General features: G+C 42.3%; 24 protein-coding genes across 49 annotated transcripts; 11 read left to right on the top strand and 13 right to left on the bottom strand.

The window, feature by feature from the left end:
* Positions 1-24,253: 24,253 nt before the first annotated feature.
* Positions 24,254-29,351, bottom strand: prdx6 (peroxiredoxin 6). Its single transcript, XM_053877828.1, has 5 exons — positions 29,162-29,351; positions 26,736-26,892; positions 25,810-25,953; positions 25,238-25,384; positions 24,254-24,534 (listed from the first exon to the last, which is right to left on the bottom strand). The coding sequence occupies exons 1-5, from the start codon at positions 29,251-29,253 to the stop codon at positions 24,409-24,411; spliced, it is 666 nt and encodes a 221-aa protein (XP_053733803.1). The 5' UTR covers positions 29,254-29,351; the 3' UTR covers positions 24,254-24,408.
* A 314-nt stretch (positions 29,352-29,665) lies between these two features.
* Positions 29,666-34,319, top strand: plpp6 (phospholipid phosphatase 6). Its single transcript, XM_053854383.1, has 2 exons — positions 29,666-30,308; positions 31,215-34,319. Exons 1-2 carry the CDS (start codon positions 29,819-29,821, stop codon positions 31,580-31,582), a joined length of 858 nt encoding a protein of 285 aa, XP_053710358.1. The 5' UTR covers positions 29,666-29,818; the 3' UTR covers positions 31,583-34,319.
* Positions 34,320-36,433: 2,114 nt separating this feature from the next.
* On the top strand, positions 36,434-40,946 carry LOC128749343 (flavin-containing monooxygenase 5-like). The gene is made up of 11 exons (XM_053848865.1): positions 36,434-36,524; positions 37,053-37,197; positions 37,314-37,502; positions 37,581-37,746; positions 38,145-38,287; positions 38,383-38,582; positions 38,687-38,822; positions 38,885-39,104; positions 39,775-39,847; positions 39,942-40,194; positions 40,609-40,946. The coding sequence occupies exons 2-11, from the start codon at positions 37,066-37,068 to the stop codon at positions 40,756-40,758; spliced, it is 1,662 nt and encodes a 553-aa protein (XP_053704840.1). The 5' UTR covers positions 36,434-36,524; positions 37,053-37,065; the 3' UTR covers positions 40,759-40,946.
* On the bottom strand, positions 36,466-45,423 carry LOC128749347 (THAP domain-containing protein 6-like). 5 transcript variants are annotated; one of them, XM_053848879.1, is made up of 9 exons: positions 45,264-45,423; positions 43,986-44,134; positions 43,755-43,860; positions 43,271-43,446; positions 42,968-43,069; positions 42,726-42,776; positions 42,445-42,655; positions 41,685-41,756; positions 36,466-41,567 (listed from the first exon to the last, which is right to left on the bottom strand). In XM_053848879.1, the coding sequence occupies exons 1-8, from the start codon at positions 45,280-45,282 to the stop codon at positions 41,719-41,721; spliced, it is 852 nt and encodes a 283-aa protein (XP_053704854.1). In that variant the 5' UTR covers positions 45,283-45,423; the 3' UTR covers positions 36,466-41,567; positions 41,685-41,718. The 5 variants fall into 5 exon arrangements, with proteins under 5 accessions (XP_053704854.1, XP_053704865.1, XP_053704884.1 ...); XM_053848890.1 differs by having other exon boundaries at positions 42,445-42,613; XM_053848909.1 differs by lacking the exon at positions 45,264-45,423 and having other exon boundaries at positions 43,271-43,457; positions 43,986-44,132.
* On the bottom strand, positions 44,573-48,958 carry LOC128749363 (THAP domain-containing protein 6-like). Of its 3 annotated transcripts, XM_053848941.1 has the most exons (8): positions 48,893-48,958; positions 48,673-48,775; positions 48,194-48,386; positions 47,994-48,092; positions 46,326-46,536; positions 45,852-45,932; positions 45,566-45,643; positions 44,573-45,428 (listed from the first exon to the last, which is right to left on the bottom strand). In XM_053848941.1, exons 2-7 carry the CDS (start codon positions 48,750-48,752, stop codon positions 45,600-45,602), a joined length of 708 nt encoding a protein of 235 aa, XP_053704916.1. In that variant the 5' UTR covers positions 48,753-48,775; positions 48,893-48,958; the 3' UTR covers positions 44,573-45,428; positions 45,566-45,599. The 3 variants fall into 3 exon arrangements, with proteins under 3 accessions (XP_053704916.1, XP_053704907.1, XP_053704924.1); XM_053848932.1 differs by having other exon boundaries at positions 48,673-48,936; XM_053848949.1 differs by lacking the exon at positions 45,852-45,932 and having other exon boundaries at positions 48,673-48,936.
* A 2,046-nt stretch (positions 48,959-51,004) lies between these two features.
* On the top strand, positions 51,005-55,790 carry LOC128767688 (flavin-containing monooxygenase 5-like). 2 transcript variants are annotated; one of them, XM_053879920.1, is made up of 11 exons: positions 51,005-51,145; positions 51,666-51,810; positions 51,937-52,125; positions 52,203-52,368; positions 53,681-53,823; positions 53,920-54,119; positions 54,224-54,359; positions 54,422-54,641; positions 54,804-54,876; positions 54,971-55,223; positions 55,463-55,790. In XM_053879920.1, exons 2-11 carry the CDS (start codon positions 51,679-51,681, stop codon positions 55,631-55,633), a joined length of 1,683 nt encoding a protein of 560 aa, XP_053735895.1. In that variant the 5' UTR covers positions 51,005-51,145; positions 51,666-51,678; the 3' UTR covers positions 55,634-55,790. The 2 variants fall into 2 exon arrangements, with proteins under 2 accessions (XP_053735895.1, XP_053735887.1); XM_053879912.1 differs by lacking the exon at positions 51,005-51,145 and adding an exon at positions 51,199-51,590.
* Positions 55,791-59,578: 3,788 nt separating this feature from the next.
* LOC128767658 (flavin-containing monooxygenase 5-like) lies at positions 59,579-63,193 on the top strand. Of its 6 annotated transcripts, none has more exons than XM_053879867.1 (10): positions 59,580-59,961; positions 60,033-60,221; positions 60,800-60,965; positions 61,035-61,177; positions 61,240-61,439; positions 61,688-61,921; positions 62,006-62,127; positions 62,251-62,320; positions 62,387-62,453; positions 62,512-63,193. In XM_053879867.1, the coding sequence occupies exons 1-10, from the start codon at positions 59,830-59,832 to the stop codon at positions 62,854-62,856; spliced, it is 1,668 nt and encodes a 555-aa protein (XP_053735842.1). In that variant the 5' UTR covers positions 59,580-59,829; the 3' UTR covers positions 62,857-63,193. The 6 variants fall into 6 exon arrangements, with proteins under 6 accessions (XP_053735850.1, XP_053735833.1, XP_053735842.1 ...); XM_053879891.1 differs by having other exon boundaries at positions 59,581-59,961; positions 62,499-62,583; XM_053879875.1 differs by lacking the exon at positions 62,251-62,320 and having other exon boundaries at positions 59,579-59,961; positions 62,499-63,193.
* An 854-nt stretch (positions 63,194-64,047) lies between these two features.
* Positions 64,048-94,214, bottom strand: suco (SUN domain containing ossification factor). 4 transcript variants are annotated; one of them, XM_053879760.1, is made up of 25 exons: positions 94,199-94,214; positions 94,039-94,113; positions 93,376-93,532; positions 82,047-82,161; positions 80,741-80,839; positions 79,286-79,596; positions 78,699-78,888; positions 77,575-77,686; positions 76,376-76,509; positions 76,106-76,173; positions 75,621-75,728; positions 75,121-75,226; positions 74,531-74,551; positions 74,274-74,329; positions 73,761-73,852; positions 73,372-73,437; positions 73,017-73,100; positions 71,707-71,785; positions 69,608-70,981; positions 69,422-69,509; positions 69,230-69,334; positions 68,604-68,758; positions 68,122-68,213; positions 66,793-66,848; positions 64,048-66,027 (listed from the first exon to the last, which is right to left on the bottom strand). In XM_053879760.1, the coding sequence occupies exons 3-25, from the start codon at positions 93,429-93,431 to the stop codon at positions 65,512-65,514; spliced, it is 4,083 nt and encodes a 1,360-aa protein (XP_053735735.1). In that variant the 5' UTR covers positions 93,432-93,532; positions 94,039-94,113; positions 94,199-94,214; the 3' UTR covers positions 64,048-65,511. The 4 variants fall into 4 exon arrangements, with proteins under 4 accessions (XP_053735735.1, XP_053735745.1, XP_053735756.1 ...); XM_053879770.1 differs by lacking the exons at positions 94,039-94,113; positions 94,199-94,214 and having other exon boundaries at positions 66,793-66,845; positions 93,376-93,662; XM_053879781.1 differs by lacking the exons at positions 74,531-74,551; positions 94,039-94,113; positions 94,199-94,214 and having other exon boundaries at positions 93,376-93,662.
* On the top strand, positions 93,978-97,384 carry tmed5 (transmembrane p24 trafficking protein 5). The gene is made up of 4 exons (XM_053879938.1): positions 93,978-94,794; positions 95,132-95,229; positions 95,303-95,483; positions 96,019-97,384. The coding sequence occupies exons 1-4, from the start codon at positions 94,594-94,596 to the stop codon at positions 96,235-96,237; spliced, it is 699 nt and encodes a 232-aa protein (XP_053735913.1). The 5' UTR covers positions 93,978-94,593; the 3' UTR covers positions 96,238-97,384.
* A 261-nt stretch (positions 97,385-97,645) lies between these two features.
* Positions 97,646-100,038, top strand: pigc (phosphatidylinositol glycan anchor biosynthesis, class C). The gene is made up of 3 exons (XM_053879927.1): positions 97,646-97,963; positions 98,522-98,753; positions 98,950-100,038. Exons 1-3 carry the CDS (start codon positions 97,821-97,823, stop codon positions 99,604-99,606), a joined length of 1,032 nt encoding a protein of 343 aa, XP_053735902.1. The 5' UTR covers positions 97,646-97,820; the 3' UTR covers positions 99,607-100,038.
* Positions 100,039-100,642: 604 nt separating this feature from the next.
* dnm3a (dynamin 3a) lies at positions 100,643-118,558 on the bottom strand. Of its 5 annotated transcripts, none has more exons than XM_053879802.1 (21): positions 117,938-118,558; positions 114,413-114,486; positions 113,905-114,054; positions 113,614-113,817; positions 113,433-113,531; positions 112,903-113,063; positions 112,689-112,831; positions 112,482-112,617; positions 111,586-111,653; positions 111,355-111,493; positions 111,180-111,266; positions 111,033-111,103; positions 110,645-110,705; positions 110,193-110,219; positions 109,660-109,773; positions 106,208-106,317; positions 103,353-103,464; positions 102,757-102,915; positions 102,399-102,622; positions 101,564-101,704; positions 100,643-101,004 (listed from the first exon to the last, which is right to left on the bottom strand). In XM_053879802.1, the coding sequence occupies exons 1-21, from the start codon at positions 118,093-118,095 to the stop codon at positions 100,971-100,973; spliced, it is 2,472 nt and encodes an 823-aa protein (XP_053735777.1). In that variant the 5' UTR covers positions 118,096-118,558; the 3' UTR covers positions 100,643-100,970. The 5 variants fall into 5 exon arrangements, 4 of the variants coding, with proteins under 4 accessions (XP_053735777.1, XP_053735793.1, XP_053735785.1 ...); XM_053879818.1 differs by having other exon boundaries at positions 118,436-118,471; XM_053879810.1 differs by lacking the exon at positions 110,193-110,219.
* A 296-nt stretch (positions 118,559-118,854) lies between these two features.
* Positions 118,855-124,155, bottom strand: mettl13 (methyltransferase 13, eEF1A lysine and N-terminal methyltransferase). Its single transcript, XM_053879844.1, has 9 exons — positions 123,903-124,155; positions 123,358-123,630; positions 122,341-122,809; positions 121,736-121,935; positions 121,459-121,648; positions 121,194-121,349; positions 120,903-121,115; positions 119,657-119,788; positions 118,855-119,566 (listed from the first exon to the last, which is right to left on the bottom strand). Exons 1-9 carry the CDS (start codon positions 124,053-124,055, stop codon positions 119,274-119,276), a joined length of 2,079 nt encoding a protein of 692 aa, XP_053735819.1. The 5' UTR covers positions 124,056-124,155; the 3' UTR covers positions 118,855-119,273.
* A 156-nt stretch (positions 124,156-124,311) lies between these two features.
* itpa (inosine triphosphatase (nucleoside triphosphate pyrophosphatase)) lies at positions 124,312-126,683 on the top strand. The gene is made up of 8 exons (XM_053879951.1): positions 124,312-124,377; positions 125,167-125,224; positions 125,311-125,375; positions 125,483-125,556; positions 125,642-125,673; positions 125,804-125,916; positions 125,991-126,067; positions 126,531-126,683. Exons 1-8 carry the CDS (start codon positions 124,315-124,317, stop codon positions 126,637-126,639), a joined length of 591 nt encoding a protein of 196 aa, XP_053735926.1. The 5' UTR covers positions 124,312-124,314; the 3' UTR covers positions 126,640-126,683.
* Positions 126,684-128,579: 1,896 nt separating this feature from the next.
* On the bottom strand, positions 128,580-130,775 carry rangrf (RAN guanine nucleotide release factor). Its single transcript, XM_053845648.1, has 2 exons — positions 130,740-130,775; positions 128,580-130,678 (listed from the first exon to the last, which is right to left on the bottom strand). Exon 2 carries the CDS (start codon positions 130,647-130,649, stop codon positions 130,080-130,082), a length of 570 nt encoding a protein of 189 aa, XP_053701623.1. The 5' UTR covers positions 130,650-130,678; positions 130,740-130,775; the 3' UTR covers positions 128,580-130,079.
* Positions 130,776-131,267: 492 nt separating this feature from the next.
* vamp4 (vesicle-associated membrane protein 4) lies at positions 131,268-139,972 on the top strand. 4 transcript variants are annotated; one of them, XM_053854450.1, is made up of 9 exons: positions 131,268-131,450; positions 132,428-132,526; positions 132,943-133,044; positions 135,301-135,347; positions 135,439-135,489; positions 136,551-136,651; positions 137,595-137,674; positions 138,725-138,776; positions 138,858-139,972. In XM_053854450.1, the coding sequence occupies exons 2-9, from the start codon at positions 132,524-132,526 to the stop codon at positions 138,881-138,883; spliced, it is 462 nt and encodes a 153-aa protein (XP_053710425.1). In that variant the 5' UTR covers positions 131,268-131,450; positions 132,428-132,523; the 3' UTR covers positions 138,884-139,972. The 4 variants fall into 4 exon arrangements, with proteins under 4 accessions (XP_053710425.1, XP_053710426.1, XP_053710427.1 ...); XM_053854451.1 differs by having other exon boundaries at positions 131,268-131,461; XM_053854452.1 differs by lacking the exon at positions 132,428-132,526.
* A 4,473-nt stretch (positions 139,973-144,445) lies between these two features.
* myoc (myocilin) lies at positions 144,446-152,070 on the top strand. Its single transcript, XM_053865389.1, has 5 exons — positions 144,446-145,064; positions 148,305-148,370; positions 148,442-148,534; positions 150,229-150,440; positions 151,192-152,070. The coding sequence occupies exons 1-5, from the start codon at positions 144,602-144,604 to the stop codon at positions 151,765-151,767; spliced, it is 1,410 nt and encodes a 469-aa protein (XP_053721364.1). The 5' UTR covers positions 144,446-144,601; the 3' UTR covers positions 151,768-152,070.
* Positions 152,071-153,225: 1,155 nt separating this feature from the next.
* prrc2c (proline-rich coiled-coil 2C) lies at positions 153,226-171,405 on the bottom strand. Of its 3 annotated transcripts, none has more exons than XM_053865359.1 (34): positions 171,063-171,405; positions 168,982-169,151; positions 167,704-167,878; positions 167,505-167,614; positions 166,436-166,558; positions 166,066-166,361; positions 165,904-165,962; positions 165,625-165,764; positions 165,449-165,536; positions 165,207-165,366; positions 164,480-165,116; positions 164,150-164,322; positions 163,731-163,995; positions 163,441-163,645; positions 160,974-163,370; positions 160,723-160,883; positions 160,279-160,433; positions 159,691-160,189; positions 159,515-159,600; positions 159,033-159,221; positions 158,703-158,960; positions 158,531-158,623; positions 158,093-158,194; positions 157,843-158,011; positions 157,532-157,756; positions 157,246-157,367; positions 157,024-157,178; positions 156,738-156,969; positions 156,112-156,222; positions 155,828-156,022; positions 155,503-155,603; positions 155,267-155,393; positions 154,933-155,175; positions 153,226-154,860 (listed from the first exon to the last, which is right to left on the bottom strand). In XM_053865359.1, exons 2-34 carry the CDS (start codon positions 169,094-169,096, stop codon positions 154,603-154,605), a joined length of 8,424 nt encoding a protein of 2,807 aa, XP_053721334.1. In that variant the 5' UTR covers positions 169,097-169,151; positions 171,063-171,405; the 3' UTR covers positions 153,226-154,602. The 3 variants fall into 3 exon arrangements, with proteins under 3 accessions (XP_053721334.1, XP_053721351.1, XP_053721342.1); XM_053865376.1 differs by having other exon boundaries at positions 157,246-157,358; XM_053865367.1 differs by having other exon boundaries at positions 165,625-165,761.
* On the bottom strand, positions 171,233-175,161 carry LOC128755847 (flavin-containing monooxygenase 5-like). Its single transcript, XM_053859943.1, has 10 exons — positions 175,030-175,161; positions 174,737-174,925; positions 174,501-174,666; positions 173,956-174,098; positions 173,585-173,781; positions 173,360-173,507; positions 173,085-173,292; positions 172,941-173,013; positions 172,617-172,873; positions 171,233-171,291 (listed from the first exon to the last, which is right to left on the bottom strand). Exons 1-10 carry the CDS (start codon positions 175,159-175,161, stop codon positions 171,233-171,235), a joined length of 1,572 nt encoding a protein of 523 aa, XP_053715918.1.
* A 2,807-nt stretch (positions 175,162-177,968) lies between these two features.
* LOC128766057 (flavin-containing monooxygenase 5-like) lies at positions 177,969-180,289 on the bottom strand. The gene is made up of 7 exons (XM_053877409.1): positions 180,195-180,289; positions 179,845-179,983; positions 179,492-179,680; positions 179,240-179,405; positions 178,726-178,868; positions 178,315-178,511; positions 177,969-178,247 (listed from the first exon to the last, which is right to left on the bottom strand). The coding sequence occupies exons 2-7, from the start codon at positions 179,974-179,976 to the stop codon at positions 178,091-178,093; spliced, it is 984 nt and encodes a 327-aa protein (XP_053733384.1). The 5' UTR covers positions 179,977-179,983; positions 180,195-180,289; the 3' UTR covers positions 177,969-178,090.
* A 1,434-nt stretch (positions 180,290-181,723) lies between these two features.
* Positions 181,724-186,521, bottom strand: LOC128762420 (flavin-containing monooxygenase 5-like). Its single transcript, XM_053870681.1, has 10 exons — positions 186,408-186,521; positions 186,081-186,219; positions 185,821-186,009; positions 185,570-185,735; positions 185,231-185,373; positions 184,112-184,308; positions 183,814-183,961; positions 183,280-183,487; positions 183,121-183,193; positions 181,724-182,730 (listed from the first exon to the last, which is right to left on the bottom strand). Exons 2-10 carry the CDS (start codon positions 186,210-186,212, stop codon positions 182,298-182,300), a joined length of 1,689 nt encoding a protein of 562 aa, XP_053726656.1. The 5' UTR covers positions 186,213-186,219; positions 186,408-186,521; the 3' UTR covers positions 181,724-182,297.
* Positions 186,522-187,075: 554 nt separating this feature from the next.
* LOC128755780 (flavin-containing monooxygenase 5-like) lies at positions 187,076-191,177 on the bottom strand. Its single transcript, XM_053859816.1, has 9 exons — positions 191,046-191,177; positions 190,783-190,971; positions 190,541-190,706; positions 189,434-189,576; positions 189,143-189,339; positions 188,937-189,072; positions 188,174-188,393; positions 187,818-187,890; positions 187,076-187,475 (listed from the first exon to the last, which is right to left on the bottom strand). The coding sequence occupies exons 1-9, from the start codon at positions 191,175-191,177 to the stop codon at positions 187,076-187,078; spliced, it is 1,656 nt and encodes a 551-aa protein (XP_053715791.1).
* Positions 191,178-194,007: 2,830 nt separating this feature from the next.
* On the bottom strand, positions 194,008-199,209 carry LOC128755713 (flavin-containing monooxygenase 5-like). The gene is made up of 10 exons (XM_053859686.1): positions 198,674-199,209; positions 197,984-198,140; positions 197,721-197,909; positions 197,477-197,644; positions 196,372-196,554; positions 196,081-196,277; positions 195,875-196,010; positions 195,052-195,271; positions 194,696-194,768; positions 194,008-194,407 (listed from the first exon to the last, which is right to left on the bottom strand). The coding sequence occupies exons 2-10, from the start codon at positions 198,113-198,115 to the stop codon at positions 194,008-194,010; spliced, it is 1,698 nt and encodes a 565-aa protein (XP_053715661.1). The 5' UTR covers positions 198,116-198,140; positions 198,674-199,209.
* Positions 197,180-205,480, top strand: mysm1 (Myb-like, SWIRM and MPN domains 1). 2 transcript variants are annotated; one of them, XM_053882960.1, is made up of 21 exons: positions 197,180-198,029; positions 199,757-199,930; positions 200,099-200,174; positions 200,249-200,319; positions 200,940-201,011; positions 201,086-201,164; positions 201,236-201,334; positions 201,396-201,849; positions 201,974-202,181; positions 202,252-202,382; positions 202,546-202,649; positions 202,711-202,788; positions 203,077-203,156; positions 203,227-203,281; positions 203,378-203,428; positions 203,597-203,671; positions 203,751-203,939; positions 204,217-204,349; positions 204,427-204,532; positions 204,687-204,744; positions 204,823-205,480. In XM_053882960.1, exons 2-21 carry the CDS (start codon positions 199,875-199,877, stop codon positions 205,108-205,110), a joined length of 2,463 nt encoding a protein of 820 aa, XP_053738935.1. In that variant the 5' UTR covers positions 197,180-198,029; positions 199,757-199,874; the 3' UTR covers positions 205,111-205,480. The 2 variants fall into 2 exon arrangements, with proteins under 2 accessions (XP_053738935.1, XP_053738942.1); XM_053882967.1 differs by lacking the exons at positions 197,180-198,029; positions 199,757-199,930; positions 200,099-200,174; positions 201,086-201,164 and having other exon boundaries at positions 200,248-200,319.
* Positions 205,481-205,733: 253 nt separating this feature from the next.
* Positions 205,734-223,576, top strand: oma1 (OMA1 zinc metallopeptidase). Its single transcript, XM_053854377.1, has 8 exons — positions 205,734-206,347; positions 206,612-206,840; positions 206,987-207,160; positions 208,122-208,229; positions 209,819-209,947; positions 210,703-210,777; positions 211,084-211,233; positions 216,382-223,576. Exons 1-8 carry the CDS (start codon positions 206,022-206,024, stop codon positions 216,613-216,615), a joined length of 1,425 nt encoding a protein of 474 aa, XP_053710352.1. The 5' UTR covers positions 205,734-206,021; the 3' UTR covers positions 216,616-223,576.
* The last annotated feature ends 40,742 nt before the right edge of the window (positions 223,577-264,318 follow it).

Here is a 264,318-nt window from a genome sequence, read left to right as displayed (position 1 = left end):
AGGGTTTATCTGCAGGTGTGCGCTCAACGTGGATTATGCCCATCTCTAAAGACCCTGGAGCCACAAACCTGACCTTTCCTGTTATGGAAACGTGCTGCTGGCAGTTCTGGGCCGGCAGCCACAGACAGCCGCTTTAAGTAGTCACAGTGGTCTTGTTCTGGTCCCGACCTCTTTCCTGAACACTGCTTTTACTGATGTTGCTGCATGTGAACGGGTTTTTCCTTCAAGCATTGTTCCACAAACCAGCACTCAGTGTTCTTTTTCAATGTTTTGATAATACGACCTCAGGGATGTTGCTGTGCGCAAAGTGAAAATATTCAGCAAAACGTTACATACTATTGTAGTGCGTTTCGCTGAATATTTTCACTTATTATTGTGATGTGAAAACATGAGCGAACATGAGTAGCTTGTTAATGGCCCTAATCATGCTACCTATAAATCTGCCAAACAATTTCCCAAAATATTTGAAGGCTATTAATCTCTTTTCGATGCAAGTTTTTGTTTTTTTTTGAGTATCTGTCATACCTTCATATTTTTGGACTTGGTACTTAGTGCACCAATAACTCATTTAGGAGCTAAATGTTGTTAGCTCTTTGTTGTCATGGTAGCATGATAACATGCACATTAAAATGCTTTTCAAAAGAACTACTTTGTGCTGAGGAGCGACAGTTACAAGTGAAGCAGAGGCTCTCTGAGTTTATTGTAACTCACATCACACGTCATTTCCTCAGTTGCTGTGGTGGCCACTGGTTTTGCCCCCTCATGCATTCATTCTATCCTGAAATATCTCTTTCTTCACTTGGCTCTAATGTCCACTGCTGTTGTTTTTCGTCCCATTTCTACAGCTCTCACCTGCCGGTCAGTGGAACTCAAGTCCAAAACTGGGGTAAATGAAGTGACATGTTTTGCTTTGCAATGAAAACAGAGCTGTGTCAGCACTAGCACGTGGAGCAGAGCAAGTATCGAAGCATCATCTGGACTTTCCATGCGTGATGTGATCACAGAGCAATTTGCTTCTTGACAATCTAAGTCAAAGAAAAACACCTGCCTTATTAAAACAAAACAAATTACTCCACTTAGCCTAAAAGGAGGTGGAGCTGCTCCAACATACAGGCTGAAACACACAGTTGTTACATGGTTGTTATCATAGGAGTTATTTAAAGCTCTTTCTTACTAATTTTGTGTTTGTTGTGCATAATATGTGAATGTGAATTGGTTCATAAATAATGACATAATGGCAATCTTGGAGTTTCCCACTTGTAAAAACCTAGATACAGGTTTATAGGTTGATACTTACTTATTTATACTTTCACTCTCTGTTCAAAGAAGCTATTAACAACACAATGAGTCGGGCTGAGTTTAACATGTTGACCCCATGTGTGAGTTTGACACACAGCTCTGTGGGTGTTTTTCTGAAACAGACAGGATGATTTAGGAGGTAATAATTCCATTTACGTTTGGATTGAAAGCAGGATTGTAACCAATCTGGGGGATTATAAAAAGAGTCATACTGTCGAAAGTGTTGGTAACTAATTCTGCTCTCTTGATGTGGCTGTGGAAACCACAACGTGAACAGAGAGAGATTTAGACATACAATGAACTGGTGACGTTGAACGATTAAAAAATGTGACGTAAATGAAGATCAGACCATTTGTGATGGTAAAAATAGCTCAAATAAGCCTCTTGCTAAAAGAATCTGCCCTCAAAAACAGCGTGAATTTAAATCCCAGAATAACAAAGTGGCTTAAAAGTCATCAGGTTTGTGACATGCCCTGTTATGCTGGGGGAGCGGGGGGTGTCTGCACAGCAGCTGTGGGACGCAGCAGTACATGCCTTGGCATCAGACTTGTCGACAGTAATCCTGGATTGTTTATGGTTTTTCAAAGAAGCTAATCCCAGCATAAGCTGCCAGGATGCCCTTTAGGTTTTGGCAGTCAGCTAAGTTTTGGGTGCTGTTGGTGGACAATGAGATTTTGTTACACAATTGCTGGACAAGTATTGCTTAATGAACCGTGTCTGATAAACTAGAATTAAGATTAACAAAGAAATCTCAGGAGAATTATCAGAACAATGTAACCCACTTTCTGGGCTGGACTCTGGGCTTCCCCTCTTGTTTGTGATGCTTTGAAATATCTTTTGTTCTGCAATGATGACAGGTACTCTTCTCATTTTTTATGCTTCTCCAGACTTTTGCTTTCTCTTTTGCACCCAACCCAACAATCCCTCCCTCACCACCACCACCATCCAATCGCAATACTTTTGATGAAAACAGTGATGTATTACCAAACATTGACTTCTTAATCAAATGAACAATGTGTATCAACATTTTTCTATTGTACATTATTTGATTTTCCCTCTTGATTTTGCTGCATAAAATGAGGTGTGGTGAATGTTGTGTTTATGTTTTCCTTCCTTTTGTTCTATTTGAAGCAACGTATAAATACGTGAACAACCAGTTAAAAAGGTGTGTTGCTTTGCTGTTTTTAGGACCATTTAAAGTTGTATATAAAAATGAAGTTGTCAGTTTCAAATGTGCAACGTAGCTCATAAAACAGAGCTCAGAAATAAAGTCTAAATCTGGAGTTATTGCAGCAGGGCAAACATAGTAACCATGTGCCGCTGACTCTGCCATCTTCTTTGACACGATTAATCCGTCTGCTGAATTTAGAAACAGTTTAGGATTAAATGAAAATCGACCCTCAGACGTGTGAATAAAAATCTGTCCGAGTAGAGAGTACATGAGAAAATACAAGGAAAGTAGTTTGAAGCGCTCCGTCGTCCCACTTCATTTTCCATCATCGGTGGCTTACTAAGTGACGACCAAAGTTGGTGAGAAGCGGTGGATTTGTCCTCAGAAGAGTTGGCGGGGCTCTGCCAACTCCACAAAAATCTATATCTGCTCTTTCACAACGTCTGACTTTCTCACCATCCCAGACAGACCAGATTCCAATTATGGTGCCAGCCCCGCTAGTATGTGTGTAAACTGTTAGCGTGTGTGCGTGTGTGTGAGTCTCAGTGATTGCTTATGGGGGCAGACGGTGTCTCTCTGGTGTATTAGCTGTGTCCTTATAAAGGCGAGGGCAGGATATAGTGCTCTCATATTCAAGTGTCGCATTAAATAAACACCAGTGGCTTTACGTATGTGTGTGTAGGTGTGTGAGTTTAAGCATATCTATCCTAGTGAGGACCGATTTGGGGAAAACACCTCCTTGTGGGGCCCTTTTGCTGGACACGACAAGGATAAGCCTCAATGTTTGGATGAAGACTTCAAAACAACAAGGTTATTATTGTTAGCTTTAAGTTTGGCTCAGAGTCCTGGTTAAGTTTAACCATTTGTTTGGGATGGCTAGGTTTAGGATGAGAGGCTCGGTAAAGCATTACGGCAATAAGTGGACCCCACAAAGATGGTATGAAAATCTTAATAAATATAACACAAATGTATGGTGGGACCCAATAGATAGAATGCCTTAATGTGCATGCAGTGTGTGTGCGTGCGTGTGTGTGTGTGTTAGCTTGGTTGAGTGCCAAGCACGACCGTGAAGTCATAGTCAGCCAGACCGATCTAATGTTTCTTCTGCAAGCGTGTGTAAGTGTGTCACTTAACTGAGCCTGGATAGTTTCACACGCACTCGACTCATATTTATCACACTTGGGTGGTGTGATAACCCGCAAATAGCCTTTTTTCACTCTCCAGTGTTCATAATGAGTCTGTCCCTTACACCAGAGCAATGGGAGGCTGTGCCGGCGATATTTGGTTAATGACTCCAGGCAGACGTCTGGTGAGGCTTCTCATTGCCTGCAGTTGATGTCATTGTGTGTGGATGGCAGAACCCACCACCATCTTCTGTTTATCTGGTCACATTTCTGAGTCAGAGTGGACATGTATTGACTCCACATTTCATTTAATAATTATGAATCCACCAGCCATGTACATTAATTTCAAAAACAGACGTGTATATGAAGCATGTCTTCCACCAAGACTGAATTAAGAAGTTGGACAAGTATACTAAGCGCTGGGCTTGATGGTGGTTGCTTTCTGTTCCTAGTGTGGTGTTCTGTGGTGTGTGTCTTCTTCCACACATCGTGCACAACCAAACAGGATTAAAATCATGGACTCAATGGAACACATCACGTGGCATCAACGGCGTCTGCAAAAAGATCCAGTCCAGACTGTATTGCAGTTGAAGTTGCATTGACATAAGACATTTTTATCATTATATATGTGCTGTTGAGGGGACATGCAGGAGGAGGCCAACAGTAACAAGCTGCTGAAGAAGGTCTCTTTTGGGAATGTAGGAGTTGATAAAGATGAGAAACAGGGACAAAATTGAAAGAAAATCCTGTAGACAGAAAGACAGTAGAAAGACAGATCCTGTAATGCAGAGAACATAAGCACTGCTGCCTCCACACTCTCTATTTTAAGTTTGAGTGCGCTCTTGTTATGCGTCGTCATTCTTCTGTCTGAGTGAAAACACAATCCACGGTTCTAAACTTACTTGAAAGATTCCAACATAGTGAGTGTCACTAAAACGGGGGACCTCTGTTTGTTGTGTTTTATCGTTGTCTAGATATTAGTTACTTGATCCACCTCATGAACCGGTCATGTGGTAAGACCTGGTTGAAAGGCTTCTGCTGTCAACAGCTACGCCTTGGCGCACGCTTGACTGTGTGCACGATTGTATCGTTGGTTTCATAGCGGTGCTTTCTTACAGGAACAGGCAAATGGAATATGTTTACTTTGCTTGGAAGAAGCCGTGTCCGCGGGTCCACCTTTGAGCCAGGCTTCCCTCACATGCTGCATCTAAAAATCTTTTTTTTAATATGTTTTTCCTATAATAAATTGCTTTCTCACATCCTCTAACAGTTTGTTTGTGCTTCACCCTCATCAAGTCACTTAAGCACAGCTGGTCTCCATAAATGCATTCATAAAATCGCACGCCAACAAATAGCAGCAGCACAAGTGGGTTTCAAGACAACCGTGCGGCTACAAATCTGTGTAATCAGAATGAAACCGCCAAACCATCCTTGAAATCTCAATTTAATCCAGTACGAGACTCATGGCCCGTCTGATGCCTTCCATGTTATGTTTGTTTATGTGCAGCTAGTAACGGGGAGAGGAAGGGGTGAGGCGGAGAGCCAGAGGAGAGGAATCATTGAAGTGCCTGCCAGTGTTTATGTTTGTGTCTGGGTTTTTTCGCTCCTTTTCCCCCCACAACACTGCTCAACTTCATTTCTTCTCTCCGTCTTACCACCTTCGTCTTCCCCTACACATCACACCCCAACTCTTCAGCCCTGCTCCGTACGATTCCTCTCAGCCCACACTGATCCCAGCCCGTCTTTACACCTGCCAACCTTTGGTAGCAGTGTTTACACTCCAGTCTGGCGCTACCTGTGGTCCGTCTGGATTTTCAGAGATGCGAGAAGCCGTCAGGAGAAGATCAGCTGCTGGGGAAGAAAGACTGTCTGTGGTGGAGGTTGAGGATTTTCCATAGGAACTTTTAAACACAGACGTCTGAGCAAGCTTTGTCAGGACGCTTAACTTGCTGGTAACAACATAGATTTTGGTAAAGGGGTTTGTTCAAGGGGAAATTCCGATGCTTCATCTGAGATGATGAAATCTGAGTTTTAGGTTGAAGCTCGGAGATCAGTTTTCTCATGGTGGGTTTCAGATAACCACTATGCAAACACATTAACACTCACATGAGCCTCCACAACCCTGAGCCGCACCTCACGGCCTACAGCTCCAGCCAATGAGGAGGTTGTGAGGGAGCTGCAGTCAGAACTGACACAAAACTTCCTAATACTTTTCTTTCTTTCTTTTTTTGAATACATCCACTCATTCTGACATGAATTCAACTCTTATTTAAAGAACTGGGGGGCAACTATGCATGCTTGCCTGAAGTTTCAGCACCTCACTATTCCCTCAGTTCCCTCTGTCGAAAACCATGTGGTGGCCAACTTCTTTACCGGATTGCTACTTTATAAGACAAAAGTGTTTCTGAACACATAAAGTGTTACGTTTATGTTGTTAAACTCTGATTGGAAAACATCGTACCTCTGTTTTTCTTTCCGAAGAAAGGTTCTTTACACTCCAGTCTTTGGTTTACCTTTAACCTTTGGGTTTGCACTTTCAGTCCACCTCTGCGACACCTGAATCTGTGCGTGTGTGCGCTCACCACACACACACCGACAACCCAGGGAGGAATTCCCTGTTAGTTCCTTTGCGCAGTGTCACCTCCCACCTCCTCTGTGGTTTTGTCTACCTACGTAGCGGTGGCTTCTCGTGTGTGTAAAAGGCATTCGTGAAGAAATGCAGCAGTTTGCTCAGCTTGGTGCGACATCATGGATGAGAACTCATGATGTCACACGTGGGACCAGTCATGGGAACATGAGCAACAAAACCGCTACTTTCATTTCTAAAGAAGCCAAACTCGGGTGAAAACAATGCTTATCTGTTCTATTCTCAACATTTATCTTCTGCTGTCAAACGCTTATCTAAGGCTGGAATGCAGGGCTAGTAGTTTCATCTGGGATTTCCAACCTTCAAATTCATGCAACCTTGACCACTTCAGCATGGGGATGCAACGCCACACCTCCAGGAAGGCTTCTCCACTGAAATTAAAAAATGACCAATGGACTTGAATATATGCTGCCCAGCTCCTGGTGAGGTCATGAAAGCTCAGATCATAACAATAAAGCATTTCAAACTTTGATGATTACGAAGTTACCCTCACTGCACGAGGACTGTTAGAGGAGATCCTGTCAGCGTCACACACTGGCTATGTACGGTCTGTGGGGGTTCTGAAAGTGCTGCGGTGAAGGAAAAGCCTTAGTTTCAAGGTGTGTGAGAGACTCACTGCATGCAACGACTGTGGGGACGGGTGGGCTGCATCACACCAACTTACACGCTATCGCACAGCCTTCCTCCTCACACAATGGAAAACAACTATGTTCGTCATAAATGTTGCTCAGATACTGAGAATGCATATTTTTCACCTTTGCCTTTTTCACCATCCACTTTGTCCAAAGGTTTTTAAGGCTCAAAGTCAAAGCCTTGAGGCCAAGTTTACCTGCTTAGTCATTTTATATGTTTCCACAAGGGTTAAACATGCATGACTCAAAAATGTTTGTACCCTATAAGATTGATCTCTCCAAATGACCCACAAAGTGATGGCCGACCACCCCAAGGCGTCAGTGTATCAACTTCAGCATTTCACAAATACAAATGTCTTCTGTGAAGTTTGTTGTTGGCAGAGTACACTTTTTAGACTGCACTTTTTTTTTTTTTTTTTTTTTCTTCCTTTTCCGAAAGGCAGCAAAAACCCTATACAGTGGTACCTCTGTTTTCGAACATCCCGGAATTCGAACAAATCGGAGTTCGAACAAACATTTTGAGATTTTTTTGCTTCGGATTTCGAACGAAAATCCAGAACTCGAACGCCCCCCAAAATAGCCGGAAAAAACATAATGTGCACTGACCGATCAGCTGACCCACGGTGCTCTTTGTTATTGTGTAGAACGCAGCCTCTGTATGCAGACGTGTCCCGTTAGAGTGTCATAGGGGAGGTGCTCGCTCTCCACACCTCCGAGGCTGGAGCGCGCACTCCAGGGTTTGATGTCCTGTTGTGGGCTGGAGCTGGGACAGGGATGAGGCGAGTCTGGGACAGAGCGTTACTTGGTTTATGACTTTGTCACAGCCAAACTGCACAGAAGCGCACATTCAGAGCTGGACACGCACCGGGCACCTCTTCACTTCTGGAGAGACGTCACTCACTCGGCAACCCCTCCCACATGCAGAGGCCACACACATAGAGGAACAGCGCACCTGCAGCAGACACTCTACATTCACTCCTGCAAAAGCCTATTTTAAGGCTTGGAACGCATTATTTCTTTTTCCATTCATTGTAATGGGATTCAGATTTCGAACAAATTATTCTCGAACGGCCGCCTGGAACGGATTGTGGTCGAGAACCGAGGTACCACCACTGTATATATAATCATATTATGATATTATATTCTAATATTATATGTATAGTATTATATGTATTATATTTACTCTAAGTATTTTATTCTGTTTGCATTTCAAATGAATACTTTTATTTATTTATTTATTTTTTTTGCACCACAAAGTCATGGTGTGATGCTGGAGCACTAGCCGTTAAGGTGAGGTTGTTTTTAGCCCCCTGGTTGATAATTGGGTCAGCACAGCCCTCCTGGGAGGAGAGGGCAGAGGGGACAGTGTCCCCCATCACCAGCAGATGAAAAGAAAACACCCCCAGTACAAGTTCCATATGTCAGGGCAAAGGGTGAAAATGTGTTTTACATTTTCTTTCTGGTTCAGAGCTGGGCGGGAATAACCTGCACTGCTCCCATAACACCTCCGAACTGTGGAGATGTCTGTGTGGTGTGTGTGGAGAGAGATCTGCTCCAACAGATCTGTTTCTTCCTTCCTTTGGGTTTAAGTTAATCCTCTTCTCCAGGCTTCCTTCCCAGAACAGCGGGACCTTTCTAAAGAAAACAGGCTGGAGCAGCACCTTGGAAATCCTTCCATCGCTCTCATTAAACGTGAAGATGAAGATGGAGTTGATTTTCATGATTCAATTTAAGGCTGTGAAACTGGACCTGGTCAATGTTGCACTGAGGGTTGGATGAAAGGCCGACAGACGGAGAAGAAGAAGATGAGGAGGAGGGCAGGGGTGGGACTCTCTGTGTTCAAAACACTTCACAGAAATGTAATTCTACCATCGCCAAATACACTTGTATGTTTTTTTAAATGAAAGTAAAAAACTATAGTTGTATTCATGCACGGCGGCTTCAGAATTACAACTGAAACCTGTGAGCACTCACTCCTGTTGCTTTTCACAGTGTCTTCAGCTTAAAAAGTGAAAGAATGGAGAAGACACCTGCAGTACAAGTCAAGTAAAACATCAAGTTAAACAAGCATTCACCTTCAGATGCATTAAACAGGCTTTTGCGCCAACACTGCATATTTCTGCCCACGTGTGCACCAACACGTGATGGTCCACCTCATAATGAGCGAGCAGCAAACAGTAAGTGCATGTGAGGCAAATGAAAGAGCAGCAGAGATAAAAACTGTTCTCAGTTCATGTAATTCAAACAATAATCTGCTGTGGACTGGCTGATCCTGCCAAGCAGGGAATCTTCTCTGTAATCACGCTGCTCACTTGTGGACAGAGAAGAAGAGCAGGCGCTCGCCCTTTATTGACCTTTTCTTCTTTTTGACTACTGTTTGTTAATGTTCCACGTATCCAGACATTACACAATTTGACATGAGTGTTTTGATGAATAAACCTCCACCTGTTGTTACACATGCACTGTTTAAAATCCGGTGTGGACAAAAGAGCATAGTGAACTGTGAGGATTTTGTCTTTGTCAGTAGAGCATCCAACCCTGAAAGTTAAAATTCAATTATCCTGGATTGAAGGTTTTTCTGAAATTGCAAAAACTATTTTATAGGAATTTTGCATTTTAAATCAAGTATGTGCAGACAGTAAGCTCATCTGTAACTTAAACATTCTTATTGAAGGCGGCCTGATCATGGCACGAGGCCCTCTCATCTACCAGCTGTGTTTTTGTTCTCTTGTGTTCCTCTTTGCATTTGACAATAGGCGTCGACTGGCTCTGTCATTATAGCCAGAATCTTGACTGAAGCGTCTGGTCTTCACCACAAAAAAACATGTTGGATCTACATTTAGGACCATAAACCCTGTAAACATCAGTGTTTGCAGCAGATCTCATGTTGAACTAACTCTATTTCGAAGAATTACAACTGTGCAACATAAGGCACCACGAACATCAGCTGAGATAAATGTTTACATGAGTAAAATGCAAGGAGGATTGATCTGATTGTCCAGGTTTATCAGTCAGCTCTCTCTCTATACACTGTGTGTATTGTGTGAGCTCCGTAACACTACTGCCACCTGCTGTCAGACTGAGCTCATTGCTATCAATTAAATATCAAATGCTAAAAAAATATATCAAATTATTTAAGTGTGGATCATGTGATAAGTAGGGCTGGTGTGTCTTTCATCATGAGGACTACATCACTGTGACCTGGTGATGACAAGCGATGGGGGCGTGGCTAAACGATCGTCCCTTGGATATAGAGTGAGAAGCGCGGCTGTCCTGAAGAGACTCAAAGCTAGTTGGGGTGGCACATTGTCAGGATGGAGGTCACGAGGTCTCAGGGCAGAGCAAGGAGAGACCCCCCTCTAGATCCAGAGGCCATTACGGTGAGCCATCTCAGTCATGGAAGACCCTGTATGAGAGAGCACCAGTACAGTTTCAACTGTTGTTCCCGCTACTGCAACACACAATTCACACACAAATACCACAGTATACATCAGAGTGCCCAAACTTCCTAAAGTGGAATGTACTTTTATGTTCTTGCATGTCAACCTTTTCCCAAACGCCTGTCACCAAACGGACACAGCCACAAATGACTGAGAATGAGAGATGCTCCAGACCAACTGTCAACAGGCATCACCTCATTTTGCAGACCCTGTGATGAATTCATATCTTTTTACATTATTGAAATAATTTATTTGGATGTACGTTTAGTTTTAAGTCAACTATGAAACAATGAGGTAAACCTTGATGCTCTTGGAGTGTAAATAAAGGTTTAAAATGACGCATATTAGCCGGTCGCGGTGTTGGTTTCCTGTCTGACTGACAGTCAGACTTCTGAGTACTCAGGAGTCAACAATAAAATGTCTGGCTGATTTTGCAGGAATGAAAGGCAGGGCCAAGGCGAGGTCACATCATCCCTCAGCGCAGCAGCATAGACGTGCAGTACATAGTATGGGATGACTTGACTTGACAGGGCATCAAATGAGATGCATACAGGTAGCTGCGATGCACATTATCTGCTAAGCTTGATACTGCATCAGGTATATCTCTCAACTACTTCTGTCTTCAGCCATTGCAGAGCCATTCGAGATGATAAATAAATAATTGAATTATTAAACACAGAGAAGGGATGCTGTGTTTTCTTACTGATTAACCACACATGCTGCTGTTGCACATTTAAAGAGCTGTTTGCAAAGATGTCTGTAATCATTTTCAACTGGGAACGTTCATGCTTTCCAAACCAGTTTCCATTTAATGTCACCGGCTTTCATGTTGTGTTAGTGCTTTTAGAATAACCTACAACGCTAGAACGTTCCCAACATTCAGGGACTTCAATCTTTACTGAAACAGTTTTCTTCTCACTGTCACGGATACATTTGTGAATTGCCCCACTGGAGACCCACGGGCCACTTAGAGCCTGTTGCCCTCTGAACTGTGGGGAGGGTTAAGTATGGGAATGAGGGGGTCACATAGATGCCGAGGGTTAATTGTAGTCCCTCTCAGATGTAATTGCCAAAATCACCCACGCCTATCACCCGCTGCTAAAACGCTCATTTCTCCCAAACACACACACACACACACACACACACAAGCCCAGCTCTCCATCTTCTCAACTGTCCTTTCAGATCCTGGCCTGCAGGCAAACAGTCGCTCTTTTTATGTGGACAGATAGATGTTCAGCCTGTTTCCTGCTGCATATTTGAAATACCATGCTCGCTGGAAGGTCAGGCCCTGACTCTTTCTCCCTCCAAGACTTGATTTGGACTTTACCCTCGGGTCACCAAAATACACAAGCAGACTATAGTCTCAGACATTCAGACAACTCTCAGGGCCTTGGTAAGCAAGCTTCTCAGCATGTTGAGTCTTCAGGAGAAAGGGATTGATGCCAGAGGAGTTCAGTTGGAAGAGAAATGTTAACATGAAAAAGCATTGCTGTTGTTCTTCACACGGGTCATATAGCTCAATATTAAAGTATTGGGGTTGGGCATGGGTGGTGTGTATGGATGCCTTGCATGCACTGTCTTCTGTCCTGAGCCATCATAGTTCTGGCGGCAGTCAGGTCTTTCACACAGGACATTTTTTAGGGACAGGTTAGTGTTGGGGTTACCTCAGACACCTTGATCCAATCCATAGCACCTACAGATCGGGAAGACATTTTATTCCATGGCCACTGGGAGGAGTTGAAAAGAAAAAGATCAAGTTCAGCTGAAGTGCTTTCCAAATAACAGTGTTTATTTCCTGTCAATTTGCATACAAAATGCTATAGGTAACAATAACTGGATGCATCTTCTACCATGCAAATCTGAATGACAAATATGAATAGACTTCACAAAACCAATGATTTCAACCTCACCCTTCCCTCACGTTTCAACGCAACATGTGGGTTTGAATGCCTGATGAGAATATGTGTTCAATGGAGGTGATGAGGGGACAGGATGGATTGCAGCGGGCTAAGAGGGCAACTGGGAGAGACAGAGGAGAGACAGGTAGAAATGGGAGGGTAATTGGCCGGGATGAAAAATGACAGTCCTTGACCTTTTCTTACCACCGGGGATGGATGATTGCATGCAAGCCCATCCCATCCAGCCCATCCCTCCATGCCACTCCCTCGCTCATAAAGATCTTTAACTACAAGCGAGGAGGACGTACGGGACGAAGGTGAAGACAAGTGGTCAGGCTCAGAGGGGAGTCATGCTAGGGCGTGGTGGTCTTAAAGTGTGTGTTGGGGGGTCTCAGCTGTCTCAGCCTCCATTAGCCTCTAATAGGGATGTCACCCCGGGGCTTTTAACTATGCTGGCTCGCTTCGCTAGCAAGCCGCAGACCTGCTGCACCATGCATTTCCCTCACCCAGGCCAAATCCCACAGATGTCTCCCTCAGCTTCCACCTCCTAATCACTCATCAGGTCCCTGCACTTACACGGAGGATGAGGTCTGGCTTGTCGACAACACCTGCATTAGACACCAGCACTTTAGCTTTCACTGGAGATCAACAATGAATAATCTCCTAATCAATACGGATTTGTGGGAATTCCCCAGCGATGGCGGTTTGACCTGCAGAGTCTGAGAGCAGAAAGGTGACAGGTGTGTCTGTAAATTAAAGCTCAGCGATAATGACAGGGCAGTGGACCAAACGCCGACCTCAAAGAGCGAATACAGGAGAAGTGCTGGCACGAGTGGACTTGTAGACTGATGCTCATTGTTCTCAGAAGACAGGTTGACAAAAAGACAAGCTTTGAGTCGAGAGGATGACTTCAGTCCGTAGTCCTCATCCTGCAGCTGCTCAAAGCGCCTGTAGATTATACAGTTCATTGAAATCTTGTGCTACATGCTATGAAAACTGTTGACTCCAAAACTGCGCCATAAGTGGCATGGCAAGTCCTTCATTTAGGGGTTGAAAGAGCAGATGCCCAACTGAGGCCCGGGGGGCCGAATCTGGCCCAGCTGGTTATTGTACGTGGCCCACCAGAGCTGTAAATGTAAACTTTGTCACAAGGTTCCCACAAAAATGTCAGAATAAGCTTGGCGAGACCAAGTGCGGTCTTAGTGAGTTTGGAAAAGTGGGAGAAATAGTTTGGTAAGAAGAGAATAGAAGACCAGAACCACGAGTTACTGAAGCTGAGGGGGCAGACAGCTGCAGGGAGGCGCAGTTTGTCCTTATTAAACTTGTAGCCATATGGTCAGCATCTGGGCCCGTTTCGGAGGTGATTTTTATGGCCCCAGTTATAACTTGGCAATATCCAACCGCTTCAATGAAAGAGCGACAGCCTACCTGCCAGAGCGGAATTGTTTTTCCGAGGAATAAGAATGAATGATGACTTGAATATGTTCTGCATTTGGACTATTATACGTGACGTTTCCAACGGCGATTGGATTAAACTGCATCAATGGGGTTGGCTGTCTTTTCTTTGCGCCTTTAACTCTCTACATTTATCAACTCCCTTTATAGAAACCTTACTTTTGTTTTGGCACTGGTGGCTCCAGCAGTCTGCGGCACGTCCAGTTCAGCAATAAGAGAAAGACCATCAAGCACCAGGGGAGACTACACGTCTTGTGATCTCTGAGAATAAGATGGGTGTTTGTGTAAGACATGCAGTTATAACAATTCAAGAAGTAATTTTGTTTTAAGATTGTTTAAAGATTAGGACTAAGGTCGCTATTTCTAGCTCCTACACATAATGTTACCTGCCGGTCTGAATGAAATAGTCTTAGTATTTTCTACCCAACAAACTCTCTGATTTTGACAAATCTTTAGTAATGTATTTAACATCAGCCCTGACAGAGGTTCCATTAAAGTAGAGCGCCACCATGGGAATCTGTCTTCACTCAGTCGAACGCTCGTACATTATTCTGCCACGGAGCTAATTTCTTTTCATCTGTTCCCACAACATTCATTATGCCTTCTCTGCCATTTGTGGTTGAGTTGCCAAGCCGGCCTAACAAATTGCATTTCTCAGACGTTTCTCTCAATGTTTGAACTAGAAATATGAAACGGATCAGGTTTCCGCTGTGGGACTTGTTGTTTTCATTTGTGTGTGTGGGAGAGTGAGTGTGTGTGCCTGGGTATGATAGAGAGCCGGGGAAAGTGGAGGTTTCTTGTCCTATGTGAGACCGATACTCCTCACAAACAGGGAGATGAAAGCGGTGTGGTGTTTTTACCGCTGAATGAAGTTCACCAACAAAATACAGGATAAAAACACTCCTTTATCTCAAGGCAAAAAAAGAGTACTACTCTTACAGCATTAGTTTTGGCCATAATTAACTGACAGTATGAATTGTTTGTAAGTACAGTCTACTTGCAGTACCACATATGAATGCCAGCCCACCTCCTGCAGGAGATCTGCTCTGTCCGCCGACGCCACCGGCTGCACAGCAGTGCGGAAAAGGAGACAAATAAAAAACACTATTGAGGCGATAGTTGAAGAGTGATGAAGAGCTATTTAAAAACTCTGAAGATGAGCAATGAAGCCGGTAGTGGAAAGATGGATTATCGCTCTACGCGATAAGTGCTCACTAATAATTGATGACTTTGCACTACAAAGGTGAGAGGTTGATTTGCTACATCAAGTCAATGTCTATGACGACATAAAGTTAACAGTTTGTCTTGATGAAACATCTCATGTTGTGAGAAGCAAAGAGAACTGGAGGAAGCGTCTTGGCAATTTAGTGTTTTTAGTGGTATGTTAAGGAAGGATCTCCACTCAAGTCCAACTTAAACTGCAGTCCTCCACTGTTCCTTAACTGTGTCTTTAGCAAACTCACTGCACACCTGCTTTGAGTATCAACTGATGAGAAGGACAGTTCTGGAGAAAGATGACATTTCTGGTGATTTTCGTTGGAAAGAGTTGCAACAGGGGTGGTGCACATTGAAATTTGAACAACGGCCAAACTATTGTAAGAAAAGCTGCTCCGCCTGCAGCTGTCCTGGTAATCTTTCCCACCGCTCGCCCTCCCAGCACATCTGTCCTCATTCCTCCCCTGCACTGATGAAAGTCTGATCAGAAAAACAGACAAAAGCTCCTCTAAATCCAAGACCTAAATCTGACCACACACACTGACATGAGGGCACCTCCATGCCTGATACACTCATGTGTCATTAAAACAAAATGTTTCTATTCTGGCTTGGGGAAGAGAGAAGCGAATGAGGGGAATGAATGCCAAGTTGATGCATGCAGGGTGAAATGGAGGAGAAAGGATTGGGACGTTAAATGGAAAATGGCTGTTTGCCAAATGGCAAAGTGCCCTTTCAGCTGTCTGCTGGTTTTATACACACTCCTCCATGACAAACATCTCATCTCAGAGGATAAGTGTGTGTGTGTGTGTGTGCGAGTGTGTGTGCACGTGCGTACCTGCAATAACTTGTTCCTTTGACCGTAAAACGTAAAAGCTTTGTTTTGCAGACGAGACGTTGAAGCAGCATTATTTTGTGGAGCACAGAAGATTGGGGACACAGACACATGTAATTTAGAGTTCAAGCCTGTTTCCTGTCAAAGACTCGTAAAGAGATGATAACACAGAGATGCGTCTGTCACTTAGATCCCGACAAGACTTTTAATGAGTGTGTGTGTGTGTGTGTGTGTGTGTGTGTGTGTGTGTGTGTGTGTGTGTGTGTGTGTGTGTGTGTGTGTGTGTGTGTGCGACCACAGCGGTCGTAGTCCTGTCCTCCCCGCCCACTTTGAAAGAAGTGTATTGTCTGCTCTTATCTGTCCATCTGGGCAGACGCTGTGCAAGAACATAGGAGGAGCTGGAAGGTTGCAGTTAAACATCCTGTTGCTTCTCTCCAATAAAGCTGTGATTTATATCCGCCTATTAACTCTGACAAAGCAGACAGAGGCTGTGTATTAGTGAGTGATGAATGGTGCTGAGGATGAAGAAGCCGGGGTCACATCAGTCTTCATGGAAGCTGGAAGATATGAATGTCACATGAGTGGTATGATAGAAACAGGAGCAAGATGAAGGGGATAGAAGTGTTCACGTGATGCGACTTTTATAAGAATGGATTCCATCCAAACAGCTGTGAGTATTGACTACTCTGGAAGAGCAAAGAGAAACCGCAATAGTCTCGATGGTGAAAATCTACAGTCAGGAAGCCTGACATCTGGAACAAATTATCTTAGGACATGTCACTGGTTCCAGGGAAAAGTGCTGGTCTGCCCAGTATTCCCAGTAACATAAACAATCTCTCCAGATATCATCTAAATGATGATCATCAAATACAACATTTCCATCTATTTTGGTGTCCTACAACTCCAAACATGCCATATTGCTGTTTTTGTTTGAGCAAATGTCCCCATGAGCAAATACAATAACCACACTCACACAGTACACTGTCGTCTACACACTATGATACTCTATTATGCCGTCCATGTGGATGAAACGTAGGGCAGTGCCTGGCTGTTGCAGCGGAGAACCAGATAATAATGACTATATAAAGCTGAATAAATCACAGCTGATAGAAGTTTGTTTTCTTCCTAGTGCATTACATATTTTGCAATCTGCTCAGTGAGGGTGATTTTTATTTTAAGTGTTGAGTTCTGGTTCTATGCTGAAGTCCCTCATTATCTTAACACAGCTCCATGCTCCTGGATTATATTAGACGCACAGACAGACATTCAAAGTGTTGTTTGAGCTTTTAGAGTAGGTTTCTCAACCCAGAGAGGCTGTATCTTTTTCCATTTGGATGTGCTGTTTGTGCAGTGTAATGCTCACTGTGCACCAGTGTTTATATGCAGATCAACTAACCCCTATAATGTAGTTTTGTATTATATAGCCGATTCTATTCTGCCGTGCGGCTGAAGACTAGCGTCATTTGAGCTCACTGTTTATGCACTAAAGCAGTGATCTGTCCTATTTGTTGTGTCAGCCCTGTAGTTAGTGTTGAGTGGATTTTTTTTCTGTTGTAAGAAATGAAAATGATCTTTATATTTGGCAGCGCACTTTAGGCCACCATGGCTGGCTCTCAAAGCTGACTGAGAAACCGGTCCTCAGAGTTCAGGAGTAACAAAGACTTACTTTGTGTGAGCCTCACTGAGACGTGGACACTGACAGCAACACTAGTAGACACTTGAAAAGAAATCTCACTTTCACCTTCACTGCCTCTTTTCGTCTTACTGGTGTGGACTTGTCCCGTGAGTCTGTGTATGTTACTGAAATTTGTCACGTATTTCTTATGCATCTACAGAGGACATTTAAATCTGATGGAAGCAGCCAAGAGAATTAGCTTGAACCGTGTTGATCGCTGACTCCTTCTAAAGGCAACCAGCTGTGCCAGTAGTAATATACACTCAGATCAGACTTGACTGTATAGACTGAAGATGACAACAGAGAGAGTCTCACGACGCTCCTGCTGGAATCCAACTCCTATTTTTTTAAGTTCCCCAGATCATCCCATATCTGAGCAGCACGAGTGGTCTCTAGTGCGCTGACATTTAAATTCCAGAAGCAGAAATGATACATCACAGTGACTAAAGTGACTAAAGTGACAATAAAAATAGGATTTTAATAAGCATTTCTCTATAGCATTTATGAGGATTTGAGGTCTCCTATTTCAGTGAAATAAGTCCGAAGTGCAGTGGTGACTCAGAGATGTCTTGGACAGGGTTGCAGGGCTAGTCACTTTATCCTGGCTTGCGACCACATCACTACTGTCTCAAAGCCTCTAATGCAAACAATATGCCTCTAATATTGGCCTGTGAGAGAGCTAAGAATACCGCTGCATGCATGTGTGCATGTGTTTCTGAATTCTAGCTGCTTGACCATAATCCAAAAACCAACAGTCACTGTTTGACTTTCAGTTTGCTTTAGAGTGTCAGTGCAGGGAGCACGTTCCTTTTATGGCTTGTGAAGAGTTTAAGATCTCGGGGCAACAGTACGCTGGTTTCAATGTCTTAACCTGTGTACCACCCGAATGCCATCAGAGTCCCGACTCAATGGCCTCAAAAACCTCACCTCACGTTCAGAGCAGGCTAAACATCTGAGGTGGTTAGCTGAGCTGGAGATGAACAACTAGGTAAGTGGCTGAGCAGAGGAGTTTTAAGATTAGTTGCCAGTTCATCAGCAAAATAACTCAATTGGTTAGGGGAGGAGAGGCATTCCAGCCAATCAGAGACGAGGAAGGTGTTACCTTCCCCTACAACTCCGGTAACCACAAACATGTCTACTGGAGGCAGGCGTCATCACGCAATAGAGGAAAATGTATAACATGCATATAAATATGTAGCTAAACTACAAATATCCCAAAACTAGTTGAAGCACTATTGATGCAGCGCATAACATGAACGTTGTTTAACTATTGGAAAGTTACAATAATAATCATTCTTAAGCCGTGATATACTGTAGTTCAACTATGTGTACGTGTACACTGCCAACAACTCAGTCCCTCGGTATATCGGACTGTGCAAAGCAATCCAAGTTTAGGGGGAATTCATTGAGGGGCGTCCTCTTAACAGTGCAGTCCATAGCCAGCTTCTTCTTCAGCGTCAAGCCTTGGAGAATGTTATGTGAGGACAGCCAAGACAGTATGGTCACATTTGGAAGCCGATGCTCAAGAGAGCATGCTCCTTGGTAATGTAATATTCAGTTTACATGATCAGTTCTCAGAATATCAATATTTATGACTGAAAAAAATGCAAAATGAATTGCATTTGTTCCTCAGGTTTGTGCTTTCTGACACTGACATTTTGTGAAGTTTTAGTCAAACCTGTTCTCAAAACAAAGCATGAAATTTGGTAGCTAAACTATCATTTCAGACCCACATGCACGTATGAATAAACAAAATAAACAAGCGTAAAGGCACAAGTTCACGTCTCCTTCCCACAATTCTCTACCTAAATAAACAAGCACATGGAAACAAGGGGTTAACAAGGCCAAGTTTGGGGGGGAAAATTGGAGAACAGAGTCTGTGATGGAGGAGAAGCGGGTGGGGTGAAAGTCACGGGAGGCCCAGGGGAACTCATTATACTGAGCCAGAGGAGACATTAACATGCAGCAACTTCTTTAACAGAGACTTATTACTCTTTATATGAAACTTATAGAAGCTGTGAGGTCCATTAAACACACTGCTTTATAAGAGCTCCTATTAAAGCAGCAAGCCAAAATCCCTGTGTCTATTCGTCCACACGTGTGCAGCCCCTATACAGGGTGTTTGACTCTCTGTATCAGAGATCGCAACTTAAAGGCACAACGATGAAACTGTTTAAGGGAAAAGCCTGACGCAGCTCTTTTCGCTTTCTCGCACGTGTATCAAAATTATTACCTCAGCATTACAGCACATTCTATCTCCCTGCTTTTAATCTCAGCTTGGCATTGTTTATTTACAACTGCTTGTTTTATGATCATCGCTTTAATTGATAGTTAACCGTGGCTCTGCTCTCCCACAGTCGGATGAATATAAACAAGTACTAAAGAAAACCATGTGTGTCTATCTAGCTGTGTGTGTATGCATGACCCGGGGTGAGTGAGCCAGGAAAGCCAGACGGCTTTCATTATTCTCTCAACTAGCTCATTATGGTTTGGGAAAATCATCCAGAGCCCTTTACAGTTGCTATAGAAACATCATGTAAACTCCCCTCCTCTAACCTTTTCTTGCTTCCCATTTCTTCTGGTTGCTCACCTGAGCTGCCCCCATTCACTCCTGCTCCTTGTGTGACAAACACACCACGCCCTTCGTATCCCAGTGGTGGGCTTCCACAAACCTCTCCTGCCCCTATATTCTCTGCTCAGAGCCTGTAGAGACTAGCACAATGAATTGAAAAACAGGATCAAGCAGATTTAGGGTTAACTCTTAACACATGGTTTTGGACTCCTCCTCCTTCCCGTCCCAAGTTTCTTCCAAGAGGTCTTATTTTTCCTCCTTGATAATTTGGCAGAAAAGAACACAATCCAGATGATGAGTTCACTTGGATTTTCTTCTTTCATATGAAAGCAAATGTACGATAATTCCATTAGGGAGCAGAAGTTACACCCAGTAAACAAATCAAACGATAAAGTGAAGGAGCATAGGAGGAGCCCCAGGAGAAATTACTCTCTGCGCTTATCTTTAAGTATCTTAGCTTTAATAAAATAAATAAACAGCAATGATAATTGCTGCTAAAAGGAATATTATCTTGGTCAAAGGTCACCTCTATTTTGTCAGCATTGAAGAAGCGACTGATGCCTTAGTTCAAGTTCAGAAGTTGGAGCCAAACATCTAGCTGAGATGCAACATAGTGTATTCCAGGACAGAAGCATAACTGAAGCTATTCAAACTCAGTTAGGTGTCAGGACCAGACTGGGATAACTGCACTGGGGAGGTGTTTCAGGTGAGGGTCAGAGGTCAGTTAAGAACATTACATTGTTACGCATTGTTTTGAAATTCATGCTCGCCCGCTGGAACAAGAGGTTTTGTTATGCTACGTTAAGAATGAATTGACTGGTCTTGTCACGCTGGCATGTGCAGTGAAGTAGCCAAATCATTTTCTCCAAAAGATGTGTTCATGAGAAAAATTTCCAACCAAGTCAAACATTTATTCAAATTGGAGTGGTACATGCCATCACAGCAACTGATGTCAAAGACAGAAAACTGACATTTCTGACCACCCAGGACCCAATATCCTGTCTGACTCAGGTGACCTCCCTGACCAGTCATGACTGACCGCGTATCAGGTCAGTTAGAGAAAAGTCTAGTCGATCAAGTAGCACTTAAGTAGCAGTGAATAGATACAGGATGGTGCTTCCTCCATTCAATAGCAGGACGCAGAGCATGCAGTTGAACAAACAGCAAGTTCTGAATTTCATCTTAAACAACTTCAAACACGCCAATGCCCAATTGTCAGGAAGAACTTCAAGCAAACATGAAGCGCTGTGGTGTTCGCACATCTACTTCAGCTCCAGTAACGGTTGAAGAACAATCATGCGCGTCCATAAAAGACTGGCAATGTTGCTGCGGTTTAGCGTGTTATTGTTGGAGGAAAAGGTAAAACACAGAGGCAGAAAGATTATTAATGTCTTCAAGTGGCTCTAGTGCTGCGCTTTAGTGCTTATTGGGTTTGTGCACGATGTCTCCTCTTAATGGCATCACACACAATTACGTGAGTAGCCATTCGCCTTGTCACTGTGATAAAGCTCCGGGCGCGGCTGAGGGGTGGTTTTAAAGCCCAGACACCCTTAGCCATTACTCAGGTGATGTGCCAGCGCCCGGTGATCAATGTGTCTCTAATAGAGAGGTTGGGGGAAGCAGGGGAGAAGGAAAGGACAGCAATATTGATAGAAAGAGATAAAGATAAGCACAGAGAGTGATTGCACTTTTACCTTCTCATTCATCAGCACGTTTGGTGAGGACCGCGAACCTGTTCAGTGGTAATGGCCTGTCGGGATGCTGTATTTATGAGGTTTTGTCAAAACAATGGCTTTAGATCACAAACTTCCATCAGTGCCTATGAATGAAAAAAACCCTCTTTAGTCCTAGAGAGGTCCGGAGCGCTGAAGGTCAAGGCTGACAATCATTGTTTACATGACTTACAGACAGTGATGATACGTTGACAGAAAGTCTGCAGCTTCTAGTTCACCTCAATAATAAGGAGGAGGGAAGCATCAGTGGACAGAGAGAATGAGCCAGACTTGGCCGGTGCTGGGGAAGGGGAAGCTGGAGACGGAGAAACCTTGATAAGAAAGGGGGACGTGCTGGCAGCTGAGAGCATGAGGCTGGGTGGGAGGGCGAGAGTGGCAGGAGAGAGAGGGCGCGTCTGGAAAGCATCAAGCCATGGCCGTGCATGTGTGTGCATATGTTTATGCAAGTTCGCCTCGGTGTGTTGCACGGCTTCATTGGTCTGTGGCTTGTTAACCTGCAGGTCATGGGCAGCGTCAGGTGACAAGGTCACTACCTGGAAACCAGCACAGTGAATGGTGCAAGGGTGAATGTACACAACACGCTGACCCTGCAGGAATATGTAAAACTGGACAATCAAATTTGTGACTGTTTAGAGACACAACTGGGTTTGACTATGGAGCAGGGAGTCATGTGTTCAAATCCCAACGAGGGAGGCCAGAGTAGGCTGTGAGGAAGGGTACCTGGTGCTACACACTTATTCATACAGAGCCGCTTTGAGTAAAAGCATCTGCGAGATGACTTGTGAAGGAGGGTGTGTTTGTCATTCACTGTCTTGTCTCTAAACTTATTTTGATGTTAATATTTTTAATACAGTACCTTTAAAGATAAAAATGTTAAAAAGTAAATAAGTAACACATTATAATCCATAATTAAATGGCTTTCCCACAGTAAATCACTAGTTCACTAGTTTCAAATGATTCAAAGTTGAATGTGAGTGAACTCAATCCCTTTTCTGTCAAAATGAGAGCCAAAAATGGTTAAAGTAGAAGCACTCATGAGTGAAGTTTTGTTCCAGTTCGCTGTATACTCTACTGGTTATCAATTCTCGGGAAAACTGGAGGCTGGCGAGTTTGAGATAAGGAACACTGGGGGGGGGGGCATTCCTCTCAGAGCAGTGTTTATGTCTTTGATCAGTGTGTGTGTGTGTGTGTGGAGATGCCAGAAAGAGAGAGGGAGCGAGAGGGAGACCAGCAGCTGGTATTGTGTTTGGCCCTGTGAGATCTGGCCCAGCCTGGTGTTGGGTTACATGTACTTGAGTGTCGGGGTGAGTTGGCTCTATGGCCACAAAGTGAAGGGTGACAGATGAACAGGAGGAGGAGGAGGAGGGAAGTTGGTACCAGGCAATTAAGCCAGAGTCTGACACCCAAAGCACTTCTCGGACCCAGGCACTGGCTATTGTAGTGTGGAATTTGAGAAATGCATCTGGTGTCTGTTATACTAGATGACTGCAGGGACAGAAGAAACAAGTTGAAGGCAAGATAAAGAGGCGGAGTCCAAGCCATGATGTGTCCACTCCCACCACACATTCAACAAATGTCCATTTCTAAAATTTAAGCTAAACCAATGGCTGATAATCGAACATGTAAACAGAGGGAAGGTGTGACATTCCAGTGAACATTGTGTTCTTGACAGGCGAGAGGAGGAGGAGGGGTGGAGACATTTTATCTGGCTCTCCTCCACATTCAAAGGGAATCCCGGCTTTTCTCTTTGACCTCTGCATTCCTACTACTATAACACTTTATTTTACTGCCCTCCTCCTCCTCAAAAAAGTAAATCAACCACGCACTTTCCACACACGCTCAACAAGCAGCGTGACCATGTTGTGACCACCGTAGACTGGGGACAATAAAAAACCATAGCAAAAACCTGTCCTGTCAATAAGATGCCACAGATGCTTGCAGTTGTGAGAGAACAGGATGCTGGGATGTCACTTTGGATGGTTGCTGGGCGTCTCGGTGTCCACTAAGTTGGGGTATTGTTCATGTTTGTTTCTCTGTTTTCAGTGCAAGTTTGAGCACTTTTTATTTCTGAAAATTTTGATTTCAGTACCAGAACAAGAATGTAAAAAAAGCCTCAGAATTGTTGTGTATATATATATATATATATATATATATATATATATATATATATATATATATTGGCAATTAGTTTAATTTAGTAAATAGTATAAAAATATAATTTGCTCTCTACTTAATGTAAAATAAATAATAAAATTGCAGATAAGATTTTGATTTTCTACTTTTTATAGCTACCGCAATAACTGCATGACATGTGAAGTAAATATTTAGGTCATCATCAATGCCACGATGTAGTTTTTCCAAAGAAACTAACTACACATACAAAAAGTAAATACCAAACCATGTGGTGCCACGCCCTCCATTTTTCCATCACTGAGCATCTACCGACCCCTGTCGGCACAAATGCGTTACTACAGCTTTTCTGTCTACAGATTCCATTAATTCCGGGAACACGGCGACAGCTAGTGGTAGAACAAGAGAAGTACTTCAGCTTCAAGCGAGGTCGACCACTGAAAAGTTTGTTTATTGTTGGAAGGTAAACAAGGCACTGACCCAACATTACGTTCTTCAATGTGTAGTACAGCTAGAAAAGTAGACATCATATGAGTCCGATCTAGACAAGTGCTTCATTCTCGGCCTGCAGAACTAGAGAGGTCTTCAGAGTTTGGTGGTGCGCAAGTACTTCTTCCCACTTGGCATTTCTTTCGTGGTGACTCCATTGGGGAAGAGGACGGCAGCTTCACCGTCACTAAGAGAGGGAATGACCATGACTTCGTCCCCCTCCTGAAAGAGAACATGTCTCATCAGTTATCTCTCTGGCGAACAGAATCAAGTTCACATTATTATCCCAGAACACACATGCACAGAGAGATATATCATAAATGACCCAATCTCACAGCGGGGTTTCCGCCACACATAAACTAGCGTGTCTGTGCACCAAGGCTTAAATGAGAGCCGCCACGCCTTCAGAAAAAAAATTATCTCTTTTTATAGGTGAAACCTCACCGGATCAAACGTATAAAAACAAAGTGGGAACATGGAAACAAACAACATGGAGACGAACGACATGACAGTTTCCGACTGTCATTCGCGGAAAAATGCGGAAAAACACATCATAATGACTGAAGTCTGTGGCTCGAAGAACTCAAGTCACGCATTCCTGCCAAGCATATGTAAAGGCGGACCGTGTGACAGATGTATGTCTCATGATTAAAAACCAGCATTTTCACTGTTCATTTCAGCAAATGACAAAACAGTTTCCTCCATTTCTCCATCACTTCTGGATTGGCTGTGTTTCATTCCATCTTTTGAGGTCTTTGAAATTTTAAAATGCTTCCTATCAGTCACCATTTACTTTCTAGTCTTTCAATTTTTGTCTTCTTCAGAGGATTTGTTTGGTGTACACCGAAGGTCAGTAGCACAGCAGCTCAACCATGTGGCAATAAACTCTTAAAATACTCGAGGCAGAGTAGTGCTCAGTCTGTACCTTCCAGTCCACAGGTGTGGCAACCTTGTTCTTAGCAGTGAGCTGCAGGGAGTCGATGACACGGAGCAACTCGTCGAAGTTTCTTCCGGTGGTGGCGGGGTAAAGGATGGACAGCTTCATCTTCTTGTCAGGGCCGATGACAAACACCTGAAGAGTGAAAAAGAGTTCTTCTGTGACAGGAGACACAAACCCACTTACACTAGTAACCCTCCATGGAAAGAGTGAACAGCCACCTTCATGTATGTGAACAGAGGTAGTTCTCTAATGACAATGTGAGTAATAGATATATTTTTTGCCCATGACTTACATTCATCATTTTCATGATCAAACTCAAACCGACTTTTTACAACCTCAGTGACATGTAGGCTGCCACTGAAGAAGGGTGAGACGCCAAGCTTCCGCGGACCTGCGCCCTTACTTTTCTACTTTTTTTTTTTTTTTTTTTTTTTAACTGAGGCGTCTCAATACTCCTTTTCCACTGTGGGCTGTTTTATCTTGACTGCAATTTTATGTTATGAGGTTTATAACACCCCACACTAACACCGGAGGCTGTGAATGACTGGTGGCCTTACACAGCGAGCGGTCAGGGCGACTCCATCCTTGTCCAGTTCATCCGGGTCCAGCATGCCCAGCTGGACCGCCAGCTCTCTCTCTTCATCCGCGATGATGGGAAAAGGCAGCGGGGTTGAAGCCTCGCCACCATAAAACATCACATCCTTTTGAAAGAGAAGCAAGGGTGATTAAAGATCATGGATGGGACTAAACCACACGGTGATTAATTATCATGGACCCCGACTTCAGACTCAGCCCACATGAATGCAGCGCCTCTCAGCCAATCACAGGGCTGCACAGAGGAGGTGTAGCTGCACCAGCGTGACCCACTTAGAGGCATCCAGAGAAGAAGTGAACCACAACTTGGGTTAACACGCAGGTCTAAAGCAACTCAGCACATGAATCATTATCCAGAGCAGAATATAAAATTTGACACACCAAACTGGCGCCTCCTGTCCCCTGGAGATAAGAGATATATAGCATTGATAAAAGTATCACCTATCCTAGTCTTAAAAAAAGGATTATGGCAGGTAGGATTAGGCAACACTAGTACACTGTTCAGTTTCACAAAACTTCCATTGAGAAAAATAAGGCCAACAATCCAGCACCACCGACTTGCTCATGGAGCACATTTCTGAGAGCTCGCTGGATTCCATGAAACTGGAAGATTTGTCATTTGGATTAGACAGTTCCCTTTGCAGCTTTTGAATGTCTGTCAGACAACGCTGTGGCTGCCACGCCTCTTTAGTGGCGTGCATGAGGCTTTATTGAGGAAACGGGTTTTTGTCAGTTTGTCTTTTTGTGAGCAATAAGCTCTCATGTCATCAAGGTGAACCGTTAAGATCACATGTCAATAGTGCTATCACTGCAATCCTAGATCATGAGTCTCAGGTGCACAGTGAATTAGAAAGCTTTACACATCATTCTAACTTGAGAGTTACGCCACCTTGCTCCAGCTGCAGTGGTCTTGAACGCTGTCCACAGACAGGGCGATCATCTTTACGCCCCGTTTCTCGAACTCAGGCACGAGTTTGGCAGCACGGGAGAGCTCTGTGGTGCAGACAGGAGTGAAGTCTTTCGGGTGGGAGAAGAGGACGCCCCATCTACAAGTCAAAGAGGTCAAGGTCAATGACAGAACAAACCTCAGTTCAACATTTGGGCTTTGCTAGAGAGTATAGAAGCTTGATAATAAATAAAAAAGAAATAGAAGTCGTGGTGCTTTTTAATAAAGTGTTAATGTGTGGATTGCAAGCAATCCAAGCTACAACACTTAAAGTAGCAACATCCAAAACAACTGCTTTTACTGAGACAACTTTCAATGTTGTGCAGAAGTGCAGAACTATATTGTGCAGTGGCACACATGGCCTATATAGCATCTGTTGACCCTATCAGCACATGCACATAAACACGCATAAGTAGAAGTCAGTTTTCTGTCTCTAACAATATGAGCTGCAGTGTAGTAACTTATGTAATATGTACTCAGTGTAGTAGTTTTGAACAAAAACCTACGCAGGTGTTGCATCTTCACATGACAGACTGCCTTTATTCCACTTATGCAATCTATAGGTCCACCGCAAAGATCCTCCTCCACAAACTGGATGTTATCTCTCACGCTGCCACCTGTTTTGCAACTGGTTCAATAATACCACTGACAGCAGTACTTTGAATCTGACATTGAACTCACAACATTTGGCCACAGGCAAGCTCAAAGGTTTCTGCACATACATGAAATTCTCAAGGGCAAAACACCACCATACCTACCGTCACTCCTCCACATTGACAGCACCAGTCAAGTGACTCTGGTCACGATAGAGCTCCTTCTTCATTTGGATGCGCTTCTTTTCTATCACTTTTTATCAGTGGCAGATTTAAGCTTAGCTCTCTCCCACTCTCTTCTATTAAATCTTCAGCGGTACAACACACATGGCCCTGCTTTACAGCACAATTGATTTATTCTTATGTCATATCTTTTTGCTTTTGCACTTTGTGCTGCCACTTGTCCAGTCCATCGTTATAAATGAGAACCGGTTCACAAGGGACCCACCTAGAATAATAAAGTTTACATAAACAGATAAAATTACCAATATATAGTTTGCACAGCTGTGGGGTGGAAAGTAGCTCAGATAGGTGAGAGTGGATGTCTGGGTGGAGGAACGGTCCTCATAGAACATTGAGAACGGAACACCTCGGGCTAGTTTGGCTGCAGGTGTTCAGAGACCAGCTGCTACAAGTGCAACGGCATGAGGGGATTTATGCAATCAGAATGAGAGCAACCTCATATGACTCCAAGAACTTCAGTGACATAACTTGTTTCACATGGGAGTTAACACAGCCAGATAAGATGGTGAACAAAAATGGAACAAATGTGACCACAGCGTAACAATTCCGATCCTAAACTAATGTGTGTTATAATGTACGTTAGTTCCCCAAAAGAGACACAAAGACTCGGCATTTACACGCTAATGGCTACATGAAATCAGGAGAGCATGTGATAATGAATTGACCTGAGCATTCCACACTCTCCTCAGCATTAAGAGCAAAAAAAATAAATAACTAGTTTAACACACAGCTTCTTCTTTGACCGAGTTAATGATTTTCAATCCTGGATCTACATGTTCAAATATTTAGCTTTCTTTTTAAGCAGTTGATGTTAAACTATTTGCCATATGTAAATATCTCTACCAACCCCAGAACTTGAATTGGTCTCACAATATACATTGAAAAGAACATGCTTACAGTACAATTGAATGTCGTCAGATTTAACTGATGAATTCGTCCACAGGTGTAGCTATATTGTAAGTGAAATTTAGTGCCGCGTATGTTGTGCGCACATTTGCAAACTTGCCAAAAGGAGTCCGACAAAGACCATTGGGGTGCGGGGCCTCTTCCTCCGACAACAGACGCCTTGTCTGCGCCGCACTGCCGAGTTATTATTACGTCTAATAAACAGAGACATCTAAACTGTCTAGAACGCTCCCAAATTAACATGAACTAATATTTGGTTTTGTATTTGCCACTTGATGGGCGTATGACTGAACAATTGGAAATGTGACTTCTTCTAAAGCGCCACACCTTCTGAGTCAAAGAAGCGTATAACATGCATCCATTATTTCCCTTTTACATCATCTAAAACATCTAGCTTACGTGAGACTGCGCGCCACCAGAAGGCGCGCGCAACAGGTGAAGAAAAGCCTGTATTTAAACGCGTATTATTTATTTATCTGACGACAAGGTCCGTGGAACAGGTAGGTTTGCAGAGGCTCGCTCTAACTTTAACTTGATGCCCACTTAATGACGTAGAATGAATTGGTGCGCAAATGGCGTAAAGGCGTGAAAACGATGCAGCAAATCTTTTCGAGCCTGGAGACTTACGAGTCACCCAGGAAGTCGTGGAATTTGATCCTGCCGGCGGTGGTGTTGGCCTCGAAGTTGGGGAACACGTCTCCGAGAAGAATTGCGGGCATGATGACGATCTGCGGCTCTTGGAGGGCGACAGGCAGCTGCGAGGCGAGAGCTGAACTGGTGCCGTCAGCTTAAGGGAGTCACAACACGTACAATCCGCGCGACACGTGAAGTGCCCCGGAAGTAGGGGGCGGGGCTAGATACGCGAAGCCGTCATAAAATAAAATCTTGGTATAAATTGTATCTGTTTTGAATTAGCCTAAATTATTATAATGCATTTTAGTTTTGAATGCATTTTTGTTGTATTTGAAATGTAAGTAATGCAATAAGTTGTGTTGCTGAATTGGTGATTAATTGTATTATTTTTCTGTAGTTACCTGCAAGAAAGATTCTGTTGCGCCGTAATTTAATTTAATTTTTGGTTTGTTTATTGTGTCATGTGCGGACACCTTTTCCCAGACTGCTTTGCGTCAACAACAAAAATGGCGGCTCTCTCGGTCTTCCTGACCGTGACGTGAATCGCTCCGGCGCTCCGCAGATGATCTGAATCGGCTACACCACTGCGGAAACACCTCCACTGCGGTGCGCCGTCACTTCAGCGACCCCGCTTCGTTTCTCACCGGAAGGATGCCGTCTCCCAAAGCCAAGAATCCCAACCGCGGCGGCGGAAGCCCGGTGCTCGGAGGCGCTAACGGCCGCTATGAGTTCATGTCGCTGACGAAGCGGATGTCTTCTCCTCCGCCGCCGCCGCATCTTCTACAGCGGCAGGGCTCCGACCCCGCCGCCTCTCGGCTCCGAGCCTCGGAGAGCCCCACTCGTCGGCGTGGCTCCAGCTCCTCCACCGGCTCCGGCCAGGGGATTCCCGATGAAGATGGGATCCGGCTGAACCCGACCTTCTTCCGCGTCGCGCTCAGTTCCCTGCTCGCCATAGACCTGTGGCTGTCCAAGCGGCTCGGGGTCTGCGCCTGCGAGGACTCGTCTTGGGGCAGCATGCGACCCCTGATGAAGCTGATTGAGGTCTCGGGACACGGCATCCCCTGGCTGGCTGGGACCGTCTACTGCTTCTACAAGAGTGACAGCGCCGCAGGACAGGAAGTGATGCTCAACCTGTTCATTGGTAAGACACCCTCCTCACTCTCCTTCACCCAGCGTTGTTAGTGCGGGGACTTTGAAAACTAAACAATTGACTAAACAATTGAAAGAGGGGCTTGGACAAAGAAAACATGCCATCTGGAGTGGCCCAGTCGGAGGCTTGACGTCAGCCAGATCGCTCATGAGTCCATCGCAATAATCATATTTCATCACCGTTTAAGGCACCGTTTGTTATCTGTTTCAGAGCCTAAGCAACAAGCCAAAGAAATGTTGCATCGTGCGTGAAGGGGTCAAGTTATGTTTCATCACATTCTTATCTGAAGGCGGCTCTTATCAGAGCCGTCTATTTTCCAGTCAGTCACACTTGACACTTTGCGCCACTGACCTGCTTCTCTGTTACTCTTAAGGTGTTCTTTATGAGGAAGAACTACCAGGTGAATATAAGATTCTATGGATGGGAGAGGATACCATGGTGCAAGATTTGGATTATGGATATTTGTCTGTGTCGTGCGATTTATGCCTGACAGATTTCTTTGTCTTTGTTTTTTGTTTTTCATCTTGTTGATTCCCCATTGATGAATGTATTATTGATGACCAGGGCAAAAGGACACGTTGCTCTGCTCATATTAACCAGAAGGTGGTGCCAGCTTGTTTTCGTGTTGAGAGACTCCCACGTGAACCTGTTTGGAATGTGAGAAATCTTTCAAACCAAAGACACAATCCCTGGATCGTTTCTTGATATTTCCCAGGGAATGCAGTGCAAATTACGTTAGGTAGTGTCTCCTTCAAACAAAAGTCAATACATTTTTTAAATAGTTCAAAATATAATTTTGCTGCACTCTTCTAAACGTTCATTTTAAGAACAGTACTTGTCAGTTTCATGTGGGTTTGCTGTTGAACCTCCTGTTTCTATGTCCCCCCCCCCCGGCAGGTCTTCTGTTGGACCTGGTCCTGGTCGGTGTTGTAAAGGCAATAGTGCGTCGTCGCAGACCATCTCATAATCGTATGGACATGTTCGCCACCTTCTCCGTCGACCGCTACTCGTTCCCCTCTGGCCACGCCACCCGTGCCGCTATGTGTGGACGATTTCTCTTGGCACACTTGGTGCTGGCTGCCCCGCTGAGGGTGCTGGTCCATCTGTGGGTGGGTCTGGTGGGGCTGAGCAGAGTGATGCTGGGTCGGCATCATGTGACTGATGTTCTCTTTGGGTTCTGCATGGGCTACCTTCAGTACAATCTGGTGGAGATGATGTGGCTGTCCCCTCAAACCCTGCAACGGCTGCTGGGTCAGCTGGTTTAACTTTGGGACCAAAGGAGCTTTGGAGTTAGACGTGATGTAACTGAGAGAGCACTTTGGACATTCACGGAGCTCAATCACTTCAATAATTTTGCAGTTTGGCATCACAGCAAAATCCTGAACCATATTAGCTTGGCATCATTCCAAATTATTGGCGAAATAAGATGAAGGAGATAAAGTGACGTGTGAAAAAAAAAATTTCCATTTCCAGATGTAGATCTTAAACTATTCTTAGCATAGATGAACCTGAACAGTCAGTAACATCCTCACTTTGCTAAGCAAGTTTTTTTCAATAGTCAAATATAGTATTTGCTTTAATTTGAAATGTATTTTTGAAATGACCAGAAATGTTGTAATTAATATTTTTGCGATAAAAGCATCTAAAACACAGTATCTCCGTGGACACACTTTTATTGCATCAGCAGCTATTATCCCCTTTATATTAAATTCACCAATTTTTCCTTCCTCATGACAAATCCATAAAACAACCTCCAAACATTTGAATGTTGATAATGTAAACATCTTGTTAATTCTGCTAAGACAACAATCTCTTCAGGAATGAACCTGTCAAATCTTTCCCGACACGGCTTCAGCAAATAGTCAGCTGTGTTACGTAACCATGAATTTCTCTCTCTCTGTTTACATTCTGATCACGACCCGACTAGAGCACGACTTAACACACCGCCCATCTATCAGGGCTCGAAATGAACTTTTTATACTCCGTATCCCATACCTCATTGGTATTGTTCGGCCCTAATAACGTCTATTTCAAAGTTTTTTACACTGTCCTAAGACCATATATTTTTGTGGCCCATGCTTTTCTTAGTCTCTGGCACATTGGTAATTTTGAGCCTGACTAAGTTTAACTTAATACATTTTTAAAATACCCTTGTATGTTTAATGAAAATCTAGTCTGGAAATAAATATGTTATTAAATATATTCTGTGTAAACTGTAGTAAAATTCCATCGAATTTAGCATCAGCACAAATCTTATCGTATCATTCTACATTCATTGTGCAATACATTGTTTCACGTCCTCCACTGCTGGGCCCCAGCACTCCTGGGTAATCATATGCAAAACACATAATCATTCACATCACCAGCAACATTGTCCTCAAGCAACCTTGCTTTACACATGAGGGGATGACAAGTCCCTGAAGTGACCTTCTAGTGCTCTGACTACAGCCTTTAAAACACAAAAGCCTGCTGCCAAATGTGATGTTTTTCATGCACTGACAGAACAGAGCACCCAAGCTAACAAGCCAGCTCAGACTCGACTCTCACAAGTCACTATAAAAGTGACTTGAGATTGTGTCCAAGGTTATGCCAGTAAGAAAAAAAATCATGAGGAAACAGAGCCGATTCTTTGACCCAGAACCTACAATTAGACCACATGACCAAACACACTGTTGTGTCACACTATTTTGAAAATAGAACCTGCAAGAATAAATGGATTAAAAATCACGCCATATTGATCAGTGGCAAAGTGAAATGAAATCCATTACCATGTGAAATCTATTTCAATCGACAGCTGTCTTTATTAAGTTGTTTTGGTATACTGCACATGATCATTCTATATTTGGTAATAAAGTACTGTTACTACACTGACACTGCTGTCAAGCCAAGTATCTGACAAGACTGTTAAATGCTGCTTATGTGGTGAGAATGGTAAACACAGCAGTGTTGAATAGGACCATTTTATTTCTTTACATAAGCTTGTGAAGAGAAAACATATTTGTTTTAATTTAAAAGGTCTGATGTATAAATCTCTTCAGCGCCATAGTAAGTGAACTCATTGGATCCTAGTTTTATCCATTCAAATATGACCCATGTTAAAATGAATGGCAAATGAATAGAAAAGGTGAGCGCTGAACCAATATTCTACAGGACTGATTTAGTATTTTGTGAACCAATGGGTAATCGCAGGGTTGGTTAGGACGTTTTGTCCTCACCAAGCCGTCACAGTTGCTGCCATGATTTTCAGGGTGCCTGTGTTTACAGTACCTATCGTTCATCGTCCCAATCTGGAAAAGCAATAGACAAAAAGGGTCGACTATACGTTGGCGAGAAGGAGTTTAATGTCATGGCAACATTCCATCCCAAGGTGTTTCTGAGGTTGCACATACAGAGAGGTTGTATTTGTGAGCATGTTTGTCAGAGTGACTTAACAATATTTGCACTTTGTATTTTGGATCTACATTTCTTTATTGCAGCACTGCCACCGCCACGCAAGTAAGGCTGCTGTGCAAATTATGTATATGAATGTATCATTTCTGTGGAGAGTTTTATGCAGTTCTACCTAGTGGATTTACTTAATGACAAATTCTGTTGAGCCGATGTGCAGTCAGTGACGCACACTGCTGCTGTATTCTGAGACGTCTCGTTCGCTGTTCAGTTTGGCAATAATCCAACAAAAACATTTCCAGAAGATGTTTCTGTCTCGACCTATCTAATATTTGATGTCTCTGTTTGTCATTCTACAAATGCTGCATACAGACTTTGCCATTTTCTTACATTTAATTTCATATTGACGAAACTGAAACTGAACTTCATATTGAAAATGAAACGGAAGTAAAAGTTCACTTGTCAAATGAGTTTACTGTTGTCATACTTGCCTGCCTTGTACTATTAATATCTCAATGAATGTAAATCAATTGTGATTACACTGTGATGTTTAGTGGGTTATCTTTTTAAATGCTGTGATTGTAGTCGATTATTATTTATAAATAAAGTGTGTGAAACTTAGTAGCAGATAGTATTCTTGGGAGCCCTCCTCAAAGTGCCAATTCACTTCTAGTAAATAAATGCAAAATGCAGAGCATGCAGTCTGCATTTTTTAAAACATGTACAGAAAACTATGGTGAGAAAGACTAAAGACTAACTTAACTCTGCAGAAAAGAAACCTGCTTCCCCACTGCATTCAGATGGCAGAAAAGGAAAGCATCCAAACGGTGCAGTGGGGGACAAACATGATGATATGCTAAAGACAATCTTGCTGCTGAAAGAATTATAAATATGTCATTTTATTCAACGCATACTTCACAGCTCTATTAAATAATGTTGTAGATCTGGACTGAGACCGGAGTGGACACACACCAGGTCCAAGTCCGAGACCAAATTCAATACAATAGTCTATTAGTCATAAAAAACTGTTTTATTTCCTACTGTAAAAGCAGTGGCAGTCATTTTTTTCAAAATAAACAAAGAACCAAAATGCTTCTATTGGAACAAAAATACTAAGTTGATGAAGTTTGGTCTCTGTCTTGGTCTCAACCTGGGTCTCAGACTTGGGCACTGTCTGCTCTGGTATGGGATATCAACACTTCAGTTGGGCTGTCTTCCTACATTCCCCTACCTTTACAAGCGTGATAGTGTTGGGAATGAAAAAAGAAGGTCTTAAATACAAGCGATAGAATATATACAGTAGTGTCCTCTGCTTGGTTTCCCGGAGACACTCGCACCACCCCTGCTCTTCTACATTGAGAGGATCTAGTTGAGTTGGTCCCAGGCCAATTGCAGAAAAACTGACGACAATAGTTCCCAGGTAATTCTCAATATTTCCTCAGAAGAACCGTAGGAAGTTTCTGGAAAGACTGACCTCTTCGCTAGGAGCGCAGCTGCCTGTGGTCCAACCTCAGAAAATCGAAAGACAACAGAATCAATGAGCAAATTAAAAGGTGACTCTAGTGGAAGGAAAACAAACAACACACAACAAAAACAGAATAAATACAGAAAATGATTATTAAGAATTCAAATTACATTTACATAGAATGAGAGCAAATAAGTCAATTTTCTTAAAATCATGACAAAATGGATTCCCCATTCCTCATGAGACACAAAGCGCTGGAATGTAAGCATCCGTACAGTGCAGATGTCCTGGGTGAATATTTACCTGGATGGCTGAGTTGCTTGCTTGCTTCAGGAAGAGATGCACCTGTGAATACACCATCGAGCCGTGGCCATATTTGAGCGCACACACAATGATGGACATCCATGACTCGACCAACAAGTGAGTGTGATGAGAGTAAAGAAGCTACTTCTTTTGGTTGTGATTTTACATGCCACATTTCGCCAGAGGCAGAATTATAGTTAGTTCCTACTACTGCCAGGTGGAACTACAGTACACCACAGTTTTACAAGCTGCAAAGTACCTTCCCCAACACTGACAATTAATGTTAATGTACAGGAGTACGACTTTTAATGGTCTTTGAGGTTTAGTAGGACGTGTGAACCCTGCATCCAGACGTGCTTTTTTTCCCCCTAAATTTCCCTGAAACGGTTTGTTTAAGCATTGGCCAATACTGAGCGATTGAATAGCTTGATACTCACTGATGCCAGTGTGAGGGTCGGGATTTTGTAACACGCTCTGTTAATTATGTAAGTCCAGCTATCGAACTAGGTGAACATGAAGTCATTGTTAATTTTTAAACACAGTAGTAGCTCAAGGAACTATCAAAAAATAAGTCTGACTCTGATGCAGACTCCAAACAGGCAGCAGTGTTATTTAAATGATAAAATATGAACCTCCACCAACGTGTGCGGTGCTCAGCAGGGACTCTTCTCTTCACAGGTAAAACCATGCTGCTGTCATTTCACGCAGACTTTACTTCTCCTCAGTGAATCACACATTCCAGGGTGAAGATTGTAAGTCAGTGATCTTTAATATCTAGAAATGGGCTGAATTTTCTCCACAATATTCTGCGCTGCAGCCGGCATGACATGATGATGATGGTGGCCCTTCCTCACTCTCTGTGAGTTAATTTGGAGAGCAGGATGAACTTTGAGCAAAGTCGCCAACTGTTAAAGAATAACTTCCAATTTTTGGCAAGGATTAAGCAAACACACACACAGGAAAAAAAAGGCAGGTTGAACACTTTGCTATAAAAGCTCGACATTCGCTTATGCCACCAAGCAGGCGCTCGCATTCCACACGCAAGGGTCAAGGTAAGTCCTACCTTCTACCTATGGAGACTAAAATGACAGTAGACAGATCAGACAATCTTCAATTTTATTCATGCAATAAGATAGTGACCATTTTATGGGCATCAAGCAACAAACACAGCCGCAAATAAATTCATTCATTTTTTCTTGGGTTTTTGTTTTTCAATATGATATGACTGCTCAAAAATGTTTATCCCAAATCCCGTAGTGATGGGAATGGCTGTGATGTTAAAATTTAAAAAAGGAGAAGAAGAAAAAAATGCGTATTGTGTGAATACTAGAAATGAAATGGTAATTTGAAAAAAGCCAAAAGAAGTGCAGCTGAAAGGGTGTTGAGCAGGAAATGATATGAAGTGAGATCATTTTCATCTTTCAATTTAAATTTAATTTTAAAAAATTACATTTTCATTTTAAAACTGACCTCATGGTGCAGTCTCAAGTAGCTTGGGGTTGCTCAATGGCCATGTGAAGAATGAAACAGCAGGCCATGAAACATTCTAACTTTTGATTACTTTATGACACTTTTTTCAGCAACATCTCCAACATGGTTCAGAGGGTGGCAGTGATCGGGGCCGGACCATCTGGTCTGACCAGCATGAAGGCCTGTCTGGATGAGGGCATGGTGCCAACCTGCTTCGAAAGCAGTGATGACATGGGTGGGCTGTGGAAGTTCAAGGCATGTAGCGCCCCCTACCTATATTGGACTGCAGCCTTTTGACGCACCAGTTAATATATCTATCAAGTTTGTGCCAAACTAAACTTCTGTGTGTCGATTCTTATGATGCCCTGTAGGAGGTCTCCGAGCCCAACAGAGCCAGCATCTACCGCTCCCTCACCATCAACATCTCCAAAGAGATGATGTGCTACAGTGACTTCCCGATCCCTGCTGATTATCCAAACTACATGCACCACTCAAAAATCCTAACGTACTTCAGGATGTACGCTGAACACTTCAAACTGCTGGAGCACATTCGATTCCAGGTGAAAATAAATAAAAGTGACTTGTGACGCTTCTGAGGAGGAATATATTGATGATCTTTTTTTTTTTTCTTTTTTAAGACATCTGTGAAGCGAGTCGTGCAAAGGCCAGATTTTACTCGCACTGGACAGTGGGAAATTGTGACCGAGAACAGAGATGGACAAGAGGAAAGGCATGTTTTTGATGCAGTCATCTGCTGCTCCGGTCACTACACCTATCCAAACCTGCCACTCAAGGACTTCCCAGGTATCAACAGAAGAACATTTTACACCATAGTCACTGTTTTCTACCCTATGAAAATCTACAAACAACTGATAGCGACTGCCACTTGAGAGAGGCTCAGTTCACTGACACAGGACAGCCATCACGTCTACCACACTCCTCTCAGGCTCAGGGACTGGATGCAGACCTTGCAAAAGACAATGTTTCTCAAGAGGAAATGAGTGTAAGCTAACTTAAAGGTGCATCGTAGGCGATAAAAACTAAGGTATTTTAGGTCAAGAAAGGGGTAAATAGTATTAGAGAGACAAGAGTATTGATGCTGAGAGATCATGTTGAAAAATGAATGAATAAAAGTGGACACTAGGCACAGCATGGTAACAGAAAGCAGGATATTTGAACAAATGTTCAACTGCTGTTTCCAGGAATCGAGACATTTGAAGGTAAATACCTCCACAGTTGGGACTACAAGGGACCTGAGGACATGCATGGGAAACGTGTGGTGGTCATCGGCATTGGAAACTCAGGGGGTGACATTGCTGTGGAAACCAGCAGGGTTGCAGATCAGGTTAATTCAAAGCTTGGTTCTTCTTTAGTTCACGTGGTATTATGTTTTGTTATTCCTTCTGGGAGGAAAAATATGCATTATTACTATATCTGCAGGTGTACCTGAGCACCCGGCGTGGAGCCTGGGTCATCCGCCAGGTCTCTGACAACGGCCTGCCAGTGGACATGAAGTACAACACCCGATTTGTACACATCTTGTTCCAGCTGTTTCCAATGGTGTTCTTCAACTGGTTTGGAGAAAATAAACTGAATGCCATGTACGACCACACCATGTATGCTCTCAAACCAAAGCACAGGTGAGAGGCCTGACTATCGATTGCTCAGAATCGACCAGAATGACATCATGTTTTCTCAGAACCATGCAGTTTTAAGCTATCCTGACTTAACTCCATACTCACAGGCTCTTCAGTCAGATCCCTGTGATCAACGACGACCTGCCAATGAAGATCCTGTCCGGGTCTGTCGTTGTCAAACCCAATGTGAAAGAGATCCGAGGCTCCACTGTGGTGTTTGACGATGGCACCATCGTGGAAAAGGTCAGTAGAAAGTTGTGTGACTTCACTTGAAGGCAGATGTTAGCAACATGCCCTGGTTGCAGGTGGACACTTTGGTTTTTCCCACGGGCTACAACTATGACTTCCCCTACCTGCCGAAAGACGCCATGTACAAGACTGGCCACCGAGTGGGTCTGTACAAGCACGTGTTCCCCCCAAACATGGAGCATCCCACTCTGGCCGTGGTTGGATTCATCCATGCCCTCGGCGCCATCATGCCTCAGGCAGAAATGCAAGCCCGCTGGGTGTCACTGGTCTTCAAAGGTGAGAATCAGCCATTTGCTCCATAACAACTTTGGGCCCACAAAGAACACGTGTTTTGTCAGAAAAATAATCTCTTTATGTACTGAACACCTCGACTGCCATTATCTAATGGTGATGACATAGCCACCAATGATGGCAGTGTGACCAACATTGTTTATCTCTCCATCTGTCGACCAAAATAATTCCAAGAATTTCAATTCAAATTTCAGGTAATGTTCAAAAAAGCTCAAAGATCAGAATCTGGAATGAACAACCTAAAACACAGCATTCCATCAAACTACAATAAATAAACTTCCATGTGACTATGGTGCCAAAATGTGTTGTTATTCATTCAATATTGCTGGACAAGATCACTGGAGCTTGGCAACAATGATGTTCCACCAACGTCAGTGGTGATCAGGTAGTCAGGCTGATGCGAAGTGAGAAATTCCTCATTGGAGTTGTGTTCTCTCAATGCGTTCCTAGTTCAATAGATTTTTTTGTTTCTTGGACCAGATATGGTGTTGATGTTGGTAATAGAATAGTTGAGGAGGGAAAGAGTTCATAACCTCGTGAGGGTAAAGCACAACTGAAAAACGCAAAAATGAGTTTAACATGGAAAACCGGCTTTTATTAATTTGTCCAACAGTTGTCTTTGAAATAATCTCCTTTATTTTTTTTTCATCTTCAGGTCTGAAGAAGTTGCCCTCAAACAGCGCCATGATCAAGGCTGTGGAACACGACACCAAAGACATCGAGAATCAGTAATTTGCTCCAAACTTTATCGCTCCTCAACGTTCATCATTGCTACTAAAAATGTACAAAACCATATTTAAACTGATGATGTTTCCTCCACAGCTATATCGTGTCAAAGCTGACCCCTCTGCAAGTGGACTTTGTTTCCTACATGGATGAGCTTGCTGGAGAGATCGGTGCGCGTCCCAGCCTGCCCTGGCTCTTCTTCACCGACTACCAGCTGTTCAAGAGAGTTCTGTGGGGACCCGTAACAGCATACCAGTACCGCTTGATGGGACCTGGGAAATGGGACGGCGCCCGCAGAGCCATCTTCACCCAGTTTGACCGCATGTACCAGGCACTGAAGACAAGAAAGGTCTCACATCTATATCCTTGTTTCTCATTCATCTCCTTAAATTAAGTTAAATAGGAGAAAGTTTGTGGTTCATCAGGTGCAAAAAGGCCACTTCAGTTGAATTTATCTTATTTTGAAGGATTGTCCTTATTTTAAAGCAAGCCTCTGTTAGTATGGCGAGAAGTTCTTGGTTTAGAAATGTCCCTCAATCGCACAAAAGCAATGACGAAAGCCTCACCACTGTTCGAAAACTAACCTTAACTTAATAGTTATTATTGTAGTTATTCTTTTCTTTATTCAGAAGTTTCAAGAACCTATTACACATGATGCATCGATGCCACTCGTGTCAAGTATCCGTGATGAAGAGCCTCAGTCTACATGGTGGCACCATGGGCGGAGAAACATTTTACTTATTTAATGTATTTCCTCTCACAGGTGGAAGAAGAAAAGCCATCTCTGACAGGTCGCCTGATCAAGCTCAGTCTGACCACCATGCTGGGAGGAGCTGGAGTTTACTACATTCATGTAAAGAACCCAAATCTCTTGACCAATGTCATGTCCAACCTCCGTACACTGACTGCCTGAGACTGTCGGACACCACAGTGGCTTTGTTTCATAAATACCTCTCAGCTGTCAAAATGCCAGTTTAACTTAAAAAAAAATATCTATATATATTTGAATTGCAGCAGGAAATACTTAAAATGTAAAGAGCAACTGCAACACCACGTTGTTACAAGTTATGTCAATGAATAAAATTGCACCTTAAAATGTGAGCTTGAATTGTGTGGATCTGCACTTGTTGCAAGAATGACATCATTTTTCCTGTCCTACAAGGTGGTAAAACAGGAATCATTGAGATGAGATGGAAACATTTCTGATGCTCAAAACATTGTGTATCCTATAACATCAAAGATAACCCGCAGAACATCCTGAATCCCTCAGTAACATACAGGGTTGCCATCCATCCCTCTATAACAATTACTGCAATGTGGTGCAGTCCAACTTGACAAAACCTTGTTCCCTGAGCAATAACGCAGCCTCTGCACCGTCCTCTTTCTGGACACGTGTCGCCACTGACACCTTGTGTGCTTTCCCACATTGGGACCTTCACATTGGCATCTGATGGAATCATCAGGCTGCCATTATTTTCCAGAAAATACAATTATTTTCTCATCACATGAGGTAGACCCTTTACCAGGCTGATACAAACAAATGGCACAAGAGCCTTCTCAGAACCTGCTGAACACAAATCCTGACGGAAGCACGACCACGAAAGCTCCCCAGCATTTGCAGCAGTGGACAGCTCTACAGCCTTGCTCACTTGGTGAGGGACCACACCTGACCATCACATGGCCTCTGGCTGGTCGGCAGATGGGTTGTTGTTGTCCAGGCCCCTTAAAGGAAAACCACACACACACACACAAATGATGAAAAACACCTCAGTCAACTGTAAAATGTGAATTAATAGAAGCTCCAAGTGACGTTGGCTAATCCGGTAAGTGCAAACATACCACAGGCCTTGAAGCATCCCAGGAGTCATCAGCATCAAGGTGACAATTCAGGCGACAAAGACAAACAGGGACCTTCAAGAGAAACGCATTACATTTGTCTGATCGTGTTAAAACAACGCACCTCAGGAAAATCACCAGGGATTTTTGTTCAGACTATAAACTGGTCACACCACCCTCATGACGAGGAATAAACACATGTAAATTGCACTGGACTATAAGTCGCATTTCGGGGACCAATAAATGTTCATTCCTGACAATTATCGCACATTTATTGCATAGTACACAAGCAGATGGCGGACAATCTGTGCAATGTTGTGTACCGGTACGTGTTTCTGTCATGTACATGCAAATAGGGATTGAGAACTATCACCCTGGTCGAGGAGATGAGGGAGTTTGTAGTTTGGTAGAAGAAGCATAAAAACATTCTGGAGAGGAATATTCACACGGTGAAGAAGATAAGACCAGACATGCAGTGCTGCTGTTTTGAAGGGTGGATGAGGGAGGCTCTGCCAAAAGCCTGGCAGAAACCCTGTCTGTGGCATTTATTGACTGTACAAACTACTGTATTAACTGGTCAATTAACCAGGTACAAAATTACTGAGTGCCTCTTTCAAGGCTGGGCCAATTCAGGACAACATTAAAATGGAACAGAAAAGGCATAACCTGTATGACATTATATATGTAATGTTATATGTTTATGTTATGACACAATTTCACCTGAAAAACAACCAAGACATCAAGACATACCCTGCCACTGTACCTGAGTCGCCTTCAAGCCTCTGTCTCAACTCTGCATTGATGAGGCTCGTCTCCCTCAGCTCCTCAAGGAGAGCATCCAGGTTTTTCTTTGCCCTCCGTTCCCGGATCATGCAGTTCCTCCTCGCGTGCTCGAGACTCTCCACTCTAGCAAGAGCTGCATTAAGTTTGGCCTTTAGAGCAACAGGAGAAGCAGGTAAAGCATAGCTGTGGTCCTGGTGGAAAGAGAGATGAAAATGTAGAGTGATGTTTCTAAAACATCATTGACAGATGCCGCTAACTCACATTCTTTATCTTATCCATCAATCCCACGGTTGCCGCCTCGGGAATGGGCATCTGGAACACATATTAAACCACTTAAATATGTTGTACAAATGTGAACACATTGGTAAGTAGGGGCACTAGCATTTATGCAAGTTTGGAATTTCTGTATTTCTCCTGTATTGGAGTTAGAGTAAAATGTGTGGCAGAGAGGTTTAAATACGACTAGGACCTAGATGCTCTAGTGTACAGTTATGAATACTTACAACATTGGATTGAGGTTTAGCTTCACGTATAGCTTTAGGCTGGTCCACTGCTGGGCTCTCTTCAATTTTCCTCGAATTTCGTGTGGTCCTTGGTTGTACCTGCTAAAATGCAAAAAAATAAAAAAATAAAAAACACAATTTTGAAAAGGTTATATACATTATGTAATTATTCTACATTAGAAAGTGTGCTGTACATTATTTAAAAAGTTTAGAGGAGTGTGGCAGAATGCGTAGCTATCAAATTAACAGAAGTGAATCATAGGCACAGACATAATAAATTATTCAGCCACAGGTCACACATACCTTTTGTAAATGAGATGCGAACGAGAAGACAGAAGGTGTGACTCCATGTCTAAGCCTGACGGTCTGCCCCGTCCTGTCAAAGTCATCTGCTTTGAAGTGCTCACTGCAGAGCACAGCAGAGGCCACAAAGCCGCTCCGTTTCACTGCCCGCTCCCATTGTGTCCTCAGAGTCATGTCTTTGGGGAACCTCACAGATGTGACAAAAGTAGCCAAGGACGTCAGTAATTTTCTACATGATAAAAATAAGTCTAATAACACTATACACACATTTTAAATATGGTTATTATTAACTGCGCTATTCTATTTAAGTAATTTCTCCAGCCTCAGTTCAACAGTTTATTGATCACATAACACAGCATTTTAACCAAAATTGAGTATGATATATTATAGCTAGAACAGAGTCGCAGATCACAAGGTTTATATCGGAGTTGCTAGTGTGTTTTAAAACCTGGGTTATCGATGTTACGCCTAACTTGCACCTCACCTGTGAAAAGTGATTCCACGGGATTTGGTTTCGGCGTTTCGCTCACTGGAGCATCCAACAGCAGCACAGGAGTCAGGCATCTTTCTCCAGTTGTGTCAGTTATCTGCTAAAAACATGACGAGGAATTCGCATTTGTAATGTTTATATTTCTACGTGTGTGGCGATTTTGAGAAATCTGTTTGAAAGAGATTTGCTGGAAATTATTCCAATTTCATGTTGCGGACCCCTTACTTGGCTGCTGTCCCTGTACCAAGATGGCGGCCCTGAAAAAACATCCCTCCGCTGGGTGGTAAAGCGTCCGCCTTCGTCATCAGCCTGTCTCCGCCCCGCGGCACCTGGTCCCGCGAGATCTCGCGCTTCGGTCGTGGTAAGGCGCCAGTCTTGGAAAAGATCAACGCACTATCGCTGTTGAAAACTGTGCGGGCACCAAAAATCTGAAGTTATCTTGAAATAGCAGTAAATCGTGGATGAGCAGCCGTGAGGTGAGACAGATAACCAGCAGGTATTAGTGATACCAATCGAAACAATTTCAGGTTGTGTTGTTGAACCCCGATAACACAACAACCCTGAGCCCTTCATGTCGCACTGTAAAAACTGTGAACCTCACAATGGTGAAAACAATTTGTTCCCACAAGGAACTACATTACCCTCCCTTGTGTCAATAAAACAAAAGCTTTAACTGGTTTTTCAACATCTTCACTTAGTCAGTACAAGTCTGATGAGGTGAAGAACAACAACATTGTTCATAGCTTTATTAAAACTCTTAAACATCAAAGGAAACTAGCAGTACAGAAACCCTTTAAAATATGACAGGCTTATTATATCGGTTTAGGTTGGTTGGAGAGTCAATTCTTGGACCGAAGCAAACATCTAGACCAAAAGTTGCTGCATACATGTACGGCGATGTGCATCTGCTATGAGAGTCCCGAGGGCAACCACGTCACTGTTTAGTTTGTACCGCCATCGTGATCACGCGATGTTGCCACAACAGTGAATCTGTAAATTATTTTTAATACATAAATGTTACCAAATATTTAGACATACCAAACTTGCAAAAAATGTAGTTACGTGGTCACATTTTTTAAGTAGGGACACAGCGAATTTTTTTTACCATTTTCTTGTCAAAGAAAGTCCATGTTCAGATGATTTAATATTTTTGACATTTTTAAAAAATGTTTCAGATATCCTCAGATATTAATAAGCAAGTTAAAAATATGTCCCATTATCCAATAGACAGATAATGTAAACAGAAAGCTGTAGATAGTTTGGTTGAACACTCACTCCAAATGGCCATTCTAGTCTTGCGCTTGCATACAGCGTTGAAATGATAACTTCTAGGTCATACGTGCTCCGCACTCAAAATCGCCTTGATTTGGGATTCATGAATTGAATGCCTTTTCAGACTTTAAGGATTCAATGGAACCCTGGTCCTTCACCAGGCTGGCATAAGTGTATACCGCAAAAGACTGCAGAACAACAAATGCCTGCCATGTTGACCACAGCATTTACCGATCTTGCCCTCCGGCATTTGGAGCAGTCGACCGCTCTACAGCAGATGAGGACAGCGAGTCATTCTGCTCTGCCGCGTTGCCTTGCTCACTCGGTGAGGCACCACACCTGACCATCACATGCCCTCTGGCTGGTCGGCCGATGGGTTGTTGGAGGTCCAGGCCCCTTTAAGGAAAACCACACAAACACTAATAATGTAAAAGACATATTCTGGCTGTTGTTTTTTTAATTCTCAAATGTGAGAATAACAAAAGCTCCAAGTGAGCTTCTGTTATTGGGTAATCCGGTAAGAGCAAACATACCACTGGCCTTGGAGCATCCCAGGAGTCATCAGCATCAAGGTGACAATGCAGGCGACATAGCAACTGACAAATCAGGACCTTCAAAATAAAGAAAAAAAAAAGTTTTATTTGCCTGATCATGAGATCATGTTAAAACAAGACAACGCAAGAAGGCACCAGGGTTTATTTTGTTCGCTGAATGTGGCTACCATATTTTCTGGACTATTAGTTGCTCCGGAGTATAAGTCACACCACTTGAAAATTCATCACGAAGAAGGGAAGAAAAAAATAAATAAATAAAACATACGTAAGGCACACTGGACTAGAAGTCGCAATTTTGATGGAAATCTACTTCTTCTACTGAGATGCGAGGACGGGAATGACATTTCTGTGGACAGAAAAAACTTTCGTCATCATCATCAGAAGTAAGTGTCATTTATCAGCAGCTGCTCACACTCGGTCCGTCCCTACAGGTGTCCGAGATGAAATGATTCCTCTACTGAACACATCAGTATCAGTCTGCCATTTAGAAAATGTGCATAAGTCCCAGCCATCGTTTCTAAATCCTAGCTAAAAGCCGGCTCAACGCCATATAAATAACCATATGGCCACACACACACACGACACATGTTAAGATCATGACAATGTGAAACACGGAACTAACTAATGGACCAGGAAAAGCTTGAAAAGAAGAAAATGTCATGTTACCATTTCACCTGTTAGACGTGAAAAGCAAACATGAAAGAAACAAGACATCATCATATCATCCCTGCCACTGTACCTGAGTCGCCTTCAAGCCTCTGTCTCAACTCTTCATTGATGAGATTCGTCTCCTTCAGCTCCTCAAGAAGAGCATCCAGGTTTTTCTTTGCCCTCCGTTCCCGGATCATGCAGTTCCTCCTCGCGTGCTCAAGACTCTCCACTCTAGCAAGAGCTGCATTAAGTCTGGCCTTTAGAGCAACAGGAGAAGCAGGTAAAGCATAGCTGTGGTCCTGGTGGAAAGAGAGATGAAAATGTAGAGTGATGTTCATAGCATCTGGCTCTTTTTTCTTCTTTAATATGATTAAACGCACAACTTTCTGTGAATAATTGCAGATCAAAGAACAATTGTTCCCAAAACTAGTGCATTGTTCATTTTATTTGCATAGTACTAACACTGACACATCAATGAAAGGGCAAATGAATTGAATTTGTAAAGAACCATGGTACAGAAACATCGTATTCCAACCATCATATCATGATTCCCTGCCATGATTTTTTTATTTCACAAACTGCAAGGGTGTCCTTTAGTTCCGCTCTCCGCTTTGTGCTCAGCAGGGAAATAACTAGTCACACGGTCCGTCTTTTCATATGTCTGGCAGGAATGTGCGACTTGAGCGAGCAACGGATTTCAGTCATTATGGTGTGTCTTTCAGGAATTTTCCGTGAATACCACGCCAAACTCGTCATGTTCATGTCCACCTCCATGATGTGTTAAGTGTTATCCGTTTGCTTACACTTCATTTTAATAAATTTGATCACGTTTCATCTTTAAAAATCACTGAATTTGTTGCAGTGCCACTTGGGAGTGAAACTCACAAAGGAAATTAGCATTTGTGATACAAATCCAGTTAGTTTGTAAAGTAAATGCGAATTTCATTTAAAGAAAAATGGAATCAGACGCGGGATGAATTAAAACCGTGATTGTTTTTTTTATCCTGCAGGCCTCGGAAGTACTACACTGAACTGTGAGTGCAGCACTGGGATTACTTAATAACTTTGGCTTTAGCAACAAATGGTATAAATGAATTGATTATTTTAAAACATTCCCTTGCTTTTCAAATAATACAGTTTTTACTCAAATATGAATAATAATAACACTTATAAAGAACTGAAAACACCGTATGCAGACTTTATATCAGACTTTGCACTGAAGCCTCGGCATGACAACGGTTCGAACCGGCCACGCTAGATGCATGATACTGCGGACAACAGAGAAATGATCGAATAAAGAGGAACCATACGATACATGATTCGACAATTCAAAATCATTTCAACTTTTGTCAAAACAAACAGGTTCGATAACTAGCTCCTTGCCACCGCAGCTGAACGTTGCTCTCCCTTCACTAATCGATTGGATATATTGGGCCTCCGAATAGTCTGTGTAGTCCTACTCGTGTATATTTGAGTTAAAAAATGAGCAGCAGAGAGTTTAAATATGACCTTGATGCTGTCCTGTTCACATACAAATACAGTGGTGATGAGGCGAGTCTGGGACAGAGCGTTACTTGGTTTATGACTTTGTCACAGCCGAACTGCACAGACGCGCACTTTCAGAGCTGGACACGCACCGGGCACCTCTTCACTACTGGAGAGACCTCACTCACTCGGCAACCCCTCCAACAATTCACTTCTCGAACGGCTGACTGGAACGGATTGTGGTCGAGAACCGAGGTACCACTGTACTTACAACATTGGATTGAGGTTTAGCTTCACACAAAGGCTGAGGTGGGACAGCTGCTGGGATCTCTTCGGTTTTCCTGGAATTTCGCGTGGTCCTTGGTTGTACCTGTTAAAATGTTTAAAAGAAAAAAAAATTTTTAAATATATATCAAGTATGGCAAAATACGTCAAGCATGAATACATTATTCAGCCAAAAGTAACACAAACCTTTTGTAAATTTGATGAGAATGAGAAGACGGACGGCTCGACTCCATGTCTGAGCCGGACAATCTGCCCTGTCCTGTCAAAATCGTCTGCTTTGAAGTGCTCACTGCAGAGCAAAGATCTCTCAGAGGCCACAAAGCCTCTCCGCTTGACTGCCCGTTCCCATTGTGTCCTCAGAGTCATGTCTTTTGGAAACCTGAAAAATGTGAGAGAAGTACACAGAGATGTCAGTAATTTTCTCCAGAATAATAATCATAAGAAGACAAAGATTACTCACACAATATATGCATAATTAATTTGCATCTGCTTGCAACTGTTATATTCAATCCGGCACTTTATGGATCACATTACACTGCATTTTACCCAACTTGAGAGTGATATATAACGGATAAAACACAGTCGCAGAACACAGGGTTCCAATCGGAGTTGTTAGTGTGTTTTAAAACCTGGGTTATCGATGTTACGCCTAACTTGCACCTCACCTGTGAAAAGTGATTCCACGGGATTTGGTTTCGGCGTTTCGCTCACTGGAGCATCCAACAGCAGCACAGGAGTCAGGCATCTTTCTCCAGTTGTGTCAGTTATCTGCTAAAAACATGACGAGGAATTCGCATTTGGGTAGAAACGCCGACAATTTTTAAAAATTACAAATTGGCGATTTTGACCAATCTAAAATAACTGTTAGGGAACAGGGGAAAATACCGGAACTTGTTCTGTTTTGATGATATCGAGGACCCCTTACATTCCTGTCGTCCCTGTACCAAGATGGCGGCTCTAATAAAAACATGTGGCACGGATCCGCCTTTATCGTGACAGTCACCACCTTGTCCCCGCCCCTCGCAGGAGCTTCCTGGTCTCGCGAGAGGTCACACAGGCTTCGGTCGAAGTCACGGAGACACACACAATCCGTTGCAAATGCAAATCCATGCAAATTATTTGTGTTCATTTTAGTCCTGCAGCCATTATGAATTTTATTTTATTTAAGTACAACTCGGTAAGGTAAAGCATTCAAACTAGATATGTGGAAAACAAATGTCTACGCTTTCAGTTGTGGGACAACTGCGCGTCAAATAACCAGCAGGTGTCAGTAATACCGATCTTACGGTCACTGTCCAAAATGGACTGGACATTTTTCAGTAAAGCAAATGTGATTTAAAAGGAAAAAAATAGAGTCAAATTTTGTCTGGATAAGGCAGTAAAATATGGATCAAACCTGCCAACCTGAGCGAGACTTTATGGGGCGATACTTCATGCGGTCAGCAGGGGGAGCTGCGGGCCATCGAACAAACATGGGCGCCTCGCCATGCTGAAAATGTCCTCTCAATATTGAGTCTATTCATTATTTATATAAAATCTAACAATGTCTCAGTCATCAAAAATGATAAGTTTAGTGCTCAACACAACATGTTTTAATCGGTGACAGTGACTAGTTGGATAGGCAGTAAAGGCGTTGGCTGAGTGAATGGTGAATTTTTACATCCTGTTTTAGCACAATTGTCCAACAAATCTAATAAAACATTAAATCTGAGAATGGGAAAAAAATGATTCTGTCGCTGAGAAAACCACAAGTATGTGGAAAAAAAACATTTTGATAAATTAGAAAGCCAATGTAAAGAGTAATATTCAAATGCAAGAAATGTCTTGGGCTCTTCTTGTGTAACTATATACCAAATATTACAATCTGACGGCCCTGGAGGAAAGTTCCTCCTGTGCACCACAGGAGTAACAGCACTGAACTTTCAGCTTGCGAGAGAAGTCAGAAATTAACATGACAGAAGGGAATGTATGGACTGTTTGAATCATCATATGTACAACACAATTCAGAACAGTGTCGCTGTTCCCAACTTAAAGACACACGTCTCTCTCCTCCCACCGTTGTTGTTTACAATGTGGCATATGGATGCGAGAGCTGTCCTCATGCTGAAAGCGTGACTGTATGTGACACCACGGCCAACATGCTGTAGAAGTAATGGAATATCTATTTTTATTTGGGAAATAGACAGAGAAACGTGCCCTTGGAAATGAAGATTGAGGATTGTCTGTTTGCTTTAATACAAGTCAAACACAATAACTGAATGAGCTTCACTCATTTGGTTGTGTGCTATCATTAATAAAGAAATGAGAAATGAGCTCATATAATGGACGTATGTGCTGTCTCAACGCTTTGGGAGTTATTCGTGTGCTCTGGCGCAATTTCACAGTAATGATGACATTTTTACCCCAAGAAACTATACTCTCCCTTGCTCTTATCATTACAATAAAGTTTTTTGTGTAAGTTAACTGCTGCAATTCCATTTCACTTGCCCAACCAAATGGTGACTGTGAATCCAAGTTGGTGGTGTGAGTGCTTTTTAAGCTTTTACATTTTCTTCCAGACAGGAAAAAATGAAAATGCTGTATGTAGACTTCTGTATGAATCCAGGTGGATGCAGTTCCCTGCTTGGGAATTGTGATGGAAAAAGTATTGTTACTGTTCAGACTTCTTGCTTGTTATCTCCAATGCTATTGTGTACCCCTCCTGTTCAGTGAGTAAAGTCTATGCTCACTGAGAGTGCCTCAGTGAGAGGTTCATCTTCACACCGTGAACTTGTCATCTCACTCTTTGCTTCTGATTCTTCACTAAATATTCATCAAGACAATTCTCTCTTTATTGAAGTCAGGAAATTCCACAACAGAATCAAAAGTGGAAAAAAAATGGCAAAAACCCAAACCCTAATTATTTAATTCATCAAAAACAAGCTCGGCATAAACAAACAAATCACTTGGAAACCAGAAGTGTTCTCTTCTGAGACAACCCAAAAGGGAGGGACACAATGGGAGAGCGAGTCCTTAAATGAACCTCGATTCGGATCTGACCATTTAAAATTCCACTCCATCAACACCATATCAACTTTTTGACCTTCGTCTCACCCAGAATTCTCATTCTTTTCAGCACCAGCATCTTCAGCCTGCAAGGTAGGAGACACTTATGATTGTTACATGCTGCTGTATTCATATTCTGCCGCTGTAATGATCTCAATTGGCAAGTGAACTGAAATTAAAGAGATTAACAGGCTTTTTTATTGTGCTTCATCAATATTCTGTGTGCAGTTCAATGCTCATTTCTGTTGTGGTTTTGCTGCAACAAAAGCCGGCACCCAAGGGGGCAAGTGAATTATTGCCCTATTATTGCTTTATTTGTGTTTGAAAAAACACTTGCAATGAGCTCAATCGGACGGTGAACATTGAAGTCAGAGTTTATTGCAATTCAAACTCTGCATATACAGCGCTGTTTTACTTTAAAAATGCTTTGCTGAAAATAGAAGTATTGTATATCGTTTCATGAAGTGTGGTGACCTGCAAGCAGAAGCACGTCTGGTGGAAAACACAGTTATTGAGTGTTTAATTGTTGGAGGAACAGGTACACTCAACCTTGTAACTTGGACCGAAGCACATTGTTTTGCATGTGATTTCTATTTCATTACTTTTTTCCCAGCAACATCTCCAACATGGTTCAGAGGGTGGCAGTGATCGGGGCGGGACCTTGTGGTCTGACCAGCTTGAAGGCTTGTCTGGATGAGGGCTTGGTGCCAACCTGCTTCGAAAGCAGCGATGACATGGGTGGGCTGTGGAAGTTCAAGGTCTGTATTCGACAGTGTGTTAACGTTAACATTCATAAATGAAGAAGACTTGGGGTTTGTCCCAGTAAGGAAGGTGGCTAAAGCCATACAAGTGAATGACAATGTTAACGCTTGCACCCCCTGCAGGAGGTCTCCGAGCCCAACAGGGCCAGCATCTACCGCTCCCTCACCATCAACGTCTCCAAAGAGATGATGTGCTACAGCGACTTCCCGATCCCTGCTGATTATCCAAACTACATGCACCACTCAAAAATCCTAACGTACTTCAGGATGTACGCTGATCACTTCAAACTGCTGGAGCACATTCGATTCCAGGTGAAAATAAATGAAAGTGACTTGTGACGCTTCTGAGGAGGAATATATTGATGATCTTTTTTTTTTTCTTTTTTAAGACATCTGTGAAGCGAGTCGTGCAAAGGCCAGATTTTACTCGCACTGGACAGTGGGAAATTGTGACCGAGAACAGAGATGGACAAGAGGAAAGGCATGTTTTTGATGCAGTCATCTGCTGCTCCGGTCACTACACCTATCCAAACCTGCCACTCAAGGACTTCCCAGGTATCAACAGAAGAACATTTTACACAATGTTTGTGAGAGACCTCAGCTATCGGATAATCAGGAAACAACAGGTTATAGCCAAAGAAAACCTTTTACCATCTATCCAGAAAGTGTGTTGGATCTGGTCAGTTGGGAGATTTCAAGATGGAAAAAAAGATTAACAGTCTTGTAATGAAGGAGTGAACATTTTGCCATTAAGAATTGAGAGTAAAACTTTTCGACCGACAACCTTTTGGTGGAACGGGTTGATGCATGATGAAAATCACACGAAGCCTCTTTAGGTTACTGATGCAGGAAGATCACTCTTTCAGCAACAGGTTAATCTGCCAATTCAAACATTTCCTCCTACATTATTTGGTTCCAACAACAACTGTGAGCTAGGCATCATTCATTCTTTGCACAATTCTCTCAGGTCACAGTTGATGGAGTTGGTGAACTGGCTAAACTAACAAAAATTGTTTTGACAAAGATAAGCGAATTGGGAAAACATGCAGTATCAGCCAAAGACATTGACTCAGGAGTGCAGTGAAGCAGAATATGTGTTGCACACACCTCAGGATGGTGAACCGGCTGCTGACTTAGCAAAGCAGCTGTTGCTTCTAGCATACATCAGGGAAGATGAGACATTGGCTTTTGGTGGTTGAGACCCTGGTCCGACTAAAATGTCTGCGATGAATGCACAACTAACCAGACACCAGCGATGCAGCCGAGGTCGCCTCCCCCATGTTGACGCTGATCTGCAAATGTAGGTTTGTCTTCAACCATCTTTACCCGGGTTGTTTTGATCATTACTTCTCACACGTAGATTTACAGATGTAAGTTGTTGGTATTGAGACACTGCATTACCGTCACGAAACGGTCCTCACTACCAGTAGCTTCGTGGTTCTTAATCTTCAAGCCATTAAATCAGTGTGACTAAAAAACTCTCGGCACCACCACAGGTCACAGAGCTGATATCCCATCTAGTGAGGCAAGCCACTAGAAGTGGGAGGTGGGGGGGGCCATATTCAATTACATTTTTGGAATTTGCTTTGGCCCATTAGAAACTGAACGACGGGCCACAGTTGGCCTGCGGGCCAGGGTTTGCCCACCCCTGTTCTCAAAGCTTTAAAAGACAAACCTGACAGCTGTCTGAACAAGATGAGATACTCATGATGTCAAGATGTGGGCAAATAGTGAATGCACCTAAAAAGAGTACATGTAATACAGGAGACCATCCACAGAAGTCATGCAGAACAAAGGTTTTCTCCAACAGTACTGGGAATTGAAATGAAAATAGGATCTCTGAACAAATGCATCTGTCATCATACAGGAATCGAGACATTTGAAGGTAAATACCTCCACAGTTGGGACTACAAGGGACCTGAGAACATGCATGGGAAACGTGTGGTGGTCATCGGCATTGGAAACTCAGGGAGCGATATCGCAGTGGAAACCAGCAAGGTTGCAGAACAGGTTAACTCAAAGTTTCTTCCTTTCTCAGTTACGGGGGAATAATGTTTGTGTTGTTTTTTTAAATTCCTGCTCATTAAGTCGTACTATAATCTTTAGGTGTACCTGAGCACCCGGCGTGGCGCCTGGGTCATCCGCCAGATCTCTGACAACGGCCTGCCAGTGGACATGAAGTACAACACCCGACTTGTGCACATCTTGTTCCAGCTGTTTCCAATGGCGTTCTTCAACTGGTTTGGTGAAAGGAAACTGAATGCCATGTACGACCACACCATGTATGCTCTCAAACCAAAGCACAGGTGAGAGGCCCGAATATCGATTGCTCAGAATCGACCAGAATGACCTCATGTTTTCTCAGAACCATGCAGTTTTAAACTATCTTGACTTAACTCCATACTCACAGGCTCTTCAGTCAGATCCCTGTGATCAACGACGATCTGCCAATGAAGATCCTGTCCGGGTCTGTCATTGTCAAACCCAATGTGAAAGAGATCCGAGGCTCCACTGTGGTGTTTGACGATGGCACCATCGTGGAAAAGGTCAGTAGAAAGTTGTGTGACTTCACTTGAAGGCAGATGTTAACAACATGCCCTGGTTACAGGTGGACACTTTGGTTTTTGCCACGGGCTACAACTATGACTTCCCCTACCTGCCGAAAGATGCCATGTACAAGACTGGCCACCGAGTGGGTTTGTACAAGCACGTGTTCCCCCCAAACATGGAGCATCCCACTCTGGCCGTGGTTGGATTCATCCATGGCCTTGGAGCCATCATGATTCAGGCAGAGATGCAAGCCCGCTGGGCCACGCGGGTCTTCAAAGGTGAGTAAAATGCATTCTTGGCTCCACCAGTGGGCATGCTAGTCATATAGCGATGTAGTTCACTTGATAATAGCATAAAAAAAACAGGGCTGGGAGTTGATAAAAAACAAACTTTTTCTTTCAACAAATCTCCTTTAAACAGACTTTTCCCATCTTCTTCAGGTCTGAATAAGTTGCCCTCAAACAGCGCCATGCTCCAGGCTGTTGAGCAAGACACCAAAGACATTGAGAATCAGTAATTTGATCCAAACCTTCCTGCTTATTTTTAGCAGTTCCATGTTCATCAGTTCCAATAAAAATGCCCAACCACGATGATGTTTCCTCCACAGCTATATCGTGTCAAAGCTGAGCCCCTTGCACGTGGACTTTGTTTCCTACATGGATGAGCTTGCTGGAGAGATCGGTGCATGTCCCAGCCTCCTTTGGCTCCTCTTCACCGACTACCAGCTGTTCAAGAGAGTTCTGTGGGGACCCGTAACAGCATACCAATACCGCTTGATGGGACCTGGGAAATGGGACGGCGCCCGCAGAGCCATCTTCACCCAGTTTGACCGCATGTACCACCCACTGAAGACAAGAAAGGTCTCACATCTTTATTTCAGTTATTGGAGATACCATAGTCCATCAAGCGCAGATAATAAAACATACCCTCACAGTCACCAGGCACAAGAATTACCATTGTCAGTATAAAATAAATCATATTTTATTTTACTTTAGATGTTAAGGACATTCAGCACATGGTGTCGATTTTACTAATCTGACAATATGGTTATTTTACGCGCTGTATTTACTTTCAATCTGGAATGTATTTCCTCTCACAGGTGGAAAATGACCGGCCATCCTTGACTGGGCGTCTGTTCAAGCTGAGTCTGACTGCCATGGTTGGAGGTGTGGGTTTCTACTGTCTTCATCTTAAGAACCCGACTATTCTCTCCATCATCATGTCCAACCTCCGTGCACTGGCTCCCTCGGATTATCTCAGTCGTGTGTAGTAAACTGCATTAACTTTCTTTTCAGCTGTCAAGAACTTGGGCAACTATAACCTCTATGGTTTACATAACATATATTCGAATTGCAAAGACAAATATTTCAAATGTGAAATAGGACCTGTGACTCCATGTTGTTCCAGAATGTCTCAATAAATAAACTTTCTCCATAAAATGTGAAATTGAATTCATGTGAATCTGTTTGACCCTGGAACAGTACATCATTTTAAAGAACGATCTTTGTAAAACAGGGAGAGGGACACCTGAGTGGAATAAATGTGGGTAAATGTGGTAAACAGGGTGCATCACAAAATGTAATGGCTACTTGTTAAGAACATGTGACATCAACAATAATATAGTGTTTATGTAAAGATCACACCTGAGTAGAAGTTGCAAGGGAAACTTCAAATAATTAAATGTAAAAAAATGGAACTGAAATCAGAAAATACAATAGTCAGAACTGTTGACAAGAGAAAGGCAATGTTCGCCAAGTGAGCACAACCCTGTTGTCTGCTGTTGCTATTGTGAAGGGACCATCCCAGTGGCCACCCCAGGGGAAACGGACAAGGCAGATGGGGGTGATGTCATCATTTTCAGAAAGTCGTGGTTCAGCTGTTCAGAAAATGACCATTTGAAACTGACTTCACTGCTTTGGCTTCCATGCCAGACGACCATTGCAGTAGACTCCACTGACACCAAGATACTGCCGTGACTGTTGGCAGGGGTTACAGGACCATGTGACCAGGACAATGCGGCAGTGGTCCACCATCCTATTGACTGATGAGTGTTGTGCCAGTGTTGCTGGAGAAGGTCAACATGGTCCAGGGTTGGCTGTTCCTCAGAGACACCATAGAACACATCCCACCCCAATTCCCCAGTACACACCCAAACTTCTGTTCATGGATGATGGCGCTCCACCACATTGTGCCAGAACCATCACAGCTCGACTTCAGGACTTCAGTCTGAGTGCCTCACATGGTGTGGCCAGCGATGTCCCCTGACCTAAACCCCACAGAGCACATCTGGTACCACCTGAAGCAGCAACTGGATGCCTGTACCAATCCCCAACGTGACTTAGTGAAGCTGTCATTGCAGCAAATGACTTACTTCCCACAGTTTTGGTTATTTGTGGCGATCAAATCTAGATTGTAATATATTAATATGTAATATATAAAATATATCGTCCGTGATCTTAGACTATTTACTACTCGTCTCTCGCTTTGTGCGCGTTCTGGCACATGCTGCTATTTTTGTTAGCTTGTAACATTGCTGGTGGTTTCATTAGGATTCAAAACACACCTAAGTTAGAAGTGACCAAACACTGAAGAGTCATACCCCAGCTACAGGACACGGTACTGCTCCACTTCCAGGTGGAAAGTGGCTCACGCGTGCACGGTCATGAGGTAAACGAGACAATGACGTCATTCAGCTACTTCTAGCAACATCCAGGGCCGCAAATAGCAACTTTCCTCACTGAGGAACTAGCAATGCTTCCGACGTTACTGAAATCACAAACAGAACAGTTTAGTGGATTATCACCCAACACTCTAAGACTGCATTTGCGCATCTAACACATACATGCACAATAGTTCACAGTCACGTTTTTTGACAGGCGTGACAGTGAGAGTGGCAGGAGGCAAGTGATGATATTACTCCGCTGACATCAAAGTGATCCCAAGTGTAACTCAGCCGTACATTCTAGTTCTGATGGTCGTTCTGATGGGTCCGTTTGTCTTGAGTAGTTAGTTACCTGAATAAGAATTTCTACTGCCAAAACGGGCCCAAAAAAGAAGTCAGAGAACATCTCCAGTTGTGCTTCGCAAGTGGTACCAAAAGTGGCTGATGTTGTGGAATTTCTTGACCTCAATAAAGAGAGAATTGTCTTTCATGAATATTTGTAGAATCAAGCTGCAAAGACAGACACTGTTGTTTGCGAACGTCACTGAAAGGTTGAAGCAAGCAGACAGTCCAACAAGTCAAAATTCTAATCTGTGACTAAAAACTGAACAGAACAATAACTATTCCCAACTGTTCTGACTTCTGCTCCTAATCGGAACACAGCTACAGAGTGGAGAGCAGACAGGAAGAGCCGGTTTATGTTGTGAGCCTAATCTCAGTGCTGGCCACAGGGTGGATGAGTTCACTCACGTTGTGTAAGTTTTACGAGAGATGTTCCTAAGCATGTTTGGATTCCATCTCAACACGCTGTGATGTTTGGATCGCAGAGCAGAGTGGAGACACATGTCCTTCCTGTTGTTTCTCCCTGACCCATTTTTGATGTGATATGTGTGATACGCATCTTCCTTCCTGTTTTGGGGCAGCTCATACATTCCAAGGGGCCTTGTGAGTGATAAGTGGTGTGGTAAACGTTTATGATATTTGAGCACATCTACACACAAACAGATCTGCTGTCCTTGTGAGTGTAGTTTAATGTTGATACTTGTCATTTCTTACCCGACAACCTCCAACATGACGTTATTATTCAGCATTGTATGAACTATTTGTTCTCAATATGCAAATACAGCGTTACCAAAAAATGCATCCACACCCAAACCAGCCCTCCAGTGAGGTTTGGAAGCTCAACACACCTTAATAATGGCGTTGTTTACAGTCAAACCTTATGATCTAGATCAAAAGCATTGCTGAGTGTTCTCATTAACTCCAATGATCCACGCCTAGGGTGGTTTCCTAAACGTGAGCCAGGACGCCGCCATGCAGAGTCAAACCTCCAACCGAAAATCCTGAACGCAGATGTTGCACATTCAGCCGAAATGTTACTTCAGTGACAGCTTACGGTCGTCATCCCTGTGTCCTCACCTGGAGCCCAGACATTGTTTGTAAACAGCAGGAAGTGCAGAGGGAGGACAAGCATTTGATTCAGTTTAAATGCAACACTGACACACGAGTTCCTCAAAAAAGTCCACTTGACCATCAACAATATGTGAGGACTGACAATGTGTCCAGTCAGATGCTGACTTTGGACTCATGAACTGTTAGTGTTGATCAGCCTACGACTGATTCATCCTTCTGCAATGAGAGGCGTTTTTTTTGGTTTTCCAAAGACATAAAAATGTTATACTCTGGGCTTTGTAGAGTCTCGGGTGGAAAGGCATGAATATTCCTCACATCTTGGTTCACAAACAAGTTACAGATTTAAGACAAATGTATGGAAAATAGAATGAATGGATTCCAGAACAAGTTAGTCTGACAACTTTTGTGAGTTTTAAAAAGACATACAAGTAACATCCGACTTACGATTGGGATCGGTTCCGACAAACCGGTTGTAAGTCAGATTGGACGCAAGTCGAATGCCATTCAAAATGGCTGACGGTACTACTGTAGTGGTAGATGGCCGTGTGAGAGTGAGATGCTGGGATACTGTGCTGCCGTAACTGTGGTACGTGTTGTCGGGCTGCTACGTGCTGCTGGCCGTGGTCATAAGTACGGGACTCAGGAGGGCAGTGTTGTTTCCTCTGAAGGATTGTGGAATGTCTAAGCTGAAGCGTATGTTTATAGTCACAAAAAAATCTGCTCAGAGATCGAACTTTGATGTGAAATACGGGGCTGTAAAACGTTCACCCACCGCTCACTGGCCCCCTTCATCGGTTTTGACCAAATAATTGATTTTTTTACCTTCTTTCAGATGTTTTTAAGAAAGCTTCTTCTGAAGACCGTCAAGTATAATCTCAGCTACTTAACATACATTGTTCACACTGTTTTACACCAGAGCGTCACGACGATGCTCTTAGGGGGGTTTTAGTGTGAATGTTGACAAACGGAACTACTTTCGCTTTCGTCACGTCTTGGCATCTGCGGATGGATATGTGTTTGGTCTCGCACACTTTTAAACCACGGGCGAGCTTTTCGTTACTTTTTACGTTGCTTAAGAACTGCTACTTAAGAGATAGATAGAAAACGCAGTGTCAAACACGTGACAGAGTAGTCGCTTCCTCCTCAGCCGCTACAGGTCACATTCTCTTGGCGAGTTCATGACCCCCAACGCTCGCGCCCCTCCGCGGTACATCAGCACCGGGGTTAAAGTCTCCACACTCTCACGTGGCCAGCGTTGACGTCCTCCGTGTTCAGGGCCTTTAAGTAAGGACAGACAGGTTCCTGAGCGGAGCGCTGGTGACCTGTGCAGCTCACCCTCACACTTGCGAGTCACCCGCTCAGCGTGAACGCGCGGCGCCAGGTGCGGCGACATGGTGCGGCGGGTGGCTGTGGTCGGAGCCGGTTGCTCTGGACTCGCCTGCGTCAAGATCTGCGTGGAAGAGGGTCTGGAGCCGGTCTGCTTCGAGAGCACTGATGATATTGGAGGACTCTGGAGGTTTAAGGTCCATGACGTCACTTCGTCTCAGAAGTCTGAGCGCCGCTTTGATTGACTTGCCCTTCCCTCACGCAACAGGATTCACGTGAGAAGGAGCAGCCGAGCATTTACCGATCTCTGGTCACCAACACCTCCAAAGAGATGATGTGTTTCAGTGACTTTCCCATGCCAGACCACTTCCCCAACTACCTGCACAACACCCAGGTGCTGCACTACCTGCGACTCTTTGTCCAGCACTTCCACCTGCTCAAGTATTTCCAGTTCCAGGTACATTGACCACATTTTTTTTAACTATGTACGTGGGAAATGTACTTAATATGTGGGGAAACTCATTTGTTTGCATTTAAAAAAAAATACACAAGAATAATATAAAAAAAAAAAGATGCTTAAAAAATCTTGTCCACGCTGTTCACTGTTTATTATTATTAAATATACAAAAACATGATCTAAAGGCAAAATTTTAAAACATTAAGTAAAATAAAAAAAAGGGTAGGTGTAAAATAAGACATGTTCACTGAACTATCTCATTAAAAAAATCTATTTTACCCTCCATCTGTGATGAAAAAAAAAATCAGGGAAGTCATGAATCTAAATGCATTTTGGTGTATTCCAAGCACCATTAAATTGTATTTAAATATATTTAACTATCAGTAAATCTGACACAATAGGAATGAAGTCTTGAATTGTAAATTGAAATCTTAACCATTAGAGTACAAAAAGAATTAAAGATTTTAACCATGCTAATGTTGCAAGTTGTAGCCCTCATTGTGCCCTCATATTATACTGCACAATTCAGACTGTTTCATGTAAATGTTCTACCGTATTGGAGCCGTTTGTTGTTGCAGACCCGAGTTAAAAATGTGGTCCCGAGGCCGGACTTCTCTGAGTCGGGTCAGTGGGAAGTTGTCACCACGAGCAGCAGCGGCGAAGAGACGAGACACATTTTTGACGGAGTGCTGGTGTGTTCAGGACAGTACAACCGCCCTGCTGTTCCCCTGACAGACTTCACAGGTGAGACCACTTCATTTTAGTTCAGGAACCTTCTGTGTTCTGATGTTTCCATGCGGCTGCCTGTGCCAGGGTACGCAACCTTTGCTGGCCAATGTCTTCATAGCTGGGAGTACAAGGACGCGGAAGCCTTCCGGGGGAAAAGGGTGGTGATCGTGGGCATTGGCAACTCGGGCGGCGACATCGCCGTGGAAGTGAGCAGGGTGGCATCAAAGGTGAGCGCTCATCCACTCATGGAACACAGCGAAGTCATAGCAGTCGACTCTGTCTTTGTTAGACATTTCTCAGCACACGCAAGGGTGTGTGGGTCATGGGCCGGACGCTGACCCGAGGACTCCCGGTGGACCTGACCTCCATAACCAGACTCAACAACATCCTAACTAATCTGCCTGTCAGAAGCCTGGTCAACAGCTGGATAGAGGGCAAGCTGAACCACACCTTCGACCACGGTCTGTACGGCCTGAAGCCAGCATACAGGTAGTGTTCCAGCCCTGGAGTGTAGCACCTCCTGGCCACCTCAGTGCGGATGTTTTCCAGAGAAAGAGCTGAGGAAAACGCCCCTTAAGGTTTCAGAATAGAACCATTAACCACGGTTAGCTCAGGAAGGTATCTAGGATGATGGAGCAGGGTTGGAGGTGGCTTGTCGATTAGCAGTTGTAATGTGTTATTTAAGTGTCTGTTTACCACCAAGTGCTTTGACCGTAACTTTGACCGTCGTCCCCTAGGTTCATGGACAGAAAACCGCTGATCAACGACGACCTCCCAGGCCGAATTCTACAGGGCGCGCTAGTCGTGAAGCCGAACGTGAAAGAGTTCAACGGGTCTGCAGTGTTATTTGAGGACGGAAGTGAAGAGAAGGACGTGGACGCAGTGGTCTTTTGTACGGGCTACCGTGCTGCCTACCGCTTCTTACCCGTGAGCCTGACTGATGGGCCTGCTCATGAGCTTCAGCTGTACAGGCGAGGATGTTTAAAACAAAACAAAAAAAAAAAACAGATTGTAGATGCTCTTTTTCATGATATCTCTTTGTGTTCTTAATTCAGGAAAATGTTTTTTCCTGCCTTACACCCCCCAACACTGGCAGTCATGGGGCTCTTCCACGTGAACGGGCCCAACATGCCGATAATGGAGCTACAGGCTCGCTGGGCTGTCAAGGTCTTTACAGGTGACTGGCTGCTGGGACGTGTCCTGTTGAAATCTCATTCCATTTAGACCCTTATCTGGAGAATAGGTGGAAGAAACTGAGTGAACGTGATTGATACCGTTTGATGTTGTCGTCTGACTGCAGGTCTGAGTCGCCTCCCGTCAAAAGACGAAATGCTGGCGGTTATCGCACGTGACAAGAGCATGTACACAAGGTCCTGGCGTTTAGACTGGGATCATTTTCAGGTCAAGTGTGACATTCGTCTGCCTTTGCTCTGCAGCTATCCGGACTGTGAGGCTTCCCTGCGGGTGGAGTACATACCTTACATGGACTTCTTGGCCGGAGAGGTTGGTGGGACACCAGTGAAGACCACGCTGTCCCATTATGACCAGCTTTGAATTTCAGATCGGCGTCCGACCCAACCTTCTGAGGCTTGTGCTGACGGATCCCACGCTGTGGTTGAAGGTCTTCTTCGGACCCTGCACTCCGTTCCAGTACCGCCTCTGTGGCCCCGGACGATGGGCCGGAGCCCGTCAGGCTATCTTGACTCAGTGGCACAGAGTGGCCGAGCCATTCAGAGGTGGAGTGCGACTAGAACCAGAGGAGACACAAGGGTTCCACGTGACTCCCTGGCTGCTCAGGATTGGAGTGTTGCTGATTGTGGCTCACGTTCTGTCCAAACATAAAAGCATCCTCATGCTGCAGGTCCGACTCACTCAGTGTCTGGACCAGTTGCGGGGGGTTGCTTAAGATGGCCTGGATATTTATTTTTGTTCAGTATATATTATACCCTGCCTCCTCCACACTCATTTTAAATGATTATTTTTAAGGTGCCTTTTACTTCTTCCCCTTCTGCATAGCACTGTGATGCATCGTATCTTCGCTCAAGCAGAGCAGTCTGTCTTCAGTGAGCTGGGTCTGCCTCTGCAATATAGTCCAGTATCTTCTGTCTCCTCCAGCTTGAACTGCATAACATCAGCAACATTGTTGGCTGCCAAGTTATAATTCATGCCCCACATCCTGAGTGGGTGACACAGATTGATGCCTATCATCTTGCAGTACTTGTCACAACTTGAATAAAAACAGATGTTCTCATTTGGTGTTTCGAGTTTCATGTTTTTGTTGGCTCGCTCCATTATCACATTCAAGTCATCAATAAGACAAAAAGAACATGCCATTCACTAGATTCAGGTCAACTAAGACGAATGAGTGGAGTAATGTCAACACGCAACGCAACACACACCCATGACGCACCTTCAAAGTTTAAGGACACAAAATGTTTTGGTTAATGAAACAACAAAAAATACAAAATAAATGTCTTTCCAAAACAAATGTACAAGGACTACTTGAGATTAAGTACAACCTTGAACATATCAATGTTTTACTTCTTTCTCTTCCTGACTTCCATCCAGAGGACCCACTTTATCAAATGTCTACTGGCTCCATACAGATCTCAGGGTAAAAGGCGTAACATGAGTCCCATAGATGCTTATAGTTAAAATGTCCTTAATTTGCCCCACACCTGGGAAATGTACACTTGGTGCGTGTATAGATTAAAAAAGGGAGGATTTTAGTATTCAAAAAAACTTTCAACCACAGAAAAGCACTTGCAGATTAACACCACCATCTTGTGGCGTGCTGGTGGCACTGCAACTCAAGTTTAAAGATGTGCCGTTTGCGGTTCTATCTGCATATTGGGATCATTGATTCACTTTTATTGATGAGGAGAAACTCCATTATGTTATGAGAGATCAGCTAAACTGTATTCTTGTTTTGGAAGGTGAAGAGTAAGAATTTAAGCTTGCATTATGTCATGTTTTGGGAATTTCTCTTCAGAGATCAATAAAGTATCTATCTATCTGTTTTAGCTGAGTTTAACTCAATTTATGTCACTTCTGAATGTGCGCGTTAATATATTTTAAAAGGGATAAAAATGTCCACTTTGGATCCACCACATTAAAGACAACAAAAAAAGATTTTATTTAGAAATTCACAGTTTCTAATGGCACCACAAGATTGTGGTAGCCCACTCCTGCTCAAAAATACTGTGCAGCTCTTCAGAAAAGAGGAAAGGAAAAGTCGACATTAGACGTAGAAAAAAAAAACAAGGGGGAAAAAAGGCATCAACAGTCTCTCAAAGTGCACACGAGCTCAAGAATCTCCCCTGTGTTACACAAGCTGATCCAACAGAACAAAAACATCTCTATCCTACATAAAAAGACAAAAATGTAAATTCTCATTCTTTGCTCCACTTCACATATATAGTGTATCGTTATACCCATTTTCAGCATTCCCTTTAGCAAACACATCTTGTGGAGCAAACACAAGTGGAAGAATGGCAACGGGCAAGGTGGATGAGGATGCACAATACCAAAGTGAGGAACTGGGAAAGTGAAGAATTAAAAAGCAGGCATGTTAAAATCTTCACAGTTAAATGTGCAATGGAGGTGAGGGTCCATCTGTGGCCCTGGATGATGAACAGAACAACAGGACAGGAGTCTTACCCAGACCAACCACACAGAGCCAATCAGAAACCCTCACTAGGTAGAAACAAAAGTAACATTGCGGCAGGACGGCGCTTCAATCTTCACGTCTCTGCAGCTTTTAAAATCTCTGTCAGCTAAAGATAAGATCAAAGGGAGTGGGGATGTGGAGTGTTGCAGCTCTGGAGTAAACAGCAGCCAGATTGTGATACCAACCATGAGAAGATATTCAATAACATACGAGAGGAAAAGTACCAAACCAATTGTGACGTTCTCATGCTTGAGATCAACACGTCGCGTTTTCGAGGTTGGCAAGCCAGTGCCTAACATCTAGAGTTATTTAAATAAATAAATAGATAAATAAAAGTCTATGCGAGTGTGCCACTAGCTGTGCGTACGTACGTGTGTGTGTGTGGGGTACCTAACTTTCACTTACACTGTGGAGGAATGATTCAGAGAGGACAAACTGGTGTCAGGGCTGCTGCTGCTCATCTGGACAGTAAACTGAGCCTCATTGGTCGCTTTCTTCATTTAGCTCTTGTGGTTGGTTTGGTCCAGACAGAAACTCTGAAGCACATTAAATGCTGGTCCCCGGACAGCGACGACGATAAGCACAGTCAGATGGATCTGAGAGGCAGATGGAAACAACAAAGAGAGGGTGGCTTGTCTTGCTCCACCGCATTCACAGACCTTGCAATACTTCGGGAAAGCTCGAATGACGCGAGCTAAGACTGGCCTACACACTTGAGTATACTCGTAAGAGCAAGGTTGCTCGGTCCCCAACGGCGCACCTTTTGAATTCATGTTTGCAACAACAGTTAAAAAGGCACATAGCAGTGAAGGTGAGAGAAGTGAAGGTCCACTGTGCACCTGTGGTTCTTTGGGTCACACAGTGTCTGTGTGTGTGAGTTAAAGTGTGTGTTCAGACGTGTCCAGTCACAGGGGTCACTCTGATAGTCCCGACGCCGATTTCCTCGTTTCTCTTCATCAGCTGCTCCAGGCAGGGCAGAGAGCCGACCCGGCCTCCGGGGATGGGAGGCAGCAGCAGCTCAGTTTGCCGAGACTTCCTCCGCTTCATCGACCTCTTCTCCTGACGGTTCTTGGCCGCCGGCGGCAGGAGAAGGAAAGGCGGCTCATGGCCATTGCAGAGTCCAGGAACCGTTTGAACGGGGGACGGAGGAGGATGGCGACTTGTGTAGGACTCCTCTGAGATGGTGGAGGAGCTGCAGCTGCTGGTCTCCACCACTGGCTGTGACTCCTCCTTCAAAGAGGGCGGAGGAGGAGGTGGAGGCAGAGGAATGGCCGGAGACGGCGTAGGGGATGGTGGGCTGGGGTGGAAACCGTTGCACTTGATTTCCCCATTCACAAGAGGAGCGGAAGGATCGGATGCCTTCAGAGTCTCAACTTTGTCCAGCGATTTCGACTTGCAGCGTTTCTTCTGAGAGATGAAAATCAGAGAGAAGAGTTTAGATTTTAATCATCCCGGGAATCTAACAGGGTCATGGCAGTGAGCACCAGCTCAACTGAGATTGGGTTCTATGAAAGAGGGCTTAAAAATGAACAGACTGCATGAGGATCCCAGCAGGCTGCAGGCATCATATTTGGACAGGTAGAGGAACTCAGTCATGTGACGTCAAGTGGTTCACCATCTTCTACAGAAGCAACTAAACATTAACCTTTAGGATGCTTCTGAGGTATTTACACTTGTTGGAAGACCCATGTACAGCCTATGTTTGGGTTGGAACCAGATGACTTCACAAATCAAAAACTTGATTTGACAAATGATTTAGAAACGCTGACACTGACTTTTGTCATTGAGTTCATGACACACACGTCTAAGCGCCACTGCTAAAAACAATAATAAATCATGACTTTTTGCATCCACTTAAACTGTGTTGAATGGTTTTAGACAAAAGAGTGTCATGCTGCTACCTTGACCTGAGCTGAGAACTTGAACCCCATGAAATGAAAATGAATCAGATTATCACCAAAGATAAAGGTTCCCCATCTTCTTAGAGATGGAATTGTCATATTAATATGAACATAGGACAAATATTACAGAGGTGTGGATGCAGCACTCGGTTTAAGACATAAATATTCATAATTTGAACACATTTTTATATTAGAATCAAGTGACACTTGCTTCTGAGCTGATCGACTGAAACACAAAGGTAAAAAACAGTCAAGAGAACACGCACTGTACCTTTTTCTCGGGCGAAAACCTTAGAGGTTCTACAATGTACAAGTCATCGGGACCTACTGGGGAGGGGAGAGAGGGGGCAGGTTAATGATGGGATGAACAACAGGAGAGCATACAGCATGTCACACACATGACGTGATCTTGCTAGTAGGAAATGAACTGTAAACAACAACTCAACTTTCAACGGTGATATTATTGTGAGCCTATGTGTGACCTGTTTCCAAAACCCTTTTTTTTAATTTCTACTTGCAAATGTCCATCTACTGAGAACAGCCTCATGCTCAGACTCCTCCGGCTCACATGTGGTCGGACTGACAGCCCGAGGGACACACGCACACACACACACACACACACTGATCATAACCAACGGGGGAGTTTATGGTTTTGTGAATCAAAGAGTTAGCCTTTGTTTTACGAGCGGCTTTTCCCCTGCTGCTACAGGCCCTCAGATAGTTCAGGCCCGTAATTATGTTTGCGAGGGCAGATGTGAAAGGTGAGCTTGAAGATGGAAGGTGATATGAAGGAACAAAGAGGTCAGAGGGTTTGTCTGCAGAGTTGTTCGGAGACAGGGTAGCTGGGTTCATGGGGTGAATTGTATTCCCTGTAAAGTTCTAGAACTCAGTTTAGTCTTCAATAACAGAAGTGGAAAACTCTTGCCATTGATTCAGTTTTATATAAGACGCTGAACACTGAACAGGTAAGAGGAAGAAGAGTGAAGCCAATCCCAAAACACCTGGCTGAGCACGTGGTTGAAAAAAAACTTTATTGACAGCCAGCGTTTGCCGCCTCTGGCTATAATCAGCACAATACAGTGCAAGTTCTACTACAAGTGATTTAGTATCAGCCGTGAGTTTAGGAACACATCATGCAAACTACGTATTACTCCCTGGTGAATGTGTTCATGTCATAGATCCACAGATCTCCTTCAGCTTGTGAGGACAAACAGCTTAATACATTCTCAGCTAGCGACACTCCTTGAACCTCTGCATACAGTCGCCAGCCATACTAGTCAAGAGCATACAGAATGGCACAATCTGGAACATGGAAATGCTCATTTGTCTCATTTGAATGTCACTTGGTCTGTTGAAGCACACTTGTCTGATGGGTCAGACATAAACTAGACTTTTTAATTCAATCCTATGGATTTAAAGTGATAGTGTCTGACCAGGTACTCCACGCTTCTAAATGGCCGTTGTAAGGGCAACTTTTGTCTGTGTTGTTTTGTGGTAGGAATGTTAAGGGTTTGATTAAAGATCAACTTGACAAGTTCAACTTTCAGCGGGTCAGATGGAACAACTGCAAATGCTAACACACAACAAAGCACAAGTTTACCTTCAGTAGATGAAAGATGAAATGACTTGGAGCGGACAAGTGGACAGGTCACCCTGCGCTTGAGGCTCATGTCATCATAGGATGAAAAGCATCTGTGAAGGAAACCCAGAATATTTATTGGCTTCAGTAAACAGAATTCAGACTAATATTTAGGATACATGTGGGTAACATAAAACCTGAACAACAACAGGAGAGACTACCGGCATGATTCATCCACTTGTTCATGTTTATTGGTCACACCCACATCATGTGTCATGCTACCTGCCCTGATCTATCTCCTCCCAACACTTTCATTCACTATCATTCCATGTGACTGTGTAACTGATACTGTTGACAAGCTCACGTAACACACAGGAAGAGCTGGCAAGTTCACCGGCTAAGAGGAGTGTTTCGGTTTAAGGTAGTGGCCTTAAAAGGCGATAAATAATCCAATAGATCTATTTAAAGGTTCTGTGTGTCGTGCATGTGTCACTAGGACAAACCTCTTGGGGCTGGGAAAGTGGTTGCTCATGGGGAGGGCAGCATGTTTAGGGAGGGGGGCAACAGGAGAGCTGCGGCAGCACTGCAGACACAGCACGAGGCCCAGAAGAAGACAGAGAACCAGAGACACCACCAGGTAACTCTGACGGTCAGACACCTGCAGGAGAGATGGGAACACCATGAAGCCAAACACATTCAACTTTAGCCGCTTTTATGCTACAGCAAAATTACTAGGATAAGTAAGTTGGTCAACACCATAATTTTGCCCATAGGTTGTCCCGGCATTTGGTCAAACTACACTGCCATAGTATGGGTATTTGGCAGCATCGGCCTGTCAGTGACCAAGGGCACTTCTTGGTTGTATGAAAGTCATTTAAAGTAAGTTGTACTTTGTTAAAAATACCGGGAAGAAGCCTGGTATTAATCGCATGACTGATGTAGAAACTTGATCCACTATTATATGAAAAAGAATATATCCAGTCATAGTATCATGCAGATGCTTTAGAATATAACTTTTTCAGGGACAACTTGGAACGATTCGATAAATCAGGACTATCACTAGAAGAGCACACAAGCAGAAAACAGGGTTGACAGTGTATCACATGAGGTCCTGACTTGGTTGAACTACCTCTTTCTGAAGCTGATTCACTGTGTTGGTGAGGTTGAGCATCAGTTTAGTGACACTCTCCAGCTGACTCTGAAGCACCTGGATGGAATCCGTCTGTTTGTGGTCCTACAACATCACAAGAGAAAACAAACCAACAGTTATAAGTCTGACCACTTGCTCCATGAAGAGGGGCTGGACTGATCAGCAGCCGACCTGCTCTTCTGCGATGCGGGAGGTGTTCTGCAGTTTGATGATGGTCTTGTTGAAAGCTCTCTGCATCTCCTCCATCTGCTTGCGATATCTGCAAAACAAAAAGGGGAGAGTTCATCTGCACCGTCTATAGCAAAGACAATGACATCAGTTAGGTCTAGTGACATGAAGACTGAATGAAGCACATACCTTTGACTGAGCTCTTCCAGGTATCGACTTGACAGACTCATGTTCATTTCCAGGGCTTTGATTCGATTGTTGAGCCTCATGAACACGCTCTCCTTCTGACTGGATCCATGCACTGTGCCTCCATTGAGTAAAACAACATTCCCGTTGTTCCCATGACCTGCTCCACTGTTATAGTCCCCGTTCTGGAGCTCTGCATAGAAGTCTGTAGCTGTCCGGTGAATGCTGCCATGTCCGTTGGAGTTCATCAATTCTTCCTCTATCGTTTCCTCAACCTTGTTCATTTCTGTGGCCTGAGCGAGGGGATCCTCCTGTTCTATGTTGGTGCGGGATACCTCATTTTGAAGCAAGTCCCCACTCTCAGCTGGAGCTTTAGCTGAGTCAGCTGCTGTGTCAGTCACTGGGAGTTCAACTAGAACGTCCGTGGGAGGGGTAGAAAGGTCTTCAAGCCGTGACGCAGCAGAAAGAGGAGGAACGAGTGGCTCCTGGACAAGGGAAGGTAAAACACCAGGAGAAGCTGTTTCTGACACCAGAATCTGTGGTGGTGAGCTGAGAGTCAGAGTAGGCGTGGCACTGCTGGCCAACTGTGTCTCCGGAATAGAGACCACATGGAAAGGTAGACTTGGGGCTGGGTTCACAGTTTCATCCTTAATCTTCGGTAGCAATGCCTCCTCTGGTGTGGGGGTGGGCCTTGTGAACGAACTGTGGCTGTCTACTAAGCTGTGTGAAGGGATGGTGGCTGTAATACTGGGCTCCAATATAATGCTGTGCTCTGGAGTGTGTGTATCAGGAGCGTGGGAATTGAGATTACTGTAAGATGTGTGTCCTTCATTCAGAGCATCACCTCTGTTCTGGCCAGACATTTCCAGCTCTGCGCTTTTTTGGATGATCTGTTGAGGGTCATTTAAAGAGGTGGAAAGAAGGCTGATATGTGGATGTGTGTGTGAGAGAGAGGCTGGGCTGAGATCACTGTGGATCTGTGTGCTCAAGTGTCTTCGTCTTAGGCTGCGAAGTCTCTCCTTTGCAAGTCTGGCGGAGCACCAGCGATGCAGGAGCTCAGGAAGAGTGGCCATGCAGGAGAGCGACAGAGAAGACAAAGAAGAGAAAGGACAATAGGTCTGACTTTCCCACTGATTGTTGTTCGCCTTTCCTTTTGTCTTGTCCTCTCTTTTGGGCTCCTCCTCTTCCAGTTCTTCTTCCATCAGGGTGACAGTGGACTGTCTGTGCTCCTCCTCCTCCTCCTCCTCCCCCTCCAATGGGGTGACAATCTGTTGGTCAACTCGAGGCTCAGGAGATGAAGGTGAAAGTGAAGAGGAGTCGGTAGAAATGTTGGAGTGTTTCTCGTTCACAGTATCTTCTGGCTCAATCGGGTGTTGCCTGGAGAGACATTTTGCCTTAGTGTGAATATAACAACTACAGAACAACTGACCCTGAAGTGCAATGTTCAATGACATTTACAAAAAAGTTAAACTTCTTTAGGTGGTTCAACAACATCTGTTGAATAAGAGTTCAGCCTCAGTGCAGCGTTTTAACTATTACTTAATACATCTTCAGCAGCATTATTTTGTGTCATATCATATCGTACATACATCTGCAGCGCCCTGGACAGGTCGCCAGTCCATCTCAGGGCACACACACTGCCACAGGTGAGCGCTAGCATCTGTGTTAACAACACTACCTGTAATACAGACTTGCTAGTATCTCTCATCTCCCCATGCTGCTGGATGAGATGCATGGAATCACTGCAAGACTTCAGTGTAACCCGCACAGTCAAGGAATTTTATTAATATCTGATATTAATAAAATATCAATGGAATCAACTGTACGATGTATCGGCCAACACTAAATGTAGCAGTAAGCAGCACTCTCTCCGATGTGTCTTTTCACTTCCATATTTTTCATGCTCGTCTCTTCTCCCTGATTTACTCATTTGAAAATAAGATTTTTTTAACAACACTGCATTATTTAATTCTGTTTATATTTACCATGCTCTTCCACTGTTTTTTCCTAATAAAAACATTTGTGTACAGTATATCTACTTCGTTCTTAAATCAAACCTTTAATGAAAAGCATTGTTAAGCTGCAATATTGATGCATCTTACTGTGTCTTGACTTGAGCGTCTTCTGTTGTTTCTGGTGCAATGTCTGTCTTTGCATTCAGGCTGTCGGTAGTAGTATTACCTGTCAATGATATGAATGGAAAACACTGCCTTCAGGAATTGATATTACAATTCTTTTCTTCAAGGATGTTCAGAAGTACACAAAGACACTTTTCAGAGAAGAGTGAGAGAAGACAATGTTTGGAGACCCACAAGGACTAAACCAGTTCAGTCCAGTTACAACTGATCCTTCAAACCCTGGTGAGCCAGCAGCAAAACAGTTTGCTCAGAATCCAGTCTGACAATAAACAGGGAAGTAAGACACTGTCAGCTTCCAGGAACACATTTGTAGTGACTCACTTTAATACATCTCTTGAAGAGAACACAAGTGACGCAAGTAGAAAACAACAGGGGAGCATGTTTCCATGGAGGTTATACTGAATATTAAATGCAGCTCTCTATGTGGTTAGAGGGAGGAGTCGACTCCACATTGGTCCACACATGCGTCTACAAGCCTCTCTGCCAAGAAAAAGAAAAATGTTCCACTGATGCCTGACCAGAGACCCCCAGCTAAGACTGAAATGCACACACATGCTATTTTTCTAAAGGTACATTAAAGTGGCCACAACTGTTCAAACTCAAAACTGGAAGGAAACTAAATGACCCAGTTAGACAGACATAATATGAACACTATGTAAAAGAACAGAACTGTGGTTGGAGTAAATGTGCACTGATGTTTCAAGGGAATGAAGAGGTTTCCAGCATGAATCGCCGAAATTACTACTACAGAACTTCGCTACAAGGAAGGCGATTAAAAAATACACAACTTCCTCAAAGCCTTCAGGTAGAGCTGATCGTACAGTCAAATGTGAATTGCTGTTGCTTGTAAAGAAATTATAACTATTCATCCAAGAACCCAGAAATACAGGTCTGCCAAGACGTGCAGTCATAGAAGCCAAGAAACAACACAAAGACTTCTGCAGCACTCCCTAGGTATAATGTGACACATAGTATCTCCACTAGAGATAGGCTCTGATCATTTTTACATTTGCATCAACCTTGTTTTCCCAGTAGTCTTCGGAGAATCAGGAATCTAAATATCACTTTATTCACTTCAAATTTTGATGTGCAACAAGAACAGCTCACTGATCAGACAAATTCTTTCCAAGAGAGGCTAGTTAATGAATGTCATAAATAAGCTCATGAAAGAAAATTGTAATGTTAAGTAATGTTTTCAGAGGACCGTCCTAAACAAGAAAGAGTTAAACTGGTGTTTGAAATGTGACGCAGCTTGTAAAAAAACAACCTCTCACCTCTTGTTTCCGCACTACCCTCCAACTCCGGAGAGCCTCCCAGCACATTAGCAGCAATGTTGTTTACCATGTTGAGGATTGCATCTGTAGGCGCACAAGAGAAAAGGATTAATTACAAAAACTAGAGTGAATATTTCTGCAGAACGTCTGGATACATTAGTAGCTTCTGCTGCTATAGTCTGACGCCAAGTAGGTTAAGTGCAGAGTGAAAGAAGGGAAATGCCCTGAATGGAACAATGTGTAGACTTCATGAACATGCAACCACGGCAAAAAAAACAAAACAAAAAAAAATAACTTTGCACATGATTGTACATCTAACCCACACAACACTAGTTCGCTGTATTTCCTTACATACCTGTTGCGGTTCCAATAATATTTTTGGAGTCTTTGTCCTCCGGTGGTTGGTATCCTGGAGGATAATCTGTAAACACAAACAAATGCATGTGTAAACAGCCCAAGGTGAATGTAAACAGCTATGTATCATATAAACAATATCCACATCGGTGTCACACATACACTCTGATGGAAGAAGAAACTGTTTAACTTGGAATGCTGCTGTGTACTTAGAATTGCAAGAATGAAAATAGTCTTCGAAGTAGTCTTCATATCCTTGACATTTTCAGTGTTTTTTTTTTACTTTTTTAGATTAATAAACTATTTACTTTATCAAACTCTACACAACATCATCAAGCTTAAACGATACACAGATGAGAAATAGTTTTGGAAACCAGAGCGTTAACTTACCATAGTCTTCATCTAAATACTCCAGTCTCTCAGACGGATACTGGGAGTCAGCTATCTCCTCATACTCCTCCACCATGCTGGTACCAAACACCCTACACAAACAAACAGTGTTACACCTACAAACTGAGACGGTTTATGGGCATCATCACGACTCTGCAGAAAAGCTCTTTCACTTCAAGAAATGGAGCAATGCTTCCCACTTCAGATAAATGTAATGACACAGAAACAACAGAAAAGCTAGTTTGAGGGTTCATTTGCAAGAGGTGTCAAGGCTGTGGTCAATGTTTAATCAGATAAAGGTCACACGTTCTCTGGTCCTGCACTAAGAAATACTAACTTTGCAGCCCCTTCTATGTAGAAATATATATACATATAAAAGCAAACAGTTTTGCTCATAAATGTTTACAACAAATGTGGGTGGTGAATGTGAAAACTGCTGTGCATCAAATACATACAAAGTTCAGTTCATAAATCCAAGCCTTAAAATAACCCAAGCAGCCATTTTCATGTTACCTGATGAGACTGAGGGGGCAGAAATGTTCAGATCCAAAATGAGAGAGTAGTTCGACCTGTAAAAACAGAACAATATCTTAAATACTACAATCATTAATATTAATATTCCAGTGTACATACGGAATCACCATACTACAATCCCCAGAACTTAATATTAACTGAACTGGTAACCCACTAAACAAGTGATTCATTCATTTAGAAAATTTGCCAGACCAAAGCATCACCGATTATAATACCATATAAAAAAGATTGCTAACCTTTATGTACTTGATGAACATCTGGTTCATGACGTAACACAGGAAGAGGACAGAGTGAAGACAGAGAAATAAATGCAAGACATCAGTAAGGGCAGTCCAGCTACAAGCAAGTAAAGCACAATCAAGTCAAGAGGCAAAAATATGGCTAAAAGGCAAGCTAGAGGGAAACAATTTCTAATAGCCAGAGGGGAAGAAACAAACAAGAAAAGCAAAGATTTCTGACAATAGACTTGGAAAAAAATGCTACAAAAACATTTTCTAAGCATCAAATACGTTGCACCCTAAAAAAAAATGGAAATACAAAATAGAACTAAAAGACATCAGCCTAGCATATTTTTATGGCAATAGAATATATAATATAATCAAAACGTGAAGAAATTGGAAAGATGATCAATATTTCAAACTAAATGTAAATCATAGGTAAATAGTGACTCATGTGACATGCGCTCACCAAGGCGGACACATCTCAAGTGATTACTGTTAGCGGCATATATGCACACATGCTCTACATGCAATGTTTACATAGACGCATGTTTTGGGGAGCTACAAATACAATCCAGATTCTATGTTATGTTCTTAAAGCTTGTTACCTTCACATATTTAGCATAAAGCTGCTCATCCAGTGGGAAGCTTTGCACAATTCGCTCGTCTCGAGCATGAAATGTGCCAAGCTTTACCCACTTGTTGGTCGGGTACCTGTAACCAGAGCACAGGAAAGAATCAAACGTGTCCACCACACACTGATCAATTATCACATCATTTTTATAATCAACAAAGCTGGTGACTGATGAGTTGGATTTAATGCCACAGTGAGACTGGAGGTCTGTGTTTCAAGTTTTACAAAGGCCACTTTATCATGCTATTTGAGAGTTACAGTGAAAAGTGTTCAAAATAACAAAAAAGCTACATTTTCAGGAATACATTTGAAACGGGACAAGAGCAAAACAATTCCATTTTGAGAGAGATCCGGATCGAGGTCTGGTTCAAGGAGTCTTTAAACGATTCCTTATTGGTGGAGGTTTACGCCTCCAGAATGCTTTTCTAGAAAATATTTTTTGGTAAAAGATATTGCTGAAGAACTTGACTTCACCTGTCACTAATGGAAACCAAGAAGTCTTTGGGTGTTGATGAGAACAGTTCAAAGTTAGCAATGTCCAGCTGCTTCACTTGAATCGGCTCACAGAGCTCAATGACAAACCTGCAGTGAGATAGGACAATCAGCAAGAAAAAATAACAAAATACTGAAATACAATTGTTAAATCGTCACTTATAACCAGGTGCTTATGAATAATAGCTTTATAACTAATGATTAAAGACCCTGAATTATAACAATTATTATTAGATATTTTTGGAATCATTTACTTGGAGCAAGATGAATAACGACACCCAATGCAAATTAAAATAATAACAGTGATCTGGACAGCGACAGTGTGCACCTGAAGTGAAAGAAAATGCACAAAAATGCACCACATCAGTAGTTATACTTGTGGGTGCTCATAATCAGAAAGTGAGAAGTGAAACACCAATAACAATTGGGAAGCTCACGGCATGCATCACACAAGCTCATCTACTCACCAGATTTTGTTGCTGCACGGATTCAGCATATATAGATCCATGTTCTCCATGAGAATGGCTGATGTGCTCTGGAAAGTAAAGAAAGTGAAGTCAGCAACAGACACCTTTCCTTATGTTAATGTCTTTTAACAAATCAGAATACGTAGAACACATGGATGGGATTTTAGCTAGAAATCTAGAGAAACTCCAGAAGTGGTCAAACGTATGAGAGTGTGTGTGTGTGTGTGTGTGTGTGTGTGTGTGCACGTGGAGCAGTGGTGCGTGTTTAACCTTAGCCTCATTGTTGGCAGAGAGAATCTTGGCGCCACACTCCACTGAAGCGTAGTTATTCTTGAAGTTCTTCTGGACCTTTTTTGTTTGGTGGGGGCTGCTGTTGACTGACGCTGATCTGACTTGAAACTGGCCTGAATAAAAGAGGCATCACGTTTAGACCCATCAGTGCCTGAGAGGAACAAGTCGCGCAGTTATGCAACACAGATAAAGACCCGCTTGGCTGGACACTGCAGACAAAAAGGACTAGAAAAAGGAGGAGAAAGATGGACGGAATATAGTGCAGCAGGACAGAGGCTACAGAGAAGGAAGGTGGATAGAGCAACGAAGGAATAAGATGAACAAGGGATTGTGCACTAACCAAAAAAGGAGTAGGTTAAATATGACATGACAAGCAATTATGTAATACTGCACTATGGCTGGAGTCACGAAGGTAGTTCTATATTAATGTCTTCGCACTTAAAGGCACAAGCAACTGTAGAGATTGCATGGTTAAATCCTGGTACAGCATCAGTACTCATTTTCTTTAACTCAAAAATACAATTCAGACTAAAAATAGAATATAATAGAAACAAAATGCATTTACCTGCATCGATAAAACCCCAAATACATTGACTTAAATTCATTATATATACTTAAATACCACATTAAATAAGAAAAAGCAAGAAATAAAAAAAAAACTAATTCAATTGAATTTACATTTCTTAAAGTCCACGTTCAAATTTACAGTTGATGGTTCGTCTTTTCTGCAAGAGCCTGTCAATGCAGTCAGCCTCTAGTCTTATTTAAGTATTTCCTGCGTCTATGTAACAAACAGGAAAGCATAAAATGCCAAGCAAGCAAGCAATTCTGCAAGGAGCCTTATACGACTTTAGACACAGTAGAGGAAATGTGACTAAATACGAGTCTTTTCCTGTCGTGATTCCTGTGGGTAAGTTGCATTTTCCCTGAGAGACGTCTGTGTAGGTAACAAAATGGGATGAATGGCGGGGAAAAAAACAAAAACAAAAAAAACTTTGGTCTGACAATTCACTCTGAACAGCTAAGGCGTCATCATCAATATTTTTCTCTGGGAGTTTAATGCCAGAGACTCAGTGGACAAAATAATTTCTACTTATACAGTTGAAAAATCTGGGTCCAACTTGGTTTAGAGGAGACACGCACCTAACCTAACACAGATCATTTTCTTAAACTCTTACTTTTTTCTTTCTCCACCTCCATGACCTGTTTCTTCCATTCATCAAAGGTTGGGATGTCTTCTTTGCTGGGCACTGATGGATCAGTCTCTCGTGAAACAACAGCATCCTTGGACTAAAAACAAAATAAAACCCAAAGAACTACTATCAACACAGTTGTAAAAAAAAAAATGGGCTGAGGCGTATTTAATTTGGGTGAATTCGACTGATACATTCATGCAGATACACTTTTCGAAAGGACAGAGACGTTTCACAGCAGCCAGAAAGCCACCCGACACCACATCATTGAGATGCACTGAGCTGTTAGTAATTTGGTAATGAATTATGTAAGCACTAATTTGGACCTCACGTGATATACAGGACGTGAGCATAAAATGTGGAACTCCCAGAATTGGAACAGATTCTTCAGTTAAAGGGCTGCACCCGTCACTTACAACAGTGAGAGCTCACTCCTTCAATATTTACACGTTGTGTGTCATAAGAGCATCATCAGAATGATAATCGGCAAAGAAGTACTGAATATTCTTTACAGATAGACTCTATTTACCCTTGAAAGGTTCATGGTGACTCAGCAGTTCTCTAATGAATGATTCATGGTTGTCTTTATAGTGCAAAAAGCGCAGAATATTCATTGAATCCACAATGAGGCCAGGAGCAGACTGAAATGTCTATTGACATGACGCCACCACCTGTGCGACACGAAGCCCTTCTTTGGCAATCCATGAGGAATATATTTGAAGTACTAAAAAGGCAAAAAGATAATGATAAAAATAAGATAGACAATATTATAATAAACAATTCAGCTGTACCTGATTTAACAACCAAAAAAATAGGGGAAAAAATAATGCTGTAGTGCTGCCACAGATTTTACAACTCATCATTTGCATTTCAGTGGTTTCTTCATATAACTGAAGAATTTACCTGAGGCAAAAGGTATAAGATTAGTCTGTGATGAGATTATATTTATACTAACAGCACACATCATTTTAATGCAAAAAGGGCTTATCAATACTATCAACCAGTGTTGAGGGAATTTTTTTTGAAAGCCTTAGATGACTTCAGTTTAGTTTAATTTTAACTACGCATGAACCAGTTTGTGTTCAGTAATACCAGAGCCTTTGACTCACCTGTAGCTCTGGTGAATCCTGTGACGTGTTGCCCTCATGAACAGAATCAGAGAGCCCCCCCTTGGCTGTCTCATTCTGCGGCGGTTGTTGTTCATGCTCTGTATGACCTAGAGTGGAATGCACTTCTTCTTGCTGGGCAGAATTCTGGCTCTGGTGTGAATGGTTGTCCACTACTTCAGCTTGATCCACACTGTGGCACAGGACAAGGTTGAAATGTCCAAGTAAGAACAAGCAAAACAAATAAATATTCAGCTTACCTAAAACAAAACTCAAGTTTTGGGCATGGAAATGACAAAAACTTGTATGGACTAGTAAACCCTTCAGAGTGCTTCAACTGGCTTGATGGAGTAAAAGTAGACTCAAAATGAGGAATGCTAAGAGTAGCATTCACCGGTTTGCACGTCAGAAGCAGACACTGTGGCAACAGGCCATGAAAGGCTCATACACTCATTATAATGAGGGTAAGACATTTTAATTATAGTAATTGTAAAACAATTATGAACGTTTTCTATTTTAGAGGTTAAGTATGGAGACCAGAGGTCTGAGATGCATACATATGTAGGGCTGTAAAAGAGACCATCATTTACCCTGTTGGAGGTGAACCTGCACTCTCTGAGGTAGGTGTGCTTTCAGCTTCATCTGGGGGGTTATGGTTCACGTCCGATGTGAGATGTACCACAGCCGTTTCACTGGAGGCCTCTGTAGATGGGTCTTGTACTGGAATTGAGTCTGAAGTAAGAGGAATGGGTGCTTCTTTGTTGTGGTCCTGAGTGTTAGCTTGTAGGTCCAGATCATTATGGGCTTGTGTTTTGGGTCTTGGCTCCGAGACGTCAACATTTGTGTTGGGTATCAGGTGAGATTTTGTCTCTTTCAGCTCATCCTCCAGTTGGTTCACAGTCTGAAAAAACAAAATCATTCGTGAAAATAACAAAAAAAAGACAGAAAACATCTCAATGTGAACTTCAGCTTCGTGTGACATGGTCTTCACATAAATCATCACAGTTTTGAAATAGACACCTCATTTCCCTTTCACATCTTGGAACTCACTGAACTAGTTGTCCAACGCTATGTTGCCATTTTTCCCTGAGGGGCTGTGAGCTCAAATGAGTGTGTCACATCAATTCTTGGAATTCATGATGAGTGTGTTTTTTTTTTCCCTGCTTTTAATGTTCTAACCAAATCAACCTATTTCCTAGCCATCAAAAAATCCTGTATACATAAAGAACATAGTGGAATGGACATTATAATAGTTTTCCAACCTTTTTCAAGCCATGGCACACTTGATCCATTGAAAAAACTCCAAAACCAAAGTTACCTCAGTCAAAGCGCGATTGTGCTCAGTCGAAAGTCCTGTAGAATATCCATTTTAATTTGGCATTTTTTTGCCAAATTAAATTTTGGCCAAATTTTTTTTTCTGCAAATTTAGGCATGCCATTTGCAGAACCAAATGTTTCCAGAAAGGAGTGGACAATGTGGCAAAAATACATAATGAGTGATTTATTTTAAATAAATGTTTCGATTTTATCACAATGTCTTTTGCATGATCTTAACCTAGTTTAGGGAAATTCCAGACATGTCTTTAGCATTCTTTGCTAACAATGATTCTTTCTCTCTTCACATTTTGGAGAGTATTTATTTGGTTCTGCATTTAGTTTTTAGCTAACTTTTAACCCACAAAGCAAACTTTGACAGTCTATCAGTAAGTATCAATAAAGTTTTGAAGGGAGACGTCACGGTAGGAGCTCTGCGGTGGAGACAGTCTTTGGCGCCGTGGATCCGCCAAGGAACAATCCATCATTCTGCCTTGAAGGTGTGTGGTCACGTTAGAGGCGCATCAGGTTTAAAAACTAATTCAAAAATGTGGCCAAATCCATGTAATCTCCACACATTGACACCTTATCAACAGGTTCTAACTGTTCATTGTTTAATGGGATTATATCGTCCACCTCCATCTCCGGACAAATTGGGTGAAACAGGATAATTTCCCACGACACACTGGTTAAAAAACACTGTATTAAATTCAAAAACAGTTTTAGTTTACCTGTTGTCGGACAACATCGTCTCTGTCTGGCTTCTCAAATGTTTTTTCTGTTACTTGTTCACTGTGATGTTTAGTGTGTGTTGTCCCCTTTTCCTCCACCTAAAAAAATCAATAGCAAATTAATAATGTCATTTCATATTATTTTCAACAGGATATCAGAAAACAAGAATATAAGAAATCCCTAAGTGTTTTGTGCAACTGAAAGCACACTTCCAGAATGAAGAGAAACATACCATTGCCTTTACAAAGAACCTCCTTTCTTCTGTCTGGAGACATGTTTGTGCTCCAAAAACACCTGGTGTCAAACATTAACCTCAGGGTCAACATTCAGTCAACGTTTGTAGCAACACACTGAATGGAAAGGTTACGGCCAAATGGCCCAAAAAGGTCAGGCTTTCCCTAAACTCCAGGATAAGTCCAAAAGGGGCAAACACATGACAGAAAGGCTTGACACAACACTCGATTACTGCTGCTATGACTCAAACAGACAACGTGGAATAGAGATAACTTTTCTGTCGTATTCAAACAGTTGCAACACACGAGCAGAAAGATGACATTGCCCTATCCTTATTTTCTATGTTGACACCTTCCCTGCTGGTAGGTTACAGCCTTACATAACATACAGCATCCTGCTCCCCACCCACAGACTGAACGACCCCACAGGACCCTGGTGATTGATTAGATTATCCCTACTTCTCTTTCAAAATGCTACTAGGTCAACTAAGAGCATGACCTAACTACTTCACATTCTGCTTATACATGCATGTTTCCACGACACATCTAAAAATACACCTTGCAAGCCTGCCAAGGAGCTCAACGTGAAATGTTACACCAAGCATTTTTCTGGAGGTGTTAATGACTGAAAATATGTGAAGTGCTATTTGGTACATTGTCATTCTGCATGTCGTGAGCTGTATGTCCTTCCTAACTAAACTAAGTTCCAAACACGAACCAAATAAGTTCTTAAGCAGCTGCTCTGCTCCAGCTGGCATTTAGCAGTGTTTGCAAAGCAGAATGTGAAGCTTGAGAGTTCTAGATTAAATTTGTATGACAGACAAGAAAAAAATTTATATATTGGATTTTTCTTGAAGTTTAAGAGCACGAACAAACATCCAACTGCTTTTTAGATAGAATTTACGAGGGGCAGAATGTACAGAATATAATAACCAGACAAAAGGCGGAAAAAATGATGAGCTGTTGACCAAAAGAGCAATATTTCAAGACCAACTGTGACACTGGATGCCTCTGCTACAGTCAAATTGGAAAATTTTCCGACATATGTATGGACAAAACAAAATTAACACACCGAAAGCAGATTAGCATCCTGCTCCTGCTTGTAGTCCTCTGCGCTTGGGTCCGGCACCGGCGGACCTGAGCTGGACTCGGTGGGCTCTGAACCACACACATGATTATTGGGGTACCTGACAAAGACAAAAAAAAATTAGCAAACATATTTGATATTGAAGTTGCGCAACACTGCTTGAACAATGTTTGAAGGATGATGGAACATCGTCTTCCAGAACGCTATCTTGAAACAAAGGCTACATTTTAAAAAGATTAATTTCATAGACTTTGTTTACACAGTGGGTTTTTGAGAAGTGTATGTAACATGAGGCTCCACAAATAACAACATTATCATCACACTCAGGAGAGGCGGGAAAGATTGAAGCTGCGTACATGTGAAATCAATTATTCAGTGGTACATTAGATTTTATGCTTACATAAGAACACCAATTTTAAATGGCAGACATTGACCAGCAGCACACAGTGAACTGAGATGATATGTAAAAGTACACTTCCAGTTCCGACACACTGACTGCTGAAAAGTCAATTGCTGCAGAACTACAAGTACCACTACTGATCTATGGATTGACGCACTGCATGTGCAAACCTTGAAGGCTCAGATATAGTATCACACGGACAAGCATGCAAGCACACGGTCTCGAGAGCTGTCGGGACAAGCATGCCCCATGACACATAATCACAGTGGCAAACTACCATAACAAAACAGCATAACAAATGCTCCGTATGAATGAATGACTACATTTACATTTTTTTAAAAGGTTTACCAAATTAAACACAGAGGATACTAGAAGACTTTTCAGTTATTTGTGAAGAAAACGAACGTAGAAGAAACACAAAGCTTGGGAGGACCTCAAGGTACATAAAATCTTTTTACAGATACATCCAAATCCTCTAGATGTCACAACGAGCAATGTTACTATGAGCAGTGTACAGTAAAAACATAATAACCAGAAGCCCTGCTACATATTTGTACCCAGATGTGTCTGTAGATCACTTAAGCAAAACTGGCGATAATAACGATACAGTCCGAGAAAGCAGAAGCTTATGTGTGTGTGTGTGTGACTGAGCGAGATGGCTTTTAGATAGAGGGGCATCAGGCCATTTAAAACTTGAAAAACATGAGAAATTGGACACCATAAATTTGTCTGTACAGTGCCCAATTAGATTAGATTAGAATTAGTGCTATCATACTGGTTTCCATGAAACGGGTCTTTCTCCCTGGGTAATGTCACTGAATTGGATCAAATTTGACAGATTATTATGCCTTCGTGGACTCCCTGTTTTGCCATTGCCATAAATCCCTGGGTTATCCACATCTCGCAAGTCACGACACTCGCATTTGGTTGGTCGACGTGGCTTGAAAAAGCTTTGTTTTTAATGGGATGTATGACGTTGTTGATGGGAAGAAACACAAGTATGTTAGTAACTTTAAATAATTGTTTACAAAACTTACAGAAAACCTTTTAATCTGTAAAGTCTTTTGCCATTTTTTGGGCTTCTTTGGCAGTCATAGTCATCAGTAAACAAGAGGAAGAAAAAAAAGTCAGCACGACCAATATTTTGAAACCAATATCTTCACTTTCACTGCAAATGAATACAGGCTTCATATGTCAGTTATTGTCCTGCTTAACTACTTATAAGCGGTATCTGTATCAGCGCTGAATACGACATATCGGTCAAGTGTCACTGCTGAGGCAACATCTCAGAATGAAATGTTGGACAGTTACTCACAGCGTGGGTGAACAAAAATGACTTGACAGCGACAATTCCAGTTTACATCAAAACACTGAACAAACTCTTTAAATCATGTGATTGCTGATAAGAACCAAGACAGACGATTACATCAGAAATGTCCCATCAGCACAGCTCGATCTAAAAACAAAAAAACTCTGACACAGAGCCTCAGTAACCACCAGTCTTATTGAGAGTTGTGTGTATTAAAAATGCATATAACAGCATTATCATGAACCAAAATTCTCCAGATTTTCTCCATGACCTTTTGCTTTGTTCTGTGGTCATGTCCGCCTGTCCTCCATTAAACGTAAATTACACATTCAGCGTCCTTTCTGCCAGGTGGTGAATCAATCCCGAGGATTTTCTGTATAATAGTAATACTGAATTGGGTGAACATAGAATCGCAATATATTGCTTCATCAATTTTTTTACCCACCCCTATTAATCACTGTATATTTGGCTATATGGTCACTTCTATAAAAAAAAGGATAAAAAGAATAAATGAAAATCCCTAGAAAAAAAAAGCACAGGCTGAAGCCAATTATTTAATTCTGTTATTTTTTAATATTTATACAAACACTTGAAGCGAGGAAGGAACTGCCTCACCCAGTAAGAGGCTGTGAATCACGATGATAAGGACCAACCTGAGTACACAGTTAAGTGAGGCACACATGATAAGATCAAACAATCCTGAGCAAACTTCCGTGATGACGACGACATTGCTGACAAAACCCCTGCACTGTGACTCGGTATGCTGCAACCGGCACACAGTGATGAGTCAACATTCAAATCAGTTCTGCTTCCATTCATTCAGAAAAATAACCAATAATTAAATAATAATCGGCAACCCAGGAATCATTCATCAACCATTTGGACATGTAGAACTGGTCTTATTTAAGAAAAAAAAACCTTTGAAATCACAAGAGGAGAGCAGTCATACCCCCCATGCTAAAAATATTTAGAAAAGCGTTTAGCCACTACATCAAAGTCACATACCAGTGGTATCAGTAAATGCCATGCAACTCCAGGAAGAGCCAGAGGGCAGAATACATGCGTCAGCAGCTTTAAATGTGCTCTCCATCCTCTTCCTCATTTTCTTCATCCTTTGTTTCCTGCCTCACAATTCCACTGAATATTAACAATTGCATTCAACAGTTGCATTTCCGAAGATTCATATTGGCTTTTGCTTTCAAACATCTCACTAAGTTAGCCACAGAGATTTTAAAAGATTTATTTCAAGTGGACACTTCCTTTAAAATTTTGCTTACTCTTTATATTTTAAAGGCTGCAACAGTTCTTCATACATCCACTCTCTACGGCTCACCCAACAATAAACTACACAACTCGCAGGCACGTTTTCACTATAAAACCTGAGTAAAATATTTCAAATGTCATCATATCCTACAGTACTACAGTACAGTATTTTGAGTAGCACGTACATGTGAGCAAATACACATCTAACTCTTTTGGCTAAAATGTCTGCAATGTCTCGACACAGCACAACAACCTCACAAATGAAAAAGTTACTGTGGTTTTGATGTCAGAGCGTCCTTGGATGCTGCACAGATATGCCAGTGCGATTGCTTCCATGCCCACACCAGTGGAAAAAAGTCCTTAGATGTTCAGTGAAATGGAAGTGAGAGAATAAAATCAACAAGGCAGTGCCCAGACAGAGTGTCTAGGTGATGGGATAGCTACTATGCCAAAGCCGATCCCAATAATCCAAAATTTCCTGTTGGTATTAGGATACCACAAATCAGGGCGCAGGCATGGCAAAGCAGTCAAAAACAACAGACGGAGAACAGATTTCCCACTCAGATCCAAAGCTAATCGCCATTGCATCATGGGACAAAACTTTGTCTTTCTCAGACACAGAGCTTGTTCGCTGAGGCCGTGAACATGACAACGCCTTTGTGACTTCTTTTAGCCTTGAGTGATGACCCTGCTTTCATATTTTTATATTTGAATGCCATTCCTAAGATACTTGTCCCTGAGTCGGAGGAACATAGTACTTCAAGGCCAAATGCATAACAAAGCTCAGGATTCATACAGGGGAGTAAAAATGTTTTACAGATTGTTCTCCACTGACTGGCAAGGAAGTACTGGTAAAGGATAAATCGACAACTTCAACAACTTCAGCACCTTTCCAAGGGCTGCTCATCTGATTAAAATTCAAACCTGTGCGATCACATGTACACCTGCGTTAAGACTGTCATTTTGTTACGACAGCATTGATTAATAAATATGAATAAAACAAACGTTATAGACAATTTTCAAAGAAAAGGAATGTTGGATTCTTTTACCCAATTCAATTAGATTTTTTTAAAAAGTGAGTATATCTGCCCTTATGAAGTTGTGCTCAAAATGCAGTGAAAAAGGTTAGAAAATTTGGGTGACGGAGTAAGAAAAGTTTGATGATGGGGAAAAGTTCAATTTAGAGTTGATTACTGACTACATTTATCATATACTGCAGGCTGATTTGCTAATGAGTTCTGTGATATATTTGTGTTCTGAAAAACCTCTGTCTATTCTGAGCGGCTCTGACTGTTAAAAATAAAATATGAATCAGACGCTTGTCAACTAAAAACCTATAATTATTGCAATTATTGAAAGAGATTAAAAATAATTAAAGCACTGTAATAATGAAGAATCTGTAAACACACGTGTGCGGCTCAACTGTGTTAGCTTTCTGCGACTAGTGGTCACACAAATCACACAGGCTTATCATGCGGTGCTTCCCTCAGCTCAGTAGTGAACTGAAAGAAAATTTGTCAAGTACAATGAGGAGAAAACAAATGAGAAGGTCCAAGGTCCACGTGGGCAGAATTGGATTGTGGGAAGGCAAAATGTGCCAGGGCTTGTCTGCTAAAGTAGGCCAGCGCATCTGCCAAGCAGACAAAGCACAACGTCACATTTTGGGGAGGGGGGGTAAACTGGGGGAAGGTTCTTAAAGCTGAAAGCCAGGGAACAGCACAAGTGGAAGTTAATTGTTTGACTCGAGAAGTAATACACTCAAATATATTTCAGGTTTAAAGTGTTGACAGATTAATAATAGAGTGAAATCTGTGCACTCATAACTCCAACATCTTCACACATAATGCATATAAAAAGACTTGCCTATGCCTCCAAGACTTTTAATTAAGTTTGTTTACATCGAGAAATTCATCAAAAACACCTTCAAAACAATGAGGGAGGGAGACAGCAACATTTTGCCCCGCATCACTGGTCAATGGCTGACATCACAGAAACTCAGGACCACACCTCTTGGCTACTTCACATAAGTTCACTTAATTTTATGAATTCCCACACAATCCCTCATGTTTAAATAGTGATATTAGTGCTAAATATTGACAGAGAAGGTTTTGCATTTGTCAAGAAGATCATTGCTGAAACACACCACATAATATGACAATTAGAAATATAAAATTCTATATTCTATTTCTTGTTCACCATAAGGGGAAGCTCATAAAAGTGCTCACATAGCTGGGGGAGGAACACAACCTTTCAACCTGCTTGTTAAACACATCATCACTTGACTAAACATGTCAAACTCTTTTATGTGAATAAAAGACAGATGCCTTGCGTATTAATCACTGTTTGATCACAACTATGAGGCGTGTTTGACTTCCTGATCTACAAGGATCCTCATTTGGCTGCCACAGATCAGTGACGCACAAAAAATTCAACATGCGGCAGCTTTATTTAAGGATTTAGTTAGACCCAACAGAAGAGTCTCTGTGCCCATGGTTGCCCGAGTATTAAACCGGCCAAGTCACTAAGTGAAAGGAACAGTCCTGTTCATTTAGGGTTATTTCAACCCGTGTGTCAGCCCACTGAAAACAGCTTTTTCTAAGAACAAAATCTAGATGCATTCAAATTCATTGAATGTCCTACTTCAGGTCCAAACAGTAATCCACTTATCCACTTGTCTAACCCCAGACTACTCTTACATTACTATTACAGCCCAAGTTATGCTCAAACAACATAATCGAAGCAGTTATTAAGGCAAATGACTATTTGAAATATTTTGGCAGCAGAGTGAGAAAGGCAAAGTGCAGCACATTCATATTGAAAATGACTTCTGAGTTCACTAATGCAAGTTGGATCTACTAATTCTGAAAACAGAGAAAAGGTATAGGAAGGCGATCATGCGTAAGATCCCAGAACCACCACATCAGGGTGTGTTTCATAATCTATCTTTACTTTTTTTTCTTGGCTGGGACTCCCCATTTGTTAACATGTTCTGACAGTGAAACGCAGCCTTCTCAGATTCCCCTCAAGGTGTGCAATGTGTACGATGAATATACAGACAACATACAGAAAGTATGACGGCGAGTTAAAAGATGGTGGATATACATCAATAGTGCTATTCAGGCAGGGATCAAAGAGGCCTGGGAATGTTACATTGGGGATCATCAGTGGAGCACAATAGCATAGAAAAGCAGAATCATGGAAGCAGTCATGTGATATAATGTCATTTGATGGGAAAAGGCCACTTGACTGGCATGGTTTAGCGTCAGTGGGTGTGGGTACAACAATGCATGTGTGCATGCTTATCCTTAATGCATCAATAGGCATAGCAGGGGAACAAAAACTCAAATCCTGACATGAGTACACAGTGTCCACGGCATACACAGTGAAATCAGTTAATGCGTCCTGGGGGAAAAAAAAGAGTAAGACATAGTTTCAACACATCATCGAGCATCAAAGTAGTATGCGCTAAATACTCACAAAATGGATTTTGTTTATAATCCTAATACACTTTTCTTGTTTAGTATGATTATAGCATGATAAACGCCCCTCATAGATAGACATCATCATCGTACAAAATACACTTTGGTGTTCAGCATTTGCCACTGGAAGAGCAGAACTACAAAACAAAGGCTCGGCTTCAGCTCGACTAGCCAGTCTCTAGCTGCAAAAGGTAAACAGCAATGAGACTAGAGAGAGGGGGTGGGGAAGTGAAGAAAGCTGAGCATTTGCTGGAGGAGGGGAAAATGAAGATTGGAGACCACTGATACAAGTCAAGCTAGTAGACAACCATTTCATTTCCAACCATTTCTGTCATATACAGGAGTACAAGGGGGGAAAAAACACTAAACAACTTAATCAATCAACAGCATTCTGAGACAAACACACTTTCACTCAGAAGGAGAAGACTCCACCTTAAATTCAACAACCTCCACCCTCAGAAGGTTAAACAACACTCCTTTTACAATGTTGGCTGAGTGACAGGGAGTTGTTCGCAAAGATGGTTATGCGTATTATTAGATTAGATAGATTATTAGGTAGATAATGTGTATACAAAAGATAAATGAATTTCATTGTGATGCACACAAGTGCGAAGCGTCATTGTCGTAACTGGATAAAACCTTTGCACCAGCCAATGACATAGACAAGGACTCAACTCTCTAAAGCAGAAAGGCTGACTTTGCATTCGACCCGAATAAAGTAACAAAAATAACAGTCATGATTTTGACATGTCAGGAAGGAGTGCAACTGAGGAATAACATAGTACTTCAGCCAGTTTTATTTGAACTTGATCTTTCTGGAATGAATCACGCTTGTCAGAGGATGAAGAGCGTGACTGTGAAATATATGTAGGTAGGTAGGTAGGTAGGTAGAGAGCAGACAGCTCAACACAAAATGTAATATACACCAAAATCTGAGGATCTCACTAAGCGCAACGCCGTGCAGAATCTGCAATCACTTTGAAAAACCTCTACACTTGTTTAGCGTTCAATCCCAACAGATCCAACTTTATATGACGCAAGATAATTTCACTCTGCATATTTATGCATAGTTACAGAACCTTGTCACGAACCCTTGAAGAAGAGATGAGGCAAGCAAGAGTGAATACCTGCTGTACAAGAATATGAATTAGATATGATTAAGAAATGTTGTATATGTGGAGGTTTACATAAGTCGAGATACTGCAAAACATTTAAATAATCTCACTTTTATTTACAGGAAGCTGTCGTCTGCAGTGTTCATTATCACAAACCATGTATCGCGTATCAGCAGTTAACCCTTAGATTCTCCAGTTAAATACCCATGTAGCATCTCAAAAATGCTTTTTTGTACTGTTTAAATTGTTAGACACAGTAGATGTGTTGGTTAACTGTTGCCATTATAAATCTATCACTCATTATGAATTTTAATTAAAAACAGCAAACATTTACGTCAATCCTTTGTTTGGTTGATTGGAAAAGTAAAGAATGACAGTTTTTGTTTCATCAGAATTACTCAGTGCAACAACATCAGCAAGGCAGAACATGAAAATATTTGTTCACAGTCCTAGCAGTAAAACACTAGCTGATCGGCTATTTACATAGAATAAGGAGATGTTTCAGGTGGAAACCATATAATTAATGTGAACCTCCAAAAGGTTCACTTTGATTACTCTTCATGAAATGGACTTTTTAATTCTTCAAGCAACAGAATCCACTAGCTGTAAGACAATTTAAGAAAGTGTTTGAATGTCAATGCGAGAGCAGGATACATGTAAATTGATCCTGGTCATAATAAAACAATTTCCAACATTGATTTTGGTTAGAAATATGAAAACAATGACCTTCAAAGGAGCGGGTTCACTATGGCAGAGCTAGAAAACACGTGTTGGTGCACACTAGCGAAGCAGTCGTATGGTGTTACAGCACCATAAATGTTACAACAACATTGCTGGATGGCCTGAATAGCTCAAGAGGTGGCAAGCTTTCGGAGAAGGCTTAACTAAGCAATGTGTTCCAATTTCCAGAAAGCCCTTGTTACCTTCCATTTCACCTTCAGGTCTCATCTCCACCCTTATTTAAAGAGGGGAAAGCCGACGAAAGAAAGCAAAGAATGTTCTATCACGTAATAACATCTTCAGCTTTTAGTTCAGGTAATGATAGAAACAACAATAGTGACTTGGTGGGCATCGATGACATAAAAAAAAAAGTTCTTACGTAAGTGCAAAAAGGGAGGTTTTACTGTGTGGGCGGAGCACATAGTTCTTTTAACGAGAAGGCCCTCTAGCTACACCACAGCTTTTATTGGCCTGCAACCACACGAAGCAGAACTCTTTCATACTATTACCATCTTCACAAATACCCGATCTACACGTTAACTCTGTCACCACATACGGAGATACAGAATGCTGAACAATGTAAGCAGGCCGACAATCATAAGCTAATTGGGAGACTGAAGGGACAGCTCACCGGTGATAATCTCTTTACATAATATTAATCATCCACTCTTGTGAAACAATTAATAAGATAAGATGTCTGTCGCGTGGACATTTCAAACTTTAAGCATAAACATTTAAATAACAACAATTACATTAGCAGAGATTAACAGCTGTTCAGTACGACCATTTTCCAGACTGGTTCAGGTCCCATGGATAGAATGGGCTCTCAAATGGTGTATAGAATAATATTGTACCAAGGTTCTGATTGAGAGAAGACTAAGTAGTGTATAAACGATTATTCAAAATATGGAGTTTCACTACTGTCGTTTAAATTACAAGCCCATTCTGTTTTATAGTTTCAATGATTGTGAATCACTTTCCTTTCAAACCATTGATGTATTATAAACAAGCTCAAGCATTCCATGAGGAAATGATCGTACCATGGGAAGAATCAAAGTAAGTCCACTTATGCACCACGCCACAAAGCAGCAAACAAATTCATTAACAGCTGCTGCCAGAGAAGATGCAAAGTTCAGAGTAGAAAACATTGACCTTATCTTGAATGGTCTGTAGACGCAAGAAGAATTGAAATTGATTATGTGATGAGGATGTTTCTGCCACACAGTTTTTCTTCTTTGTTCACAAATCATTGACCATGATCAGCCCAAACAAACAAAACACACGTCTAAAGCTAAAGGTGTTAAAAAGCTACAGAGAAAATGGTGACCACATTCATGTGCCTATCCGATGTTTGGATTTTATTAAATATACATGCTCAGCTTTGCCACACACAACAGTTTTTAAATGACAACCAACCAGCCACTGTGCTCTCTTACACAGCAATTACAATCAGTAAGAGACAACAGTTATTTCAGGAAACGTAAGGAACTGTAGACTGCAGCCTTCAGTGGTCTGTTTGCTCTGGTATGTGTGAGAGTTGGCACAGACGAGTGAGAGTTTGACACCAACATGGTAGGAAAGCTTAGCTTTCGTAATGAAGCCTGTTTGTGATGTGCGACACGATCATTAGTTTGTTTGTTTCAAAGTGAACGACAATCAATTACAGCAAACAAATGTCCAAGTGCACTCTATAATACCAAGGACTTAACTCTTCTTAACACTTCAGAATTAATTTTAAAATGTGTCTCAGTAGGACCAAGGTAATGTGCAGTAGATCAATATAACACAAGTATGTTAACAAAATCAAGTTGCTATCTTGGCCACTTAGAAATAAATAACACTGTACTTGAAATTAAAAGGAAACAAACAGTGAATAAATGTTAATGTTATTGTAATATTTTGTCAGTATATCCCTTACAACTTTCAGCAGACACGTTTCAGCCATTAGATTCCACCATAACAGGAACTTCCTTACTGCTTTTCATTGTCCCTTTTAGTTAAATTACCCCATCTTGAACGTAGTTGATTAGTTAATGATCTATGCTTCATTACAAAAAGCATAAACCTGTCAATGTATTCAGGAAGCAAAGCAAGAATAATAGATATAAAGGCAATGTATCTATATCAACAACACACCCCCACCTCCAACCTACCTGGAAAGTAAACTGAAAAATACTTGTTTCTATCTATACTAGACATTTTTACATCCCCATCCATTTCTTGTATCCAACCATACTTTCTTTTCTCCACTTAATAAGGAGTTATCCAATAAGATCTAATTTATGCCAAGTCGTGTACAAAGACCGCACGGATCTGGATGTTCTTGGTTTACAGATCTGGATGAGGGTGGCATGCAAACTGCCTAGATAATCCAATTTTAACTGCCTTGCATCTCGTTACCTACTTAGTGGCACCAGATGACATGCACCTCTGTGCCCATGCAAATGAACCAGGATGCATGTGCCACACTCGGTAGGAATTCAACGACTTACGTGGTCAAATGTCGATAAATAGCGACTTAGCTTCTGGCTGGTAACAAAAGTTAGCTTCCGTTTAAACTTCTATTAACAGGGAATACATGTCCAATATCATTGTAATGAATTGTCACAATTTATATCAGGGTTATTGAAATAAGTAACCGACATGTTCTGATTTAGTTTTAAGTTTCAAATCCATAAAGTAATAATGTTTAATAAGGCAAACATAAGAGCCTCAGCAAGTCGCTGCTCGCTAGCCCTGCTGCTAGCTCTGTTGGCTAACCTAGTAACCCAGTGAATACTTTTCAGACAAACCGTGAAAAATTATGCTTGAAAATACATAACGAAAAGAACACATAGCCAGAGTTACCTGTAGATACATTTATCACGGTTGTTTTAGTATATTGGCTGATTCAATTCAGCTAATTGTGATAATAACGTGTAAAACCGTTCTCTCTGGAGCAAATATTGGAAGGTGTCAGTGGTCGCACTTCTTTCATGTGACCACTGACATCGTGAAATGTAACATCGAGGGAGGTGTGGAATCCTACCAGCACAGGACAGCTACGATGAGGCACACCAACAGGACGCGCAGCCTCTTCATCATCTTCCCGCGGGGACCAACATCCTCGCTCTTTGACGTCCAGTCTGATCTTCCACGGCTTCACGGTTCACGTCAGACAGGGTATGAGTGCGCAGACGAGTCGTCTAGAGCACACAAGTCACAATAAAGAGTCCACTCTGGCTCAAAGACGCCTCACAGGTGAGCTAACGTGCATCGCCCATAGAGGTTGTCGGCTTAAATGTCAACCTCATCCAGCAACTGCTGCTGACGGGAAGCTGACTGTTGTTTAGGCCCACCCACTGGATGAGTCAAACCAACCAGGGGAGAGATACTCATCTTTTGACCAATCAGAGGAGACAAATCGTTTTTCTTCTTATTTTCAAAACACTGCCCCCAGTTGGACATAAGCATGTATTGACAGTGGGACGCTGCGTCATCTATTTAGCTCTACGAGTTATTCGATTTGATTTCTTTTCCTGTTTGACGTCATTTAACACACGTTCATCTTTCCTTTAAACCACCCCACCTCATTAAACATGACATAATTAAGGTGAGTCCGGCGACAAAAACACATCCACGTATTTTCGCTTTTGTGCATATATTATGTGTTGAGTATTTGCCATTGATTCATTCAGTTTCCATCACTTACTCTATTAATCACGGGTTACGGGTCGGTACACGGTCATCATATGACCTGTCAGTGAGGCATATGACAGAGCAGCGACTGTAAAAATAACAAAATGAACTAATTGCAAAATGGTATTAGAAACTGAAACTGATCAGATTTGGTAATTATAGAGCCAATTTACCTTTTTTTGTTGTGAATTCCAACATTCTCCCACACTCGACTGATGACACTTTTATTTCGTCGCTTCCTTTAACGCTTTATTCTGTCATAAACTTCACGTCCCATGGTGCAACACGGCGTAGGCGAGTGGCTTCTCTTTTTGTTGCAATGGAGCTCTTGTGCCTCGATAAAATGAAGGAACAAAATAAAATACAAAACGAATTCGTATCTGCTTTAAAAACAATGCTACTGGTCAATTTTGAGAACGAGTGGAGTATTTTTAATCAGGCGGGGTCCTCGTGTTTCGGGGTCAGTTGAACAGTAGTAAAGTTTGTGGGAAACCAGCGCAGCCTCTCCCCGCGGACAACCGCAGTAGTTTGCTGCTGTGGAGTTTAGTCATTGGCTGACTCTTTTAAGATGGTGTCAAGCATGGAGACAGCCCGGGTCATCTGGTGTGTCCTGGTCGCGATTATAGCTTTTATCCCGGCGAAGGTTTTGGTGTTGGCCGCCTTCTCCCAGTCGCTGGACAGCGACTTCACGTTCTCGCTTCCCGCTGGACGAAAGGAGTGTTTCTACCAAACTATGAAGCAGGATGCCTCCCTGGAGATTGAATATCAGGTTATTGAACCTTATTTTACTGTTTACTCTGTGTGTGTTTGGCATCTGTGGAGTCAAGATCCAGCATATATCAAGAGAATAATTTGATATACCGACGTGAATGTCGTTCATCTGTTCATTTTCTGTATTATTTGCCTAACTAAAGTATGTATTTATTATTATTTCGATGTCGTTTACCCACTGTGCCACAATGTTAAATAATGTAAATGTTTTGAAATCGATTTTCACTATTTTATTTGATCAACTTGGGTCACACTGTCGCCCTACTAGTATTTATGAATTGTGAGAAACACGAACACTGATGACCGTATTTCTGTTCTGTGATGATCACATGCAGGTACTAGATGGAGCTGGTCTTGATGTGGATTTCTTCATCTACTCTCCCTCTGGCCAAATCCTCTTCAGTGACTATCGCAAGTCCGATGGAGTGCACACGTAAGTGGCAGGGATTTCCTTACTGACAGTGAAAGGCATCATGTAAATCGATACTTCCTGTGCCTTTGTGCAGTGTTGAAACTGAGAACGGCGACTACATGTTCTGCTTCGACAACACCTTCAGTAAGATGTCGGAAAAACTTGTCTTCTTTGAGTTGATTCTGGACAACATGGATGCTGATGAAGATCCTGAAGACTGGAAGGAGTATGTCCATGGGACAGATGTGTTGGACATGAAGCTGGAGGATATTATGGTAAGAGTCATTCTTGTTTGTTTAACAAATCAAATGCCAACCCAGATCACTCACCTTTGCTGACAGAATGACTCAGTCAGAGTAAACTGACCGAAGAGGTTGCCAGTGAAGTAGCTATGAACTGAAGTAAACATGGTCGAATAACTGCCAGAATAATAGAAAATCATGTCATGAACATAGAAAGTCATGAACTTTAACCTATTAGCAGCCAACAGGTTATTCAAAGGAGAAAAGGCAGCGCCACCTCTTCCTCTGTGTGTGTGTGTGTGTGTCCATGCTCATTGTAATATGCCTGCCAACAAACAGGAAATGGTTATTCCAGATGGAGATTTTGTAACACAAAGACTGAGATGCTTTGATGAACTTTAGTCCTTGAATTTAACTGAAAGTCTGTGGTCCAAAAAAATAAAAAGGATTCACCAAGGATTCATGTTTTTCCATGTGCCTCCTCTTCTGGCAAACAATGGGCACATTGTGTCGCTTTGAACATTTTGTGCACAAATAGCCAGTGACTTCTGTTTTTCTACTCCTTCAGGACACCATCAACAGTGTCAAGGCTCGACTAGGGAAAAGTCTACAGATCCAGTCTGTGCTGCGAGCCTTCGAGGCTCGCGACAGGAACCTGCAGGAGAGTAATTATGACACTGTTAATTTTTGGTCTGTGATCAACCTCATAGTCATGATGTTGGTGTCGGCCGTTCAGGTTTACTTGGTTCGATCGCTTTTTGAGGATAAAAGGAAAATCCGCACATAATTTACAGGTCACGCTAACACAGAAAAACAATGATGGCTCTGGAATATTTTCAGAAGCTCTAATGGCTCAATTGACAACAAACACGTGGACTGTTGCTGCTTTTCAAGTCACTGGATTTTTGGGGGACACCTACATCACACAAGAATTTGGGACATTATTTCTTATTTTTTACTTTTTGCCATGTAAATAGTGTTTCCTCAAACTTGTGGCTGCTGGAAGATCCGACTTGTGTCGTAGAAACAAACAATAATGTTGCTCTGTTGTGTTGACTTTTCTAACTATGACAAGAATTCTATGAAGAATTTGGGTGGTGGTGTATTTAATATTCCACCGTTCATGCAGTTTTGTTTGTCTCCCAACCATATACATTATTCCCATCCATTCTTAAATCACTCACTTTGCAGTGTATCCCATCAATGACCAAGAGTTTCTGGTCCTAAATCTCTGTCTGGTCGCCAGAATATGCTGGGGGTCTGTTGTGAAGTTCTCTGGCTATTGCCTCTGGTCCATTTATAGTTCCTTAGTGTGTGTGCAGTCTGCCTCTGGGCCTGGTGACACAAGGTCTATTTCTAATTTGCTGACAAAGCAAAGGTCATTGCAGCTAGAAAACTGCCATGTGTCTAATTTTTGCCATCACATTATGTAACATTCTCACAGCTGGTGACTGCACTACCACTGATGTCATGGGCATAGAGTCTCTGTTAAGGTCTGTTACTGGTGACAAGTGCTCTACATTTGTTACTTCATGTGAGATGATAATGTTGCTGAAAGGAATTGCCTCTAGGAAAAGTCTAGAGTAAATGCCACAGTGAAACAAAGCTGTTGATGCATCTTTAAATGTGACTTTGCTGCCAGGACTGTACAGTATGTGGGATCGCGATTAACTTTGACTAACACATTGCTTCAGAGAGAGGCTACAGTTGAAATGTTGTAGACTTCTTCCACAGAACTGAATTCTGAGCAATTTCTTAGCAATTTGTTACATTATGTTTTAGAAAAGAGAAAAGAAAAGAGATCATATTTTTAAAGTATTTCTGTTACTGTCACTGGTCATATTTGATTCCACAACACCATGTTGTCCACGGACTACGACATTCAATATTTATTGATGTGATGTACTGTTATTGTAAATAAATGATGATTCCGATTCCTGCTCTTGTATTTGTACTACACTGCCCGGGGGATATTTGACCACCACCTAGTTTTGATCACAAACGTGGGAGCCAAGTTCTATAAAGGCCTTGTGATGATAAGACAAAGAAATGACAATTAAACTAATAAAAATATATACATTTTTCCAGGTTCAACTCAGAATCGGCTTTATTGCCAAGGTCTATATATAAAATAAATGTATAACAATAAATAGTAAGAGAAGTAACCACAAACATCTCACGTGTTATCATGTTCTTATTTAAAGCAAAAGCGAAATGGGTAGAAAAACGAACGTCGATCCCATTGTTCATTGCGCTTGAACCAGATCCGTTAACCCTTTGAGCTGCCTTACTGACAGACTTATGCATTGCTGCCGGCGACCTTGCCATATGCCACTGACATTGGTCAGTTCCGCCCGGAAACGGTAGAAAATGAAACTCTTATGTGGAGTGAAATCAAAGTGCAATTTATATACTGTCCACCGAGGTGCGCTGTGGGCGTTTCAGAGCCAAAGCACTTCCGGGATACTGTCGAGAACAGATCCTGACATCACCCATCCAAAATATCCTCTCAGGTTGGTGTACAATTATCGTCATTGTTGTTCAACTACCATTTTCATATGTGAAGACATACATCTTCCGTTGACCACCGCTTATATATGTATATGCAGCTAATCACGGAAGCAAAATATTTTTCCTTGTGCGTGAACGCTGTGTTGAAAACGCAAGTGTTCGTGGTAGTAGCTCCAAACGCGTTACCTTGATTGAAGTCTACCTCAGAAACTTGAAAACGTCACCGCACGAAAGCACGAAATAAAATCAAAATTGTCAATCTGGCAGACGAGGTGCCGAAAAGACTGCTCATGTTGATTGGTTTGCTCAAGTCAGAAAGAAGAAGAAGAAGAAGAAGAAGAATTACCTGTATGGAGTGACGTTTCGTTCCACCTGTCTTGTGAATATTAAGGAGGACAGTTTGATGCAAATGTTTAGTGTACAGCAGTACCAACAAATCACAAGTATACATACGGAGACGAAGTTGTAAAGAGTATTCTACATAATGGCAACCGCAAAATAATGATTTAGCTCATGTAATCTAACGCCCTTGGCAATATGTGCACGTGGTTGTCTCCCAGGGTAATGGGACCTGATGGCGCCCCAGGTCCAAACGTGCCCTGGAGAAAGGTTCTCTGGGAACGCCAGCCTTTTCCTGACAACTACGTGGACCAAAGGTTCCTGGAGGAGTTAAGGAGAAATGAGGGCCTGCGGCAGTACCGTTACTGGGCTGTGGTGAAGGAAGCAGGCTTTGTTGGCCAGCAGCTGTCCTGCGTGGCCATTTTCATCACCATCTGGCTGTACATGGAGCAGGTGAACCACCGCGTCATTTTCATTTTCAAGATATTTCACTCATTTGTTTGGCAACGTTGTCTTTACTTAGTGGGTAGGCCTGTCAACTTACTTGTTTCCTGGTGGATTGTTGTATAATTTGTCATAGAAAATACTTTAAAGCATTTAATTGTTAATAGTTTTGTCATGAGTCTTTCTTACTTAACTTCTCTTTCAGGGTCTTCTCTCTCCAGAGACACTGTTGTGGACCTCTGTCATTTGCTCCATACTAGGTTATGGACTGTATCAGATATTAACGCCTGAGTCAGAAGCAGGTTCAGAGCCCCGGACTCGGTTAGCAGACCTGCAGAGTACCGCTATTTTTCTCTCCTTCACGTTTGGCTTCTCCCCCATCCTGAAGACGTTAACGGAGTCCGTGAGCACCGACACGGTTTACGCCATGTCTGCCATGATGCTGCTGGCCCACCTGGTGTCGTTCAGATACGCCCAACCCTCGCCCACCTGCAGCCTCTCTATAAACGCAGCCTTGTTTGCATCTGTGTGTCTCGCATCGCGGTTGCCGGGCGCTGTGCATACCTTTGCTATGCTTAGCTGTGCCCTGCTGGTGTTTGCCCTCTGGCCATGCCTGCTTCAGCGGATGAGGGAGAACACTCCTCACCAGTTCACTCTGGTCTGCTTGGCTGTTTGCTTAGGAGGTGTGGGTGGGTTAGGTTCACAATCTGTGGGTGGAGCTGTGATCTTGGCCCTGGCTCTGGGAAATGTAACCTTTCTTTGCCCCCTGCTGCTGGTTCGGCTGCAACAGCAGAAGGACAATATTCAGGGACCCTGGGATGAGGCCGAGATCAGCGAAGACCTGTCTCACTTTTTACTTTGAGGGATAGAACATGAACAGCACAATGACCAAAAAAAAAATTTAAACGGAAGTTTATGTATTTCATGAATGTTTTAGAAAGCTTTGAGAACACTGGTCTTAGAACTGAAATATTGATCTTGTTGCTGACAATACACAACTGTACTATGCCATTATTTGAATGCAGTATTGTAAAATGGCAGCACTTTACTTTTTTTAACATCTCTGCCTGACATCACTGACTGAGTTCACAGATCAGGCTTCTGTACAGCCACGGAGTCAAGTCTGATACCTCATGAAATGGCAGAGCTTTTGTGAAGTGGATGGTTGAGAAAGATTCATAGAAATTGTTAAACCCGAATCATATGTACTGTAAATGTGTCAAAGGGATTTTAAACCTTCAAGTACCTTTGTTGATCATGTTTAATGAATTAATAAATTGATTTTATTGACGGATCTGCCCTTTTTAAGCATTACTAGTGTTGACAAGTGTTTTCTAAAAGAACAAGCGATCAACACATCAACAACAGTGACGTCTGGACTACGATATTATATTTCAAACTCTGCTGCTGTCTACACCCACCTAGCAAAACGTTCATACTTCTCCCTCCAGTGGGGAGACGGTCTTGTCACACAGTCATTCCCAAAAATGTTTTCATCCATGGTTGAACAGCAGGCAGAACTTTGGAAGTGCGTTAATACCATACAATGCTGATGATGACCACGGCGGTTTATATGATCGCCTCAGCATCCATATATACTGCATGTCAGACAAAAGCTGATGCGAAAGACCTGGAAACAAGAACGTGCATAAACATGATCTGGCACAAGAGGTCACTACTGCACCTTGGCAGCCCTTGCTCCATTGAAGTTTGGTAGATGCAGACTGAATCAAAACCCTTGGTTTTGGCTGCGACCTGATAAATTCACAAATCGAAGCACACTACAAAACATGAAACAAAACTGGTTGGATGTGATAGGCGGCACACAGAAAAAGATTTGAAAAGCGTTTCACAATTTTAGTGTGATTTAAAAGACGAGGTGGTTGAAAAATAAAGGTAGTTTAATAAAACAGTACAAACACAGTGTGTGTATAGTCTCTTGATATATATAATGTCCATTTGTATTTACAAAAAGCTCAGGCAATAGAGAGAAGCCTGCAGACGGCTGAGTACATTCCAGTATTTACAGCCAATGATAATATGTACAAAACAGCCTGAGGGCTGAGTGAGTTTTGCAGACAGCAGCTCCCAGTGGACACACACACACTAGCTGAGTTAGACCCACAGCTGGAGATCACATCACACAGGTCACAGCCGTCTCCAGGTAAATGGTCTGTTGCATCTGGACGGCTCACATGGACATATGGGAAATGGAGTTCTGATTTGCTATTTCACGTTTGGAATTGGTGGTGGGTGCCTCCTGGGGAGAAAAATGTATACTCGTACAGAACCACACAAAAAAGTGTCTACAAGTAAAAAGAGATTCACATCTTGGATGGAAAGAGTCAGGAAAGAAGTTGACTGTACGCAGGAAAGAACCTAAAAAAAATCATTGGAGAGCACAGAGGAAATGAGGCAGGGAGAGAATGGCGAGACGAGCCAAAAGCAGGGGAGGAACCGGTGAACGAGATGAAGTGAAGAAATGTACAAGAAGTAAGGAAAATAACGATTACTGCATGAGCGAAACTGTGGAAGGCAATAAAACATATTCCTGAAAGCATGCAGAAAGGGGAAAAAGAGGCTAGAGAGCCGAGACGGATGAAGACATGCCCAAATGTTTGGTTCTTTGTCTTAGGCTGAAATGCTTCGGAGGCTGATGGGAAAGAGAACATGAGAAACACATTTTCCAGCAAGACCCCCACCCAGCTCAAATATCAACTGCATGCACCCCAGCGTTCCTCAGAGGCATGTCTCATTGGGAGAATGCACACATTTGCCAATGTGCAGATTTCTTGTCGTGATTTCGTATGTGGGGTTACCTTGGCACACTTGGCGGCGCTCTATGAGGTCGGCGGGTAACCTTTTGGAAACCATCAGTACTTTGGAGGGCAGGGTGGGAAGTGTGAGGGTAAACTCGAGGAGCACCGCTACGGGTTCCCGCCGTCGCCATCTTCTCGGGTCTGGGGAACATGAAATGACGTAGCTCATCACACTGACAATGACATTGAAAAGCCTGTATTACTCTTCACAACCACGTTCAGCGTGTTTCAGTAATCCAAAAAAAAAAACAAGATGGCAAAGTATCTCATAAAGCTATAAGCAATTACTGTACATGCTGCATTTGCAACTAAAAACCTGCCAAATGAAGAGGAAACACAAAGTGTATTTTACAAAATGTATCTGTTCCTTTCACCATCATATTTAATTGATTCAAAATGTTTACTTCCTGTTCACATTCGGGGTAGCCACTGCGTACTCAGGGGGCGAACTCAGGGAGATGACTTAGAAATCCTAAATTAGGTGATGTAACCAGGGGGTGTTACTGGGATTTTCCAAATTCCGAACACAACTGCAATACACCCTTAGACTTACCCAGTGGTCTCCAAGCCCAGACCAAGCAAATACAAACCATCACTGATTAACAAGGAAACGCCTTGGCCTATCTAAAGCATGGCCTTAGTGAAGTTGTCCTCTGAGACCTTTCATTTTAAAATCGATAAGTCTTCATCATAAAGGATGGTAACTAAAGTTGGTAAATGTACATTTCTTGACAGACTGAACAAAGTTCGGGGATTCATTTCATCCAGACCTGAACTAGTCCTTCACTCCAAGGGTAAACCTCTGAGCTAAAATAATACTGACAAACATCTCCACCTGGAGGACTTTATCCAGGACGAGTCGGCGGGTGAAGGCAGAGTCGAGGAGCATGTGGAGGTGGAGATCTCTCCGATGACAGCCAATGCTTCTTTCAGGGCAGCATGTTTATGCAGCACTTCCTCTCTTCGCTTCTGCTGCTCTGGTGACTCATCCATCAGCATCGAGCATTCTCCCAGTGCGTAGAGCTGAGCCAGGAGCTTCACGCTGATGAACTCTTTCACCTACCAAGACAAAATGTAAACAGCTGTGTCGAGCCTGTGCAAGATTTTAAAAGCGCTTGAAGTATAACTACAAATATCTGGAGACGTCCTATAATAGGAGCCGAACTTCAAACTTTTTGAATGTCCACACTCACACTGTTGATTAAAAGGTGCATTATGGCTTTTGGCATCAAGTCCCTGATCGTCTTGTAGATGATACTCATGTAGGAGTCTACCAGGTTTCGAATGGTTTCCACTTGACGCTCCAGTAGCGGGTCAGTGAAGTTCTCTGGAGGCGTATCATTCTCTGCATCCTGTGTGACAACCAAGACAGAAATAATCACTTAAACACAGTGGATTAATGACGCATCCTTCGTGTCATTCTATAGCAGAAACAAAAGCCGGGACACAAAAGATGAAGGAGATGCCAGAAGAAAGAAAAGGGAGCCCAGTTGCAAGTCGAGGAACTGCTGATTAGAAACAGACTATAACACACACGCTGCAGTGACATCATAGGCCAAGAATGCTGTGCTGAAGAGCCAACGACAGAGCGGGATGGAAGGGGTGGGGGACGTGCTTTTTCAATTTGGCAAAGCAAGAAATGGGGGAGACAGACAAAGGGATTTGGGAGAAGGTGTTACGAAAAACAAAGGCTGTTTCCATCCGAGAGGTAAGGTCCAGACAGGTATAGCATCTCACAGCCAAGATCGAGGAAGCACTTCATGAAATAAGCCAAGGTCAAAGTACTAACTGTGACTTTCTCAGGATACACTCCCGCCCGCAACAGAGAAGCCTTCCAGCCGTCCAACTCCTCCTGAGAGTTACAAGCCAACTCCAGGTGCTTGTAGTCCTTATACACATTCCTGTAATTAATTAACACCCAGAGGTAAAATTAGCAGTAATACTGCCAATTGCTACAAGGGGGTCACACCTAGCAGCACATGACTCCAACATGAGGTCCAAACAACCAGATCACAGACACAAGCAAATGAAAACAGATTATCTTGAGCAGCTGGCTGGTCTCTCTTTAAGACAAGAGTTGCCAGGAGAAACTTAGAGCAAATACTTGTGCAAAGAAGTGGTTTTGTACACTTGGTGTGCATCAGACCTGGTAGCATCCAAGACACCTCTCTGATCATTTGAGCTAAGATTTTAGTTTAAGAATTTAAGTTCCATCGGCTTGGTGAAGGAAGTGTTCCCTCATTAAAACTGTACCATAGTGGGGATTTCCTGTCATTTTGGGGGCCGCTGATCTCTTTCCAGCTGAAACATTATTTTAAAAAAAATAAAATTTCACAACTTTCACAGTGGAGAAGCATTCACCGAACTCCACGTCTCATAGATTTCTGAGGGAGGGGCCCAGCCACATTCTGAAAACCAAAAACCATTAAATAAGGCAGCCAAGTACTATTTCATTGATGGGTCAAGTAAGAATAGGAGAGCACAACACTGTCACTCCGACACACTGTTCTGCAGCTTTATTCCTTATAGTTTAATAACATCGCTGTTACATTAATCAGGGCTGTAGCTCCAAAAACAATCGAACATTGTGCTACGTCCTATCACATGAAAGTTGGAGGGAAAGTGCTTCTGAGTAGGCTCAGAAATCAGTTGAGTTTCAAAGTAAGGTACACCACAAACAGCTTCCTTGTGTTGAAAACCGCTCTTTGCCATGAACCATTTTTGATTTAAGGGTGTGCTTCTTGCACTTTTCTCCTTGTCATATATTATGCTGCCAAGCAGGATTTGGTTAAAACGTATTATCCAAATCCACATCTAATGAAAATAGCACAAGATACCTTTTGTTGGTCGTAACGAGCGTCTTATGTTTTAAATAGATAGAGTGTCACTTATAAATTATAATTTTACAGTGCCATTTGAAAGACTTCTTATACACGTTTCGTTTCCATTCACTGGTAAAGGTGAGCATGATGGCAGCTCTGGGTCAGAGATTCAGAAACAACGCATTGAAAAAAATGCACCAGAGTCGACAACATTTTGTCTGGATTAGGTAAAGCTTCAAACAGCACAAAACTCGTGTACGTAGATTTAATACAGGCCTCCTCTGGGGACTTAGTGTTCCCATTTGATTAGGGAAAAAGAAGTTTTAAGGATCAAGTGGTTAATCAATGAGGAATGATAAAACAAGACCAAACACAGACCGAAAACAGAATCATTCATGACATGATAAAAAACATTTTGTTTTGATTATCTCTGTCTTTTTACACCTGCTTGTCGGCCTTGTCTCCCATTTCATGTTATGGTACATCACATATTGTTTGTGTTTTGGCCGTGAAGATGTGCAACAAAGAGAGCACCAAGTGAGGGATCTAAAGCTGCAGCCCATCTGTAACACATTCTCTTTAACAGCTCAGTTGTTTTTCCCCTCCTTTTGTTTTTCCTCTTCTTTTGCTGAGAACACGGCAATTACCCTCATGTGAAGCCTGAATCAGTGTGTTTGAATACTTGAATAAAAGTGATGAATAAACAAGGTGATTTCAGTCGCTAAAACTTTGCATCAGGACTGAGAACCAGGCGGTCGGTTTCAGAGCTTATGGCTACTTTTGGGCGAGGCTAATAAGTTTGGGTGTGGTGGCTAAGAGTCAAGGATCCCAGCCAATGATGACAATACTTGTGCGCTATTACATTACGATCAGGACAGGGACATACACACACAAGTACATTCACACACACACACTTATCTCCAATGAGTTATCATCCACATTTTTGTCTTATCCCTTTGCACTCCAGATCGTGTGAGTTTTCCTCCCGCATCTCGTAGAAATTCTACATGGAACCCTGATTAAGATTCAAGTTTCAAGAGTTTTGATTATTGTCAGACTCGGTCAAAACTGCTGCAACTTCTGCCACACACCCTCAAAAAATACATATAGAAAAAATAGAGGGAAAGTGCAGGAGAAAAGTGGGGGGCAGCAGAGGACAGAATTTGACACATTCCTGGCTGATGGATCTGATTCTCTCCCACTTTCTTTCTCCCCTTTACCCTTCCAATTCTTTTCCTCCCTCCTTCTTGTGGTGAGTCGAGCAATACTTTCCAAACAAGAGCAGCCTCATCTCTGATCCAAACGCTCTGGCTTTGATTAGGTGCTTAATGAGCCTGCCATCGGTATGCTGTGGTCTACGCACACTACTTCACGCGCACACACACATGTACACAGGCAGACTACACAAACGCATATGTCCACAGGCACGATTCAAGTTTCTGTGTTTGATTGGAGGACAGAACACTATTATAAACAAATCACACATGGTGCACAACAATCAACCGGGCCTTGCTTTTGCTTCTAAATTCTTCTCCTTCCCCTTCTCTCTTTCACCCACTTTAACCCAATAAAGACAACCGCTTAACATTTAACAGCCCGACGTCCACTTAGAGTCAATAAAACGGCACCCACTGGATGTAGCCCGGCGACAAACTTGAATGGAATGGGTCATAGGAAGGGCAAAAACTTGTCTTCCAAATCTTTCCACAATATTCCACCTTCGTGAAACCTTAACTCTCACCGGCACCGGAGACCATAGCGCAACTTAGGCTTGAACAATAAATCATAAAAAACGTGACGTCTCGCAACAACTTGCACAAACCTTGACTCCGTGTTGAAGATAGCGAAGATGAATTTTCTGGACATGAAACCCCTCTCTACATCTTTGAGCATGAGGTTGTCCAGAGGAATCATGAACTTCTTCTCCTTCTCCTTGAAAATAAAACGAAAAAAAAAATCAAATGATTAATAACTAAAATTGTACTAGCAATAATGGTGTTTCATTAATTGACAGTTGCAAATTCTCTTTATAATCATGACTTAATTTGTCAAATGTGTTCTGGTCAGATGTGTAAAGTCTAATATCATCAATGAGAGAGTAAAAACGGAGAAAACAAATGCCATAAGTTTGCAATGTTATGTCGCCCCGGACTACATACATGACAGTGAACAGTAGTAGGAATGACAGGGATGAAGTGAGGAGAACCAGACAGTATGGATGCAGGGTACAGAGCACTCCTGTCAGGAGGGAGGGAATCAGAAAAGGGGTACAAAAAAGACAGGGTGAGAGAGGCCACTGCCACATGTGAAAGTCATTACTCAAACTCATGCTCTAAAACACAACATTTCTGCACAAGTGGAGCCCTTCCCCCAATTCCTAGTCCCAACCTTCGAGATGGGGGTTTCCAGAATGTGTTCTGATTCAATGCACACCTGTGGATCAAGTTGATAGGGAAGACTTTACAAAGCAGAGGTTTAAATGAGCGATATAAAGCATGGCTGTGACAAACTGCGAGTGCACCCGATGACACAGACATATTACTAGAGTGCGTGTGCTGGATGTATATTCTAGTCTCCCCTCAATCAGTGCTCTCCTGAACCCTACGACTCTGTCCTTCGTTCCTCTTTCCTTTTTTTTCCAAAGGGGCCCACTTCCTGTTACAGAGCCTGAAAAATGACAGAATGGGATTGGCACTCATACAGCAACATCTGGGATCGCTTTAGACACAGTGGGAGGAGACTGAATGGAGTAAAGCGAGCTGTGATGGGGTAGAAATAGAAAGTAGAGATGAGGAAGAGGAGGGATGTATTGTAGGTGGACGGAGGGATGAGAAGTGGTGACTTTTGCAAGACCAGATGAGGAAGAGGTGAGGAACTTTGAGGGTTGAGGAAAAGTGTGCTGAAGGAGGTGGGAAGAGCCGGCAGACCACTAAGAAGTTGATTTCCCTTGTGGGTCCCATCAACCCATATATGGCTGCTGGGTTCCTCCCTTACTCTCTCTCTTTCTCTCACTCTTCTTATTTCCTTAAGCCTTCCCGAGTTAGCGGGCAGATCCCAGCCTGAATCGGTGAATGTGCCACGTCAAGACTGGATACTTTGCTGTGACTGGGCCCTTTGGACACCCAACTCAAGACAAACCAATGCTGAAGAACATCATTTCGAATGGACATCTGTTCCCGGTGACAGGCGCCGACACCATGACAGGACAAGATAGAGGAGCATAACTGGAAGGAATTTTGCTGGCTTGCCGCGCATTGGACTTTTGCAAACAAGCAGCACAGGAAATGGCATGACAGCTCATAGAAAATACAAAATGGTCCTGCTCCGTCATCCCAGTGTTCAGACTACCTGTTCAGGATCTTACTGGTGTACAGTAGTCTGCACATTGGTTAGACTGTGCGAGGAAATTCTTCATTTAAACTTTTTTGGCTTCTAAATCACTCGGTTATTTGGGTTAAAATGCATGTTCACTATAAAATGAAGAGTAAAAAATGCAACAAGCTAGACTTGTTGATTGGCTGCCTTGTATAGTTGGGCTTGGTGCCTTTGTTGCAATGTTAGATGGCTGCAGACATTGTGGCATATATACTCGTGTTCTTAGGGATCCAGGGGTTTTTGGGGTCACTGTGGGGTATCATTCATCATTGTAGCTGTGTCTGGGGCTGTTTCTTGTCCTGGTGAAGACTAATGGAAGGGAGATTTGTAGCAGGCCTCACACAAGTACGCTTGGAGGGAGGCTGTGAGATTAAGCGTATGGGCACACAGGGTCTGTTTCTCTTCACACTGACTGCTGGAGTTGTGTCAGTTGAGGGCAAAGGTATGCGCGTCTGCTCAGTGGGCGGCACAACAAAAATTACAACTACAGTTCACACTCACATGATGTCAGGATGGGCTTGATCCCAGCAAAAGAGGTGCAATGTTTATTCTAATTGATTGCGTTGGAGTGACGGAGCAGGGGAGAAATGAAAGGAGGGCTAATAGATGAAATGGGTGAGGGGGAGTAGAGAGCAAGACGGTGGATTTCAAGGAAGAAAAGGGGGAGGTCTGTGATGTAGAAAGAGCCATGTGGGATTTCTCTGGGCAGATCTTGGAAGCTAGTGTTTGGACAAAGTTTCATATTTTCCAGCCAGGAATGCACAGAGTCCCAGTGAGACTGCCAACCACAGAAAGAGGGGGAGAGAGAAAAAGGGGGAAAAGAAAAGGAGACGGATGATGAGGAGAAAGGAGAGATGGTAAAGAAAAATGAAATCTGTGGGGTGTGTGTGGGCGGGAATGTGGAATGCTGAAGCTGCCAGAGAGTAAATGTATCAGACGTCTGGCTAGGAGAAGTTTGGGGAGCGAAGGGGAGAACAGTTGCATTTGAGTTTCACTTGTGTTGTAACTTCAGGGAACAAGAAGATGTCTGGTACGCGTGTGTACAGTCTGCATGCCTGAGGGCGTTTAGTAACTCTGCATCCTAGATATCCGGTGTTTACATGAAAAGTGACTGTGTGTCAGTCTTAGCAAGAGTATAATTTCCTCCAATATTTGAATGCCAGTTAGTTTACATCAAGCTTGGTATGTGTAGAGTGTACTGTATATACAAGTCTGTCCACTGAGTGTGAGTGTGTGTTTTAGTTTGGATTGGGGCAGCTCCAGCTGTGTCAGGGTGATCCGCTCCAAATGCTTCAACTCCCAGAAGAGGAAAAGGGGCAGGGGAAGGTAGTGAGAGGAAGAGTGAATGGAGAATGAGACAATTCTGGAGGTGAGTGTTGAATGGACGATGGAAGTAGGCAGGCTCAGTAAAATGTTAATGTAATCGCTAGAACGAAATAAAATATTTAAATTTCATTCATTACATTACAGGCCAAGAGGACCATTGTTTCTTCAGAAAAACAGATCATCCTTAAAAAGAATTATGATCCATTATTCACAATTGCCTCTTATTAAATTAACCTTTCAATTTCATTATAAGATTGATTTATAGGTATGCTCTATCTCATGAGCTTGCATCTTCCCTCAGCAGGTGTGAAAGGATGAGACTGTTGTGGTGTGTCTGCCTGTCTACACTTGCTGTGCAGACCTTCTGCTCCTGTACAGCAGGCACAGACAGGCAGACACATGGCAGCCCCACTGACAACAGACATTTGGACTCCACCATCTTCCTTTTTCAATCCAAATAACCTGCTAATTCTTGCTAATGTTGCATGAAAATGTTAATAAATACTGGATGAGATCAACATAGTGAAAGCTCTTTATTTTATTGTGTGCTTAATCAATCAACAAAGATCTCACCTCATCATCTTTGAACCAGGAAAGACTTTCAGCAGTGAGAATGAACCAGCATTCTTTGGATCCTCCTTTCATGATGCCAATGTTGCTGATGGTCAGCCAGCCCTTACGTATGACCTTTGTGGGGGGGGGAAAGAAAATATTAGTTATTTGCTGCTCAGGAATGTCGTGATCTGTAAACTTTTAGAACAGATTGACACTGAGAGTACGGTGAAACCCTATTCAGCAAAGACCACAAGCAGTCAGAGAAAAGAACTTGGAGCAGAAAAGATATAGTTTTGTGTCATCAAGAATGAAAAAAAGATTTCTGAAAAGTAAAATCACATCAGGTTGACAATCGGATTGGAAGAGACAGTTCGATATCCATCGACCAAGCCGGGATCGACTGGAGCTGTAGACGTGCAGATGGGAGAGAATAATTGTTTTCCCATTATGTTAAAAGTGTGCAACACACAACATTGAACCTGCATAAACAAATAATGTTGGTCACCAAGCCAGACAGCTGTGTTAGTAGTTTGTAGAGTTTCATATCCTACTATTAAACTTGAGGGAGGGGCCACACCCTGGAGAAAAAACACAACCAACATCAAGCTCAAATATGTTTGAAAACTTTTTGAATATGATCATGACAATGAGTCAGCCATTCTCATGTTATTCTATAGGTGAAAGTCAGCACAACTTTAAAAAAATAATAATTTAGGACAACTCTATTGACATTCATTACGTGATCCATGTTCTGTAGAAAACTGTATTTGCTCAAAATGCATCAGTACAATATCAATTCGACTCATCCATGGGCATGTACTTTCACATGCATAATTATTGGCGCCAAATAGTCATGATACTGTAGGCTGTAATAATTTTGTTTTTGTCAACGCTGACCAATCTATCCAGCCCTCTAAATCCATCCATCATTTCCCAATATAGTAGTCACTTATCTTAACTTTGGCTCTAACTTTCTAAATACCATGATAATGATTTTCCTCACCTGGTTTCCTGGCATCCCTGCAACAGTCTTCTTATTTCTCTGGTTATTTATATGCTGAGCACTAAGCAAGAAGGAAAATATTATTACAATGTAATTGTAAACCATAATGAGAGCATATAAAATTTGATAGTGTTTCAGAACAATAACAACAATAACCTGCCACTTCAGGAGACTAATATGTAAATTATTTCACAAGGAGTGAAACCTGCAATGATCCTGAGATTTCTTCAAATGTCTTCAAAAAGTCTTATTTCTCTTTCGGTATCACATGGAACAAACAAATGATCAAGAAAACATTACATTATCTATTGAAGGGAACCGAAGCATATTTCAAAAATGTCACCAAAATTTGACACAACATCATGTTATAATGCTTGCGCAAACATACTTGGTGAAGCCGATGAAGTCCTCATGTTTGGTATTGATGTAAGCAAGCTGGATGTCGATAAGCAGAAGAATCTAAAGAGAGGAGCGGACATGAATAGTTAAGAACAAATTAATCTTTTTATTACAGAAATCTGAACATGTGAGTCACCTGATCTTTACAAACTCGTTCTTGTTCTCTAATTTCAGCTGAAACCATTCGCTCTGTTTCATCTTGCAGTTTGGGGAAAGAACTCAGCTTCAAATGAAACACCAGAGATCAGTAAAAAGATGCTTTAAAAGCAACATTCTGACCAATAGTCGTTCACTTACACAAACATTAATACCTTGTTGATACACTGATCCACAGTGGTGACTAACTCCGAACTGACCATGTCAACAAAGTTCAGGCATGGTGCTTTAAGTCTAGTGATCTGTTTCTTTACAATAGCTTCAAATGCCATGTCGGGGGTGAACAGCCCAGTCCTGCGTGTTGGACAGAGAGATTCAAAGGACATTAACAAATACATTGCCAAATACAACATCAACATTACAAATGAGATCAGATTATACTTCACCTAACACCGTGAATGTTTCTTATTGCATAGTTGATTTCTTGCCGCAACTTACTTTCGTCTGATTCGATCTGGAAACGGAAACAACTATCAATCTTTATTGACTGGGTTGAGCAATTCAGTTTTCAAAAATGCAGCTTTACCATTTGTTTGACACCATTGGGATTTAAGACCATTACGTGATCAGCGAGTAGTGAAAGTAGTGAACGTTAAGCTAATCATGACAAAGAGATCCTTCAGTGATTATGACAGTATTGTCTGAATATAACTTTTTCCTATTCTATTCTATTTTAAGGTTGTTGGTAGACCTTATTTATGAGAGTGGGGCTGTCAGTTCTCTACATGGTTGAGGGTTTCCCACCTGGAGAGACTTGATAGCCTGAAAAATGAATACTAGCAAGTTGCAGAAACACTTCGCTTTCTATGTGGAAAAGATGACTGGAAATTAGTTTTGCTGTTTTGCATTTGATGCAACAACACTGCACACAGGTTTTGTGCTGCTCTGATTCAGTCCATGTTTTTCTGTGAAAAGACTGGTTTCTCACATGAGTTTTTTTCTGAGAACCATGATTACAGGTGCTTATTTTTAAGCTTATTTTGTTAAAATTCAATATCGGTCATTGGGAATAATCCCAACAGACGTCAACCCACACTTTAAGGTCAATAGCGCAAGTACAATTCCTGTGTACAAAGATAAGATCCCACTCTAAAAACACCATCTAATCTCACATTGCCTCAATATGCAAGGAAAAAAGTAAACACACTTGTTATGTACATGTTAATGTATTTCAATCTAAACACATTTTATAATGCTGATTTGGGGAATATTGTTTAAATTTAATCATAATTGTAAATACTATTCAAAAGTGTGTAGTATTCTAATTTCTTCAAGGTCATACTTTAACCAGCTGGTAGGGGAAGTATTCATGGAAGATCCGATTGATTCTGGCTCCTCCTGACAGATTCACTGTGTCAACTCTGTCTCCAGATCCTTCGATAAGCTCTTCGTAGTCAACAGCCAATCGTTGCACCAACCTGTAGGACAACAACAGCCAGACTCTCATAATCGTTTAAAATGTATCCTATGTCAAAGCTGAGCCACTGACTGGAGTAGTGTCTTCGTCCGACGTGCGTGGTCATCAGGACTGTATTGCTTGTAGTCTTCCGCCTCTTTATTCAAGGTCATCAGTTCGCTCTGCAGCCTACTTCTGAAGTCTGGTAGTGTCTCCCGAATGTGATTGGTCAATTGCTGTAAAGGAAAATGATGACAAATCAGCGTCTACATAACAGAGTTTACCAAAATATTGCCTCATTGTGAACCTGGTTTAGAGTTCTTTGTAAGTAAGGGGTGCCCATGCGTGGAGCCATGTGTCTGTAGGCAGGGTGAGACAGGAAGAACTTCTCCTCCGCGAGCAGCGCTGACATAACATCCTTCTTTCCATCAATGTCTTTCTGACTGCGGTTCACCACCCCGATGTAGCCTGGAAGACAGGAAACGGATAGAGAAGGGAAATGTTTTTGTAACAAAAATGAAGACCATAAAAAGAACTCTACTCCATTTAATTCAAATCCCAGACCATTAGTCCTGTTAAACTGAATCAAAAATACATAAGTTAGTCTTCAGCGGAAAGCATCTGTTATCTTGAGTGTCAAATTTCACATTTGATTTCAGATATGGATGAAACTAATCAAGACTCCGTGTCTAATTCATGCAGCTACTCTGGAAGATATTTCCCTGAGCTTCCATGGCTAATCCATTAACACAATAGCAGATGCAAGATGAGTTCGAGGTATGAATGTCAAAGCCATAGTTTCCCAAACTTTCCATAACAAACGCAAAGAGGATGTACCTCTGCACAGTGGAAGTAGCCGGTTCTCCAGTATTTGTTGAGCATCTGTCCCTTCGTCCATCAAGTCCAGTTTGGTAATCACACCTATTGTACGCTGACCTGAAGACAATTCCAGGAACAAAGCATTTAAACATGTTTTTCTTATATCCAAGTGATATGTTAACAAGAAAACAGAACTCACCTTGTGGATCAACATCTTTGGCAAGTTTAAGTGCATCAGAGTTCGCCAGGTCAGTGTTTGCCGGCGTGACAGCCAGGATGAGACAGTTTTCCTTACAGATGTACTGCATGATCATGTCTCGTATTTGGTACTCGATATCTGCAGGCTGGTCTCCAACAGGAACTTTGGTGATGCCCGGCAAGTCGACCAGAGTCAGGTTTAACACTGAGAAATGCAAGGTCAAAAACTACATATTTGTTGCCATTTCTCACGAAAAGTAAGGTAAATTGTTTTTCTTTTCTCCATTCTTACCATTTGGTGAATAAATCCGAAGGTTAATTGGAACAGGTGAGATGCCTTTGTTGGATCCTAACAGTCTGCAGGTTTCTGCCTCTATTTCTTGACAAATCTCGTGAAAGTCTGTGAACTTCCTTCCTCTGCAGTGCAGAAATTCACCGTACTCTGACACAGCACAAAACAGTTAAATTAATAAAAACATTTTGAAATAATAAGAAATGCTAATTTGGGCAAATACATAATACATAATAAACTATGAGGTGTGAGTGAGCTATTATGCAACATAATTTCCCTTTTGTCAGGATTTTAAAAAAAACATTACTGCACGATGTCGTCTGTTTTTATGGAATATGAAAGTGCCCTCTGGTGGCTGCTCCGAATAAATGCACCAGATTTGTTCATGTAATTCAATAGATTGCCCATTGGTATTTGAAATCTTCATCCAGTTTTCAATGGGTTTTTTTTAAGTATATTGTTCTTGTATGGTGGGAACATGCATTTCATTAATGAGAAGTAGACTTACCAGTGTCAGCATTTAGAAGCTGCAGTATCAAAGGTCGGCGTGTGACAATTCCTGATCCACGTGGAAGGAAGTCTCTGTTAGAGAGAGGAAAAAAGAAGAAGCATGTACCAACTTTTACATACACAAGTAAGTGAACTAAGTCCAGCGTATAACAATTGCACAGACAACTTAAACGGCTACAGAGACTTTCTTAAAACACACAGTGACACATGGTATTACAGAAGCAAGGAAGCATTTTAAGTATTGTGAATGCACCCCAGTGCATTAATTCACTTTAAACTCACATTAAGGAAGTTTGTGTTGCAGCATCCTGCTTGAAATGAAAATGCAGGCAATGACCAACACAGAGCTGTCATAGTTTTAACAATACAAAGACACGTGCAGATGAAATATCACTGCACAATCAGGAAGACAGGATCTGCACCTCCTCTCCAAAAGAGCTTCAGGGTGTTTCTCCCTCCCAGGACAATACACACATGTATGACCTCATTGGAGGCCGCTCCGTTGAGAGGAAACAAGGAGGCTGCTGCCTTATTTTTAGACAGGATGGAAGCAATAAACCCACCCACCACATAGAGATTGCTCGGAAACGATCCTGTCAAAATTCCACTGAATGGAAGTCAGAATTCGCAACTCAGAAAAGCTTGCTTGTTCCTGGTTTTTCATGAGAAGTTTTTGAGATAGAGGAGAGACAGACATGGTTCTGATACCCAATCAGAATCGTGAATCATGTGTCAAAAATCAACCTCTGTTCGGGTTTGGACAGTGGGAGGAGACCAGTGTGTCTGGGGTGCACCTATGCATAAAAACTCCACATCTCCCTCTGAGAGCTGCCTGAACCTGGAATTGAACCTGCACACTTCAACATTAAACACAAGACCATCATGACAGGACTTTCAAATCATGATAAAACTATTAACTGACAGGAGTGGTAGATCCTTCAGAAATGTCACCCACAGAAAGAGTTGTGGTTCAGATGAAGTGCAGCAAAGACCACAGAAATAACATGTGCAATTGACTAACCATCAGAGTATCATGAGATCTCTCTGGTGCCATGGAAATGAAAGCCATGAAGCATCTTTGTAACGGAAGGGGATTTGAAGACATTGGGAACACAAATTTTGTATGAACGTTGCTTGGCTGAAGGATTAAAAGGGTTAAAACACAGGTTCCTTCTTTAAAAGTACAATGTTTGATCATGATTAAAAGCAGAAACTGACCAACAAATATACACTCTGATAAAAAAAGACCAGCTCTGTTGTTGAAGTGAAATATGAGGCTGGAGGCAGGAGAGAAGATGTGTTCGACTCCCCCTCTCTTAAGAGCTGCACTTTTGGCAGCACACTCAAATAGTGACGACAAACCTCCAAGCAGGGGAGGGGCGAAACATTTTCCTGAAGGGCTCACCCATGTGAGAAGCTCACATGAGCCAGTCTAAAATGGTGGCATAAACATGTAATACTGTGGATTTATAAATAAATACCAAGGGCTAGTCTACCAAAACAAGATGCTAGTTTAGTGAGAGAATGGGAAGAGGATAGTCAGAGAGAACGTATTCAACATACAGGACCTGAAAGAAAAATGCCACAGTCAAACATATAAAATGAATACTATAGCTTTGCTTGCCCAATCAGTCTTGCAAGTATTGGATGGCCACTTGAATTTCTGTAACCATTTCCAAAATGAAAGAGAAAGCTAATCAAACCCAGGAGAAACCATGAGACATGAAATTGTCTGTCTTAGATGTAGAAAATGGTATATGCAGAATTTGGGGAGCTTCACTTTGAAAAAAATCTCACTGTAAAAACTGTAGGAACTTGCTGAACAACTTTCTCAAGTGGATAAGTTGAGCACAGTAGGGTGATGGTACAAGAGTGTGATCACAGACTTTAAGTGTGTGATCGAGGGCTGCTGGGGGAATAAAAGAAGTCAGCTGACTTACTAAACATTGCTTCAAAGTGAGAAACAAAAAAACAAATGCTTGGAAATCAATGGTTCCCGTGCTAAGAGAAAATAGTTCTCCAAATGGTATGTGTACTAGTACTAGTGTACTGCCACACACCCTGACTCTCCTGGAATCTTCTGCTGAACATGAGAAAATATATATTTAGCCATATCACTGGTGCTGGAGGAGAACATGATCTGAGACTTAATAGAGCACCTTCACTGGGCAGAATCATTCAGCATGACACAAATCTGTTCATCCATACTTCTCAAACAATTCCACATTATTGAAGATTCACAAGCAACATAGATGTGTGAAACAAGTTTGCTGAGATTATTTCACAGCATAGCAGTGCAGCAGGCTTGTGATTGGGAGACCTCCCATCATATTCTGAGGATCATTTTAGCCTCTTTTTAGTAGTACGGTATGTTTGTAACTAAAACAACATATGCAGGTGAGTCACAGCGGTCAGGGTATACTGCTAAATAGGAAAATGGGTGAGTCTTAAACAAAAACAAAGCATGATGGCAAAAGAGATGTTAGCTGTGCTAAAAAAAAACAGCCCAAGATGTCAGGAGAAGAAACAATGTGTTGAGCATTTTTTTATGGTCAAAACCTCAGCTGCTTTCATATTTAATACATACTTTTTCAGGATCTAAACAACTACATCTATTTTAATCATCCACAAAATGCTTTGGATTAAATCACCAATAACTCAGCCTTTGTTCACTTTTCCCAATCATGGGGCCACTTCCGCAACAGCTGATTTAACTGCTTATATCTCATTTTTGATTGTCATATCTCTTCTCTGTCTGGCCTTATTGAAACACAAGCCATCCTCCATTGTCTCCTTGTGTAGCAGGCATGTGCAAATGAACTGGTAAATAAAAAGGGAAGATAAGATTTGAAGCCCAAAGGTTAAATTTGAACCATCAAAAAAGGTCTGTCCTTATGTCGACCTGTGAGCCCTGGATTATCTATGAAAGAACAAGCCCACAGTTAGCTGGCCAAGATCCATGAGGACACCCAGATTTTTACACCCGCTCTGTTTTCCAGTTTGTCGAAGGAGACCACCACAACACGGGTTATGAAATTAGCGTGGGTTGATGATGAAGATCCAGTTGTTGGTCAAGGTTGCCTTTACAGCAGTTTTGAGACTTGCATGGTTGAAGGTTGACCAAAGTGGTGGGCCTGATTCTGCACCTGGCCTCCAAGTATGATACATTGCAAGATACATCCTGTACTATCACTGTGGTATTTCCTGAAAGATGCGAGATAATTAAGTTTGCGAGGATGTGAAAGGAAAGCTCTCAAGTGTTCAATCGACACTCTGGCTTGAGAACATGCCATCACACTTCAGTCAGAGTAGGAAGTGACAGTGAAATCATGATATAAATTTATATGTGAAAAGTTCAAGTGATATCAACTTCTATGTGTTACCAGTACACTCACAGTTTAACACTTTTGAAATACTACATTTCAGCAGCATGCAGTTCAGAATTGTTTTTCTTGTTCGGCTGGATTTAGAGTCCAAAACAAAAAACGTACAATGACTTTCATTTTCGTCTACACGCGCTTACCTGCCCACGAAGCTTTCCAGGACCGAGCTCTTGCCAGCGCTCTGGCCGCCCACCACGGCTATCTGGGGCAGGGTGAGGCGGCTCTCCCCCACGCTGCTCAGGGCGTCCTGAAGCCGGTTGACCAGAGGGATCAGCTCCTCCATCCCGCGGTTGCCCATCGCAACGGTGCAGCCGAAAAGCTAACTCCACACCAAAATAAAATCCTTTATCACGCCTGCTGTGCCCCACACCGCCTCACGCGACACCGAACATTGTTCTTGCTTTGGTAAATCGCTCTCCACACATTATATATACATGTAAAAAAAACAACTGAAGACTTTTCTTGAACGAATCAAGAAGAAACATTAGCTCCTTGAGCAGTCGTCGCTGTCTTTCCAAGGTACATGGTCGTGTTCGCGGACGACAGCCCCCCCGCTCCCCAACCAAACAAAAGTTGCTGAAGACGTCCCAATTGCGTGAATTCTGCTCCAATCCTGCGGTTTTCAAACGGCGACCTACCTGAGGTGCAACACACTACCACCCTTCAAAAGTTACGAGGACAGAAAACACCCAGGTTTGACAGCTAACGGTAGTTTCCTGCGCACGCGCAACAATCACTGCTTCAACTCTCAGACCAACTCACTCAGCAGCCAATGCTGACAGAAGGTTCAGGAGGGAAGCATTCCTTCTTCAAAGACTGCTATTTTAAAATCTCCCACACCCACTTTTGATAGTAGAAATCTACTGCAGCCCCATGAACCATTGATCTAATGGAAAATGACGCTTCTACATTCCTGGGCATTGTGAGCACTGGAAGAGGAATGTGATCAACAACTCCACACTTAAGCGGCCGGTTGTGAGGGGTTGAACTATATATTTTTGGTGATATGTCTCTTTTGTAAATAAACACGTTGCATTTCACTTTCAGACCACAATGTATTATTTGACAGAAGGAGGAAACCTCTACCCAAAGACACCCGAATGATGTCAACTCTAGGTCCCAGGTCCTCCTCCCAGTTGGACACAACCAGAGGGTGAACGATGTCCATGCCACCTCATACACTCTCTGTCACATGTACCTTAGCCCAGAGAGGTGAACTAAAATGCCACAGACATCATAAACTATGTGATAAATTATAAAGGAGAACTTCTTCAGTAGTGGAATGTATTGAATGAAGCAGACATCACAGAGTTATCTCAGACAAAAAGTAAAATTTAGATTTTCCCATAAGAGCCAGCAGATTTACAGTAAATATGAAGCAGATATGTCACACATTTGAGTACATTTCTTTCAATCAATTTCTTTGATCACACTTGTCGGAACTAACAAAAGCTATTTATTTCATATGAGAGAAGCTCAAGCGACTTTCAGGTCTTTCAGCAGCTCGGATATGTCAATATGTGGCTGACGGTTTGAGCCAGTCCTGTTGGAGCACAGTGAGCTCTGCAGATCCTTAGCTGCAACGTTAAGTTTAGAGAGGATGTCAGTCGGGTTTGAGATGCTGCTTTCTCCAAGGGAGCAAAGCAGCACTTCATTCACTTCCCCTTCAATCTTTCGAGAGAGCACGGTGGGGAAGACACTGTAAACACGTTCCAACATGTTTTTCCTCAGGGCAGAGTTTCTGCACACAAGGTTCAGAATGAAAACGCCTGGAAAAAGAAGGGGGTGTCGACACCGGTCATGAATTTCAAAGCAAATAGTTTTAACTATACATTGAATGAGGAGAGAATTAATCGTACCTTTTGGTGTCAGAAGATTGTGCACTTTATGCAGGATGGAGGACTCTAGAAAAGCAGCCGGTGGACAGCTCAAACCCAAAGTGCTGTCTTTACTGTCCACATCAAACATGATAGCGTCAAATAGAGTGCCACCTTAGAAAAGAAAATAGAGACAAAGAAATTACGAGGAAAAAAACTCCCAGAAAGGCCAAAAATCGTTGCTCGTCCCACCCATATTGGCTTTGAAGAATAAGTGATATCTTTTGCATTTATTTTTCTACCAGACCAACAGACATAATAGCAAAACCTCCTCAGCTGAGGTAATATTTCATGTATTCATTGGTGTCATGTGATACTGTAAAGCTGCTCTTACTCCCACAAACACTAAAACTGAGCATGTTACTGTGGAAAAGAAATAGTGACTCATCAGATGGGACATTGTTCTCCCAACCACAAGGTGCAGCTTCAACATGCCTGCTGATCGGAACGGAGGAATGGAGCAGCCGAATAAGAAAAGACATTGTGCCATTTATGAACATCTCTGCAGAAGCAGCTGACAGCTATTTACAGTTACTTTGTAGATCCTGATTACACATTACAACAATGCAAACTAAAACTGTAACCCTAATTATGAATAACTTCATCGGCTAATATAATGGTGAAACCGAGTTTCACACAGCATCACATTTTCATCTTTTCCTTGGACACTGCCGATATGTCTCACTAACAAATGTAAAGTCATATTTTTCATAACATTGTGCGATTGTGAGGCCTCATGTCAGTGTGTCATCACGCATGCGTAACACGGGCACTTTTTCAGTTAGTTAACAAGTTACTACTTCCAAACAAGCACACCACACACCGAAGTTATGCATCCACGTGCTTCCAAGGTAAAATAACACAAATGTTCTTACTCGGTTTTGATGTTTTGTAGTCAATTTAGGGCCAATATGTGATCAAAAGTAGTGGTGCATGGTAACCTTGAACACAAGCAAGCTTTTCGCTGATAGATGACACGTGACGATCAGAACTCTCTGACAACAATTTGCTGGATCCACTTGCCTCAGCATTCAGTTTGTGTGTCCAAGTGTGTTTGCTGTGCAATGAGTGTGAAATGTGAACATGTTTCAAACCTCAATGACAATGCTCCGTAAGTTTGTTAGTGCTATATGATGATGAGAGTTAATTCCAGGCGAGAATAATGAAGGTGGTGCAATTGAATTTGGGCTTGTTACGGAGCACAGGTCTGGCATGACTGAAGACAAACCTTTCTTTTCCAAGGTGCAGATGTGATCAAGGCCGTCTCCAATAGTGACACGCAAATGATCATCTTGTTGGAACCCAAACCATTCCTTTGCCACTTCCAGGACAGTTGGATCCAGTTCCACTACCTCAACAGTAGCTCCAGGCACAAAATCCCGGAGGAACTGAGGCAGACATCCTCCGCCAAGTCCAACCAGTAGCACTGACACGTTCACATCTATGAGGACAGGAGGTAAATGACTCACCAATTGCTTATATAAAAGCATGTAGAAAAGACAACATCAAACAAGCTAACCTTTGTTTTGTGGTGACCCCACACCAAGCATTGTGAGACCTGCCACCATGACTTCATGGTGGGCACAGCAAAGAAAACCACTGTCAACGGTGGTTGAAGAGGTTGTTGAAATCGCTGGTGTCCTGGCCTTCTTTTTATTTTTCTTGATGCTTGAAGCTTAAATACACCAATGTAAACATATTAGGAAATGTGATAATAATAATAATAATAATAAAAACATACATGTATAATAAAGAGTAGAGTGAAAAACACAAAGTGAACTTACCGGTGCGTGAGGGGACAAGGCGACTCTCTGACTGGACAAGAGCAGTGTTCGACAGAAACACAAGTCTACGATAAAGACTGCCATCTTCCCCTCTCACGTTCTCCACACAGTATTCCCCACTCAGTTCACTCACTCCCCTGCTGACTTCTTCCCGCCAGCCTAAGTCACCCCCGACAGACAGGAATGGCACCTAAAAGGGGTAAAAGGTGCAGTGAGCGTGCATTCTTGGCGGAGACCTAAGGTCTTCATTACCATAATGTTTTGTAAAATGTCGAACCTGGTGTTTGTCTGGCATTCCTGGGGGTGCAAGCTCCATCACCATTGGCGACAATTCTAACTGAACTGCTTGCATATCTGTGTATTCTTGATTTCTGTGCATGGCTACGATAACCAGCCGGCGAAAGTTGGCGCTTGCTGCCAGTTGCTTACGTCCCTCGCTGGAGCTATAGAGCCAGGAGCTCTCACTGCCTTGTGGAACTAGAGAGAAAACTTGGAATTACTATGGGGCAATAGCAATGACTAGAGACCGCATGAAAGACAACAATATGGTGCACCACAGAAACCAGAAAATCTATTTATTAATTGTCATTAGATTGCTACTGTATCTACACAAAATGTAGCATAGAATAGAGTGTGTGACACTTTTCAGGCCATCCATGAAGAAGCCTACCCACAGCTGACCTCATCAACAGTGCATGTGTGAGCTATATACAATGTATTTCAGGTCATCAATCTGGTCAAAGGCAAAGCCATGTGAAATGAACTTCTGGTGAGGTGGGGAAGGTAGGTAGTAGTTTAATAGCAAATGCTTGGTCTGTCCTCTGGACTACCAAAATACCAACATAGGGCATTAAAGTTTAAAATGAAGAAAAAAAATCTCACCTATGAAAATGGCGAACTGGTTTGCTCTAGGTACTTTGACATCTGGAGGACAATCCTGCACTGTGAGGGAGTATCTGGGCAGACCACTTTTGGCATGGCACAAGGTCAGTGAGAGGTTTGCATCAGAATCCGTGCCAGTGCAAAGTCTCTTTCTCAAAACAGAATAAGCACGGTGCTGCTTCACAGCAGACAAGAGCTCAGCAACCTGTGTGAGCCGGGTTGGAGTCCCATCATCCCCGAGGCACATCTCCAAGATAGGTTTAGGCATTGGCTGGCGGAACTTAGTGCAGACCAAGACGAAGACAGGCAAGGCAAAGGAGTCCTCTGCATTTTCACATTCCTCCTGCAGGCAGTGCACTCTCACGGCCCAACCCAGCTCCACAAAGCCTTCCACTGCCAATGCAATGACACTTTCCTGTGCCAACGTCACGCAAACATAACGACCTCCAACGCTGAGCACCCGGCCAACCTGCATGTCAACATTAAAAGGGCACAATTATAATACTATATTGCTCTAATCTATTGTGATACTTAATGACTTATAAACAGATGTTAAAATGGGAACAATAATAAAACATACGCGTGGAACATGCTTTTGTTAAGTTTGTTAAAAAAGTTTTAATGTAATCATTCACAAATAATGTGTGTTTTCATGCATCATTTTATAGGTTGCTTTAAGTGCATAGAAAGATCTTGTTCAAAAGAATTGTTCTACGTAAATGTGCAATCGCATCTGAACCACAGTTAAGGAGGAAAATAAAGAATGGAGAGATGAGGAACTATTGCTTAACAGACCCTAAAATGTATTTTCTTAACTTCTGCAATGAAGGTGGAATTCCAAATTTAGAGCAATAGTGGCTTTGACCAAAAATAACACGGCTAAATCGGAAGAAATCCCCATCACGAATCTACTCACCATGTTTTCTCACTAACACATTGTCATTTAAACCAAATTATTTGGGATTGACCAAATAATTTGGATTGACCAAATAAATTGATTGTAAAAAGAAATCCTACCTCAGTGAGCATTTTTCTAGCAAGTGCTCCCTCTTTTTCAGAAGCCATTGCATCCAGGGTTCCCTTGTCCAAAACAGCTTGGTAGCTGGCATCTTCATACATCATCTGAGTGGCATCCACCTGCTCGAAAGTGAGTCCCGGGCGGCGCCCGGAGTTCCGCTGCTTCATATTTGTGATAACGGTCTCACTGATGTCAATATTGGTCAGATGTTTGTAGCCCACGTCAAACATTTGCTCACTCAACTCAGAGTTTCCACACCCCACCACAAGAACCTAAAAACACAGACATATATTGAGCTCACATATAGTTCCTAGATGCTATCAGCTCCACCCACACTCCAACCACCATGGTCCTAGACAAAGCAGGTAGGGACACCATTTTCAGTTTGTATTAGTAACCAGTGTATTAGCTAGTAGTGTTGTCAAACACGAGAACCATTTTGTAATGACATACCCACTTTACACTCCTGTATTGCACAGCAAGGTAGCACCACAATGTGTTAACGTGATATGGATTCGAAAACACTGCACAGTGTCTCAGTTACCTTGTCCTGTAGTTTGATGTATTTGTGTAGAACGCCACAGAGCTTGTTGAAGTCTCCATACCACTCAAAAGCCTTTTCCCCGCGTTTCTGAAAGAATTTCTCCCAGTATTCAGCCGAGCTGAAGTCCTCGGTAGTCTTAGGTAAGAGACTCATAATAGTCGATGTTTTTATGTTTTGAAAATGCGTTGGTTCTTAATGTCTATTTACAGCCACAATCCACATGGCAGAGCATGTTTTTCCACACGGACATCGTTGGACGTAACACTGGGCTCTGATTGGTGGACTTGGTAGTAGGCGTGTCACTGAGTGCAACTTCTGATTTGCTGAAGGATTCCAAACGTGCTATGTATTGGCTGGCGTTCAGTAGGAAGCACATGGTGAGTTGTTGTTAGTCTTCCGGGTCTTTTTCAACATGGCAGTGCCGGCTGGGCGGTCGATAGTGTTCGTGACTGGAAATGCAAAAAAACTCGAAGAGGTGAGTCCTAAAGTAGAGTATAAGCCACGTGAAAATCTACTGTACCAAGTAAAGCTATCAAGCGTTACATGCATTTAATCATTACGCGCGGTGCATCACAGCCTTCACGAACGTCTTAACAGGCATATCCAAAAATAAACAGGCTGCGATACAACATGTCTCACAAGTCCTTGTTACCAACAATATTTATCTGTATAATAAGGCTGCAGTACACAAATCACTGTTTTGTTGCATTATTGCGCTGCTTTGTCTGCTGTTGTCGCTGTTAAAGGGACGAGTTAGAGATGATGCATGTATATTGATATTTGCCTACTTGTTACTAAGAAGTGCATAGCAATGATGTGGAAGAGCACAAGCAATGGACATTGATCACCAATGATGCTTTCCTGCCTTCCTTTGGAAGGATTTCAACTTGTTTGACACAGAAAATGAATACAGTAGTAGTAGTAGAATATTTCTTTAAATATATTCAAATAAATCTATTTTTGTTTACAGATGAGAAGAGTAGTAGTAAACAGTAAATGATCAACTCAGAGACAGAGTCTACAGATCTGTTCATGACTATTAACAAATCACAACAATCCCATGAAAGCTCAATATGAAGCCTTGTTTATATGTCAAATTTGAGGTGATTCGATATTCAATGGGACTGGTGGTGGCCATTGTACTCTTTTGTATTACAAACAGAGTGGGTGGAATGGCAATTAAATATGTCTTCTTGTCAATAAAGAGGATTCTGTGATAATGTGAAAAAAATTAAGGCAATCCCATGTCAATATTTTTTTTCAGGTCATACAAATTCTCGGCGACAAGTTCCCCTACAAACTAATCTCGAAAAAGATTGACTGTAAGTGAAACCATTGATTTAAATGAATGCATACTTGGCATAAATAACCATCTGTTAAACAAAGTTCGAAAAATTTTGCTTTGCAGTGCCCGAGTATCAAGGAGAGCCTGATGAAATTTCTGTACAGAAATGTAAAGAAGCAGCACGACAGGTGTCGCCATTTTATGATCTAAATTGATTACATTAAGTTGATTTAGACAAAATTTTAATCACCTTGTTTGATTTTTAAAATGCTATGTTTTTTTTCTTTTTAATAAGATTGATGGTCCTGTTATAGTGGAAGACACCTGTCTTTGCTTCAAGGCGCTGGATGGCTTACCGGGTCCTTACATGTTAGTAGCCCCATTCCTGTCTATAAAATATACACGTTAGAAGTCATTCAAATCTCATTAAATAATTTTGTTCATTGTTTTCTAGAAAATGGTTTCTGGATAAACTTAAACCCGAAGGTGGGTATTGGAGTTATTCATTGAATCTTAAAGGGCATTATGTCGTGACCTGACCTCCGAACTGTACTTGTTTGTTTTTTGAAAGTGATGATGTTTGTTCTTATTTCATATAACACAACTCCTACTTCAGGCTTGTATAAACTCCTTGCGGGTTTTGAGGACAAGTCTGCATGGGCGCTTTGCACATTTGCCTTCACAAGTGGGAAGGGTGAACCAGTGGAGCTCTTCAGAGGAATAACACAGGTATGCTTTCTCAGTAGCTCAGTCTTGCTAAAATCATCTTTTGTCACGATGTGTGATATCTGTTTTTCTTTCAGGGACAAATAGTGGAACCAAGAGGACCTCGAGACTTTGGTTGGGATCCTTGCTTCCAGCCGGAAGGATATGATAAAACGTAAGCAATGACCTCTACCTGTAGTACGTTCTTACTACCGCAAGAGCGCGCCAGAGACGACAACATGGGGTTCGAACTGCTCTACAAGGCGGCCCTTGGAGGACCGGTTTGACATCCCTGCTGTAAACTGTTGTTATTCCTTAATAAGGACTTCATATTTTCTGCTACCGTCTTGAACCTTTTATGAAAACACTGTTGTGAACCGTCTGTTGATGACCAGTTAAGATTGTGAGTTCAGATGTGTAATGTTTCTGCTGACCACCATCATTATTATCACTATGCAAATGGTAAAAAGGCTTGAGAAATGTCATAAGTTGTTTGAAAAGGTTTTTGTATTACAACTCTTATGCTAGCATGTCGTACAGTACGTCTCCTTGGATGTGGTGTTTTGGTCGATAGCTTTTATTCGAAACGTATTCTTCTGGCTAAATACGCTTCCTGTTCTGTCTGTCTCTCTTTGCAGATATGCTGAACTTCCCAAAGAGGTGAAGAACACCATCTCCCACCGCTACCGGGCACTGGCTGCTATGTCTGAGCACTTCTCCCCTGAGAAGAGGCAGAAGACTGATTAAATCATGACACATGCTCCCCTGTCCTGTTTTTAAATAAAGGTTTTATGTACCAATGTTTATCAAGCTCTTTCTCTCATTCCTTGTAAATGAGTACTAATGCTTTAAGCATATTGCAAGTTCTATTTTGGGTCATTCATTCCTCGTTGGTCATTTAAGGAGAAAAACTACTGTACCTGAAGAACTGAGTCAGTTTTCAATAACAAAATACTTTTAACACGTCAACACTAAATCAACATGGGAGAATTGCATGAGTTGATGTTGTTGATGTGTGATGTTTTGCCCCAGGTTTCATACATCATTCTGAAAAAGTATTTGCCAACTAAAGTCAATTAGTTGTGTGTTCAATGTAGCATGTATGTGCACACACAATGTTTTGATCCATTGTTGTTTATTGAAAGAACCTCAGTTAAGACCCATGAATCAATGATGGGGTGGTGTGTGGGTAAGGTGTATCATTGATGAATTTTGCAGAGTGGAGAATTCATTGTGTGGTGCAGATCTACAGATGCACTTATGTGAATACTGCGTGGATCATGGCGAAAGTCAATCTGACCTGATGAATCAAGTTGTATTTCACATCACTATGTCAACACATTGTAATGTTGCTGATGGACTGCAGGCCGCTTTAAGAAAGCCCAGTCACTCTGTGGTCCCAGTGTGTTGCAATGTTTTTCCGTATTTTCAATGTTTACTACTTGCAAGTTAATAAGAATGTGATGGGAAAGCAACAGAGGAACTGTTTTCATGTTTCATTGCACCGCTGTGGCTAGTTGGTCAGAACCTTTTGGATTAAAACAAATGAAACAAGAGCGTTCATTTTTGCTAAAGAGGGAGTTCCTTGGTCCTGATGAGAGCAGCAGACTTGTTTGTGCTGCTCACACAGGGATGAGGAGACAGAGTGGGCCTGAGTCCAGGAAAGTGTTGTGATCTTAGGTGGATGATGAGTCTCTGCAGGAGGAAGAGGGATTTTCCTTGCAAACACAGCAGCAATAACAGGGGGATGCAGTAATAAATGGGCTTGGGGCAGGAAGTCTCTGAACAGGAACTATGAAAACACCCGTGGCCTCCCGGATGGACTCAGAATGTCACACAAGAAAACATCGTGAAAAAAAAGATGCTAACCTGGAATAGTAGTTAACCTGAAAGGAGGGTCACTTTTATCTTGTTGTAATGACGATTTTCTGTATTACAAGCGCAGCACAGGTTATGTGTGCAAAATATTAAGTTCTGTCACCTTCATGATGTGATGTTTCAACAGAGCAGGAGGAAGCTGTTTGAGTTGTCCTCAGTGGGAATCACAGAAGTCCACATGAGGACCTCCTTCGATTCAATAAATCAAGTGGAGAGAAATCTTTGACATCTCTTCGAAGCCACTTTCATGACTTACTGTACACTATATAAAGGCTAAAAGAAAGGTGGAAATGCCAGCATGCTTAGGAGATCATGTTCCCTGAGTTTGTTGGAATCATGGGCCGGTAGGATCAAGAGCTGGGATATGTAGGTTGACAAGATTAAATGAGACTCTTGCGCTTGACTTCTCATGTCCCATCACACTCTGATTATCATGTCCGTGCAGTGGTTATGGCAGAAATTAAGTCGTGATGCAAATCCAATGTAGAAAGTCAAACAAAAGAGTAAGCATATCAGTTCCTTCAAGAAAAAAAACTCTGAAAATACTCAGTTCTTTATTTAATCCACGCAGAATAATGATGCAAGCTGTATTTGCCATGTAGACCAGGGGTCTCAAACCGGCACCCAAAGGGCTGCAGTGGGTGCAGGTCTTTATTCAACCAGTCACCTTTTCATTAAACAGGTGTCTGAAGACTGTAAACAGCTGGTTATGAGTCTGGTGCAGTTTATTTGCACCTAAATGGTTAAACTTCTTTGGAGCAAAGACCTGCACCCACTGCAGCCCCTTTGTGGATCAGTTTGAGATCTGTGGTGTAGACAACAGCACACCACTTATAGTTCTCATCGAATGGGAAAAAAACAAAGCAAAACTCAGGTAACTTTAGAAAGGGCAAATGGCTTTCTTGTTCTGTTCTTGTAAACAAACTTTTTAGGCCCTGTAATTAAGCGGCTGGCTGAAGTCTGTCATCAGACCCTCACCTGTGCTGAATCGTGTCATGCACAACAGCAGAATGTTTATCTAGTGTAGTCTGATATGTTGTTGTTGGCCCAATGGTGTTGTCATTAATGAAAGAATGTGCCCGCAGATGGGAAAGGAAGCTCGACTTTATGAGACCTTAATCTTCCATAGCTGCACCGCAGGACCAGGAGCTTGTGATGTGGCGAGAAGTCGGGACCTTCAACTGTTTGTTATGCAAGGCTTGCTCAAATTCCTATGGTGTGACAAGCCCGGCTTAACTCTGAGCTCGACTTAAGACCCTTAAAATCTGTTTCAGTGGGCCCAATTTGGGCTGTTTTTCCTTGAATAACAGTTGTAGCATATGAAAAATGTCTTATATTGCATGCTGACTCTGCGTTTCTAAATCCATTAGGCCATTTAGAAGTTTGAAGCAGCTATGATGATCGTAAATCCATTCAGAAGTGAAGCAATTCACCAAATACACCCTTAACTCTGGGGTTTTAAGGCTCTGGTCAACAAATTATTCCTTATTAAGTCCAGCAGCAAACGGCAGAATGAAGAGACCAGCTGATTCATATTCCTGCTGCGAGCACGCAGCTGCACTGATGACTCCATGAGTCAATGCCACATTTCAAACAATTACATTGGCGGTAAAAGCACAAACACTTAGATATTTGACCTGATGGGACCAGAATAAATCCTAAAACACCACCATAAATAATAATTGTCAAAAATGTTGCACTGGAAGCCTACAAATATGTAGTATGAAAAATACAGAAATAACTACTATAAAGAAGAACAGTGTCCAAGTCTCGTAGGTTTATCATGAAGAGGACAAAACTCCCCATTTCCCCATTTAATCTAGTTTTTCTATTTAATTCACTGAATTACTTTGACCCAAGTGAATGAGGAACCACACCGACAAAAATAGTCAACAAATATTAAATACATATGATATTACATTATGATCATTATTACATGTTTAGCAGGGCATGGTTCATCAGAAACATTTCAATCTTTGTATTTTCAAGGAGTAGGATGGAAAATAAAAACTATATCGTCCTCTTTTCAGCAAACTAATATACTTTAAAAGGCCTATTTGGGAGTTAATTTCAAATAATTACATCAACAACCATTATTTCCTGAGCAATTATTTATCTGTTCATTCCAATCTTATGATTAACATTTGAATGTGAATGAGTCCTCATTGCTTATAAACACACATTTGTGTGATAACTGAAGCAAACATCATGTTTATCTTGATGCGGGTGTCAGGACACACCCAATTTGGACACCAATATCAGACGCTACTCACTGACATTCAGATTCACATAATATCAGTGAGCAGCTTCTAGCCAAACAATCCTGTGTCATGCAGAGTAATGGATTTCAGTAGGTCCTGGAAGTCCATCACAGTCCAGGCTTCTTCATGTTTTCCAGCTGCTGGAGCGCTGCTGCTCTCAGAACTTATAGTCTGTGGGTCATTGAAAGTGACCAGGACATCTGTGGAAAACTGTGGCAGCCTGAACAAACCCAGGTGAATGGTCACCGAGTTCTTTGCCTCTTCATTGAACTTAGACACACACTGAGCCCCGGAGAGCATCCAGGCAGAGCTGCACTGCGTAAGAGACACGTCTTGCCGGGACAAGCTGACAACGCTGGTGATGCTAGAGGAGCCGGGTTCAGACGCTTTGTTGCTCCCTGCGATGTCCAGAAAGTGGTAGCTAGCAGCATCCTGGTCGGCCACCTGGGCCTGGTACTCTACCAGCTCCACGATCAGGCTCTGGTCTGTGCCCGCATGGGCGAACACCTCCTGGTTGTCGGGGATTTCTCTCAGCTCGCTGACGTCTTTGGCACCATGAGGGATGAGCGCAGACATGGCTCCGCCAAACAGAGGACGGACCGACCCACAGCTCTGCATGTTGGACTCCCCTTTATGGAATGAGTCGCCTGGAGCAACGCACAATGACATAACAAGGACTTCTTTATCACTCAGCAAAAACAAACTTACCGAAATTGCGCCGACTTTCTTCTTCTAATTATCGCTTGCACGTCAGCCACCACTAGTGCGCGCTACTGCCACCAACAGGCGCCAGTCCAACACTCTACAAACGTAACAGCACAAACAAAATCACGAGCGCATTTAATATGATCGTTTCATAAACAGACATTTTGATTGATGCTATTACATGATGCAAACGTGCTGAATTCAGATTGTTCTCATTCATATTGTGTCGAACTCTTGTACGTACATTTGCCTTGATCAAAAAACATTTTACTACACAGCAATCCAGTGTCTATATATAAATGGGAACAAAAGTACCAAGAAAAATTGCAATTGTTGAGATAATAACTGAGATTTGGAGGTAGATTTTAAAAAATATAAAATTGTTGCGATTACTTTGGAGCAAATTTGACAATGTATAGGTGTAAGGAAATATACATGAGATTTTATATGAAGCGAATGCGAATACGAAAAGGAGAAACATCTGCATCATTTTTCTTCTTCCAGCTGTTGCTACTCACTTCCGGTCAGCTGAGCAAGACGGAGGAGAGAAGCTGACACATCCAGGATGGTTTTCTGCTCTCGCAGTCTGGACGGGCTTTAAGATGAAGTGAAAGGAACATCTACTGTAACCAGCTACAGCGACCTCCACCCTTGAATAGCAAAGGCGTGTGTCTGTGTGTTGAAGCTCGCCGGCATCAGGAACCAGGTCGTGTGGTAAGCAGCAGGTAGCTTAGCCTTGTTAGCATCTTTAGCTTTATTCAGAAATAGACCGGTCATGTGTGTCAATGAACACGGGGCCTTTAAAGAGCTTGCTGGCTTGACAGCGATTTTGTCCATCAGTTTTATTTGGACGGTCGTGTTACATGCAACGTTAGTTATGAGTGAACAGTTGGTCGTTCCTGTTTTATCATAGCGCTTATCCGGTGCTTACGGGTGTGTAGTCCTCACAACTGTCACTGTTGTTGTTTAGCGTCTGTGGTGGCTGTGTTTAGCACGGACGATAGTTGTACGTGAATACATCAGCCTACAGCCATTTCGTTGGTACTTGTACATCGTTGTACTTCACTGACTTTTCTAAGGATACATTTATTTCTTAGCATCTTCTTAAATACGATGAAATACGTGAATAGTAAATCAGACATTGTGTTTGGCCTCGCCAGTGATTCTGTCTTTTCCTTCTTGATCTGGCAGGAGTTTTAGGTGCAGCTGATGGGGGAGGAAGTATGAGAGTGTTGAATGATTGATTGATAGATTGATGGATTGATTGGGTGAACTACAGAGCTTTGCATCTGAATGCTGAGTGACCAGTGATCTTCCCAGGCATGTGGGACTAGTCTATGGAGCAGTCCTATGATTCTATGGACGTCATAGTGTTGTTGACATGGAGAGTTCAAGTGGTCAGGGAAAAGGATGCCACTTGATCTAACTTTAAGAAAAGCTGTTGAAATGTCTGATCACAATTTTCTGTTAAACCTTGATCTCTAATACAGCATTGTGAGGGTTTAGTTAAAGTATAATCTTACATTTTATTTTGGATCAAATAAATAAACAGGGATGGTAAAAGGCATTTTGATTTTACATTGATATAGCGCTCCCTGGGAAAGTGTCGTCTTTGACTTCTATTTCTTTCCTGTGTCTCCATGCTCTCAATACTTCTCATCCTGCCCTGTGCTTCTTCTCTCTCTGGGAAGTTTCTCTCCTCTCCTGGCCACTGAAAGGCCTTTCTGCATTCGCCTTGCCAGAGCAGGACGCTGACCCCACTGCAGTGTCGGAGTGAACTGGATTCAATGGTATATATGGAGTGTATGCTGTACACTTGTGAAGGTGTTTGTGAATCGGGCAGGATGGCTTGAGTCTGAGAAATCCTGTTGGATTGTCTCCAGTCATCTCCAGTGCGATGACTGAGTCAAAAGTCCACCAGTGGTTTTAAGTTTGTTGTAGTTCTTGGATCTGTTTAGCCAAAAATCCATGTAATATAGAAGCTGTTTTCTTGAGAGGAGATAAGGTTCGTGTTTTGGTTATTAATGCTTGTATTTTAACTTTTAATTTTATTTCCTCTTGATAATTCTAGCTTAATAAGAATTGAAGCTGACAAATTTGTGCCTACTTATGTAAAGCTCTTACTTGATGCTGCTACTGAAGTGAAATGTTAGATTGTCAGAAAAAGTCTGACTCTCACTCATGTTATTTTCACTCCGTCTCATAGAGGGAGCCAGAACAGGAGGAGCAGCCTGAAGACAACATGCCTCCCAAGTTTAAACGACACCTCAACGATGACGAAGTGACAGGATCGATCCGGAGTGAAAGGGTGAGTTTTAAGCTATGCAGTCTGCACTAGCAACTAGAGTTCATATTCAGATTCACAAACAAAAGATGACATTTCTGGACCTCGAAAATTTAAGCGTAGGATTATTTTGGAATATGGTCTTCCTTTTGTTTCCCTGAACATAGAAAATAAATCTAAATAAAGTACTATATTATTGTCTTGTGCAGCAAAGGAAGTACTTATTCTTCCCATTCTATCATGTAGAAGAAATAGTTACTCTGTGCTAGTCTTAGTATTCTGGATGCACTAGACTTCAGGGATGTGTTTCCAAGCAAAAAAAATAGTGCAGTGTGCTTTACATCCAAGTTGTTTCACAAATGAGCCGCATTACTACACTTGGGCCTGCCAGAACACGGATGATTTCCATCCAAATAACTTGGTACTGAGGATGCTGTGGGGTCATTTTAAACAAACCCTGTTGTTAATCCAGAATTTGGACAAAAACACATGTTTATCATTGTCCGAGATTTCTGCTGGGAGGCACAACAGTTGTTTAAAAAAACTAGTTGATGGGTAGTGAAGGGATATAAAGGATGCTCAAGGCATCAGGCAAATATCTGGTCTTCATTAGACAATGATTATGTGATATCTACACCTCCTTTTCACCACATCACATTCCGATTTGTTTTTCTCTTGATCAGGGATCAAAGTGAGGCTACAGGGAGACCTGATTTAAACAAGCCGTTCTCCATCTTGTACGCCAGTGTACTCCACCTCATGACCTGCAGATAATAGCAAACAGCTCCTTTCAGGCGCTGAGAAGATGATGTTGATAGGAATATTTACAGGCCAAGTTGGCTCTGTACCGTTTCTGTTTAAGAGAGTGGAACAAAATAAAACAGGCTACATCCTGTTGTGGCTGCTCTTAGAGCTAATCGGCTCTAGTGTTTTGTACTTACACCTTGATCTGTGACACTTCTTTGCATTTCAAGCAACTCTGCTCAATTGTCTAGTCAGCATGTGAGCTAGCCATCTTCCCTAAAGGGAAGCAGTTTAGAGGATGTTGAGAGAATGACGCCAGTGCAGACACAGTTCCATGGAGCCAAGTCGACACTCATGGCAGTTTTCACTGTGTGGGATAAATGGGTGTAAATTGGACAATTCTTCGAGGCTTCTTTTGTCAGACTTGAGTGTGTTCCTATGCTGCTCTACTACAGACAGTTTCGCACTATGGTTACCAAGTGACAGCAGACTGCCTCTTGTCTTTCGTACCTTTTCGATCGCTAGACCAGAATGTCACTTCACTGGCAGCAGTTTTTGCCTGTGTATATATGAGCTGTGCTTTTCACTCATAGACCTTCAGTGATGTCCCTCTTAGTCCGACATAAAAAAATACCTCTCATAATATCGTCACCACAGCTGGAGAAATAGTTTCCACTTACGCACTACTGGGCATTGCATCACCTCGTTTTCAGGTGCATTTAAAAATCAACAAATAAGCAAACTTAAAAATAAAACTGTCTATCCAAAAGGTTTGAATAATTATACAAAGAATGAGCAAGCTCAGTTGTAAAACTGGAGTTTAATATCAGAAAGACTCCAACAGGATGGCGGCATTGTTGTATGTCTCTTGGACTGCCAGTCTCATCCATCCTGCCCCTGCTGCGGAGCAGTCTGGCAATAGATGCCAGGGAAACACATGGGTGAAAACAGCGCGATGAGCACTGTAATACCAATAAATGCCTGTGATTTCATTGATCTGATCTGCAAACAAAACAGATGTCTAAGACTCTGGCTTCAGAGAGCGAGAAAAAAGTAGCAGTCAGACAGTCTGGGAACTAGGGTAATATGGAAAAATACTTGTATATATTTCTTGGGAACCTTAATCATAATTAGGATTTCTGGTTATGATAGACCAACAGAGGAGGCCTTGAAGGCCCACCACTGCTTCACTGACTTGTTTTGGATCAGTTGAACGGGTTTCCTCTCCAGCAGCACATTGTTCTACCTCCTGCTGTCCAGTCAGAAACCATCCGTTTCCTCATTTTAGCAGAGAAATATAAGCCCCTGTCTTCTGTGTCTCAGCTGTTATTGCCAGCAGTGATCCAGACGGACCGCTCTGATTTTACATCAGTCCTTTTTCAGCTTGGATGCAATCTTTCCAGTGGTAAGAGTGGGAATGATGATATGTAACATTCACTGACCTTAAATTCTGAAAGCTGTGTTGATGGCCACCCACGTTTAGTTTTGAATCAACCTGCCGGAAGCTGTAACCTTTCACCTTTTTGTCTTTCACAGAGGAACCTTCTGGAGGAGGACTCAGATGAGGAAGAAGACTTCTTCCTGTACGTTTTGTGTGCTTCAATCCATATCCACAATGTGTGTTGAGCGAAAGATTCAAGTGTCACGTCTTGACATCCGAACGCTGATTTACAGGAGAGGGCCGACAGGACCCAGGTTTGGACCCCAGAGTGACAAGCTCAAGCAGTAAGTCATAAAAACACATTCCCTACAAAAGTTCAGTATCCAGGTGCCATTCGGCTGCAAATTCATTGAAATGTTGGTGTTATGCAAGCCCTGTTTACTTGAAGCTGACGTTTTTTTAACAGATTGTGCAACTTATTGTGTAACTTTTCCCGGACAGCCGATCCCTTCTGCACTCTTTCCACATTAAGGGCCAGACTGAAGCAAAGATGTTTATTGACTCTGGAAGTCAGAAACCACAAGTTGGTTGTTCACACCACATTCTTGCTTTTAGTGTTTGCCAATGTTAGCTTCCGAGGTGAAACAAGTGACATGTTGCTGTGTGCCCTTCTCATGTCCCATTTTAGCCAACGTGACCATGAAAGGTGATTGGCACTTGGTGATTAATATTGAAGCTCAGAGGCACTGAGTCGTCTGTCTGATAGTGGTCCTGATGTTGACCGTGGCTCTGACTCAACCTGTAGTTGGACAATAAGAGTTCACAGAATATATTCCTGTGTGTGGCTGGTTCAGATAGGAGCAACTTGTGGAGAAATGCACGCTCCGTTTGCAACTACTAAACCTGTGGCATATTTCATTGATTCAACATCGGGCAAGCCATCTTGGATTGTCTACTGGGTGAGGATTGCCCCACTATCTGACTTGGAAATGGGAACAGTCCTGGAGCTTGTCCTTTTCATTCAAGGAAGTAGTAAATCAGTATGCAGCAGCAGACTGGTTTTGGATGGTGTGGACCAGATTCACACTGGCTGGTTTCTTCTACTTGGACGCTCCTAAGGAACACATATTACGATGTTTAAAGGAGCTTCGTCCAAGCCTACATACAGTACATGCAGGTTGGTGACGCAGAGTTTTGCGTTTCTGTCTGACATTTCTTATCTCAGCTTATATACAGAAACGCTACAGAGGCCACCGCAGTAGTATGATATCTGCATTCATTCTTTGATTCTTTCTTATTTTTGGGCAATTCTCATGAATTGTTACATTGTTTTCTGTTCTTTACTGTGCATATGACAATAAACCCTTTGAATCCTTTCATCCTGATGATTTATGATTTGTTCCAGGGTGCAGTCGCAAGTGGACGAGGTTATTGATGTGATGCAGGAGAACATCTCCAAGGTGATAGAGAGGGGAGAGCGTCTGGAAGACCTGCAGGACAAGTCAGGTGAGAGACACCCAGCAGTGCAACCTTTACCTTCTTTAAAATCCCTAAAGCCCTCTCCATTCTGAACGAGGCTCTGCTGCTCACGTGCACAGATGGTGTGCACCTTGAAATGTTCCCATCGTCGTGCATCTGCAGGCACGGCTATGTTTAGCATCATTTGCCTCTGTGTTTGACAAAACAATAAATATTTGCAGAATGATTGATCCTGATAACGTTTTCTATCCTCTGCTAACTTTTGTTGTGTAATTCTTCGATGAAGTATGTGCAGTTGCAGCGGTCTTTGTTGTTGTTTGATCTCCATGATTTGATTTACACAGTCGCACAACAACAAAACGCTTGTTTTTCCCCTCCGCTCCTCACGGTTGATGGAGAGTTGAAATCTTCTCATCCTAACTTCAACACAGATGTTGCGTAACTGCTTCTGTCTGTGGCGACCACCGGCTGACATGGGCACATGTGGAGAACATTCACGTGTTGGCATGCCAGTAGTTGATGCCACTTGTGGTCAGATAAGTGCACTGCTCCTCTGCACACTTCGCTTTTATTATCGGAGCCGTTACGGGACATTTGTTGTTCGAGCCGATGTGGCAGTTACCTGCGTTTAAATTCCTGACCATTAACAAGCATCTTCTCAGCAGCCTCTGAAAGTCCTCCTTTGTAGTGGCGACAGATTGTTAACAGGCATGTGGAGGAGAAGTCGAACGCTCGAGAGCCGTAACTGTTCACACGCGTGTAGTTAATGCCAGTATCCAGGCGACGGCAGCACTGTGGGTCCTGGTAGACGATGCGTTTTTTGACTTGCTCTGTAACATCATAGTGATATGATGAATAAAACGGCACTGAAGTAGGAGTCTGAGACACGCCACTTGTCTGAGTCACGAACAAAACACCTCTCATCATCGCTTTGTTCCGTTATGTAATGTTTTGCTGTGCTGTGTTCCAGAGAGCCTATCTGACAATGCGTCGGCCTTCAGCAGCCGAGCCAAGCAGCTGCACAGGAGGATGTGGTGGAGGGACATGAAGGTGAGGACGCTTCACGTTTGTTTGTTCTTAAACTTGCTTCTGGAGGAATGAACTCTTATACCATCTAAATCGATTCATGCACAACTGAAAACAGAATGGCTTTTAAATGACTTCAAAATTATATCACTATATTGAGCCAATTCATATTCATTCATTCATTCATTCTCTCCTACTAATTCTCAAAGTGGGTTCACAGAAGGTTTAGCCCATCTTCTCGGAGCTAGAGGCACATTTATTTATTTTTGTTTCAAAACAAAAGTATAACTAATAATTTTTTTCCCCTTCAAAATACCAACCTAAACGGTTAAAACGAAAAATTTAAAGACATGTTTTTCTGTTTTGGAAATGAGAACATGAAAACAAAAGAATGAAACACGCAAGATTATTTTTTAGGTCAACTTTTCTACTTCGAGAGTTGTAACTTCCCCTATATTACAAAGATGGAATGGTTGAAACATAGAAACAAAACGGATCTTGTGTGGTTCATTCTTTCATTCTTAAATTCCTGTTTTTGCTTCAAAATTATACAACTAAACATACATATAAAATACCTTCATTGTTAAAATGATCATTTACATTGGAAGAACTTAAGAGTTGATCTGACCCATGAGTGATCTTAAAGATACTCATACACCATACGTGATGTGGTGGTTGAGGCCCTTTGACTATACATATTTAAAGAGAGTGCCAATAAAAGAATTCAATATGTAAGTGTAAGGCATACATTTTCCTTGTCATCTTTATCTTAATTTGTATTGCTTCCTTTGTTCTTCAGTCTCGAGTGAGTCAAATGTTATAAATGTATTGTTTTAAAAATCTGTTTTATTGTTGCTGCAATCTGTCTGTGTGTCATTCCAGTGCTGTGCAACCAATGATTCACTAGACTGCAAAACTTCCTCTCTCTTTCTTAGATTCTCATCCAAACATACAAAGTCATCTCCCCATACAAATCTGTTATTTGGTTACATTTGACCATTAATCACTTGTGTGTTGTGGCTGTGAGGGCTGCTCAGGTTTCTCATTTGTTTATGCGCATCGATCCGTCCACAGATGAAGATGATTATTGCCTTGGTCGTCGTCGCTCTCCTGCTCATTATTATCAGTAAGTTTCTGGCCAGCCTCGTCCCAACAGCTTGATCTCATCAAATCCCTTCACTTTTCCCTCATCTGGCTTCTCTTTCAGTTCCAGTGATTTTGAGGTATCGCTAATGTCTGAGGGGAGAGTTCACCCCTGCGCTCCTGCTGTCCAGGGTACCAACACGAGAGCACCATTTAGGTGTTTCCTGATGGCTTTGAGAATGGGTCGTAACATCGAGACATCTAAATTGTAAAACTTGAAAAAAGTGCTGCTTCATGACATCAATGTGTCTCCATGTCACGGGGACATCTCCACTGGAGTTTTGATCTCGACCCTGAGAAAACATGCATCATTCTGTTCTCATTCGCGTATCAAGCTCAATCTCTTAGCATCTATTTATTCATGTTTCATTTTGAGCTACATTGCTGCACTTTTTAGCTCTGGACTCTGTTCACTGTGTTGCGTTCTTTACAGCTACTGCAAGTGTACATGAATGCTTTGGATAATCGGGTTCTTCATTGTCTTCAATGCAGCGTTAGTGTCACTGAAATGCAGCAACGGTCCACACACACATACACAGCCATGTAGCAGTATTAAACTGGATATAGGTCTTGTTTCACAAGGTCAGAGCACCAAATTTGCTTTCATGGATCTGCATGTCATTTCAAGCTTTACCTTCATACAGCCCACTTTAAATCCCTTACAGACTCCTCTGTTGAAACAATCTCGCTCCGGGTGACAAGGAGCACCTTTTTGGGGGAGCGTCAAGTCAAGCTGTGAGTCAGGAGTGTCGACCTTTCCTCGTACAGTACGTGGACAGCAAAAGGGACTGCACATTTTTATCGCCGTCAAAGTCTTGTTTGTTGGTAGCTTGTCTATCGTACAGAAGAAATGTATCGCCTAATGAATGTCTAATCTCCAGCTGCCCTCAAACGTCTCACCTCTTCTCTGTCTTACTTTACTGCTTGAGTCTTTAAACTGTCCCTCAATCTGCCGATGGATCTTTTTAGTAGAGTAGAAGTGTTCAAATTTTGTTCCAGCCAACTCAATGTAACGTTTACATTTGACTTTAAGACAAGAAAAGTGAAGCTGTTGTCTGTTATTTTGTAATTTTATTTATTTCAGCTGTATATATTGACCCTGTAATGATGTAAAATATTGAAGCAGTAACTCGGAAGACTGTGAAATAGTTTTTTTGCTCTGAAATTAAAGTGATATTAAAGGGCTCTGGTCTGGTTTGTGCCGGTCTCTGGCTGGGTGGATGGAAATACATTGGACTGGGAAAAGAAGAAGGAAATATATGCCACTTTGACTAGTTTGGAGTGACATGGTTCCAAAAGGAGCCCGTCAATTTCTTTCATCTTCTCTCATTACCAGCACTTTTATGGCTCTGGTGGCAGAGAGAAATCCCATGATGGCACTAAAGCTGAGGAGCCCGCTCTCAGTGAAGTGTTATTGTCCTGACAGACTTCAGTTCTCGCCAGATGCTCCGGGCCAGAGCGGCGTGGAGGCCACGACACACTGGCAGAGGCGGGATAGAAATGGCCGACAGGGGTCTCTAGTTCGACAGATTTATGGCAGTGAGGCGAGACTCCATTTAAATGGACATAACAAGCTGAAGCCTCAATTTGAGCTCTGAAGTCAGACTGTTATGACTCTCGAGAATTCCAGGAAGTTAAGGGTAGGTGGGTCAATTGAATGTAAAAAAAAAACTGGGGCATTAATGCTCATAACTGGGCTTCTTAGTGTGAGGGAGGGGTTTGAGCCAACTGCCACTTGAACAAGGAGACAAACGAAAAGACGAAACGAAAACAACTTTGTTTACAATACTCTGGAAATTCTGAACATTTCACACACGGCAGGAAGTAGATGTGGTAACAATATCCTGCACATATATCAATGTTTTCATGACCACGTTTTAAAAGCACTTCATGCTTTAAGAGTCACAGTCAGGAGTCCAACAAACTGAACTGTCACCCCATAAGCAGGTAAAATGAATATACAATAGCAATATTAGAGTCCCTTTTCATTAGTGAAGGCAAACTGTGCACTGCGCACAGACGTTTGTGTTGGGGCTCATCCATTCTGGCTACGTTGGAGGAGAGGGGGCCACACCCCGCGCCTTTTGTTAGTCCATCACTGTGTTTCTTGATTTTTTTTTGAGAAAAGTATGTTTAGTAAAACGAAATCATGACAGACATAAGTTGAAAAACGAAATTTGTTGAATGTTTCTTTGGTTAGTTAAAAGTAAAATGGCTATAGTTGGCTGTTATCGAGGCGCCTGCATGTGGAACTAGCACGCCATCTGTGGCTCAGTGGGAAATACCATGTCGTTGAAAAAAACGTTCCATCTGAATTAATTGACAAAAACAAAATTAAATAAAAAATAAAATAAAATTAGCAAATAAAAAATGTGACCATAATATTTTTGAGTGAATTATAGGAAATAAATAAATGTTTGATTCTGAATTAAAGTCTTGCAAGAAAGATTAGGGATTACACCTGCAAATTCATTTTAAGTATTGATTCCATCAATATAATTTATTCATGAATGCATTTTTAAATACTAAAAAAAAGTTAGTATTAATAAGAAGGATGTTTGCTATAAAAAGTACTAAATAATAAACGTAAATTATAATAATACTTAATAAAAAAACAAAAAAAAGCTTCAGTCGCAGGACCGTTTGTCACCGGATGTTTTGAAGGTCCGTAACCCTCTCGTGCAGGATGGGTTTAGATTCCAGGCATAGCAGAGCTCAAATTGAGGAGACAGAAGACTGGAACAGTCTCACTGTGGTGTGAGAGCAAAAGGGTGTGGGACTGATGAAAACAAACCTGCAAAAGTCCTTCTCCACTTTTAAAATAGCAGTATGACATTGATGGAAATCTAATACCTCAACTTCCCCTCCAAGTTTCCTTCCCTGGAGGTCCACTCTCGCTTCTCCGTCTGTGGTTTTACTCACAGCTGTCTTTTAAAGGCTCTCAGACGGGCCGGTCTTTCATGTCCGTCCACCTTCATTCCTGCTGGATGGACCGATTGGTGCGTGATCCATTTCATCAGCCTGGATCATCGACGTCAGCTCCTGCAGGTCTGAAAAGTGCTGCACCCGGAGCCAAGTTTAGATTAGAGTTTTCAAGGATTTGTGCTCTCCAGCGCCTCACAGCTCAATATCCTTCTGCGACCTTTGACATTTGACCTTAAGCAAAGGATTGGAGTCAGGTGGGCGGTCAGCAAAGACTCATGGAGTCTGGACTTGCAGTGAGAGACATGAGAGACCCACACTGACTAGTGAATGGCTGCACACCTGCCTGAACGTCAGTCTCAGATTTCAGCCTGTTGTTCTTGCTCAGAAGAGCTCTGGATCACATGAGGCCTTTAGGTGTGAAGTGAGGACAACAGAAGGATGAAGAGCAGCTTCGGCTTCACAGCTGAGTTTTCAATTCAATAAATCCACTCGGCTCAGACAGAAATCTTGTCTGTCCACCCATCAGTTTCTTTGACCTTCAAGCAAAACACCTCTGGAATACTGAAGTGCTCCTACAAGTTGATCTGATCAGAAGCTTGTCTTGGGTGTGACCCGGGCCTTCCTCCCAGTTTGACATGCTGTCCCGACACCAGGAAGAGGAACTTGGCCCCTGGTAGGTCAACGGTGTCCCGGTTGGGCTGTTTCTTCACCAGTATCTTTATACTGGTGCTATACTGATAGCGGCCTCACGAGGTTTAAGTTGGACCACAGCATGTGTCTAAAGCGGCGATGACATTGAGAGGTCACAAAAACTGAAGACAAGCTCCTCCCTCTCCACTCTGCTTTCATATTCAATCAGAAAAACATGAGGATCACCACTGGTGGCAGAGGGCAGCACCGAGTAACATCTTCAATTGCAGCAGTTTTTGCTTTCAAAACTTTCCAAAACTGAGCAGACATTGAACCCGTCTATAGACTGGATAACAGGAGTGAGAGCCCCGATCCTTGGCTCAGCTCCGACCGGATCCAAGACAAACCTCCACAAGCCTTTGATGACAATGACTTTGCATGACATTTGAATTAAAGAGAAGAAAAAAAAGTGCAGTTGGTGAAATTGTACACCTTTGTTCTCCAATATGGTAACAATCACCTTGTGTCACTTTTAATGTTTTGTTTATCATATTTTAAAAGAAAACAAGAACAGATTATGAAAACTGAAGTCCATCACATATTGACTCTTGTGTGACGTGTGTGTCTTCCCTGGCTTTTTTTTTTTTTACAGATTCCTGATATTCAGCTACTATTTTTCATTCTTGCATGTCTCATGTCTCAGGTCACCCAAGCCTTGCTTGAGACAAGTATTTAGAGGAGCTAGCTAGATGGATGATCGACCAGTAGAAATCCCAGAACCTGGTGACAGTAGTGAGACCCAGCGCAACAGAGCATTGGTGGATCCCAGTAGGTGAAGTGTACAGTCATGTATGTTTTCACTCTGGAAGAAGAAACACACATTCTTTGCAAATGAATGTGTTTTTGTACTACTTCCAAGTATGTGCAATGCAACCATATGCGTCATTTGACGTTTTGACTGAAAGTTGTTTTTGTTTTTGAAGGACAAATCACTGAAGTTAGTGTTTGAAAATGTTAGCATCAAAGGCTGTTTGAGGGTGAGTTGTTGTGGAGGGGGGTCACAAACAGATGCATATTCAATCGTATTCAACAAAATGTAGTGAAAAATCACAACTTTTCATGGACAAAGTGAACAGTAATGGTCAAATACTACTAGTGCTGGTTCTCATCATACTGGTCAATATGATTCCATCAAAACAAGCGGACGGAGATTTGAACCGTGAACATGTTTAGCCTGTCTTTAAAAGCCTGTGGAATCCATTTTTTCTGGAGAGCTCAACAGCATGAACAATTTTCCACATCTGTTAAAAGTGCATCAACAAAACATAAAACCTTTGAAATGTGAGGACAGACAATCTGTAACTCACTTTCCACAGATGCATCTCAGAGCGTAATTGTTGTCTGAGAGGGTCCAAAGAATGCAATAAGGGTCACGTATGGCTGAAACCCGTTCTGTGACCTGAGCAATGAGGACGTTCCCGAGCCATTCCAGGGTCTGATGCCTCTGTGTGGGCGACTCATGAGTCATTATTATTCTGATTTATGTTTTACACCAGTAGCTTGGCTTGTAACCTCAACCTCTGGTTACGAAGGCCCTTGTCGGCCGCTTGCGTCACATTCTAGCCCCCCACCAGTTTTGAAAGTGGACACCGGCACCTCAGGAGGTAATTGTATCCAGCCAGGTCCTGCCTTCTCCCCCCCTTCTTAAGCTTATGTGCTGTCCACATCTTCATCCAAACACGCGGCAAAATCTGCAACGTATGGCGAGAAAAGAGCATAGATCTTGTTATTGTAATTATTAGCTGTCGATTGAAAAACAGTTCATAGATATAGATAGGTTCATACCAGATAAGACCACAACTATTTTTTGTTTTCAAATTGCTGTTCAATCTCCTCCTGGAATTATTATATTATTATGAAGTGCATCTGGGAAAAAAAAGGAGTCTCTGCCGAACAAAGCTCCGGCGGCAGAAGCATTCCTTCCCTGCTTGCTGTTGATCCCACCTCCCTCATGTCTCGCACGCTCCCTCGCCCATACACCCCCTCAACTCTCATCTCCCACTCCTCCCGTCATGCTGTATAAATATCTAAGAGAGTTTTGGGGAGAGCCCAGTGCAACAGACCTGTCCACCGGATACTCATCCCTGACAGCTCAGCAGACACATCACCGCGAACCAAAGGAGGGCAGATTTTGTATTTTTTGTTGAATGTCAAAGCTTCTGTTTTTAGTTTAGAGAGAAGACTGTCTCCAGCATGTTCCTCCTTCTCCTTCCGCTGAGTTTGTGTGGGCTCCTGCTGCCAGCTCACGCTCAGGACCGAGCATCCCTGTGGAGGAGCAATGACCGAAGTGGCCGATGCACTTACACCTTCTCCGTTCCGAGCCCAGCAGAGTCCAGCTGCCCTCAGGCTGGAGGTGCAGAGATGGACTCCCTGAAGGCAAGACTCAGCATTCTAGAGGTGCTGGTGTCCCGCATCACCGGTGGAGAGAATGATGGAGGGAAAGCTCATAGAGAGCTTCAGGAGGCACTGAACCGAGCCGTTGCTGAGAGGAACCAGCTTCAGGGGCAGAAGGGTCGGCTGGAGAGGGAGCTGGAGGGTCTGCAGCAGAGGATGGAGGAGATGAAGAGAGAGACCGAGAGACTGCGCAGTAGACCCTGTCCCCCACAGCCCCCAAGCAATCCCCAGCAGGACGCTGGACGGATGAGACAGCCTGGAGGTAGGACATGTCCAGTCCCTAAAGATGATGCATAGAGGTGCATATTGAAAGAAAATACTTTAGTGGACTATTATTGGGGATTACTACTGCAAAAATCAATATGCACATGAAAATATGCATCATTAATAATCATACCAAGAAGTCATGCCGAATGACAACGCGATTTCATAAGGTCTTGAACATGAATTCTCGTAGCACTCATTCAATAAAGGGAGTCGCAGAACAATGTTGCTTCAAGCAAGAAATGATAATGAACATTTGGATTCCTAAAAAGTTTATTATTATTATTGTTTTCTTCTTCTTCTTTTTCTCCTTCTCCTTCTTCTTCTTATTATTATGTGCTTTTCCATAACAATTCTTTCTGAGGTCATGTGGACTTTGTGGACCAGATCCACTGATCCACAAGCTGTAAATAACGTGTGCACTACATCCTGCATGTGTGTTGGCAGTTTTGTTTTGCTTGACTTATTGCTGGAGGTTCTCAGGTTTCTGCTGCCCACCTAAAGCCAGTGCTCATGACGGTGGCAGGCCATAGAGGGTATTTATGAGTCCCACTTGCTGCCTTTATGACCGGTGTTTCCCTCAGCTCTTGCATGGGGCAGGTTGACGGAGGGACGGAAGAGGAGGGGGCATGAAATACGAGTTGCCCTTTGAGAGTGGAGGTTCCATGCCTTGGTCTTATCACAAGAATTGTGATGAATCCTCAGACAGAAACCCTGTTGGCTCTGAGGCGGTCCGTGTGAAGAGGTCCAAGAAGGGCCCTCAGCACTTTATATGCAGGTGTGGGAAGGCGCCAACAGGCTGAGGAGTTATCGGCAAGGTTAAGCTCTGGTATCCTGTGTGTTTGCAGGGGCCAAACATTCACTTGATGAGCTTCCGCTCACTTCTATTGACCCAATCTGTTGACCCCCTTTTCTGGCTTCAGCTCTCCGTCTTAAGTGTGCAAAAATCAACAGTAGTAAATCCTTCAGATGCAAAGTCCCCATCCGCTGCACATCCGTACCCCCTCAGTGGTAGGAAAACGTATGAGGACTTCCTCCTGCTGAGCTCTTCTTGTTGGCACCTGTAGACAGAAATACACTGAGGCCCCCTCTGGATTCGGGGGAGCAGACGTGAAAGAGATCATAAACTGAGTTTAATATTCACAAGGAGGAACTTTGGCACGTGCATTTGACATCAAATGACACCCTCTCTAAAGACATCCGGTAAATTGTTATTCAATAACTTTTAAAATAGATAGACAGAAACAGAAAACCTGTGGAGCCACGCGCTAAAAGCAGATATGCTCTTTTGAAGAGGATTAAGGCTGAGCAGAGGCAGACAGAGCTAGAGAGCCATCCATAAACAAGGACACATGAAAGCACGACTTGGGACAAACCGTTGTGACAGAGGTGGGCAATTAAATTTCCCAAAGGGCCACATTAGAAACTGTTACAGTTGTGAGGGGCCATCATCAAAAGAAAGACAGCGATGACTACAAAACACGATGGGAAAATAGCCAAAATATATATACAAAATGAACCTAAAAAGATGAAATGTAAGTAAGGATAAGAAGTGTAAATATGCCATGAAACCTATTGAAATATTTCATTTTATATGCATTTAATTTGCCCAGGCCTGCATTATGACAAGATGGAAGACTCGGCACATAAACTTGTATGAACACAAGCACTCAGGACCTATTTGGTCCAAAAAGAATCTCCACTCTGGGGACCACTGAATCAATGTCAGCATACGCCTATTGCTCAATGATCTAGTTTGAATTGTTCAATAAATACTTCAATAAATTTGAATTGTTGGAGTTTATCAGAATAGAGTCTCAACAAAAAGACAGGGTGGTGAGACACATGGCGTCCACACTGGAGAACAGACTGCAGGACTAGAAGGATGTTTGCATGAGCTGATGATGATGAATGGCTCTGTCCAGCGGGAACCTTTTACTCTGAACCATTAACCCCAATTTAACCTTCCAAGTTCTCCCAGTTCTTCCTTTTGAAACAGAAGTCAAGTCCTAATTCCATATATCTGTGATTAAAAAATATATATATCTCTGCTGTAAACCAACATGAGCATCCACACGCATGTGCTTATGAATTTATAGTGAATCATTTCAGTCTTCTCCAACACCCAGTATGATGACCTAACACTAGGGTTTCCTAACCTTTTTGATCTTGGGACCCAACTTCCCCAGAACAAATGGCACCGGGGCCCATTCAATAGAACTGATTCATGACTCCTGATTTTATAAATATCATAAACTATTATTTTACAAATTGTCTTTAAACTCCAAAGAAGATATAAGTAAAGTGTAAATGAAAGTATCGCCATAAAATGTTCCAATAAATTTTCAAAACTGCTTCAGCAGTGCTTTCATGAACAGTTTTTACCATGAAGAAGGTCTTGAAAAGAACTTCTCCATAGTTGTTAACTACCACAGATTTGCAGCTGTCAAGTCAATTCAGTGACACACGACTGCCGCCATACGTGGCGAATGTATTAAAACTGAGCGTCTCGCGGCCCTCACTGCCTTACATGACACATTGTATGACATCGATACGACCATTTCTATAGCATTGCGTCATTATTACACACAATTGAGTTGAAATTTCTTCTTACATTTCACACAAATGGAGAAGAAAAAGAGCGAAGTACACTTCTTATCATTTCTACCTTGAAATCAAACAGTGGTTGTGTGTAACTGTGTGTAGCTTGTGTTTGTGATTCTCTGCATCGCTGCACTTCACTATGTTGATGCCCAGATCTTCAGATCGAGTGGCCCACTCTAGATAAGGGTACTGCAGTTTCCCCTCACTGTTCAAAAGCAGAGGTTGATCGATGGCTCTAAACTAGTCCAGGTCGTCCCCCAACTCCTGAACTAAGAAGAGGATGGCAAGCTTCACTACCCCGTCTGGCAATGAGCATGAGAAACCAAACCTTTAACAACTAGACGTCTGATCATATTTCATCCAATAACAGGATGAGACTAGTACTGACAGTGCAGGTCTTCAGGGTTTGAAGAGCCACTTGCACAGCTCAGGGGGGGACAGTTTTGACTGTGTTACGTCCGGACGAACCAGCGACTGTCTGACTCCAGAACAGCTGGGAATCCGTTCAGGGGTGTTTGTTTCCTGCTGCCACATTCCCTGCTGTCACTAGTGGCATTGCCACGACTGGGTGCACAAAACAAACTGTCCGACGTCCAAAGTGCTGGTCATAAAACCTTTTTGTCCATGTGTTTAGGCTCCAATCCCATGTCCCACCTCATGACTCGGCCCAACCGACAGGGAGACAGCAGCAGTTTGAGAGGTGAGGTCAAATCTTCTGCAGCAGTCTGACCAGATTGATTCCAATACATTTCTCATCGATCTTCCTCCCAGCTGACTCTGCGTGGATTGGATCTCCAGGCTTCCAGGAGCTGAAGGCTGGAGTGACGGAGGTTCCTGCGCCAGACCGCTCTGATGACAACACAGGTTTAATAATTCACCCTAAAGAGTAGCAAACAATAAAAGTCTCACTTGTTTCTCGGGCTGTTTCACTTTCATTACCTGGCAGTAACTTGACTTCAACATCCAACAAACATTTTGCACACTTTTATTTCACCTCACCGACAAATGCCACTTCCTCTATGAACAACAAGCCTCACTTTTCAGCGACTGATGTCTATAGACAAGTGTTTATTGATTCTATATATGCCTCTTGCATATTAAGCTACTGATAATGACACTTGAGAGAATAATGCTACTTATGAATGGCAGCTGCTCGCATGAAAAAATGCAACAAAAAAAAAAAAATAGCCCTCTTGCAATGCTGGCAAGGTTCAGCAAGGAAATATTTCCTTGGGTCATTTTCAAGCTCTCACTGTAAGCAACATTTCGCTGGAATCAAATTGTCATCCCTAAAGCTAAGTATAAAACAAAAACTTCAAGATGCTCAGGTCAACTATAAAGAACGTGTCACACTTGGAACAATAACAGTGTTTTGATAGGGTTTGTACTTTTAAGTGGTTTATAAACATGCATTCTCAAAAAGGCATGGAACTAAATCAAGACATTCAGATATTAACAAAACTTTCACGATGCAAAACATAAACAAAGAAATGAAAAAAAAACAACATAAACGTGCAGCATTTCATAGTCTCTAAAATACACAACTATACACAACAAAAAAATGGCAAAAAATTAGATTATATGATGAAAATAATTAGATGTGAAAAGCACAAATAAATGAAACTATACTGCTCATATAACTGTTCATGCAGCATGATCACTTGAAATGTCCAGATAAAATGACTACAAATGACTAGTGACACTGATAACCAGGGAATTATCTATTTAGACTAATTCTAGAGGAGCATTTTAAAAATTTTGTGTAGCATGTGTGATTTGCAGCATGCAGACAACTCTCACACAGAGAATCCCACACACACTCTAACATCCACCGAAAATGATCAAAGCGTTTCTGGGCAGCTCACAATCGCCTACGCTCTTCCATGTCTGACCTGCCAAATATGACACCGACCGCACCGTCCTCAAAGAAAACACTGCTATTAATACTGCCGCAGCCCCCCTCCACCCCGGCTGCCTGGGACAGACTCCAGGTGACGGGATGGTACCAGGGTGTGTTGTGTGCCTTCACTTTGGTCCATGTACTGGTCACTGGATCTTTATGGACCATAAAAACTCCCACGTGCGCTTGACAGGTGAAGTCATGTGAGCTCCACTCAGGAAGCCACACAGTCATTTGGCCGGGTCCCATCTGCCTCCTGGATCAGGAGAGTATTTTGGGGAGGGGTAAATATATACATCCTCCCTTATCACTTTTCCAGGCCCAGTTCTGTTGACTCACAGAAACCTAACAGAGATGTCAGGCAGCGTCTTCCAGCAGGATGATAAATGACCTGAGGAGACCTCAGGTCGCAATGCTGCACTGTCACACAGCAGCAACTGAACCACGGCAGGTACTGCTCCTGACATGCTGGGGACCAAAGCAGATGACTTAATCGCACTCTTGGAGATTGTTGTTGAGTTGCAGTTATCTTCACCTTTCTTTTTGTGTGAGGCAGATTTTAATGCCCCCAACCATACTATAAAGTGTGGCTGATCCAAAGTGGTCATTCTAACACCAGCATGACCGAATAACCAAAGTCGCATGTTTCATCTCGCAGGTTGTGGAGTTGTGGCGTCAGTGTCAGAGCCGGTGACTCACAGGAAGGCTGACAACATCGCCGGGAAGTACGGCGTCTGGATGCAGGACCCCGAGGCTGTTTCCCCGTATGGACCAAACATGGTTTGGCGCATCGACACAGTGGGCTCAGACGTCAGGCAGATGTTTGGATATGAAGACATGGAGCAGCTTTCCAAGGGATTCCCTTCCAAGGTGAAATGCCTTCAAACATCTCAGGACTTACGCTTTATCGACAAGACTATACTGTTGTGGTAAATAGCATTCACTAATACAGATTCCATGGTACGAGTTGGATAAACTCTTTTTGCCATGGAACCATTTCATGTCTGTGGCCAATGGGTCAATAGTTCCAGTGCTCCTTAACCAGGATGTGATGAAGTGTAAGTTGCTTTACAGGCTGTGCTGCACTCCAGACACAAAAAAAGAATTGATAGTTGAAGAAATAAACAACAATAAAATGTTGCCCAGTTGCCCAGAGCCCCGGGTGACTAGCTGCCAGTCACTGGGTACTGTGGAACTATACAGGGTCAAAAAGGAAGTAGTCTTTGATGTCGTACAATAATAATAATAATTTGGTTTCATTCCCAGAGAAGAGACATGTATTTTCTTGATTTACGCATCTCTCCCACACTTGGTGCATCATCACACCAAAAATATTTTAAAATTTGCTATTGATTATTCTACATTCAATTCCCTGTAAAAATAAAAATGTAAACATGTATTTTGTCATCACCTAATGATAACATTCATATGTTTAGAGCAGGTTTTTATTGATATCAGCTGCCCACCTCTGCTTGCGACAACTGTTTTTCTGTGTCAGACACTCTACAACTTTTCGGTCGGTTAAAAATCGGTAAAAAAAATTGTATATCTCAGGATCACTCTACATTTGCATGAAGCTGCTGCTCCTGGTTAATGAAGGTTCTAATCCTCAATGTGTCAGGTTCTTCTGCTGCCGGAGCCAGTGGAGAGCACTGGGGCCACCCTCTACAGAGGGTCCCTCTACTACCAGAGGAGGCGCAGTCGCACTCTCATCCGCTACGACTTGGCCTCGGAGAGTGTTGCAGCCCGACGTGACCTCCCCCACGCGGGGTTCCATGGGCAGTTCCCCTACTCCTGGGGGGGTTACACCGACATTGACCTGGCTGTGGATGAGCAGGGGCTGTGGGCCGTCTACTCCACCAGCAAGGCTAAAGGCGCCATTGTCATCTCCCAGCTGGACCCTCACAGCCTGGAAGTGAAGAGGAGCTGGGAGACCAACATCAGGAAGAACTCGGTGGCCAACACCTTCATCATCTGCGGCAGGATGTACGTGGTGGCCAGCTACACTGCTCCCAACACTACGATCAACTACGTGTACGACACGGCCAGCAGCCAGGGGAAGGCCGTCTCCATCCCCTTTAGAAACAAGTACCGCTACAACAGCATGGTGGACTACAGTCCTTCTCAGAAGAAGCTCTTTGGTTGGGACAACTTCCACATGGTGTCCTATGACCTGCGGTTCCAGCAGGCCAAGTGAGACCCCCGGAGTGAAGAGACATTTTCCCCCGCCCCGCTCCTGCTGCACAGACTCATCTCCAGTGTAGTGATTCTTCCCTTCCCTGTACCTTGCTTTTGCTGTCCACACTCGTGTTCTTAGAGGAATTATTTTTGTACCGCCCTGATGTCAGATGTATGATTATGATGAACCCAGTATGATGTTGTATAATCAAAAGCCAAAAACAATGAAATAAGTCTCACCTGGTGTGCATTGAAGAATTGCATGGACCTAACTGTGATGTAACTACACGGTGTTCAGTTCATCTTGGAATAAAGTTGTGAAACGACAGCGGCCCTTCGTTCTTTCATGCACCTCCCACTGACACCAACATTACTCTCCACGCTACTTCCAATAGAAAACAGGAGCAGCTCGGTAAACCACAGCAAGGCCACTGTAGAATACAAAGGAAAGTAGGACGGTTTTTCCTCCAATATTCTAAGAATGACGCGAATCGTAAAATGTAATCTTAAACCATCATAAGGTGAGGACCAACTCTTTTTTTCGTTGGTGTGGAGTCATACACTTAAACCTGAAATGAGTTTTTTGGTGTGTGTGAACATAAAAACAAGTAAATGAAAAGTATGTTGTAAAGAAACACAACAAGCCGTTTTCGCTGAAACACTTACAAAGGTCACGGTTACAAAAGCGTTAGCTTACCTTACAGAGCAGGTGGGATTGCTAACCGAGCGGCGAGGTATCACCGATACTCGTTCTCTATGGAACCTTCGGGGAGTTGCAATATAAGTTCATCGGTCCAAAACGAAAAAAAAAATCTAACCGAGCACTTCATAAATATACGAGGTCTCCGTGCGAGAAAGAGACAATCGTTAGACGTTCTACCGAGCAGTACATTTGAATAAGTGGCGCCACCTAGTGGTCAGACTCTAAAGTCATCATTAAGGTGTAACAACAGTGAATTGGATTCCGGAGCAACATCGAGTTCGGTGCCTTGTTTCACCGCGGTAACAAATGTGTACCGGTTTTCTTTGGGAAAGTCACTAATGTTTACGAATGTATGGCCTTCGTTGGTTTGTGGCAATGGTTCTTCACTTCTGAATGAGGCTGACACGCTTTGACTTCTTTTCCTTTCAGCTTCTCCCTTCAGGGTGGCCACAGTGGATCATCTTCCTCCATCTCTCCCTGTCCTCTGCTTCCTCTTCTCTCAAACCTACAAACCTCATGTCCTTCACCACATCCGTGAATCTCCTCTTTGGCCTTCCTCTCCACCTTCTGCCTGGCAGTTCCAACCTCAACATCTTCCTACCAATGTACTGGCTCTCTCTCCTCTGTACATGTCCAAACCATCTCAATCTAGATGGTCAAATTATATATTTATATTATTTGCTTGTAGTCAAAGCTTTGATCTATAATGTGCTAAAAAGACAGAACACTTCTGTGAGCGTGTTTGTAAAGCGAAGCTGCTATTAAATGAAACAGGCATGACATATTAACAGTATATTATTTATTAGTTTCTGTAACCAAACCAAGAGAATGTAAATAAGACCTTACATATTTTAATACAGCGATGAAACCCCTGTACAAGAACAAAAACAAAACAAAGAAATCATCCATCCTCCAAAGCAAGGACTCTTCTCTGGCTGGGGCAGCAGTGAGAAGGACTCCCCTACCACTACCTCCAGAGGGGGCAGACTACTGTACATCTCTCGAGGACCCCGGATCCCTCAGATGAGCGCAGCGTTGGCCGGACAGCCAGTGGAGGCGGTGAAAAGACCAGAAACAATAAGTGTCCTTTAGCAAAATCGCGATGGACTTTTTTTTTTTTTCCTCCACCACCAACGTTCTTCTCTTCCTCGCTCCTGCCCATTTCTAAGGTATGCGCTTCCTATAGATTTGACAATGTACTCTTCACTTCACCTCATACCCCTGTTACTTGAGCTAAGGGCACTGGATCAGTGAGTAGCAGCAGGTGCTGTACAGTGAAGTGTGTAGGTGTTTGTATGTGTGTGAGGCGAAAGATTGAGCGTGAAAGCGGTGAAAGAGTGTGTGATAACGTAGCCTCCAAGTAGTGATCATTTACATGTGTTTTTCAGAGTCGCAAAAACACTCATCTAAACGTCAGCAACATCGATGTTGCGCTGATTTAACCTTTGGCTAAAACACACACACAAGAACGAGTGTCAAACTACAAAAAGTTCTCCTCCCATTGCAAAAAACACCTGACTCGCGCGCGCACACACACACACACAGACACACACTCCAACACTCACAGGCAAGAAGATGAGAGCAGAAGGCAGGAGCAGACGCTCACAGGTAGACTTATTGATGACAACCTAACATTCTGTCAACTGCTGTGGTGTTGACAGCCATTCTTCTTTAAAAAGGAAAAAAAAAAAATTCTAATGTTGCGTGAGTAACTTGAATGTGTCAGAGATGAGCGGCGTTTGTTCTGTTGGGCTGGATAAAGTTTTGTACTTAACTTCTCTCAGCATGACTGTTGGAACAAAACAAGACTGACTCTCTTATGAACCAAAATCTCCTATCGTGTGCAGCTTCCTATAGGGGGGAATTTAAAAGGAGCAGCAATCAGAAATATAAAAATGGTAAACTCAGCAGCAAATTTCTATCGTCTTTCTTCTCTTCAGTCACAGTAGATTTCTACAGAACATGTAGATGATTCGCCAACATCTGGACGTGAAGGAATTCGTCTCAAGCCCAACTGTCAGAGGAACTAGCTTAGGGAGGGGGATTTGTTTTTAACCTGACATGACCTGGATCAGCAGTGTCCTGTTTACCTCCTGTACACTGCCCCCCCACCCTCAATAGCTCAGATGACGTCACAACTGGACTGTTCTTCTACTTGCTCTCTTCAGTTTTGATGGCCTGTGGCTTGATGGGGCCGGTTCGTATGGGTTTCGGTGCAGAGATGGGAGGTTTGTCGGAATCTGGGCGCTCACTTCCTGTTTGGTGGTTTGGAGCCACAGTGTCGATGGCGGGTTTCACTCCCTGATCAAGCCGAGGAGCTTTGCTAACTTGAGCCTTGAGCTGCTGTTGCTGCTGCTGCTGCTCGAAGAACTTGTGGGTGGACTGCAGAACCTCGGCCCGCTGCTTCGCCTGAAGCGGGAAATTTAATAAGTCAACCACCAGACCTCATCCAGCGGTCCAAAGTCACAAGCGTCCTTTTACCTTCAGATCCTGCTCAGCCTTCAGAGCAGCCTGTGTTCCTCTCGGTGCAAGAGGGGGACCAGAGGACCCTCGGGGGGGATGCTGGCTGTGCTGTGGGTGTTGGGGTCTGGGATGAGGCATCAGACCACCACCCACATTGGCTGACATTGGAGGGCCCATTGCAGAGCGCTGCATTCCTCCAGTAAAGGAATTAGCATGTGGAGGTCGAACTAAAGGGGAGACGAGGTTGGGCTGCGACAGAATCTGTATGTTGCAGAGAAAAGGGGGTTCATTTATCACTGATAAACCAAGCAAAGCGTTTTCAACAGGGTCAACACAAATGACAGTGCCTAACCTGCGGGTTGAACTGTCCAGGAAAGTGCTGCGTCATTCTCATGTTGTTGGAGCTTGGTTGAAACTGCTTCTGGTACAACATGCTGTTCATCTTACTGGACTGGCTACTTGGGGAGGTGGAGCTGGCCCTGCACAAAGCCCAGCCGGGGAAAAAAAAAACAACCAAAAATGCTCACTACATCACTGGTGGCTGAGGGATGTCAAATCGCAACCAAATGCTTGGTCCTTGTTAGATACCTGTACTGAGTGGAGGTGGGAGTAGTGCTCCGGGCACTGACGGGAGGTGTTCCAGGCTTCACATCCATCCCACTGCCAAAGAGTTTCAGATCCATGTCCATCTGCAACCCATGGATGCAGGATCAGTGATCAGCGCCATAAACTTAAGTTTCCAATGCCTCCAGCACTTGGAAACACTAAATACAAATTTCCTTTTTTTTTGCAGTTCTTGAAGGTGTATCAATATTAAAATATTTCTGTGGTGGTGTGATGCTACTACGAGTATGACATTTGACAATGGAAGGAATGCACACAATGGGGCCCTTTTCATATCCACCCCACACACCTTGTTGGTGGGAGGCTGCATCATGTTGTGGTTTGGGCCCATCATGCCTCTGTACGGCTGGGAGACGGGAGGCTGTCGGCTCATGTTGGGAGGCTGTGCCTGGGGAGGAGTGGGAGGCAACGCCAGGAGTGGCTGACCTCCACCAGAACCAAAGTTCGCCAAAGACAGCTGGGATCCAGGAAGTGGCACCGTCACCTGTCGCCAGTAATGTTAAAAAAATGTCTTAAAAAAACTGCACTCATTTCCATGCCAAACTGGAAACGCATTCGAGGGGTTTCAATCACCTGTTGCAGTGCAGAACTGGGCGACTGGGTGTTGCTGTAGTAACTACTCTGACCATGTTGTTGTACCTGCCCCGAGTAGATGTTTGAATGCTGATTCATCCCCTGTCGAGCCTGTTGGACAAACAAAACCGTAAAAATGACTGTCAGATGAGGTAGGAGCAGGCATTAGGTTCTTAAATTCATACTTTAACAAAGCAAAAATACCACAACAATTGACTCAGAAACCATTTCAAAGAAACTCATAAGCTTTCAAATGAGTGAGATGAAGCTTTTAAATACAATGACAATATCCTATTGTTCATTTGAATTGACATACTGCTACAGGGAAACTGCCCTCCAGAACGAGTAGAAAGATGAAAACAGTAGGACATGAGACAGGAAGCACTCAGAAGAGGGAAGCAAAATGTGTTCAACTGGCACTGGGTAATTTACACAATATATAACCACAGTTCTTTAATTCATATATTATTTTAACTAATTTTATGCTAATTTATTTTGACTTCCACGATGAGCTCGTATGAACATGGTTCCAGCAAACAGACACGCAGCAGGAAGCTAGTGGCATAAACACAGATTTAATGAACAAAATGGTAACACGAGGTTAATCTATTGGCTTATCTCTGTACCTGCAGCAGGTGAGTGTCTATCAGCTGTGAGCCGCCCATTCCAGACGGCTGGTTGAGTTGGGGCTCAAACAGAATCGGGATGTGCTGAGTCGATGAGGGCTGCTGGTACGCCAGGTTTGACTGAGGCTTTCCAAGATCAGGACCCTGCACGCCAGGGTAGCTGTGAAGCGAGGGTCCTGACAGCATCATCGAGGGCTGTGACAGGCTGCTCTGCATGAACGCCTGCTGAGACCTGAGAACACACGGATCAGCCACCACTAACACTTCACTTGTTTTCTCTTCCTACCTGTAAGGCTGGAGTGAGGAACTGAACAAGTCCTGTGTCTGGGAAACTGGTGGACCAGTGCCAAGTCCCAGCTGAGCCTGGTGAGTATGTTGATGTTGAGGCTGGCCTTGCAGTGGAGCGTAAATGGGAATGGGAATCTGTTGCACTGCTGTGGGCTGATGTGGACAAATAGAGTGTTCAGTTTAGTTCTGTTCCTGGATTCAAACAGGCAAGCGACCCTACCTGAGACAGACCCGGCTGGAACCCCTGCTGCTGGGCCAGAGATGGTGGAGCCAAGCGAGGGTGTGGGGTGTTGAAAAGATGGCTGGTGTCCATGTAGAAGGCTGGAATCTGAGCTGCAGAACCTTAAAATGTTAACATGTTCATCATGAAAAAAAACACCATTTATTTCAATTAAAACTAACATCCTTTTGAAGTTTAACCATTTACAGGGTGCAAAATATTTATTAGTCTTATTGAAGTTTAGGTGATTGATTGAAATCAATGAAAAATAATTGTCATGTCTCACCTGCTGCAGATTGTGACACATAAACCTGGGGGGTCTGCTGCTGCTGCTGGGGGTGTAATGGTGGAACACAGCCCAACTGAGAGAAGCTGCTGCTGCTGCCGCTACTGTTGGAGGAGGAGAGTCCTCCACTCTGCAGCTGCTGAGGCTTCACCTTACAGATGTTAGGAGGGTCTGAGGCAGTGGAGGTCTTGGTGCTGAGAGATGATGTGGTGTAGGTACCCGACCCTGCACATTATAGGTTGTGCATTTATGCATTTGAGGAGAAAAGTACTATAAGAGCAGAGCAAGTGTTTACATGGAACTCTGTTTACCTGACAGAGAGGTGCTGGGTGTGACCGACGCTACCGGGATCTGGGGCATGGAGGCTGATGAAAACGAATAAGAAGATGCACAGGAGGTGATGGGAGAGGAAGACGATGTAACTGGCGAGTTCTTTTCCAAGCTGGGCGAGTTCTCCCATGCCTTTCTGGCAGATTCCATCTTAGAAGGGCAAAAACATGCCAGTTTAAGGAAGCACATTCATAATAGAACAAAAAAAACAGACATTGTCAGTCAAAGTACCTTCAAGGTAAGATCGACTGTAGCAGGCGAAACTGTGCTGAGACTGGTTGTCTGTTGCAGGGTCTCTCGTCGAGGAAGAGGCAATGAATGAGGGAGTGCCACCTGGAAGGAATGGAGAATTCAAGAATGTATGACACATTGATTAATTAATTAATTGGAACTATATTTTTGTTTGAAATGTTTTCAGGACACTCGTGCTTTAGGAATACATTTGTATACCCATTGGTCAGTTAACAACAATGTTAGACAAAAGCCAATTGTACACTCAAGAATATATTTCCATTTTTGTCTATTGCATTCATTTTAAAAAATAGAAATAAATCAATCCTAATGTGAAAAACTCAATTTTATCTAATATCACCCTTATTTCCTACATGAGTGTGTTTTACTGCACATTTGTCTACATCAAAGTCGGACTATAGAAAAAGAAAGACTCACATTGGCCACCAGACTATCTTCCATTTTACTTCCTCCTGTGGGAACACTGTCAGCCAGCGAAGCAGATGGGGTGGTGTAGTCCGTTACTGACTCCTAGTACATGAAATGGTATTCACGAATTATGAATTAAACTCAAACAAAAACATTCCAATGAAGATCTTGCGGGACATACCTTAGAGTTACTGGTGTACTCTGCAGAGGGTACTGTGATCATACCCTCTATATCTCCTCCCATCTCAGGAACTGTTGCCTCACTAGTGGTAGGACTGGAGTCTGCGGCCCTGCCTACACCTCCACCAGGCACTCCACCCTCCATGACCTCTACTTCACCTCCACGTGCATCTTTAGCCTTGCGATTTTTCAAAGAACGCTCCTTGCCAATGGGTCCGGGCTTGTACTCCTTGGTTTCCACGGGTTCAATGTCAGGGAGCTGACAAAAGTGGCTTATATATTATAACTGTAATATTAAGCACTTGATTCAAGGCAAGACTCAATTAAATACCTTCTGGGTTTTGACTGGGCCACCACGAGGCTGCTTCTGTCTCTGCTCTTTGGGAGCGGGTAACTTGTTGTCGGTTTCTAACAAAGCAGGAACTCCGTCACTGTCGGTGCTGCCAGCGGATGACGGTGCTCCAAACTGAATACTGTCGATTGCCAAATCCACACTAGAATCGGACGAAGGCTTCGCTCCCTAAAAATCACAAGCATCAAATTACACATGTACTTGCTTTGTTTATTCAAGTATATCGTTTCACAGCTACAACATGAGAACTGTCAGATAATCTCATAAAAAACGCTCAATTATGTGACGCAATTTGACATTTGTTGCCTTAAATGCCGCACACATTTGTTTGATCTCAATTTAACTTAATAGATTCACTATTCTGCTCATTTTTACTTTACAATCTCACAGCTTAAATAAGTGAAAATGGATAACTTCTCCGTAAGATGTGGCTTGTGAGAAAGAGGACACAAAGCAGATACCTCAGAAGGGACAGCTCCAGTGAAGGCGTTTAGCGGTTTGTTCCAGGCACTGACAGAAGGAGGCTGCGGAGGGCTGATGGGACCAACTAGAATAAACAAAACATCAATAAATAAATAAAACGGTTGTCACAAATAAACACACTGTACATACTCAGAGCACCAACAAAGTTACTTACGCTTTTTGACGTCGGGAAGGACTGTAGAGCCTGCTACCTTGTTCTCCCAAAGTTCGGTACCCAGAGTGCTATGGGGCTGCACAGGTGCTGCGGGCATGTTCTTGGAGGGGAAGTCTACAGTTGAAGGAGCAATTGAGGCCAGAGTTGCAGGTGTTGCAGCTGCACTTTCCAGTGGTTGGGGAGGTGCTGCAGCTTGGCTCGGGGGATTCTGACCATTTGGCGGAGCAGCGGCAGGAGCTTGCTGTGGAGTCAGGGGAGTCGAGGCCACAGTGGGCTGAGACTGGGGCGCCAGATGTTGCTGTTGTGGCGGTGGTGGTGGCAGCTGCTGCTGTTGTTGTTGTTGCTGCTGCTGCTGCTGCTGCTGCTGCGGAGGTGGTGGTGGTGGCAGCTGTGATTGCGGTTGCGATTGCTGCTGTGAAGATTGCTTTTTCGCAAATCTTGGTGGCAGCTTGCCTCCACTGCCTCTATTCTTGTCACCTGAGCCCTTTTTGCCCCAGTTCTGTTGAGAGTGAAAGTACATGAATGAAACATGTAATCACTGAGCTTCTTAGGCAATAGGAAGCTATGAAGTGGCTTCAAGTGTGGCACCTGAGGAGTCTGTTCTTCCTTTTTCCTTTTCTCCTCATCCTGCAGGCGTTTTTGCTGCTTTCTTGAGACTACTTCTGTAAAACCATCATCATTGGTGCAGGACTGCAGGTCATCTGTGGTGGTCACCTCCGGATGATCATCAATGATCACAACACCTTGATGACATAAATCTTTTAGAACAAGTCTTTCCCAGGAATGACAACAAATTTTATCAAAGGGCAACATCTTCAGACGGAAAGAGATCCCAAGTAATGAACCTCAGAGATCGTCTACTCTTAATATTGTGCCATAGGTAAATGGAGGATGGTTATGCCACAATAATGTACCTTTCAGGTTTGTTTTCTCGGATATTTGCCAAGACACTCGTCTGCCAAATGTTCTGTTAAACCTCTTTTGCTATGCAGCACAGGTTTCATTGACATCACATTACTCAACTGTCCTTACTGGCATAATTGTTGAGGTCAAACTGGGACAGGGCGTTCTCTTTGGGCTTCTTGGCAGCTTGTTTGGCCTCCTCTTTGCGACGAACTGACTGATCCTTAGTTTGCCTCTGAGCTGGTCCTCCTGCTGTTGCATTTGGGTCTTGGTTTTGCTGATTAGCAGGTCTGTAATTTGGAGAACATTTTTGAGAGAATGGCAATTTTATTAGATACTACATTATATTATTAAAACAATATGATAGTCGCAGAACTCACCCTTTACGACCTGTTTTGGCTCCACCCCTTCTTTCTCCCTTCGCACCTGGATAGCTGCGACCAGGTTTGGTTCCTGTGTTGCCTCGACGATTTGGGCGTTCTAAAGGCCTCTGGTTCGAGAAGCTTCTCTTTGCTGAAATGGCGCCATCACGCTTGGGACTGACAACACCATCAGATGGGCTTTTGTTGGGTGTCAGAGAGCGTTGAGGAGGTGCGGGTGCTGAAGTAGTAGACACTTCTTTCGCGATCTCAACTGCTCCTTTCCTTTCCTCTCGCTCCCTTCTTTCATTAAAGTCGCTGCTTTCTGATGCAGTTTCCCATTCCTCATTGGCTTGATCAGAGGAGTTCTGGTTTGACAAGTCAGGGGATTTGGTGCCTGCTGCCGTGACAGGGGGGCTGCTTGTGTCAGAAAGGGGTGTCTCTATGGTAGAGGACATATTTGGTGCAGGTGTAGTAGCTTCAGCAGGAACAGTTATGGGTGTTCCAGGTGCTCTTGACAGAGTTGGAGTCGGAGACATTTGAGCAGAGTTTGAGACACCGCAAGCAGGCACTGATGGTAGCGGGCCTGGAGGAGCAGCATCTCCACTAGCTAAGACTGCAGCTTCACGTTCTTTTAGTCGTCGAAAACGAGGTGGTTTGTCCTGTCTGGGAGGTCGTGCAGGCCTGGCTCGACGAGGCCGTTCTCTGCTACTCTGTAAAACACTATCTCCAAATTTCTTTCCCTCGGATTTTGGTGGACGTCTGTCATGATGAAGATTGTCAAATCTTGATGCAGGCTCCATATCTTCGGGTCTGAATGTCTCCATGGGCTTGGAAGGCCATTGCGAAGATGAGTCTCTCGTTGGTGGCCGTCTAAGAGGGGCTGTGCGAGGCCCACCACGTTCTCTTGGGCCACCTCGTCTGCTATACAATCCTCCTCTGCCCCTTCGAGATGGCTCTCCTTTTGGTAGAAATCCTGGCTTGGGTCTAATGTCTTCTTCACCTCGAGCACCAACCTTTTCCCCCATGTGAGGAGGACCAAATCCTGGCTTGTGTGGGCCTGACCGAACCTCCCCTGGGAAGTCCCGTCTTAGTGGACGGTTCGGCTTTGTACTTGGCTCACGATCTGAAGGCCCTGTGTCGCTTGCAGATTCTCTCCCTCCTTCGCTTTCAGAATCTGTGTCAGAACCTCTCCGGCGTCTACGTTTTGGGATAACCTCAAAGTCTGAACTCTCACTGCGAGTCTCACTTTCCTCCCGATTGCGAAAAGCAGCCACACCTGATGGCAAATCAGACCGTGAACGAGGTTCTCGATACGGATATTCTGCTCTGCTTCGTCCACGGTTGCCCCTGCCGCGCCCACTGTATGTCCCCCGGTAGCTCCGACCTCTAGAGTAATACTCTCCCCGACCACGGCCTTTGAAATTTGTGTCTATGGGCCACTCTCTTTCCCTATCCAACTCTCTCTCCCTGTCCCTCTCTCGGTCCCGGTCATCTCTTCTGTAGCTTCTAGGAGGAAGATTAGAGTCCTTTCTAGGGGGTAGTTTAAGTTCTGGAAGTTTGTCATTACTGAGTGGTTTGTCAGCTTTATCCTCCTGTGAAGAGGAGGTGGGAGGCCCAGAAGAGGGCAGAGGGTCCCTTGCTTTTGGATGAACAGCCAGGGACTCCACAACCTCAGTTTCCTTCTTCACTTCACTTTGAGGTTTGGAGCTTTCCAACAAAGCAGCAGCCACAGTTGGAGCTTTGGACGACTGTTCCTTTTTAGGCCTTTCTCCACGATCACCCCTCTCATGACGCTTCTCCCTTTCTTCTCTTTGCTCCCTCTCTTCTTTCATGTCTCGTAAAACTGGCTTCTTAATAGGTCCCGACCTGCGGAGAGGCCTTTCTCCACCAGGTCCGTCTCTACGACCTGGCCCGCTTCTTCCACCCCATCGCAGCTCCGGTTTCTGTTTGCCTGAGACAGGCAGAGGGAGCTTTTCTTGTTTGTGGAGTCCATCAGCGGGAGGTGTAGCTCTGTTATTTGTTATTGGAGCCTGTGAGTACATTTCATTTTGAGGTTTGTCCTCCAGTCGGCCCCCACTGTCCTGTAGCTCCATTGATTTCGTTACTAGTGTCAAACCATCAAACCTAGGCTCTTCAAGTTTCAGGGAGTTACTTGAGCCCTGGGAGACACTCCTTTTGAGCATAGCTTGGCCTAGAGCTTCCACTTCCTCACCACTTGGTAGGCCAGGCTCCTCAGGATCAAATCCTGGACCAACCTGGACACGGTCTAATGGTCCATCATCTGGTCCTTGGGAAAATGCAGACATAGAATCAGAGGTGTCCCGAAAGAAGTTGCTTTTTCGAGAGTCCAATGTATTGTGGTCTTGAGGGTACATTCCAGGCAGACCCCTGTCAAGATCCAAACCAGAGTCCATTCTACAAGTGAAAAAAAAAGTATTTCATAAATAAAAATTTACTGAAAGACACTGTAATTCTACCGGCTAACCTTGGTTCCTTGATATCATCTCGTATTTTAGGAGTTGCAGATGGTAGTGCTTCTGCTTGTTGGTATGGGTCAGACCCCCACACCATCCGTGAATCTGGTAATCCATGATCACGAATTGGTCTGGTTAAATGGTCGAAAGAATCTGAGCTTGAACTGGAGTGGTCACCTTGATCTCTCCGTGCAATTTGTTTTGGAGGCATCCTCCCTAACAAAGAGACAATTACATTTTTTTTATGGCTCAGCTACCACATATCAGTATTATATCCATTACATTATATGCATTGTCATACCCGGATGAATATTAGCTGGCATATCCATTGGAGGGCGTCCAGACATCATGCGTGGGTCCATGTAAGATTGCATCATGAGCCAACGTGGATCAAATCCCATTGAGGCCAGGTGTTGATGGTGAGGCGCCATGGGCTGATACATGGAGCGATGTTGCTGTTGCTGAGTTGGTGGGACTCCACCTGCACCAGATGGTGACACATTACCCCCACTATGTTGTTGCTGCTGCTGTTGTTGTTGCTGCCATTGTTGCTGTTTCATCTGCTCCTGTAAGAAGAATGGTCAGGAATACAATGAGAACCAATATACAAAGGAATTGTGACAACTCAACAACCATGTGTAAATCTTTGAAGACTGCAGGCATTATAAAACATGCGATTCCATAAAAGGGAAATTCAGTTTCTACAATTAACTTTCCTACCTGTTGCCTGAGGAAGCGAGGGGGCAGGGACTTCTGAAACTGTTTGGAATAACCAGAGGACAGAGATGGCCGCATGGCCATGGCTGCCTCTCCCTCCAATTGTGGCTGTGTAACAGGAACATCTTCACTTATGGGAGAGTCCAAGTGAGGTAATGACAGGTGAGGGTCATCCCCTGTAGAAAAGGGTAAATCAAATGTTCATAAACACAGAAACAGGTCATTTCCTATTATAGGTGTGTTTCTGTCAAAAATAATAAACAAAGATCCAACATCATATATGGGGATATACAGACACCACATGCATACAACTTTGGAGAGGAGCTTGGTTACCTCTGCTGTCATCAATGTTGAAATAGTCTCGGATAGGCACTGTTGTCCTTTCATTTTGACTCTCCTCTACCAGGGGACCAACTTCAGACAAAACTGACTCTCCTTTACCAAGAGACTCTGGCGCTAGAGTCTGGCTTCTCTGGACCGGAGAGCTAGGCTGACAATCATGACTCTCTCCGTCTCCTGGGTCAACTAATACATGGTCTTGCTCCACCCTCTCCTTCTCCTGATCTGTCCTTTCAGGTACAGAGGGCTGGACTTGAGGCGGCTGTGATTGGGAAACTGGAATTGACGGTACAGGACTGGATGCAGGAGGTGGCGCCAATGTGGGCACCTCTTCTTTGGCTAGTACAGTTGGCTCGTTACTGGGCTGCAATGGGGCAGATTTCAGCTCAGTAGTTTGCCTGTGTTTTTCATTGAGACGTTTGAGTTTCTCAGCACAGGCAGCAAGCCGCTGTTCCTCCATCTTTCGCTCTTCTTCCTCTCTCCTCCGCCTGGCCCGTTCTACAGCTTCAGAAACTTCTGGCTTTTTACGCTTTTGTCTCCATGCATCAGAGTCCTCATCACCACTAGGAGTTGGCGTAGTTGAAGGTTTGACACCACGAGATGCCCCACTGCTGACTGAACGATTTCCACTCTGAAAGTGAAGAAAGGGTGGTTGGGTGACTCATTTAACAGTGCAATTGATTTTTTTTTTTAAATTTACAAATCAACAAAAAATGTTCACCTGGTAATCCTGAGGAGCAGCTGATTTAGGAGGACCGGTGGAATCTACATTGTCAGCCCACGATGTTTTACTGCTGCCACGGTCTTCTGACCCCTCCTTCCAGGTGTCCTGGCCTTCTGGTGGTCGCGATTTTGACCGATCAACTTTACTCATCCAGTCCCTGAAAACAAGTATTTTTGTTAAAAAAACAAAAAATGAGACCCAACAAAGTTTCATAATTATTGACATCAGGGAATGATTACCAGCTTTCTCCTTTGTCTTTAGCAGCGTGATTCTCTTCATCATCACTGAAGTTCAGTTTCTCTGTGTAGTCCACCTCCATTTGAGCTCCTGGGTTTAATTAAGAGTGGGAAAAATGCTTTGGCTCAGTTGGATGACAAACAATAGCAATTTGTTTAGTTTAAATGAATCTGCCCACCAGCCCAGCCTTCATCGGCATCGGTGTCAAGATTATCCAGCTCTTTCAATTCAGTGGCACTAATAATCGATGGCCTGTCCGGGTCTTGAAGCCACGCCTGAGAGGGTGGCTGCTGAGGTCTAGTCGATCGTGGACCCCTACTAGGACCAAACAAGAGTTCATCATCCATTATAATTATCTTTGAAGTCTGTGGGTCAAACTTCAAGACACAAGTACAATACTTTCCTAAATCTTTGGAAACATATGGAGAATGGAAATAAAATACGAATTTGGACTTACTTTGTTGAGTCTTGTTGAGCGGGGTATCGGACATTTCCGTGGCTCTGACTAAACGACATCTGAGAATAAGCATGACACAGGAAATAAAAAACATTGCTTTCTTGAAGTGAAATAATCGGAAAAAAAGGAGAAATCTTGTTCTTTTTTTTCATAGCTGCTTACATAGGGTGGCATCATGCTCCTGAAAGCAGGGTCAAAATGGGTGGGCACACCAGCAGGCTGCTGGCCACCATTGAGTTTAGGGTGTGGAGGGCCAGAGGGGGGTAACCTTTCCCGGCCATCTCTCTTCTCCCTCTGGCTGTCGGTGGTAGTATTTCGACCTAGATCATCAGCTTCCTCAGGGGTAGAGGAGGTACCAGGGCCTGTTCCAACCTCCTCTGGAGCCCTGTTCTCCATCTCTGAGGGGCTGAATGTAGTGTTCAAATTTCGTCCACCGCCTTCACGCCAACTGCCAACATCTGTTTAAGAAATAGGATGTGATAAATGTTTAACCTCATATCATATTGATAAAATCAGTTGATTAGAGACATACTTTGAGGTCGAAGGCTGGGACCAGGTCCATAAGGCTCCTCCTCTTGACCGTCTTTTTCTCCCTCACCAGCTGCCTGTAAGCTGGGAAACTCCTGGTGAAAATGGCTGCTCACACGTTGCGCTCCTGCATGACAGGAATGAAATCTTAATTCAAATGTGACAGATAGAAGCCTTAAAATCCACCATGTGAAGCAGTGGCAGCCATCTTTACTACCTCCACCAAGCAGGTCATGCTCTCAATTAGGTTGGTTTGCTTTAGTCCGTGTTCAAAATAACTTGAGAAGTTACAGACTGATTTGGATGAAATGGGACAAGGAACAAATTATTCGGTTTTAGGACTAAAGATGTACAGGTCCCTGGTTCAATAACTGGAATTTTGATCCCTTTTAAGCTATTTTGCTCGCATTCGGCAGAGGTGTACAATCTTGCACAGGGGAGCAGGGTTCATGCCAAAAGAAATGCCAAAATACTCTAAAAAGATATGATTTAGTTTTGTAAATGACTGGTTAATGTGTGGAGTTTCTGTGATTTCCTCCTCTCATCAGCATTAGATATCAGATCAATGACACCACGCTACCAAAATGTGCGTGTCACGACTCGCAAGATGCGGATAAGTGCATGATTATGCCAGTTTCGGCTGCAAAAGGGTTCATATTTAGCGAAATTAAAGGGCGGAAACACCCTTTTCGCTGAAACCAGTGTGATGACAACAAATTGGATTATACAGGAATAGAATAAGAAAAGAATTATACAGGCACTTATAATTGGACATTCAGGGGCGTCCTGCTGAGAAAAACTGGGTGTTTATCTTTAGGATACTTTGTTAGGGGTGGACCAGAAAGGCCCCCCCTAGGTTTGGACTCTCTGATCGATTTCCTAATTTGGGCAGCATTTCAGGGAATCCAGTTTTCAATAATATTACAGGTGGCTAACTTTAACAACACGAAGAAGAAAATGAAAAATAAAACACGCTACATTTGCTACGCATGTTATGGGGATGCAGAAAATGGGTAGATTAAAAAACTGTACAGCAGATGTCACTTGTTACATAAAACAAAAAAGATTACTACCGTCAAGTTGTATTTGCTTGTTGTTTGCCCAGGAACGGCTTCCTACAACCGAAACCTCTTGTGACTGAATCACTGGTGGTTTGCTCTGGGGTGGAGGTGTTTCTTGTTGCCTGGAGAAGATAGAAAATACAATCGGGGGCAATAAATAGATCATATGGAGCTAAATAACCTTGCATCCAATAATCATTCCGTCATCTACCTCTCGTCTCCTGTTTCAGTTCGAGATGCCCAGCCGCTTCCGTCTTTGGGAACAATGTTGACGTTGGGGTCGTTTCCCTTGTTCTCTGCCTTCAGGCTGGGAAGGTTGGCTGGTGGGGGCATGCGCCGACTGACAGCCACTTTACCCAAACTCTGGAGTCCATGTCTGGCAGCCACTGAAACATTCAATGCAGAAAACATTAAGAAAGCTCTAGCAAAACCATTGGATGTTAGGGATGATTGATTTTACAAAGAAATCGGAGTGTGTTTGCTGTGGGATCTCCAGGAACACATTTCAATAGGGATGCACCGAATTGAAAAGTTTGGTTAAAGGTGAATTCAATTTTAAATGCTTAGCCGAATAATACCGAATTATACCGAATATTCAATGAGGTTTTTAAGTATTTTTAAAAAAATGTTTCATAAATTGTCAAGAATACATTTACATACGTCAGTTAAAGGAAGTTAATGATTTAGACAATCGAAAATTTTTGATGAGTACATATGTGCCACTTTGTTTTTCAAATAATTTCAAAAACACAATTACCAATTATATAATGGATAGATAATGGATGGATAATTTGGTTGAACACTCAATGCAAACTGCAATTCAATTCTCCAAATACTCCAACACTAAAAGAACCGCAAGCTTCAACACTGTATGCAAACTTGCAAAGAGTTGCCATGATGACGGTCTGTAACAGCGCTTGATACTTGACCCCTTGGACAACGAAAAAAGATCAAATAAAGTGATAGATGGGTTGTTAAGCCAAAAATAATTTCAACTTCCACCGGGCAGCGAGCCGGGGAGTTGGTGCTCTCACAGCTGCAAGGAGGATAGTTTTGCCAGATTCTTATGGCGATTTGAGAATTGGGGAGTGGGTTGCCAGAATTTCGTCAGCAGTCTCGCAGAGTTAATTTCACGTACACGGCGCATCTTTGTAATTATAAAAAAAAATCTCTTAAAACGCATTGTCGAATACAAGCAAAAATCATTGCTCAGGCTGCTCAGCATGGTACTCGATAGCGTCACATGCCATTATTCAACATCGGTGACTCTTCGCCACCAAAGGCAAATATCGCATTTTTTGGCAATATCCAGCCAAATGGTCGGTGCATCCCTATATTTTAGGTAGTACATCCCTATCTTTAAAGGTAATTTTTGGCATAATTGTTTTTTGTCGTACAAATATTAATAGGTGCCTCAAGAGAGCATGCTTATGAAAGCAAGTTCAAGCAAAACTTGCACAGTCATATTTAACGAGTGATGGTTGCTTACCAGCAGTTTTCTGGGTTTCCAGAGATTTTCCCTTGTAGGTGTTGAAGAGGCTAAGGGTTGCATACTTTGTTTTGCCATCCTTTGCCTTGGTGCTCTGCCCTGACTTCTCTGACATTTCGCTGGAAACTCATCGAGTCTGGTCCTCTGGTCTCACCCCTAGAACCAGCCTCCTAAACCGGACAAGAAATAACAAAGTTAGGACAAAAATGCACATTGTACCAGACTTGTTCCAGAGATATCTGTTCAAACATAATTGTTTTTACACCGTTTTAATATTTTAAAAGGTTACTCAAGTCTTTTCATGTATAAGATCCTGCAGAGTGCGACTTTTTTATATTGAAAGAATATCCCAATAGATGAAATACACGAGTGAGAATTTTAGGCCAAAGTTCCGAACTACATAAATAACTATTAACCACTGAATGGAAAAGCAAATTTCATCAATGTAAATTTGAGAAGGAAGCATTAATTGACTGCTAAACAATAAGTTGATTCTGAACTAAGATAAAACTTGGCCGACCAGATATGCTGAGCTACAAAAATAATCCAAATAATAAAAGGCGTTTTTGCAAAACTACGACTGCTATTACTATTAACTACTATGAATATAGTAGTGTATATATAGTATAAATTGTCCATCCTGAAGCTCACAAGGGAATGGAAGAGCAAGTTCACTCACTTCTAACAAATATTGTACAAAGCTCACATAGGTCAACCTTACACAGTAACTTTTCAAAATTAAGATTCTTCACAAAATCAAATCCTATTTTAACAAGCCTCCAAGTCTTGTTTCTTCTTATAACTCACAGCCAAACCCACTGTCTACATAATGTCCTTAGGTTCACCATGAGGTGGATTTGAAACATCAATATTGATAGTCCAATGACACATTATTTGCCAAAAGACAAGGAAGGAGTAATAAATAAACTGATAAACAATAATACCAATTCTCAAATTTTTAAAACGCACCAATGACGAAATGCACAAACAGTCCAAAAAAGGGAGTGTGCTCTTCCTGGGGAAGGTTAGTATGTGCTACAAGTCATTATTTATTCCCAAACCATTTCAAAAGTGTAAAGAGATCCGTCACACTTATTACTGTAACATGACCAAGTACAAATTATTATTTTTTCTTCACAGGTGAACAACTTTAATCTAATACGGGTTGTCCATCTTGAATGACAACCCAATCAACCAAATTGCTAAATTAATCAGGCTATAAGACAATATGGTGGTTTCACAAAAGTGAATGCGTCAATACCAATTCTCATGGGAGATTCTCATGTCCCATGAGAATTGTAAGCAAGTCAATCAAACACAAAATTTATGAGGGTGCTGCATATATATATATAAAGGACTAAATACAACACTCAAATACATAAAATGGCAAACAGCCATTTTCCAAAAGGAGCACACATCTTTGTGGTGTGTTATTAGGCTATAATGTTTCCAGCATAAGGACTATAAACAATATTTCAAAGTGAACACACATTGAGCAGCATCGCATACTTTATACTGATGTGAAAACATCTGCATTTCATCAGCATTTTCACAGAAACCCTCCATGCAAAATTACAAAGCACTGCAAAGCGCAATCTTAAAAGGTCATATGTTTTAACAGTGCATTCATTGTGTGGCTACGGTTGTTCGTGTGGCAGCACATTTAGGAGGGACATTCGAATCGCAGAAAAGAGTGTTGAGTCACATCTGCGGTCCTCATCTCTTGCAGTGAATCACTGTTGATAAGAGACCTACATGAATCAAACTCCTAGTGGGCTGGGTGGCTCATGCCGGCAAGGATCGGAGGCCCATCTCGTTACAAGATGGATCGAACCTCAGCCTTTAGAACCGAGATACGACGAGGACGTCTGCTGCGTCGTGTCTACAGAGAGTTTTCTATCAAATCTATCATAACAAAGGGGTGAATGGAGGACACCAGGGCCATCGTCCAGAATCTCCTTCTCACCAGTCGCCAGCACATCCACTTCCAACCATCCACAGTTCGAAGCTAACCAGCTAGCCTAACCAAGATCACACCAAGCACAGGTTAAATCTTAGGTTTATGCTGCATGCACACCCACCCGCCTCCGTCGCTTTCTCCTTCCTCTTGATGTACCACGGCGGTTGTGATTTGGTTCCGGCCCGGTTTGCTTTGGACGAATGTGCGTCTGGCCGGCGGATTACAATAGCTGGCTAGCCTGCTAACGATGCTCAGCTAGCTACTCAGCGTCCACATGCACCGCCTCGGGTTTCAGTCTTCTGGGTTGTGTGAACCCAGCAGCCCGTCCACGCTCGTTCGCCCGTGGTCGTCTGTTGTGGGTTTTGGGCGTAAGGTTCTCCTACGTCTCAGTACGCCCCAAGCATAAGACAAGACCGAGCTTCTGGTTCTGAGAGGCCCCGCTCGCACCGCGGCCTGTCGCACAATCAAAGATGGAAGCCGGCGGTTGCCAGATTTGTATCCTCATCCCCCCATTGCGAGGCACAAAGCGCTGTGGTTGGTGTTTGAATACCACAATTAACACATCATTCTACATAAATATTTTCACATTTTTGATTATTATTCAGTGAAACATAATGCGTATTAATAATCGAAACTCGAGTACACTTATGTGTGTGTTGCTTTAACAAACACATTTAGACATTTTGTTTTGCAAACTACAAAGTTTTGTTCTATAAATGCATTCTGTAAACATTTTAGTTCGCAACAATAAACATGACCCAAAAATTGGTACATTTTATAACAGTTTTGGGTCACAGATTTATGGATCGTGTACAGTGATCAGCATGCACAAATGTCTAAACCTGGCAACTTAGAATGTGCAAGACAGTCACGCGTGGATAAACCGTTTTCCGGTATTCGTCGACTATTTTTCATTTCGACGCTCGAAGTATTCATTTTCAGTTTTACTCTAGAATATATATTATTTTCTGTGACTAACTGTTGAATGAGCGCATGTAAAAAAATAACTGAGTCGCTAAATAGATTCGTGCTTCTCTAAGAATCCTAAATCTGGTACTTGGTAAGAGTTAAATATAAATTATTTTGCGGTTTGTGGACGTCGAAACAGAAAATTGTTTCTAGATCCGGGGGCTTATAGCGTTGTATTGGTGAAGTGTGTACTTAATTTACCTTATATAAAACTCATACGAGTTTCTTTGTCTGCCACAGGATGTGTTGCTGTGTAGACAGATCTAAGAAAAGTTATACAGTTAAACACTCTGCACTCTGTTTGCTTATATTGCACTTGTTTATTTACATTTTTTCCATTTCGTTACATTTTTAATCGATTGACAATCCAATTTAAACATTCGGGATCGTGGTCTGAGTTGTACCGCTCTGCGTTTTGAATTTCTGCAACATCCGATTCATCCATCAGAGGGCATTATTAAACAACAATTGGCTCTCTTAGCGCTTCTCCATAAATGATCGGAAATCCCCATTGGTTTTGTTGTATGTTTTATATTCTTTTAGAGAAGTGCACCAAGTCTTCACATCTGAAGCCAAGTCTGGGTGAACTACGTGAATCTTGTATTTTAAGATAACAGTTTATCTCTGTTCATATAGAAGCCCAGTCCCAAAATACAAGCTGACAGAAGCAGTGGCCAACTGGATAATCTTTTGGCTGGGGTCTCACCACAAGCCCTGGTCTGCATGGGTTTAGCAACTCTCTGCCACTGTGTAAGAATGGCTTGGCGGGCACCTGCCCACTTTCCTGGCCCTGTGAGGCGATACTGGTATGGTGTGGGTGGACCAAACATAAGATTCAACCCAAGGTGAAGATCAGTAAGGAGCAGATGGATAATCCTGGGTCGGACTCCGATCTCATCTGCCACTTCATCCATGTAGCTGGCATAGTCCACTTGGATGGTGTGTCTTTGACTAGTGACATACCTGTAGAGAACAGTGAGATACTTTAATGTTTGCTTTCTGTGATATTTAAAGACAGACTCATTTGTACCTTTTAGACATTGCATTCCATTTGCTCTTGATATCCTGCATCATCACAGAATGAGAGGGTAGCTTTTTGGACCCTGTATTGAATGAGATACCTTGAATGTGATTTTTTCAAGATACATGATTATGAACTATAATACTAGAGTACCTTTGAAGACCTGGGTGGCCCATCTGGCCTGCATCTCAGAGATAGGCATGATTGCCCCAAGAGGTTGCACCAGACCAATAATGGCCAGGGTGGGTCGAACAAGCTCAGGAGGGAACACAGACTTGTACAGAGAGACTTTGTTGTCAGTCACCGAGACAATGTTTGAGGCCAGGAAAGGAAAAGAGAACTTGTACCCTGTCGCAAAAACCTGAAATATATCAAAAGCCTATGTGATGAACGAGACACTTTGTGTGAGATCAAATATTAAAACCTACCACAAGGTCAATGCCTTCAACGCGACTGCCATCTTCGAACTCCACCTGGGACCCTTGAAATTTATGGATGTTGGGTTTCACTTGAACTGTCCCAGACAGGATTCGGTTAGGAAGTTCGTCATTTGCAGTAGGATGCTGGCTGAACACTCTGATGTAGAAATCCAGTCAAAACATTACATTAAAAAAAGTTGATTTTGATATGGTGGTTGTATCAAGCGAACACACCTGTGCTTTGGCTCCAGGTTATACAGCTTGTGATTGAATCTACGATTGAGTCTTCTCTCTAAGATGCTGCAGAGCAAACCAAAGGGAAGAACCTTCCTTTGGAATTGTGTCACCTTGTTTTTCAGCATGTCAAATGGAAGACCGTGTTCAGAAACCCGGTGGACGATCCATGCTCCTCGTCTTGTACTCAGATACACCTGGAGATACATACAGTACAATGAGTCTCATGAAATGTTCAGAAGGTTGGAAATAAATTCATTTTCAATTTGAACTCTCATAAATTTGCTTTAGAAGTAAGTCATACTGTGGAAATAAATGAGCAAGTTGTAGTTGAGCGATGCCTGTAATGCTGAATAATAAATACGCCCAACCTGCTTGGTGACTGTGCTCAGTTCCACGGCGATGTCTCCTCCAGAGTTTCCTATTCCGACTACCACAACCTTTTTATTCCTCCACTCTTCTGGAGTCTTATAGTCCCGACTGTGGAAATACTTTCCTTTGAAACTTTCGATTCCTAAGCAATGGAAAATGAATATGATACAGCTACATATCCACAGGGTAAGGTGTACAGTAGTGATAGGTTGATGAGGTATCATGAAACAGTATTGCAGTATTGAAACAGTTTCCTAATTTTCAGAGGCCACTTAATGGCTTGGTTTAGAAATGATGATAATGATGAGGTTTCATTGAATTAGTTGTTCAAGTCTAAACATTTTAGAGCAGAAGTGTACCAGCTGTTGGCCTCTTAAAAGCAGGACACTGTTTCATCAAACCTCATGAAACCTTTAATACTGTGTCATGAAACCTCATCACTGGTATACAGTATATGCCTCTGGGTGGAGGGTTTGTTTCCTTTCGTGAGTTCCATTGTAAGTCATGGTTTCTTGGTGTCATAGTAACAAGCTATAGATGTTACCTGGGAAGTCATTCAGAGGTAGGTTGGGGTGACAGTGATGACCAATACAAATCATCACAGCATCAAATACATGCGTCTCCCTTCTTCCTTCTTTTGATTCCGTCTCTACATCCCACTGACCAGAATGAGTGAAGTCTGGTCTTTGGGTCACCTGAAGGACTTGGGTCTGAAAAGACACCGGTAATGGACTTAAAAGAGAATGTAAATAGTGAAAGGAAATGGTCTTTGATTCATACATTGAAGCGGATGTGCTTGATCAGCTGGAAGTGGTCAGCGTACATGCGGAAGTAGTCCATGATGAGAGAGTTGTGCATGAAGTTTGGGAAGTGAGCAGGAATGGGATAGTCACTGAAGCACATCATCTCCTTGGAGGTGTTGATGATGACAGAGTGGTAGATGCTGGCTCTGTCCGGCTCTGGGTTCTCCTGGAAGAATATATTTACAGCTTATTGCAATGGTTCTATACACTGACAGTAGACATATACAAGAGAATACATATTTGAAGAAGAACACATATATTCAAACATACCTTAAACCGCCAAAGACCTCCAATATCATCACTAGTCTCAAAACACACAGGCTCCAGTCCTTCATCCAAACAGCACTTGACGCAGGCCAGACCAGAACCTCCGCCCCCAACCACAGCTACACGGAACGGCATTATTAACTGTAAAGAAGCATCTTATTTGTTATTATGGGAGAACCATGACTGGTAAGGCAGGCTCTCATTCCGGCGCTACACACATTAACATTGTCAAAGTTCAGTTTTGCCTTCTAAAATTCCTTCAATAGGCTAGTGACTACACTGTAATAGATGCAAAACAACATTGTCAAACACGTAAACAGATAAAACATACTTAGTTTTTCACCTCGCACAAAACAAGATCAGACAGAGCGTAATCCTCAGATCCTTAACATAAACAGTCTTGTCCTCTTGACTCTGCAAAAGCAAATACTTATTTACCGAGAATTGCATCAGACCTTTGCTCTCTTCTTGTAGATGATTTCCATTCTGTAACTAAAATTTGAACTTAACCAACAAATAATTAGCCATGTTTTTTTGTTGGTGAATGCAATGGTCTATGAAAACATACAAAAAAATACATAAATATATATAAATTGTAAAAAGAGTTGAAGACAGGTGTTCTCTTTCTTGTCTTCACTTTGTTTCTCTTAGTCAAATAATTTTGGTCAGAAAATAAATACAAATAAAACCTCATCTGATTCACATTAAAGCAGTCAGGTTAGGTAGTTTGGAAAACTTTCCAGGTAGACCCATGTTGTGCTTCCTCCATTTTCAGTGTTCCCTTCTCCATCTAAACATATTTTGATTATCCTTCCCACTCTTCATGTCCCTATTTGCTGCATTTGTCAAATTGAATGACTGTCTTTCTTATCACCGCAACTTCCATGTGTAAGATCCAACAGGTTCCCGTCTCTCCTTCCAAAAATTGCCTCCAAACATCTCTACATGCACTGTTCTTCTGATCCAGGCATCCTCGGGTCTGTAAACCAGTGGTCAGTGACCTTTTTGTAACTGCAAGAAACTCCACAAAGCGTATAGCCAGTTTCATGATAAACACATCTGAAGTAACAAAATGTGCTTTTGATTATCTATTATGAATGATAAAGGATATTCCTCTGGGTTATTGATAGTCCCTGCTTTAAGTCACTCATACTTTCCGAGGAAAGTAGTCTCTTTCCCTCCAGCAGTTAGTCACTGATTTCATAACTCATAAACCAGCGCTCTCCGCCTGTTGCACCTCTCCAACACTCTTCTTCACATTCCTGGGCCTCTATCCATAACTGTGAAAAACTGACCCAAATAAACTCATCTGTTTTCAATCCTTCCTCCTTATCTTCACTCTTCCTCCGGATTATACACTCACACACTCATGTATATTTTGTTGTGTTCTACTGACTTTCACTCCTATTCTCTCCATGTTATTTGCAGCTTTGTCTTCTACCCGTCTTACCTGCCTAAAATCATATTATCAGCAAACATCAACATCCAAATAACACAAGAACAAATACAAAAACAATGTCTTCAACTGTGCTTGGAAATGTTTGGGGACTGTGAACTGGTGAATCAGTGAATCAAATGCAGCAGGTTCACACTGAGGGCATTACATGACTAGTCATAAAACATAATCACACTTAGACAATACATTCTACACACCAGACGACAACTAATACAAGATGGACAAAAGTCTTAATCATTTATTTTATTCGATTGAATATGAGGAGTTTTTTTCACAAACAAACACACCATATTTCACAAATAACACTTTCAGTGATGATAGAGACATAGTGATGATTCTGTAAAATTAGGATTAGATCCAAAATAAAAAATAGAGGAATTAGCAGAATTGGAACCTGCAAGTTAGAGCGATTTAACTACTTTGTCTTTGCCCCAACATTTTGCATTAAGATAACAAAAAGCCACTTAATAGAATTGCACTAGCAAGGAGACACCTAATGGAATTTTAGATGTTAATGGCATGTATTTACCACTTCAACCTCTCCACCAGTGGGGTAAGATCTTGCACCAAAGACATAATAGTGTCCCATTTATGGTAGACAGCGAGGCCTAACGCTAATCCTGTCAGAACCAGGGGCCACCTGCATGTCCTCTGAGCTGGTGTCTGAGCACTAGGTCTGGTCTGCATGGGTTTAGCCACTCTCTCCCACTGTGTAAGTATGGCCTGGCGTGCACCAGTCCACCTTCCTGGTCCTGTCAGTCGGTACTGGTATGGAGTCGGGGGTCCAAACATCACATGATATGCCAAACGGGGGTCAGTCAGGAGCAGCTTGAGGAAAGACGGTCGAATCCCAGCCTGATCTGCGACTTCATCCATGTAGGTGGCATAGTCCACCTGGATGGTGTGTCTCTGAGTTGTGACGTACCTTGTGACGGACGGAAGCAGAAGAAGAAACGGGGACTGTAACGGAACATGCTAGCAGAGGCAGTATTTTAGATACCAGAAATGCAAACAAACCTTTTAGCCATGAACTTCTGTTTGTATTGGATGTCTTTCAACATGGCTGACATCGATGGAAGCTTCTTGGATCCTGTGTGACATAATCCATTCACTTCTCATGCGCTAACCCAATGAGATCAACACTCAGATACTATTTTGTTATGGAAGCATTTGAATTGATGTTACATTACAGCAGTGTGAAAACGGTCAAGACGGTCAACATTAACTAAATAGTGAAAATATAAGTTAGATCTCTTTTTGCTCTATAATGTTGTGTGCATAGTTTAACTACTGAGCATAACTGAAATCTAAATCAATCAGAAAATACCACCTTTGAAGACTTGTGTGGCCCATCTGGCCTGGATCTCTGAGATGGGCATGATAGCCCCCAGTGGCTGCACCAGACCAATGATGGCCAGCGTGGGTCTTTCAAGCTCAGGTGGGAACACATATTTGTACAGAGACACTTTGTTGTCCATCACAGAAACAACATGTGAGGCCAGAAAGGGAAAGGAGAACCTGTATCCTGTTGCAAAAACCTGCAACGCAAATCCAAAGTCAGGGAATACTGCAGTATAGTATATTTATGTGATCTGTTTTGAAAAAAATTTAACATACAACCAAATCAACATCCTCAACCGCGCTGCCATCGTCAAACTCCACCTTGGATCCTTGAAACCTGCGGATGTTGGGCCTAACTTGGACTGTACCAGACAAGATTCGATTGGGAAGCTCGTCATTTAAAGTGGGGTGTTGGCTGAACAACCTAGGAAATTGATTTGAATTAATTTCAAGCCATTGACATACATGTCTTGCACTGCAAATCAATTGACCTGTGATTCGGCTTCAGGCTGTACAGCCCATGATCAAATCTCCGGTTGAGTTTTGCCTCAGCAATGCTGTTCATCATTCCGTAGGGAAGCATTTGCCCATGGATCATCTGCGCTTTGCTGTACAACATGTCCAGTGGAAGACCATTATCAGATACACGATTGAGAACCCAGGATCCTCTGCGAGTGCTCAGATACACCTGGAAATTAAAAACAGGGCTAGTAAAAGAGGCGCAGCATCTTAGAAGCCTTTCACAAGCTTTACAGTTGATTTTTCTGTTTCTACCTTTACCTGGCCATTGAGTCTTGAATGCATTGTAACTCCAAGTCTCGTAGTGTTTTTTATATACGTTATAATGTACAGAAAAAGAAACAATTACTTCAAAAATAATGAGTAATACGGTGGTTTCTAACCTGCTTTGCGACTCGACTCAGTTCCACTGAAATGTCCCCTCCAGAGTTCCCAATTCCAATCACAACCGCTTTTTTCCCCCTCCACTCTTCAGGAGTCTTGTAGTCGCGGCTATGGAAGTACTTTCCAGTGAACGTTTCTATTCCTGTAAAATCACACAAGAGACAAAAACATACCATAGACTAATATTTATTCCAACCCCTCATCAAACATACATACAACACTTCTGTCATCATCAACCTGATCTGAGGGATTGAAAAGGAGCAGAGAGAAGCACAGTTTTTATAATTTCAGGCCATTTTTTTGTACTTTTGTTTCCCAGACAGGTTTATGTGTCCTTTATCGCAGTTCATTTGGATTTCCAGAGTCCTGTTAGAAAACGTAGTATAGATTGATGTATACAGTAATAGCACTGATGCTAATCATTTTAGTGTATGTATCATATATATTTTTGTTTCTCTGTTGTTACACTTCCTTCACCAGAATGTTTCTGAACGCGTGTCTTCCATTTATTACCTGGGAAGTCGTGGATGGGCATATGTGGGTGACAGTGATGACCAATACAGATCATCACAGCATCAAATATCAGTTTCTCCTTCTTTCCGTCTTTGTCTTGTGTCTCAACGTCCCACTGACCCGAGCGAGAGAAATCCGGCCTTTGATTCACCTGTAAAACTTTTGTCTGGAAGAAAGACATCCAGTGATTTGGTTTGGTGATGAAGACCCCCAAACTTTCATTGTAGTTAATCATGTGACCACAATTCTTACATTGAAGCGGATGTGCTTGATCAGCTGGAAGTGGTCAGCATACATGCGGAAGTAGTCCATGATGAGAGAGTTGTGCATGAAGTTTGGGAAGTGAGCAGGAATGGGATAGTCACTGAAGCACATCATCTCCTTGGAGGTGTTGATGATGACAGAGTGGTAGATGCTGGCTCTGTCCGGCTCTGGGTTCTCCTGCATAAAACACAGTCACGTTAAATGGTGACTAACAAAATAATTTGCACCTAAATTATTAACTATATGACCCGAGAAAGCGCCACCTGCGAAATGATTAACTTATGTACTGTACAAGTAATGCCTATGTAGGAATTAAGGGGTTTATCTTCACTCCTACTCACCTTAAACCTCCACAGACCCCCGATATCGTCACTGCTTTCAAAGCAGAGTGGCTCCAGACCTTCATCCAGACAGGTCTTAATACTGACCAGCCCAGAAGCTCCTGCTCCAATAATTGCAACACGGCGAGCCATGCTTCAACTGTGAGGATAAAAACCTGAGATTGTAACTCCAAATAGCAGTAACTGCATCTCAACTAAGAATATTTCAATGGATAAATCCAACCTATTTTATTCACATAATACAATTGACCAAAGTGAGGTACAGAAGAAAAGTAGTGGAAATATTGCACCAGTGCAGGCATTTGAAAGCAAAGATTAGGCTTCTAAAATCGAACCAAAATAAAACTCACCACGTTTGGTTTGTTGCAGTGGATCAAGTCACAGCTCCAGACTAAGAGTTGTCAGACTGCAGGACATGTCTTTATAAAGTCACACAATCAGTTTATTGCCAGGGCGTCATCGTCCCAGCAGACGGTTGCTTGTCACCTCTGCTCTAGTTTCTGGAGTGGAGGTAAAAGTTCATGTCTCTTACATGTGCACACATTAGAAATGTATGGCAACGACCATGTGACTGGTGTAATCTCTTTAAATACAGGTAGCAGTAAGGAAGCATCATGGCAAACTGATCGCAGAACATTGTATCCAAGTGAACTAAAGTCTGGAACTGAAGACCTAAATTTCCGATTAATTTGGATTTGGCAGTGGCATATAACCAAACCCTACCACACTTCTTTGTTCTACTCTCTCACAGCACAAAGCCTGAGTGCACCACAAAATGGAGTCTAGATCACTCAAAAGTACTTACCTGTCATTTGGTTTCAGGAATGGAAGTGTCAGGGTCAAAAGTCAGAGGAGCAGTGATATGAAGCCACTATAGCTACCCAAGTGTTGCTTGTATCTAAGGGAGGGATAATGACTGAAAATATCAAAATAAGGCAGTGGGCATCAAACTAGACATGGAAGGCACAATTCAAAATAAAAACTTACAGCAGAGGGTTGTGATAGCACCCCTATCTCTAGAAACACGCATAGTGCCTTTTGTGTCTGGGGTGTTCAAGGAATATGTTTCTGATGTGCCCAAGATAAGTGACTTAGATAAACAGGAACATTCTTGGGGTTCATTTGCTTCTCAGCCATAATCTTGTTCACCTGATAGACTGGGTGATTGCCAGCAATGAGAGGGGGCGGAGAAGCTTCAGTGGCTGCGTAGATTGGACTGCTGGAGACCGCTTTTAGGAGGAAGACATGGAACATTGGCAGCACCTTCTTGGAAGCAGGGAGCCTCAAATGAACTGAATAAGAATAAGCACGAGAAAATAATGAAAGGACTTGAGTCTCAGCCATATTAGTAGAGATATAACACAAATACCAGAAGCAATTATGAAAAAAATACAAATACAATTGCACAAACAACACTTGAGTGATCATTTAACTGGGTGATTTTTTTGCTGACATATGCAACGCTAATAGTTGTGGTAAATGTTTTGTGCTATGCTAAGTTTATATTATTTTGAATGCCTTGTTTGCTCCCATACCACATTTAAGACTTGAAATTAGTTTACAGAGTACTAAACAGACCTGCTCTATTGACCCCAAGCAGGGAAGTTGTTTTACTATTTCCATCCCTTACATATGCTGGCAGTTAAATGTAGCTCCATCAGAATACTGAACTATTACATTAAAATTCAACAGCCTGAGCTACAAGAGTTTCACCTCAAATTAGTCCATAATATTTGTCAAATCAGATATAAGCCTTGGCTCCAAAGCAGCTCACTAGAACTAAAGAAGAACTCCAAATAGGAGGTGAAGCATTTTCTTTGACAAATACCACTAATGGTCGCTAATGCATGGAAAAGTAAAGTAAGCACAGAAACAAATATACATTTTCTTAATTTTACTTGGTGAATTTGCAAATACATTGGCAGTACTGTCCCTTAAGATCATATGGTGGTTATTTTTCCAGAACGTAAACCTGGCTAATCATATCCAGATAAAGCCAGAGATTAATTTTAAGATGCTTTAGTGTATTTTTATTATCATACACTAAAGCATACAGTATTGTCATACAGTATCATATATGAATGTAACAATGGATGCCACTAAAAAAGGTCTGCGTTATTTGGTTTCAACACATTATAAAATCTCTTTCAATACATGATTTCATACACACGTTATACATTCAATTGGACAGTTTTTTAGGCAGTTGAATACATTTGGTGTCCAAATTTCTTCAAACGCATATTAATAAAAGAAAACATTAGAACGAATACTAAACATTTTCTAAATCATAAATATAAAGGTGCTGTTGCCCATGTGTCCTATTATGGACTTTATTGATGCACAATCTATCCATCTGCTAAGTCAGTGATGGACGGTTATCTGGATGCAGTCCATTTCAGGACATGAATAACTAAACTGCATGAATAAATGATAGTGCTGCAAGACTAGCGGGTTTACATGTTAACTGGTTTTCCCAGGATTGGCAGGTAATCCTTTATTCTCTCCAGCAGTGGAGTGGGATCTTGAATTAACGTCAAGAAGCTCTCTCTGTTGACGTAGACAGCCAGGCCCAACGCAGATGCGGCCAGAACCAGAGGCCATCTTGATGACCTATTTGCTTTTGGTTCACCACAAGGCCTGGTCTGCATGGGCTTAATGATCCTCTCCCACTGTGTGAGAATGGCCTGGCGGGCACCGCTCCACTTTCCAGGCCCGGTGAGGCGATACTGGTAAGGTGAGCTGGGACCGAAAATGATGTTCAGTCCAAGTTTGGGGTCGGTGAGGAGCAGTTTGGCAAAGTTGGGGCGAACTCCAACCTCCCGCGCAATCTCATCCATGTAGCTGACATGGTCCACCTGGATCGTGTGCCTCTGACTCGTGACGTACCTGAAAATAACAAGATCATAAAAGTTTTAAACTCAAATGTGCCCAAAACATATTTGTTGCTTATATTATTTTGCTTTTGGAAAATTGTCTTCCTTATTTAATCTTAGTCAAGAAGGAGGCTTAAATTGGTGAATGAAAACAGAACATTGCAGAATGTTTTGTTTTTTTTAACAATTGCAATTCTCAAACATCCTCCCTTCATATTGTCAGACAGTCACTCATTGTTCGCATCTTTTGTATCAAATGGCCATCGCTTCTATTTAGTAATCCATCTCTGTAATAAATGAACCCATTATTCTTCATCTCTTAAACATGCATAAACAGCTAGGACACAATCAAATTAGTGTAGCCTGATGATATGTTTTCTTATAAAGAAGCACACAACAGAACCTGCTGGCCATGGCTTGCTCTTTGCACTGGATGTCCTTTAACATGTCAGACACAGATGGAAGCTTCTTGCAGCCTGAGTAAAAACAAACACACCAGTCCATGTTTTCCAGTCCAGAGGGTAACAACCTTTGAAAGCAAAAGTTCAGCACGGAACATTACCTTTAAAGACTCGAGTGGCCCATCTGGCCTGTATCTCAGAGATGGGCATGATAGCCCCCAGTGGCTGCACCAGACCAATGATGGCCAGGGTCGACTTCTCAAGCTCAGGAGGAAATACATACTTGTACAGTGATGCTTTGTTGTTGGCCACTGAAACCACATTGGAGGCCAGGAAAGGAAAGGAGAACTTGTAACCTGTAGCAAAAACCTGGAACACAATTGTAGTGAAATATTTTCACTGATCCGGTGAAACAAAAGCTACCTACCAAAATGCAGGCAGGCAAATTATAATGCATATAATGCAAGTTAAATCACTGTTACAGGACAACAGAGCTATGATGCAAAAGTCTCATTTCATAGTAAGTGTCCTTGACTCATCCCTGAACCAATACATGGAAACTCCTGTGCATCAAAGGAGTCTGTGAATAAAATAACAAATATAATCCGTTTACATTCAACTGAGTAAATTTAAGTCTCCATGCCCCTGTATAACAAAAAAATAAATGTATATTAAATGCAGTGAGGCAGACCTACCACCAGGTCAACATCTTCTACCACCGTCCCATCGTCAAACTCCACATTGGATCCTTGAAATCTGCGGATGTTGGGTTTGACCTGGACTGTTCCGGACAGTACGCGGTTGGGTAGCTCATCGTTCACAGTGGGGTGTTGGCTGAATACCCTGATGTGTGTAAATTAAGAGTCGTTAGTGACTAAGTTATATGAGTGAAATATTGGTCATGAATATTTTCACTCCGTACTTTAAGTTACTGTGTGATGGTTTTGCTACTGGTGAATGAATGTCTTCATTGGAATCAGAAAAAGGATTCACCTGTGACTTGGCTTCAAGTTGTAAAGCCCATGATCAAATCGTTGATTGAGTCTTTTCTCAGCCAGGTGACAAAAAACCCCAAAGGGAAGCCACAAACGGGCAAAGTTCAACACCCGATTAAAGTTCAAGTCAAGGGGGACGCCATTATCGCCAACCCTGTTCAGAATCCACGCACCTCTCCGAGTGCTCAGGTAAAGCTGGGAAAGAGCAAAAATAATGATTAACTTCAGGGTCACATCTAAGAGTACAGAAAGAAGACAGTACTGTATGCTGCATGCATATCTATCCTCTTCAGATAAGACATCAGTTACAATTTTCATACCTTAATCTGTGCTCACCTTCCATTTCGTGGTTTAAAAAGCTTTCAATATTTTCATGTTTTGCTGTAACTGAACAGTATTTTGCCTAAATAAATAGTTTGCTGTGCGGATTTAGTAGAGTAATATTGGGGATATTTAGTATACTATTCCAAATAGTCATGTTCTGCTTGTAGAATGGTTTTATTTTCTACTTATTGTTCGCTACCCTCTTTGCCTCCTCAAGCGTCACCTGGTAATGTCACATGATCACCTCCAGCTCAAAGGCCTCCTGGTTCCAGTCATGTGTGTTAGATCATCCTCATTGCAATTCAGGTGAATCGGTCTCTTATTTGTGATTATTATCCCTGGTTCTTATTCCTGGTGCTTCGGCTTTTATATTTATTTATTCTAATAATAAGAAGAATATATCTTCCAATAAATCTTCCGATTTCCTCCACTATTGCTGTGCCTGTTGCAATGAATCAACCTTTGCGTATTTCTATTTATTTAATTCTCATGAGTGTTGTTAATCGCTACGTTTGATTCTACTTCAGGTTTCATTTGCTGTGTCCTGCTCGTGTATCTCTCTCCTGGTTCATCATATTGTTGGTTCTCCTTCCCATTAGTCTAGTCAGAGTCTCTGCCATTCAACACACGGACACTTGGGTACTGCCTGAGACGGTTCCTCTCACATCTGGTCTTATTCACTGAATCAGCACTGTAAACACTATATTGTGTGTTTGTGCCAGTTTGCAGTGTCTAATAGCAAAAAGCACACACATCTAAAAACAAGTGGTTTGTGAAGAGAAATTCACCTAACCTGCTTGGTAACTCTGCTCAGTTCAACAGCAAGATCCCCTCCAGAATTCCCAATTCCAATAACAACTACTTTTTTGTTCCTCCACTGCTCAGGTGTCTTGTAGTCCCGACTGTGAAAGTATTTTCCAGTAAATGTGTCAATGCCTGCAAACAAAGACTTGTCACTTATGCACACATTAGGACACTTGACAGAGAATACCTGCTTTATATGTAAAAAAAACTAGGGGAAAGTGGGTGTCCTGACATGACATTTATCTCTCTTAGACTGTTGCATAACGACTGGGGTAAAGGTGCTTTGTGAGGGGCGTGTTAAAAAAACAACAACTCCATACTGTGTTACCTGGAAAGTCCTGCAGAGGGAGGTTGGGCTGGCAGTGGTGTCCAGTACAGATCATCACAGCATCGAATATGTGTTTCTCTTTTTTCCCATTTTGGCTTTCTATCTCCACGTCCCATTGACCGGAGCGAGAGAAGTCCGACCTTTGCTTCACCTGCAGGACTTTGGTCTGTGCAACAAGAACAGATGAGTTAATTGATAACTAGAAGACACAGACCGATTTATGGAATACAGTGCTCCGAGTTGCACCTTACATTGAAGCGGATGTGCTTGATCAGCTGGAAGTGGTCAGCATACATGCGGAAGTAGTCCATGATGAGAGAGTTGTGCATGAAGTTTGGGAAGTGAGCAGGAATGGGATAGTCACTGAAGCACATCATCTCCTTGGAGGTGTTGATGATGACAGAGTGGTAGATGCTGGCTCTGTCCGGCTCCGGGTTCTCCTGGAGATGATCCAAAGTCGCCAGGTAAGACCTCTGCATTTTAGAAGCATAGTGAATTGGAACGGACGAACCTTGAACCGCCACAAACCGCCAATGTCATCACTGCTCTCAAAGCACACAGGCTCCAGTCCTTCATCCAAACAGCACTTGACGCAGGCCAGACCAGAACTTCCTCCGCCAATCACTGCTACGCGCCGACGCATACTTCAGCTGCAAGAACAAGAACTTCGACGGTGAGAACAAGCACGTAAATAAAGCTGTGCACGAGCGCGACTGCTCTTCCTTAAACAACACGCCTTACAAGCTCAGCGAAAAGCCAACCAGTGTTGAGAAACGCAATGATCACAATTTTGACTGTGGTCTTATCTGTTAAAAGTTGGTTCCTTGCAATGACTTGCCTTTTTGTGGACGAAAAGGACGAAGAACACGCGAAACCGATCGAATGGTGTTGAAGTTCTGTGAGGAAAAGCAGAGGAATAACAAACATTCAACGCCCCTCGCGGAGGAACGCCTCAACAGTGCGCATGCGCAGAACCCATCGTCGATTTCTCCGTGTAGCCGAATAGCAATACTGTAATAATAATAATTATTTTATAATAAATACTTTTCCAAGATCCGTGTGGTTTACAAATGTTATTCACAATATGTGACGTTCCGTACACAGTAAATCTTATTGAACGTACAGAATACAGTGGTGGAAAAATGTTTTCGGACACGCCCGAAATATTAATTTGATGGTTTATTCATTTATTCCAGAGATTTATTCCATTTTGAAACAAGTCGTCTGTTATTTGTTGACAATGCCAACAACGTTGAGAACTGGCACGTTGAAAGTGTCAAGAATTTGGTTTTGCTCTTTTTTCTTTTTTAAACGGATTTTAACCATTTGAGATGGTGTCAAAGTTTAAGGGTGTCAGTGCAGGGTGCAGGTTTTTTCCACCACTGTAAACTTCCAGTTCTCTGCATTTACCCACAAGGTTTCCTGGTCAAGCAAACATGAGACTGAGTGGATAACTTCAGAATGTTCTTTATTAAAACACTGTACCACATTGTTAAAAACAATATTTCACCACATTGCTTTAATATTTGGCAGATGTGAGAGCAAAGACATGCTTTTCTGTTTCTTGTAGACACAGCAGAGGAAAATCGCAGCTGCAAAAATCATTAACATTCTCGGCCTAGTTGAGCCGCCGTTGCTCTCTGGTTCTGACACTACTCTGGTTCTAAAGGGTTTTAGCACTCTGTCCCACTGAGTCAAGATGGCCTCTCGGGCTCCTGGCCACTGGCCAGGTCCAGTAAGACGGTACTGATAAGGGGTGCAGGGTCCGAGCAGAACTTGCAGAGCCAGTTTTGGGTCCCTCAGCAAGAGCCTTGGCACATTTGGCCTTGCTCCCACAAGCTCGGCCAGGGAGTCCAGATATGGGATGTACTCCACCTGGAGAGGGTTGCGCTCAGAGCAGGCAAATCTGTGAACAGTGGGAATCACTGAATATGTAACCAATGCTTAATACTTTACATTTGAACCGACAGGATCTGACGCAACAATGGCTGTAGGAAACTGATTCCATTTTTGCAATGGACATTAATATTTATTCTAAATATTACTGAAGCCTAATTATTAATTTTCTTTCATTCCCTTACTATCTATGCAGATGGTGGTGAAGTTGTGCTTCAGCATCATTTCCGTCTTTCAGGAGTTTGCGCTGTCTCTTTTTATTTAATGTATTATATCAACATAAATTGTTAAAAGATTTACTGCATGATTCTGAATTCAAAACAACTTGACAATTTCAGAACTATAGTCTTACTTCTGATGCATGGTGGCTGTATCCCTCTCGATCTCTTCCATCATGGCTTCCTTGGATGGTACAGTCGTTAATCCTGCACATGCGAACAAAATTTCAATTTCAATTGTAAAACGTTGAAACTATTTTTCATAATGTTTGTATAATGTATATTAAATGTATTGTACAACGTACTACTACTCTTCCATTTTGTTTAAATGGTCATCTTCAAATAAGATGAGTGCATGTTTTAGAATGAAAATACATATTTCAGTAAGCATAGAGCCTTGTTTCAGAACAAAACAAGTAGAACACTCTTTGTTCATATTATCCGAATTTGATTTGATGTTGTCTGTAATAATAATGGACAACATATCCACCTTTAAAAACTCTGGTGGCCCATCGAGCCTGCATCTCAGCCAGTGGGTTGATGGCTCCAAGACCGTGGATGAATCCCACCACGGCCAAGGTCGGTTTGGTCAGCGTTGGGTGAAAGACGTGTTTGTAGAGACACAGACGGTGACCACATTTAGCTTGGAGAGCTGACGGCAAGAAAGGGAAGCTGTAGTTGTAACCTGTGGCAAACACCACCACATCTACCTGGATAGAGAAGAGCATTTGAACATTAGTTCACTGTGAAACTGTTTTTTTGACCCATTTATTAGTAGCACATCTTAGCCCCTGTCAGTCAGATGGCCTTTTGCTGATGACCTAGCGCTTTGAAGTTTGAGTGAAGGTTTTTTTTCCATCTTGCCTGCTTCATTTTCACTTTGGCCTTGATAAAGACTACCACACACACACACACACACACACACTTCCTAGCTTAGTGAGGACCGCCAGACATGCTTTTCCCAGCCTCTCACTCCAAACATAACTATCTAAAAAAAAAAGTCAAAACTAAGCCTTTACTCTTAACCAAAGTAAAACCCTTTTACAATAACATAGCTATATTGTAGTTTTAACCTTCAAAGTGAGGACTGGCCAAAATGTCCTCACTCTGTTGATTAAAAACTCACAGGTTCTCAAAAAGATAGACGTACAAGAACACACCCACACGCATCATATATAAGGAGTGGAATTAACACACTTGTATTTTGATTTGGATTTTTCATGCAACTCATGCACTTGACTTGTGAAACTCACTTTATCCAAAATACTTCCATCATCAAAGACGACAGCGGAGCCACAGAAGCGCTTCACATTTGGCTTCACCTGAACACGGCCTGAAATAATTCGTGCTGGCAGCTCGTCATTCACGACAGGAATCTGGTCAAAGAAACTTCATGAAAGGAGTAGAGTCAAAAACTGGCCGTACCTTAGATGGAAAACTTAAATAGATGCTTGATTACCCATGTTTTGGTTTCAGTCCATAGAGACTGTGGTCTAATGTTTGGTTGAGCTTGTTCTCCACCATCTTTTCAACTTGAGATGGAAAAAGCCTCTTGATCATCATGTGCATGCGAGAGGTTCCAATCAAGTCAGCTGGTATACCGCCTGGTCCAACACGGCTGACCAGCCAGGCTCCACTCCGCGTACTCAGGTACACCTGAAAGATTTCACCTTCAACGGTTATGCATGGAAATGGGCAGTTTTTGAATGGCTCAGATTTAAACCAGGGAGACAACCACAAGTTCATTCACCTTCTCAGCCACCCGACTAATGTCCACAGCAATGTCACTTCCAGAGTTCCCGACACCGATCACCACCACCGTTTTCCCATCCAGACCCTTGGCATTGCAATATTCCCAACTGTGGAAATATTTTCCAGGAAACTCTGCAATACCTGAATTGAAAACATTAGTAATGAAATAGAGAGCTTGGAACTGTGAAGCCACGTTCAGGCGCGTCAACAAATGGATGCTGACTAAACAATTCTTCCTCAACATTTTTCTCATGTTTTTAAACTTGCATTCAAAATGTATTGGTTTCTTCTATGTTTTTTTTTTTCCAGTCTGTATTTTGGGTCAGTATTTAGATTTTTATATTCCATCACTAACTTGCAAGTATCGCTGCACTGCTTCCTCAATTCAGTGACTTATTATACATATTTAAGTATTAGATCATGCACTTTCAAAGGTCAAATTTGTATTCTGTTTTTTTTTGTGTACATCTTATCTGACATTCAGTTCATATCTTTTATCATTTTTAGAATCATCTATACTAATAAATTCACAAGTAGTTGGGCTTTTGTTATTTATATCAACAATGTTTAATATTTATTTTCAGGAAGGTGCCCGTTTTATTCCAACCATTCATTTTGGAACCAGGTTTCCCCACTGTGTCTTTGTTTGGATTAAATATATGATTATATCACAAATGTAAATGCTGAATCCTACTGCCGCTACACATCCTGTGATCATAATACAGGGGTTGGACAAAATAATGGAAACACCTTAAAACACCTTAAAAAAGCTTTAAGGTGTTTCCATTATTTTGTCCAACCCCTGTATATTATTATGGCTGTCAATAGATTTAAAAAAATGTCATCCTTTTGAGTTGCACAGCAAAGTTAATTTGTGATTAATATCAAAGTCACACTTTATTTTTCTAAATGTAACTTAAATGAAGATTTTATCATCACACCATTTTAATTTGTGATTAATCATGCATAACTCTGCTGTGGATCGATTACACAAGATTAAAAACCTAAATCTATTGACAGCCCAAATGATTTAATTCCTAAAATACACCATCCATTTTAAAGGTGAGTGTATGCGGTGTGTGTGTGAGAACATCAGACGTGACACCTGGGAAGTCCTGGAGAGGTAGATGGGGTTTTGTGTAGTGACCGGTGCAAACCATCACTGCATCAAACACTTGAATCCTCCTCTGACCATCTCTACTTTCAGTCTCAACCTCCCACTGTCCTTTCACAGCAAAACCCTGGACCTGCCTCACAGTGACGACAGTGGTCTGAAAAAAACAGCATCAGAGTGACCCAACTGTTGAATGGCTTCATTTGTCGATGTCAGGTTATTTATGCTCTCACCTCAAAGTTGATGTATTGCAGCAGTTTGAAGGCCTGAGCGTAAAGCTGCAGATACAGGAGAACCTCAGAGTGGAGCATGTGGTTTGGAAATTCAGCCGGAGGAGGGAAGTCACTGAATGAAGTTATCTCTTTGGAACTGTTGATGATCACAGATGGATAGATGTTTGCTCTACCCAGCTCTGGGGTCTCCTGAAGAAAAGCAGATGTGAAACACAAGCTGAGACCACCAAAACAAAAACTGTGGACAAAGCTTCATTCCGCACCTTAAATCTCCACAACCCTCCGATGGCTTGGCTGCTTTCAAAGCAGGTCGGCTCCAAACCTTCATCCAAACAGGCTTTAATGCTGGTCAGACCTGAAGGCCCTGCTCCGATCACTGCCACCCTCTGGACCATGGTTGCACTGGTGCTAAATCAAGGTCTACAACAACCATAGCAGACGATGAGCTTCTGGTGAATAAACATGATGTGGCAGTGTCATCTACCAAGAGATTATGATACATTGAGGACACTCGCATTCTCTAATGTACACTGATCAACTGAAGTTCTTTCAAAAATAAACCAGCTGAACATGGTGAAACTGTGATGTTCCCCAACAATAGTTCTGTCAAAAATGAATGGGCTTCTTGTTTCACCACATTTTGTCCAAAATCTCTGGAATACTTCAAGAAAGATACGCCTCACAAGCTTTTCACTAGTTAAACCACTCAATTTTAGATTGGATCAACATGGGGAAAAATCAGTCAGCACTGCCATTCAAATAGTTGACTTTCACCAAGAAATGGTGAAACACATATGCACACATATATGCACACATGTATTTTTAAAAAAATGCATGGACAGCGGTTAGTGCTAGAGCCTCACAGCCAGATGGACATTGTTCTATTCACTTTGGAAGCAACTCTGGAGCAAACCTAGTTTAGTTGTGTACATTCCCCTGGACCTCATGAAGAAGAAAATGAAGAAAAGAAAGAAATGAGTTTAAAGAAGACTCCTTACCTGTGATCACCTCTGCTGACTCACATCTGGTCTCCAGAGAGCATGGAAAATTGAGCCAAGCCGATTTTATCTACAGACACTCAGTTGTGTTTCTGAGAGGACAAAGACCCTGGCTGAGTTGATGATCTCTTCAGAGGATGTCGACACCTCCCTCAGGATTTAATCAGAGATAGAAGGCTCTCTGAGTTCAGGGATGGGGAAATGACATGAGCCACTCAGTTGATTTTAGCCTGATCTCTTCAGTCCAAGTTAGCAAGACTAACCATAGTGTTAGTGTTGCTAAATAAATAGAAGTGATGTACAGTACTCAAACATAAACTCTCTCAAATATGCCTATAGCACAACAAGAAAGTTACACATACACAGAAGCATGTGGGAGTTAAATATTAAAACCAGTGGGAGAATCTGCACGAAGTGGAACCCAATTGCGTGGGGTTTGTGGAGCACAGAGAGTCTGATATGGAAATAAACAGTTTGATGAAGTATGTAAGAAATAGACATAATTGAGAACATCAGTGGTCCAGGAGAAGAACACACTGACCGAATCAAAGAATAGAATCTGAAAACTGAGACAAACAGGAGGATCATGAACATGTATGAAAGAGAAAGAAAAAAACACTATGGTCAACACTCCCTTGAAAACAGGATGCAAAATACACAAATTATCAAAGACAGTTCAATATATAAATAGATCAGTTTATAGCTTATGTTGTAGAACATAAAATAGAAAATAAAGAATGAGAGCAAAAGGAACATGCATGTGATTGGCCAAGTCACACACAGCTGAACAAAGTGAACAAATGGGTGGCAGTCAGAACTACAGTGCACAGCTATAATCCACAAAAGTTCAAGCATCAAGCAAACTTTTCCCAGATCGGAAGGGTAACAAATAAGAACCAGATACCAGCAGAGGAGCCTTAACATGCACTCGACAGCTTTTTATAATAGATATATATATGTTGCATTTATAAGGGTAACTTAGCAAACAAGGCCTCCTATTTAAATAATGCATGTCCTTTCAAACTTATTGTTCAACCAAACTCACGTGATCATACAAAAGTCCTGTTTTTTTTTTTTTTAGAAATGTCAGTTAGAAAGAGAATGATCTTCTCTTTGGGATTGGGCCACCAGGGGACGCTGTGGCCATGGGCATCTGACATCACTTCCGCTCTTTGCTGTGTTTACGTCTGTCCAACAACATGTTGATGTTGACATCGAAGGAGACGAGTTTGATGACAATATCGGGTAATAGAAGTCTCTTGTGTCAATCGATGTTGATTATAAATGCTCCATAATCCTCTGTCCTGTTGTATCCGCAACTTTGTATGCTGCTATGCGTCGGAAACCAAGTGTTTGTTGTGGCGTTTGTGTCTTGGCTCGGTTGCGCTTAAAAATGCCATCTCTCTCTGTCAGGGAACTTGGTGCTGCAGAGAGTTTAATGCAGGAGCAGTTCTTACAGTCTACATGGAAAAACAGCCCCGGAATACTGGTCAGTACTGAGAATGCCCCGCAGTACAATATGCAGTAATGGGTCTTCATTTGTGTACTTGTGTTTGTGTGCAGCCCTGGGAGCTGGATAGTTCCATCAGCGCTGAGAACCGCGAAGTGATTGAGAAGATGTTGCTGGAAGAACAGTATCCTTCATTCTCAATTGTTTGATCATTTTCAATTCAGTAAAATTGAGGACCCATCGGCGATTTCTCCGTGTAGCCGAATAGCAATACTGTAATAATAATTATTATTTTATAATAAATACTTTTCCAAGATTCGTGTAAGTTCCGTACACAGTAAATCTTATTGAACGTACAGAATACAGTGGTGGAAAAATGTTTTCGGACACACCCGAAATATTAATTTGATGCTTTATTCATTTATTCCATTTTGAAACAAGTCGTCTGTTATTTGTTGACAATGCCAACAACGTTGAGAACTGGCACGTTGAAAGTGTCAAGAATTTGGTTTTGCTCTTTTTTCTTGTAAACAAAAAAATATAATTTGTATTTGTGTCTGTATAATGCGGGCACATTTTTAAACGGATTTTAACCATTTGAGATGGTGTCAAAGTTTAAGGGTGTCAGTGCAGGGTGCAAGTTTTTTCCACCACTGTAAACTTCCAGTTCTCTGCATTTACCCACAAGGTTTCCTGGTCAAGCAAACATGAGACTGAGTGGATAACTTCAGAATGTTCTTTATTAAAACACTGTACCACATTGTTAAAAACAATATTTCACCACATTGCTTTAATATTTGGCAGATGTGAGAGCAAAGACATGCTTTTCTGTTTCTTGTAGACACAGCAGAGGAAAATCGCAGCTGCAAAAATCATTAACATTCTCGGCCTAGTTGAGCCGCCGTTGCTCTCTGGTTCTGACACTACTCTGGTTCTAAAGGGTTTTAGCACTCGGTCCCACTGAGTCAAGATGGCCTCTCGGGCTCCTGGCCACTGGCCAGGTCCAGTAAGACGGTACTGATAAGGGGTGCAGGGTCCGAGCAGAACTTGCAGAGCCAGTTTTGGGTCCCTCAGCAAGAGCCTTAGCACATTTGGCCTTGCTCCCACAAGCTCGGCCAGGGAGTCCAGATATGGGATGTACTCCACCTGGAGGGGGTTGCGCTCAGAGCAGGCAAATCTGTGAACAGTGGGAATCACTGAATATGTAACCAATGCTTAATACTTTACATTTGAACCGACAGGATCTGACGCAACAATGGCTGTAGGAAACTGATTCCATTTTTCTTTCATTCCCTTACTATCTATGCAGATGGTGGTGAAGTTGTGCTTCAGCATCATTTCCGTCTTTCATGAGTTTGCGCTGTCTCTTTTTATTTAATGTATTATATCAACATAAATTGTTAAAAGATTTACTGCACGATTCTGAATTCAAAACAACTTGACAATTTCAGAACTATAGTCTTACTTCTGATGCATGGTGGCTGTATCCCTCTCGATCTCTTCCATCATGGCTTCCTTGGATGGTACAGTCGTTAATCCTGCACATGCGAACAAAATTTCAATTTCAATTGTAAAACGTTGAAACTATTTTTCATAATGTTTGTATAATGTATATTAAATGTATTGTACAACGTACTACTACTCTTCCATTTTGTTTAAATGATCATCTTCAAATAAGATGAGTGCATGTTTTAGAATGAAAATACATATTTCAGTAAGCATAGAGCCTTGTTTCAGAACAAAACAAGTAGAACACTCTTTGTTCATATTATCCAAATTTGATTTGATGTTGTCTGTAATAATAATGGACAACATATCCACCTTTAAAAACTCTGGTGGCCCATCGAGCCTGCATCTCAGCCAGTGGGTTGATGGCTCCAAGACCGTGGATGAATCCCACCACGGCCAAGGTCGGTTTGGTCAGCGTTGGGTGAAAGACGTGTTTGTAGAGACACAGACGGTGACCACATTTAGCTTGGAGAGCTGACGGCAAGAAAGGGAAGCTGTAGTTGTAACCTGTGGCAAACACCACCACATCTACCTGGATAGAGAAGAGCATTTGAACATTAGTTCACTGTGAAACTGTTTTTTTGACCCATTTATTAGTAGCACATCTTAGCCCCTGTCAAACAGATGGCCTTTTGCTGATGACCTAGCGCTTTGAAGTTTGAGTGAAGGTTTTTTTTCCATCTTGCCTGCTTCATTTTCACTTTGGCCTTGATAAAGACTACCACACACACACACACACACACACACACACACACACACACACACACACACACACACACACACACACACACACACACACACACACACTTCCTAGCTTAGTGAGGACCGCCAGACATGCTTTTCCCAGCCTCTCACTCCAAACATAACTATCTAAAAAAAAAAGTCAAAACTAAGCCTTTACTCTTAACCAAAGTAAAACCCTTTTACAATAACATAGCTATATTGTAGTTTTAACCTTCAAAGTGAGGACTGGCCAAAATGTCCTCACTCTGTTGATTAAAAACTCACAGGTTCTCAAAAAGATAGACGTACAAGAACACACCCACACGCATCATATATAAGGAGTGAAAATAACACACTTGTATTTTGATTTTGATTTTTCATGCAACTCATGCACTTGACTTGTGAAACTCACTTTATCCAAAATACTTCCATCATCAAAGACGACAGCGGAGCCACAGAAGCGCTTCACATTTGGCTTCACCTGAACACGGCCTGAAATAATTCGTGCTGGCAGCTCGTCATTCACGACAGGAATCTGGTCAAAGAAACTTAATGAAAGGAGTAGAGTCAAAAACTGGCCGTACCTTAGATGGAAAACTTAAATAGATGCTTGATTACCCATGTTTTGGTTTCAGTCCATAGAGACTGTGGTCTAATGTTTGGTTGAGCTTGTTCTCCACCATCTTTTCAACTTGAGATGGAAAAAGCCTCTTGATCATCATGTGCATGCGAGAGGTTCCAATCAAGTCAGCTGGTATACCGCCTGGTCCAACACGGCTGACCAGCCAGGCTCCACTCCGCGTACTCAGGTACACCTGAAAGATTTCACCTTCAACGGTTATGCATGGAAATGGGCAGTTTTTGAATGGCTCAGATTTAAACCAGGGAGACAACCACAAGTTCATTCACCTTCTCAGCCACCCGACTAATGTCCACAGCAATGTCACTTCCAGAGTTCCCGACACCGATCACCACCACCGTTTTCCCATCCAGACCCTTAGCATTGCAATATTCCCAACTGTGGAAATATTTTCCAGGAAACTCTGCAATACCTGAATTGAAAACATTAGTAATGAAATAGAGAGCTTGGAACTGTGAAGCCACGTTCAGGCGCGTCAACAAATGGATGCTGACTAAACAATTCTTCCTCAACATTTTTCTCATGTTTTTAAACTTGCATTCAAAATGTATTGGTTTCTTCTATGTTTTTTTTTTCCAGTCTGTATTTTGGGTCAGTATTTAGATTTTTATATTCCATCACTAACTTGCAAGTATCGCTGCACTGCTTCCTCAATTCAGTGACTTATTATACATATTTAAGTATTAGATCATGCACTTTCAAAGGTCAAATTTGTATTCTGTTTTTTTTTTGTGTACATCTTATCTGACATTCAGTTCATATCTTTTATCATTTTTAGAATCATCTATACTAATAAATTCACAAGTAGTTGGGCTTTTGTTATTTATATCAACAATGTTTAATATTTATTTTCAGGAAGGTGCCCGTTTTATTCCAACCATTCATTTTGGAACCAGGTTTCCCCACTGTGTCTTTGTTTGGATTAAATATATGATTATATCACAAATGTAAATGCTGAATCCTACTGCCGCTACACATCCTGTGATCATAATACAGGGGTTGGACAAAATAATGGAAACACCTTAAAACACCTTAAAAAAGCTTTAAGGTGTTTCCATTATTTTGTCCAACCCCTGTATATTATTATGGCTGTCAATAGATTTAAAAAAATGTCATCCTTTTGAGTTGCACAGCAAAGTTAATTTGTGATTAATATCAAAGTCACACTTTATTTTTCTAAATATAACTTAAATGAAGATTTTATCATCACACCATTTTAATTTGTGATTAATCATGCATAACTCTGCTGTGGATCGATTACACAAGATTAAAAACCTAAATCTATTGACAGCCCAAATGATTTAATTCCTAAAATACACCATCCATTTTAAAGGTGAGTGTATGCGGTGTGTGTGTGAGAACATCAGACGTGACACCTGGGAAGTCCTGGAGAGGTAGATGGGGTTTTGTGTAGTGACCGGTGCAAACCATCACTGCATCAAACACTTGAATCCTCCTCTGACCATCTCTACTTTCAGTCTCAACCTCCCACTGTCCTTTCACAGCAAAACCCTGGACCTGCCTCACAGTGACGACAGTGGTCTGAAAAAAACAGCATCAGAGTGACCCAACTGTTGAATGGCTTCATTTGTCGATGTCAGGTTATTTATGCTCTCACCTCAAAGTTGATGTATTGCAGCAGTTTGAAGGCCTGAGCGTAAAGCTGCAGATACAGGAGAACCTCAGAGTGGAGCATGTGGTTTGGAAATTCAGCCGGAGGAGGGAAGTCACTGAATGAAGTTATCTCTTTGGAACTGTTGATGATCACAGATGGATAGATGTTTGCTCTACCCAGCTCTGGGGTCTCCTGAAGAAAAGCGGATGTGAAACACAAGCTGAAACCACCAAAACAAAAACTGTGGACAAAGCTTCATTCCGCACCTTAAATCTCCACAACCCTCCGATGGCTTGGCTGCTTTCAAAGCAGGTTGGCTCCAAACCTTCATCCAAACAGGCTTTAATGCTGGTCAGACCTGAAGGCCCTGCTCCGATCACTGCCACCCTCTGGACCATGGTTGCACTGGTGCTAAATCAAGGTCTACAACAACCATAGCAGACGATGAGCTTCTGGTGAATAAACATGATGTGGCAGTGTCATCTACCAAGAGATTATGATACATTGAGGACACTCGCATTCTCTAATGTACACTGATCAACTGAAGTTCTTTCAAAAATAAACCAGCTGAAAATGGTGAAACTGTGACGTTGCCCAACAATAGTTCTGTCAAAAATGAATGGGCTTCTTGTTTCACCACATTTTGTCCAAAATCTCTGGAATACTTCAAGAAAAATACGCCTCACAAGCTTTTCACTAGTTAAACCACTCAATTTTAGATTGGATCAACATGGGGAAAAATCAGTCAGCACTGCCATTCAAATAGTTGACTTTCACCAAGAAATGGTGAAACACATATGCACACATGTATTTAAAATGTTCTATTCACTTTGGAAGCAACTCTGGAGCAAACCTAGTTTAGTTGTGTACGTTCCCCTGGACCTCATGAAGAAGAAAATGAAGAAAAGAAAGAAATGAGTTTAAAGAATTCATCTTTGACTCATAAGACTCCTTACCTTTGCTGTGATCACCTCTGCTGACTCACATCTGGTCTCCAGAGAGCATGGAAAATTGAGCCAAGCCGATTTTATCTACAGACACTCAGTTGTGTTTCTGAGAGGACAAAGACCCTGGCTGAGTTGATGATCTCTTCAGAGGATGTCGACACCTCCCTCAGGATTTAATCAGAGATAGAAGGCTCTCTGAGTTCAGGGATGGGGAAATGACATGAGCCACTCAGTTGATTTTAGCCTGATCTCTTCAGTCCAAGTTAGCAAGACTAACCATAGTGTTAGTGTTGCTAAATAAATAGAAGTGATGTACAGTACTCAAACATAAACTCTCTCAAATATGCCTATAGCACAACAAGAAAGTTACACATACACAGAAGCATGTGGGAGTTAAATATTAAAACCAGTGGGAGAATCTGCACAAAGTGGAACCCAATTGCGTGGGGTTTGTGGAGCACAGAGAGTCTGATATGGAAATAAACAGTTTGATGAAGTATGTAAGAAATAGACATAATTGAGAACATCAGTGGTCCAGGAGAAGAACACACTGACCGAATCAAAGAATAGAATCTGAAAACTGAGACAAACAGGAGGATCATGAACATGTATGAAAGAGAAAGAAAAAAACACTATGGTCAACACTCCCTTGAAAACAGGATGCAAAGTACACAAATGATCAAAGACAGTTCAATATATAAATAGATCAGTTTATAGCTTATGTTGTAGAACATAAAATAGAAAATAAAGAATGAGAGCAAAAGGAACATGCATGTGATTGGCCAAGTCACACACAGCTGAACAAAGTGAACAAATGCGTGGCAGTCAGAACTATAGTGCACAGCTATAATCCGCAAAAGTTCAAGCATCAAGCAAACTTTTCCCAGATCGGAAGGGTAACAAATGAGAACCAGATACCAGCAGAGGAGCCTTAACATGCACTCGACAGCTTTTTATAATAGATATGTATATATTGCATTTATAAGGGTAACTTAGCAAACAAGGCCTCCTATTTAAATAATGCATGTCCATGTCAAACCTTTTATTCAACCAAACTCACGTGATCATACAAAAGTCCTGTATTTTTTTTAGAAACGTCAGTTAGAAAGAGAATGATCTTCTCTTTGGGATTGGGCCACCAGGGGACGCTGTGGCCATGGGCGTCTGACATCACTTCCGCTCTTTGCTGTGTTTACGTCTGTCCGACAACATGGAGGACGAGCTTGATGTTGACATCGAAGGAGACGAGTTTGATAACAATATCGGGTAATAGAAGTCTCTTGTCTCAATCGATGTTGATTATAAATGCTCCATAATCCTCTGTCCTGTTGTATCCGCAACTTTGTATGCTGCTATGCGTCGGAAACCAAGTGTTTGTTGCGGCGTTTGTGTCTTGGCTCGGTTGCGCTTAAAAATGCCATCTCTCTCTGTCAGGGAACTTGGTGCTGCAGAGGGTTTAATGCAGGAGCAGTTCTTACAGTCTACATGGAAAAACAGCCCCGGAATACTGGTCAGTACTGAGAATGCCCCGCAGTACAATATGCAGTAATGGGTCTTCATTTGTGTACTTGTGTTTGTGTGCAGCCCTGGGAGCTGGATAGTTCCATCAGCGCTGAGAACCGCGAAGTGATTGAGAAGATGTTGCTGGAAGAACAGTATCCTTCATTCTCAATTGTTTGATCATTTTCAATTCAGTAGCACCAGCTACACATCAAATAGTTGAATCGTGACTCAATATCGACAAGTTTGTACAGTTTGCTCAAACTTTGTACTTGGGAAAGGGTTGTGTGTGTGTTGGTCATTTGATGAACTTGTTTATTGTCAGAACATAAAAGGCGATATTGTTTTGGTTGGTTTGAAGTCGCCTTCGTATGGTTACAAGACTTCCTGACCACAACTGATGCCCACAAGCGCCACACGTCAATAGTATGTCAGGCAGCAGCCATTAATATTCTGTCTATTGTGGGGTTTGCCGACTTTTGATGTTTTCTATTTGTAGTTTCAGTTCCTTTGCCAGTATTTTAGTTTAGGATTTAAGTTTAGAATTCTTAAATGATGCTAGAATTGAGTAAACTGGCCTTTTTCTTTTTTTTCCACAAGATTTGTGAGAGATCATTTTTAAAATGTGGAAGCCTCCTTATTTTGCTACATGTTTGTATGAATTTTTGTCTAATGTGCATCATTTTCCTGCATGTCCATTGTGTATTTATTTAGTTATTCTGTTATTTATTTCTGTCTGTATGTAATATAATCTAAACCTAACTTACATAACCAGATATTATCTAACTGGCAAGGAGATTCCCAAGCATGTTTGGAACAATGTTGGTAACAAGACCAAAGTAAAGAGGTGAGTTTGGGTGGATTCGACTTGAACCAAAGACATGCATCCATTCATTGTCTCCTCATCTACTCAATGATCAGATCTCAAACAAAGACCTCTGCCTCAAATTCGTCTTTTCGGTGGTCTAAACAAGAGAAGGAGTTATTTGAAGTGGGCCTGGTATGCTTGAATTGTTACTACAGTTTTTAAGTATTCCAACTCAAAAAATAACCTTGCTATTCAATTTTCAGACAAAATTTGGCAGGAGATGGACTAAGATTGCCAAGATGGTGGGCACGCGCACTGTTTTCCAAGTCAAGAATTATGCAAGACAGTACTTTAAACACAAGGTAAACATCAACTGCCCCATAATATAATTTAAGACTCAGACACATACTTTTTTTTCTGCAGGCAAAAGATGAACCAACAGTGGCAGCTGTATCTAGTGGCCCTGCAGTGAACAAGAAAAGTTCTACTTCTAGTCAGTCTTCTGTATTAACCAATGCGGTGCGCATAGAAAGGCTCTCTGGAGATGAAGATGAAGAAGTGGATATTACTGATGACATCACTGATGATGATGAGGAGATTAAAGAACCGGTTGAAATTAAACGTGAGCAGAGTCAATCCGATCTGCAGAGTGACTACAAAACAAATGCAATCAGTGGTGATCAAGTGGATGGTATACACACCAGTGGTTCAGCTGTCAAACCCAAAGATTCTCTTCTAGTCTTAAATGGGCCTGATGTGGCTGATTCTGACAGGAAAGATCCAACTGCTCTTGAACTGTCAGAGAAAACGGACACTAATTCTGAAGTACGGACTCCACTGTGTGAGCCCTCACTGTTGTTGTCGTGCCAAGAAGACGGTAAGAGACACACAATAAATTTGATTCTGATTCTGATTCTGATTCTGACAAGTCTGTGGTTTTAAATGGTCCCGCTTCATTCTCTCAATCTAAATGATTTATCTATTTCGTATTTTAATTTCAGAAACAGACACCCCAGGTGAAGACAGAGAAACAGAAGAGGAAGAGGGAGAGGATGAAGAGGACCTGAAAATCCCTGAGCAGGAAATTGAGTTGGATTTGGAAACTGTCACTGATGATGAAAAGCAAGCCATCCCAGAGTTCTTTGAGGGCCGACCGTCAAAAACTCCAGAGAGATACCTTAAGATAAGAAACTACATTGTTGATCAATGGTAAAACATCTTTTTACTCTTAAGTTTGATGTGACCTCGAAGTTGAGCCGTTGTTCAATTTGAATCGCAGGCTTAGGAGCAAACCAAAGTACCTGAACAAGACCTCAGTCCGACCAGGATTAAAAAACTGTGGTGATGTCAACTGCATTGGGAGAATACACACATACTTGGAACTCATTGGAGCCATCAACTTCAACTGTGGTAATTAAAGTGTTTGGACTCGCTGATTAGTTTCTGATGTATTACTGACATGTTATTGAGTTTATGCCTTACTATTCTATTCTGATTCTAACTTATGTTATCAATTGAAATAGTTTTAGTTTATTGGTGGGTGTATGAATATCTTTAATGTGGTTTGATATAGAACAAGCAGTGTACAATCGACCAAAGGTGGTGGATCGCTACAAGCACAAGGAAAGTAAAGATGTGCTTGAAGCCTATCAGCTGGCCCAGAGGTTGCAGAGCATGGTGAGTTAAATCTTCACAGTCAATTGACCACTAACCTGTGGAGCTTCTATGTTAATTGTAGCGTACCAGGAAGCGCCGCGTACGGGACACGTTGGGAAATTGGTGTGATGCCAAAGACTTGGAGGGGCAGACCTATGAGGTGCGTAAACCTAAGCTCACTTACATGTAGGTACTTTCCTCGTGTACAAAATGACTTTTTTCTTTTTTATGTTACCTCCCGGCTCACATAGAGTGAGGTTGATCAGGCCAAAACTAGTAGAATTTGTTTAATTTTCTGAAACTTACCATACTGCTCTATAAATTCCACTAAAAAGAAAGCAAAAAAAAAACTCAACTCACTCGAGATTGACTGACTTGAACTGACTCAGTTGGTTTTATGACTTGGTGGGTTTTCTGCAGCTTTTAATCGAAACTCTTTGTTGAGCAGCATCTGAGTGCCGAGGAACTGGCTCTGCAGAGAGAGAAGTTGAAGAAAGTCAAACTCTGCAAGGCATCCAGGCAACTTGGGTGGGTCCGACAGCTGGAGATAGTTAGTGTCCAACTTGTGGAACTGTATTCATTCTCCTCCCTCTCTCAGATCTGTGGACCCCTTTCAGCTGATACCCTGCAGGTCTTTTGGTGAGGAAGTTCAGGTGAGTACGTCCTGTATCCACCATTTGCTGTTCTGACAGCCAACTGTGATCGTGTGCGTTGGTGCTAACTAAGAATGATTCATGGTCCATTTCCAGGAGCCATTCCAAGTCATCGTCTGCGCTGAAACTCTGCTCATCATGGACATGGTAAAATAAGCCTCACGTTTGTGATGATTGTTCATTGATTCTTGAAACTTTCTGCGACAGTTTTGTGTGATGGGAAAAAAATAAACAATATAAAAATCAAACCATAAACAAAGAATGGATAATATATAGATCAATAGATATGATTTTTTTGGCGTATGTGACACACAGCATGCACATGTGTCGCGAGGGGAAGTCATCGGTCTACTTGGAGGAACATTTTATGAGAAGGAGAGGATATTAAAGGTGAGAATAGTTAGGAGTTTCTAAGTGATCAGTAAAAACGGTTTGATTTTAACTCAAATTATTTTGATATTGTCTGCAGATAAGCGTGGCTGAGCCTTGTAACAGTGTGAGTACAGGTTTGCAGTGTGAAATGGACCCGGTGTCTCAGACACAGGCCTGTGAAGTGCTGACTTCCCTGGGCTTCAGTGTGGTGGGCTGGTACCACTCACACCCCACATTCAATCCCAACCCTTCTGTGCGGGACATTCACACACAGGACCAGTTTCAGGTAAAATGAGCAGCCACTAGTGTCAATATTTTTTAAATAATGTTTTGGCATTTTTATTCCCTCTGTTCTTTTACCTTCAAAATGCTTGCAACGTTATGTGTTATTTCATCATTTTGTATGTTGACATGATGGAAAAGCATGAGCATCTACATTACAGTAATGAAGCACGCAAAAGTAAACTCGGCCTCAAATATGAAATGCAAATGTCACCTTTTCAGTTATGTTATTTGGGTTCTGGTTACCTGTTAGGTTGATAAATTGTACTTCTGTGTTTCAGAGTTACTTTTCTCGTGGTGGAGCTCCATTTATTGGAATGATTGTTAGTCCGTACGACCCCTCAAACCCTTCGCCTCATTCCCAAACCACTTGTTTGTTGGTCAAAGAAAGCCAGACGCCATCCAGCTTACAGAGTATATACGATACCAAGAGATACACATCTATGGTTTTTTGGCAAATTTTTCACTTTAAACTAATGCTTTTGTTTCAGAGCTGCCGTACAAATTTGATTTCTTACCATCACAAGACATTCCAAACTGGGACCAGACATTGCGCAGAGCCACATGGATCATCCAGAAATACTCTCAAGCATCTGGGTGCGTTGCAAGACACAAGTCTTATTTTATGGTTTGATCCTGACCCTTTGCTACCAGTTTTATATTGAAACATGTCGATGAACAAAAGTCTTCTGTAATTTGAAGATCTGTATTATCACCATATAGTTGATATTTCTGTTTCTCCTCTCATTAGAAGTGTGCAAATGAACCGAATGTTCCGGAGGGAGAGCCATCTTACCTGTTTGGAAAAGGTCACTTTCGATACATTTCAAGACACATAATATCTATTTCAACTATGGTGCTGACTTTATCTTGAATGACTCTTCTAGATGCTCTCCTCTTTGGCCCGGTACCTGGAGCCCCTGCCAGATGAAGAGGGAGAGATTTTCCTCACCCAGATCCACTCTCTCTTCTTGTCCGACTTTGTCTCCAAACAGCATTCATCAGACTTGGGCGAGAGTGAACCTGTCAACGCCTCCCCCAGATCTTTAGACTTGTGTACGGGAGACGACTCGGTGGAGGACTCTGGGGAAACATCAGATAGAGTAGAAAGTGAGGGCAACACAGTTCTTCATATGGGTTCTGTGTTGACCTGTGAGCATGATTATTTACTCTAGATACTGACCTCCCTTGTGCAAAATTTAAAATCTCATTAGTTTTCTTTTTTGTTTTGATTTTAATTGTTTTTTATTTTTTTACCATTTACTTATTTTAGATTTCACTGAACATCAATAATGTATTTATATCCCCCCTCTTTAAAAACTTCCATTTAATTTTTATTGAGTGTTTAATGCAGTTTTTATCTTATTTTTTAAAGGTATTTAACATGTCTCAATGTTTTTGTTACATTTTTTCCAAGTATTGCAGATCATCTGGAATTCATAGATGCGTTTTTAGCACCCACTGCAAATTAATGCTGTGATTTATAAGATAATGTACATCATTCATCATCATCATTTAAGCTGAAATAAAGCTATTTATCCATGATTCATTCATTTCATTGAAGGGGAAAGAAACGAGAGTGTATAATCTTATTACTGTACACTGGTACATGGCTCTTACTTATATTGCGCCTTCCATCAACAGCAACAATTAAATATGTTAAGAATAAAAATAAAATACCATAAAAAATTAAACTAGATATAATGTAATTGAAAATGCGTTTTAATGTTTATGAACGCACATGCAGCACTAAGGCGGAACCTTTGAGCCCTACGGTGTTTCAGCGGGACATCTTTTCGTAACGCATGCATTAAAACGTCTAAAAAGTTCTGTTGAAAATTTCAAGTTGTCTCTGTGAACTACGATTTAATTCCTGCTGGATTGTTTAATCTCTCATCTGACGCGTATTTTTTACGTCTATTGGATTCGTGGTGACACGGAGCTAGTCAAGCAGGGACGATGACATTGAGGTTGTACTGTCGGCATCGTTTCTATCCACCAAATCTGGAGGTATCCATATGAAACAGTAAAAAAAAAGTTCTTATCAAGAATAATTTACGTTTTTTTGTCTTAGAAATTTTGGACCATGTCTGTTCTTTGTCTGAGATTATGTAGGAATCGGGGGTTTTGGTCACACTTGACACGAACTCTCCAGATTCACAGCCAATCCATCCGTTGTCTGGAGGAGACTAAATTCCAAACCAGCTTCAGTAAAAACTCCTTTTGCTCAAAAACTCCAATTCGTGACCATAAAGTGTTGTCCGCAATAAGCCATGGTGTACCCCCAGGATCTGTTCAAGGTCCATTTGGACTTCGATTTCACACCTCATCGCATAATAGGGCCCTACCGGCCCCTCTCATCTGGATGCTGCTGAAACCGCTGCAGAAGATTACGGCCATCATCCTGGGCAGGTAATACAATATGAGAAGAAGCTCCTCCCTAGAATTCAATGATTACGTTTAGAGGATGTGTTCTATTGTTTCAATAGACGTGTGTGAATCTGATATCTTATGATCAAATCCGTCATGGGGATGGAATTTCTGTTTCATATAACAAATAATTTCAAATCACCTTATATATTCTCTGAACAAAAACACGAGTATAACTTAAACTAAGTCTCATGTTCAGTTTGAGTTAGGTTCTCAAACTATACACTAATCTGTTTCTGCACCTAGGAGTATAAGAAAGTGGTGGGTTGCTCTCCCAGACAATCGCAGACAACTATTGCGGGAATGGGCTTGGCATCGCCGCTGGCAACTGTCAGCAGTGACAGGAGCTACCCTGGTGATCATTGTCCTCCTTCTCCTGACCCACCTGGACGACACACCTGTGACAGGTCGAACGCGACTCTTGGTGTTTAGCAAGGAGAACTTCACAAAGCTGGCAGAAGTGACCTCTGAGGCGGTAAGAAAAACAGCTAGTACTGACTTTAGTGTGTTGACAAAGAAACAGGTGTTCAAGCTCCACAGCAGTTCAAGATGAAAGAATTGCATTTGTGTTCAATATACAACACTATTAATTGGTTCATTGTTTTTGTGTGTACATTTTAGTACATGCAAGAGTTTGAACAACTACTGATACCGGCAAAAGACCCTCGTCACCAGGTGGTGGAGCGGGTGGTGCAGCATTTGTCGCAGAGGAACAAGGACTTCCCAGGAATAGCTGATGTCTCCTGGACTGTGCATGTGGTCCAAAGTCCAGAAATTAATGCCTTTGTTCTCCCGGTAAGTCGTTCAGTACCATTTAGTGCTATGATTTATATTTATTGTTTTGAGAAATGTGTAGCACGATAAAGGTCTCACAAAGCTATACTGCCATTGCTGGTCTAACTGGTAGTTGTGAGTAAAAAGAAAGTTGATTCAGCAATGCATTACCATTCTACCTTCCCTCAATTTGATTAAAAGACTTGATTCAGCCAATCCTCTGAACTTATTCACCAGATGGGTCCACTTGGGCCAAGTGTGCGGGCCCTACATGGCACACATGTGAATTAAGTGGGTTAGACCTGGTACCCAGTATTAAACACAAAATCATTCTTGACTGATTGGACTGACTGCGAACATAAATCCTGCAGCATCCTGTCTAACTATTAGTTGTGTTTGTCTTAGTGATCCTGTGTGGCACTCGTGACGTGTCTGTTCCCACTAATGTCAGTGCTCAACAGCAGCTGACAGTTCAGACAAGTGCTGGGAACATGTCCATCAGCTGCTTTTCCTCAACTAAAATCTCCACCTGCATACTACTTAGTATATAGCCACAAATGAAGGGACCTTGTTTAGATGTGGAAATGTTAAAAATGTTAGGCAAGGTTGAAAGAAGCAAGAAAGTCATGCACTTTTGTTTTTCTGCCATGACACGGAACTGTCGTGTTCTGTACTGTATGTGCACGAAAACATGTACATTTTCTTTTCAGATTTTTTTGTTGCTCAGTATGTGAGGTGACATGCAACACATGTTCACATGGAGATAAATACTGTATTTAACAACTGTCAAAAGGTACTCTCGTTATTTGTGTCTTTCTACTTCTTACTGAAGTGACATCAGAGCATTTGCATGAGAATCAAACTGAAGTGATAATGAATTGAATCGCAACTTTAAGAACTGTAGTTCAGTCACGTCGTCAGGTTCTTAGCCATACCCAGCCCTACTAACTGGATAGCTTAACAATGTATATTTATTCTGCAGAATGGAAAAGTCTTCATGTTCACTGGGATGTTGGAAGCTGTTGCTGACATCCATCAACTGACCATAATCCTCGGCCATGAGATGGCTCATGCCTTATTAGGACACTCGGTGAGTGTGTGGGTCTGGCATGAATTATGTCATGTTTTGTTTGATAAAGAACGTGCTGACTTCTATTATGATTTTTATATTTACCAGGCTATCTTAAATGAAATACCATTCAATGCTAAATCAAAACATAATGTCAATATTGGAGTGATTCGTTGATGGCGCTCAATGGTTTCGCCTGCTATACACAAATTTGTCCACTAGATGTCAGCAGAGCAATGATGAATAACGCTTAATGTAATTTAGCGCATAAGGACAGCAGTAGTGGAGTCACAGAATGTCTTTTGTGCTGTTTTCCATTGGCGCAAAGGTTCATCAGCGCTGAAAGAGGCCAAACATAATTCTTAAAAACAACTTTGAACTGTTTCTACCCTCATCTGACTTGAGTGGCCAGCTCTTCTTTTCATTCCAACATTGTTATTTTTGGTGGCATGAGACTCTTTAAAGTCAGACGTTTTTCCTCTTGAGCTGAGGCTCATTTGGGTACATACACAGTGAGTGATCGAAAACAAATCACAAGTTTTTTTTTTTAAAAATGTGCTTGACTTTAGATCTGAGTTTAAATGCTGAGTGACAATCCAGCTTTCATGATGGATCCCTTACAAACATATTTCACATTGATGATGATAAAAAAACACCAAGTTGAAACAGCGATTTTCTTACCTATGCTCAATACCAATGCTCAATAAATGGCTTATGGAATCTGTAGAAACAACTTGATCACAACACCGTAGTTGAGCTGCCACTGTTGCATAAATGAGGACTTGGTCACGGTAATAAAATGTGGTCGTTTGGCTTCATTGAACTGGGCTCATTGTGGTCCAAAGAACATTATTTGTGTTTGTAAATCGATGTGTTGTGCAAAGAAGTTGAAATTTGACAGGCCCACTTCATAATATGAGGAAATTTGCATGTTGCGAGGTCCTTCAGAAGCCCTTGTCACACAATGAAGAAGTAGAGCAGTAAGACTGGTGCACTTCTAGAATCTGGAATGCGGACCTCCTGCAGGGCGTGCTGTTATTCTCCTACGCTGTGCTACGCAGACGCAATTCATCATCAGCCTCCTCTGTCTCAGGAGTAAAGTAATGACTGAGGTTGCTGTGTGGTTGCATCAGCTGGTGATGAAGGCTCGCTGATCACCTCAGCACTTAGTGATCCTGCTGGTTGACCAATGTCCCGCTAGCCCGACGCCTTGTCTTCCCCAAACACTGTTTACTTTGGAACTAAAAGCCGACTCTTTTTGTTCAAAGCACGTAATAAAGGAGTGTATACTTTAAGACTTTAAACGTCCTCTGTTGAAATGCTTGAAGGAGATTTTAATTAGATGAAGGGAATGAGCATCGATGGAGTGTATTACCCAGTGGGTGTGCTCCCTTGAATTGGTTGTTAAAACCTCCAAATCTGTTACAGCGTGGAGTTTCTCTCAAATATAGATGGGAACGATCAATATGTTTCCCGCTTACTGTTTAACCCCCCAAGAACATTCTACCGCGATTCATCCACTCCTCTCTGTTTTTAATCATCACTTTCCTCCCTTTCTACTTCCTTTACTCCACGGTCACCTTCTTCATCCCTTTGCTGTCTTGTTGCAGGCGGAACAAGCCAGCCTGTCTCACATCTTGGACCTGCTGTCCATTCTTTTGCTGACTGCCATCTGGGCCGTTTGTCCTCGGGACAGCCTGGCTCTGTTGGGTCAGTGGGCTCAGGGCAGGCTCACAGAGGTGACACACTCATATGACATCATCTTTTTCCACTTTCCAAGTTGCTGTTGAATCCGTGTTGCCTTAAATTACATTTCTGACTGAAACGTATTGCGAACTATTAAGAGCGAATTATTAAAACCAAAGTCTGATAGCGGAGGAGTCAAACTAAGCTCTTAATACCAAGAGTTAGAGTAAAACAGATTGGTAGGAATATTAAACGCTCTGACAGAATGGTAACGTTATCAGAGAAACCATTTGCAGTCTTGGGAAAAAAAGACACGATTGACTATAGAGATATCAACATGAACTACAAGATTTTTTTTTCATTCTGCCGTAGCAAAAACAGCAGAGTGAAAACTGATTTAAATGGAATGGGAATTAGCAAAGACATTCTGAAATGAGCCGTTTTATTAACTCTTTTAAGAGCCTTTGGCATAAATGGGAAGTGCCTTAGAAAGACAATGACAGGGAGACTAGAAAATGCATATGGTGTAAAGAATGGAAAGATACCATTTGATATTTGAGGGGAAATTATACTGACATTCTACAGAAATAACTAAAGACAGAGTTTGAAAAGAAAGCAGGGTGAGTATAACTAAATAACAAACCATCCTTTTTCAGATTAAATACAGGTTGTTGTGTTGTTGCTGCTTCACATTGACATTTTAATTACCGCATCCAGTCTTCTGATGGCATTATCTGCTTTATGTTGATCTGAGAAAGTCAAAACTGTGAAGGAGATCCCAGTGTTGATGGCACTTTTATCTCTTCAGTTGATATTCAACCGACCCTACAGCAGGAAACTGGAGGCAGAAGCGGATCAGGTTGGATTGCAACTGGCTGCAAAGGTATGGCCTGTTGGACTGTTGCAGCTGTTACATTTCTAGCTGCACACCACTTGTTATATGATGTTTAAAAGATTATACTGCTTGGATTTGCATTTAATGCAGGGTAGTATACAGTAGTAGGATGTACATGTTCCTTGTTTGTATCCAGCAACTATCTTTAAGGTAGGTGGTATTCCATCCACCACTAGGTGGCACACTTGTCAAAGTAAACCACTATCTACGACTTGGCGTTATCTGCGGAGGAGGCGAGGTGCCACATTCGGCATGTGTGTTGGTAATTCCTCTGGTTGTGTGTTCCTCTGCCAGGCATGTGCAGATGTGCGATCAGGCCCTGTGTTCTGGCAACAAATGGAAATCCAAGACCAGCTGAGAGGAGATCCAACCGTCCCCGAGTGGCTGTCCACACATCCATCGCACAGAAACAGAGTCAGTCAGCTGGAACGCCTCATACCACAGGTGAAAACCCAAAGGCACCACTTGAATGTGCTGGGGCATGAGGATTGTTTGTACCTCTGCCGCTAGTCCATTTAATATATATGTATCTCCTAACAATTGGTAAGAAATGAGAGAAAACAAGTTTCTGTCAGACATATGCTACTGCAAATTCAGCACTGTTTACAGCAACTGTTTACAGAGGTCAAGCTTGTGGGGTACTACATTGCACCCTACCTTTGTAAGGTTGTGAAAGCAAACAAAAGGTGTCTCCTGTTTTCACGGCAGGATGATTCATACTTTGGCTTTTCTGTCACAGGTTTAAGAGCGTTGTAAGTTGGATGTAAACCGTATATTTCCACAGTCTTCCTCACCAAGACCACCTTTGACGTCTTGACTCGACTTGTGTGCAATACTTAGGTGTCCTTAATGGTCAAAGGGGGTGAGATAATTCATGTTTTAGGTTACCTTCTGTGACACATTTCTATAAGAATGTTCTGATCTTTACATCACATTAATAATTTTTGTTACTGCAATGCCTTCCTCATACTGAAGGTTCAAGTTACTTGCTGCTCTAATCATACTTTTGTCTATGTTGTCCTCCAGAATTTGACAATAGTTGAACAGACAGACAGCCTGTCCTACTGTTATAATACCTAGCATTTATATTATACATCAGTGTCCCGGTCTCTCTATGAGTATTCACAGGTTCAAAACATTAAAATACAGTATTTGCAACAGTGAAGTGCATTTGAAAATTGTCAGTCATGCGTGATTTGAGTAGACAAGTCAATGAGAAAACAGCACTTGTGACTCTTGAGATAAGTCAAACTCTAGATTTCTGTGCTGATACGGTGAACACAAAGAATACTCATCCACATCTTCTAAGCTCAAATTCAGTCAGGAGGTTGTGAGAAATGAGAAGGAACTCTTCTTTGCTTTGAAGATGAAGTTCACTCGGGAGCAACACAGTGTTGATAGTTCCAAGAGAACTGTTATGTAGATGCTGATATGACGTTAAAGCCATATGAGTGAGCGCCCATGGGAGTTGGACACCACCTTTCCTACACTGCTGTCAACACAAAGTGTGCTTTACTGTTGAGATAACAAACTTTGATCCCGGTGTGAACTGACGCTAAAATGTTGTGTTTGTTGCTCAGGGAGATTTTTAAGAGTTGTCTAATGAATCGTCTGGAGAGCTATCTTTCCCGGTGCAGAGTCGCTGAGGGACGAGAGAAAACAGATGTGAGAGTCACAGGCAAAAGTAATTGTCATGCAGAAGCTCCAGTATCTGCTGAGTAACTTTGTGTTTGGGAGGCCTGGAGCGCAGGACCTGAAAGGAAGCTGCTCGATCCCACCGGCTCACACGGCGTTGCTGCACTGTGGCAATCAATGGTGTCTTCCGGCTAGAAGGAAATCAAGAAGCAGTTAGAGCCCAAACTCCTGTGGCCGCAACACAGTTGTTGCATCTGCTGTGTGTGCGTGCCTATCGGTGTGGTTATCTGTGCCACTTTCACCTTGAGCATGGGAAGAATTTTAGGTGCGCTGTCACACGCTTCTAGCCCTAAAGATGAGCAGATGGCAAAGAAGCTAATTGTCCATTGCCTGCGTGTGTGTGGTGCGTTTGTTCCTGCAAGGTTGTTGAATGAACCCCAGGTGGTTGACTGACCTCTAGATACTCCTGATGAATGCTGTGGTGGAATCAAAAGGCAGTGAAATGGTGCATTCCTGTGGTTTAGTGAATGGGTGTGTAGGTACCAGTGTCTGATGTATATGTTTCAAACTAGTCTTTCGCATGGTCTGAGGATTTACATTCCTCTTCCTCATGAAATATCACCATTACACATTCAGTGCTAAGATGCAGAACGAGCCTCATTCAACATAGAGTTATGTTGAATGTGAGTGTCAACCCCAACTATTGCAGAAGGTTTTGTGTTTGCTGATCAGGTTTGTCACCCTCAAGCACTGAGCAGCGTGAACTCGCCAGCACGACACGTTCGCACTTAGTCGCTCTAATTATCTGCCGCTGTTTATACCTTAAAGCATTCTGTGACAAGGCCAAGCCAATCCCAGGGGGTTTAACTCTGCAGCGCTGATGTTTGCTGTGAGGAACCACGAGTGGAGGCTTTCATAATCAAAGAAGTCATCAGTGTCATGCATTTCACTGCCAAACACTGAACCATCAAAGTTGATGGTCTTGAATATCCACTGTGGATCCATCAGTTGAGACATGGTTAGAGGTAAGCCCACTCAGGTAAACCTGAGTGGCAGTAATGTGACATTTTAAATGCTGTAAAAAGGTCGCCGCATCAGGCTACTTAACCCACATCCTCCAAGGGCACTTTGCCTCCAGTAGTGCACTCATCATCCTAAGCAAAGCACATTAAGACCACATCTAATGGGAGAGGAAAAGCCTGTTGAATAGAGAGTATGTGTGTGATCGTGTGTGTGGGAACACCGGCGAGTTATGCTGAGACAAAGTGCCTGAGGAGTGCCTTGGTATGCGTCACGCTGACAGGAGGTGACAATAGAAAGGCATTTCACAGTGAATTCGGATGGACTTTACAGTAGGTGTCAAGCAGAATGATATGTTCATAAGGATGTTTTAAGACTTTTTATGGCAGTAATAAAAGCTGCCCTGTGAGTAACCTGATAACAATGACAACTAATAATCAGTACCAGCTGGTTCACTGCAGTTCTCCATTGCACACGTGGACTGGAATTATGCAGAGATGGTGCAGGTCTACCATCAGTAGGGAGGGGAGATTGGTAGGGAGGATGATGGGGATGTGTCAAAATTATTATTATTATTATTATTATTATTTTGCATTAGCAGTTGTGGAAGATCTCATCAGAGCTCAGAAATCGGAGAGGACGTTGGGGGAAGGGGAAGTTAGGGAATCCTCCAACTGTCTAGTACATAGTTTTATGTCCCCAGTCTAGGGGAAGGTGGAACATGATTGTCTTCATTCTCCAAGCGCTCTAGCAGCAAAGAAGGGGAGATTTAACACAGATTTATTCAATGCTGACACAGAGTAACCGTTTGAATACAACACAAAGTAAAAGAGATAATCCATAAATGTCCCCTCCCTCTCGAGTCACTTGGTTGTTAAACAAAACTCTCAGTGAAACTTAATGGATGTGAAGATGACTACTTTACGTTACAAAGAGCAAACAAAAGTTCTTCACATACCACTAAACTCAGGATGTTTGAACTTAAATAGAGAGATTTAACACAAACAAAATGCAAAGACAAAAAGGGACAAAATGAGACTCTGAGTACTAACAGTGAGCAACACACAAAAGAATCATCACAGGGACCACAGAACAACACCTGCTGCTGGCTTGGGAGTGGTTGGAGAAGAGAGAGAGTGAGTGAGCAGGCAGCAGCAACAGGTACTTAAAGATGTCTCCACTCCAGCAAATCAGCCTCCATCTGGCCACGCCCACAACCACACTCTGCAGGAAGCAAAACTGCAGTCTTGTTTGTCAGCAACATATATGACCATAACAATAGTAAATATTGTGCTAGAAAGTGTGATTTTGACAACATCAAAATGTACTATCACAGGACTTAAAATGCCAATATTAGAAAGTAGAAATGACATTTTGATGCAGTTCATTTGTATAAAAGATACAGACAAAGAAGAGGACAATAGCTCTGCGTGACCTGAAGAATACTTTGTACTTACAAAACAAATGAGAGGTGATAAGTTGTCCCCTCGACTTTTCAGGTCTCAATTCAATGTAGCACCAGTCGGCCGCTCTGCTTCAACAACTGCTGAGACTTGACCTCTGTCTGAAGCATGTTACCGATGGTAAAGATCTGAGGGCACTGCAGTAAGCGTTGGCAGGACTGGAGAGACTTTATATAATGAGTGAAACAGGCTCTGATTCCCATATCAAAGCTGACTTCCCGATTCACATCAACAGGTTGGACCAAAGAATGGCCCGAGGGCTGAAGTTTTAATTACTTTGCAGGTGAATGTGAGCAGGTGGTCGCGTTAATGGGCAAATGATTCAATTGTAGAAGAGAACAGTCACTGTACCCCAGCAGTGATCACATAGCTACTGTCTTTGTTATGCTTGGAAATATACGCATGGTGATATGCTGCAGAGGCTCAGAGAAGACTTTGCTTTTGAGTTTAACCCAAGCCCTGTTTTATATTGAAGAAATCCAATGTCTTGTGTCAACTGAAGGCTTTAGTCTGCCATCACTGAGAACTTGTTGCCGAGCACATCTGAGTCGTTACTTTGGAATTGGAGTCAAATGACAAACAAAGGTTAATATACTCTGAGCTGTGTAAACATGCTGGAGCTCAGGAAGTTGACAGCAGCGTGTACTTGGGTACCCTGCTTTGGTCTGGCTTTAGGTATCAAATATGTGTAGTCAATGATGTGACACAAATTCTAACATCAACATACCATCTGAATCTTTTCCCAACCGTCTTCATATGTTGTTCATAATAACAGATTTAAAAGTGTCTCTGGGTGTATTTTAACATGCACCTTTCCCACATGTGGCTGCAGATGTCCACGCTGGTACAAAGCAGCGTGCAAAGAGACAAGAAATGGTTTTTAGAGTATGGTGTGGCACTGTGAGAGTCCTACAGTTGCTCACAGTCTTCTCCTCCCTCTGTGTCCATCCTGTTTCCCTGCTGAATTAATTTGTATTATTGACATCCAGGAGAGTTGTAGCTCCATGAATTCAACTCATTTTGACCTTCTACAGGTATTTACGCTTGCTTCCCTGAATGTGTTTTTCTTTTGCTCTTTTGATGTCTCGCTGTCATGGCGCGATTCTTACGTCTTCATTAATGTGTGAAAACGGCATGAAACGTTTTACAGGGGAAAGAAATTGCCCCATAGAAGCTGTAAAAGCCCAGGGTGGAACACTTGGCTGCAGCTGAGCTGACCCTCTGGGGTCACAGAAACAAACAAGGTTCATAACTTTGCTCTGAGTTACCTCTCCCCAGCTGTTTGTCTAAGCTTTGAGACCTTTTAATATCTAATGAGATTTTTGTTTCCTCTGCAGGGCCCTCATTGCTTCCATTCGCAGTGTCTGTATTTTCAACCGTTCATTCACTGTCTAAATCGAAACTCCCTTTCCACATAATTTGCTTTTGTTTATATTGGGTTTTTCAAATTTGGCTCATTTCATTTTCTCTCCAGGCCCTGGAGTTGAGAGAAAGCTGCGTCTGTCCTGCACTTCCTGCCGCAGATCCCCGTCTCATCTTTTCCAAGCGCGTCCAAGCGCTACTAGAAACCTCCAAGGAGCCTAAGGGGGAGGGGCTACAAAAGGTCATGTCCCTTCATCAAGAACCTGCTGGACTGTCTGCAGCTCCAAACAACCCAAATATGCTTCCAGTAGAGGCTTCTAAAAGGGTAAATGTCACAGTTGAATAGGAGAATTAATTGATAATTCATTTGAAATTGATGGCTGATAAAATCAACATCACATACTTTTGGTACAATAACTCTTGACTTTGAATTATCAGTATGACGTGACATCAACTTTAATCTCGGGGAAAAACATGTGGAAAAGCTTTTTAGAGCCGATAAACATCAAGCAATTTTGGACTTGGCTGATGGAACATTGTGCAAATGTCCACTCTACACTCGGTCAGAAATATCCCCCAGTAAAGGAAGTGACAACAGCCCTGAACTGTCACTGCCGTGTTCCTCATCTTAGCGTTCTTACAATTTGTCATCTGGGAAATGTGGGGATTTCACCTTGGCTGAGGCTGTTGTCTAAGTGTCCATGAAATTTCACTGGAGTTGAGGGTGAGTCTCAGCAGACAAGGATCTGTTTTGGGATGTGGAGCAGCCATCTGCGCCGCTGGAAAACCTCAAGGGCTAAATTTAGACGTCTGCCACAGGAAACACAACAACCAGAAACGGCTAAACAGATTCTATATTATGGTAACATGGTGAAGTGCAGCTTACTCAGTTAAACCTTCATATGTGACTCTATGAAATGAAATGCGACTTGATGTGTGTACTCTGTCGGACTTGGATCTTCCTCTTATAGATAAGCAGCTTCCAGCGACTTGCACAACTTCCTTTGCAGCTAATTCTCTCCTGTCATTATGATTCGGTAACCTTGAATAGATGGCACTGAATAAATTACAAAGGATGCAGCATGCGATTAATATGTGCATTATTCATCAGCACATGCTAACAGCAAGCACTTTATATGTGCGCTGTTGGCATTTCCACCCATGAGATGGTAATTTCTGTTGTTCTAATCCCCTGTGCTCATGCACTCCAAGGATGCTTAGTTTAGAATGAGCTGGTTTGTTGCATTGTCAAACTTTCCTTGTTAACCAGAAGGACCTCATCCTCCCACAAAAATGCTGACAAATCTTTTTTATTTGTGGTTTCACTGTCAACTACAAAGAGACGCTCAGTGTTGAGAGGAAAGTGGTTTTCCACTAATCCCAACAACCATGTGTGTGTGTGTGGTCTCACAACATACATCTAGCTTTTTTATTTTATACACCTTTAAAATACTTATTAACATACATATTATATTTGCCAAGTTTGTCTTAGCTCTGTTAGAACCAGACAAAGAGATGTGGTGTTAATAAACTAGCTTCAGCTGTGTTTCCCACCTGAGGCAGCCTCTTCAAGAACCTGGCTTGCTGAGAATTACCATCTGGAAATGGCAACTTAAATTTTAAGAATCAGCACTCAATGTTTCCTGAACAAACACAGTGTAGCCCACCTGAAAATGAGTTAAATAATTCATTGTTTTTGGGATGTATTGATATTTTCATTTTCTAAATATGAATTCTACAGGTTTTATTTGGGAAACAACAGAGGACTACTTTGTGTGAGACTCTAAGTAATGTACAGAATCGCTTGCAGTAACATGAAATGGCAAATGCACCAACTGAGCATTGCATCAGTGAGAGTTAAGTTGAGAGGAAAAAGAAAAGAGGCTGGAGAACTGTTGAGACGTTTTTTTCGCTATCCTGTCCTCTTGTTAAAAATGTATTGGTGAGGTTTTTTGACCTGTGGTAAAGTACACAAGATCATCAAGAGCTCCACTAGATGGTGAGCCTCCCCTCTTTTGACACAAGTCTCATGGTGGCTCATCGGTCACCTGGTAGTTGTGACGTGTATTTACTCAGACGTGGGTTACAACCTTTCAAAAAAAGCTTTTTCCATTTCTGCACTATATTTTACACTGCACAATGATCATTCTAGTGTTTTATCTGCCCTGTTAAAAAGGTCAGCTTTCTACTCAGTTCGTGGAGGAACCTGCAGCATCAGACACTGATCATGGAGAGTCATTTTTACCCACCAAGAACCCGCAAAGATGTTGACTCGTCAAATGTAAAGAGTCTAGAAATAGACTTGACTCAGCAAAAGTTGATAGAACACAGGGCTATGCATCAAAATCAAGCATCCTGTCTGTATCATGTTGTCCTTCAACTAGCGTATCAGAGGCTCCATCTGCGCTTCTCTGCATAGCCTGAGGCGCACCAGCTCTCCTTCATGAAGTGACTTTGTGTCTATAACTTCACCCAAAGTCTGGGACTGTTCTGTGTTTGTATTCCCTCCTCTCCCACCGGAGACTCCGGCTGCTTCTAACACCTCCACCAAGCGCTCACAGGTATTTGAGCGAGAAGAAGACGCTGTAGAGGAAGAAACACCCACAACAGATGATGCAGAATGCTTGATCGATGGCAAAAGCGAGACGCTGTTTCCCTGACAAATACACTCCCACAGAGTGCCAGGGCAGCGCGAGAGCAGCCCAGCGCATCTGCTGTGTAGGTGGCTGAATGAGGTCCCACAACGCCGTCTGCTGCCCCGCCTGACCTCCCTTTGGGTTGTTGCTCCACAATGCTTGTGTCTTTCCTGCATCCAAACTTAGACACATCCAGCCGCAGCTGCCTTCTACAGCAGAGAGGGAATATGGTGATGAAAATGTGGTGGAAGTTTCCGTTACTGTGCATTAATTATACATGTGGCATGTGGGTGTCTGATTGAAATGAATATTTTAGTGCTTTTAATCACTGCCATAGCTGGAGTGATGGAGCATCTGGCTGTGGTTACCTGGGTAATTACAGATGCTGTCTCACTCTCGCACACATGCACGTCTCTCAGCTTGTGTCTGCAGGAAGAGACAGAAGTTCTCCCGAGGTTTAGTAATGAGATCAAATTGGATTTGGAATCTTTTAAAGGTATGTGGCATATTGAGGAATGAAGAATGTGTTTCCTTCTCTTTTGCCTGTGTCGAACTTTGATCACACTTTTTAAGTCTGGAACTGAATTTAATTTGCCACCGCGGTTTAGAAATATCCCCTCAATGACCTGGAGAATGTCTCTACCTTCTCAACTCCTGCACGCTTCGTGATGCACAGTATTTTGCTTGGTGCTGATAAATTGAGAAAAATACACGTTCCTTCTCTAAATCAAAACTGAAACTTGTGTCAGACCTGTAACCAAGAGTAGAGCACTACCATGTTCTGATAAAGAAACAAAAAGTGCACTTTGTTTTGAAACATGGCTTTTGGCTGAATGCTGGTTGAAAAAGTAACCAATATTTGTTGAGAATTTGATGGGCAAAACAGGCTTTACAGATGAACTTTCAATTTGTGACATGAAAAATAGAAGAGTAAAATGTGTTTTCAAGTGAGTTCTCTAAATAATAAAAGAAAATAAATAATTTCTGGGGTGTATCCCAGCTTGATAGGACAAGCGGTGACCTTTTCCCTGCTCATGGGGCACCTGTTTAAAGACAACCAGTCATTAAAATGTAGAGATAATCTTTATACATTTTAAGACTGAAAATGGGTGGGTGTCACATCCACGTCACATCGCACATTAAGGTTGCTGATCTCCAAAGACAAGTTCTACCAATAGAGCCTCTGTAATATAGTCGTCTGAAAGGATTCTATCCTTGAGCCAACAAATAACAGTGCAAGAGGCATAGAAGTGTTTAAGTAAGATGCTACAAATGCACCCAGCTTCTCGTTGAATCTTTGAGGGTGTCCACCTGCGTGAGGCTTCACCTGATTCCCATATCAACACCATTACAGTGATGGATCAGTAACTGAAAACAATTGTCTGTTTAAAAAGATAATGTCGAAACCGCAGTGTCAAGTTGTCGTTTTTGTACTCGGATCATTATTTTCTCCGGCACATGCTGTCAAGCTCGCTGGTCTGCATTGTATGTAAATAAGGGCTCAGTTACGGAGCACAATACTCTGCCCGAGGGAGATGAGTTGTTGCTACACAGCTTTCTATTGATGTAGCAATTTTCTCCAACTATCTAAAACAACTTTTGTATGCACATGAAAATCCACGCACCTGAAGGGTAAAATATTCCTTTCTTGACAACAAGTGTTCTCCTCTGATGTAGCCCTGTCTGCGTGATAAACATCTTGTGCTTTACATAAACAATCCTGGAGTGGAGGAAGTCAGACCTCATAAGGTGTTCATTAGGGAAACAATGTGCGTGGAGCAGAGAGTCGTATTTGAATAAAGCACAGGCTGTTATTTATACGCACCGACCTAAAGTGAGTGTTTTGCCGCCGACAATGAAACATGTTACATTGCAGGTAAGTCAACACCTCCACCTGGGAAGCATAAATGTATGAGAAGCAGCAAAGCGGGAGTCTTTCACAGGGTCACGGAGGCTATCACAGTATTCTCCTTCAACACAAGTCTTCCTCTAATGGCTTCTTGTGTGCTGTCCGTCTTTCTTATCATCTCGATCGCTGCCTGTGCGCGCAGGAGTGTGTGTTCATGGTTGAACTACCAGAGGTTTTTATAGTCTGTCTACTCTGATGCTATTAGAGATTAGGATGTTAACACAGTTCCTCATCTGACTGCATCGATCCCATCCCTGGCAGTGGAATCACATTAATACGAACGTCAGGTACAAGCTTTGTAGCGCTCTTCACATCTGCCCGTCTGTCTGTGTTGATTTGAATTTGAATAACCAGCCTCCTCACCAGTCTTTCTTACAAGCCGTGGTGCCGTCTAATGAAGGGAACAAGGGAAAGGAGATTGCAGAAGCAGAGAGGGATGTGAGGATGGGGAAATGAGATGAAATGCTTTCAATCAGTCTGTACTCTGCTGATGTTCGGTATCTGAGGGAATAAGAACTTGTTGTAAAGGATCATAAAAACCAATAGAGGGATGTCGCAGCGCTGGTTTACTCAAGGACGCGGGCATGCAAAGTCCATTTTGAGTTAATAATCCACTGATTTCATCTCAGGTGGGGAGACCTGACTTGCATTTCCTCACTGTGGTCTTTATATTTCCATGTGGCCCAAGAGACGGAAATCACTTTGTCATTGCTGTGTATAAAAATAATTAATATGACGACAAAGTATATTGACTTGGGAAAAAATACAGGTTTCGTTATCAATTTACTTTGTGTTGTCAGCCATGTTTATAACCAAGTCTTCATGCGAAACATGTCACTTGAGTTCACGCCGCTGTAGCTGGCTGGTCATCCCTGCCATCCACAGTAACACGTTTGCCTGGACGAAGTTAGGATGTCAAGCATAGTGGATTGCGCAATGTGCTTGCCGTGTGATCAGATAGGAATCTCTGTAGTGGACAGATGTGAATACAGCATGCACATGCGCCACTAGACGTAGGGTTTGCGCCTTTCAAAATAAATAAATAAGGGTGAGCTGAAGAAGATTCTCCTTGCTACACATTCCAGTGACCCAATAACATCTGAGTTGTGATCAACCATTATTCAAATAGTGAAATAATTTCAATGCCATGCTTCATTAAAAACACTGAAAGGTTTTCATTTTATTGGTCCATAATGTAACACGTTTAAAATCGATCAGTTTCAAAACAAACAAAATAGTCATAGACTTATGTAACAGTATATGTGACTAGCCATTGTGTCAGGACAGTGTCACAATATGGACAAAAAAAAAAGATAATCTTGACACAATTATGCCTGGATTAACTTCAGACATATGTTTGGCCACTCATGAGGAAAACGTGCCATAGAATGTCTATTCAATATCAGACACTTCATATTAAACACAAGATAAACCATGAAATATGTGTAAACAAACCACACGTTTTTTCCAACCGTAGCGCAACCTGCAGTGATCACTGAAGGGTTTGCAGCATGAATGTGCAACACGAGGTCCAGTCCTCCCGTCTGTGGTTCTGTTCGAACCACACCTGGTTCTCGTGATTTGGCGAACTCCTCAGCTCAGTGTTATATTTGTTCTATACCATGGAGGTATTAGCCATCTTAACTGACCATCCATTTTGGATACTGCGATCGGACCTGCACTGGATGTGGCCCATATCCAGAACGGATCCCTGAGTACACATCTCGCCCGCATCTGGGCCAGATGTATCCTCTTGGTCAGACGGCCACCTACTTATATGTACCCACGTTGCCCAAGTTGGAAGACAGTAGTGTGTAATGCAATTTATATTGTTACAGTGGGTTCTGTTTGTGTAAATACTCATCAATTACATGGGTGTATGGGGTGAGGAGGGTAGCCTGCATGTGTGGTACTCTGATAGGGAGCCTGTCAACTCACAGCTTCCTACTACCATAAGAGTGGAATACATTAGAAGAAGAATCACATTAATCCTTGTATGTTTGTTTTTGTGACATGTTGTAAATTTGACAGTCTAATTCCAGCTTACAGCTGGCGGGAACACAGCGTCACATCAGAGGAGACGCTAATGCTGGCGCTGTTGGCCGAGTTTTATAGCATTAACTTTATTCTAGACCCTTGTGACTGACCATAATTAAATGCTGTTCAACTCTGGAGCACATCACTTGCAGGAAAGTTGTCGGGAATACTATAGAATGTGAAATTAATTTGTGAAAAATGTCTGTGCTGTATCTTTGTGAACTTTGAAAAGGAAATTGAAAAGTAAAAATGGCAAATGAAAAGGAGGATAGTGACGTGCTGAAATGATCATGTTGTGTATAAAAAATATATGTTTTACTTATGTGAAATTTCTACAGTAAACATTTTTACTTATGCTGGCTATGTATTGTATATGTTGACTGAATGAGTACTTACTATGATGGCCACTCATATTATGTAAGCAGGGTTGAAAGACTCAACTCTAAAATAAGCTTGTTATATACTGATGGTATAACAAATATTTAAAACTCTTTTTTTTATTATCATTATTGTTAGAAGCTCGTGTGATAGATCCCTTTCTAAATGTGTCTTTCACTCAAAACAAGAATTCTCTCGACAGTTTTCTGCATATCTTTTCAAGTAAACTTGTAGTTCCTGCTGCTACGACCATAAAATCAGACATGATAAGAGATTATACTATTGCAAACCCATCGTAGCTTCACAGAGGTCTGCTTTATAGTCAGCTTCACCCTTAAACAGAAGAACCCAGGAAGGAGAACAGTCAGTGGGTTTGTTGAGGGATTCATCAAGTTAAAACAATGCAGTGTGAAAGACCTCCGCCGGCCAATGAGGAGGAAGATCCTCATACCAGTAATGAACCTTCTGTCTTCTTTCATCTATAGGAGTCAACAAACAGTTCACTTACAAAAGTGGCTCTCTGAAGTTGCATTGCACGACCATTCATTTACCCGCACACGTCAAATGTGGAACCCGAGGCCTGGCTCCACATCCATGTACAGACAAAAGTTTTACTATCATCTCAACCCTTCATTTTTGCCACTGCGCTTTATTTCCTCCCAGCTGTGCCAGCAGGGTTGATTCACTACCACGGAGATGGACTAGTCCATTTCCATGAGAAGGGAAGGGAGTGCAGCAGGTCTATGTGGCAATTTAACTGGTGGTTGTTATCATTGCAGATGTCAACCAATGTGGAGATAGTGGATATGATCCTTTTTTTCCTCATAGCTCTGTCCATCAACTCAGGTTAAACTCAACTCTGTTGTTGCCATGGTTTCAAATATGTTTTCCACCTCCACCGTGTGAAGGACAAATTACTGATGTGTAGTGTCTAGAGAGAAATGGAGGAAGAAAGCAACAGTAATATATGAGTTCTTTTGTGTCCCTGATCATTAACTGTAATGTCACCTCACATCTCAAACACACACGGACAGACTGCGCTCTTTGATGTGCATCCTAAGGGACTGAGAAAAGGCAGGGAAACGCACACACACACACACTACCCTGGCAACAGATGCTTATCTGCAGCAAGCCTTATCTTTTAACTGATCAATAAGCAGGTGGTTCAGTGCTCCTCCTGCTCCCAGCAGGCTGCAGCTGCTGCAGGAACCAAACTAACCTGCTACTGGATGTTTCAGGCCCAACATCGGCGCTTCAGGGATGGCAGAGTTTTGGCAGCACTGCTGCGTGTTGTGCGATTCAGTGTAGGCCAGCAGATATTGCGCTAAAACCATGGACTTTATTTAGCTGACCTGATTGGGGAGACGGATGAGTCTGTGGAGAAATGTCAGTACAAAAGCTTTCTCTGTGGCACATGCATCGACCGCTTATTCTCCCACCCTTCGCTCGCACTGGTATTGTGAGGTTCTGAGGATTCTCCTTCTGGCTTAATAAAAGTATTTCATAATCCCCCAGATCTTAACTTGGTTGGCCAGAGTTTCTATTTCAACAGAGCTCCGCTTAATCTTGGTCTAAAATAGGTTTGCACTTTCTCCCCTTCCTTCTTCACCCCACGCTTTGTATTACTCCACCAGATTGTAAAAGTACTTAATAAACTTCCTGAGGATCAAGCGAGGTTAGAGCATCCTCCATTGGTTGTGCATTCCATCAAATATATATATATATATAAAACTTGGAAACTGCAGATTTATTTCTTTTTATTTATTAATCTAACACATTAGATTAATGATAATAATATTTATTGTTATTTATTTAAACTAAAGCTCTTTTAATGTCTTGAAAATATTTGTATAAGTATTTCAATTTTGTAAGAATTTCAAGTCCATTCAGATTAGTGGAAACCCTGGCCATTGTGTAGCGAAAAACCTCCCTGAACAAAAGCAAACAGAAACAGGCTTTTGTTTGCTTTTGTTCAGGGATTCCTCCATGTTTGTTGTTGTTGTTATCGTCCTAGCTGCCACGTGTCTTGTGCATCAGTGTGATCAGTGGACCAGGAACTCCTCCAAAAAAAAAAAAAACATTGCTCCATTCATGAAACAATATAACAATATTCTCTCTAGTCTTTCTTTGCTGGAGCCAGAAAATGTCAGTAAATAAAAGTACATTTTCCAAACAAGTAAAAAAAACCTTTAAAGTTGATCCAGGATTTATCTCAATAGTTGTGTCCATTGTATTGACAAATTCCTCCTATTTTCTAGTCAGATTCCTAGTTTGCTGTAGCTACCTTTTAATGGCTCTCTACTCAGAATAAATTCTGCTTATGGATTCAGAGCGGCACATTTTGCAGATTGTCAACCTGGTCAGAGTCCCGCCTACTGCAGAGGTACTGTATGTGCCACACCTGAGTTTGCTGCTTCAACTGCACCGAAAAACAGATCTGCTATCAACATTGGAGGGATTTTCATTTCAAAACAGTATGGACCAGAGATTAAAATAAGGCAGAGCATTTATTTATTTTAAAACAAAAGCCTCGAGGAAGTAGTAGTTTCTTCTTCTACACTGCTAACAACGTTTGCTCAGTGTGACAATATGGGGCATCATTGAGTAGTTCAGTTCCCATTGAAGCAAGATTTATTCCCAGATCAGAACACTTGTGTATTCAGATTGTGCTCATGGAATTGATGAGGGAAATGGGAATTAATGTGGGGCTGGGGAGGGCAACTCAAATTTCCTATGGGGCCACATTATGTACTATGACAGTTGTAAGGGGCGTTAAGTTACTTTAACAAAATAAAACAAAGAGAAACTAGGAAAAATGTTTGAATATGCCATGATATTAAATGCTTAATGTTATTTGATTATATTTTTTTCACATGCATTTATTGACAGACTGTCAATATCAATAAAGTTGGACGGTCTTTTTATTTAGGTCAACTATGGGTAAAAACACCTGAGCGAAGGAAACTTCTACGAGTGTCAATAAAGTTTTGAAGTGAGTCACGTGAGCTCTGTTATCCCGGCGCTGCTCACAGTCTTTGGCATTGCTGGACCGACATCTGTTGTGAAGGTGTGTGGTCAAGTTAGAGGCACATCAGATTTAAAAACCATTTGCGTTAGACCAGCTTCTTCAATGTGAGTCAGCGTGGGAAGAGGACTGATGGACGAATCATTGCTAGCATCCATGTCATCTCCTCACACTGGGTGTCATCACATCGCCCACCTCTGTCTGGGGACAAATGAGGTGAAAGTGGATCATTTCCCAGGGCACACTGGTTGAAAAACACTGCACTATGTAAACCTCAATGAGAGTAATGTTGAGTTAAAGTTGTGACAGGTGGCATTACTCCATGATGCCCCCTGAGAATCCTCAATGTGCATCTTTTACTGCACCACAATGAATATTTGCGAAGTATCCCTCAGCCCTGCTGCTTTATTCAGCATTGACTCATACGACCCTGTGAGTCCCGCACTCCTGGAACTAACTTACCATCAGAAAAGGGTCGTCTTTGCGCAGACTTCAAAGTTACGATGGCGTTGCATGGTGATGATGTGGTGCATCTGTGTCACACTTTCCTTCCAGTCTCTTTGGCCTACTTAGGCATGTTGTAAGTAGCACGCTGAGCTGCTGCTCCTTTCCCTGTGGACTCTGGCTGAATAATTGAGTGGTGCCGAGGCACTGTAATAAGCTGCACTGCTGCTTTCATAAAGCACCGGACAGAACGTGCCGCCGTGTGTGTATGCATGTGTTTCTTGGCCATCGTAATGACTGCTGTTACTCCAGACCAGGGAAAATGGCACATGATGCTCCAAGAAACAAAGGCGTTATTTGATCATTGGAGCTATGCGTTGTGTTTGGCTGCGGACTGCTTGAATATGAACACATAATGGCATACAGTCTGCCTGTTGTAAACCACAAAAGGACAAAGCATGTTGTCAGGCGCAGCTATAGCCTGCAGCCATGCTCATTTAAATCAAAATGACTATAGTTTAGACCTGGCTTTTGCATAAATGTAAACCAGGTAGTTGAGATCTTGCAACAATTTCAATCCACCTGCATTAAACATCTTCATTGTAGCAATGGTTGTTTGTCCAAAGGAAAAAATACAAAAATACAAATGAATCTTCTGAATAAACATTTATGGTCTTGATCTCGTAAATGATGTCAAGTGGTTTGGTGTCGAACATATTAACTTTTTAAAGGTCTGACCTGGTGAGACCTCTCTGTTGCTGCAGTCCACAAAGATCTCTCCCCGCCACTGCCACCACTTCTTCAATTTATTTTTGCGCTCCATTCTCCTGTGATTCATATCAGAGAGCCCACTCCCCCCCCCCCACTGTCAGAAACAAACACAACTCAGCAGTTCCCTCCAAACCAAATAGCGCTGGTGGTCCACTGCTGAGTGGACCTCTCCCCTGCTGCAATCTCAAACTGGCATCACTTAGATCTCATCAATTCTTAATGCTGCCTTCCTAACCTGAAATACTTCAAATGCTCTCCTCCGCTTGACTCTGCCACGTCACCATGACAGTCACATTTTTGGATGTCTAAAAGTGAATGGAGCAGATTGAGGACTTCTTGTCAATGTCATCATGATTTCACTACACAATTGCTCTGCTTTGTGCCTCTTTTTTTTTTTTAGATAAAGTGTTCATGCTGTCTGGTGAAACATAACAAATCACAAAGTGGAAGTTGGGTCATTTATCATAAAGTTGGAGGTGACAATGGTGTTTCCTGCAATGTCGCACGCAGGTGTTGTGCTGCTTTCCTCTAGTACACTTTGAGTCACACTGTTCTTGCACAAGTGTGTGTGTGTGTGTGTGTGTGTGAGAAGTGACTATGAAACACATTGTCTCCCTTGTGTTACATTCAGCAGTCTGGTGGCAACAGACCGAGCATTTCCTCTCAGCAAACTGAGTCACCTTGTCTTGTGTCTTGTCTTGTTTATCACCGCTGAACTCTTTGAACACACAGGACACGTACACTGAGCATCACAATACAGCGGCCAGATGAAACCATTTTGCAGCAACACTTTTTTGGAAGCAATTGTGTGTTGGATGAGTAGCACAGAGCACTGATATTTTAGCGTGACAATGTATGCAGCTATACAGAATGATACACAGTTTTAAGTGTCAATAATAATGTGTTAAACGACACAAGGCGACAATGAAGTCACATTCCTCAGTTTTGTGGCAGACAAAACTTCTGCTGACTATTTTTACTTCCCTGTAGGGGCGACCAGCACACCAACAAGACAAAAGTCACCTGAAGAACTGTGGATCCTGATGGTTTCTAGGCACCTCATTCCACACCTAAAACACAAAATTCTGTCCAACCATTGTCAACGATGCGTTCAATATTATTAAAAGGTTGTTGGTTGAAGTCTATAAAGACTAGAAAAACGCACGCTTGCAGGCACCGAGAGTGATAAAGACCTTTTTGGCAGAGACTTTCCACTGTGCTCTGGGCTCATTAATGCGCTGAGTGGGTCTCTGCGACTGAGGACTAAGCCCTCAGCTCTTATCAACAACACCAGGCCTGGTTGGCAACACTTTCGCTCACTGACTTACATAGACACATGCGCTCTTAGATTTATACAGTATACACACCCATGCTGGATTATTTGGCTGCGATATCCACTTGCAGGACAACGTAAAGATAGTGTGTGTGCATGCGTGTGTCACATTGTGTTCAAAAGGGTAATCGTGCTTTCAAATGGATACATTTATGTTTGTGGCTCCATCTGTACGCAGCGACTGTTTATGGTCAGGTCATTTGTGTGTGTTTATGTCCTTGGTGTGAGGCACTGCTGGGCGTGTCATCGCAACACAATGTGATATGAAAGCTTATACCCCCTCACTGCTTGTGGGAACTCTTTGATTTCTCCACACACATAAGCACAGAATGCAGTGCTATTTACATATTTATTGCCATGCTGTGCTCCACAAATTGATATTGTGCACGTTTGTGTGATTAAATTGGTGGTTGTGAAGAGAAACGTTACACGCCGGGTTCAGTGAGAGACAGTTTGGGCAGCTGGTGTTTTATGTTGTGTGTTGTTGACTGGATTGCGAGCAGTAAATTCTGAGCTCAGTTTGGATTGCGCCTCACACTTGGATGGATGACACGCTCATATCACCTGGAGAAGACACACCCCCTTTACCCAGTCTGAAACAACCCAAACCCCTTCACTCTGCTCGACCAAACCAAACAGTGTAGTCAAAATTCACAAAGCCTTATATGCCATCCAGAGAGAATCTCTGTGTCCAGTTACGAAAAGATACTGTGACTAGAAGTGTCTTCACCTGACAGGAACCTAATAAGTAGTAATTTGAGCTAGGTATCAACCGATGTTCAATAGTGGGAGTGATGATCGATGAAGTGTTGCCGACTCAGCAGAAATGTCAATGTCGGATCTACTCTGTGAATTTCAAGCCCAAATTACACCAGCAGCATGATTGTTCTGTGTGTATTGTGGCTCTACAGCTAATAAACAACCAATATGGCAATTTACCAAAAAAAAAAATAAATCTTGTTGTCAACAGAGGGTGGACAAAAATAGTAGAAAAGATTCACTTACGTAGTGTTTTTTAATGACTGCATTAAATGCCTATATTTCTCTCAGAATGGATATAATTTAGTATTTTTTGTTATTATTATTATTGTTTTTTGCAACTATTTCTAGAAGTGCCTGATGCAATCACATTAGATGAGGAAAATAAGAAAATTGTCATTTTAATCAATATTATGGAGCAGAATTAAGATCGCCATGGATGCACTGAGTTGAAAAGTTGAGGCTGAAGCTGAATAAAATTTTAATGCTTGGCCCGAATACTGAATAATACTGAATACCAACTATTCAATGTGATTAAGATTTTTACAAATCTTTAAAAATCTTAAAAATAGTCATAGAGCATATTTACATTTTTGTAAAGTTTGTCAATGAATGTTATCTAATGTTATCTATTAATGTTAATGTGAATATTATTAATTTTTTTTTATTTGAGAATTTGCTTTTCAGATAATAATAATAATAATAATAATAATAATCCATTATGTAATGGCTGATAATGTAAACAGAAGGCTCCACATAGTTTGGTTCACTCAACTGGCGCTTAACACTCAACTGGCACTTAACACTTGGACAACAAAGAAATGATCAAATAAAGAAGGATGACATGTGATGCATGAGTCAGAAGGTCAAAATCATCTCGACTTGTGTTGAACCGCTCCTGTTCGGCTACCAGACGACAGAGCTGCACAGTCTGTGCCGTCACCGCTGGAAGTGGAGGATTGTGTTGCCAGATTTTTGTCTGTGCTTTGAGAAAGGGGAAGTGGGTTACATTCTATTACATGGCGTTGTCGATTATAAGTAAATACCATCATTCAGGATGCTCTGCAAGGTGTTAGATCGCGTCACACACCACCATTCCACTGAATATATTTGCCGCATAAAATTGCATAGGGACAAGAGCCTATCGGCCTACTCCTATTATTCATTTATTTATATTCATAGTAGTTCATAGTGTTCATGCAACATCAGACATTTCAACTTAACAATGCATACATCATTTAAACTCTGAATGACGTTTTTTTTGTGAACACAAAAGTCAGCAGCAGAACACCTGTGTGTGGTATACAGTTGAAGAGGATGGTGTCATTTCATTATAGTTTTTTTTTTTTTATGTACTCCTCTACTCTCGTAGTCATATATATTTTATCTGTAGTTGCACACTCATGCGATCTGTGGTCTTTCTGCCTATAAATGTGAGACTGCATTAGCAAAGTTGGGTTGACTGCTTCCTCTCTGGTCGTGACTGGTTCCCATCAGAATTAATGTAATAGGAAGCGTATGCCAGTGAACTGTGAACTGAACATGAGGAGTGTTTTCTAAAAATCCAATTTGTCATGTTTCTGACATGCGATCCTGAAACACAAAGTCAGAAAATTTGTTGGCGTTAAACTCAATGGTGTGTATGTAAGATTCTTGCGGTTGAATGTGTGTGTTCTCTTTGTCTGCTGAGGCAGTTGAGAGGCATCTCTTTAATTTAGTCTATAATTGAATTTAGCCCATGGGCATGCCATTTTCTTCTGAGAGATGGCGTAAGATGAGAGCGGGCTGAAGAGAACTCGCTGAGGGAAGCGCGATGAGAACAAGAGGATAGATGGCAGAGGGAAGAGAGCAGGGAGCGGAGGATGAGAAGAGGTGGCATATGGATGGAAGATGAGTGGATCTACCAGAGTAACAGCAGAAAGGGTGGAATGTTAGAGGATAAGGCAGCGAAAGCCCCACATCTTCAGTCATCTTTGAGAGTTCATGGTACAATATGCATGGGTGAGTGGCTGGCAGTCAAGTCAGAATGACATATGAATATTGCAGAAGCCATTCTCTCCTTTCCTGCCCTCTTTAACTATTAATGTGTGGCTCAGTGTTGGCCCAACTTTTATTTGAGACCTTCCTCTCCAGTGACCCTGAAAACAAGTAAAATAGACATCGATGACCTGGCAAAACAACTGGAAGGCACCAAGACAAGCTAACAAGTCTTTGGACAAACACCATTTATGCAATATATTCCAGAATTCTTCATGTAATTCACATTCTTTTCAATTATAGCTAGGTACAATTCATATGGAAAACACTGTCATTTGAAAACCACATGGGTTTGATGTCAGACTGCAACAGGTGAAAATGGTTGTCTTCGTGGCATGACATGAAAATACTGTATATATATGTGAAGATTCGATACGAGGACGTGTGTGTGCAGTGTCTGGTAATATAGCAAGCAGCTGCGTATTTATCAGCGCGTCGACGCCAATGTGTTTTCACGCGTATTTTTCTTTTACAATTACTCATGTAAATAAACTCCCACCTTCTGTCTATGCTTTGACCGTTAACCTTGTTGTTCTGGCAAAGTTAGCAAAAGTGACACCTCACTTTGGCGTCATGCCCTGTTTGTTCAGAGCGCTGCAGCGTCACGGCATATGTGCGACTGTGATTCAGCACCAGATGCATTGCAAACAATAATGCGAAAACAGAGGGAGAAAGTGTTCAGCATTTGTGTTTGAGTTTAATTGTTTATGTGTTTATGCATTTATTAGTCCTCATTGAAAGTTTAAAGCAACTCTGGCTTTGTCACAGTTCTACATTGAGTGCACATACATTTATAACAGAAGTGAATTAGTTCATTGCCTGTACATATGTGTTAGTGGTGCCAAGTGTGCGACAATATATCTATAAAAATGCTCTTATTTTGTGACTGTGTTTTCCAAAACACAATGTTGTGTCTACATATTTGTTTACTCCTGTTTGCTTGTTTTGCCTGTCTCAGTTTAGAATGGCCTTTTGTTTTTATTTAGAGCAGCTCACTGCTTGCGTGCATGTGCGCTGCAATTTCTCAGCGTCGGAGCGGCTCTGTCGCAGTTGCTCGGTGATTGACGAGGAAGTGTGAGTGTGCAGCAGGAGCCCAGCTCAACCACATCTGACTGATCTGTAAATATTCGCCCCTTTCTGCTGCCTCAGCAACTTCCAGCCAGAGCACAACACATGGATCACATTGGCAGGGCACCGGGAAGGACGGAGCGTGAGGCGACGTCGGGAGAACAAGACATCTGTCGGAGGATGAAAGGGAGGCCAACTGAGACCAGGCACCAGAGAAAGTATGGTTGAAAAGCGGCAAAGCAGCACAGTCTTCTCCATCAGTGCCGCAGCCTTCAGTCTGTAGGCTCTTCTGGACCAGAGCCAAAGGCACATAGCAGTAAACACAGAGGATCCACACCCTTTATCTTTGCCGCTTACTCCTCTGGGCTATGCCTGTCCTCGTTCCCCATGACCTACTGCTTTAGTCTTCCTGTCACACTCTACACCAATTGGGAAATGAGTTTTCATTTGGAGAAAAGACCACTAGTACGACTACTGTACATTGCCGTTGATCACTATCACTGGCTGGACAAATAAACCTAGGTCGCTGACGCTGAGCTGCTTTTCAGTCGACGTCACTATACATAGACAAAGACCTTTTTACCAACTATTTACAAGATTTATATTGAACAGCAAAGCATATTCATTAAAGTGTAAGGGGGCACACTGTTTACATTCTGAGACACAGCAGGTGAATGTTTTGAAAGTCTTAAACTAAAAGGAAATAAAGTGCAAACATAATCCAACTGATCATGACCACGCCTCTCAGCATGCGACCTCCAGGTGAACTTCCTGCTAACCAATGCAACTCACAATCTAAGCATACTCAGCTTGGTGCATGTCAGAGTTGCTGCTCTGATTTATTAAACTAAACACTCATCAAATGAATGTAAGAGCAAACAATTTGCTCTTGTTTAAGTTTGAAGTGTGTGTGTGTCAGTGTTTATCTGGTGCAAATGTTTGATTGTGGCTCATATAATTCGTTTTGTATATATTCATTTTTAGTTGACTTAAATTTTCCTTGTTAAAGTTTAAAATGGTTAAAATTATGTACATGGGTGTAGAAGAAATATAAATGAATGGTAAAATAACTATAGTATGAATATATTTTAATGGAGAACTTTAATTATTGTTGTTCACTGTTTGAATTTTTTTATCTTAAATATTTAATTCATGCATTTTGCATATTCGAAGGTTTTTCACATGCATGTGGGAAAAAAATAAAACATGGAAAAATTGAAGGATTTGAAATCCTGTGCTCAATAAAGAGAGTGGAGCCTTTTCAATTGTAGACCTGTGTAGAAGTACAATACAACAATATAGGCGATAAACATACAAACACTGAGATATAAAATAAATATGAACAACATTAACAGTATTTTATATTTAGTTACATGTGCCGGTGACTTAGCATCTTTTCTGGTGATGTCACCGGAGTAGCAGTAGGCCATGAGCAAATGTTTTGTTTACAATTTTGTGAGTATATTTACTGTATACCACAAACTTCAACAATGAATCGCAACAGATGGGTTCAGCTGTTTCTTGACTGTACATGGAAAAATAAATAAACCTGTCAAATCAGTTCTCTGCCCGCTAGCACCACCTAGAGAGAATTTGACTTGCCAAGAAAATAATTTATTTACATGTGTTGTGTTGTATATGTGTCGTCTACCTCTTTTACTGTCACTGTCATTGACAAGATCAAGCTTGGATATGTGATGTTGAAAAATGGTTTGCCACAGCTGCAGTTTGAATTCAAAGTCCTGCATTTCTTCAGACTCCATCTGTCCCGCACTTCAAATCCCCGCCTCCCTCTCAGCAGCGTTTTCTCAGTACCATTGTCAGTACACAGCACTCCCAGTTCCACAGGTGTTTTAACATTGAGTTAATTTGTCGCAGTCAAGGTGTGAAAGAGATGTTAAGCGATAGAATAAGAATGAATCATAAAAAAAATCTCCCACCCTGCCTTTAATTTTGGAGCATGATCCATTACCTCAAATGGTCTGCTCCCATATCATCTATACGATCACATTCCAATTCCATTGTCCAGTTAATGGAGATTCAATTTTTATGCTTCACTGAAGAGTAATTCAACACTTTCCAACCATAGATTGTGTTGCAAAGGTTAGACCAATTTTTAGCTTCTTTTTTTTCCCTCAAGCTACTGGTGACCGGTTATAATTAAACACATGAGTGAATCGAAGTCGTTTGTATAAGATGTTTAAGTTGACCATCCATGGGAGGAAGAACCAATCTCCCTCTCAGACACTCTCTGATGGTGATACACTTTAAATGAAATGTACATTCAGGCTGGGGCCGGTCCTCACTGGAGCGTTTCGCCGCAATTTCCCAAAGTATAAGGACGTTATAGTCATGACCTTTTAATGAATCTATTTCTTAAGAGGTTATCCTGTGACACACGGTCAAAGACAACCACACATGCTTAGAGGAGCGGCAGGCTGGGTGTTTCATGCGGAACAAAAATCTTTCACACTCACTTTGTGCGGTTGGTCCACTGGCTAATTCCATTCAGTGTGAAATGAAATGTTGAGCTTCTGTGAGGCTTGTCCAAGTCTTGATTTAGAAGCCCGCAGCTTCTTTAAAGGAGGATTTAAAAATGGCAAAGGATTGACACAAAGTAGCTTTGTTGATTGCGTGAAATTAGGTCTTGCTTTCGGACCTTTCACACGGCTCTGCCTTTGTTCGGGATGCTGCTCTGCAGCTAACTTATTTATATAATGCCTGCTAGCTTTTTCTGCTCTCTTCTGTCAGAAATGCATAACAATAGGATAATAAGATCACAGTTACAGTGCCAAACCACACACCAAACCTTTTAAATTGCTTTTGCCCACTATTTCTTAGAGGGTTTAAGCTTTTCTAACCAGTTTATTATTACTTTTTTTTCTTACTTTTTTGCTTCCCAATTCTTTATGCTTTTTGATTTAAATGCAAAAAGTTCCGATTGTACATCAATTAGCTTAATCCTCCATCATCGAAATGGGGCTCATTAAAAAAAAAAAAAAAAATTAACCACATTAATTTATTTTTACATAATTCATTAACAGAAATGTACACAGTCGATGGCAAAGGTTAACTCAACCCCTGAAAAGATGTGAAAGGCAAGTTTCCCCTTCCACTTTGCAACATTGTGCCAGTGAGCAAACGTTTGTTCCTGGAATCCTGTCATGTTCTGGCCTGCTTCCAATCCAGCACCACCCTTCCTGTCCCCAAAGAATCCAGGACCAAAGAACTCAATGACTAAAGGCAGGTGGCACTGATGTCTGTGCTCATGAAGTCCTTCGAGCGCCTGGTACTGCCACCCCTGTAGACCATCACTGCCACACTCCTGGACCCAGTGAACTTCACCTGCAGAGCAAACAGATCCGTAGACAATGCAGTCAACCCAAGTCCTCCACCTGCAGCCACTGGAGAAGCCAGGAATCGTGCCGCAACCTCCACAAGAACCATTTCCTCCCCTCTGCCATCAGATATATATACCAGATATCTTTAATTCACCACACAATGCTGCACTATGCAAACATTCCTATTAGACTACTTTTTAAAATACATTTTTATCTTAATGTTACTTATTGTTTTAATGACTGCAGCAAAGAACATTTCTGGTCTGTGGAATCCTTCACTGACTATAGCGATAAAGCTTTTCTGATTATGAAAGACATGTGAAAAAATGATTCTGTGAACAAAAATACAATTAAAATTAAATGAGTCTGAATACATTTTGAGGAGAATGATTTCACATTACATACGTTGTAATAGAAGTGGGAATGGAGGGGTAGATTGTTGGTTGGTAATGAATGAATGCTTCAATCTTTGATGTAGGACTGAAGAACTAAGGCTTCACAGATATCGATAGTCCGAAAAGCAATAGTTCTCATACCAGCATGAGCATTCTCACAGTCTGCAGGCAGCGGAGCAAGTAGACAGCAACAATGGCAGCCTTCATGACCAATGAGTAAAGCTCCCATTCACCGGTATTAAACTGATCCCTGGTGTTTGTCAGGCAGTGCTGCTGTTGCAATATTGGGCAGAGCACAGCGGCAAAGTTTGTAAGGCTACAGGTTTATGACCCTTGCAAATCTTTTAAATTAAAAGCATATTTTGGAGTTATGGAAAAATATCAAACCAATAACATGGTCAATTATTGTGCCTTTTACAACCAAATATATTGGACAAAAATCTCCCAATCATACATACCAATACTGTGGCTGCACAAACACAGTGTATTCCTGCAGCAGGTCGGTTTGACTCAGTCAAAGTGGGAGGGGCTGCAGTGCAGGAGTGTGTATGCGGTGAAGATCGAGGAAACGACACAAATCAAAATAAATGCTACGCCAGACACCAGACACCAACATTTGGGCGGAATTAGTGAGAGGCTAACCTTTTTCTCCCCCTCTCCAGAAGGTGTGCTTTTCTCATGCAGGGTAACACGCCTGGTGCTCAGCACCACTAGAGGTCCATTTGTGCATGTCCCTATTTGTGCACCTCCCTTAGCCTGGGCTTCGCTATTGGTCGGCCCTGGTTTCAGCAAAAAAGTGTCATTTTACTGCATTTTCTTTCAACTTTTTCTCCCCAGCACCTCACCCCATGAGTCTGCTTGAATGCACTTGCTGTATCCTGTTTTGGCAGTGGGTTGTTAAGTGAGTCGCAGGTAGTCTTTTCGTTGCTCGGATAGATTGAGTTGCTGTGGCCGACCTGCTGGAGTGGCATTAACCACACAATGTCTGTCCCATTGGATTTGTGAAGCCATCATCGAGGCTTTGGAGTTAAGGGAATAGAACCTCCAGAAGGGACGAGACCTTATTCGACGGGAGCAATCCGGTCATCTGTGGATGGAAGATGTCTGCCAAGCATTTTTGCAGGAGCATATCTCAGAGATACGTCAGCGCAGTGGCTCATATGGTGTTGGAGAATGTGGTTAGTCCCACCCGGGCCTCTCCAGGAGGAAGTTAAGTAGACTATAAGTATCCATGTTCTCCTCAAGACTTATTGTGAGGGCCATGCTGGGAGGAAGCTAATCCCTACGGTCTTCGCCTTGGTGTGAACCAATAGTGAAGCCCTTCAGAGGGCAGAGCACATATGGCATAGAAATGGTCATAGAGCTGAAGTTGCATTCAGGTAACTGTATCTAGCATTGACACAGAGGTTGCAAATATAGCACCATGACCTGACTGGACAGACGCTCAAATACAGGGACAGACATCCAACTCAAAAATACTGGTCAAAATAAAAACCCAAATACCATGGTTTTGCATGAATTCAATCTTTAATGGCATTTTCCACAGTTTATTCTGCCTTTATCCCTGTGTGTCAATAAGTTGTTTTGTTCCCAAATTGAAATCACAATAAATGGTGAAACGGTCATGCCATGGCACAGACTTGTGAAACAGCCTTGCCATGGTGTCTGAAGTGATTCACAATGCATGAATAATCCTCACCTCCTTGTAAACCCAGATGTCCTTGTAATTAACAGTTAACCTTTAATCAGGCGATGGCCTCACAAGCCCTCAACACGGAAATGTCACATTCACCAAAACTACCAAACATCAAGGGCCTACACAGCGACGTCCTCCCACAGACACACATTGAAATGCAAATACACACTATCATGCCCACGTGCGCACGTTGGAGTGTCCCGTCATGCCATAAATGCCATTTGAATGTAGTGTTTGGGGTCTGCCTCCGTGCTCTTTACAGGCAGATTGAGGGGGCGGGGTGGCAACGGGCCGGTAAAGATCAGCTTGTCAGAATGTATTGTCATCTTAGACTATCAGAACAGAGGGACTCAACATGCGAGGGTCTTTGTGAGGTCTGTGCCCTGATGCAAAGTAGACACTGATCTAAATTTTAATTTCACTTTTACCCGAAGGCTCATGGCAGAATTTAAAAGTCAATATTGTTATTATTTAATGACGTAACCCATGGGTTTTTATTTTTTTCTAAACCACCTACAGTAACTGTATTAAATACATTTAATGCAGTTAAAATTGTCTTGATAGCTTCTTCACTGTGGCAGTCAGTTGAGGGCTTGTCAACAACATGTAATGCAGAGAAATGTGCTGGCACAGTCTTTGGTGGATTTTGAAACTACTGAAAACTAGCAATAGTCTGCAGCCTTAAGAACTCAAAAACATGGATGAAATGGACTGCTGTCCGGTTTATAGGCTGGTGAGAGTGCCGATCCATGTGGTGAAGATTGTCCTCAAGTGTTTTCACGGCGAGTCAGACACATGCAAGATGGCTCCAAAGATCAACATCCTGGAAAAGCCTTTTGTCCAGCAGGATTGTGAACAACTGTCTGCCCCGGTTCTCAGTGCAGGTGAACTCTCTTTACTGTGCCATTATCCTCAGGATGTTGACTTTTGAAATGACTAATTTACTGTGCCCTGCCACGACAGTGATTGTCTCTGGCATGTGACCTTGCTTATGCTCCGCCACAATCTTGCCTTTATGCTTTTGCCACCAGGTGGTCACGACAGTGTGAATGTCTGACAGAGAAAAGCATGAAAGACAGATTTTTTTGGCAGATCCTGAACTTTTCAAGGCTGTCGTGAAAGGACGATCCTTTTTCCACGAGTCTAATGCGGATTTGTCAGACCTCATGTGGGTTTAACGGACATCACTACCGTTGCTCCGGTTTTTGTCTACTGTAAACCTTCCAGCTACAAAACTGAAACCACATTTGCGCTGGCAACCCAAGCTCCTCGGCCTGGTGTTTTGTGTCTCTTTACAGCAATTCTCTCTGCTGTAAGCCTTTTGATTCTCTTACTATTTTGTCTTATTGTTCTTGTCATGCCACAGTGATTGTGAGAGATATTGTTTCTGTCATTGTGTATAACCCTTATTCCCTTAGAAGTATGTGGAAACCCTGGCCTTGTTGCCCTTCATGCTGCAGTGAAATACATCTTTCTTCCCAAAGTTTCATAATTGTTTTGAGTCTCTTTTCTACAACTGACACTCGCATTCCGTCGCATCTCTCGCAGAACATGACCGGCATTTTTTGTCCTCTGACATTTCGTTGGTGAGGAGATTGATGTCTGTGATGCGGTTGTGTTTCCTGAGATACACATTATAACAGGTTGGAAGAAAAACACAGCGGTCCATCTCGCATCCAGGCAGATATCCATCAGGGAGCTGTTGTTTGTAATAAGGTTACTCTCTGGTCAGCGAGAAAAGCCTCCCAGCTGTCATACTTTCATGTCTCAGCTAAATAGATGTTATGGATTTACCAGGAAAAAAAACACACCGTTTGGACAGAGGCATTAAACTTTGATGACTGTGGGGATGCTACCTAAATGGCCTGTTGAAAACCCATCATCCTCCCACGCACCCTGTTCAGTATACATTTAAATTTTCATGAATATTAACCGGGGGGTTTTGTTTTCAAATGGGTACCAGGAAAAGTAGATTAATGGACTTTGTTATTTGATGCGATTGACAACGAACAAATATTCTTTATTGGATTGAAAATGACACATCTGACGTCTCTGCAGTGCGTGTCGTTTTGGTGTAAATCCCTCTTGAAGTCACATCAACCACATCAGCGACAGTTATTTCATCTGAAGAAGCGTATTTCTGTTCAGATTTTTGTTGGTCTCAAACCCCCACGATCCTCTCAGCACAAGTCAAGAACGGAGCGCAGACACAATCACATATATATTCTCTCTGCATGTTGTGCTCTCGTCACGCCTCCCTGACTTTCACTCAGTCTGAATCCTCGATGAATACACACCCAAACACGCATACAGTGGCGAAAATTACGCCACCCGACACAAACGCTCTCTTCCTCAGATCCGAGGACAATTTGTTCAGCTTCTGTGAAATTAGACACGGGTTTACAGTGTTGCCTTTTCAATTCTGATCAATGTGATACATGGGATTCGGTTATTTTGGTCTGAGAATATACTCACTATTGTTGTTAGTTATAGTGGAATCATTTAGTCTCACTTCAAAAATGTATATATATAAAATTTTTAGTATCCGAAGGCTTAATTTTCTTATATATATATATATATATATTTTAAGTCTTTGTCTTCCAAGACAGCAACACTTTATACAAACAATTTCCTGAATGTAGACTGCAATCCAGTCGTTTTCTCAAAACTGTGTTGCTGACACCTGCTCTGTGGCTTTTTTAACTCACTGTTTTGCGACTACAAAGAAGTCAAAGAATGTTTTGACCAGTTGGAACCTAAAAACATATAACATATATAGATAACATATAATACATCACATTTAGCCACACCAAACCATGCCTTATTTATTTATAAAATCCCTGTAAGTCAGTAAGTGCTGTACAACTGTAAAATCAGGATAAAACAAACATTGAAAACAATAAATGCATAAAATTAAAACATGGCAGATACACAAAAAAATTACTAAAAATATCAGCTGTGTGGTTGTATAAAAGCCAAAGAGTAAAAGTGTGTTTTAAGAAGTGCATTTGTCATTTCCATTTTCCATGGCACACTATTCGCAAACAATCTTTTTATTCATAGGAACACACACTACAAAGTGCAACATCTCTGACCTGAAGATATTTCCCCTCACTTTCACTCAGTTTGTATTATTGCCTGCCGTCTCTCCCGCTGTCCATAAACAAGCATCTCAGAAACAAATCTAAATACACGGCGTGACAGTGTTGTGTCTGAAGGGACCCCACGTTCTACTTCCACTACACTCCAGCCGATGACAAAAAGAGCATCATGGCGGCATAACGGAAGCTTTTACAATCCAAAGGGCCTCACACATCCAATTGACGTGATGAATAATCCAATTAAAAGTGTGTCTGTGCCCTCCAAACGAACCAAGGCAGTTGAACGAGAGCTGTACACGCTTTTACAATCATTGTACATCTCCGCTAGGATGACTAAACACAGACTAGCCAGTACTGCCAGTGAATGGGGGTATTACTTTTATGTTAAAATTGAGGGTTTTATGACTCTTTCTGAACTTGTGCGTGTGGATTAGCTTGGGATATGCTCGCGCTTTCTATCATAAGAGACTCAGGTGATGGTGTGTACATATGCACGCAGACCTTCCTTCACAAAAGAGAGTAAATATTCCCTTATTTTTGAAGAGCACTTACAGGCACATACAAACAGCCACAGGCTACCTCATTCTCTATTGCTCCACATGACGATTGCCTTTTCATGCAGAGGTGAGCGGCTGGCTTTAACCATTTGTGGCAGAAAATGAAGTACTGGAGCTTTTCAACATCCTGCCATGGGCAACTATTAGTTCAGCTCGCAGCAGCAGGAGATGGATCATCCCACCTCAACATAATATTTGTTGTTTGCAACTCCAAGTCAAAGAAGATTTATGAGGAGTTGCCGCTGCCTCATGCTCGAACCCCTTTAAAGATTGATTTCTGTTCTGCTTCTGCCCGATGCAATAAACAGTAAACTGAATAATAAAAGACATGGCTCTAAAATGGCAACCAGCAGGGTGACACTGGTGAAAGAACAATGGGCGAGGGCATGAATAAAATCATGGTGAGGCTCAGCAGACCACAGACCCGGCATCTAGATTCTCTGTTGTACAGTAGCAACACATGCGGGGTGTTCAACAATTGACGTTGTACACAGAGATTTAGGAACTTTTTATCCAAGGTCCAATTATTCTCAACAACCAACCCATCCTCACTCCCTTGGCGTAATATATTGACGTTGGGAAAGGCGACTAGGTGTTTCTCTGGACTGAAAGAAGTTTCTTTCTGGGGCATTGAGCGTCATCCAGCATCGTATAGATCCAGGCATGATGTGTGGATCGCAATGGCCTAACAGCTCTTTATTTACATGCCGAGGAGAGCAGCGGTCTCGCTCTCCTGTATGGGACGTCAGTGAACACCATGGTCCGAATAAAGACTACTTATGGTATCAACTGCCTCACATATACTGCAAACACCCCCAAGGGAGAAGTCGCTCCCAGTGCTGCAAAATGCTCATGTTTGGGGTACAAATCTGTCCACTTCATGTACACTCATTGTTTGATGGCTTATACTTATACTTGTACACATCTTGATTACACTCACAATACTGTATACACTTGTGTGTTAAAGTCTCTCACAATTGATATGGTGCCTCCTTCCACCCCAAAACATGTTTTTTATACTCTTATAGTTCAGACTCATGATGGGTTTTTAAAAGGAAAGGATAAGCTTATGTTAACTTCATATCACATCTTTCCCATGTAGCCTAAATGGGTTTTAAATACAATACAGATGAGTTTCCTGTGTTTCACACAAGTCATGGAAAAGGAAAATTATTCCAGTTTTTTTAGTGCCGTCTGAAGAGAATGACACATTTCACTGTATTTGAATGGTAGCATCAACCACTCACATGGACAGCTTCAGTCCATGCAGGAACATGATAGTATGTACTTGAGTTGAGTTGAGTTGATGGACTGATGTTTAAGTTCCGTCCACACACCTGCTCCTGTGATAAAGTCCCCGGTTTGAACCCAGTCATCTCTACATGTTACACAACAGGTTAGAAATAACAAGGCCATTCATTTTCTTCCATTTAATCCATTTACATGGTGTTGGGGGTGGAAGGGTGTCGTGGGCAGGTCGTCCATCGTATACGTACATCCACTCACGCACACGCCCACATGTACAATTACTTATGGGCAATTTAGAGTCAATAATAAGTCTGTGTGCAAGGCTTCAGAAAAATCACTACACCATTGTGCTGCCGTGAAAAACTAGGCCAGGCTCTTAACCGGTCTGTGGTTGTCCAGGTGTCATACCATTTACTCCCGAGCCTGAATGTTGCAGCTCCGGGAAAGTTTCTGGTCTGACCGTACGATTATGGCGAAAGTTATAATCGCGCTTATTTTGATTCATATTACCATCACGATCAGTCAAATGATTATTGTAATGTGTAAAACATGAAAAATAATTTGACAGTTAATTTTAACTTTCATTATGTAACTCCTGAAGGTTTCAAGCTAGAAACACCAGTCTGTTCACACGGTTTAGCTTTAGTGAAGAGTGGAGACAGGTGACAATATTTCCTCCTGTGCTCAGCAGGTACTTGTGGCTGGGATACAAAGATATGTCTATGGTTCTGGTGAAGTAACCTGTGATTTCACATTTCAAGCGTTTTTAGTCATTTTAGTGAGCCTCTTTAGATAAGGAAGTCATTCCTTTGGTTATAAAACTTCTATACGTCTGCGCTACTTCTGCAGTCACTGCAGCGTGTTTTAACCGCCGTGGTCTCAGGTTGAGTGTGAGCGATTATTGTCATGCACTTAATCCACTTTCAAATAATCATTGGTTTTCAGAACATCTCCAACAAGCAGCTGCCACTGCTTTTGTGACTCAGAATGCTGCATGAGCGTCTGCTCCTGGGAGCTTCTGACTTAAAACACTGTAGAGGATCTCGGCGGAGCTAAACGTTGTGTCTGTCAGAGTATCTTCCTCCGTACAATTTCCGCCAAAAAACACGGGGACAACACCAGGTGGGGCATGGGTGCATCAGGACAGAATGCGAGCAGCGCGGGAGATAAAATTGTTTCATCACATTTACCATGTTTTCAAAAAGCCATTATCAAAATTTTAATAATCTGGTCCTACATACTGTATATTTAACAGTCAAACAATCAAACTCTCATTCATGTCATGCCATAATGTTGACCTAGTTCACTGGCTTTGCTTCAGCTTCTTCTTCTTCTAAATACTTGCAACCTGCAGCTGCTAAAGTTCATCGATCTAGGCCAAGTCAAAGAGTCACGCAACCCTCTCAACAGATTGCACTGCATCTGCTTTCTTCCCTTTCATATTGTTTTTCAGTGTATGAATTATGCAACCGCCCTTCCATCCCATCAGTGGCAGGGTGCTGCATTATCAGCTGTGTGTGGCATCATCAATTGACTGCTGCTAGTCAAGCTGGCATTCATTATCACGCACGTAATAAGACGGAGCACTGGGCCGAACTCGCCTGCCAGTGGTCTCATTAATATAAACAGGACCCTAAACCCAAACTCAATTTACTTGAAAGCCTCTTTGCAAATGGGAGTTCAGTGAAGAGCCTTTGCCTGAATGTGCATATGAGTGAGTGTGTGTGTGTGTGTCTGTGTGTGTGTGTGTGTTGTGCGTAAGCCAAGGTGCATGTAGATGCACGGTATGAGTAATTTCTCAAACACCGACACACAATGGCCGAGGAGCATGTGTGTCACGTGGTGGGACACAAAGCTCCAAATAGACAGCTGATCTGTGGCGTATATTTAAGCGGCGGCTTCTCATCTCCCTCCCGACCCTTAGTCATATCTTTGCCATTAATGAGCCCAATTAGCACATGCAAATGTTTACTTCTAACCAGCATTTGTGATTTATGTTCCGTTCAGCCTTTGAAACAAACTGTCACAGCCATTTGTGTGTGTGTGTGTGTGTGTGTGTGTGTGTATGTGCGTGTGGATCGTGGGCTCATTAGGGCCTCTTGTGGAGGAAGTTCATCAGTGTGAGAAAAGGAATCCAGTGCAAAGAGAAGGATGTGCGATGTACAGAGCAGCAGACACACACACACACACACCTTCTCAGAACCGCCATTGATTTAGGGTGTGCGAGTGTAATGGGTACCACTCCAGCGCCATCAGATTAATGACACTGAGACTTTGTTGAAGGCTCTGGCGGATGAAGAAGAGGAAGGGGAAGATTTAATAGCCGGAAACAGTGGAAGGTTTTTTTTTTTTTTGCAGATGGTGCTAAATGTGCAGTGCAAAGCATTTTCAAAATATCAATACTCCATTGACAAATATGTTATGATGTTGTTCTAGAACTGTTGTTAATAAATGGCTGTTCTCTGAACGTGAGTTTGAAGGCGCTATGTGATACCCTGCCCCAGCTCTTTCTAGGGGACATTGAGGCTCCAGGGTAACCCAAGAGACTCAGTCTTGCTAGGTGTCCTGCCATAGGGTCCCTCCAAATTGGACATGCCTAGGACAACTGCCCCGAAACATCGGATAGAAGGGGATTCGAGAATGAAACTCGGCGATTTCTGCTCATCTTCAAGGTTATTCAACATTTCTGAAATGTTTTTTTTGGCTAATGATTGGGGGTTTTGTTGTGACCACAAAGAAGAGGTGGAATTGAGGAGGGTAAGATGGACTGGCGCAGGTCAGACTTGGAGCGAGTACGTAGGAAGGAACATCAGCTGAAGCAAGAAAGAGTGCATGCACATTCGTGAGGCATTCGTGGATCGGGTGAAAACCTACAGTACGACAAGGTCCTCGAGAGCATCAGAGAAGCATGTGGGGCTTATGCAGGGCATGTGTGAGAACAGTGTGAGTGACAGATTGTACATGAGAGTAAGACAACATCAGGGATCAACTTTAGCTTCTTACTCTTTGCCATTGTCATTGGACAGGTTTAGAGACTGAAGCGCATACAGATGTCACAAGGACTTGTGAAGTGCCAGAGATGAAGATGCTCTGGTTCTCTCTTAGGTTATATCGAAGCATCGCTCATGTCGAAATGCTTGGTGACAAAGTTAGTGAGGCCAGTCTCGGATGGTTTGGACTCACCATGAATAGAAACTGAGGAAATCCAGTTTGGTTAAGGAGGAAGACGCTCAGTTGCTGCAACAACCTCTGATGAGAAAGGACAAATCTAAGAAAAATGTAAGAAATGTAAGACACCATTTTCCTCTTGAGTGTGGATTTGAGATGTTTTACGTTTTTTTTTGTCAGCTCTATTCAGGTATATGTTTAAATAGAGGCTTATATGAAGAGCAAGATAGTAACATTTCACCTGAAAAGCAAGTTTTGTTTCTCACTTTCTTTGTGAAATGATGAAACAAAATACAACCTGGATTCCCTAATGAGAGTGAAGTTTGGATGTGCACGGACTGTTAACATCTGGTCGATCAAAACGGCCCCAAGGTGGACATGTAGCACTGCTGTCTGTCTGTACTGGCAAGCAATTGGCTCTCAGCTGCTGTTTAAGATAGGAAGTGGATACATTTTACTGTTTGTTGTTGTGTGTTGAATTCATCAAAATACTGTTCTTCCATAAAACTTTGAAATATATTTTCAATCAAAGCAGTGAAATAAACGAAAATCTGATCAGAATTTGAATTATTGAAGGATCAGAATGGTTAGTGAAGGGTTCCACAGAGTAGGACTTTTCTTTGGTGCAACTGCAACATGAAGATAAAAACAATAGAAAAAGTGAGGGGGAAAAAGCAAAAACACATTTTTACAAGCATATTTGCCTCAACAGTACCCGCATTCTTTTTCACACATGCAGGCCAGTGGATAAGAAAAGGCAACGGAAGTATCTTGTGAGAACTTCATTCACAATTTGCAACGACTGGAAAAAAAGAATTTTGAAAAGAAAAAAAAGGGTCTGATTCAATGAGTTAAAAACTCACTTCCCATCCTTGAAACTTGAGGATGGGAAGTGATTCTCTAAATGCCAACCACAGGTATTACTTCTTTCTTGCAACAGTATACAAAGTAAAGTTGTGGAACCGATCTATGAAGGTAAAATGGGTGCAAAAGTGCAAGACTCGTATCCATGCGTCAGAGGCACGTACGCGTAACTGCACATTTGCATCCGTAAACCCCGTGGCACGTGCGTGTAAAAAGAAGATTTACATTCATACAAACACGAAAAGTAATTTTGCCTTCATTTTCTAAGTGCACAGATACATGACATCCCATGTCATGGCGGTTTACGAAGAATTCGGATAGAATGCGATTCTCACTGTTACCACTGATAGAAAGACAGACGGTAAGTGCTTCACATACCCATGTCGCTTTTCCTCGGAAGATTGATACAATATAATGGCGTGTTGCTGCAGCCGATTGGACAGTAGACGTCACGTGACTACCGGGAGCGCGCATGGAGTAACAGGCACATATTGCCGCCACTTCTACGAGTGCGATCAGTTTTATTTACAGGTGCGAGAAGAAGTGCAAAAGGGATCGTGTTCTACGAGTATGTGGAACTTATGCACCCGTTTCGGTGGTGGTTGAGGTGGAAAACTTAGCAATGTGTCATAATTGCAGTTTCAAGAGCTCATGTTTAGCCACTTGTATATGTGCACTTAGAAAATGAAGGCGAAATTACTTCTCGTGTTTGTATGGATGTAAATCCTCTTTATACAAGCGCGTGTCACGGGGTTTACGGATGCAAATGTGCAGTTACGCGTACGTGCCTCTGACGCATGGATACGAGTCTTGTGTTACGGGTATGTGCCACTTTTGCACCCATTTTACCTTCATACCGATCCCCTTGTTCCTTCATCTGTCTTCACGTCTCACCTTCGACTCACGTCTTCAGTTGCTCAGCAACCGTTTGTAATTAATGGGACGTTACATTCCGATCAGATCGGTCTCAGAATCGGCCCGATCTGATAAGCCAAATGCAATATGCACACAGGCCCAGCCCTCTTCTACTCCATGCTGCATGGAAATATAATGAACCCACACACTGAAACAAGCACACTGACTCACACAAACGGACGGAGCCCAGGTTCATAACAATCCTGCTCCTCTAATTGGAAATAAACAGTGGAGCGTCATCTGCTTTGAAGTTGAATGAACTGTTTCACTTTGTTGTCCTTATTCAGAGACTGAAAAAGTTGGATAATTAAATCTGTCTAATGTTTCGGTTTACTGAGCGTATGTGTGTATGTTCATGACATGCTCCGATGCTTCTAATGACTGTGTGACAACCGCAGGAAGACGCGGCACAATTCCACATCTAAATACTGGTGGGCCTCTCCTCACTCATACATAATCTCCTCTCCTGCAAATGACAGTTAACACACTCACTTATCAATGTGGCCTTGTGGGTGCACTCGACATCTGTCAATGGACTTCTCAAGAGGTTCCTCGCAACAGCTTCATCACCGGAAATTATTAGTAGAAAACCCTTTTTTTTCAGGGATGTAATGATGTTCTAAGCAGCACATGATAGATCCGTCCTAGGCTCCGATATAACTGATGTACAGACTGATTTTGACTTCAGTGAGTGTGTGTCCTCGTGTGTTTGGCCACGTAAGGGCCTCGGCACATGCTATCCAGTCAATCATTTAGTAATGCGGCACTCTGAGGTTTATTGCTGTGGCCATAGCAACAAGCATGAGGGGGGAGAGTGAGATGACATTTTAAAGTAGTGATTCACAGACTGTCCTTGTTCAGATAAGAGCAGAGGAGAGCGAAGGAGGCAAGTGCTGAGCTTGAGACAGGGAGGTGGTAGCAGATGAAATATTGACAGCAAAGTGCGTGATGGTTTTCTATCAAATCTTTCTGCTTGCTTGATCTGTAAGATGGCAGCACTCTACTGTGTTAGTCACTGCTTTCACCCGCTCTACGTGAGATGCTGGTTCACCTGCAGCAAATGAGATGTTCAGCTCAGCCTGTAGTCATTTTAAAAGAGGTTTGCAAGGTTTTTGAGCCATTGAGAATTAAACCAACAGCCAAAAAATTATATGGAACAGAAATGCTAGTTAGAGAAATTGACAACTTGAAGAATATCCCCCTCACTTATGTTGTCACATACATTTAAATATTAAATAAAATTTACCAGCAAGTTTCATTGCTATTCAGAACAAGTTGCTTCCCACGGTTGGTTTTCCTGTTTAACTTCCCCTCCCAGAGTTTATATACTATTAGCTCTGCTCTCCTGTGTGCAGGTGTCTGTGTGTCGCCTGGATGTGCCTAATCCATGTGTTAGGGAGGGCTGAATAAGCCCCGTCTTTGTCAGAGTATTTGGTTTGAAGTGGATGAATCCATTAAATGATAAATGGTGAAAGTGGCGGTGTGTGAATTTGGGATTCCAATTCCATGCACCTCATTTTCCTGCTATGTTGTTTGGAAAGATTGCAGCGGTGAACCACCAGCATTTTTCTTTGCTGATCCAGATTTTAAAAAATATATCTTTGGAGTACTTCAATTTATCTCAGATTTATTATTGTAATCCCAACACAACATGGTAATCCCTGTCCATAGCGTCCTCAAAATCATGTCTGTGAATCGATCAGGAAGTTTCTCTCTTTTTGCTTTGGGGAAACTTAGAGAACTTGGAGAACTGAAATCCAAACTGGATTGATTTGTTGTCAAGTTAATACTCCATTTGTGGAGGATGCATCATGACAGCTAGATATGTCCTGGGGATTTCAGCCATTTTGCTATTTGCCTCAAAACCTGAAGCCACTCAGACAGACAACCGTTTTGGCGGCAGCAGCACAAGCAAAAATTGAGCAAAAATGTACAGTGTGAGGGGACGTGTCCGTGCCGACAGGGGCAGCATTTGGCGCTTGCATCGCTGGGATCCGTCTCCAAAATCTAGAAAGAGGTTGCTCACTTCTGCCTCTCTCCCCTGCCTGTGCTCCGCAAACAAACATGTAATTTACACATGTTCTAGGCTGCCACTCACTCACAATATTACATTCAATACTATCTTAGTATAATTGACATTTGTTATGGAATTACACGGAAGAAATCATTGCTGGAACCCCATTGTGCATTTTATTTTCTTCAGTAATTCAATCTCACTCTCAATAGAGTGGCTTTGCGTGAAAATTATTTTTTTACCTATTAGTATTTTTGAAGTGATATTGAGTTAAACACAGGATGGCCACCTCACTCAAAACACTTTGTTTACTTTGAGCAACAGAAAATATGCCTTGTGCCGTGCCCAGGAATCAGTTCCGGTTCCAACTGATAAAAAACCTGCCGTTTGTATCATCTTGGCAAGATGTTTGTTGCTGCATTTAAACCTATAAGTTAGCGTGAGATCGAAACCATTTGACCTCACACTCCTGACTGGGAGTGCCGTCACCCTTTATGAGCATATGGTGCTGTATACATATACACATTCCTCTCCCACACAGGCAAAAACACACTTGGACATCTTTAAAGTGAAAAGTCACTCCGTGAAGTCTACCACTGCCCTTACGTATCCAGTGGTGTGTCATCCGTCCCATGAGCCTCTGTGGGTGACATGAACAAAAGGAGTCGTGTTCTAAAACAAAGTTACTTTAGGTTAAAAATGGATGAACACTGGTTCTTCACATGCCAGAGTATGCTTTTAAAACTATGGTACTTAAAACGTGGAAAAGCACATAAGGGCTCCTTTAACTTATGGCTGCTGGTAACATATGCCCTCCACTCAGCATCATTTATATCAAAGTAAATTCATGATTCAGCTGAAACACATGAGCAGGAACATACGTTTAATTGTTCAGACGTTGAATTTGTTATTTGGAAAACAACAGCTTCTTCATGGTTTTAGTGTTTGGCCAATGTTCCATGTTCTATGTGACATGGCGTGGGAACCAGGCTGGACATCCTTTCTTCATCTGTGGGATCACAGGTCAAACAAGAGGCAGGTGGGAGTGATGAATACAAACACAGGTCAGTCCTGAAAGAGATGACTCTGCTGCTGGGTGTACTTGTGGAAGGAAATGAGATGGGAGGAGGTGGAGGCAGCGTGAGCAAGAGAAGAGCGAGGCAGGGAGGGGAGCGTGGATGCTGACTCGGAGATCTGCAGCGGTGAGCTTGGAGCTAGCGATTCTCCGAGCTCCGTGGCTGTGTGTCTGTCTGTCGGCGAATGTGGTGCAGACCTAGCCACTTTAGCCTCCTTTACCCACCTCAACCGCTGTGACAACCAGGGTGTTTTCAGTGGCAGCTTTTCAACACAGTTTTAAAGTGCCCCGGATTTCCTGTTTCTGTTAGGATTCTCTCTCCTTCTGGTCCAAGCAGAGGAAGACAGAGAAGCACAGAGAGTAATTGCAAAGAGGCGGTGGAAGATCATCAGTGGGCCGACAGTGACCTTCCTGCTGTTGTGGCCAAGCAGAAGAGGAGCGTAGGATCTTTCAGGTGTGTCAGCACTTTCAAATGGTTGCAACTAGGATTCATTATGATGCTCAAATGGTCTGAAAGGTGGTTTATACGAAGTTGGGAATGCATCGCTCAAGTGAATTGCTGCAGTTTCCGACAGTCATCCAACAATGCTGGGAAGTTGTCCAAGAAGTTGAAAGCGTGGGGATGAGTTGAGAGAGACAAGTGTTAAAAAGATGTTCTTCTGTGACATCTTAGAATGGATAGTGTTTTTTTTAGTTTTTTTTTTTGGTAGTGGCCGCAAATAGAGATGCTGATATGAACAGAGAGAAATATAAATGGGGAAACACTGGAGATTGATGATGCGGGCAAGAGAAGGAGATATATGTACCAGCCACAGCCCAGAGAGGATGACAGCCGTGTTTGTGTGTTTTTTTTTTCTCACTTGTCATAGGCTGGCAAGAAAATCCAGTATCAATCACTGTGAGCTGGGCGCTGCCTCAGAGCTGAAGGCTGGAGAGACACATTCTCAGCATGTCACTGTTTGTGCTCATGTGTGCTCGTGTGTCATGGTGAGAAGTTAAGCCATGTTTTTTAAGTGATGCATCGACTGCCTAATAATGATCAATAAGACTCCTGATCTATCTGAAAGTAGAATGAAGATGAAGATTTCTGACATTTTGCCCAAGAACAGATGTTGAGGATGGTATTCCATAACCATTTTATTACTTCCCGACTCAATAGAATGTATGAATGAAATCAAATTTGTGCTTGCTCATTGGAAAACCTGAGCACTTTTGGTATAATTTTCCATGTTGATCCTTGTTGCTGACGCAATGGAGTGATGTTCAAACCAAAATTTGATAAGGTGAAAATGTGTAATGAGCTAAGTGTTGTATTTTTTTAACCTGTGAATGAAATGAAATGCAGCCTATCTTTAAAAATATGGAACAGTAACATCATGCTAAGAGTCAGCTCACCCAGAAGGTCACAGTATTGCCTGTCCTAACTGACGTCCTCATCCCATTGGAATTAGATTGTTCATTTCTTCAATTGAAACAAGGGATCCTATTTTTAAAAAGCTGAATTGACATTTGAAAATAGTTTTCATTTGCAGTATATATATATATATATATATATATATATATATATATATATATATATATATATATATATATATAGGCAGAAGCGCTTGCTCAGGCCGATATGAGACATGTGAGGCCTTTGGACGACACAACTCTGTATTTAGTGTGCTGTATTTAGAAGTGTGTTAAGTTCTTACTGACTCTCAACACAATTGTTGTTATGAGTCTATGCATTCCTAGAGTCTTGTCAACAAAGAATGTGTTTGTTGTTGCTGTTGTTGTTGTTACATAGGCCTTGAGATGGTCAAATCAATGTGTCCAATCTCTCATAGAATAGTCTTCTACCAGTTTATTTCAGGGTTAAACTGTGACTGTCAGTTGGCAAGTGCGTCAAGAGCTTCATGGCAGACAGTGAAACTGGTGGTGGAGATATTACGTGTGTGACGTCATTGCCGTGACAGTGTTTTTGGCAGAAGGATGTCAAGGAGTGGAGTGGCTTCTGCTGAGGCGGCGGCAGGAGCAGCGTGGGCGACCCTGCAAGGGTTGAGTTCTGATATAAACGACCATTTTAAATTCAGATTTTTTTTTATTTTTTCCACACATGTTCCTGCCAAAGATTCAACCTTTCACATTTTAAATCTAGACAGAGCACTTTATCAATTTATTTTATAATTTATTAGCATTTATCGTGGGCTTGCGTTCTAGGAGCACAGGTGAGTTTTCTTTATGCTACTACAGTGATGACATGCCGCAAAAAAATAGTACAGCCCTGAAGTACCAGACAAAACAATATGAGAGCAGAGTGTGGAGTAAGTTTTTGATGTCATACAGTAGATATGATGCCTCACTTTTTTGGGCTTCATTTGAAACCAGCACTGTTAAATAATTCTGTTTTAGTGCTGTTCTTCATCCCAACACTGCAGTCCAGCCCTTGTTGCCTTTGGTGGCTTCATATGTCCCTCATAACTCCCACGCAGTCATGCAGCCGCCCCAGTCCAACCTATTTAGCTATTTAGTTCATATAAATACAACAAACAGTCCTTCAGTTGTTTGACTCTGCAAAAGCACTTCAGTTTTATAGCATTATATTAGAGAAAACAACCCACTCCTTTATTGTGCTAGAATTCATTATTCAAACTAAAACACTCCCACCTGACTGTATTGTTTCTAGGATAATTAAAATGTTCCCTTGCTCCGCAGCTTATGCACTTTCCAGAGAAGTATTGTTTTTTTCATGTGGGATTTTCACTTGAAATGAGAGGGAAGAAGCACGACTGTCCTCCGTTTCATTCATCTTCCGCTATTTTAAAAAGCGATTCATCTCTTCTGATTGGGATGTACACGTACTGAGACACCATCCAACTGGTTCTGGGATTTGAACTGTTGTGTGAAGAGTCACACGTAACACCTAAACACTAGACCATAAGAACCACAGAAAGTTTAGACATAAAATTAAGGCCAGTCTTCAGGAGACATTGTCAGGAAAGACAGTAAGAAATGTGCCTTAATGTAGTGAATGTCATGTCAGAGTGAACGCTGGATGTGAAGCATATTCTCAGACAGTATCACCACACTGACAGTGACTTGGATAAACTGAGTTAGTCTTGTAGGCTGGATAAAAACATGTGACTGACTGTATATGGCCTATGGGGCGCAGTTTGACTACTTCTAACTGAGACATACCAACAGCCAACGCTCAAACATCTCCAACAGTGTCAGTAGAATGCCTGACAAAGAATGGGAATTCACTGCTGAAAAATATTGGAAATGGAAACAGAATGTGCAAAACATGTTTCACACCTTCCTATCTACACGTCCCAGTATTCCGAAAGGAAAAAGCAAATGGCATTTTTTTTTTTAGAGAAATTTCATTTTTACATTTGCTTACTGACAACACTGGTTCTTGTTAGAAGAGTCAGCTCTAACTCCAAGATTCTAGGATATTTCTCTTAAAATTTTTCCTCAAATTGTAATCCATATATTCATCTTAAGACTAAGAGTACAATCTTCAGGTGAGTCACTTCCTGCACAATGATCTGTGGGCTTTTTGATGCCTGAACACATCATCGGAATCAGGTTTATTTCAGAATGATTTCACATACATGGAATTGTCTGGATAATCTCTGTAGTCAATATATGAGAAGTATATGAGGCATGCGAAAGGGAAAAAAACAAAGTAATTTTTTTCAACATCCTTTCTCATTACACCGACATTTGGACAGATGGACCATGACAGTCGTGCAAATTAAGTGTTCATTAAAGTCACTGCTGATGGGAAGAAGCAGCCTTGGTGTCTATTGTTTCTGTCTGGTCTGGAGGAATCTCAGGCACCTACCAGACGGGTGCTGTTCAAAGAGGCCATATGCAAGATGAAAGGAGTCAATCATGATACTCCCGGCCCACTTTCGAGTCCTGGAGAACACCCCAGGATTGAGATCAGAGAAGCTCTCGTGATGTCCTCAGCAGTCCTTACCGTGTTCTGCAGTCTGACTCTGTCCTGTTGCAACTCCAAACCAACATTGGTGGAGGTGCATGGGAAGGACTCGATGACTGGAGCTTCTTGGTCACATGTTTCTTTAAGAGCTATAGGAATTACATTTGGGTCTACTGGAGAATGGAGCTGATGTTCTGCTCCCACTTCAGATCCGGTGTCATGGAATCTATAAATGTCCACAAGGGACACAGAGCTGTTAAGGCCTATGGCGGTGGTTGTCTCCTGAAGTCCACACTCATCCATGCGGTCTTGGGAAAGTTCGAGTTCAGATTGTTCTGACTGCTACAGTAGTCATCTTGTTCTCAATAAGCTGCGTTATAACTATTCCGGATGGTGTTGACAATAGTGATGTCATCAGCAAACTTCAGCAACATCACATAGGTTTCAAATTAGGCGTCGTGGAAGCATCCCTGCCTGACCTTCTGGTACCTGTAGGCACCTGTGAGCCAGGACAGTGTGGAGCTGAGGGTGTAGGAGTGATGGTGTTAAGCGCAAGGCCGATCCAGCCCCAGGCCCTAGAGCAGTGATTCTTAACCATAGGGCCGAAGCCCATGGTTGGGCCGTGAGCGCCACCTAGAGGGCCGCTAGAAGTTTTTGTTTTACACCTCTGGGCATTGAGGGCAGTGAAGGCCGTGAGGCGCTCAGTTTTAATACATGAGCCACGTATAGTGGCAGTAGTGTGTCACTGCCTTGACTTGACAACTGCAAATTTGTGATAGTTACCAACTGAAGAATTTCTTGAAAAGAAAAGAAGTTAAAGAAAGTGATCGTGCCCCCAACAGTAAAAATTGTTCACCTGTTGGAGCGGTTTTTAAAATTGAACAAAACACATTTTATGCCGATACTTTCATTTACACTATATCTTCTTTTGGCTTTATTTATGAGAAAGAAAATATTCTATGATATTTAGACATTTTATTATATTTATTTAATTCGGAATAGTATTCATGCCATACAGTTTTTCCAGTTTTCTCAACCGTTTGCATCAAGGACGTTTTTTTCTTCTTCTTCTTTTTCTTTAGTAAATTTGATGATCATGACTTGCACCTAGTTCTGTTTCTGGTTGGACTTTTCGATGACAGATATCTTTGCGCTGATGACATGGTTTCATGTCATTTCACCAGCTTCTGGTTTGTTCACGTGTGGTTATTGAACACAAATGATATAGGTAATTCTGAAATCATAAATCAGAACTCACAGTAATGAATCAGTTCTATTCCTTGAATGGGCCCTGGACCTGTTTGTTCTGGAAAAGGTGGGCCCCGACATGAAAAAAGTGAAGAACCCCTGCACTGGAGGATGTAGTGGAGACCTGTGGTTATAGCATCATCAACTGATCTGTTTGATCGGTAAGCAAAGTGCCTCTTTGGTGACACAAATTCCAATCGACAGTAGATTAGGAGCCAAGCAGGATACATGGTTCGTGAAGTGGAAAATGGAAACATGCCATTATGTATAATGCAAATTCAGTGGGTTATTATACCTGTCTCAGTCCATCCATTGCACCCATCTCTTTTCTCTTTTGCTTCTCATCATCTTATGACATATCAGATGTGGCCACTGTGTCTACGTGAGAGTCCATCTTGCCTTACCAAGGTGACAACTGGCCATAAACCCTTTGAGAATGAAGCTCCACTCGGCATCTTCTATTCCAAATGCTGCGTGACTCAGCAGCAGGCACCCACACACAGCGCACACATATATCTTGCTGGCTATAGGTGGGTCATTAGAATTCAGGTCTTGCTTCTGTGGTAGCTACAGTGCAGAATATTACCTGTGAATATTGTAGCTGCCACGCATACTGGCTCTGGGGTCCCAATAATCTTTATTTCAGAGTCATCTGTAATATTGCAGTTTGTTTTGCTGTTTCATCGTGTTCATGTGTTTTCAAATGTGGGTACAGATGCCATGCAACATTCGTGGCTCTCCAATGTTCGGAAGCAAAACATCATCAGTTAAAGCGAGGGAGGAAAAATCCAATTACATTCCTCCAACACGTCTGCCAACAATGAGACCAGCCTCTTTATGACTTTGAGTTTACAGATCTCTTTCATCAGGCGGTGCAAATGTACCTAAAATGCTCGGGTTCACTATATTCATTTGGCTTGGCTCTGAGATTCACAAAGTTGCTCGAGGATAAATGTGTGTGTCTGTGTTTTCAGCTGTGGACAAATGTGTTATTGTTGCGGAGGTGAAATGCCTGGAGAATTCCATCATATGAATAGGTGTTTGCTCTATATGTGTTGGTGAGAATGAGCAATATAAATGCACATATATCTCTTTGCGCATGTATGTTACATGTATGTATAAACGCTGCCTATATAAATGCACATATTTATTTTGCCTCTCCTGCATGTCCTTGCGCGTCCTTTGAGCTTAGAGGACCTGCGGAAGCAGTAAATGACTGATGAAGTAAATGAGAAGAGCTTCTCTTCTCTCTCTCTCATCCCTTTCTCAGGTGCTGTTTGGTGCCATCATGGCAGTAATGAAGGCTCATTTATCTCCATCCAAAACCAATCTCATCATTCGCAATGGGCCTGAAATGAGGAAGAGTGCGTGGTGGAGAGCCTGGTCAGGAATGTGTGTCCATGATGAGATTGGAAATCAGAACACATTCACTGGCCCTAATCATACACCTGTGGCTGGATCTGTTCGAAATGATGATTAAAATAAGTGTGAGTGCTTCGTGTTTTGCCCGTCGTGTCTGGCATCGAGACACTTGGCTATCCTTGTCAACAGATTTTTTTTTTTGCTACACTTTTGTAACCGTCTAGAACTGGATCTCGGGGCCCCCCTTTTCCAGAACAAGATACTGATTTCCGATTTCAAAGTAACTTCAAACCGAAACCTTGTGAAATGGCATGAAACCATGTGATCGGCGCAATTTGTCATCGAAAAGTCAGACCAGCAGCAGAATCAGGAGCAAGTCATGTTCATCAAATTTTCTAAAGAAAACAAATACCCTTGATGCAAACTGTTGAGAAAATTGGAAAAGCTGTACGTCATGAGTAAAGTTATGAATAAAATAAATATAATAAAGCAATCCCTAAATATCATAAAATATTTTATTTTTTCCATAAATAAACTCTAAAGTAAATAAGTAAAGTGTGAATGAAAGCATCGCTGTAAAAAGTGTATTAAAGCTGAGCGCTAAAAAAAGTTCTAGCGGCCCTCTAGGTGGTGCTCGGGGCCCAACCAAGGGCCTCTGTCCTATGGTTAAGAAGATTAGAATGGTTGTCGTACTTATTTCTTGTTGAAAAAAGATGAGACAGATGCGAAAGATGCAACAAAAAAGATGAAATGTTTCTTCATCTGGATGACCTGCTCAACCAAGTCATTTAAAACAGAACATGCTACTCTATGGGCTTCTGCACTGCTGCACACATTGATCCTGATTCATATAACACACTCATACACAGAGCCAGTTCAAATTATTTCACTGAGGTTCATTTAAATTCATTGACGAATATTGGACATATTTCTAATACGGATTAGCATCATATTATCCTGTCTCTTGGATTAATATTGAAACTTGAAACACAGGGGCAGATTAGCCTCTGAAACCAAGACACTCCGCCCCCGTTCTTCCTCCATCAAACTGCTTTCTCCCGGACTGAATAATGACATGAGCCAGGGTCTCTGAAGGTCAGTTGGTCAGGCTGTGAAGAACGCCACATCCTCTTTTACGTACTGCACAATAATACAAATAAACCTAAATAAACAGCTCCAGCTTTGAGCACATACTTCCAGCACAAGATTGAATCAATGAACATGGATTACATTCAGAGGTCAGGTTAAGTCAACAACCGTTTCAGCAGAGCCGCTGTGAAGGAATGAGGGGAAGCGAAAAAGGGCAGATTGAAACACTCTGAAACAGAGGGAGGTGTGTGGGAAGATAAAAGCTGAGTAATGTCATCATAGGGTCCGTGTCCTCCAGCCTGATTAAGAGCCTCTCAAAGCACTCCCAGGCGATGCACCGTGATAGGCCAAGGTCACAGCAAATCATGACACAGTGCTGCAGATTGATGCTTAAGTCCGTCAGGAACCAGCAAAATCTAATTTGGCCAATGGGCTTCCTCTTCACTTCAGATGAAGAGGGTGATTCTTCTCACCGTGGGACCCTCCGAGGAAGTGTTTGTCTGTTCACTTCTAATATCTTCGATTCTTTGTGTGTGATGCATTCCTGCTTTTAGACCTCCTAATCGGTCTTATTTCCTCCTGGGTTTTGTCAACAACCAAAAAAAAATCTGTGTTTGACCCAAAGGTTTTAAGTAAAACCAGCATGCGCGTGCCAAGTTGTGTTTCTTTCCTGCTTTTGGGGGGACAGAATGCCTTATTATGATTATTATTATTATTGACTGAGATATCAATGAGAGTTGTTTTAAATAAATTGCATAAAAATAGTTTCTGCTGCCCGACAAGTGAGCAGTCTCTCGCTCAGCACCCTGATGTAGATCTCTGATCCAGGCTTGTGTCTGTGTGTGTACGGTGGATGCTGTTGCACCAACACACGTGTCAGCAGGTGTTAAGGGCAGCAATGTTAGTCAATAGCAGTTTCATAGCATTTGTTTGTGGATAATATGAGTGTAATAACTCTACCTTGTTTGCCTCCTGAGAGAGTGAATCCTTGGTAATCACATTTACTCGACATGCCGCTGTCAGGACTGGATGCTTTTCATTTCCTTATATGACTGCCAGGACTCCTGTGATGAGGAGAGCTCTGTTTGTGTACAAGTCTGTCTGCGGTTTCTGGCACTGTTCTTATCAGTGCACAGGGCTGTTCTTCTTGCTCATTGTTATTAGACAAACATTTGACATTAGGCGCCAAATATAACACGGGAGAATTCAATATGATGGTCAAGGAATTAAATGGAAATATCAAGCAATAGATGAGGGTGGTGACCATATATGGTAATGGATGTGATGAAAGTGGGCAGGGAGAGGGTAGGTGTGACTAGGAAGAATCAAGGCAGGTTAGGGGGGAGGAGACTGACTCGCTGCGGCAACACCTATTGGGCGTTCCCAAAAGATGAAGGAGAGTCAATAATATGTAATATCATTAGTCTCAAAAGTCTACAAATTTCACATTATTTTATTTTATTTTTTTATAGAAGAATATGAACTACTAAGTACATTTATTTATTGCATTCATTAAAATCTTTGCCTAGGAGACATATTTTTGTCCATGACAAGATGCACTGTTTTTGAGTCACTGACTCTCATATTTTTCCTCACCAAAATGGCAGTGTCTCAAGTGTCATTGTTTACTATATGTCATGAGTTAGAAGAGGCTGGTTTATTTAAATTCAGATAGTATTTCTTCACTCGTCAAAACTATTCCATCGTCCAAAACCTTTCTCTTAATTTATGACTCAAATAGTTTCATTTTGATGGATTGTATAAAGAATCATTTAGCCTTCATTTCGTACGCCTTCTGAATAGAATGTATGCCTTTTGAAGAAAAAGTGACTTAGGGCAACCACAAAAACTTGATGTTTGATCATATATTAAGTAAGTATAGTGTTTGTTTATGAACAGAACAAAACATATTTCAAAGTTAGGAGAGTTTTTTTTCCCCATCTTGACCGAGTGCAGTTTTGATTTCATCTGCAAACCTTTGACAGTCGGGTCACCTTTCAACAAAGGATGATCATGAATCCATGGCTGACAGAGCAGGGCCTACTCTATCAGAGGGTAAAAGGTTGGTAATCTGTCTGGGACCTACCTTTGAGCATAGAAACCGAGATGAAACCAGTGATGGACCCAGGCCAGCATTGGAGAGAAACATTAGTTAGTTAAAAAAAAGAAAATAACAGCAACAGTGAAGCCATTCTTGATGAACTGAAATACAAATTTGAATCCCCATTTAACATCTTCAAAAAAAAAACCCATGTCATCTAAGGGAATGGTGTCACGGTGCTGCTGCAGGGAGAAGAGAAAGATGCTGCTATTGATTATAGACTCCCCTGGGAGAATAGTGTGAGGATGTGGCAGTGGCTCAACAATATAATCTGTGATCCATAACATATTAATGGGAGTGAATTCATTATCAGTGTTAGAAGATGTCAGGTGTACAGCGTTCACACACTGGGTTTTCAGCCTAGCCAAAGGGACGGACATGACATCACATCTGGGCGTGCTGCCAGACCATCACCTTCAATCTCCTCCCCTGCTTTCCTCTAACCTTGAATGGCTCTGCTCCATCCCACCCCGAGTGCCGGCCCCTCCCAGACAGACTCCCTGTCCATTTCATTTCCCTTCTTAATGCCCTGATTGAAGTGGTCACCCTTTTCCTGTTGTGGCTAATGAGCAGCAGGTGTCTGAGTGCCGCTCAGTCATCCATACCGGGACCCAGCGACCCCCTCACTCCTCCGCTGACCAAACTGCAGTCCACTCTGCTGTGACATCTCAATGCGTTATTATGAAGAGGGCCACAGAACCAAAATGGTTCACGGATCATTGCATCACTCAATTACTATAGGGTTATCAAACCGAGGCTGGAGAATATCAGAAGAATATGCGCTGACTAATAACATTATTCGGGGTGTAAATAGTGACACACGACTTGCATAGCGGGGTTTAGGTCCTCTTTAAGATCTATCAGTTTGGAGAAGCTTTTTCTGGAGGTTTGGGGATGTAGCAAATCACCGTGAAAGCCATCATCCACAGCCTCGGTTCTGCACCAGCACAACACACCAGCAAGACCACCTCTGGCTGGCTGAATAAAAACAGTATGGAGACTTAGGAGTGGGCGAGTCGAAGTCCTAGTCTGAATCCTATGGAGATGCATGTGGCAGGTCTAAAAACCTAATTGCACACACTACTACTGCTGTTGCTCTTTCTTTTTAAATGATAATAACCTTCATTTAAAGCCACGCTTTTGTATTTATTATTTTGACTAGTTTTTTCAAACATTGAAGTGTGCCAAAACAGAGGTTAATATCTACCACTGTTGATGACGGCTATATTCTCAACCTGTCAAATGTGTTTACGTCCAACTTAATGGTTATTCTGTAGTCGGTAGAGCGATTTATGAGTTTCATTCAGAGCTTAAGCTGGTTTGTAACTTCAGTTTCATTAAACATTGAGCTAGTGAACTGAATATTCCAAAGCCGGTAAGAAGAAGCAGGATGCACCTCTAAGGTCCCAATTAATTTTGAGGCAATTTACATTTCTTGGAGATATGTGCTCCTTGACTGTCCCCAAAAAGAAGAAACTGCTCTGTACTGCTAGATATATAGGTTGCAGACTTGAGTATATAGGAATGCAGCAGCACAATCAAAGGCGACAGGCTTCTTCACAACGCTTTTTTATTCCTCTTTAATGGATGAGGCAGCAGGAGAGAGGCAGAATGAAAAAGGGAAGGGGGAATTAATGAGATGTGAAAACCTATGAAGAGGCAAAAGATGAAGAGTAAGCTCAGCCCAGCTGAGTTTAAAAGAACAAGTGCACAAGTTTAGAAAATCAAAATGAAAAGGGGGGGGAAAAAGGACATATTTGTAACTCAGTTTTGAAGTGGAGTTTTGCAGAAGCTATCGACGTAACTAATAAGACAAACGGCTGTGCCCAAGAATAAAACACTTTTACTGAGTCGATTCCATAGTCTCTCTACCTTTCAGTGAATCTAATCTCATCCGCAATATTTATTTGATCAGCCGTTGTTAATCCTGCATTCATTTCCAGGATGTCTTTTCAGAACAATAAACTATAAACTAATCTCCTTGGTTGACAGCCTCATGTCAGATAAATGTGTCTGGGAAAAGTTGTCTGATGAAGTCCGAATTATATGTGTGTGATACACCCTATAGAATATATTGTTTAATGCATTTCTCTCCCGCAGTCAACCTCAACAAAACCCGATTGACGCTTTGTCAACCAATAGCCTTATCGTTCCTCAGGGCCTGTGTTTGTGCACCAAGAGAAAAGGTGAATGGGTTATGGAACAAGTTATCAGTTTCCTCACCCTCAAAACCCAATGATGTACCCTTGAGAAAGTCATTTAACCTCCGCCATGCTCCACCGAGCAGCAGAGGGCTGACTGTACACACGGGCCACAGCAGCGCTTCGCTCTGTGTAGCACTACATGAGACATATGGTGCAGAAAAAAAGTGGTGAATGAAATGTGTATTTTACTGAAGAGTGAATACAAGCTAAGCAACTAAAGGAGGCGCCTCTGCTCTTCGCACCTGTGATTGACTGGGGAATGTTGTGTTTGTTGGTGGATACAAATGTGCTGAGGCGCTAATGGATCTTGGAGAAACAGGCATAGTGACATACTGAAGGGAGTGATGGGCACCTTTACTGAGGAATATCACAGCTTTTCACATGATTTTTAAGGTTTATTGTTGAAAATGAGTGCACATTTATTACCATCACAAGTAGGGGTTGCTATTTGGTATGATCACGTATATTAGCATCGTCATGTTTTTGAATCTGACAGGGCGATATGCTCACAATTTAAAGCTCAGCTTCAGCCTGCAGCAAAGAGAAGCGGAGAGAAGTTGAGAAACATTCGGAGAAGTGAAGGAAAGTTCCGCACGCAAGTCTCTGCCCAGGCATGTAAACACAGAAAACACTCTCCGCTGGTAATGTTACTGTGAACCGAGTAGCGCCAACAATCTGTGAACCACTTGAACAAATATTAATATTGTATTGATAATATAATATTGATGAGGAACCGGACTGTGATACTAGCAACTTGCCTGACAGAGAAACTCAGTTCAGTCTAGTTTCATTGCAGGGAAGCACAATGAGTGAAAAGAGTTTGTGTTCCACAAGAAGCTGCGTATAGCAACAAAGACCAAAGACCTTCTGTCAGTGAGCACGATAGGACAATAATTTTAACTGAACACATACAAAGACAATTAACGTTACCCTTTTGTGTGTTAAGGAGAGATCCATATCAGCAAAATAATGCTGTAAGCTCAAGTGTGTATACTGAAGCTGTCATTGATGGTATTCTTTTAAAGGTGAGCAGAACAATGCAATTCAAGACATAAATATATATATATATATATATATATATATATATATATATATATATATATATATATATATATATATATATATATATATAGATCGATAACTTTAGATAATGAATATCGGCTCAAAATATCGGCTATTGGCCTCCTTGACTACTACTAATATATTTATCACACATGCAGAAGACATATTGGTCGATCTCTAGTCACAGGTTGCCTTGTAGTTGGACTGCTCCAAGGCAATAGCCAAGCATTGCATTATACAGTATGTCCGGTTCCAGCTTTTATCTTTCTGCCACGGTT

This window comes from Synchiropus splendidus, chromosome 1 (genome assembly GCF_027744825.2).
Source record: "Synchiropus splendidus isolate RoL2022-P1 chromosome 1, RoL_Sspl_1.0, whole genome shotgun sequence".
Classification (NCBI taxonomy): Eukaryota; Metazoa; Chordata; class Actinopteri; order Syngnathiformes; family Callionymidae; genus Synchiropus; species Synchiropus splendidus.
The sequence above is the reverse complement of the archived record's forward strand: the minus strand, read 5'-3'. Positions and strand labels throughout refer to the sequence as shown.

Bases quoted from the DNA above. Each gene is read 5' to 3' on its own strand.
- rangrf (XM_053845648.1), bottom strand. From the start codon at position 130,649: ATGCAGAGCTGTGGGTCGGTCCGTCCTCTGTTTGGCGGAGCCATGTCT.
- prdx6 (XM_053877828.1), bottom strand. From the start codon at position 29,253: ATGCCCGCAATTCTTCTCGGAGACGTGTTCCCCAACTTCGAGGCCAAC. The intron at 26,893-29,161 runs GTAAGTCTCCAG...TTTGACTTGTAG, and splicing joins CACGACTTCCTGGGTGACTC to ATGGGGCGTCCTCTTCTCCC. The intron at 25,954-26,735 runs GTGGCGTAACTC...CTCTTTCAAAAG, and splicing joins ACCACTGCAGCTGGAGCAAG to GATGTGATGTTTTATGGTGG.
- plpp6 (XM_053854383.1), top strand. From the start codon at position 29,819: ATGCCGTCTCCCAAAGCCAAGAATCCCAACCGCGGCGGCGGAAGCCCG. The intron at 30,309-31,214 runs GTAAGACACCCT...CCCCCCCGGCAG, and splicing joins GATGCTCAACCTGTTCATTG to GTCTTCTGTTGGACCTGGTC.
- pigc (XM_053879927.1), top strand. From the start codon at position 97,821: ATGAAACTCTTATGTGGAGTGAAATCAAAGTGCAATTTATATACTGTC. The intron at 97,964-98,521 runs GTTGGTGTACAA...GTTGTCTCCCAG, and splicing joins CATCCAAAATATCCTCTCAG to GGTAATGGGACCTGATGGCG. The intron at 98,754-98,949 runs GTGAACCACCGC...CTTCTCTTTCAG, and splicing joins TCTGGCTGTACATGGAGCAG to GGTCTTCTCTCTCCAGAGAC.
- LOC128749363 (XM_053848941.1), bottom strand. From the start codon at position 48,752: ATGCCTGACTCCTGTGCTGCTGTTGGATGCTCCAGTGAGCGAAACGCC. The intron at 46,537-47,993 runs GTAAGTACAGTG...TCTTTCCACCAG, and splicing joins CTAAACCTCAATCCAATGTT to GACCACAGCTATGCTTTACC. The intron at 45,644-45,851 runs GTATGTTTTATT...TTTATTTTGAAG, and splicing joins TCTAGTCCAGTGTGCCTTAC to GTCCTGATTTGTCAGTTGCT.
- vamp4 (XM_053854450.1), top strand. The intron at 135,348-135,438 runs GTACGTTTTGTG...GCTGATTTACAG, and splicing joins GAGGAAGAAGACTTCTTCCT to GAGAGGGCCGACAGGACCCA. The intron at 138,777-138,857 runs GTAAGTTTCTGG...CTTCTCTTTCAG, and splicing joins TCTCCTGCTCATTATTATCA to TTCCAGTGATTTTGAGGTAT.
- LOC128767658 (XM_053879858.1), top strand. From the start codon at position 59,830: ATGGTGCGGCGGGTGGCTGTGGTCGGAGCCGGTTGCTCTGGACTCGCC. The intron at 60,222-60,799 runs GTACATTGACCA...TTGTTGTTGCAG, and splicing joins TCAAGTATTTCCAGTTCCAG to ACCCGAGTTAAAAATGTGGT. The intron at 62,454-62,511 runs GTTGGTGGGACA...TTTGAATTTCAG, and splicing joins TGGACTTCTTGGCCGGAGAG to ATCGGCGTCCGACCCAACCT.
- itpa (XM_053879951.1), top strand. From the start codon at position 124,315: ATGGCAGTGCCGGCTGGGCGGTCGATAGTGTTCGTGACTGGAAATGCA. The intron at 125,376-125,482 runs GTGTCGCCATTT...CTTTTTAATAAG, and splicing joins GTAAAGAAGCAGCACGACAG to ATTGATGGTCCTGTTATAGT. The intron at 126,068-126,530 runs GTAAGCAATGAC...CTCTCTTTGCAG, and splicing joins CCGGAAGGATATGATAAAAC to ATATGCTGAACTTCCCAAAG.
- LOC128755713 (XM_053859686.1), bottom strand. From the start codon at position 198,115: ATGGTCCAGAGGGTGGCAGTGATCGGAGCAGGGCCTTCAGGTCTGACC. The intron at 196,278-196,371 runs GTGAATGAACTT...GAAATCTTTCAG, and splicing joins TTAGTCGGGTGGCTGAGAAG to GTGTACCTGAGTACGCGGAG. The intron at 196,011-196,080 runs GTAATCAAGCAT...CCTTTCATTAAG, and splicing joins GGACTGAAACCAAAACATGG to TTTCTTTGACCAGATTCCTG.
- LOC128755847 (XM_053859943.1), bottom strand. From the start codon at position 175,161: ATGCCGTTCCGTGTAGCTGTGGTTGGGGGCGGAGGTTCTGGTCTGGCC. The intron at 173,782-173,955 runs GTTGGGCGTATT...ATGTATCTCCAG, and splicing joins TGAGCACAGTCACCAAGCAG to GTGTATCTGAGTACAAGACG. The intron at 171,292-172,616 runs GTGAGACCCCAG...AACCCACAACAG, and splicing joins CATGCAGACCAGGGCTTGTG to ACGACCACGGGCGAACGAGC.
- dnm3a (XM_053879802.1), bottom strand. From the start codon at position 118,095: ATGGGCAACCGCGGGATGGAGGAGCTGATCCCTCTGGTCAACCGGCTT. The intron at 112,832-112,902 runs GTTCACAATGAG...TTTCCTTTACAG, and splicing joins TACAAAGAACTCTAAACCAG to CAATTGACCAATCACATTCG. The intron at 101,005-101,563 runs GTAACCCCACAT...TTTTCTCCCCAG, and splicing joins GCGCCGCCAAGTGTGCCAAG to GAGGCACCCACCACCAATTC.
- myoc (XM_053865389.1), top strand. From the start codon at position 144,602: ATGTTCCTCCTTCTCCTTCCGCTGAGTTTGTGTGGGCTCCTGCTGCCA. The intron at 145,065-148,304 runs GTAGGACATGTC...CCATGTGTTTAG, and splicing joins ACGGATGAGACAGCCTGGAG to GCTCCAATCCCATGTCCCAC. The intron at 148,371-148,441 runs GTGAGGTCAAAT...TCTTCCTCCCAG, and splicing joins AGACAGCAGCAGTTTGAGAG to CTGACTCTGCGTGGATTGGA.
- oma1 (XM_053854377.1), top strand. From the start codon at position 206,022: ATGTCTGTTCTTTGTCTGAGATTATGTAGGAATCGGGGGTTTTGGTCA. The intron at 206,841-206,986 runs GTAAGAAAAACA...TGTACATTTTAG, and splicing joins CAGAAGTGACCTCTGAGGCG to TACATGCAAGAGTTTGAACA. The intron at 208,230-209,818 runs GTGAGTGTGTGG...GTCTTGTTGCAG, and splicing joins ATGCCTTATTAGGACACTCG to GCGGAACAAGCCAGCCTGTC.
- suco (XM_053879760.1), bottom strand. From the start codon at position 93,431: ATGATGAAGAGGCTGCGCGTCCTGTTGGTGTGCCTCATCGTAGCTGTC. The intron at 73,101-73,371 runs GTATGTAAGGAA...GTGCGCCTACAG, and splicing joins TATTATTGGAACCGCAACAG to ATGCAATCCTCAACATGGTA. The intron at 69,335-69,421 runs GTCGGCTGCTGA...GTGATGTTGTAG, and splicing joins CCCGCATCGCAGAAGAGCAG to GACCACAAACAGACGGATTC.
- LOC128767688 (XM_053879920.1), top strand. From the start codon at position 51,679: ATGGTTCAGAGGGTGGCAGTGATCGGGGCGGGACCTTGTGGTCTGACC. The intron at 54,120-54,223 runs GTGAGAGGCCCG...CCATACTCACAG, and splicing joins GCTCTCAAACCAAAGCACAG to GCTCTTCAGTCAGATCCCTG. The intron at 54,642-54,803 runs GTGAGTAAAATG...CATCTTCTTCAG, and splicing joins GGCCACGCGGGTCTTCAAAG to GTCTGAATAAGTTGCCCTCA.
- LOC128762420 (XM_053870681.1), bottom strand. From the start codon at position 186,212: ATGCGTCGGCGCGTAGCAGTGATTGGCGGAGGAAGTTCTGGTCTGGCC. The intron at 185,736-185,820 runs GTAAGGTGCAAC...CTTGTTGCACAG, and splicing joins TCAAGCACATCCGCTTCAAT to ACCAAAGTCCTGCAGGTGAA. The intron at 184,309-185,230 runs GTTAGGTGAATT...GCTCTTTCCCAG, and splicing joins TGAGCAGAGTTACCAAGCAG to CTTTACCTGAGCACTCGGAG.
- LOC128766057 (XM_053877409.1), bottom strand. From the start codon at position 179,976: ATGGCTCGCCGTGTTGCAATTATTGGAGCAGGAGCTTCTGGGCTGGTC. The intron at 178,512-178,725 runs GTTAGAAACCAC...TTTAATTTCCAG, and splicing joins TGAGTCGAGTCGCAAAGCAG to GTGTATCTGAGCACTCGCAG. The intron at 178,248-178,314 runs GTCAATTGATTT...TCAATTTCCTAG, and splicing joins AGCCTGAAGCCGAATCACAG to GTTGTTCAGCCAACACCCCA.
- tmed5 (XM_053879938.1), top strand. From the start codon at position 94,594: ATGGTGTCAAGCATGGAGACAGCCCGGGTCATCTGGTGTGTCCTGGTC. The intron at 94,795-95,131 runs GTTATTGAACCT...GATCACATGCAG, and splicing joins CCCTGGAGATTGAATATCAG to GTACTAGATGGAGCTGGTCT. The intron at 95,484-96,018 runs GTAAGAGTCATT...CTACTCCTTCAG, and splicing joins TGAAGCTGGAGGATATTATG to GACACCATCAACAGTGTCAA.
- LOC128749343 (XM_053848865.1), top strand. From the start codon at position 37,066: ATGGTTCAGAGGGTGGCAGTGATCGGGGCCGGACCATCTGGTCTGACC. The intron at 37,198-37,313 runs GCATGTAGCGCC...GATGCCCTGTAG, and splicing joins GTGGGCTGTGGAAGTTCAAG to GAGGTCTCCGAGCCCAACAG. The intron at 39,848-39,941 runs GTAATTTGCTCC...TTTCCTCCACAG, and splicing joins ACCAAAGACATCGAGAATCA to CTATATCGTGTCAAAGCTGA.
- mettl13 (XM_053879844.1), bottom strand. From the start codon at position 124,055: ATGAGTCTCTTACCTAAGACTACCGAGGACTTCAGCTCGGCTGAATAC. The intron at 121,936-122,340 runs GTGAGATTTTTT...TTTTCTCTCTAG, and splicing joins CCAGTTCGCCATTTTCATAG to TTCCACAAGGCAGTGAGAGC. The intron at 119,789-120,902 runs GTTTGTCTTCAG...TTCTTTTCTAAG, and splicing joins CTGCACCTTGGAAAAGAAAG to GTGGCACTCTATTTGACGCT.
- LOC128749347 (XM_053848879.1), bottom strand. The intron at 43,070-43,270 runs GTATGTGTGACC...TTTGCATTTTAG, and splicing joins TCGCATCTCATTTACAAAAG to CAGGTACAACCAAGGACCAC. The intron at 41,757-42,444 runs GTACAGTGGCAG...TTTCTCTTGAAG, and splicing joins GAGGCTTGAAGGCGACTCAG to GTCCCTGTTTGTCTTTGTCG.
- LOC128755780 (XM_053859816.1), bottom strand. From the start codon at position 191,177: ATGGTCCAGAGGGTGGCAGTGATCGGAGCAGGGCCTTCAGGTCTGACC. The intron at 190,972-191,045 runs GTGCGGAATGAA...GCTTTTCTTCAG, and splicing joins GAGGGTTGTGGAGATTTAAG to GAGACCCCAGAGCTGGGTAG. The intron at 189,340-189,433 runs GTGAATGAACTT...GAAATCTTTCAG, and splicing joins TTAGTCGGGTGGCTGAGAAG to GTGTACCTGAGTACGCGGAG.
- mysm1 (XM_053882960.1), top strand. From the start codon at position 199,875: ATGGAGGACGAGCTTGATGTTGACATCGAAGGAGACGAGTTTGATAAC. The intron at 201,165-201,235 runs GTATGCTTGAAT...TTCAATTTTCAG, and splicing joins AGTTATTTGAAGTGGGCCTG to ACAAAATTTGGCAGGAGATG. The intron at 201,850-201,973 runs GTAAGAGACACA...TTTTAATTTCAG, and splicing joins GTTGTCGTGCCAAGAAGACG to AAACAGACACCCCAGGTGAA.
- prrc2c (XM_053865359.1), bottom strand. From the start codon at position 169,096: ATGTCAGAGAAGTCAGGGCAGAGCACCAAGGCAAAGGATGGCAAAACA. The intron at 167,879-168,981 runs GTAAGCAACCAT...TGAATGTTTCAG, and splicing joins GGAAACCCAGAAAACTGCTG to TGGCTGCCAGACATGGACTC. The intron at 158,624-158,702 runs GTATGTCCCGCA...TTCATGTACTAG, and splicing joins AGTACACCAGTAACTCTAAG to GAGTCAGTAACGGACTACAC.